Source organism: Saccopteryx leptura, chromosome X, assembly GCF_036850995.1.
Source record: "Saccopteryx leptura isolate mSacLep1 chromosome X, mSacLep1_pri_phased_curated, whole genome shotgun sequence".
Lineage (NCBI taxonomy): Eukaryota > Metazoa > Chordata > Mammalia > Chiroptera > Emballonuridae > Saccopteryx > Saccopteryx leptura.
In genome coordinates this window covers 105,552,746-105,841,103 of record NC_089516.1, presented here as the reverse complement: position 1 = coordinate 105,841,103, position 288,358 = coordinate 105,552,746, and the positions used below count along the sequence as shown (strand labels likewise).

Sequence of the window (288,358 nt, the reverse complement as noted above, 5' to 3'; positions counted from 1 at the left end):
CTATTTCCTTCCTTCTACTTCCTCTGGGTTTTACTTGCTGTTTATTATCTAGTTCTTTTTATATGCAGTGTTAAATTGTTTATTTGAGATTTTTCTAACTTTTTTTTTTTTCATTTTTCTGAAGCTGGAAACAGGGAGAGACAGACAGACTCCCGCATGCGCCCGACCGGGATCCACCCGGCACGCCCACCAGGGGCGACGCTCTGCCCACCAGGGGGCAATGCTCTGCCCATCCTGGGCGTCGCCATGTTGTGACCAGAGCCACTCTAGCGCCTGGGGCAGAGGCCACAGAGCCATCCCCAGCACCCGGGCCATCTTTGCTCCAATGGAGCCTCGGCTGTGTTAGGGGAAGAGAGAGACAGAGAGGGAAAGCGCGGCGGAGGGGTGGAGAAGCAAATGGGTGCTTCTCCTGTGTGCCCTGGCCGGGAATCGAACCCGAGTCCTCCGCACGCTAGGCCGACGCTCTACCGCTGAGCCAACCGGCCAGGGCTATAACTTCTTGAAGTATGCCTGTTGTGCTATGAACTTCCTTCTCAGGACCTCTTTTGCTGTGTCCCATAAATTTAGAGTTGTTGTATGTTCATTTTCATTTATTTCAAGGAATTTTTTTTTTATTTTTCTGAAGCTGGAAATGGGGAGAGACAGTCAGACAGACTCACGCATGCTCCCCACCGGGATCCACCCGGCACGCCCACCAGGGGCGACGCTCTGCCCACCAGGGGGAGATGCTCTGCCCCTCCGGGGCATCGCTCTGCTGCGACCAGAGCCACTCTAGCGCCTGGGGCAGAGGCCAAGGAGCCATCCCCAGCGCCCAGGCCATCATTGCTCCAATGGAACCTCGGCTGCGGGAGGGGAAGAGAGAGACAGAGAGGAGGGAGAGGGGGAGGGGTGGAGAAGCAGATGGGCACCTCTCCTGTGTGCCCTGGCCGGGAATTGAACCCGGGATTTCTGCACGCCAGACCAATGCTCTACCACTGAGCCAACCAGCCTGGGCCTCAAGGAAGTTTTTTATTTCTTCCTTGTCTCATTGTTAAACCATTCCTTATTTAATAACATGCTATTTAGTTTCCAAGTGTTTGAGTGTTTTTCAGTTTTTCTATTGTAGTTGATTTCTAGTTTTATGCCACTGTGATCCAAAAAGATGTTTGATATTTCAATCTTCTTAAATTTATTGAGACTCGTTTTGTGACCTAACATGTGGTCTATCCTAGAGAATGTACCATGAGCACATGAAAAGAATGTATACTCTGCTGCTTTAGAGTGAAAGGTTCTGAAGATATTTATTAAATTCAGTTTATCTAGTGTGTCCTTTAGTCTGCTGTTCCTTTGTTAATTTTCGTTTTTGAGGATTTATCCAGTGATGTTAGTGGGGTATTAAAATCTGCTACTATTATAGTATTGCTGTTAATCTCGCCCTTTATGTCCATCAAAATCTGCTTTGTAAATTTAGATGCTCCTATATTGGGTGCATAAATATTTATTATGGTTATATATTCCAGTTGGATTGTTCCCTTTAACATTATGTAGTGACCTTCTTTATTTCTTACTATCGCCTTTGTTTTAAAGTCTATTTTGTCAGATATAAATATTCTCCCTCAGCTTTTTTTCTCATTTCCATTTACATGAAATATATTTTTCCATCTCTTTACTTTCAAACTATATGTATCTTTTGTTTTGAGGTGTGTCTCTTGTAGACAGCATATGTATGGGTCCTGTTTTCATATCCAGGCAGCTACTCATGTTTTTTGATTAGATCATTTAATCCATTTACATTTAAGGTTATCATTGATATGGAGTTGTTTATTGCCATTTTATTCTTTAAATCTACATTCCTCTTTTACTAGATTTTTCCCCCTTTGTTCTGTTTACAGCAAGCCCCTTAATATTTCTTGTAGCACTGGTTTAGTTGTAATTAATTCCTTGAAATTTTTTTTTTTTTTTTTGGTCTGGGAAGCTTTTTATTTCTCCTTCAATTTTAAATGTTAGCCTTGCTGGATAGAGAAGTTTTGGTTGTAAGCTCTTGTTTTGCATTACTTTGAATATTTCTTGCAATTTCCTCAGGCCTCTAATGTTTCCGTTGAGAAGTCAAATGTCATTTTTATGGGAGCTGCTTTGTAGTAATTGACTGCTTTTTTTCTTACAGCTTTTTGTATTCTTTCTTTATCTCTTAATTTTTGTATTTTCTTTATGATGTATTTGGGAGTAGACCTCTTTGGGTTCATCCTCAATGGGACTCACTGTGCCTCTTGAATTTGTGTGACTTTTTCCTTCATCAATTTAGGAAAGTTTTCAGCTATGATTTCTTCAATCAGATTCTCTATCCCTTGATCTTTCTCTTCGCTTTCAGAAACCCCTATGATGCAGATGCTGTTTCTCTTCATGTTGTCACAGAGCTCTCTGAGAGTTTCCTCTGACTTTTTAAATTATTATTTTTATTTATTTTTGAGAGGAGAGAGAGAGAGAGAGAGAGTGAGAGAGAGAGAGAGAGAGAGAGAGAAGGGGGAGGAGCAAGAAGCATCAACTCCCATATGTGCCTTGACTGGGCAAGCCCAGGGTTTCGGACCGGTGACCTCAGCATTCCAGGTCGAGGCTTGATCCACTGCGCCACCACAGGTCAGTGACTTTTTGAGTCTTTTCATTTGGCTTCTCAGTTTCCTTGCTTTCATTTATCTTGTCCTATAAATTGCTGATTCAATCCTCAGCTTCATCCATGCTGCATTTCATTCCTTCTAGTGTGGTCTTCATTTCTGATATTGTATTTGTCATTTCTGACTGGTTTTTTATTATTCCAATATCCTTTTTGATACTTGCTATCTCTTTATTTAGATTTAGGGAGTGACTCAGCCCAGGGGTTAGGGTAGCTATCCCTCAAAGTGTTTCTTCCTGTGCCTCCAAATTACACTCTTTCTAATACTGCAGTCCTCTCAGCTCTCCCCATCCCCCAGAGCCCCAGGTGAGTGATTGTAAAAGAGATTTTCTGTGCAGTTCCTTTAAGATGAATCCTGGGTCTGAGAAATATGTCTCTTTCTCACAAACACTATCCTGGCTTGTTTTGCAGCTGAATACTGTCCATATGCCTCTTCTAAGCTCTGGGGCTTTAGACTGAGGTTTTGGTTCTGGGACCCAGGACCCTACCCTCTCCAGGAAACTCCCCTACCACTGTGCTGCCACTCGGTACTGGGAGCTAGGCAGCCCTCTCCACATTTCTGCTTTTCCTACCAGTCTCAGCATGGCTTCTTCAGTGATCTTTGATTATAGATTCCTCTTGATTTAGCCCAATATTGGTTTGTCCAGATGATTGTTTTTAAAATTAAGTTGAAAAATTTTAACTTGGTTCTAGGACAGTATTTCCCAACCTTTTTTGTGCCATGCCCCACCTTAACCTTTCTAAAATTTTTATGTCCCCCCTATGTAACATACATAATTTTTAACATTAAAAAAATTGATTTGTTCACTTAATAAACATAAATGATAGGTTCTAGGAAGAAATCACTATGAAATTGTTAACAAAACACAGTAAGTAAAATTTCAAAACATATAATGAAAAACAGAAATTTAAATTCCAAATAATTTTAATATAGATTTTTCTATATTAATTTATTATTTTAATTTAGTGTGATCCTTGCGCTTGATGCTTGCTGCACAGAGATTTTATATTAGGTTCCAATTTAGTTAGCTTTAGTCTCAAATCTCCACGTTGTGTTATATCCAGCCGATTTCTTTTTTTTACCAGTAAATCATTTACAGCACTAAATCCACATTCAGCTAAAAAATGAAGATGGAAATGGTAGCAATAGTTTTCTTGCACATTTGGTTGAATTTGGGTATTTGATTTCTGTTTCCTCAGAAAGCCATGCCATTACTCCTTTGATATTAAATAAAGCTTTAACTGACTCATCATTTTGCAATTCTGAGAGTTCTTCTTGATACTGCATATTTGATATATCAGACAAATCCACTAACATTGGCTGCATCATCCATGTTGGGAAATCAAATTGTTTTAAATCAGAAAATCTTCCTTTTAAATCAGCCGATAGAATATTCAAATGATTGACAATAACAAGTAAAGCGGTATCAGTTACTTCACATTTTTGGGGCCAATGAAACTGTTTAAAGTTTTTGTTGTTAATATGTTTCTGACATAACTCAATATTGGTAATGAAACCAAATATCTTTGCTTTTGCATTGACAAGAGTTTTATTTGTTCCTTGAAGTTGCTTATTTAATATATTTAGTTTTTCAAAGATATCGGCTAAATAACTCACAAATGCTTTACCATCTATTTTAACAGATACTTCACTTCAGGTTTGTCACTTAAAAGATCACTAAGAGTATCAAACAGTTCCATAAATCTTTTCAAACAGTTTCCTTTAGATAGCCATCTTACTTCAGTATGAAGTAAAAGTCTCACATGGTCTTCATTTTGTTCTTCACAAAATAGCTTGAAAAGATGCTCACATTTGGCACTAGCTTTAATAGCATTAACACACTTTATTACTGTATGTAATACTTCATTCAGAACAGACGAGATGTTTTTAGCTACCAAGTTTTCCCTATGAATAACACAATGCACAAGAATTATTTCTGGATTTGCATCTTTCATCAATTTTAAGCAGCCATTTTTCTTGCCCATCATATTGGGAGCACCATCTGCAGCACAAGATGTTCTATTTTTCATTGGTATATCATTGACATCTAAGTAGTTTTTTAGCTTAATATATATATATATATATATATATATATATATATATATATATATATATATATATATATCTTTGGAGGTCGTGGTGCTTTCTAATCTTTTACAGAACAACATTTCTTCAGCAAAATGTCCTTTATCAATATATCTTATGTAAGTTATCAATACTGCCTCACTGTCTCTCAAAGTTGATTCATCCATTTGCAAGGAGAATTTTCTTGTTTTCAGCTTTTCAATAAGTTGTTTTTCAATATCCTCACTCATTTCGTCTATTCTTCTGCTAACAGTATTGTCACTGAGTGGCATAGCTTTTACATCTTTGTCATCTTTTTCAAGAACTGTTTTAAGAAATGCTCATATTGACGGTTTTATTAAATTCTCTCCTATACTGTGATTTTCTCCAGTTTTAGTGATGAAATTTGATAACTAGCCTCAAGAACATGATTATTAGTTGAAGTATGAGCAGTAAATAGAGACTTAAATGTTCTTTTTTCAAAAATTTTCTTTAAAGTTTTAAAGTAGCTCAAATCTGAATTAATATGAGCACTATGTTTTGCCTTCAAATGCGCCTCAAGACGACCTCGTTTCATTGATTCGTTGGTCAAGCATTGCTGGCCTAAAAGACAAAAAGGAATCCGCTCATCGTGAACAGCGGGTATGAACCCAAATTTTAAATATTCCTCCGAATATTGATGAGTTTTTTTCTTGCTTGCACCACTCATTTTACTATGGGCTATAAGAAATAAAAGTAAGATCAATTAAAAACTAATATTAAAATATATGTTAAAATATATTCAATGTGACATAGAGTAAACGTATACTAAAAATTCATATTTATTTAAATGTATATAACACATTTACTAGACTACCACTGCAAATCAAAAGGTATCTATATTTTTTCCACTTGACAAAATTTTCTGGAAAGTTATGCTTCTAAAATTAAAATTGTCATGCATGCACTATTATAGCCCCAATAATATTTATAAAATATTAGTGCTTTCTAGCCCCAATGCAAGAAGTACTTAATAAAGAGTTTAATATTGATAAAAATAAAATCAAATACTTACCTATTATATCTATACAATATATATATGTATATTTATTAAATCAACAAGCTTTTACAACAGTTTTGACTGACACTTATTTCAAATTAACACCAACTGAATGATGTGAAACACTACAGAAGTTGCGATGGGCCAATTAGGTGAGAATAACTGCGTTGCTTAGCGAGTTTTTAAAACGTCCGGGGTTCCCCGCGGCAGACGGCATGCTCCGCGGTGAACCCAGGACGAAGTTTACTTGACGCCAATCACCCAGTTGATATTTTGGTCTCGTCAAATGAAATTATACTTAATAATTATTCACTGCAATTATTTAAGAATTGCATTTTTTGTTAAATTTGGCACCGATATCTAGCATTGCATTTAAATGGCCGGGGGCGAAAGCGTTAAAGTCGTGTCGAGTCCATTTTCAAATTGCCCCCCTTAACTATCGAATTGCCCCCCTGTGGGGCGTGGGCCCCACGTTGGGAAACACCGTTCTAGGAGGTGGAGGTTGGAACATCCACCTACTCCATCACCATCTTGCCACCCCAAAGCCTATAATTTCTTATGTTTCATGGAGGTACTGTATAATGCATTACAAATGCTTTGCAAAGGTTAACACACTTGACAAATACCAAATATCATTATATAATACCCACTTAAAAACTAGTTCCTTCACTTTATTATTTGTCTCCCTCATAGTTTTAATATTATATGAATATGACTTTTCATGTGACAGAAAAGTCCAAGGTAATGTGTTTAAATACTCTTTCTAAAACACTGTTGCTATGACCTCAGGTATATTTAAAATTGCATTAGAAGAATTAAGGTTATTGTTTGTTAATATGTTGATAAACAATATTCTTTGAAATCTCTGTACTTATATTTTTATTGTTTTTCAAAATTTTCAGTTTTAATGAGAAAATTAACTTCAAAATGGTAATTAATAAGAGTACATAGGTTTCAGGTAAACATTTTTATGACATTTAAATGGTTGATTATATTGTATACTCATCACCCAAAGTCAAATAATTTTCTGTCACCTTATATATGTTTCTCATTACATTCTTTCCCTCACTCCTCCCTCTCCCCATTCACTCAAGTCCCCTCCTACCTTTTCCATGTTCCCTTTCCCCTGCTGACCACTTCACTTTTATCTAAGTTCATAAGTCTGTTTTATATCCCACCTATGTGTGAAATCATACAGTTCTTAGATTTTTCTGATTTACATATTTCACTCAGTATAATGTTCTCAAGGTCCCTCTATGTTGTTGTAAATGTCACTATGTAATCATGTCTTACGGTTGACTAGTATTCCATTGTGTATATGTACCACATCTTCTTTATCCAATCCTCTATTGAGGGACACTTTGGTAATTTTCATGTCTTGGCCACTGTGAAGAATGCTGCAGTAAACATGGGGGTATATGTATCCTTACATACGAATGTTTTCAAGTTTTTGGGGTACATACCCAGTAGAGGGATTACTGCATCATATCGTAATTCTATTCTTAACTTTTTTTTTTTTAATTTCCTGAAGCTGGAAATGGGGAGAGACAGTCAGACAGACTCCCGCATGCGCCAGACCGGGATCCACCCGGCACGCCCACCAGGGGCGAAGCTCTGCCCACCAGGGGGCGATGCTCTGCCCCTACGGGGCGTCGCTCTGCCGTGACCAGAGCCACTCTAACGCCTGGGGCAGAGGCCAAGGAGCCATCCCCAGTGTCCGGGCCATCTTTGCTCCAATGGAGCCTTTGGCTGCGGGAGGGGAAGAGAGAGACAGAGAGGAAGGAGGGGGGTGGGGGTGGAGAAGCAAATGGGCGCTTCTCCTATGTGCCCTGGCCGGGTATCGAACCCAGGTCCCCCGCACGCCAGGCCGACGCTCTACCGCTGAGCCAACTGGCCAGGGCCTATTCTTAACTCTTTGAGGAACCACCATACATTCTTCCATAATGATTGTACTAATTTGCATTCTCACGAGCAATGAAAGAGGGCTCCTTTTTCACCACAGCATCTTCAACTCTTATTATTACTTGTCTTGTTGATAATAGCCAATCTAACTGGGGTGATATCGTATCTCATTGTTGTTTTTGTTTGCATTTCTCGAATAGCTAGTGAAGATGGATGAGCATCTTTTCATATATCTGTTTGCCATTTGTATGTTCTCTTGGGAGAAGTGTCTGTTCGGGCCTTCTCTCCATTTTTATACTGGATTGTTTTCTTATTTGATGCTGAGCTTTTTGAGTTCTATATATATTTTAGATAGTAACCACTTATTGGAGCTGTTGTATGCAAATGTCATCTCCAATTTAGTTGATTGCCAATTCATTTTGTTGTCAGTTTCTTTTGCTGTGTAGAAGCTTCTTTGTTTTATATAGTTCCATTTACTTACTTTTGCCTTTACTTACCTTACCATTGGGGTCAAATTCATAAATTGTTTTTTATGGCTAAGGTTCTCAAGCTTAGTACCTATCTTTTCTTCTACATAATTTATAGTTTCAAGTTTTATATTTAAGTCTTTGATCCATTTTGAATTAATTTTTGTGCAGTGTTATACTTCAGGATGACAGGTAGGTGACCTAAAACAGCCCATAGATTTAGAGGGAAGTTTTTACCTCTCAGCTTGTTACATGACTGTCTCACTGTAAAAGGAAAACCAGTCCATTATACTTCAAGAGACTCCTTTCAGAGTATATCTTTACCAACTGGGAAAATTTGACCCTGAGTTTCTCAAGAAAAATGGGTAATCTTTTGCAACAAAGACTAGTCCCAATATAAAGTAGGCAATGGAAAAGTTAATGGCTTATTTGTTTGTTTATTTATTTATTTATTTATTTTGAGAGAGAGTCAGAGAGAGACAGACAGACCAACAGAGAGACAGGAAAGCAGAAAAATGAGAAGCATCAAATAGTAGTTGTGTCACTTTAGTTGTTCATTGATTGCTTTGACTGCTGGTTCCAGCAGAGCCAGTGACCCCTTGCTCAAGCCAGCAACCTTAGGCTCAAGCTAGCGACCATAGGATCATGTCTATAATCCCACTCTAAAGCTGATGACAATGTGCTCAAGCTGATGAGCCTGCACTCAAGCAGGTGACTTCGGAATTTCAAACTTGGGTACTCAGCATCCCAGGTTGATGCTCTATCCACTATGCCACAACCAGTCAGATCCATTAATTTTTTTAAAGATTTTATTTATTGATCTTAAAGAGAGAAAAAGAGAGAGGAGGGATAAGCAGTTGCTCCTCATATGTACCTTGATTGGGCAAGCCCTAGGTTTTAAACTGGCAACCTCAGCATTCTAGGTGGACGTTTTATCCACTGTGCCACCACAGGTCAAGTGCACCATTAATACCATCTTACAACTAGACTTATTCTGCCATTTCCAAGAAAAAATGGATGGAGGTTCCATATATTCAAGCCTTTATGACCCTCAGAGACAACTGTAAGTTATGTGCTACCTGTAAACTAGATCACTCTGCAATTGATACAGAGTCTGAAAGAAAAAAAAAGTACCTAGTTGGGGGAAAGAATCTCAAAAATGGGTGAATGGATTTGTTAGTCCTTTGCCAATGTTTGAGTGACAACTCAATTCTTGAGGTATTAAAAACAATTGTTCTTGTGATAAGGAGAAATCAAGAGTTAAAATTGTAGCTTGAGTAATAGCAGCTTTAGTTATACAATAATCAATAGGCTTAATGCTGAAAGCAAATAAAAGCTTTGTTTCGGTAACTGGGACACCTGAATAAGCCTACATGACTTAATAGGATCTGCAAACAAGCCACCTTTGCTCCTCAGGTGACTGTAAGTAATCCATGTTTGTGCCACAAAAGATCTACAAGAAGAGCTTCTGTGCTTCAAGGACAGAACACTTGCTGACTATAATCTAATTAACGTTCATTATGATTTGATTAACTCCCCCTTGAACTTTCAAAACCCTTTTCTACTTTTTTCTTTTCTTTATAAAAATGTTGGCTTGGGATAAGAGATTGAAATGACTTTTTAGGGTACATAACATCCATCTCATGAGATCATTAGGCATCTGAATAAAGTGTCCATAAAGAGCCAATATGTCTCTATTATTTGGCTGAAGTGAAAGGCACCGTGAATGTCAATATTTCCAGTTTCACTTTAAGAAATGCAGTTCTACAAGGTCAGAGGTGTGGCTCCAGAAAGAATTCAGAGCCCACCCAATACTTCTACCTTCCCAAAAACTTCACTATTCATCTCAAAAGTTTTATAAATAATTGACTTTATAAAAATAAAGTCCTTCTAGGAGGAGCTTTTATTTCTGTCTCTGTACCTTTGAAATGTAAATCACTGGTCTTCAAAAACTCTTAACTGAGCCATCTTTCAAAATGCAAGTTTTTTTGCATTTTGGGAAGTAATTTTTATTGACAGGTAGAAATCTTAGCCATCTGAACAGAACAAAATTATTGAGTCACCAGCTTTGGTGTGGGATCATAGACATGATTCCATGATTACTTGCTTGAAGCCCAAGGTCGTTGGCTTGAGTAGGGGGTCACTGGCTCGACTGGAGCTCCTCGGTCATGGCACATATAAAGCAATCAATGAATAACTAAAGTGATGCAGCTACTAGTTGATTCTTCTCATCCCTCTCTTTCCTGTCTGTCTGTTTGTCTCTCTCTTGCTTGCTTAAAAAAAAAGAAATTAAGATTGATTTTAGATGCTGATAAAAACCCCTTCGAAAAACAGCCTAATACCTTGTTATTTACATGATTCATCGCAGTCTAAGTAAGGAATGAAGGTTGCTTTACTAGGAGATGGCAAAGAAAGAAACTCAAATCTGTATTGGGGACCTTAAAAATAGCTGATGACAACTCTGTGGCTTGGCTTCTTCATCCTGAGGGGCTAATTAAAGCTCAATCTGAAGATTTCTTAAGAGATTCTAGCAAAGCAGATTTAAAAGAGCCTATATAATTAATTATTATTTTTGTTGTTTATGCAAATAATTGGACTGAATTGAAACTAGACTTGATACAATAAATAAATTGGTCTTAATTTGAGTCTTTGATAAAAGTGAGGCTAATTTTAGGGAAAGAAATTGTGTTTTAATAGAATCTATAGTACACAATATGGATATTAGACTCTAGTTTATTTAATTGGTCTCAAGGTTTTATTTTCACCTATAAACTAAACTAGATCTTCAATTTTTCTAGTTTTCTTAAATATTTGGCTACAACCCTTCAAACTTATATTTTTCTTCCAACATTTGACTTGAAATTAATGAAAGTAAAACACTTTTCTGAGCTTAAAAGAATTTTTTTTTATTTTTCTTAAGTGAGAATTGGGGAAACAGAGAGACATGTACCTCGACTGCCATTCACCTGGCAAGCTCCCTATGGGCCAATGCTCTGCCCATCTAGGGCCATTGCTCCATTGCTTAACAACTAAGCTATTTCGTGCCTGAGGCAAGGCTATGAAGCCATCCTAAGCACATAAGGCCAAATTGTTCCAACCGATACATGGCTGTTGGAGGTAAAGAAAGAGAGAGAGGGAGAGGGGAGAGGGGGAGGAATGGAGATGCAGATGGTCGCTTCTCCTGTGTGATCTGACCGGGAGTCAAACCCAGGTCATCCACATGCCCGGCTGATGCTCTACCACTGAGCCAACCAGCCAGGGCCATTTTCTGAGCTTTTTAATAGCAAATTACAGCCAAAAGCATATGTAAATCATCTTAGTTACTGATGCTGTGTAAACCATGAAGAATTTACCTTAGAACGTAATGACATCACCAAAGCTATTACTTGTTGCTTGGGACAAAAAACATTGATGATCTAGGTCAACCAGTCTTTGGCCCTTCTGGTATGCTTACCTGGACACTCCCTTTTAGTGGGCCATCTGTTGTGGATCTTCTTGTTTTAGGTTTTGCTTCAATAACATTGAGATTTATAACACAAAATTTGTCTCCACCAGGTTACAAGCCCTAATCATACTCTGGGAATACCACATCTTACCAACTCTACACACCATTGCAACCTCCTTCCATGCTCAGGCCTTATCATCTTTCTGAGAGAGAAAAAGGATAACTTGACTCTGAAGGAAAATCTTGCCTCTCTTTAGCAGGAAGCAGTTACAAAAGGAAACCTATGCCCCTTTTCTTTAAAGAATTCAGAGCCTAGAATATTTGAGGGAGGAATGTATTAAGTAGTTAGACAGGCATGAGCTGAGCAAGGAAAAAGGTCACTAAGCTGGAAAGTTCTGGGTGTCTAGCAATCAGAAAAACTGAGAAAACAAGTACCTCACCCCATGGTAACCTTCCCTTTTCTAGCATAATGCTGGTCATGCAGCTTGTAATTTCCCCTGACCTTTCCTCCCCTAAAATATTGCTAGTCATATGGTAGACCCCTTAGAGGAGGAACAAGGGGGGCAGAGAATAGTCTCACATGACTCCTTTGCACAACCACTCTCTTAAGCATTAAGCCCTAGAGATAACACTTAGGCCGCAGCTGTGTTTCAGCTCCAGGCTTAGAAAAGTAGCAAAAATAGATGGAGTGACACCAATACCAGATGTGGCACTGGCCGGTTGGCTCAGTGGTAGAGCATCAGTCTGGTGTGTGGTTGTCTTGGGTTTGATTCCTGGCCAGGGCACACAGAAGTGACCATCTGCTTCTCCACCCTCTCCCCTTTGTCCCTTTCGGTCTATCTTCAACTCAGCCATGGCTTGATTGGTTTGAGCACATTGCTTCAAGTGTTGAGGATGGCTCTGTGGAGCCTTTGCCTCAGGTGTTTAAAATAGCTCAGTTGCGAGCATGGCTCCAGATGGAGGTTGTCAGATGCATCCCAGTTGAGGCACATGGAAGAGTCTGTCTCCATCTCCCCTCTTCTCAGTTGGAAAAGAAGAGAAAAAAATAGAGCAGATGAAATGACTAATGACCCTTTTCTCTAGCTCTGACTGATCAGTAGAGACCATGAAGCTGAAAAGACACACTTGGAAAAGCTGATAAATATTCTATTGAGATCGTCCCCTGGGATATACCCTAAGATCCCTGCCCTTAGAGAGAGGATAAAACCCTCTGGAGAAAGCACCCTGCATATCTTTTTCTCTTTTAAGCAAAGACTAACCTTTCCCATTCCTTTCTTTCCCCAGGATTGTGCTCTTTCTCTGGAACACAATCCCCTTCTTCACACAGTTGTGGGGTTTTTTTGCCTTTCACTGTACTAAGCTCCAAGGGTCCTTCTTTTGCCTCTGCAACTCTTTGACTTGGTTCCTAAACTCATAAAGCCCAGTGGGCCTATTTCTTTCACAGCTCACTTCTTCTACCTTTGTAACTTTCTAAACAAACTTTTCCACGTATTTGAGTCTTGATTCTGAATTCTTTTTATCAAGATCTCAAGTGCCAAGGTAACACTTGAGATCTGGTAAACATTCTTGTGCCATTTTGCTGCTAATAGAAAGATTTGCATTAAATTTTGGGAATCATTAAGTGAGCATTGAAGTCACAAATGTGGATGATAAATAAAGAAGCAGGTCAAAGAGCTTCAGCTCTAGAATCCTGTGATTAGTATTATAACACTATCACTCCAGTGACAGTGTAGAGGATCGATTTAGGATAGGTGGTGGGGGTGTTTCTTTGAGATTGATGGCAAAAAGACAATAGAAGTTGTCAGAAATGAGACTTTTATTTTAAAACATGCTAACACAATTTCTTTCAATAATAATTCATTATGAGTCAACCTGGAAATGCTGAGGTTGCCGGTTCAAACCCTGGGCTTGCCTGGTCAAGGCACATATGAGAGTTGATGCTTCCTGCTCCTCCCCCTTTCTCTCTCTCTCTCTCTCTCTCTCTCTCTCTCTCTCTCTCTCTCCCCTCTCTATAATGAATAAATAAAATCTTAAATAGTAATAATAATAATTCATTATGACAAAAATAGTAAAGAAAATTTTGTGAATAATCATGCACAATGTATATAAAATTTTACTAAAATTACTTCAAACTCATAAGCTTAGGAAATCATGCACTACTGTAACAATAAAATTTTTTTGATACATATCACTATGTTCTTTTCTTTTTCTTGTACTGACCTCCCTCTTAATTTAAACAGTTATACATGTGCCTGGTGAGGTTTAGAATAATTACAGCAGAAATTCAAAGACATAATTAGTATGTTCCTAATACTCAAGTTATTATATCTTGAATATCTTTGTAGAAAGGCATCCAAGTCTTAAATAAGAAGGGCCCCATATTTATCATGAGCCACTCATCTTAGAAGACCATTTTAGAAACCAATTTTTGTGTACTGCCACAATCATTTGGAGGACTTATTCTCAATAACTTTTCAACAAATTTTTTTCTAATAGTGAATTTTATTATCATGTGTTAAATTTAATAAAATATTACATTTTATTACACTATTATATAAATGATTCTAAAATATTAAATATATTGTTTAAAAATGAGCTTGGAAATTTTAGAATCAAAGTAAAATTTCTTAAATTAATTTTAATGGGGTGATAAATCAGGGTACATATGTTCAGAGAAAACATCTCAAGTTATTTTGACATTTAATTATGTTGCATACCCATCACCAAAATCAAATTGTCTTCTGTCACCTTCTATCTAATTTTCATTGTGCCCCTCCCCTCTCCCCACCCCTTCCTTCTCCTCTCCCCCACCCTGGTAACCACCACACTCTTTTCCATATCTCTGAGTCTCATTTTTATGGCCCACCTATGTATGAAATCATATAGTTCTTAGTTTTTTCTGATTTACTTATTTCACTCAATATAATGTTATCAAGTTCCATCCATGTTGTTGTAAATGATCCAATGTCAACATTTCCTTTGGCTGAGTAGTATCTCATAGTATATACGTACCACATCTTCTTTATCCAATCATCTATTGAAGGGCTTTTTGGTTGTTTCCATGTCTTGGCCCCTGAGAACAATGCTGCAATGAACATGGGACTGTGTGTGTCTTTATGTACCAATGTTTTTGAGGTTTGGGGGTATATACCCAGTAGAGCAGGGGTTGGGAAACTTTTTGGCTGAGAGAGCCATGAATGCTACCTATTTTAAAATGTAATTTCATAAGAGCCATTCAATGACCTGTGTATGTTATGCATTAGCCAATAAAAATTTGGTGTTGTCCTGGAGGACAGCTATGATTGACTCCAGCCATCCGCAACCATAAACATGAGTGGTAGGAAATGAATGGATTTTAATACATGAGATTGTTTTATATTTTTAACGTTATTACTTTTTTATTAAAGATTTGTCTGTGAGCTAGATGCAGCCATCAAAAGAGCCACAGCTGACTCATGAGCCATAGGTTCCCGACCCCTGCAGTAGAGAGATTGCTGGGTCATATGGTAGTTCTATTTTTAGTTTTTTGAAGTACCACCATACTTTCTTCCATAATGGTTATACTACTTTACATTCCCACCAACAGTAGATGAGGGTTGCTTTTTCTCCACAGCCTCTCCAACACTTGCTATTACCTGTCTTGTTGATAATAGCTAATCTAACAGGTGTGAGGTGGTATCTCATTGTAGTTTTGATTTGCATTTCTCTAATAGCTAATGAGGATGAGCATCTTTTCATATATCTGTTGGCCATTTATATTTCTTTTTGGGAGAAGTGTCTGTTCATGTCTTCTTCCCACTTTTTTATTGGGTTTGTTGTTGAGTTTTATGAGTTTTTTGTATATTTTGGATATTAGGCCCTTATCTGAGCTGTTGTTTGAAAATATTATCCTCCATTTAGTTGGCTGTTTGTTTGTTTTGTTGTCAGTTTCTCTTGCTGTGCAAAAACTTCTTAGTCTGATGTGGTCCCATTCATTTATTTTTGCCTTCACTTCCCTTACCTTTGGAGTCAAATTCATAAAGTGCTCTTTATAACCAAGGTCCATGAATTTAGTGCCTATGTTTTCTTCTATGTATTTTACTGTTTCAGGTCTTATGTTTTGGTCTCTGAGTCCTGAAGAAACACAAAGCCTAAACAGACCCATAAGCAGGGAGGAAATAGAAAAAACTATTACAAACCTCCTCAAAAATAAAAGTCCAGGGCTGGACGGCTATACTAGTGAATTTTATCAAACATTCAAAGAATACTTGGTTCCTATTCTACACAAAGTCTTCCAAAAATTGAAAAAGAAGCAATACTTCCAAACACATTTTATGAGACCAACATAATGCTCAACCAAAACCTGTCAAGGACAACACAAAAAAAGAAAACTACAGACCAATATCTCTAATGAATACAGATGCTAAAATACTAAACAACATGCTAGCAAATCAAATACAGCAACACATTAAAAAAGTAATACATCATGATCAAGTAGGATTCATCCCAGAATCACAAGGATGGCTCAACATACGTAAAATGGTTAATGTAATACACCATATCAACATAACAAAGAACAAAAACCACATGATCTTATCAACTTAGATGCAGAAAAGGCATTCAATAAAATACAACACAATTTTATGTTTAAAACACTCAACTAAATGGAAATAGAAGAAAAATATCTCAACATAATAAAGGCCATTTATGATAAACCATCAGCTAACATTATATTAAATGGCATGAAACTGAGGACTTTTCCCCTTAAATCAGGAACAAGACAGGGTTCTCCACTCTGTCCACTCTTATTTAACATGGTACTGGAAGTTCTAGCCAGAGTAATCAGACAAGAAAAAGAAATAAAAGGCATACATATTGGAAAAGAAGAAGTAAAGGTTTCACTTTTTGCAGATGATATGATTCTATACATCGAAAACCCCAAAGACTCCACAAACAGATTACTAGAAACAATAAACCAATACAGTAAGATCACTGGATACAAAATTAATATACAAAAGTCCATTGCCTTCTTATATGCCAACAATGAAACATCAGAAAATGAACTAAAAAAATAATACTCTTCATGATTGCTACAAAAAAATAAAATATCTAGGAATAAACATAACAAAAAATGTAAAGGACCTATATAATGAAAACTACAAAGCATTGTTAAGGGAAATCGAAAAAGATACAATGAAATGAAAAAAAATGTTCCTTGTTCTTGGGTAGAAAGAATAAATATAGTCAAAATGACCATATTGCCCAAAGCAATATACAAATTCAATGCAATTCCATCAAAATTCCAATGACATTTTTTAAAGAAATGGAACAAAAAAATCATCACATTTATATGGAACTATAAAAAACCCCGAATAGCCAAAGCAATCCTAAGGAAAAAGAATGAAGCTGGGGCATTACAATACCTGACTTCAAATTATATTATAGAGCCACGACAATCAAAACAGCGTGGTATTGGCAGAAAAATAGACACTCAGACCAGTGGAACAAAATAGAAAGACCAGAAATAAAACAACATGTATATGGTCAAATAATTTTCGATAAAGGGGCCAACAACACACAATGGAGAAAAAAAAGCGTCTTCAACTGAGGGCACCGGTTCAATCCTGGGCTCACGAGCTGGATCCCATGGTTACTATCTGGATCCCAGCATTAATGGCCAGATCCTGGGGTCACTGGTTAAATCACGGAGATGCTGGCTGGATCCTAGGGTTGCCATCTTGATCCTAAGTTCTGGTTTCACCTGGAAGTCACCAGTTAGAGTTCAGATCAGGGTTTGCTCCTGAAGGCACCAGGTTAACAGTGAGGCCACCAGTTCAAGCCCTGGACAGGGCATGTATGAGAAGCAATAAATAGGTTTTTTTAAAAAAACATTCACTCAGTGTCAGTCATTTAATTGGAATCTTTATTTTTATTTAGTGTAATCACTGATAAAGTAGGATACATATATGCCATTTTGCCTTTTTTTTCTTATGTCTTGTTTTCTCTCTATTCTTCCATTATTATGTCCTTTTTTGTGTTCAATAGACATTTTATAAGATGTCATTTAATTGCGTATGGTGTCTTTTACTATAATTTATTTTATTTATTTCCTTAATGGTGTTCTTGGGGCTAAAAGTAACATCTTTATTTATAGCAATCGAATTTAGATTAATGCTACCTTAATTTAAATAGTATGCAAATATTGCTTTTTAATGATTTTCTTTCTTTTTCCCTTTTTGGGGCTGTTATTGTCATGCAAACGACATCTACATAAATGGTACACACCCATACTTTTTAAATTATTATTTTATGCAGTTGTATTTTAAATAAGACAGGAGAAAAAAGAATTAAAAGCAAAACACATCTATACTATCTTTTATGTTAACCTGTGTCATTACCTTTATCAAACTATTTCTTTTTTTTTTTTTTTTTATTTATTTTTAATTTTATTTATTCATTTTAGAGAAGAGAGAGAAAGGAAGAGAGAGAGAGGAGAGAGAGACAGAGAGAGAAGGTGGGGAGGAGCTGGAAGCATCAACTCCCATATGTGCCTTGACCAGGCAAGCCCAGGGTTTTGAACCGGCGACCTCAGCATTTCCAGGTCGACGCTTTATCCACTGCGCCACCACAGGTCAGGCCAATCATCAAACTATTTCTTCATGTGGATTGACCTATTGTTCCATGTTTTCTCATTTCAGTCTAAAAGACTCTATTTAATATTTCCTGTGTCACCCTAATAAACATTTATAAAAATATTAAATAATACCTGACAAAAAACAATAAAACTGTTATTTAAGATATTTCCAATGACAGCTTGTCACCCCTGGTTGTTTGTCATTTTTTTCTCTTTAGGTAATTTTTGTTTCCTGAAGTAAGAAACATGAGGAAATTAAAATGTGGTGTTTCATCAAAGGTATAATGATTTTTATGAAATGAATAAATAAATATTACAAGCATAGTTCCATCAAATTTTTTCCACCTATGGATAGCATAAATATCACTATGGGCACATAGATCCGCTGTTGCATAAGTGAATATTAAAAAGAGTGAAGAATGTAAATGTGTGATTTCCACATTGGGTGGCTGCCTAGGTGCCCACCTTAGAGAGAACCCTGATTACAAGTGCCATTTTAACAACCAGTTCACACTTTCAATAAATAATTAGGTATCGGTTCTGCCAAACTGGTGCAAACTGGCTGAATCCTACCACTATATGTATTCAAGAGAAATGAAAACTTATGTCTACAATAAAATAATTGTACATGAATATTTTTAGCAGCATTTTCCATAAGAGCCATGAAGTGAAAACAAGTCAAATGCTCATCAACTGATTAATGAATAAACAAAATGAAATATTTCCTTATAATTAAATATTGTATTATTCAACCACAAAAAAGAATAAAGTGCTGACTTATAATGCACCATGAATGAACCTTGGAAACATTATGCCCAGTAAAAGAAGTCAGACCAAAAAAGGTACATATTATATGGTTCCATTTATATGAAATTGCCAGAATGGCCAAATCTGTAGAGACAGAAAGTAAATGATTGATGTCCAAGGGTTAGAGGAATGTTGGAATTGAGAGTGACTGCTAAAGTGTATGAGATTTCTTTTGGAGTGATAAAAATGTTATGGAATTAGGTAGGGGTGATCATTGCACAATTTTGTGAATGTACTAAAACCACTAAATAGTAATTTTAAAAGGGTGAATTCTATGGTATGTGAATTATAATTCAATTTCATTTTATTTTTATTTACTTATTTTTCCAGTTTTATTAAGATATAATTGACATATAACATTGTATACATTTAAGATATACAACATAATGATTTGATTTTGTCTATATTGTAAAATGATTACCACAATAAGTTTAGTTACATTCATCACATCATAGTAACAATTCTTTTTCTTGTAATGAGAACTTTTAAGATCTACACTCTTAGGAATTTTTAATTATGTAGTACAGTTTTGTTAACTATAGTCACCCTGCTGTACATTACATTTCCAAAACTTACTTATAACTGTAAGTTTGTACCTAGTTCATTTTAAAATAACTGTATATATATATACATATATGTACATATATGAGAATGATAAAATCTTTGTGGCCTGTATACAAATTTTTGCTATACTTTCTTTTAACTTTTACATTTGAAATTTTTTTAAATAAAATTTTGGGAAGGAAGCAATTTCAAATTTCTGAACATAGACTTTGGTTTGCTGACTTTGAACTTTACTGTAGGGGTCCTGGCTGGTATCTCAGTGGATAGAGCATTGGCCTGGCATATGGATATCCCGAGTTTGATTTCTGGTCAGGGCACACAGAAGAAGCGACCATCTGCTTCTCTCCTCTCCCTCTTCCCTTTCTCCTTCTGCAGCCAGTGGCACTGAGGCTAGCAAGGTTGGCCCAAGCACGTAAGCCTCAGGCACGAAAAATAACTTGCTACTGTAGGAGCATCAGTTCCAGAGAGGCTGCCTGGTGCATCCCGGTCAGGGTGCTTCATTATCTCCCCTCCTCTCATCTAAAAAAAGAAAAGAAGGGGAAACAAAGTACAAAAGAACTTTACTGTAGGGTCATCACACTGTCATTTCTTTGGGATGCCAACAATGTCAGTACCATTGGAATTTTCCATATATGGAAAAATCCCAGGCTGGTCATATTCCCAGAGCAAACTCGGTCATCTCCCAATAGAAAGATTGCCAGCATTCTGGTTGCCCACTGGAGGAATGCAGTTGGGGTTCTTAGCATTCTATTTTCAGTATGATATCAAATAAATGATTGCTTTTCTGTCTTCAATTGTGCCACATTTTCCCTAATCCAAAAACCTTGATTTTAACCTTCTCCCATATTGTGAGAATAGCTGGTCTACATTAAATATGAGAAGAAATATGATGAATCTTACTGTGTCTAAACTTTATCTTTCATCATTTATCCTTACTTCCAGAATAACATGGTGTCACCAAATTTGAAACTTTTGTCTAATCTGTATGCAATACTGGCACAGTGCCTGGAACATTGTAATTGCTCTGTAAATATTTATTGAAATAAATTAATTGAGGTCACTTTAATCACTTATTAAATTGTATTTTATACTTAGCCAGAACTTCATGCATGTACAAGAATTAGTTGATGTGCCTATAGGTGATGTTCATCCCCAGGGTCTACCTGAAAGGCAGGAGTAGTGGTATTTTTTTATCTTCCTATCTTAGGCCCCATATTAGAACTGAAAGTATTATTGTTTGTATCTTAATGAGCAGCACTTTACATATGAAGTTACAAAATCCAAATTATTGATCTTACAGGCAGTCTCCAGGTTACGAATGAGTTAGATTCTGTAGGTTTTGAAAATGTTTAAGTATTTATATGCAAAGAAAGGTAAAAATAAAGACTATGTTGAGACAAACATCTAAGTTGCATTTAATAGGTAAATATACCTCTTCCAACTTACATACAAATTCAACCTAAGAATAAACTTACAGAACCTATCTTATTTGTAACCTGGGGACTGTCTGTACTTAGTTTTAAAAATAGGTGAATACTGAGAGATTTGGCTAGTATCCTGCTCTGGAACTGTCCTGAGATGCTTGTTAAAATAGTTTTGTTCCCTTCACACACCTATTTAATCAGAAACTTTAAGGATGATACCTTAAGGTCTTTGTTTTAACTAGATTCATATTCCCAGAGAATTTTTAAGAGCATTGAAGATTGAAAACCATTGGCTGAGTGCAGTGTTTATAAATTCCTTGGTTATAGCAAATATTGGTGTGCTTGTAATGGAGATTCTTATTTGCCACCACAACACATATTGAATCTAAAGTGTTGGTAGAAACATTGAAACCTTAATATTAAAAAGTGCCTACAACTGATTTTTTAAAAATAAGACATTGTGTTAGTTTGTTAGGGCTGCCATAACAAAATAGCACAGCCTGTGTGTTCTGCTTAAACAACAGAAAATTTTCTCCATTCCAAGGTCAAGATTTAGGCAGGTTTGGTTTCTTCCAAAACTCCTTTTCTTGGTTTTCAGATGACCACCTTTGAACATATCTGATGTTTCTCTGTGTGCCCAAATTTTCTCTTCCTATTGGAGGGAAACAATTCATTCCATAACAGACACGGTGAAAAAATGTAATTGGATATTCTTGGTGGAAGTCTGGAAAAGATAAAGGATATTAGGTAAAAACTAAGGAAATATTAATAAAGTACAGCCTTTGACTAATAATGATGTGTCAGTATTGAGTCATTCATTGTAACAAATGCATCATACTGATTTAAGATGTTAATAATCTGGAAAACTGAGTGGGAGCTTGAAAAATTCGGATAGACATGAGTCTCTGCTCTGGCATTTCCTACCCATGATATTAAGCAGATCATATAATTTCTTTAATCTTTGCTTTTCTCCTTTGTAAAATAAAAATACTAACAGTCACATGATCTTTTAAGGTTTTTGGAATTTAAATTTCTAATGTAGGATTAGACACTTTGTAATCTGTACATTATGTACATATAGATGTATATTTTTACAATAAACTTTTTTATTTTACAACAGTTTTAAACTTACAGAAAAATTGCAAATACAATATAGTGCTTCAATATATTTATGACCAGTTTTCCTTAGTATTAGCATCTCAGATCAGTATAATACATTTGCTATAATTAATAAACCAATATTTATACATTATTATTAAAGTCCATACTTTATTCAGGTTATCTGAGGTTTTATCTAATGTCCTTTTTCTGTTCCAGGATTCTATCTAGAATACCATATTAGTCATCATATCTCCTTAGGCTCCTCTTGTCTATGACAATTTATATATGGTTGTAAAATATTTTCTGCATATATATAAATTTACTTTTCTCTGACACAGTAATGTGTTGGAACTAAACCAGCAGTTTCTGAGTACTTTTATAGATTGTATAAGATACTGCAGAACATTACTCTTTGGTTGATTATCAGAAACATGAGGAGAGGGTTTTTTTTGAAATACAAACTTTTGGGCCCACACATCCCTAGTATAAAGAACATCTCGTGGGGGCATAATTTGAGTGGGATACAAAAATAAAATTTAATTATTTAAAACAAATTACCCTGTTGGTTGTGAGACAACTTATCTAGCACAGGTTTGTGAAATATATTTGAGATTCACTGCTCTGGAACATTTCAATTGTTTCTTTCATTGTTGATAACCTAATGGCCATAAGAAGTCTGCTGGAGCAAGCAGATTGTTTGTCTGTATTGACATAAAATTCTTGTTGGCTAAAGGCTGAAACTATGTAATTCCTTCAACACCTGTGAACTGAACCTCCTTCAGTGCCTCCATAATGGGGGAATCTGTCCACATAACAAAGAAATAACTCAATCTTTCAATTAACATCAGAAAGACACTTGGAATTCAAATTCTGAGTTGTGATCAGTGTTACTAGATGGAAAAACTTTCTCTATCATTCAACAATAGTGTGAAATGGTAGATAAGGAAATGGGAATAAGAAATGGCAATGTGGTGACTTAGACAATTGTCTATGTGTTTGTTATGAAATAGAGCCAAGAAAATAAAATATTGTTCAGGCAAGTTTCTAAACTACTTAATGCTAGATCATAAACACTAATGAGCTGACTATCCAACTATTCTCCAGAAAAAAATAAGATATGTATCAAACAGTTTTGGCAAGTACAAACATGGAAGACAAGCCTGTCTAAACCAAAAACGCTAGAGAACTTTATCCTCAAGTCAGTCACAAACTTTTCTTTTCAGGAGGTGATGTGAATTTATGTCAGGAACGAAAAAGCCAACAGGGATTTTGCAGTTTAAATTTTTGGGGGACAGAGGTGCGAGGAATTGACTGTAAGCTGACAGTCTGCCCAACCACCCACCTCACTTGTTCTGTGAGGTTGCAAAAGGCTGTTAAGCTGTGGTTCTGGATTGTATTTGCTCATCCTACCCCCCATGTCCCCTGGAAAGACTGGAGGCAAGTTTCTTCTTTGTGTAAAGTTAAGATGTTAAGTATGGTGGGAGTTTTCTGCACTTGGTAAAATTCTTTGATTGCCCTGGAAATGTAACCAGAGATCTCATTGATTTGCTAATGGCACACTTTTTTCCTATAAATAAAGCAAGATGTGGTTTTTGATGTGCTCTCTTCTTGCCAGCAGCAATTGTAAGACCCTCCTGAACCCATTTTTTAATTCTTTAAGCATATTTTCTTAATTCCAAGCCATTCCCCCTTTGGGACCTGGAATTACTAGCCATGCTGGTTCGCAAAAAGTTTATATTTGGGAATATATTGTAGTAATTTGAACACTAGAGTAATTTCCCAAAATATCTAGCCAAAAAAAAAAATCTTCTTGGAAACAATATATTGTAATAATTTCTTTTCTACGTGTTCTTTTTTTCTCCCATTCGTCTTTTCTCAGTTTCTGTTTTCTCACTTAACATTCTAATGGCAATCAATTTATTAACACTCAGTTGTTAGGAGAACTTGCCAATAATGGAATATCTATAATTACTCCCTAAGATATTATCTTCCTGGTATCATTACTCCCAGAAATCAATTCGATAAGTAGAATATTGATTTGTAAACATAAACTGAGAATTAATCATGTTATAAATAACTTTTGATGACTTTTCTGCTTCCTATATTTGGATGCAACTATTTATTAATTAAAGTATTTGCCTTGCTTTGTTACCTATGTGCTCTAGAATACATTTTCTTGCTCTATTCTATATCAAAACAGACTGTCTTTACTTGGTATGCTTGCCCTTTCCTTTCTGAGCAGATTGGGACAATGTGAAACACTAGATTATTAGAGGGTAGGAAAAGGCAAGAAGACAAAATATTTCTCCACTCTGTTTCTGTTAGTATCTTTAGCAATGGCTGATTATCATGCCTGGCTCCACATTCCACTGCATTATCTCATCCTCTATGGTTCCAATTCCAGCCTTAGTTCAAAGCCGTACAGCTTCTGTGCTCTGATTATAGCTGCTTATCTATTGTCACTCATCCATAGGGGTAAACCTGACTTCCTGTCATTTCTAATTTCTGAGTTGCCTGGCCTCTTCTTTTTGGTTTTTTGGTGTGTTCATCTAACTAACAAAAACCAAGTATTAAATTGTCTCTAAAAGACCTAGAGTGATTCTTTTTTCCTGGTTGAACTGTAAGTGCTAGAGGCAAATAGAGTGTCTCTTGGATATTGTCAGAAAAACAATAAAAAATTCTTTTTCTCAAGATTATTGTTAGTAAAAAATGAAAATTCTGACTTAATGGTTATAGAAATACAGAAATACCTCCCAAAAGTTATAAGGATAAATGTAGAAATATGTACATGAAAGAAAAATATTTAAAAAAAAAATACCAAACAGCCTAAATATTGATCAATTCAGAAATGCTTAAATAAATTTATTAAAATTTTATTTATAAAATTAAATTTAACAGAGTGACATTGATCAATAAGAGTACATAAATTTTAGGTAAACATTTCTATAGCATTTGAACTGCTGATTATGTTGTGTACCCATCAGTCAAAGGCAAATCATTTTCTGTCACCTTATATGTGTGCCAGTTTACACCCTTCACCCCACTTCCTCCTCCACTTCCCCCTCTCCCTGGTAACCACTTCATTTTTATCTATGTCTCTGAGTCTCAGTTTTATATCCCATCTATGAGTGAAATTATACAGTTTATAACTTCATTTGATTTACTTATTTTACTCAGCAAAATGTTCTCAAGCTTCATCTATGTTGTCATAAATGTCACTGTCATCAATTCTATGACTGAGGAGTATGCCATTGTATATAATTCAGTGGTAGTCAACCTGGTCCCTACCGCCCACTAGTGGGCGTTCCAACTTTCATGGTGAGAGGTAGCAGAGCAACCAAAGTATAAATAAAAAGATAGATTTAACTATAGTAAGCTGTTTTATAAAGATTCATTCTGCCAAACTTAGCAAAAATCCAACATAAAGTACTTGGTAAGTAATTATTATTATATGCTTTAACTTGTTGCAACTCTGCTTTATAAATTTTATAAAGTAAAGTTACTTCCCTACTTTATAAATCACCATTACTGTGGAATCAGTGGGCGGTTAGAAAATTTTACTACTAACAGAGATACAAAAGTGGGCGGTAGGTATGAAAAGGTTGACTACCCCTGGTATATATGTATGTCTTTTTTATCCAATCCTCTATCAAAGGACATTTTGGTTGTTTCCATGTCTTGGACACTGAGAACAATGCTGCAATGAACATGGGGGTGCATGTGTCTTTACATATCAATGTTTTCGAGTTTTTAAGGTAGATACCCAGTAGAGGGACTGCTGGGTCATATGGTAGTTCTAGTCTTAATTTTTTGAGGAACCACCATACTTTCTTCCATATGGTTGTACTAATTTGCATTCCCACCAGTGAATTAGGGATCCTTTTTCTCCACAGCCTCTCCAACACTTATTATTACCTGTCTTGATAATAGCTAATCCAGCGGTTCTCAACCTGTGGGTCGCAACCCCAGTGGGGTCGCCTAAAGCCATCGGAAAATACATAATGCATATCAGGTATTTATATTCCAAATCATAACTGTAGCAAAATTACAGTTATGAAGTAGCCACCAAAATTATTTTTTGGTTTGGGGTCACCACAACATGAGGAACTGTATTGCGGGGTCACGGCATTAGAAAGGTTGAGAACCACTGAGCTAATCTAACAGGTGTGAGGTGGTATCTCATTGTAGTTTTGATTGACATTTTTCGAATAGCTAGTGAAGATGAGCATCTTTTCATGTATCTGTTGGCCATTTGCATGTCTTCTTGGGAGAAGTGTCTGTTTAGATCCTCTCCCCATTTTTTAATTGAATTGTTTGCTTGTTTGTTGCTGAACTTTGTGAGTTCTTTACATATTTTGGGTATTAACCCCTTATTGGAGCTGTTGTTTGCAAATATCTTCTCCCATTTAGTTGGCTGCCTATTGGTTTTGTTGTCAGTTTCTTTTGCTGTGCAGAAGTTTTTCCTTTGATATAGTACCATTTATTTATTTTTGCCTTTACTTCTCTTGCCTTTGGGAACAAATTCACGAATTGTTCTCTGTGATCAAGGTCCATGAGTTTAGTACTTATGTTTTCTTCTATATAGTTTATTGCTTCAGATCTTATATTCAGGTTTTTGATACACTTTGAATCAATTTTTGTGCAGGGGAAAAAACCATTGTCAAGTTTCATTTTATTTGCATGTGGTTTTCCTATTTTTCCAGCACCATTTATTCAAGGGGTTTCTTTTCTCCATTGTGTGTTTTTGACTCCTTTGTCAAAGATGATTTGACCATATATATGTGGTTATATTTATGGGCTCTGGATTCTTTTCCATTGGTCTGTATGTCTGTTTTTTTCTGCCAATACTATGCTGTTTTGATTATCGTGGCTCTATGGCATAATTTGAAGTCATGTACTGTGATACCTCTGCCTTCATTCTTTTTCCTAAAAATTACTTTGGCTATTCAAGGTGTTTTATGGTTCCATATAAACATAGTAATTTTTTGTCTGTTTCTTTAAAAAGTGACATTGGGATTTTGATGGTGGTTGCATTAAATTTGTGTATTGCTTTGGGTAATATAGCCATTTTAACTATGCTAATTCATCTAATCAGTGAACACAGAATATTTTTTCATTTCATTGTGTCTTTTTAATAATGTTCTGTAGTTTTTAGTATATAGGTTCTTCACATTCTTTGTTGTTTATTCATAGATTTTTTTGTTGTTAAAATTGTAAAAAAATTTTTTTTTAGGTCATTTTTCAAAGTTTTATCATTGACATATAGAAAAGCAATAGATTTTTGTATATTGATTTTGTATCCTGTGACTGTGGTGGTTTACTGCTTCTAATATTTTTTTGGTTGATTGAGTCTTTGGGGTTTTCTATATATAGGATCGTGTCATCTGCAAAAAATGATGCCTTTACTTCTTCTGTCCCAATATGAATGCCTAATCTCTGGTTAAAACTTCCAAAACTATGTTGAATAAGAGTGGAGAGAGTAGGCAGTTTTCTCTCATTCCTGATTTTAGAAAAAAAGCCTTTACTTTTTCACCAGTTAGTATGATATTAGCTGACAGTTTGTCATATATAACCTTTATTATGTTGAGGTACTTTCCTCCTATTCTGATTTTATTTAGCATTTTAAACATAAATGTATGTTGTATCTTATTGAATGTTTTTTCTGCATTTATTGATAGGATCATATGAGTTTTTTTCTTTGTTTTGTTTATGTGCTGTGTTATGTTGATCAATTCCCATATGTTGAACCATCCTTTTGCTCCTAGAATGAATCCTACTTGATTGCGATATATTATTATTTTTTAATGTTTTGTTGTTTTCAATTTGCCAGTATTTTGTTTAGGATTTTTGCATCTATATTCATTATAGATATTGTTCTATAGTTTTCTTTTTTTGTGTTGTACTTGCCAGGTTTTGGGATGAAGGTTTTGTTGGCCTCATAAAATGTGTTGGGGAATATTGCTTCTTCTTTTATTTTTTAGAAGATGTTGAGAAGGATAGGTACCAATTCTTCCTTGAATGTTTGGTAGAATTCAGTACCGTAACCATCAGGTCCTCGACTTTTGTTTTTGGGGAGATTTTTGATAGTCATTTCTACTTCCTCCCTGCTTATAGGTCTATTTAGGTTTTCTACTTTTTGTGACTCATTTTAGAAAGATTGTATAGTTTTAGGAATTTATCCATTTCCTCTAGGTTGTTGAATTTGGTGGCATATAATCTTTCATAATATTCTACTATGATCTTTTGTATATATAAGGTCTACCAGAAAGTTCTGTCCGTTTCTATCACAAGTTTCGACACGTAAGCACATGTTTATTTGGCGCATGTGTGTCTCTTTATTTTTATCAGTTAATATATACATACTGATGTAGCAAATTAACTAAAACAAACTTGATTCACGTTAGTCTTATGTATGAAGCAATGATGTACCCATGGCTACTAATAAAGTTCATTTATGCCACTGTAATTTTTATGAATTTCAACAAAGAAGAAATGCTACAGAAGCATGTCTGCCGCATCCACTATATTCCCCAGTCTTAGCAACCTCCGACTATCACTTGTTTTTGTCCTTACAAAATTTTTTGAAGGGCAAAAAATTCAAAAATGAAGAAGATGTCAAACAAGCACTGGTTCAATTTTTCGCATCACAAGATAAAACATTTTTCAAAAATGGGATATACAAATTGCCCTCATACTGGCAAGAAATCATTAATGATAATGGCAATTATATTATTTAATAAAGTTTATTAACAGTAAGAAAAATTTGTATTTTGTTTTATTCCAAAAACGGACAGAACTTTCCGGTAGATCTTATATATATGATGTCTGTGGTAACTTCTCTTTCATTTCAGATTTTGTTTATAAGCAACTTTCTTCTTTTTTTCTTAGTGAGTCTAGCCAGTGGTTTGTTGACTTTTTTGTTCTTTTCAAAGAACCAACTCTTTGTCATATTTATATTTTCTACAGTTTTTTAATTATCTATTTCATTTAGTTTTGCTATAATTTTTACTATTTCTTTTTTTCTGCTGATTTTGGGTTGCCTTTGTTCTTCTTTTTCTAGTTCCTTAAGGTTTGATATTAGGTTGTTTACTTAGGATCTGTCTTACTTCCTGATATAAGCCTGTAATGATATAAACTTTCCTCGTGTAACTGCTTTTGTTGCATCCCAGAAATTTTGATGTGTTCTGTTGTCATTTTCATTTTTCTATATATATCTTTTGATATCTGCTTTTATTTCTTCTTTGACCCAGTCATTTTTTAGAAATATTTTATTTACTTTCTACATTTTTGTGTTTTCTTACTTCCTTTTAATAGTTGAATTCTAAATTCAAAACCTTATTGTCCAAAAATATGCTTGGTATAATGTCAATCTTCCTGAATTTATTGATGCTAGTTTTGAGGCCCAACAAATGGTTTATCCTTAAGAATGTTCCATGCATACTGAACAAGAATGAATAATTTGACTTTTAGGATGGAATATCTTGTATATGTCTATTATATTCATTTGGTCCAGTGTGTTGTTTAAAGCCGGTATTTCTTTATTAATTTTCTGTTTGGATGATCTATCTAAAGCTGTTAATGGTGTGTTAAAATCTTCAAGTATGATTGTGTTTCCATCTGCTTCAATTTCTAGATCAGTTAGTAGATATGTTTTATATTTTGACCATCCCTGGTGTGGTGCATATATATTAAGAAGTGTTATGTCTTTGGCTAATGGATATAAAACATAATCAACAGTTCAAATGGTATAGAAACGTTTACTTGAAACCTATTTACTTAAATTGGTCAATGTCACCACATTAAAGTTAATTTTCTAAACACAATTTAAAAATTAAAAAAAAACCTCTGGGATCAGACTGCTTCAATCAGAATGCAATTCATTATTTTTTCTCTGTTTCCCAGTAGCCTTTCTTCTTTATCCTTAATAAAGAGTAGTAGAGTAATTAATTTCTATTTCTATCTATGGTATATGAAATATTTATAAAGGAAATAGTAAATGGGCTTACTCCCATTGGTAGTATTATTCTTATTGTGCCTAAAGATGTGTATATCAAAGTAATATTCCCACAATGAACACAAAATATACGATTTATTTTTCTTCTTTGTCTTTATTTTGTAAATACATTTTAAAAGTACAATTGACATACAATAAACTACAATAAAATGTACAATTTGATAAATTGTGGCATATATATACATCAGTGCAACTATCACTCTAAAGAAGATGGTGTACATATCTATCATACCTCCCCAAATTTCTGTATTTTCTGCATTACTGACCTTTTTCATACAGCAGGAAATCATTGATCTAGATCTTACCATTTTACTATGATTTGCATTTTCTTAAATTTTATATAATGGTATTATACAGTATGTATTCATTTTGTCAGAATTCTTTCATGCAGCATAATTATTTTGAAACTCATTTATGTCATAGCATGTATAGTCTAATATTTTTATTGCTAGGTTTTATTCCAGTATATGGTTATGTAATAATTTATTTATCTATCCACATGTTGATGCATTTTAGTGCTGTTTTCAGAATACTGGCTATGACAAAGACATTACAAAATTTTTTGTACAAGTCTTTATATGAACATATGCTTTTATTTCTTTTTGAGTAGAAGGGCTTGGCCACATGGTTAACATATATTTAACTTTTTGAGAAATTGCTAAATTTTCTTTCATAGTGGTATTGTCATTTTACATTCACACCATGAATATATGAGAATTTCAAGTGTTTCATAGGTTCATCAAAACTTGCTATAAGTTTTTTAAGTTTTAGTTATCTTAATAGATAGGGTGTATTTCATTCTGGTCTTAACTTGAATTACGCTATTGCCAATTTGTCCTCCAATATCTTCTTTTTCTTTATAAATGAATGTCTCATTTATTGATTTTACTTTTTAATAAAATTTATTAAGATAATACTGGTTAATAAAATGATATAGGTTTCAAGTGTACAATTCTGTTTTTAAATTTATTTTCATTTTTAATGTTTATTTTTATTGATTTTTAGAGAGAGAAGGAAAAGGAGAGAAAGACAAAGACAGGAGTGTCAATCACTGTTCCTGTATATTCCCCTGGTTAGGGATCAAACCAGCAATCTCTGTGTTTTGGGACAATGCTCCAACCAATCAAACTACTTGGCCAGGGCCAATTTTTTTTATTTTAAATCATTAAAATTTATTTTCTTTTTATTCAGTGAGAGGAGAAGAGGCAGAGAGACAGATTCCTGCATGTGCCCCAACCAGGATCCAACCTGCAAGTTTACTAAGAGGTGATGTTTTGCCCATCTAGGATGTTGCTCCAACTGAGCTCTTCTTAGTGACTGAGGCAGAGACCAGACCATGAAGCCATCCTCAGTACCTGGGGCCAACTCACTCCAGCTGAGGCATGGCTGCAGGAGGGGAGAGAAAGAGAGAGAGAGAGAGAGAGAGAGATGCGAGAGGGAGAGGGATGGAGAAGTAGATAGGCACTTCTCTTATGTGTTCTGATTGAGAATTGAACCCAGGACTTCCACACGCCAGGCATACAATCTACCATTGAGTCAACCGGCCAGGACCTGAAGTTTTTTTCAATTATATTAGACACATTATTATATTTGTTTTAAGTGTATACCACAGTGATTAGACATTACATAACTTTCTAAGTAATCAAGCTGATAAATTTTGCACCCAGCCAATATCATACATAGTTATTAAAATAGTATTGACTCCATTCCCTGTGCTGTACTTTACATCCCCATGATAATTCTTTTATTACCAATTTGTATTTCTTAATCCCTTCACCTTTTCACCATCCCCTGAAACACCCTCTCTGGCAATTGTCAAAATATTCTCTGTATCTATGAGTCTTTTTCTGTTATGTTTGTTCATTTATTTTGTTATTTATATTCTACATGTAAGTGAAACCATATAGTATTTGTCTTTCTCTATATGACTTATTTCTACATTGTCTTGATTGCAGTAGCTTCATAGTAAGTCAGGTAGTGTCAGTCCTGCAACATGTTTTTTTTCTTCAGTATTGTGTTAACTATTCCGGGACTTTGTCTTTTTATGTAAAATTTAGAATGCATTCATTGATACCCACAAAATAACTTCCTGAATGTTGATTGGGATTGCATTGAATCTATAGATCAAGTTGGGAAAAAAAATGACTTATTGACAATATTAATCTTCTTATACATGGATATGGAATATCTCTCTATTTGTTTAGTTCTTTGAAGTTTTACATTATAGTTTTGTATTTTCCTTATATAGATCTTGTACGTATTTTTTTAGATTTATACTTAAATATCTCATTTTTTAGAACTAATATAAATGGCATTATGTTTTTTAATTTTAAATTCCACTGGTTCATTTCTGGTATATAGAGGGGCCACTAACATCTGTATATTAACTTTGTATCCTGCAACTTTGCTATAATCACTTATGAATTCCAGTAGATTCTTGTTGATTGTTTTAAATTTTTTAAATAGTTAATTGTGTTATCTGTAAATTATTATACTTTTTTGATAAAGAACCTTTCAATACTTTTTCTTTTTAAAAATTTGGTTCTTTTCATATTGTTAAGATTTAAAAGTTTATTATATATTCTAAAAGAAGTGCTTTCTCAAATATGTGATTTGTAAATTTACTTTCCCAGTCTGTATGTAGCTGGTCTTTTCTTTTCTAAGTGTCATTCAAAATGATAAAATTTAATTTTGATAAAGTTTAATTTGTTAATTTCTTTCTTATGGGTCATGTTCTTGATGTAGTATGTAAGAATTCTTTTCCTAAGATTGCAAAGAGTTTCTCTGATGATTTTATAGTTTTAGGTTTTACATTTTGGTCAATGATTTAATGTTTGTGTGTAGTGTGACACTGGGAAACAAAATTTTTGTTGCATCCACAGAAACACTTGTTCTTACCTAATTTGAGTGTGCTGATCTCAAATCTGACATTAGTTTGTCTCTGTAAGGTAGAGTTTTTTTGCAAATCAAGATTTTAGGTTTTCATCTTATTGTAAAATTTTCAACATTTAGTTTAATGTAATGAAGTAGAATGTCTTCTTGGGCATCATCTTTGTGAAAATATAATAATTTATATAATGCAATAAATATACAATACACTAAAAGATATGATTGCATCAAAATTTGTCTACAATTTTGAAATAGAGCATATTAAAACACTTATTTTAATCCTCAAATTTAATCAAAACTTATTTAAATTCTATTCAGGCAAAAATTTGCGTTTGTAGCTCTTGCATTTGTGTACTTGTTGAGGACAATCTTGTTTGATGCTCCAGCAGTAGTCTGCTCATCACTAACAGCTCCAAGATTTTCGGGAAACTTATCAAGGTGACTGTTCAGGAAGTGAATCTTAACGCTCATGTTACATCCAAAGTTGCGGAAAGCCAACAGCATCCTTTGAACCAGAAGTTCATAATTTTCTGCTTTTTTGTTGCCAAGGAAGTTCTTTGTAACTGCCACAAAAGACTGCCATGCTGTACTTTCCTTCTAATTCATCTTCCTAGCAAATTTTTCGTCACGTACGAGGGTTCAAATTTGAGGTCCATCAAATACACCTGCTTTTATCTTCTTGAAAGACAAGGCAGGAATAGCAGAAATAATATGTTGAAAGCATTCACTTTCTCTATTCAAAACCTGAACAAACTGCTTCATTAAGCCAAGTTTGATGTGAAGTGGGGGAAAAAGATCCTGTCTCGATTAACTACAGGTTCATTCACAATATTTTGCATTCCTACTTCCAGAGCTTCATGTATTGGCCATTCCTTCTATGTCCAGTGTTTCTCCTGAGCTCAGCTGTCCCACAAACACAGAAAGCAAGGATACTTCGTGAAACCACTCTGTTGTCCTAGCAGGATATTTACCATTTTAATATCCACACAAATGACCCAGTTATGCTCCTCATACTTCAGAAAGCCGAGGACTATTTTTATGTCATTATAATCTTCTCGCAGATGAGTTGAATAATCAATTGGAACCGCTGCATGAACATTACCGTTGTGTAGAACACATTTCAGACTCCATTTAGAGCTGTCAAGAAATAGCCACCATTTTGTTGGACTATAAGTGGTAATGCCTAGCTGGCTGAGAAGACTACTGATATCATGACAGTAAACAAAGTGTTTTTCTTCCAAAAAAAAAGTTCACAAAAATTTGTTTACACTTCCTGAAATGGGATACTTAGCTGACCAGTGAAGTACATTCTTTTCTTGAAGCCTGGAGGCTAATACCTCAGCTGCTTTCTTTGATAGGCCCAAATCTCTTACTAGGTCATTCAATTCGGGTTGGCTAAACTGCTGAGGGATTAATGACTGCTTGGCATCAGAAAAAGACACTTCAGATTCTACAACCATTTCTTCATGCATCTTATCAAAATACACTTGATCACCACGTTCACTTTCTTCATCCTTAGAAGAAACAAAACCATTGAAAACTGGAAATGGGTGTGTCTCAGAGTGAGACAATAGGTCGTATTGCTGAAGGAATATTAGGATATGCAATCACATGTGGTTTTTTCTTGCCGATGCCCTTTGTATGGATTAGACAGAAATAACAGTCACTGCTGTGGTCCTTAGGTTCACGCCAAACCATGGGAATACCAAAAGACATTCCTTTGTGTTTTCCTTTTTTCCAGTCACAAAGCATTTCCTCACAATTATGACACACTATATAAGGAGCCCAATTCTTGTCTTGATCGCCAAGGGGAACTTAAAAATAGGCAATATATGCACGTGTCACAAATGATGAAATATTGTGCCTTTGACGTTGAAGTGTGTAACAGCCACATATATAAGAGAAGGTGTCTGGACTATTCTTACATTTACGCCTACTCAAAGAAGCCATGATTCAATCTTAAAACAAAATAAGAGGGTGTTTTTTTATCAGATAATAATATTTTACATTTAAAAACAACTACAATTATGTAAAAGTGATGTTTGTAAAACATTAATTGTCTTGTGGTTATGTTCAATCCAAGAGTTGTTGCCCTTTTACTCCAATTTAAAAACCAACGAATGCCATTAACTGTAACAAAAATGAATTAAAATTGCATAAAAACTGGAGCATTCACCAAAATATGAATTTCAGATTTGTAATCAGTGATGCAGAAATATATAGAAATAGTTCTAAAACCTCATGCAACCGAAAATAAAAAATAATTTGTTACCCAGTGTTATGAATTGAGGTTCGATTTCTACCATGTGAATATACAACTTTTTCAGCAAAACTTGTTGAAAAGGCTATGACTTCTTTACTGAATTGTGTTTCAATCTGTGTGAAAATCAATTGTTCATACATGTGTGTATGTACTTCTAAACCTCATATTTTGTTCATTGATCTATTTGTCTACTTTTCTGTTAAGGCCACTGTCTTAATTACTATATTTTTATTATAAAGCCTTGAAAACAGGTAGTGTTATTCTTTCAAACTTTTTATTTTTCAACATTATTTTAACAATTATAAATCTGTTCATTTTCATTTAAATTTTAGAATCAAGTTGTAACATTCTGCAGAAAAGCCTTTTGGAGTTATATATGGCAATCCAATGAATTTATGGATCAATGTGGAAAGAATTAAAATATTTGCAACATTAAGTTTTTCTGAACCATAAATGCAGTACATCTTTCCATCTAGGCCTTCCTTAATTTCTCTCAGTAATGTTTTAATGCAAGTAAAGATATATATGCATTTGTATTTTATCTTTCTTAAATAAAAGGTGACATATTATGCATAATTTTTATACATATTTAACAATGTGTCCTTGAGATCATTACACTTACATATATTCAGCTTTTCTTTAGTTATTCTTTAGCTGCCTACTACATTACTCTGATAATGTACCATGTATTATTTTATTTATTTATTTATTCATTTTAGAGAGGAGAGGGAGAGACAGAGAGAGAGAAGGGGGGGAGGAGCTAGAAGCATCAACTCCCATATGTGCCTTGACCAGGCAAGCCCAGGGTTTCAAACCGGTGACCTCAGCATTTCCAGGTCGATGCTTTATCCACTGCGCCACCACAGGTTAGGCCCCATGTATTATTTAAAAGGTGCTTTCTTGGTGGATACTGTATTCTTTATAAACTTTTGCTATTATAAATAGTGTTACAAAAGACAGCTTTGTGTACATATCTTGTCTTTGGGATACTTTGCCAAAATTAATAGTTTCTATGTCAAATGAACAAGATACATACATTTTTCCTAAATATTGCCAATTATTCTCCAACAGAATTGTATCATTCTGTATTCTTACTGGCAACATATGAAAATGTCTTTCCCCTGCAGCCTTGCCAACAGAATGTGTTGTCAAATTTTTGGGTTTTTGCCAATCTGATAGAGAAATCTCAATGTATTTTGATTCATATTTGTTGTAGATCGGTTCCCCAGGAAACAGACTATGATTTGAGAGAAGTGGAATAGGATAGAAAGAAAAGTTAAATTATGACGCTTATAAAACAAAGGCCTCAGCGTGTCTCAGAAGGAACTCCAGAGCCTGGACTAAGTATAAGTGATGTCCTGAATTGGAGCAAGAGGTCAGGCCTTTATATACCTCATTAACCATTATTGGATCTAATCAATTCTCAGAAAGAGGGCAAGATATTGGACAAAGTAGCATTCTTAAGCTAAGGGCAATTTCTGGACTGGCAGTCAGTTCACAGTTTTCAACCATCAACATTCCCAACAGCTAGAGAAACATTTGTTTCAATGTTAGAATTGGTGGTATGGTTTGTGTAAGGTATTTTTCCCCGCCGAGAAGGAAGGAACGGGCCAGAGCCGTAAAGTGTGGAATAATAAACAGCTTTATTGAGTACAGAGCACACACCCCACCCGGCAAGGTTCCCTGGCCCCGAAGAAAGAAAGATGAAGGAGAAATGGAGGTCAGGGAAGTTGCACGGATTAAACCGCGTGGGAGATATTTAAAGGGTCCCTCTAGGGAAGTGGAGCTACTATGACGTGGTAAAATTTCACTGGCTGGCAGACCATCGCTTCTTTCCAAATGGTTCCTGGGAAGCTTCCTTTGGCGGGCTTGATTGTGGGCAGTACTAGCCAAAGTGGGCAGGTCTGAGTTACCCACATGACTATCCCTCTATCCACCGACCTTACAGTTTGATCTGAATGATTTACTACAAAATATATCATAGCATTTATATTGATAAATTTTGCAACCAGGTGGTGGGTACATGGGGTTTATTATATGATTCTAGTTTATTATTGTTTGACATTTTTCATAATAAAAAAATTAAAATATAATTTATATCTATATGAAAAAGTTTGAAACCTTTTTCATATGGTTAAGGATTATTTGTATTTCTTTTTCTGTAAATTTTCTCTTCATATATATTTGTCCCATTTTCCTCTAGAATTGTTTGTTTTTTCAACTTTTAGAAGCTCTTTATGTATAATATGTTAATCTTTCTTGATAATATATATTGAAAGTATTATTTCAAGTTTAACATTAGTCTTTTCTTTTTAATTATGGTGTTTCTTTTCATGCAGCTTTAAAATTTTTAATCAAAATTATTTATTGTTTACATTATTGCTTTTGAATGAGCCAGAATTTGAAAATTTTTCTTCTATTCTTGGTGACAGTAAAATATTCCTATGCTTTCTGTTAGTATTTTCAAAAATCTTGTGAAGGATGGAAACAATTTTGCTTTCCTTATGAAAATTAAGTTATCATATTTCCACATATTAACAAATCTATCTTTTGTTTCTGATTTGAATGCCATCTTTATCACATACAGAATATCTGCATGCATTTGAGTCTGTATATTGATGTACGTTAGGCAAATGAGTTTGTAAAATTTGTATTTTTTCAGTTTGCTCACTTTTATTGTAAAAAAAAAGGCACTGGGCAGCCAGGTGTGTGCTTGTCCTGAGAGCAGGGCAGTTGATTGCAAATTGTGGATTGCATTCCTGCTTGGGAGGGGCCATTGTTTTGCTAATGTTTGCAGAGAGAATGCAGAGTGCTAAAGAAGAAGCTAGTTTTTTGGAGAGAGAAGGAGGGCAAATGGGGAACCAGAGCTGAGGGACTTTATGAGCTCTGCTGAGACTGGTGGGGCTTTGATTCTAGGAGGAACTGGAAAAGATTCTCCCGGTTGTGGAACCAGAGTGCATCAGGGCTTTGGGAGTTCTGAAAAAGAAGGAAGTGTTTCCCTGTTTGCTTTTCAGCCAGTGCAAGACTTTAATAAAGGAATGACCCACTGTTTTTTGGCTCCACTGTTTCTTTACTGTCTGTTCAAATTCAACGAGAGCCTGCATGGCCACAACGGCAGTGGCCACTGGCCATACAAAGTGCTATTTTACTTTTTTTATTCCTATGCCAATTTTAAAATCTTTTAAGTATAGATACTTGAATAAGTTTTGTTAAGTCTACACCTTCCTATAACTCATTTTTTAGGGTATTCCAGAAAATTTTCCTATATTTATTCTTCCAAATATAATTTATAATCAATTTATCTATCTGAAAAATGATTGCATTTTGGGGGGATTAAAATAAATTTATAGATTAAATTAGAAAGACAGTATTTTATGCTCCTGAGTTCTCTTATGCAAGAACAAGGTAAGTGATTTTACTTAAGTCTCCTTTTATATTCTTCAAAAATTTATAATATTTTCATATATAATTTTGGAATTTAAAAATAATTTTATGATAAAATACTTTTTAGGTTATTCTAAGCAAAGTCTTCTTTCCATTTATTTTTTAACTGATCAATATTTGTGCATTGCTTGAAGCTTTTGATTTATGTACCTCAATTTTATAAACTAGTGCTGCACTGACTTACTGTTTAAAAATATTAAGATGTATCTTTTGTGTAATTAATATAGCAATACCAGTTTGTTTTTTTATTAAAATTTGAAAAGCAGGGGTTAAAGTTATAGTCTGAAGTCTGAAATCCATGGGGCAGGCCAGCAGCCTGCAAATTAAGGCAAATTTTCTATTTTAGTCTTGCAGCAACATTTCTTCTTCTTCAGGAAACCTCAGTTTTTGCTCTTAAGGTATTCAAATGATTAAATGAGGCCCATATAACATTATTAAAGGTAATCTTAGTTAATTTGTTGTAAATGGTTATCACACTTACAAAATACTTTTAAAGTAACATCTAGACTAATGTATGACTAAACAACAGTGTACACTAGCCACATACAGTGATTAATGTGTGACTAAACACTGTGACCAAACTAAATTGACATATTAAGTTAGCCATCACAACCCATCAAAGGACATTGGGATTGTTTATTATTTTGAAATATTATGAATAAAGTTGCTATGAACAATCATATACAGATTTTTATGTGAACAAAATAAATTGCTGAGTCATGTGACTAGTGCTTTTTTAAAAATTTTGCCCATGGTGTTTCACTGCTTCAACACAATTGGTTGCAAAATTAACTTTCCTCCATTGAATTGCTTTGTTCTTTGTCAGCAAATCAATTGGACATATTTTGTGAGTCTTTTTCTAGTTTCTCTATTCTGCTTCATTGATACTTGTTTATTTCTCTGTGTACATCATATTCCCTTTCTTCCAGCTTTATTAAAATATAATTCAGAAATAAAATTGTATATATTTAAAAAATACCATACTTTCTCAATAACTGTAGTTATATTGTAGGCCTTAATATTGGTTTGAGCTGCTTGTGCTTTCCCATATGAATTTGAGAATATGCTTGTTTATGTATACAAAATCTGCCTGGGATTTTGATTGAAATTGCATTAAACCTATATATCATTTTGGGGAGAATTAACATTTTTGTTCTTTTGAATCTTTTAATCCATAAACATGGCATGTCAGTTAGTATTTATTTTACTTTGTCTTTAATTTCTTTTATCTCCATTTTGTAATTTCAGCATATAGATACCATCTATAGATTGTTAAGTTGATACCTAAGTATTTAATTTTCTTTGTAGTAATTCTTTATAATATTGTATATTTAATTTTGGTTTTTATATATTTATTGCTAGTATATAAATATATTAGGTTCGTGTGTGTCTGTGTGTTGATTTTGTATCCTATGTCCTTAATGAATACACTTATTTGTTCTAGTGATTGTTTTGGGGTAGATTTCTTGAGACTTTTTGTAAATTTATGTCATCTGAAAATAATGTTTTATTCTTTGTTTCTAAGTATATACCTTTTATTTCTTTTTACTGCTTTAATATAGTGGCTAGAACTTTTAGTACAATGTTAAATAAGAGTAGTAAAAGTAGACATCTGTTTTTTCTTCCTAATCTTAGAGATTTATTAGTTGTAGGGTTTTTTTTTTTCATGTGTATGTGTATGCTCTTAATTGAGTTTATTAACTTGAAATAATTTTTTATCATGTTAGATCTTTTCAAATGTTGCATAATGTTGCATAATATTCCAGGAATACTCTTCTTGCACTGAAAAACATTTCTTTTGTCTATGATATTGACTCACTTGGCATTATAAAAAGAAGTTGTAAGGCCAGAGGCTGTATTTGAGTATGATCATGCTTTATAATATCTGACAATGGAGTTATTAAGTGGTGTAGAAAAACCATGGTTTAAATGTGTACTACCAACACCTCTAGAATATGGCTCTGTAGAATATGGGTCCAGTTTTAGATGTATAAAATTGTAGATGGAAAATCTAATTGTCATCAATAACTAGTTAATCCAACATTTTCTCTTGTCAGGAACATACTGCAGTACCCAGCATATAAAATGATAAATGCACTATATAGTTAATCTTTTTATTAGAATCAACAAAATAGATTTATAAGAACTCCTATATTTATAGGACATAAATGTGTAACAGTAACTTAAAAATCTGTATGAAGTTGCATATTTTATTCATCTTCACATATTGGTTCATGACTTATATCTGATACATATAGTTGTGATGAAATCTATTAGTTCTAAATGAAACAGCACACAAATTGCCAGTAAGTCAGCAAAATGACCTTAAATATTAAATGCTTCACTGATAAATTTCTAACTTATATCTGATACATATAGTTGTGATGAAATCTATTAGTTCTAAATGAAACAGCACACAAATTGCCAGTAAGTCAGCAAAATGACCTTAAATATTAAATGCTTCACTGATAAATTTCTACACAATTTCATCAATTATCTACATACGTAGTATGAATGTAGCTTTACTACACAATTATGAAGCTTGACACAATTCAAAAAATTTTGAAATTTTTTTTTAATTTTTTGGTTTACTTAGTGTTGTGAATTCAAATAATATGAAGATTAGTCACTGTGCAAGAAAACTTTAAGTTTCCTGGAATATTAAAGTTCATATATAAGAGACTTTATAGTGGCTTCCAAATTTGATAATGATAGAACTTGTATGATGTTACTAAATGGGAGTTATGAACTGAAAAAAAAAACTTTTCTAGACTGTTTTCCATAGTTTATTACCTCTAATTCAAGATACTTCTATGTTGCATGTTGATATTTTAAGAAAAGATATTACTTTGTTATTTTCCAAAAACATTAGTTAAATCTAAGTTTTATGTTGTAAAAACTATATCCTTAACACTGGAGTAAGAATTTTGAGCAACATTCATATTGAAGTAATTTTAAAAGGTAGATGATTTTTGTTGAAGCACTGAAATCTCAAAAGCTATGAAATAATAGAAAAAATATTTTTAATAAAAAAAAAAACCAATTTTTAGGCCTGACCTGTGGTGGCGCAGTGGATAAAGCGTCAACCTGGAAATGCTGAGGTCGCCGGTTCGAAACCCTGGGCTTGCCTGGTCAAGGCACATATGGGAGTTGATGCTTCCACCTCCTCCCCCCTTCTCTCCCTCTCTGTCTCTCTCCCTCTCTCTATCCTCTCTAAAAATGAATAAATAAAATAAAAACAAATAATTTTTATAGATTAAAAGTTTTATAAACAAATTAATATTTAAATGTGAAATTGAGAAACATTTAGAACACATAATTGGAATAGGTTAACTCTCTAACAAATAAGTATAGATTAATTAATATCTTAATTAAAAAAAGAGGTGTTCAAAAAACATTCTTATCTCCAAGTAAGAATAATTCAAATACCTATGCGTTTGGTGAACCATGTCATCCCAATAATTTTTTTAAAGAAGAATTCAAATAAAAAGAGATATGAGAATACGTTTTAATTTATTTCATTAGTAATGGTAGGAGGATTGATTTTTATCTTGTCACAATCACATTGTTGGCAACTGTAGAGGAGGACAAAAGCTTTCCTTAATACTCTTAGGGTCCATAGCTAGTCTAAAAATTAACCTAACAAGGACAGATTCACAGGAAAAAAACATACAAATGTATTTTTATAGGTTTTAAGTGACACAAGAGCCTTAATAAGGAAATAAAGATCACAAGAAACAGTTAGACCTGAGTATTTTTCTGTTAGATTTGATGAAGAGTGGACAGTTGTGTAGACTTATTAAATAATATAATGTAAATATAGTAAAGTGGGGGAAACTTAGCAAAACTTGTTTTCTCAGATTCTTCTAGTTGTCCTTTTGTCTTCAGAGATAGAAATGCTCTTGGTGGGAGGCAGGAGATGAGCAAAGTCAGAGTGACCTTCCTGCTTCTACTTGTTTTCTCAAACTCTTTCAGCTTAAAATATTCATTATGGCAATGTGCCACAATTTAGGGTAGTGTGTCTTGAATACCATCACAAGAAATTGGAAGAACAAGAACAATTGGTAAATTCTCTTTAAAGAACAATTAATAGCTGTCAATATATAAACTCTGTGAGTCAGAAATTTCGTATCTATCTAATGAGCCTCCATCTTTACTATCTCATGCATGCAAAAAGCCTATATGAAAAACACTTACTGCCTGACCAGGTGGTGGCACAGTGGATACAGCATCAGACTGGGATGCGGAGGACCCAGGTTTGAGACCCCAAGGTCACCAGCTTGAGCACGGGCTCATCTGGTTTGAGCAAAAGCTCACCAGCTTGTACCCAAGGTCTCTGGCTCGAGCAAGGGGTCACTCATTCTGCTGTAATCCCCCAGTAAAGGCACATATGAGAAAGCAATCAATGAACAACTAAGGTGTTGCAATGAAAAACTAATGACTGATGCTTCTCATCTCTCCGTTCCTGTCTGTCTGTCCCTATCTATCCCTCTCTCTGACTCTCTTTCTGTCTCTGAAAAAAAAACCACTGCAGAATTATATTGCAAGATACTAGAAAAACCCTCAATTTACATTTTTCTGCAATTGAATAATGTAGCTTTGCATTTCCTGATTTTAAAGGCATTCTAAGTTTCACTGTTCAGTTAAAAATCATTTGAAATATAAAATTTAGTGAAAAACTTAAATTTAGAATGATACTTTTTATAAATATGAGATACACACAGTACTGATACACATATGAATGTATATGTTTGGAATATTTTTAAAGGATAAACAAATGAACTATGATAATAATTACCTCTAAGATATGGGGTCATGGAGTTTATAATTAGTTTAAAAGAGCCTTTTTCTTCATTGCATATGTGTGTATATATAAAAAAATTTTACCCAAAGGGTTTTATTTTTATAATCAGTATGTGAAATGTAATAAAGGGGTAATTGATTTAATATACCACATAGTAAGTATGAAGTGTTAATCTTTCCACTGACCATAACTTTAAAAACATACTAGTTATTTTGCAAAATATTACTTTTAATTCATCAAAAAACTATGGAACATTTTAAACGATGTTCCATTAAAAAGACGTTCCATTTAAAAGATGGCAGAGTAACTAATTGCAGTACTCACACAACCACATCAAAATTACAACTAAACTACAAAATGACCATCATTGAAAACTGCCTGAAGTCTAGCTGAACATAAGTCTTATAACTAAGGCTACACAGAAAAAGCCACATGAGGACTGGTAGGAAGGGCAGAGACCCAAAATAGGCTGATCTCACACCCACATGTGGCAGTCAAAAATCAAGAAGAATATCTTGGCTGTGGAGGTCTCCCCTAAGGAACAAAAGGTCTAGTACCAGAGCAGTGTCCCCAGACCAGGTTTCCAATGCCAGGAGAAAAACTTGTTGTAGGTAGAGCACAGAGCATTTACCTAGTAGCTGTGGCTGATGCAATGCTGTGAGAATATTCCAGCTCCCGGAACCCTCCTAAGCACACTTAGGAAGCGAGCTTGCCCGCTATATGGAAATGGATCAACACTAACCAGGCAGCCTCCTGATTTTTTGGGGCCAGTTGCCCTGCTGTAACATTCTATTTGCTGAACCCATGTATATAAGCTAGATTACTCCCTTAATAAAATGGATCTGCGTCACTGAACCTGGTCCCTGGAGTCGAGTCTCTGCGTCTCTGTTGTCCTCACCCCTGGTAGGCCTTGTTCACAACTTGCTATAACTACTGACTGTGAAAAGTAGTGGATATTTTAGCTGAGTAAGACAGAGGGCTGTGTAAGACCAGTGGTCACCACCATTGTGGCCATTCAGGCTCACATTGGATTCAGGCAGATGGCAAAGAAACAGTAGAGCCCAAAAATGTAGCTATTTCTTTGTTAAAGTTTCGCATCAGCAAATGAGCAAACAGGCAGAGAAAACATTTCCCTCTCCTTCAGAGCTCTCAAAGTCTTGATGCATTTGCTGATTCCACAACCAGGAGAATTTTCCTCATAGAATCAAAAGCCCCACAATTCTCAATGGAGCTCATAAAGTCCCTCAGCTCTGGTTCCCCATTTGCACTCCTTCTTCTCTCTCCAAAAAACTGGTTTCTTCTTCAGCATTCTGCATTCTCTCTTCTCTCCCTGGAAAACAGGCTGGAGCCCTCCTCCAGCAAACATTATGAAAACAATGGCCTCTCCAAAGCAGGAATGTAATCCACAATTTGCAATCAATTGCCCTACTCTGAGGGCAATCACACATATGGCTGCCCTGCACCATTTTTTAAATTTATTCATTTTAGAGAGGAGAGGGAGAGACACACAGAGAGAGAGGAGAGACAGAGAGAGAGAAGGGGGAGGAGCTGGAAGCATCAACTCCCATAAGTGCCTTGACCAGGCAAGCCCAGGGTTTCAAACCGGCAACCTCAGCATTTCCAGGTCGATGCTTTATCCACTGTGCCACCACAGGTCAGGCTACCCTGCACCATTTTTTAACAGTAATAGTGAGCAAACTCAAAAATTACAAATTTTAGAAACTCATTTGTCCAACAGCTGCTAGAGTCCAAGACATTTCTCTTAAACAGCTCACACATTGACTTGTTTGTTTTGAGCTCTAGTATTGGGACAGGAGCTCAACAAGCACCAGGAACATATGGGGAGGAAGTGGCTTCAAGGCAAGGGTTAGAGGGGCAGCTCCAACACAGAAAACACCCAATTCGAACAACAAAGTGAAAAAAGAATCGCACAAAATGAGAATAGTTTAAGACAGCCTCTGGGACAACTTTAAACATACCAATATTCACATCATGGGGGTTCCAGAAGGAGAAAAGAGAGCAAGAAATTAAAAACATACTTGAAAAAATAGTGACAGAAAACTGTACTTAACCTGGAAAAAGAAAAAGACATATAAATCCAGGAAGTATAGAGATTCCTAAAGAATATGAACTCAAAGAGGTCTATACCAAGGCATATCATGATTAAGATACCAAATGTTATAGACAAAGAAAGAATCTTAAAAACAGCAAAATGATAGCAGTTAGTTACCTACAAGGAAACTCTCATAAGACTGTCAGCTGAATTCTCAACAAATCTTTACAGACCAGAAGGGATTGACATAAAATATTCAAAGTGATGACAAGCAAAAAACCTATAGCCATGACTATTTCATTTAGAATTGAAAAGAAGGTAAAGAACTTCCCAGACAAGAAAAAGCTAAAGGAGCTCATTACCACTGAATCAGTATTATACAAAATGTTAAAGGTCTTCTTTAAGAAGAAAAAATATATAAAAATGTGAATAATAAAATGGTAACACATTAATATCTATCAACAATTACTTTAAATGCAAATTAATTATGCAACCCAATCAAAAGACAAAAAATGGCTGAATGAATAACAAAATAAGACTCTTACATATATTATTTATAAGAGACTCACTGCAGATTGACAGACAAACACAGACTGAAAGTAAAAAGATGGAAAAAATATCTTATAAAAATGAAAGAAGGCCCTGGCCGGTTGGCTCAGCGGTAGAGCGTCGGCCTAGCATGCGGGGGACCAGGGTTCGATTCCCGGCAAGGGCACATAGGAGAAGCGCCCATTTGCTTCTCCACCCCCATCCCCTCCTTCCTCTCTGTCTCTCTCTTCCCCTCCTGCAGCCAAGGCTCCATTGGAGCAAAGATGGCCCAGGCGCTGGGGATGGCTCCTTGGCCTCTGCCCTAGGTGCTAGAGTGGCTCTGGTCGCTCGCGGCAGAGCATCGCCCCCTGGTGGGCAGAGCGTCGCCCCTGGTGGGCATGCCGGGTGGATCCCGGTCGGGCGCATGCAGGAGTCTGTCTGACTGTCTCTCCCTGTTTCCAGCTTCAGAAAAATACAAAAAAAAAAAAAAAAAAAAAAAAAAAGAAAGAAAGAAAAAAGAAGTTGGGGTAGCAATACTTATACCAGACAAAAGAGACTTTAAAACAAAAACCATGTAAAATAAGTTAATCAGAAAAAGTTAAGAACTATATGATTTCATTTACATGTGAGATATCAAATTGACTGTTTTTGGGGTAATTTTCTGAAGTGAGAAGCGGAGAGGCAGAAAGACAGATTCCCGCATGAGCCCAACTGGGATCCACCCAGCATGCCCACTTAGGGGGTAATTCTCTGCCTAGCTGGGGCATTGCTCAGTTACAACCAGAGCCATTCTAGCACCTGAGGTGGAAGCCATGGAGCCATCCTCAGTGCCCAGGCCAACTTTGCTCCAGTGGAGCCTTAGCTACTGGAGGGGAAGAGAGAGATAGAAAGGAAGGATAGAGAAGCAGATGGGCGCTTCTCCTGTGTGCTCTGGCTGGAAATCAAACCCTGGACTTCCACATGCCTGGCTAATGCTCTACCGCTGTGCCAACTGGCCAAGACCAAAACTAAGACTATTTGGTATAGACAAAAGTGGAGTGTTTACCAGAAGCAGGGAGTAAAGAGGAGGGGAGTAAAGGAGTGTTGGTCAAATAAGTTTGTAAATATGATATACATGTTCGCTTGCTTATAGTTTGTATTGGGTGTGAGGGACAGGCTGTAAGCAGGCCGGGTCATTATAGTCTAAGGTTTAGTATTAAGACTAAGATTTTCCCCACACCCTTGACTGATTGCATGATGTGGGGTGGTGCACTCTCATGAGGAATCTCATTATGTCTCAGATAAGTGACTTTGTATCAGAGACTTTCTTGTTTGTCTATTGGATTAAAGGTTTTGATTTCTATACTATAAAGTAGGGCAGACTGGGAGCTTGACTCTGTCAGTTCCTGCTATCACCATTGCAGGGGCCTCTCTGATCCCTTGCCTTTCATGGCAATAGCAGGTTTTCTGCTTTTCCCTTGTCTTCTCTTGTGGCCTGCCTGTCTTAGTGAGACACCAATAAACAAAATGGCCTACCATCCTCCAACTCTGCCATTTTTTTAACATCTGCCCAAATCCAATGGGAACCTGCATGTGAATGGCCATAATGGCAGCTCCTGGCCTTACAAGGAGCCAAACCTTTGATGACAGAAAGTGATAAACCTTTGATGACAGAAAGTGGTTTGACTTTGGGTGATGGGCACACAACCCAGTGAACAGTTCACATGCTATTGAGATGTATACCTGAAACATATGTGTTCCTATGGGCAAATGTCACCCCATTAAATATAATTTTTAAATAAAAGAATAAAACAAATGCTAAGAAGTTATGTATATGCCCGAGGCATTTACTACCCACCATGACCAACCAGGTTACGAATTTATGATCAGCTCACCTTGTGAGATTACTTTCTGTCTCTGAGCTTGTCAGATTTATGATATGGTCACTTTTTTCCATTCACATTCTATTAAACTTCTCTCTAGTCTACCATTTCTTTTTTTTTTACTACTAGTTTCATTGAGCTATCAGCCTTCTCTTAACTGCTAGATACTAGCAACAACAAGAAAAACTATGTGAAAACCCAGTGACTTAAACTAGTAACTAATATGTAATATGCAGTTTTCTGTTCATTAATCACTTAAGGAAAAATAGTGTACAGTTTGGGGCAGAAGAGCTATTGTTTGAATTATGGGAGAGAAATGAGCCAAGACTTTCTAGAATTAAACCAAAGGATGTTTTCTACAACAAAATGAAAGAACAATGTCTTTTCTTTGAGGGTGTATTTCTGTAAAACAGCCTCTGGCTTCTATTATTAATTTGGTAGACTAGGAAGAGGGACTGAGAAGGTGCATAATATCAATCTGTGCTTCTCAGTTGTTTTTAGTAGACGTACTTGTACTTGCAAGGCACCTGGCTCCCACTTCACTTGTTAAAGGCAAAGTATTTCTGGTGTGCCATTTTTTAATTGGGACATCAGAACCAGGAGGTATCTAGTCTGACAGGAAGTGGCGCAGTGAATAGAGCATTGGACTGGGACTCAGGGAACCCAGGTTCAAAACCCTGAGGTTGCCGGCTTGAGCATGAGCTCATCCAGCATGAGTGTGGGCTCACTAGCTTGAGTGTGGGGTTGCCGGCTTGAGCATGAGCTCATCCAGCATGAGTGTGGGCTCACTAGCTTGAGTGTGGGGTTGCTGGCTTGAGCACGGGATTACAGACATGATCTCAGGGTTGCTGGCTTGAGCCCAAGGTCTCTGTCTTGAACAAGGGGTCACTTGCTCTGCTGTAGCCTCCCGGTCAAAGGACATAGGAGAAAGCAATCAATGAACAGCTAAGGAGACCAAGAAGCCACAATGAAGAATTAATCCTCTTATCTCTCCATTCCTGTCTGTCTGTTCCTATCAATCTTTCTCTCTGTAAAAAAAAAAAAAAAGAACCAGGAGTCATCTAGATGGTTTAGTTTATTTCAAAACTCCTATAGCAACAGTAGTGTAAAAAACAGTTAAAGTGCTTTGGAAAAACCAATAGAATTGCCAGAGTTCTTAGTTTTCACTTAAATAAAAGGTCCAGGCTTTCATGAAGCTCCAGCAGCAACATAGGCTGTTGCCCAAAGGTTTCCAAACTCAATGTGGTATTATCTTTGGATTCATCACCTGCTTGAATGCATTGTTTACAGAGCACCCATTCTAAATAATACAGACACTTATTGTAAGTATGTACTACAATAATTTTGGGGATATTGATAAAGTTGTCCTAGCATCACCACAATCTAGTTTTAGAATATTTTTATCACCCCCAAAACTTCTCTCATGTCTGTTTGTAGTTAATCTCCATTCCTACTTTCAACCCAGACATGTAAGTTATACCTCAATAAAAGTGTTAAAATCAATCTAAATAAAATCTTATCATGTATTGCTTCTTGCAATATTGATGGTAATTATTGTAAAAAATGAAAATATTTGTAAAGCTGAAAAACATTTAAAGATAAGAAAGGAGAAAAAGTAAGCGTTAGAAGACAAGTGCTTAATGGTGGGGTGAATGTGTTTGAAACTGTAGTAGCTCCATTCTCCAAAGGTTATACTGTGAACCCATACCCTTGAATCCTAAATGCCTACAAAATTCTTAAAACCATACATTGAGGACCTCAAATTACATTAGTGTCCAGGAGCATATTTCATGTAAGTTATTGCCAGTTCTGTAAACAAGAAGGTTTTGAAATTGAATGTCTCCCCTGATCCCCCCTCTCCCCTTTGTGCTTTGTGTTGATTGTTTCTGTTAGTTTCTCCTACACAGAAAGAGTACTCCAACTGGTAGCAGTTCATCTTGGTTTTGTTCTAAAATGCATATAGTTAATTTATGAATTAAACATTTAAATAGAGGGCTTTAGCTTTGTAGGCTAGTAAAATTAAAATTTCTATGGGCTGAATGTTTTTGCCCATGCCAAATTCATATGTTGAAATTCTAATGTTTATTTATGTGATGGCATTAAGAGATAGGCTTTTGGGAAGTGCTTAAGCATGAGGATAGATCCTTCAGAAATGAGATTAGTGTTCTGACCTGGATGTAGTGTTCAGTGGATAATGTTGTCCCAGTGTGTTGGGGTTGTGGGTTAGATCCCCCGTTGGCACATGTGAGAAGTGACCAGTGAATGCACAACTAAGTGGAACAACTAAGTGGAACAATGAGTTGATGCTCCTCTCTTTCTCTTTTCCCCTTCCCCCCTCCCCTTCTCTCTTTCTCTCAAGTCAATGGGAAAATTAAAAGAAAAAGAAATGGGACTAGTGCCCTTATATAAAAGGTACCAGAGATCTCCCTTTCACTTGCCAAGTAAGGGAATGGCAAGACAAGTAGTCTGCAACCTGGAGATGCCTTCAGCAGAATACTGCCATGCTGAAGTTATGATCTTGGACTTCCCAACCTCCAGAATTGTAAGAAATAAATTTCTGTTGTTTATAAGTCACCCAGTGTGTGGTATTTTCTGTAGCAGCCTGAATGGAGTAAGACTCTGTTGAAATAGCTATTTTAATTTCTTTGATATTAGAGCATCAACATAATTTTCATCATCATGTGTGTTTCAAGTACTTCTTTCATCTTAAGCATAAACAAGGCACATCTGAAAGAAGGGTTTTTGTCACTATCCATTTCATGTTAGTTGCTATTTGTTCAAACTTTGTCCTTCCTTCCAACCTGCTCAGGGAAAGGCTCTTCCATGAAGGGGATTCACAGTGCATTATATATGACCATTCTTATTAATTTTAGTGGTAGGTGTAAAGGAATTTTAAAAGGCTTATTATTCTCTCCCACTCATCTACTTCCATACCCCATTTTGAAGTGTATTACTGGGAAAAATGCGCTTTGTGGTGGGTTATGATTTCTGCTCTGGGAAAGCCAGTTTGGACTGAAACTATAAGAAGGAATCATATGGCATATTGGGAACAACACAGACTTAGAAACTAAAGAGTTCTATCTCTGCTCTTTCTAGCATTGTGACTTAGGTGAAGAACCATTGCCCTTTTGATCCTCAGTTTCCACAGCAGCAAAGTAGAGATTTTAAATACACCAACATATCTACATCAAACAAAGCATGCTTAATGTTTGGGATATTATCAGTGCTTAATAAATGATAATTATAATTAATAATATCAAGTTTGTGTGTAGGGAATAGGTCACTTGAAACTGCTTCGGATGTGTGATTTTAAGACAGAAAAGTAAAAAAGGATTAATCATATTTTTCTTTCTGTGTCTTCCAGTCTAGCTTCTCAGGATATTAACAAAAACATATATTTTTTTTCATAATAGAGCAAAAATAATTAATGCTTGAGTTTGAGCTTAGATGTTAGAGTAGAAGTAAGTTTAGAGTTAGCCTTAAGGAAGGTTAAAAGCGGGGAAGAATTGGAGATGATAAAGGTAGGTTTAGAGGTTTGAGTAATATTATAGTTTACAGAAAGGCAGAATCATAGAGATATATTAGAATTTAGAGACAAGAGTTGTAAGAATTATTTATAAAGTTAAAGGTAAGGATATGATAACATACAGAGATAGTATTAGGATAAATTTGAAGATAGAAATAATTTTAAAGGTCCACTGCAAGGATATAGGTAAATTTAGAATTAAATAGAAAATTCACAGTTGGGTTAGATATAGTGGAAGAAATACATCAAGTTCCCTTCCCTCACTTTCGTAGAAATACATGTATAGACGGAGCTTCTATAACCATTTTTCTTTTTTTCTTTTTTTTTTTTTTTGTATTTTTCTGAAGTTGGAAATGGGGAGGCAGTCAGACAGACTCCTGCATGCGCCTGACTGGGATCCACCTGGCACGCCTACCAGGAGGTGATGCTCTGCCCATTTGGGGCATTGCTCTGTTGTAACCAGAGCCATTCTAGTGCCTGAGGCAGAGGCCACAGAGCCATCCTCAGCGCCCAGGCCAACTTTGCTCCAATGGAGCCTTGGCTGCGGGAGGGGAAGAGAGAGACAGAGAGGAAGAAAAGGGGGAGGGGTAGAGAAGCAGATGGGCGCTTCTCCTGTGTGCCCTGGCTGGGAATCAACCCGGGACTCCTGCATGTCAGGCCAATGCTCTACCACTGAGCCAACTGGCCAGGGCCATTTTTTTCTGGAGTTACTACAGTGAGCAGAAATTTCCTGGCAATAAGATATGCATTTGTTTTTGTTAAAGCCACTGAAGCTTTGGGATTGTTTTCTTATTGTAGCTTAGCCTTAACTGCCCAGGTGGATCAGAACACTAAGAATCCTAGTAAGCCATTGATTGAGAATACCTTTAATAAGAAGAGAATCCACATTAAAAAATGTATTTCCTTTAGTCTCCATTTCCCTTGATTTTGGCTAGAGTGACAGCCAGCCAGGTTGTTTCATGTTATTCATATAGTTGGTAGACTAGGTGGTAAATCTTTCCTACTCAATAAGTAAATTATTTGTTATGAATGCTTTGCTACCCTGCCTTCAGGGATGAAGCATTTGGCCGACTGTGGACTGACCGCTTTCAGCTATAAGCCCTCTCTGGGATTTGCCTCTTTGAAAGAGAGTGACCTCACATAAGGTTCATAAGGTTATACATTACTCTTGGGGCAGTGGAGGTATAGTGGTCTTGCTTCCCAGCTTCAACGTGAGACAACTTTGAAGGGATATCCTAGTTTTGAGTTTCACGGGGGTTAGCTAATTGTGGCACTGGTTTTGTTGTTCACACCTCTTAATTGTCTTTCTCCTGGTGTTGTAGTCTTTGAGTACATGCAGAATTAGTCAGGAAAGGTAATACTTCTGGGTGTGTTGCTTTTATGAATTTATTTTGCAGAATTCAATTTAACATTATTAAAATTTTTATTTATAGATTTGAGAGAGGGACAGAGTGTATGAGAGAGAGAGAGAGAGAGAGAGAGAGAGAGAGAGGGAGAGAGAGAGAAAGAAAAGATTGATTTGTTGTGCCACTTATTCATGCATTCATTGGTTGATTCTTTTATGTGCCTGACCGGGATCAAACCACAACCTTGGTGTATTGGGTCAATGCTCTAACTGAGCTACTTGACCAGGGCCAATATAATTTTCAAAGAAACTGAAGTGGCTGACTGTCTCCCTGTTTCCAGCTTAAAAAAAAAAAAAAAAAAAAAAAAAAAAGAAAGAAACTGAAGTAGTATATTTTCTTCTCTCAAGGTACAAATTGAATAAGCCCTTAATGTAACTACAGCATGGCCCAACTTCTCCCTTTGCTCAATCTCATTTCCTTCCATTTCCTCATGCATTTCTAATATATTCATCTCTGTAGGTGATATATTAACATATATTTAGAGAGAATTTACAGACAGAAATGAGCTTCAACCTTGTAGATTGCATTGGCCAAAGTATGAGCTGAGAAACTGTGTGTTTCTGCAGTGTGTAGAAACTTATCATTACTTGATAACAGGAAGTTTCTTTCTCTCTTCAGGCCATGAAGAACTTCCAATGCTGTGGAATGTGGTACTACAATCTTCCTCTGCCCACCTTCTTTTCCAATAGTAGTAACCACTCCACTTTCACACCTTCAGAAATTTCAACCTCTCTTCATTGCTTTGTTGTTGGGGAAGAGCCAACCCTATTTTCAATAGTATAAGATATTCCTGGCCATGAACAGTGGTGACTCTGTTGTTTCTAGTGTCACTTCAACCTGTATCTTTTCATCCACTCCTAGGAATCAACCTAGTCATAGTGTAAAAGTAATGAGGTATTACTCCTTTCTTCTCAGAGAACTGAAGTTATGACAATATCACTTAGGCTCACTGAGCATCTAGAAAGTATAAATGTCACCTGACCAGTCATGGTGCAGTGGATAGAGTGTCAACTTGGGATTCTGAGGACCCAGGTTTAAAACCCAGAAGTCACCAGCTCGAGTGCTTGCTCATTCGGCTTGAGCGCAGACTCACCAACTTAATCGTGGGCTTGCTGGCTTGAGTGTGGGATCATCGATATGATCCCATGGTCTCAGGCTTGAGCCGAAAAGTTGTTGACTTGAAGGTCAAGGTCACTGGCTTGAGCAAGGGATCACTGGATTATCTGGAGCCCCCTGGTCAAGGCACATATGAAAAACAATCGATGAACAACTAAAGTGATGCAACTATTAGTTGATGCTTCTCATCACTCTCCATTCCTGTCTCTCTCTCTCTCTCTCTCTCTCTCTCTCACTAAAATTAAAAAAAGGTATAAATGTTGAAAGAAAAAGCCAAGGTGATTATACCACAGTGCATGAATGAAGAGTAAGGAATTGTAATGCACATTTTGGCAACAAGAAAAGATAACACAAGGCCCACAAATATTGAGGCTCAATACATATCTGTTAAATATAGAGTGGCCATAACTGTTGGGGATAAAATAATCAAGAAGATAGACATAGAGAGCTAAGAGTTTGGTAGGAATAAAATAGTAATGATACTTATAGCAAGGAGACCATGTCAGTCACACCCAGTCCCTGCTCAGTTTAAGAAAGGTGGGATAATTTGGAAGTGCAGTTATTCTGCTCATGAGTAATTGGTAACATTACTTTAATATTATTTTTGTGATTTACACCTCATAATTGTCTTTCTTCTGGTTTTGTAGCCATTGAGTGCATGCAGAATTAATCGGAAGAGTGATATTTTCTGGTTGTGTTTGTGAACTTTTTTTTTAAATGAAATGAAGTCGTATATTCTTCAAATGATGCAGGGAGAAAAAGACACGTGACATATCATCCAACATTTAATAAATTTAATAAATTAATAGTTAGTATCACAAAAACTTGAGGTGGATAACATACAGGAACCAGGAATAAGACAACACTTTGCCACCATTCACAAAAAGTACCATATGATGAAGGAGAAGTTTTACAGGAAATACTATAAGGCAGTCTGTTGCACATTTCTTAAATAGATATACATATATAATAGTTCATCAAAATGATTTGTTTGTCAATAAATTCACCACGTTTACATTTATCACATGGACATTTTAAAACATTTATAAAAGTTTATAGATTTAATATTGAACTGTAAGATTTATATCCAAATGAGTATGTTTATTTCATACCAAACTGCACAGAACTTATGAATAGCACACAATTTGAGGATAATTACTGGTTTGGGTACTATTAAGTACTGCTAATTGATGACATAAGAATTATTAACAAAATGTGCTATAAGCTATTATCATTCAACGTAGTGCTAGTGCTTTTGAAAATTGTGGTTTATATTTTATTTCTTTGTAAAACATGTGCTATTAACTTGCCCTGATAGTTAAGAAATCAGATGTTTCCAATTTTTTCTGATACCCACAATATTTCAGATCTGAATGTGCGGTCTTTTTAAGGACTATTGAAGGATTTTCTTCAGTCCTTTTGATATCACCTACTCTGCCCTACATTAATACAAGTCGATGGATTCATGCAACATACATGGCGTACATGCAGGACACCATCTGTATGTGCAGAACTCATGCTCAGTGCATGCAATGTTTCTTCAGACATTTTGATTTCAGTAAGAATTAGATATCTCATTCAATTTCATTAATTGTTTTAACATGCAGTTTGACAGAGCTAACAGGCAGGTAGGCTTTACTTTCATGTTATAGTTGGGCATGCTCAAGCAATTGACTGACATTTGGCAGTGTTGCAAATCAAGTAGAGACTGTATGAGTTTTCTCAAGTACAGTAGCTCTCCCACTGCCCCTGTGGCAGACTGCTGGGTTTATCTATGCTGTGTGTTGAGGACACAGATCAGGGTTGTTGAAATTCAGATTCTTCCTTCACCAGTTTCAAGATACTGAAAGGCACACTCTAAGGTGTGTAAGTAACTGTCAGGCGTAAGAATAGCATCATGAATTCTTCAGAAATTGATCCACAATTGTGTGAAATGGACACACATGGGAATACAGTTACTAGAAACATTTGTACACTCTGCACACAGCATAGATTTAATGGTCTGACATTAGCAATGCTTGAGAACCTTTCATGGTTAACAAGCTAGTAAAGTGGTACTAAATTCTTAGAGAGCAGCAGGCCCACGAATGAAACAACGGCCAATACTGATTGTAACACAACACTATATTTTAACAAAGATTTAAACTTCTGGTACATAATTGCAGTACAATGAAGAGCTTGCCACTTATTAGCTGCAACTTTTTCCTGCTCTAGAGTTTGGAAGGGTTTGAAAATGAGATAAATTTTGTTTAAAATCCAAATGGAAACTCTGTATTTCTGTTATTCCTAGAGTTCAGTAAAAGCTTCTTTTTAATTACTTTTTTCACATTCTAAGGGCTTAATTCTGTAGTCCTTAATCAAGTAAAATTTCCATCGTTTTAATTATCTATGCTTCCAATGCAAGTTTTACTCAAAAATGGACTACAAAATTAGGCTCTATAGACAGAGGTACCATAATTAAAAAAAAATTAATAAGGCTCAAAATGCTAATTTCACTTTGTGTGTAGCACACGAATTTCCAGGATCCTGAGATCAAAATCCAATTGATGTTGAATTCTGGATTGGGAACTAAATCTGGGATCTCATTGCCCAGTTTAATTATAGAATTAGGCATTTACTAAGGACCAGAATGAAAACACTAATTTCAATTTCTTTGTCATTATAATCAGAATTTGAACATTGTTCTTAAGAAGTGAAAACCTATTAGTGGATATATCTTGTATCATCCTTCCACTTCTGTAGTCCTGGTAAAACAGCTGCTAATGTTAAAATATCACTATGTTTGGGGACAGACATTGCAGCGAAATACTAACACAACACTGTGACAATGTCCAGTTTTGCCCCATATGTGATAACAAAGCTAAGTTCTGCCTTTGACTCACTAATGATGTAACAGAGAATAAGAAAGCAGAACCTATCTTACTGTGTTTATGTGTGTAGGTGAGCACAGCACAATAAGAATTTAAAGTACATATTTACTGTTAAACCTGGACAAAGATTCCACTACAGTTTTCATTTTGGTGTGGTTGCAATAGAACCATTGTAATATGCATCATTCTGGTCTCCTGAAAATCCCACCTGAGATGAACATTTCCTTACTCATAAAGGAATGAAAGAGAGAGAGAGAGAGAGAGAGAGAGTAAAAAAGAGAGAGAGAGAAAGGAAGGAGGGAAGGGAAATAATACAATCAACATTTTATGCATCAAAGAATCAAAATAAGTTAGTCTCCATCTGTTATAAACAGCAAATATAGAACCCTAAATCTCACTGTTGTATGCATGATTGTAAAGTACAGGGCTGCAAAGCTATATATAAAAACACTTTTTTTCCACACAGCAATATTTACATTAGTTAGGATGGACAGAAGAATTTTAGAAGAATATTTTCCTACATTTCTAGCTTTACTGTAGGAAAAGACTGTGCTGCACTTTCTTACACACTACTAATCCTTTCACTAACCACACTGGAGGGATTAACTGGTAGCTCCAAATTCTCAACTTGCATCTCTATCCCTGGCTCATTGTCATTAGCTTTCTTTTTCACTGGTTCATTGGTGTGCCGGTAAATGTTAACATTGAGCTCCCTCCCAGACAAGGCAGTCGCAGCAACTCGTGGGATTTGCCTGACAGGCGGCTTTTTTTCTGCCTTATAATTGCAGCGCAGATAGTTGGAGAAAGCCCTCCGGTAAACTTTGTTGAAAAGAGTGTACACCAGAGGATTAATTCCTGAACAAACATAGCCAATCCAAACAAACACATTCAGAAGCTTTTCCATGAGCTTTTGATTACAGGACTTCTCACAAAGAACCGACAGAATATTAGTTATAAAAAACGGGCACCACATGACCAGAAACACAAAGAAAACGATGCCAAGGACCTTAGAGGCTTTCCGTTCATTGTTGATAGCTTGCATGGTGCCCCTAGGACGTCTTTCTTTTTTCTTCCTTCGGAAGCGTGGGTTTGAATCTACGTTAGGTTCCGCAGCGTTCTCTTCATCGGTGGTATTCTTCTTGCAGCACTTCAGGAAATCCAGGCTCAGTCCTGGGAGTTCCTCAGTGTGGCCGCGCAGTAACATCAGAGCTTGTCTGCGAAGAACGTAAATCGTCAGGAAGTAGGTAATCACCATGATCGTCAGCGGTATGAAGAAAGCTACGAAGGACCCAATCAGAACGAAGTTTGGGTCATTCAGCACGCAGGTTGTGTTGTCGACGAACACTTTGTTTTCATCCCTCAGTCCAATCACTGGGATAGGAACTGATACACCTGAAGGAAGAGCAACAACAAAATAAGTAGGACATTGTTATAGCACACTGAGGGATTGAGCAGATTTGTGCAATGGAATATATTCAGTCGCATTTTGCTGAAGAAAACTTTATAGTTACTTTTTGTTGAAAGCTATTCACAGCATAAATTGTTAGTCTCATAAAAGTAGCAGTAGGATATCAGAGAATGAAAGCTATTTTTCCTGTTAGGAATGCTTTCTTCTCAAATTCTTGTAGAAGGCATGAAATTACCATTATTGAGATTAACTATTATAGATATGGCTTGTGCAAGACTGCGTTGTGTCTATTTGTTTTATTTTCATTTTTTTTAAATTTCCATTTCTTAAAACTGTCCTGGCTCATAAGAAAGTACTCAATAATATTTCTTGTATTAATTTATACATAATTAATAATAATTAAGTACATTTACATCTGTACTTAATGACATTCAAAATTCATTCTATTTTTAGCATACCATCTTCCAAACGCAATAAAAGTAATGTGTATATCACTTATAAGAGTTATAATAGCATATCAGTGTTGGTTAGGCTGACTTTGAGATGAGTTTTTAGCTGAAAAAATGCTTTTTCACTGGCCCCGTTTCCTGAGGAAAGGGGTCAACAAAAAGAAAGCTTATGTGTAAATCTTTTGGAGACAGAACCTGGGAACTCTGGAGTTGGAAAGAGGGTATAACCCCCAAATGTGCTACAGAGACTAGATGTGACCACTATGGAGAAACGTTGCATGAGCAGAAACAGAAAGGACTCTCTTGATAGCAAGAGATTTAGTGTGACTTTGGGCATAAGCAACATTGTTTCAAGGTCAAGAGACAGAGTGAAATGCAGGGTGAAAAGAGATGCAATCTTCCTATGTCTGTATGAACTTTTTAGCATTTTTGTGTTTTAAGAATACTGAAGCCTGACAAGGAAGTGGTGCAGTAGATAGAGCATTAGACTAGGATGCGAAGAACCCAGGTTTGAAAACCCGAGGTTGCCAGCTTGAGCGGGGGTTCATCTGGTTTGAGCAAGGCTCACCAGCTTGAGCCCAAGGTTGCTGGCTTGAGCAAGTGGTCACTTTGCTGTGCCTCCCCTCCGTCAAGGCACATGTGAAAAAGCAATCAATGAACAACTAAAGTGCTGCAACAAAGAATTGATGCTTCTCATCTCTCTCCCTTACAGTCTGTCTCTCTCTATGTTACAAAAAAGAAAAAAGAATACTGAGAAATACACTGCTCACAAAAATTAGAGGATCAGGAAATGTGCAGATACTCCAGTACTTCAGCCTTTTGTGTAGTGCACTTTCACCAATGAAATAAAAGTTGGTTTTGCATCTCATTTGCATAATCAAACAACTTTCTTTGACTTGCTTTTCTGATGTTCTTGTTTAATAAAAAATTCAAATGCTTCTTTTTTTATAACTTCAAATTCATTTTGAAATATCCACCAATTTTTGTGAGCAGCATAGTACTCTCTAGGTAAGTACCTCTATTAATCAATAAACTCACAGGCAGAAAATATCAATTAGGTGAGAACAGAAGGTTATGTGATCTAGTGCCTAAGCATAAATAAGAAAGATGGAAATTTTCAGAAATCACCATGGTAGATCTTGAAGAAGTCGTGCATCAGTAAGTAAGAATAATTTGCAAGTGAAATTCAAATCTTACTGTTAATTTATTTTCTCTTGAGTCTATGGCAAGTTTAAACCTGGGAAAATTCAGAATGCATTTGTAAGATATTATCAGATATTATTAATAATAAACCTGGGTTGGTGGGCATCTACACTACAAACTGTGAAAAAAGAGAAGAAACTCTCAAAGATTGTTGTTGGCTTTAGAGAACATATAGGGAACTGGGGTCTGTGACAAGTCTGCAAAGAAATGTTCTGATGTTTTGTCTTAATATCCTCCTTCAGGTATAAAGTGACTGGATGATCAAGAGGGAAAAAATGGTCAATATTTTTTTGCGAGTGTTCACTCAGGATGTCAATTGTCATTTAATATTGGGGAAGACACAAAGAAAATAGAAAGGGAAACTTCTATTTTTGGAAGTTTGGAAAGGGAAACTTAAGTCTTCTTCCTCAGACTGAATTTCTAAAATTACTGGTCATTGTATTTTATTTATTTTACTTTAATTTTTAGAAAAAAACCCCAAATGATTCTGTGAGAAGCAGTAATAGATGTGACAAGACTCCTTGTGGGTACTGATGCATCCCTAAAACTCTGAACCTAGGCAGGTTATTCAAGAATGTAAAAAAGGCTCTAAAATCTAAGAGATACTCAAACAGAAAGTATCCTCAGGTAATGCAGTGCAGAATCCTAGTGAAGAAACCTTTGAAGTTTCGATGGGAAGAGTGGCAAGTATCAGATACTTTTCTCTCAGTTTACTGAAAAGTTTGGAAGAATTTCAACAAGCTTTTGGGAAGCTGGAGTACAATAGAACAATGCAGGTTATAGTTCTTAAGAATTGTAAAGAGACAGGTAAGAATGTTGTCATCTTGTATCATTAGAACATTTGATCCAAAAGTCATAAATATAAGGGAATCTCTAGAAAGAGTATAGTGCAAGCCTGCCAGAAAGAAGCTGATATTATTGGCTTATCCTGATTAAAATGTTTTAATGAAGGGTTAGGCTGCAGAAAGTTTTCTGGATTTAAGAAAGCTAATATGGAAATAAAGAAAGAGGGAAAGGTTTCTTCAAAACAAGTAATTTACAATAAGAGAAAAAAAATTAAAGGGAGAATCTACAGATTAAAAGAGACTTAAAAGATTTACCAAGCAAATATAACGTCATCTTCCTTGGGATCTTGATGTAAGCAAACTTTAAAATATATTCATGATACAGCAGGAAGTTTTGAGCAATGACTGCCTTTTGATGATATTAAGTAATTAATTCTCATTAGTTTTTAAGAGTGATGTTGATAATGTTATATAAAAAATAGTTCTTATAGTTTTAAGATATATGTTCTGAAATATTTGTGGATGCAATATTATGTTGTTTGGAGTTTATTTCAAAATAATATGGGAAGGAGAAATAGATGGAAGTATTAAAGAAGCAAGAAAGTCCATAAACTGATAAATTTTAGGTCTGGATGATGAATACTTAGGTCTTATTATATAATTCTATCTACATTTATAATCTTTAAAGTCTTCATAAAAATGTTTAATAATATTTTAAAACTTGTAAAAAGAAAAAAAACAGAGGTCCTTTCTGAAACCGATAATGAAATCCCTACTAGAACTCAAATCATAATGGTCTTCAAGACTTGGTGGCCACTGCTAACCTTGAAAGTGATTGCTTCCAGAATAAAACACTTGGTCTGTTGAGTGGAAACACTAACCACTTTGATATAATTTTAAGAAAGAAGTCTATTTCTTGACAAAATGATTATACTTTCTCAGGATCCAGTAACAAGGCCAGAGAAGGAGTATAGGGAACCTGCATCCTTTCCAACCTCCCCCTTACTGCCCCACAGCAATGTGGGAACTAGAGGAATCCTGACAACGGTAGATAGTCCTACATTCAGGAAACAAGTGCTGGGGTAGAGATTCATTCCCCACAGGAAATACTGCATAATCTTCTAGGTATTTGTAGAGACACTGGAAATCTCTGGGGAAGGCCTCACACACCGACTCTTAAGATCAGTGGAAATCTGCATTACTCAGAGCCCAGCTCTGGAATGATGTTAACTTGCTTCTGCTATAAGATTTATTCTTTTTCCTATGGGACTCTTGGGCTTAAAAGTAGGCTTTGTCAAGGAGACAATAAGAGAGAGTAGTAGAGTGATTCCAGATGAACACAAGCTGTTTTTGGATATGTGAGGCCAATTTGATCCGTGGCAGCTATCTGTATAATTTTATGTACATTGAGTATAGAGTAACTCTAAAGCTGGCTTTTCTTGAGTCTACCTTATTGCCAGGCACTGAATCATACATATTACTGACATTACAGATGTAAAATGCATTATGTCGATTTGGGTAAAAACATGTGAAATGCATTATCTCAATTGGGTTAATACAGATGTTATTTGGTAAAGTCACTTTAACGCCTACCAAATCTATACCATCATTAATTTTTAGTTTTAGAAACCATGAATGCAGTCAACAAAACAAGAAGAACTCAAGTTCTTTGAGAATATCTGGAAATTATAAATAATAGCAAGCATAAAGTAATATTAATAATAATATATATTGCATTAATTATCTTATTTAATACTTTAAACATTAAAAATGTGTCAGCAGTTCTCAAAGTGTGGTTCAAGGATGCAGGAGTCTCTGAGACACTTTTAGAGAGTTTGTTAGGTTTCCCCTTTCCAATTATTTGTTTTAAAAACCCCATTTTCTTTATAAACTTCAACCCAAACAACATATCACAACAGGTTGAATGCAGATACAAGTATGAGAATCAAACTGTCTTTTCGTAAAACTAAACATTAAAGAGATTTTCAAAACTTTAAAACAATGCTTGTTTTCTTCTGATATTTTTAAAAAATAAAGTTTTCATAAAAATATGCTATTTATTTTAGCATTAAAAGGTCTTATTATTATTGTTATTTAAAATGATTAATTCATAAATATTTTAAATATTCATTAGCTTTGCTTTCTAATACAACAAGTATCAATATATATGAGCCACATAAACAAAAAATTTTTAGGGTATTCAATTATTTTGAAGAGTATATAAGGGTCCTTACACCAAAGAGTTTGAGAACTGCTATTCTATGTTCATTGATGAAGTTAGTTAAGCCTTAGAGAGTTGAGTGCAACAGACGTGTTAAGTCTTTCTCAGTACTTTAAATTTGTCAACCAGTAGAAATTAAGGTGGTATGTCAGGTAAATATAAACAACATCAATAATAGCAACAGAATATTTTACATGTATTATCTCATTCGTTTTTATAAAAATACTGAAAAGCATATATTATTTGATGAAGTTAACTTCAGAAAAATTAAGTAAATTTATCAACGATAATAGAGCAATCTTTGATACTTTAAAAATCTCTGATTTGACTAAGGAGAAAAAGTACAAATAAACTACCATAAAAAATACCAGGTACAAATAACAACAATTGTAATAATAATATATTTTACTGGGTCAATTACTTTAAAATTATTATATACTTTAATATAATACAATATACCCCATCTCTATATTATATTCCAATATCACTGCCCCAAAACATATATTCTCTTACTCAATCCAGACAAAAAGCATATAAATAAAATTGTGAACTAGAATCACTTAATCTTTCTGAAATTTACTTCAATAAATTTATCTTTAGAATTTTAAAAACAAAACTAAGTTATAATTAATATTTTGTTGAAAATATCTGGTACTATTTTAATCAAACAGTGAAATATTTTGCATGCATTATCTCATCAAAAACTCTGAGAAGTAATAATTATTTATTAAGGTTACTTAAACTCAGAGAAAAAAATAACTTCCGTAAACATAGAGGGTCTCAGCATTTCATAAACACTAAATTCAGTAACATAGTCAAGTTTTTACTGAGGTTATCATGTGTTACTATGACTACTATGAGGACCACTGCCATTACTACTACCATTCACTGAGTGCTTACTGACTCTGGAACTTTATCAATTATATACTTTACATGCATTATCTCATTCCAGGCTCATTAAAGCCATAAAATTACTCAGTGAAGTTATTTTTCTTCAAATAAGGCAAGTTCAGAGAATGTATAATGATGTTCACATTATTTCTTAAAACCTTGAATTCAAGCAACACAGATCAGTTTTCTTCAAATGATCAGATAATAATACCAAATGCCAATGAGTCTTAGATACTCAGTTTTCCAGATTTTAACATCTTCGAACGTGTGATGCATCTTACAACAGATAGTGTCTTACAATCACTGTTGGTCATACAGCTGACATTGTCAGTGCGTATATGAACCTCATCTGAGTAAAATTTTCTTGGCATCTTCTAGCAAGATACCCAAATTACCAACAACAACATTTTCAAAATGAGTGTTAACAGCATATAAGCATCAAACAAAATAATTCAGTGTGACGAAACACTATAACTGGGAAGAGGAGGAAGTGTTCTAAAGAAAACATCCTCAATAGCTTCAAATGCCACAGAAGGGTCTGGAATTTGAAACATTTTTTCTGTCTTTGAAAATGATGAAGTTATTAGTGATTACAAAGAGAACAATTTCAGTAGAGTAGTAAAAAAAGGATACAGATTGTTAACAGATGAATAATAAATGATAATATGAAAGGGAGGAGAGATTATAGAATAAATTTCCTGAAATGGATTGGTTAATATCAAAATGAAACATTTACTTTATTTCCCCATCTATAAGACACATCCTTTTCCAAAAAATTTGGGGGCTAAAAACTGGAAGCGTCTTATACAGTGGTTGTGGTGTTGGTCAAATAAGTTTGTAAATATGATGTATATGTTTGTTCACTAATAGTTTGCATTGGGTGGGGGGGACAGGCTGTAAACTGGCAAAGTCCTTATAGCCTATAGCTTAGTTTTAAGACTAAGCCTTTCCCACCCTTCTAATACTAAGATCTGCTCAAAACTAAGCTTTTCCCCACACCCTTGACTGTTGTATGACTTATGCCTCAGATAAGTGGCTTTGTATCAGAGACTTCCTTATTTGTATATTGGCCTAAAGGCTTAAATTTTCTACATTACAAAATGAAGCAGATGAGGGGCTCGCTCTCTCTCTCTCTCTCTCTCTCTCTGTGTTCCTGCCATTAGCATTGCAGAGGCCTCCCTGATTCCTTGCCCTCCACGGGAAAAGCAGGCTGCTTTTCCCTTGGCTTTTCTTGTGGCTTGCCTCTCTTTTTTTTTTTTTTTTGTATTTTTCTGAAGCTGGAAACAGGGAGAGACAGTCAGACAGACTCCCGCATGCGCCTGACTGGGATCCACCCGGCACGCCCACCAGGGGCGACGCTCTGCCCACCAGGGGGCGATGCTCTGCTCCTCCGGGGCGCCGCTCTGCCGCGATCAGAGCCACTCTAGCGCCTGGGGCAGAGGCCAAGGAGCCATCCCCAGCGCCCGGGCCATCTTTGCTCCAATGGAGCCTTGGTTGAGGGAGGGGAAGAGAGAGACAGAGAGGAAGGAGGGGGTGGGGGTTGGAGAAGCAAATGGTCGCTTCTCCTATGTGCCCTGGCTGGGAATCGAACCCGGGTCTCCCACACGCCAGGCCGATGCTCTACTGGCCAGGGCCTGGCTTGCCTATCTTGATGAGACACCAATGAACAGAATGGCCCACCATCCTCCGACTCCATCGTTTCTTTATTGTCTGCCTAAATTCAATCAGAAACTGCATGTGAATGGCCACGATGGTGGCCCCTAGCCATACATGTGGCATTTCAAATGCCATAGATGGACCTGAAGATAAGGCAATATATGAAGGCATTGATTCTTCATCAGACACAGATGAGGATGGCAGTTTTGATGGTGATGAGGAGTTGTATGAATTTTATGATGAATAAAACTTAAGCTGAATAACTTTATGTAATAACATTTCTTTTCCAAATTTCAGGCCCCAAAATTAAGGTGCATCTTATACATGGGAGCATGCTATATATGGGGAAATATGGTATTCGGAGAACTGCTACTAACCTGCAAAACTATCAAAGGGGTACCAAAAAGCTGAAAATTAATATTGATATTCTGGGAGGAAAGGTCAGGCTTACCTATCAGGGTTTCCTGTCCTGTTCCTCTTTTAGGGAGGGGAGGGAAAAGAATGTAGAAGTTTCTGGCTTGCAAGAACAATGGGTTATTCAGTTTTAAATCCAAAATAAAGGTTAATGGAGAAACTTCTTCTCTTTTAATAGGAGGCAGAATTTACATACCACCTTGCAATGATTGTAGTTCCCCTCCTTTCCTGGAATCTTGAGAGTAAAGTACCTCTAGGATAGTGAAGGAAGATGAACCCTGAAAGATTTGTAAACATCTTTGATTGTGTTACCTTGAAAGTCTAATGTTTCTGTGTATCCCCTAAACAAATGTTGTCAGCTTGTGCCATGATCTCATGCTCTCCCCACCCATGTGTGAGCAAGGGTATATAAACAGCTCCTGAACTATTTTGGGGGCTCACACACAATTTGGGTGTGTTGCCCTGTGTCAGCCATATGTGGCCGGCATATTTAATAAATCTCCTCCTTTAATAAAACTCTTCAAAACTCATCTGAACTTGGTGTCTCTACGAGAACCCGCACAATTGAGGATTGGGTACTTTATAACAATAGAAAAATTTCAAGAACACCTAGAAAGACCACAAAATTTTAAGCTGACATGAGTGGTCTCTTGCCTCACGGAGTAATAAATTAATCCCTTGAACATGGGATTTAACAGCAGAAGATGAAGGAAATATTTTCAGAGGACATAGAAGACAAAACAAACACAGCCAATCTGCGTTGCTGCTCAGTTCTCAGGTAATACGGTATTTACTGAGAGTTAGGGAAAAAGCATTTGTATGCTTTGGGAAATAAGTCAGTAATATAGTGAGACTTTTAAGGAATTCAGAGTGAGGTTCAGAGTCACTTTAGAACTTCAAGGATTTTTTTTTGTTTTTTCCTTTGAGAGTAGTGTAACTGCGTAGAAACTGCATTTCTTAATATGACCTTTTCTCCTTTGTTTCTTTTGATTGAAACTGGTTTAATCCAGCACCCTGACTCACTTGTTTCCTCTCCCTTGCATGTCCACTCCTTTAATCATTAAGCCCTCAGGACCATGGAGTTCTGGTCAACATCAAATTCATCTTAGGAACAAAGCCTCAGGTCTGTTGACGGCAGAGACAGAGTTTCGGTCAAATTAGAGATAATATCTAAGCTTCAGTTGTGTTTCAACTCCGGGCTCAGGAAAGCAGGCAAAACTAGACAAAGCAATGCCATGGCTGACATTAGGACCAGATGCAGTGATCAACTATTCCCTACCTTAGCTCCAAAAATTCAGTAGACTATGACCTTAACCACGACCCTAACTATCTTAATCACCATAATCAAAGATTTTTCCTGTATTTAACTTATTTTCTGAAACCCATAAGGAGACCAGATCCTTGAGCATTATTAGCTCACCTGTTTTGGGATGTTGATTACTTCCTGAAAATAAAGCCTTACTTTCTTTGCTGCAAGCTCTTGTTTGTGTTTTACTGGGCTTTGATGCATGAAGGCAAACAGATCACTACAGTCCAGGCACAATGGTAATTACACAAGCATGTATAAATAAAAGATAATGATTGCAAAAGGTAGTGGTAACTGAAGACCTTAAGTGAATTTGATGAAAGTTGAACTAAAAGAGAAAGCTTGTAAACAACAAGCAGGATAAATCAGTCCATGAGCTAATGAGAGGAATGCCCAGGTTTTGTAAGATATACTTGGAAAAGAATTTGTGGAGGAGTGAGAGAGGTCATAGTATTCAAATACAATATAAACAAGGAATGAGGAAGTAAAATTTGAAATAACACTGAAATATGACCATAATGAGTACTGAAGGATAACAAAATATGCTAACTCAAAATATGCCTCTTTGGCATAAGGGGTTTTTTTGTTTGTTTTTGTTGTTGATTATTTTGAGAAATGGCAGATAGAAGGAAAACTCTGAAAACAGAGTACAGTAGAAGTTACCATTTTGTAAGGGAAATTTGCATTTATAAAGAAAATCTGCATTTGTAAATATCTCCCTCTTCCTACTAGGAAGAGGAGGATTACTCTAAACCACAAGATGGATAAGACACCTACTTAAATCTGCATAACAAACCTTACCCTTATTTACTAGGCTTTTCCTAGTAATCTTCCATGACTGACGGCCCTATACTCAACTTCTTTGTCTTAAAATGAGGATAGAATTTAAGGTGGTGACTTGCACCATCTGGAGGATTTACTCAGTTTTTCTAGGTATTTCCCATGTATGCCTAAAACATATATTGTACATTATTAAAATTGTCTTTGTATTTATACTGTTAGTCTGTCTTTTATTACAGTGGGTCTAAAACAAGAACTCGGAAGGGTAGAAAGAAAAATATTTTTTTTCTCCTCTACACTACTCATAAGCTAATGAAGTTTGAGAAAACTAAGATTATATTTAGTGTACAATAAGATGCTTACACATTAGAGGTCAAAACTAGTCGAGTGGAAGAGTTTAAAGATACAAGAATGAAAGGATACAGATGATGACTAAAGGGAACCAAAACTTTTGCCTCTTGGAGTATTGATTTTAAGCTGGTGATTAAGAAAAACAAAACTGAGAACTTTTGACCCTCACCTCTTTCCTGTCTAAGAAATTCAGATTGAAAGGCTGGCTCCAGGAAAGAAATATTAACATAGTCATCTCAACCTAATTTGAATTAAGTGTGGTAGATAAGTAGTTGGCAAGCAGGAGTCTGGTAATTAGATGACACCCTGGGTCTCACTGAAGCACAAATTTACATACTGCCACATACAGTGAATTATCTATTTTACTTGAAATCCCATAACTGACATTCCCACTTTTCCTTTGTCCAAAATGACATATATATCTAATTTTACCTCACCATGTTTGAAATTGGGTTGGAGACTGGGTGAAAAAGGTGAAGGGATTAAGAAGTACAAATTGGTAGTTACCAAATAGTCATAGGGATGTAAAGTACAGTATAGGGAATATAGACAATAATATTGTAATAACTATGTATGATGTCAGGTGGGTACTTAACATATCAGGTAGATCACTTTGCAAAGTATATGATTGTCTAACCATTATGTTGAAACTAATCCAAAATAATATTCAATGTCAACTTGTAATTAAAAAATCAAATTAGAAAGAAAGACTTATTATCCTGCCAAAAACAACTATAAAAATGGACAGAATGTATGAGAGTATTTTTATTTATTTATTTATTTATTTATTTATTTATTTATTTATTTATTTTGTATTTCTCTGAAGCTGGAAATGGGGGAGAGACAGACAGAATCCCGCATGCGCCCGACCGGGATCCACCTGGCACGCCCACCAGGGGGCGACGCTCTGCCCCTCCGGGGTGTCACCCTGCCGTGACCAGAGCCACTCTAGCGCCTGGGGCAGAGGCCAAGGAGCAATCCCCAGCACCCGGGCCATCTCTGCTCCAATGGAGCCTCAGCTGCGGGAGGGGAAGAGAGAGAGAGGAAGGAGAGGGGTGTGGAGAAGCAAACGGGCGCCTCTCCTATGTGCCCTGGCCGGGAATCAAACCCAGGTCCCCTGCACGCCAGGCCGATGCTCTACCGCTGAGCCAACCGGCCAGGGCTATGAGAGTATTCTTTTTGGGCATTTGACAATTTGTGTAGGACTGTGCTTTTCAAGATAAGAGAAACACATGAGATAAGTCTTATAGTCACCCTCCCCCTTTCTACCTAAAGACCATTTCTTGACTGTTGCACAAGGTTGTGAAGTCCAAGCAAGGATTAGCTGTGTTGCTGAACTGAGTAGGTAGAGATCAGAGTTCATTGATGCCAAAACAAGTGGAACATTCTGGGCAAGGTGTAATAGAAGAAAGAACTATGCAGAAAGAGAGACCAAGAAGTATTTATGAGGATACCTTCCATGTACAATGTTGAAGGTTAGGTTGCCCATACACGAGGAGACTCTATAAGGCCTAGCAGGGGTCCCCAAACTTTTTACACAGGGGACCAGTTCACTGTCCCTCAGACCATTGGAAGGCTGCCACATACAGTGCTCCTCTCACTGACCACCAATGAAAGAGGTGCCCCTTCTGGAAGTGTGGCGGGGGGCCAGATAAATGGCCTTAGGATGGCCGCATGCGGCCCGCGGGTCGTAGTTTGGGGATTCCTGGGAGGAAAGTAGCAGCTATAAGGACAGAAAAGAACTAAGACACTAGTAGTAACACAGTCCTAGAAGTTGAAGTCTGTCCCAGTCAATATTAAGAAGCCTTATCAGCACATCACTAACATCTCAAGTATTCAACTGAAACAAAAGAAAGACTATGTTTAGCAGTAAGTATCATGGCTTTTTCAAATACATCATAATAAAGTCTAAAATCAATCTTCAGCAGGATCAAAAAGAGCAGACAATAAATTAAGAATATGCCAGTCCAAAATTCAAAGAAGACAACACATTTTAGACTCTTTGCAATACATCATTTACAATGCCTTTCATAAAATAAGTAGGTATCCTAAGAAATAGAAAATTATTATTTTAAACACACACAAAAAAATTTTATATCAGCTAAGGTTGGAATTTTCAAATAAGGAACTTGCAGCAACTATTATAAAGATGCCAAAAGACGTAAAGGCAAAATGTGGTCTTAGTTTGTGAAGAGATGCCTACTCTTGGCAAAAAAATGTAAATGATAAAAAAGAATGGAAAAGTATTTTGGAACTATAAGGTAAAATATCTTAATGAAAAATAAACTCTCCTGACCAGGCGGTGGTGCAGTGGATAGATTGCCGGACAGGGATGCAGAGGACCCAGGTTCGAGTCCCCAAGGTCACCAGCTTGAGCGTGGGCTCATCTGGTTTGAGCAAGGATCATCAGCTTGGACCCAAGGTCGCTGTCTCGAGCGAAGGGTTACACAGTCTGCTGAAGGCCCGTGGTCAAGGCACATGTGAGAGGGCAGTCAGTGAACAACTAATGTGTTGCAAAGAGCAAAGAAAAACTAATGATTGATGCTTCTCATCTCTCCATTCCTGTCTGTCTGTCCCTCTCTATGACTCTCTGTCTCTGTAAAAAATAAATAAACTCAACAAATCTAACAGATGATTGTAGATAGCAAAAAAGGAAACATAAACCTGAAGATATTTATAAAATTACTCATTAGAGGAACAAAATGTTAATGAAGCTTCAGTGACCAATTGGACAATATAAAGCACCCTAACCAATATGTAGTTAAAGTCTCAGAGCAAGAAAAGAAACAACAAGGCAGGAAAACGTTTGAAGAAATAATGGTAAAATTTTCTCAGTTTGGTAAAAACTATTAGTCTATAGTTCTATGCAGTCCAACAAACACTAAACCTAATAGATGCAAAAGAAAAAAAATTATAAGAATATCACAATAAAACTATTAATAAACAATATAAAACTAAATGTAAAAGGCAAGAGAATAATGACACATTTCATGGAGAGGATTGATATACAAATGATTGAGGACTTCACATCAGATACCATAGAAGACTAAAGATAATAAATTTGTCTTTAGAGAAGATAAAGTACAAATAAAACAAACTAAGACCTGTCAACTCAAATATTATGTTCATTGAACATAATGTTCAAAATGCGGGTAAAATTAAGACATTTTTAGATAAACTAAAGCTGAGAGAATTTGTTTCCAGTAGACTTTCACTAAAAGAAATGTTGAAGAAAGGTCTTTAGACTTATGGAAATGATACCAGGAGAAAATTCAAATATATTAATGGAAAGAGAAGCACTTAAAATGGTAAAATGGAAGTAAATATAAAAAACTATTTTTTTTTGTTTTATCCTGATTTCTTAAAGGATATAAATATGATTTTGGAGAAAAATATTTTAATTGTATTGTCATGTCTATCATATATGTAGAAATAGTACATATGCAACAATACCCCCCAAAACAAGCTTATTAAACAAAATTATACTGTTTTAAATTTCTTACATTTCTGAAGTTTTATGTAGAAAAGTGGAACATTATTAAATTTAGAGATCATTATGTGCCAGAAAAGCATATGGCAATCACTAGATCAACTAAAAATATTAAAAAGAAGTGTACTTAAAATTTTAATAAACAAACTGAAATATAATGCTAAAAGTATTTGATTAACAGAAGAGAAAGCAAGAAAAGAAGAAAAAAAGTAAAATAAATAAAAAACAAAGAACAAGATGTCAGACTTAAATCCAATTATTATAATTATATAAAATGTAATTGTACCAATTACTCCAGTTAGAAGGCATCACTTTATAGATTAGGATCAAAAAGCAAACCATCACTCTCTAAAAGAGATGAACTTTAAACATGAAGACCCATATAAGTTGAAAATAAAAAAATTTAAAATATTGTACACACAGTAACTCTAAGAAAAAGAGTATGGCCGTGTTGTTATCAAACGAAGTATACTTTAAGAGAAGAAATATGACCAGAACGTGGGGTCATTCAAAACAATAAAAAGATAAGTTCAACAGGAAGACCTAATTGTCCTAAATAGGTTTCCCTCTAATAGCACAGCTTCATAATACATGAAGTAAAATTTAACAGAAATAAAGGAAATATTATACAAATATGTAGTCATAATGAGCAGTTTTAATATTCTTACTTTCAGTAAAAAAAAAAAACAACTTTCTTTCCCCCCAACTCCTAGTCAAAAGTTATCTTTCTGGAAAGGGGAAGACACCAGCTTTTCTTATTTTGTCTTTAGTTATCTGTTAATAAAGTTAAGTTCCTTGTGAGTATGGCCAAGAGTTGAGGGCTTTTTATTTTCCACCTAGTTTTCATTTGTATAATCGAGGACATACTGCTATGAGAACATTACTGCTGAGAATATGGAGGCACTGATTGCCCTTGCCCTGGCCCATAAGAAAGGCAAGCCAAGAAAAGTTGATGCTATTTCTCACTCTTACTCCATAGAGTATACAGATCATAGTGAAAGTGTTGACAAGAGAGAAGCATGCTATTGTCAACACCTTCATTTACATAAGTAATGAGCCAGAGATATTCCTTGGGAAAGAGGTTAAAAACTGGGAAAGAGATCCTGCTTAGACTCAGAACAAATCTCAAACACTGATCTCAGAACTACTTTTCCAAAAGATCCCAAATTACATTGGATTAGTTTGTGGAGTAATTTGGTCACATGGCCTTGTTGAAAACAATACAGCAATCAGTCATCAGCTAGTGGAACTTAAAAACTGGGTATGGTTACAAGAAAGAGACAATCAAAGAGAGCTTAGCCATTGTCATCCAGGATGATTTTGGTCATACTAAATGCTATGTCTCCATTAGGAGTAACATAAGAGGCTGAATGCTGTGGGGGGGGGGAGAATAAATATTACTAGAATAATCCAAGAAATTACTAAATAAATTAAAAAGCAAATAATACTAACAATATGCAGATGAAGGTCAGGTTCCAAAAATTGCTAAAATATAGTATCTACAATGTTTACTTTCTAACCAAAAAATTATGAAATCCACAAAAACAAAACTAAGAAAGCATGACCCATACACTTGAATAAAGGCAAGCTAAAGGAAGTGCTTATGAGCATAAAAAGAAGTCAGATTAATATATATTTGAAAATTGCTATTTTAAATACATATAAGAAACTAAAGGAAAGTATATTTAAGAAAGAAAAGTGAGGTATGATAACATAGCATCAAGTAGAGAATATAAACAGAAGTAGAAATTATTAAAAAGTAGCAAATGCACATTCTGGAGTTGAAAAAATACAATAAAAAATTTTAAAAAATCACTTGAGGGTCTCAACAGTAGATTTACACTGTTGAGAAAGAATTTGTGAAAATTAAGATATAGTGATAAAAGTATGCAAGCCAAATAACCAATATAAAAAATAAAAAATGCATTGAATTCAGAGAATTGTGGAAGACTTCTAAGTACACTATAACAAATATAATAGAAATAACAGATGGAGAAAAGAGAGTAGAGATGGATAAAAAAAGAGAGACTGAACAAATATTCAAAGAAGCAAAGGCTGAAAACTACAAAATTATTGAATATGCATAATCCTTGCATGCAGGAAATGCAAATAATTCCATGTTAGATCAATGCAAAATAATCTACAGACACATCATACTCAAAATGCTGAAAGCCAAAAGAAGATGATTTTTGAGAATAGCAAGAGAATTACTTATTATCTTCAATGGAACCACAATAAGATAAAGAGCTGACTTGTAATTAAAAAACAATGGATAGTGGAAGGTAGTGAGATAACATTTAAAAATGGCAAGAGAAGAAAAATGTCAATGAATCATCCTATATTAAGTAAATTTATTTCAAAAATTAGACAAAAAATTAAGAATTTTTTTTCCAGAAGACCCATCTTACAATAAGTGTTAAATTACTTCACACTAAAAGCAAGTGACCCAGACACTAAGCAAATATATACAAAATACAAGGAACACCTGTAATTGAATTTTTTAAATATAAAAATGTAAATGAGCATATTTCTTTCTAACTGATTTTTTTTTTTTTTCCCTGAAGCTGGAAACGGGGAGAGACAGCCAGACAGACTCCCGCATGCGCCCGACCGGGATCCACCCGGCACGCCCACCATGGGGCGACGCTCTGCCCACCAGGGGGCGATGCTCTGCCCATCCTGGGCGTCGCCATATCGCGACCAGAGCCACTCCAGCGCCTAAGGCAGAGGCCACAGAGCCATCACCAGCGCCCGGGCCATCCCTGCTCCAATGGAGCCCCGGCTGCTGGAGGGGAAGAGAGAGACAGAGAGGAAAGTGTGGCGGAGGGGTGGAGAAGCAAATGGGCGCTTCTCCTGTGTGCCCTGGCCGGGAATCGAACCCGGGTCCTCCGCACGCTAGGCCGACGCTCTACCGCTGAGCCAACCGGCCAGGGCCTCTAACTGATTTTAAAATGTATAAAATATATACAAAATATATTATTGGCCATATATCATATAGAAATGTAAGATATTTGCTAATGACAGCACAAAGGAGATAGGTGGAAACAAAGCTGCAATGAACAAAAGAAATCATCTAGACAGTAACTCAAATCTACAAAAAATAATGAAGAGAACCTAAAATGATAAGAAGGTTAATAAAACAAGAGTTATAAATGCAAACTTATTCTCCTCTCCTATCTCAGCCTCTTTAAGAGATATAAACTTATATGAGGTAATACTTATAATATATATTGTTGTATTTATAATTTTTTTGGAATAGTATGTATAATGACAATACCACAAAATGGGGAAAGGAAATAGAGTTATACAGGAACAATGTTTCTACATTTTACTAAAACTGGTAGTACATATCAAAAGCTGATTTTGGTAACATAAGGTGTTTATTATAATCCTTATAGCTACCAAAATAAGTAAAAATAGTTGAATTATATTAACATAACAAAATAGTGAAAGTCATTCAGAAATAAAATGTTATATTTAAAAATAATCACTTAATGTAAAAAAAGTAGTAAAGGAAGACTAGAAGACTATATTTTATTTCTTTTATAAAATATATAGAAACAAAAGCTAATATGGAAGAACTGAATTCAACTACATCACTAATTTATTAATGTAAATAAATACATCACTAATTTACTAAATGTGAATAAATTTAAAAGTTTACTCAAAAGGAAGAAAGAGACTAGATGAAAAACATTGTCTATATTATATACACTGTCCACAGAAGCCACAAATGTTATTCAAAGATAAAAATAAACTACAATAAATGTAAATTTTAAATGAAATTAAAACAGAAATTAATAAAGATCATATAATGTACAACCACTAGATAGCTTGAGAATCTTCACTAATATCAGATAAAATAGACTTGAAAACCAAAAAAAAAATACTGTACATAGAGAGTAACATTTTATAATGGTAAAAGATCAATCCTTCATGAAGATATATATATATATATATATATACACACCTAATAATGGAGCACTAAAATGCATCAACCAAGACCTTGAAAGCAGTGAAGAGAGAAATAAATAATTTGATAGTAATAATTAAAAACTTCAATATCCTACTTTTAATATGCAACAGAGAACAATTAGGCAAAGATCAACAAGGAAACAGATGACTTGAACATTATAAACCAATTAGTCTTAAAAGATAGTTATGCAATAAATGCATTCATCTCAAGAGTACTTGGCACATTCTCCAAGACAGATTGTGTGCAAAGTCATAAAACAGACCTTGGTACATCTTAAAAACTAGGAAAACATAAATATGTTCTCTGGCTATAGTGCAATAAAATTAGAAATTAGAATAAAATTTGTGAAAATAAAACAACTCAAATATGAAAAACTTAAGGAACACATTCCTAAATTACCTATGAGTCAAAGAAGAAATCAAAAGGGAAATTAGAGAAACATTAGATGAATAAAAATGAACACACTACAGTCCAAAACTTAGTGGATTCAGTATAACAGTGCATTGAGATTTATTTCTTGCTTTAAATGATTATATTAATAAAGAAAAAAGTTCTCAAATAAACTTAGGACACACCTAATTCACTTGGAAAAAAAAAAGAGGAAACTACACCTAAAGCAAAAATAGGAAGTAAATTATAAAGATTAAATCAAGAATTAATAAAGTAAAATAATAGAGAAAACAAATAAAAATGTCAGTTCTTTGAAAAATTCAACAAATTTGAAAAAGCTTTAAGCTGATAAAGAAAAAAAGACAGAGAGAACTCAAGTTATTAAAATTGACTGAAACATAATATTATTATTGTGCTTCCAGAAATAAAAACAATATTATAAAGGAATTTTCTATTATAACTGTATGATAATAAGACCACTTTAAAAAATTGTCAAATTTCTAGAAAGACATGAACTACCAAAAATGACTAAAAAAATACAATATGAATAGCCTTTACCAAGTAAAAGGATTGAACTTATAATCAAAAACTACCCATAAAGAAAATTTCATGACCAGATAACTTTACCTCTGATTTCTATCAAAAGTTTAAAAAAAATAGTAACAATTATTCACAAACTCTTCCAACAAGTGGAAGAGGAGGTAACACTTCTCAACTAATTCTAAGACCAATATCACCTTGATAACAAAACAAGGTGAAGACATTACAAGAAAATTATAGCTAATGTTTCTTAGAAACATAGGAGTGAAATCTGCACCACAGGAGTATAAGATGGTCCTTCCTTTATTGTTCCCCCTTACTCAAAGTGGGCATTGTGGGTTCTAGCACCATATTTCAAAGGACCCAGAAGTCTTGCCCAACTGTATATCTGGTAATAAACAGACAAACCTCAGTATGGCCTACAGAACAAGCAGTGCCAGTGAATCTGCCCAGATGCCTCTGGGACCTGTGGGAGGAGGGCAAACTTGAAGATGGTTGATCTTGTGCAGATACTCATGACTGAGAGAATTTTCAGAATTCCAACAATTCCAGTTTACCACTGGAGCGAAAAACAACACCCTCCCACCCCAAATAACCCAAAAAAACCAGTTAGGTCACAGTAGACAAGGTAAATTTTCAGAGTGCCATCCCCTTCCTTAGAAAGAAATAGCAGCATGGATATAATCTATCCAGCTGCAGCAACCTCTTTTGTAGGGGAATAGAGGAGCGATGAATGAATATCTGGCACACAGGTAATGAGAAGAGACTTTCATGACTGGGGGGGAGGGGAAGAAGACTTGTATAGAAGCAGATAAGAATTTAAAAAAACATTAAAAAGATTGCATTCAGCAAGAAGTCCACCCAAGAGCCTCTGGGAATGCCACACCTGGATTTCCCTAGGAGCCCACAGACAGCCCCAATGCACCTGAGTTCAAAACCCACAACTCTAAATGTTCTGTGGCTATTTCTTGTGTATGTTCCAACATGTATCAGAGAGTTCTGGTATACAAAATATATACTCATAAAACAAGCTAGTCTGTAAGGTAGAAACTATAAACTTGAGCTATAGCACCATCTTCTGGAAAACAAATGAAATTCTTAGAAGTCAACTTGTTGAGTTATAAAAACCAGAGAAGACATAAATGCCTAAGAACTCTGCCACAAGGAGGAACAAAAAATGTAGAGCAGGTGTACCCATATAAAGTCAGAAAAAATTCCAGATAATAACAATACCATTGAACAGAACATCGAATTTGAAGGCAACTAGCAAAGATGTATAGAGGTATCTGCTACTTCAATTGTAAAAGCAGCAATGTGTAACTACCAAAAAAAAAAGCATAAAAATTTAAGAAAATGTGCCATCATAACAAGAAAATTACCTATTTAAAGGCAAGGGATTTTGTGATCTACTTGATAAAGAATTAAAAATAGCTATTTTAAACAAATTCAACTAGCTACAAGAAAACTCAGGATGCAAATCAAGCAAAATCTTGAAAAAGATACATGATAAAAGTGAGATTTTAATGAAGATAAATCATAAAAAATTCCCAAAACTTTTGTAGTCAAAGAACTTAATGAATGAAATGAGAAATGTAATAGAGGACATCTGTAGTACAGTAAAGAATATAAAAGACAAAATAAGTGATTTAGGGAGTAAGAATTTTGAAAGAAACTAGCTATAGAAGAATAAATAAAAAAATTTAAAAGAAAAAACAATGTAATCTATAGGAGTCTACAAATACAAATATTAGAATAATCAAGGTTTCATAAAAACAAGAGAGGGAAAAGACAAGAGAATTTATTTTTTAAAAAAAATAATAGCTGAGAACTTCCCAATCCTGGAGAAAGAATTGGATATCCAAGTTTATAAAACCTGTAGAACAACCTATTATCTCAAACCAAAAGGACCTTCTCCAAGACACGTTATATGAAACTATCTAAATTTAAGGATAAAGAAAGAATTTTAAAACTAAAAAGAAAAGATTGTAATCTAAAAGTGACCTTTCCCTCAATTAGAAACCTTACATGTCAAAGGAGAGTAGAAAGACATAGTCAAAATATTAAAAAAAAAAAAGAAATACCAACTAAGCATGCTCTTTATATCAGTTATCTATTAAATGAGAATAAAAGGACTTCCTTAGACAAACAAAAGCTGAGGGGGATTATCACCAGTAGACTTATCTTGCAAGAAATACTGAAATGAAGTCTTCAAGCAGAAATGAAATGGTGCTAAAAGTCAGTGACATGAAAATTTATGAAAGTATACAAACAATGGTAAAGGTAAATACATAGGCATAGGCATAGAAAACACTTAACTATAATATTAAGGTCAAAGAAAAAATATTAAAAATAAGTATAGCTATTTTAATGTGTTAACAAATACAATACAAACAAAGATAAATAATAGCTTTCAAAGTGTAAAAGGGGGAGTAAAAGAATGAAGAATTTGTAGATGATCAAAATTAAGTTGCTGTTAACTTAAAATGGATTGTTTTATATATGAGATGTCTTATGTAAGATTCACAGTAACCACAAATCAAAAACCTAGATCAGATGTAGAAAAATATAAATAAAGGGAAAGTAGAACATACCACCATGAAAGATCACTAATATAAAAGACAGGCAGAAACACATTGGAAAAGAAACAATAGAAATAAAAAAACAACCAGAACACAATTAAAAAGATGTTATTAGTAAATCCTCATAAATCGATAATTACTTTAAGTATAGTTTGAACTCACCTATCAAAAGGCACAGAATAGCTGGATGGAAATAAATAAGATTAATTCTATGCTGTCTATAAGAGACTCACTTCAGAGACTATGCTGTCTATAAGGACAAACATAGGCTGAAAGTGAAGGGATGTAAAAGACATTTTCTGCAAGTAGAAATAAAAAAAATTGGGGATAGGTGTACCTATGTTAGAAAAAATAAACTTTATGCTAAAAAATATTAAAAAAAAACAATGACAGTCATTACATAATAACAAAGAGATTAATTCATCAGGAAGATAACAATTGTTGGTGTGTGTGTGTGTGTGTGTGTGTGTGTGTGTGTGTGTATGCATCCAACGTCAAAGCACATAAATATATTAAACAACCACTAGCAGATGTCAAGGGGAAAATGCACAATATTACAATAATAGTAGAGAATTTGAATACATCACTTTTAGCAATGGATAGTTCATCCAGACAGAAAATTAAGATAATGGGGTTGAATTATATGTTACACTAAATAAACCTAAAATATATTTATAGAACATTCTGTTCAACAGTAATAGAATATACATTCCCAAGCACACATAGAAAATTCTCCAGGATACATGACAGGTCTCAAAGTAAGTTTTAGCAAACTTAAGATTAAAATTACATGAAGTATCTTTTCTGGCCACAATGATATGAAACTAGAAACTATTGAAAAAAAATTGGAACATGTATAAATATATAAAAACTGAAAAACACACTTTGGACTACCTAATGAGTCAAAAAAGAAATCTAAAGGGAAATAAAAATATCTTTGAACGAATGAAAATTAAAACACAATCTACTAAAACCTATGAGATGATGCAAAAGCAATTTTGAGATGGAAGTCTATAATGATAAATGCATTTTTTAAGAAAATAAAAAGGTCTGAAATAAGCAACCTAACTTTAAATCTCAAGAAACTAAAAATAAAAGAATCTAAACCCCAAGTTAATTGAAGGAAGAAAATAAAGAATAAAGCATAGATAAATGAAATAGAGACCATAAAAATAGAAATAATCAACCAAACTAAGAGCTAGCTTTTCAAAAAGTAAACAAAATTGACATATCATTACTATATGAACAAGGAAAAAAAGAGAGAAGACTCAAATAAAATCTGGAAGAAGGAAAATTATAACTGACACCACATAAATTGACAATGTCATTAGAGACTACTATGACAACCATGAGCAAAAACATTAGATAACCTACAACAAGTGGATAAATTCTTAAACAGACACAAGAAAGAGACCAGAAAAATTTAAAATCTGAACAGATATTAAGAAGTATAGATATTAAATCAGTAATAAAAAATCTGCCAACACAGAAAAAGCACAGGACCAGATAGCTTTATGGTGAATTTTACCAAACATTTAAAAAAGAATTAATGCTTCTTCTTACATTCTTCCAAAAAATCAAAAGGGAGGAAACATTTCTAAACTCATGTTCCAAGGAAACCATCACCCTGATGCCAAACACAGATAATGAGAATACAAGGAAAGAAAACTATAGGAGTGACGTCAGAGAAATGGCACTGTGAGGAGCGCTCCTGATACCTCTCCCCAAAATTTCAACAAGTTCTTCAACCAAGGACAGAAAAATCTATCCTTGGAGCATCTGGAAGTCCCACACACTGAACACGAAGGTATGATCGAGCGAAAAGTTGACTAAATGTATAATCAACCCTGTAGGAAATAAGACAAAGAACAGAACACTCCACCTTCCTCACTAACCTGAGCAAGGGCTGCTTTCACGTGGAACTGAGAGAGAGTGGGGGCTGGGAGCACAGAGGGAACCGGGCTGCGGCACAGATGTCCAAGCTGAGAAAAGAGTTTGCCCATGGCAACTCAGCCTATGTGAGCTAATGCCCGCACCAGACCCCGGTAAAGGTGGGCGAAGGGCGGCTGCCATTATCCCCAATATCCTGGTCAGTGAGTGCGGATAGTGTGCGAGAGGTTACTCCTAATGCCCCAGAAGTGGGCGCCTGTGTTCCCGAACAGAGGGGCAGGGTCAGAGGCCTCTGTGTGGGCTGCAACCAGAGTCTTGGTGTGGTCCCTGCACCACTAGCAGTGCATGAGGAGTGGCAAAAGCAAACTTCCCTACTCCCAAACTTCTCTGGGTGAGCGGGTGGCCTCACCCAGCCATTCAGGCTAACATCCTGGGAAATAAAAAATACGGATGTGCTAGGTTGAAGGGCACGCAAGCAGCTTGCAGTCTGTCTCTGGAGCAGATCTGAGGATCCAATCGCTGAAATTAGCTTAACCTACAGTCTGCTCACCTCCCAACTGACTTACGAGGCTCTAATTGACAAGGTCTCTCTCAGATCAGCTATCTAAGACAAGAAACGTGATATTTTTTAGTGTCTCGTGTTATGTACGTAAGGATGGGGGCAACTTCCTGTCAGCTGGTTCAGGGTAAAAACACATTCCTACAGAACAAACCTCAGAGAATACTGCAGAAGTTAGACAGGATAGGCTGTACACTTTTTAACAAGGAAGAAGCCTGCAGGAAACAATCCCATGGAACGCTAAGGCAAATTTAACTAGATATACCTGGGGAAATGAACAAGAAGTAAACATGCCCCCTACCTGCTTAAGCTTGTGGCTCTGATTGGCAGAGCTTTCATACTCAGGGCTGTACGTTAAAAAGAGGGACTTGGCAGCTTTTAAACCTTCTGTTCTGCAGGCAGTGACTAGGGCATCTTTTTCCCAGCCAAAACAGGTTACAAAGTGAAAAATGCCTGGGGAGAGTGGTCCCACAGAGTGCTGAGGCACACTGGACACACCTGAGACTCATAGAAAGGCACCTTGAGAGCAATTGGCTCCCAGCTCTGCCTGATTACGCTGGTGGCTCTGACTGACAGAGCCTTACCCAGAGCCCTACGCTGAGTGGGAATAGAATGGGGATTTGCCAGCTTTTTTTTTTTTTTTGTACTTTTCTGAAGTTGGAAACGGGGAGGAAGTCAGACAGACTCCCGCATGCGCCAAACCAGGATCCACCTGGCACGCCCACCAGGGGGAGATGCTCTGCCCATTTGGGGCATCACTCTGTTGCAACCAGAGCCATTCTAGCACCTGAGGCAGAAGCTACAGAGCCATCTTCATCACCCGGGCCAACTTTGTTCCAATGGAGCCTTGGCTATGGGAGGGGAAGAGAGAGACAGAGAGGAAGGAGAGGGGGAGGGGTGGTGAAGCAGATGGGTGCTTCTCCTGTGTGCCTTGGCCGTGAATCAAACCCGGGACTCCTGCATGCCAGGCTGATGCTCTACCACTGAACCAAACAGCCAGGGCTGGGATTTGCCAGCTTTTTGAGACTCTTACTCTCCAGGCAGAGGCAGCGGCAATCTCATAGCTGGATCATCAGGCTGCTAATTCAGGAAGGAGAGACTAGGAGAGAGGCTCCAGGAAAATGGACTCACCCATTGTTGGAGCCTGCAAATGCTAACAAGCCCCGACTACCAACAAGACTGAAGCCTAGTTTATGACATCACCATAGAGACTCATCAACTGCAAATCTCTACCTAAGTGTGCCAAAGGGGCAGAGCCTAGGGTACAGAGCCACTGACCAGGAAGAGGGAGAGGAAGGAAAAAGGAAGAAGATAACCTCTCAAAATCAAGAAAAATCCACAGACTTTATATAACTTTTTCCACTTTTTTTTGTTACTTTCATCTTCTTTATTATTATTTTTTCTTCCACATTGATCCTTTTATTCTCTGCCCATCTTATTCTTTTCTCTTCATCTTTAACTACATTACCATAAGTGTTATATTTCCTATTTTTTTCTTTTCTTCTTCATTCTCTCTATGAGGGTTACACTCCAAAACCTTTAACTCTCTATTCTTTTTTTAAATTTTTTCTTCTTTTCTTTTTTCCCTTTATCTTTTTCTCCCTCTCTCTTAGTTTCTTCTTTTCTCCTTTACTTTTCCTCTCATTCGATCCTCACTCATGAACAAATTATTTTATTTAGGACTCAATTTTTTTTTGTAACACTTTGGGTGCTTTTTATGTTGCTTTTTAACTCATTAGCATTCCCCCCAGCCCCAGTTCTCCATTCTATCTAGTTTGTGTTCTACTTAATACAATAGTATTTTTTTCTTTTTCCTGTTTCTCCTCTTATCCTTTTCATTATATCTCTCAGTCGACCATCATTTACAAGCAAATCATTTTATTCTTGATCCAAATTTTTTCCTTTTTTCGCATTTTGTGGGTCCCTACACCCTTTGTTGCACCTTTATCACTTCCCCCCAACTCAGGCCCTCTGTTATAGGTAGTTTTTGTTCAATTTAGCACAGCATAATTCGCAATTTCTGATGGTATTTTCTCAAGGAGGAAGGGAAAGAGAGAAAAGAGAGAAGTAATAAAATTTTTTTTTACTTTTTTTAACTTTTTATTCTTTCTTAATTTTCATTAGTGTCATTAACAAAACCATCCTCAGATGCCATTAAGGAAAAGGAAATTGAATATCATGGATACAAAGAGAGAGATGTAGCACAGATAGATGAGGAAAAATCTATGGAGAAAAATTTTAATAGATTGGAAAACTTGGAGTTAAATGACAGAGAATTTAAAATAGAAATCCTAAAAATACTCAAAGATATACAAGAAAATATAGAACAGCAATTTAGGGAGCTCAAAAAAACAACTCAATGAACACAAAGAATATATTACCAAGGAAATTGAAACTATGAAAACAAATCAAACAGAGATGAAAAACTCAATTCATGAACTGAAAAACAAGGTAACAAGCTTAGCTAATAGAACAGGCCAGATAGAAGATAGGATTAGTGACATAGAAGGCAAGCATCTTGAGGCACAACAGAGAGAAGACAAGACTCAAAAATTTTAAAAAATGAGAAAAACCTACAGGAATTGTCTGACTCTATCAAAAAGACTAACATAAGAATAGTAGGTATATCAAAAGGAGAAGAGAGAGAAAATGGAATGGGGAACATATTCAAACAAATAATAGACGAGAACTTCCCAAGCCTGTGGAAAGAGCTAAAGCCTCAAATTCAAGAGGCAAACAGAACACCGAATGTTCTTAACCCCAGTAAATCTACTGCAAGGCACATCATAATAAAATTGGCACAAACCAACAACAAAGAAAAAATTCTCAAGGCAGCAAGGGAAAAGAAGAATACAACATATAAAGGAAGGCCTTTTAGATTATCATCGTATTTCTCAGCAGAAACTCCACAAGCTAGATGTGAGTGGACCCCAATATTTAAAGTTCTGAAAGAGAGGAACTTCTAGCCAAGAATACTATACCCATCAAAGCAATCCTTCAAACATGAAGGAGAAATAAAAATATTCACAGATACAGAAAAGATGAGGGAATTTATCTTCAGAAAACCCTCACTTCAGGAAATACTAAAGGAGGTTTTCCAGCCAGATACAAAGAACAAAACCAAACCAAAAGTAAAAGCTCCACCAAGAACACAATAAAACCAAATTTAAACTGTGACAACAAAAACAAAAAATAGGGGAGAGGACAGAGATTAACAGTAGTAGTAAAGGGCAATGGAGTACAGAAGCACTCATAAGATAGTGTACTACAATGAACATGGTAGGTACCCTTTTCATCACTTATGGTAACCACCACTGAAAAAAACCACCACAGAAGCACATGACTTAAAAAAGGTAGTAACGGAGGAAAGAAGTATAGATTACAACCAAAGAAAAACAAATGATAGAAAAACAAAAGAGAAGAATTGAACAAGATACAAAACTAACAGAAAGCAATTTATATAACGGCAAGAGGGAACCCTCAAATATCAATAATTATACTAAATGTAAATGGATTAAACTCACCAGTAAAAAAACACAGAGTAGCAGAATGGAGTAAAAAAGAAAATCCAACTGTATGCTTCCTACAAGAAACACATCTAAACAACAAGGATAAAAACAAATTCAAAGTGAAAGGCTTGAAAACAATACTCCAAGCAAATATCATCCAAAAAAAAGCAGGTGTAACAATACTCATATCTAATAATGCTGACTACAAGACAGCAAAAGTAATCAGAAACAAAATTGGTCATTTCATAATGATTAAGAGGACACTGAATCAAGAAGATATAAAAATTCTTAATATATATACACCAAACCAAGAAGCACCAAAATATATAAGACAGTTACTGCCTGACCTAAAAACAAAAACTGACAAAAATACAATTATACTTGGAAACCTCAATACACCACTGACGGCTCTAAATCTTTCATCCAAACAGAAAATCAATAAAGCTACATTGGCCTTAAACAAAACACTAGAGCAATAGGGTATGATAGACATCTACAAAACATTTCATCCCAAAGTGACAGAGTATACATTTTTCTCTCATGTACATGGAACATTCTCAAGAATTGATTATATGCTGGGCCACAAAAATAACATCAGCAAATTAAGAAATATTGAAATTGTACGAAGCATATTTTCTGATCATAAAACCTTGAAACTAGAATTCACCTGCAAAAAAAGAGGAAAAAAATCCCACAAAAATGTGGAAACTAAAAACATATTTTTAAAAAATGAGTTCATCAAAGAAGAAATAAGCACAGAGATCAAAAGATATATAGACAAATTAAAATGACAATAAGACATACCAGAATCTCTGGGATGCAGGAAAAGCAGTAATAAGAAGGAAGTTCCTATCACTTCAGGCCTATTTGAACAAACAAGAGAGAGCCCAAGTAAACCATTTAACTTCATACCTTAAGGAACTAGAAAAAGAAAAACAAAGACAACCCAAAACCAGCCGAAGAAAGAAAATAATAAAAATCAGAGCAGAAATTAATGAAATAGAGAACAGAAAAACTATAGAAAAAATTAATAAAACAAGAAGCTGGTTCTTTGAAAAGATCAACAAAATTGACAAACCCTTGGCAAGACTTACCAAGGAAAAAAGAGAAAGGACTCATATAAACAAAATCCAAAATGAAAGAGGAGAAATCACCACAGACATCATAGATATACAAAGAATTATTGTAGAATAATATGAAAAACTATATGCCACCAAATTCAACAATCTAGAAGAAATGGATAAATTCCTAGAACAATAGAACTTTCCTAGACTGAGTCATGAAGAAGGAGAAAGCCTAAACAGACCAATTAGCAGGAAGGAAATAGAAAAAAACTATTAAAAACCTTCCCCAAAATAAAAGACCAGGCCAGATGGTTATACTAGTGAATTCTATCAAACATTCAAAGAAGACTTGGTTCCTATTCTACTCAAAGTCTTCCAAAAAATTAAAGAAGAAGCAATACTTCCAAACATATTTCATGAGGCCAACATAACCCTCATACCAAAACCTGGCAAGGACAGCACAAAAAAAGAAAACTACAGACCAATATCTCTAATGAATACAGATGCTAAAATACTAAACAAAATACTAGCAAATCAAATACAACAACATATTAAAAAAATAATACATCACAATCAAGTGAGATTCATCCCAGAATCTCAAGCATGGTTCAACATACGTAAAATGGTTAACATAATATTCCATATCAACAAAACAAAGAACAAAAACCACACGATCTTATCAATAGATGCAGAAAAGGCACTGAATATTATACAACACAACTTTATGTTTAAAACAGTAAAAAAAATGGGTATAGAAGGAAAATATCTCAACATGATAAAAGCCATATATGAAAAGCCATCAGCTAACATCATCTTATATGGCATAAAACTAAGTACTTTTCCCCTTAAATCAGGAATACAACAGCATTGTCCACTCTCTCCACTCTTATTTAATGTGGTGATAGAAGTTCTAGCCTGAGCAATCAGACAAGATAAAGAAATAAAAGGCATCCATATCGGAAAAGAAGAGGTAAAGGTATCACTTTTTGCAGATGATATGATTCTATACACCGAAAAACCCAAAGACTCCATAAAAAGATTACTAGAAACAATAAACCAATACAGTAAGGTTGTAGGATACAAAATTAATATAGAAAAGTCCAGAGCCTTTTTATATGCCAACAACAAAACATTAGAAAATGAACTCAATAAAATAATCCCCTTCACGATTGCAACAAAAAAAATAAGATACCTAGGAATAAACATAACAAAGAATATAAAGGACCTATATAATGAAAACTACAAAGCATTGTTAAGGGAAATTGAAAAAGATGCAATGAAATGCAAAAATATTCCTCGTTCTTGGATACGAAGAATAAATATAATCAAAATGACCATATTACCCAAAGCAGTATAAAAATTCAATGCAATTCCCATCAAAATTCCAATGACATTTTTTAAAGAAATGGAACAAAAAAATCATCAGATTTATATGGAACTATAAAAACCCTAAATAACCCAAGCAATCTTAAGGAAAAGAATGAAGCTGGGAACATTACAATACCTGACTTTAAATTATATTATAGAGCCACGACAATCAAAACAGCATCGTATTGGCAGAAAAATAGACACTCAGACCAATGGAACAGAATAGAAAGTCCAGAAATAAAATCACATATATATATATGGTCAAATAATTTTCTATAAAGGGGCCAACAACACACAATGAAGAAAAGAAAACCTCTTCAACAAATGGTGTTGGGAAAACTGGAAAGTCACATGCAAAAGAATGAAACTCGACTACAGTTTGTCACCTTGTCCTAAAATTAATTCAAAATGGATCAAAGACCTAAATATAAGACCTGAAACAATAAAGTACATAGAAGAAAACATAGATACTAAGTTCATAGACTTTGGTGTTAAAGAGCATTTTATGAATTTGACTCCAAGGGCAAGAGAAGTGAAGGCAAAGATAAATGAATGGACTAAGAAGTCCATAAACTTCAGACTAAGAAGTTTTTGCTCAGCAAGAGAAACTGACAACAAAGGAAACAGACAGCCAACTAAATGGGGAATGATATTTTCAAACAACAGCTCAGATAAGGGCCTAATATCCAAAATATACAAAGAACTCATAAAACTCAACAACAAACAAGCAAACAATCCAATAAAAAAATGGGAAAAGGACATGAACAGACACTTCTCCCAGGAAGAAATATAAATGGCCAATAGATATATGAAAGATGCTCATCTTCATTAGTTATTAGAGAAATGCAAATCAAAACTACAATGAGATATCATCTCACATCTGTTAAATTAGCTATTATCAACAAGACAGGTGTTGGAGAGGCTGTGGAGAAAAAAGAACCCTCATGCACTGCTGGTGGGAGTGTAAAGTAATACAACCATTATGGAAAAAATTATGGTGGTTTCTCAAAAAATTAAAAATAGAACTACCATATGACCCAGCAATTCCTCTACTGGGTATATACCCTCAAAACTCAAACACACTGGTGCGTAAAGACACATGCAGCCCTATGTTCATTGCAGCATTGTTCACAGTGGTCAAGACATGGAAACAACCAAAAAGTCCTTCAATAGATGACTGGATAAAGAAGATGTGGTACATATATACTATGGAATACTACTCAACCGTAAGAAATGATGACATCGGATCATTTACAACAACACAAATGAACCTTGATAACATTATACTGCGTGAAATAAGTAAATTAGAGAAAACTAAGAACTATGTGATTCCATATATAGGTGGGACATAAAAATGAGACTCAGGGACATGTACAAGAGTGTGGTGGTTATGAGCGGGAGAGGAAAGACAGGGAGGGAGTGAGGGAGGGGAGGCACACAAAGAAAATCATATAGACAGTGACGGAAGATAATTTGACTTTGGTTGATGGGAATGCAACATAATCAAATGTCAAAATGACCTAGATATGTTTTCTCTAAACCTATGTACCCTGATTGATCAATGTCACCCCATTACAATTAAGTTTAAAAAAAAAGAAAAGAAATTCAAATATATAATAAAAACTGTTAAAGGACTCTGAAAAAAAAGATGATACTCAACAACATTAATAATCAGGAAAATGCAAATCATGACGATGATGAGATATCACCTCACACTTGTTTGATTAGCTTTTACCAAGAAGATAAGGGATGTGTGTTGGTGAGGATGTAGTGATAAAGGACCCATTGTACATTGCTGGAGGAAATGTAAATTGACATATCCGTTGTAGAAAACAGTATAAAAGTTATTCAAATAATTCAAAATAAAACTCTCATAAGATACAGCAATTTCATTTGTGGGTATATATCCAAAGGAAATAAAAACAAGGTTTTGAAGAGACATATGCACTGTCATGTTTATTGCAGCGTTATTACAATAGAGAAGATATTGAAACCATTTGTATGTCTGTCAATGAATGAATGGATAAAGAATTTGGGAGATATTATATATAATCTAACCACAGAAAAGAAGAAAATCTTGTCATTTGCAATGAAAGCAATGGACCCTGAGGGCTATATACTAAGTGAGGTAGGTAAAAGACAGATATTGTATAATGTCACTTATAGATGAAATCTAAAAAAGCCAAACTTATAAAAATAAAGAGTAGAATAGAGATTTCCAGAAGCTGGGGGTAGGAAAATTGAAGATACGCTGTTTAAGGCTAAAGACTTGGAAGGAATAGATGAGTAAGTTTCAGAAAACTAATGCACGGCATAGAGATTATAGTCAACAATATTGTATTATAGGCTTGAAAGTTTCTAGTATGGCAAATGATGTGATAGAAGTATTAGCTAATGCTATAGTCAAAATTATACTGCAATATGTAAATGCATCAGATTAACATGTTGTATAACTAAAATTAAACAATTTGTATGTCAATTATATTTCAATTAAAAAGTAAAATAAACATAAAATACTCACCAAAATGCCAGCATACATAATCCAGTAACATATTAAAAAATTGCACATCATGATCAAGTGGGATTTACCCCTGGTATGCAAGTTTGGTTTAATATCAGTAGAATAAAAAATTAAAAGCACATGATAATCTCAGCAGATGCATAAATAGTATTTAAATAAATCTGCTGCCTTTTTTTTTTATATATATAAACATCAACAAGCAAGAAATAGAAGAGAACTATTCAACTTGCTTAAAGGGAATCTATGAAAAACCAACAACTGACTTTTTAATGGTAAAAGACCCATTGATTTCCCCCTAATGTCAGATACAAAACATGACTGTCCACCCTGGCTACTTCTATTTATCATTGTACTAAAGTCTCTAGAGAGCGCAATTAGAAAAAAACAAAACAAAATAAAATGCATCTATATTGGAATGGAAGAACTTAAAACTGTCTTGGTTTGCAGATGACATGATCTTTCATCTAGAAAATTCTGAAGAATTCACTAAAAAATTAGTAAAATTGGTAAATGACTCAGATTGCATGATAAAATTTCAGTATACAAAATTTAATTACATTTTTACCATTAGCAATAAACACTATAATAAATAAAATTAAGAAAACAAATTAATTTATAATAAAATGGAAAACAAAAAACTACTTAGGAATAAATATAATGAAAATATTCAAAACTTTCAAATTGAAAACTACAAAATACTGTTGAAAATACTAAAGAATTTAAATGAATAAAAAATTGTTAAGATAGCAGACAGTACTCCCTAAAATGTTCAGAATAATTAACAAGATTCCTTTCAGCATCTCAGTTGAATTTTTTTGTAGAAATGTACAAGCCAATTCAAAAAGTCAAACAAGAATCCAGAATAGTCAATATAATCTTTAAATAGAAGAACAAGGTAAGGGAGCTCACATTTCCTGATTTTGAAACATACTAGAAAGCAATGCTAATCAAGACCATGTGGGACTGACATAGGAATAGACATATAGACCAGTAGAATATAATTGAAAGTCCATAAGAATAAGCTAGTCCATAGAAACTAAAAGAGGATTAGTGGTTTTTAAGGTCTGGGAAGAAAGAGAAATAAGGAATGACTCCTGATAATAATTTTTTTTTTGGTGTCATTAAATGTTTTGTAATTAAATAATATTGACTGTTTTATAACCTTTTATTTTTTAAAAAATATTTATTTGGTTTATTTTTGGAGAGAGAGGAAGGGAGAAAGAGAGAGACAGGAACATCAATCTGTTCCTGTATGTGTCTTGGTTAGAGATTGAACCCACAACCTTTGTGCTTTGGGACAATGGACTAACCAACCAAGCTTTCTGGCGAGAGTGACAACCTTCCAAGTACACCCAAAACTATGGAATTATATACTTCTAAATGATGAATTTTATGGCATATAAATTATATTATGATAAGGAAAAAATCAGGAGAGAAATAACAGAAGAGCAATACAGATATAAAATAAATAGAAAAAATTCAACAATATCAATAAGCACATTAAATGTAAATCAACTAGACACTCTAATAAAAAAAGAGATAATTAGATTGGATAAGATATTTTAAAAAGTGAGACTAAATTTTTTTGCTTACATGGGATATATTTTAATTGCAAACATGTACGTTGATAAATAATTGAAATATATATTAAATAAAATAATATGCATAAAACAGTAAATATTTTAATTACAGGTAACATATACTTTGTAATATGGTTATTAGAGGCAAACAGAGAGATTGAATAACTATAAATGGGTTAATATAGTAAGATAATATAACAATTAGCAAAATATACATACACGTAATAACATTGCTCCAAAATAGATGAAGCAAAAGCCAACAGAATTGAAAGGAGAAATCGATAAATTAAGATTTATAGTTGGACTTTTCAATATTAAACTCACAGAAATTAATAGAATGAAAGAAAGAAAAGTAATAAGGCTATAGTAGACCTGAATATCCTTATAAACCAATTCAACATAATTAAGTTTATATTCCATTTCACACAACTTTGGGATACACATTCTATTTCAGAGCCCATAGACTACTAACTAGGAAGCACTGAAACATAGCCAGGAAAAAAACAAACAAACAACAACAACAACTAAAAACAAGACTCAAAAAAATTTAATGTTATAATAAATGAAAGAAATTAAAAAGGCCACAAACAAATGGAAGGTGACAGAGTGCTCATATTTGAGAGAATTAGTAGCATTAAAATGTTCCTATTATCCAAAGCAATCTACAGATTCAATGCAATTCCTATCAAAATATTGATTTTTTTTCTTATAACTACAACAATAATTCTAAAATTTATATGAAACCAAGAAAGATCCCGAATAGCCACAGCAATTTTGAGAAAGAAGAACAAAGTTCAAGGTAACACACTCCCTGATTTTAAGTTATACTACAAAGCTATAGGAATCAAAACAGTTTGGTACTGGTGCTAAAACAGACACATAGATCGAAGGAACAGAATAGACAGCCCAGTAATAAATCCACATTAAAAAGTGGCTTGGAAGGGTTTTTTTTTTTTTTTTAATAAAAATAAACATTCATCTTTGTTATGATCCAGCAATTCTACTTCTAAGTATTTATTCAAAAGAAATGAAAACATATGACCTAGAAGAACTGCACATTAATGCTCATATTTGTACGAAAATGGCCAGGAATTAGACTGTTGTCCTGAAACAAGTCTTTGGTGCAAACTTTGGAATGCCAAGCCCTACGGGGGCAGAACACTGCTCTGGCAAGCACTGATAAGATTGTTAAGGCAGCAGCAGACCCCTAAAGCCTCTTCCTGCATACCTGAAAGCTGTTAGTTAATCATCCTTCTCTGCTTCTGAATCCATTCTAGGCTAATTTGACCCAGGCTCTGCTAATTTGCTTGATGAGCAAAGACATGAATAAATACAATGAGGCTGCAGAGATCTGGGCTCTCGGTCCTAGAAGCTGGGAGTCCCCTTTACCCTTCCTTTCTCTATGTTGTGTCTCGTGTGTTTCTTCTTAAGTCTTGCAGTGCTTTCCTTTCATGCACATCCATTGTTGAACTGGTCTCGGCACATATCAGTTTTATTTCTAATAGTCCCAAACTTAGAAGAATGCAAACATTCATCTAATGCAATTCAATAAGCAAATGTTAGTGTAAATGTAAGGAATATTCTCTAAGAGTAGAAGTAAAGTGAAGCAGCATTTTTTTTTACCAAAATCTGATACAATATCCAGGTGATATGCTGACACTTTAAAATTCAGTTAGAATACAATTTAATGCTTATAAGAGAAAGGTAACACAATCAAGAGCTTTTATAACATCATATCCATAATTCTGGTCCTACAAGAATAAATACTAGTTATGCAAAAAACCTTGAAGAAATAATTGCTAGTCAGAACACAAAAGAGTTAATAAAAAGACTGAGAGGTAATGGAGTATTGAAAAATAACAAAATATGAAAAAACTAATAGCAATAAAATAGATGGAACAAATAGTAGCAAATAGGAAAGGTTTGGTTTAAACACAACTATATCAATAATCACATCCTATATAAAAGATATATGTATGTGAAGTAAGATTGTAAGATTGAATAAATAAACAAGACTCAACTATAGTTTATCTACAAGAAACTTGAATTATAAAGACAAAAGAGAAGTTAAAGTAAAGGATGATGATGTAACTAGATGTGACATCACTGGCAAGAGTGGAATGTGGGCATCAGAAAATGTTCTTCTCAATGAAAAAAAAAACACAGTGGAAAAATTGTCAAAATAATTTTCAGAACTCTGGAGATCACCTAAAGTTTTTCAATTCTATGGGGAACATTTATTCACAAAAACAAGCTCTATTTCCCCAAGAATAGTGTTTTGTGACATTTAAACTTGACTTGTTTTTATTTTTCTCTCCCAAACTCTACTGTAGCCATGGGAAACAATAGTTCTGCAATCATACTGAACACTAGCAGTATAGGATTAGAGACCTTCTAAAACCCCATTCTAGAGAATTATTTCTTAACTTCTTTACCTATTCCCGAGAAAATCTCACTTGCAGGGTTTGTCATTATTTGACCTGACTCAGTGCACATTCTTTACAAAAAGCTTTTTCCTTAGGGTCATATATCAAAACCAATAATTGTCAAGTGTTTAACATTGCAGTTGCCTGAAGTGGTAATAATAGGGTATTTTCAAAGATAAAAAATACTTCTGAGAATCTAGAGCAAAGCTATGTACATGCCTGGAGTTATGAACAGACCCAGTGAAGATCTAAAGAAGCTCTAAGTGCTTATCTAAGGATTTCCTTGAGGCCCTGAGCATGCAGAAAATGAAAGCTCCAGTAAAGTTGTAACTTTCAGCATTGAAGGCATGTTTAACTATATACAAAGAACCTCTTGACAAAGATGGGGAGACTCACTGGTCTAGGCATTCAAGAAAATCCCTCTCAAGCAATTAGCTAACCACTAAACTAACTTAGTGGAAATATCAGTGGACATACACAAGAAAAAATGCATACTTTAAACAATTAGTTTAGGAAAATGACAAAAGTAAAAAATCATAAGAACCACAAATAGCAACAATGTCAATGTAGAAACTAATTTCCAAAGTTTTTAAATTATATTATTTCAATTGTCTAGGTTGCAGGAAAAAAATGTCTTTTTTTTATCCTGCAAAGAAACAAAATATGGCCCACACAAGGATAAAAATGCAGCCAATGTAAACTATTTCTGGGAAAGCTACAGACAATGAACTTACTATATAAAAGCTTCAAAATATTTTAAATATTTTCAAAAAAACTAAAAGAAGCTTTGTCAAGAGAACAAAAAGAAAGTATGGGTAACATATTTCATGAAATAGCCAATATCAATAAAGATATAGAAATTAAAAAGTAGCATTAAATAGAAATTCTAGACTAGAAAACACAATAACTGAAATAAAGAATTAACTTGAGTAGCTCACCAACAGATTTGAACTGGCAAAAAAAAAAAATCATCAAACATGTAATAGGTCAATTGGGATGCTATGTTCTGAAGAATAAAATGAAGAAAGAATGAAGAAAAAGGAAGAGACTTTCAGCAACCTGTGAAAGAACATTATGTTTATCAATATGTACAAAATGGGTTTCTCCCCAAAAAAGAAATGAGACAGAAAGAGACACAAAGAATATTTGAAGAATTTATGGAAAAATATCCTCAAATTTGAAGATAAACATTTATGTACACATCCAAGAAGCTTGATAAACTCTAAGAATACTAAACTCAAAAAGATCCATACCTAAAAACATCATAATCAAAATGTCAAATTCCAAAGACAAAAAAAAACCCTTGAAAGTAGGAAAAGAAAAGCAACTCATCAAACATGAGGAATACTCAATAAGTTTTACTTTTTTTTCATCAAAGAACCAAGGCAGTGGGATGATATATTCAAAGTCTTAAAATATAAATATTGTCAACTAATAATACTATATATATTCAGCAAAGCTATTCTTTAAAAATACGAGAAATTAGAAGACTCTGGGAAAACCAGGCAGTTGCAAGAAGAGGTGGAGCAGCTACAGAGTACAGACAAATCTTGTGGAAGTTTGTCCCTTTTACAAAGCTGCTGTCAGTTCTAAGCAAGAGGAAGCTGACCCCTATACATAGGTTGGCCCCTCCCACACTAGCCAGGCACAGAAAACACAGACCTAAACAGTAACCAGAGCAGTATTTCCAGACATGTAGACCACGGCAAGTTACAAACAATGGCTGATGAGAACACATACCCGAAGTCCACCTGAGAGGACCCAGACAGAACCAACACAACCAGTAGTGGGAAACAGACTGCATCAATGATAGACTCAACTAGCTACACAAGCAGCATGTACAAAGAAGGAGTCCAACAGGCACCAGAAACTGCATAGAATGAATACACCCAACAGGACAGACAATGACCCTTAAAGTGAGCTAACCTGAAGGAATAACGCCATCCACAAAAGAGTCAACTGTATTCAAAATATATTCAACAGGAGGGCAAATGAAAACTTTAAGAAACATTCCTGGACCAAGAAATTAAGGTGACCTGGATATTAGAATGACTGAGCTCATCTTCCTTGTAAACATGCCACAACAAATTTGAAAGCCAGAGCAGAGCTACCTAATACACAGATGAAATGAGTTCAAAGAAATATGACCCAAATCAATCAACAAGAGAAATGCCCAGAAAAAGAACTAAATAAAGTGGAAGTAACCAAACTACCAGATGCAGTTTAAAATAATGGTTATTTGGATTCTCAAGGATCTTAGAATAAGAATGAATGATCATAAAGAGAATTTAAACAAAGAGATAGTAAGCATTAAATTCTCACTAAAACCATTAAAAAAAAACCCAGTCAGAAATGACAAATACAATATCTGAAATGAAGACAACACTATAAGAAATCAACAGTAGGCTGGATGAGGCAAAGGATCGAATAAGCAACTTAGAGGACAAGATAAATGTAGGCACAGAAGTAAAGTAGCAAAAAGAAAAGAGACTCAAGGCCTGACCTGTGGTGGTACAGTGGATAAAGCGTTAACCTGGAATGCTGAGTTTGCTGATTTGAAACCCTGCACTTGTCTGGTCAAGAAGGCATATATGGGAGTCTATGCTTCCTGCTCCTCCCCCCTTTCTCTCTCTCTCTCTCTCTCTCTCTCTCTCTCCTCTCTAAAATGAATAAAAGAAAACTATTAAAAAAAAGAAAAGAGGCTCAAAAAGACTGGGGAAACTCTAAGAGACCTCTGTGACAACATCAAGCAAAACAACATCCACATAATATGGATTCCTGAAGAAGAAGAGAATCAACAAGGGTTAGAGAACTTGTCTGAAGAAATTATGGATGAAAATTTCCCTAACCTGGTGAAGGAAAAAGTCATACAATTTCAAGAATCACAGAGAGTCCCATTAAAGATGAATTTAAAGAAACTCAAACCAGTACACATCATAATTAAAATGGCAAAGATAAGAGACAAAGAAAGAATCTTAAAAGCAGCAAAAGAAAAGCAATTAATGACCTAATTAAGAAACCCCACAATGCTGAAATCTGACTTCTCAACAGAAACACTTCAGGACAGAAAGGGTTGGCAAGAAATATTCAGTGATGTGAAAGAAAAACCTACAACAAAGACTACCCTATTCAGTAAAGTTATTTAAAATTGAAGGAGAAATAAAGAGCTTTCCAGACCAACCAAACAAACAAACAAAAAACTAAAGGAGTTAATTACCACAAAACCAGTATTGCAAGAAATGTTAAAGGACTTGCTATAAGAGGAGAGTGGGAAAAATTGAGTGACAGAGGAGTGTATGTTTAAACAAAATAGCAGTAAATAATTACATATCAATAATCACCTTAAATGTAAATGGATTAAATGCTATGATCAAAAGACATAGGGTAGTTGAATGGATAAGAAAACATAACCCATGTATATGCTGTCTACAAGAAACCCACCTCAGAACAAAAGATACACATAGGCTGAAAGTGAAAATATGAAAATAATATTCTGCACAAATGGAAAGAAAAAAAAAAACAGCTTAGATACCAATACTTATACCTAACAAAATAATCTTTAAAACAAAAGCTATATTAAAGGACAAGCAAGGTCACTACATAATGATAAGAGGAACAATCCAACAAGAAGATATAGCCATTATAAATATTTATGCACCCAATATTGGAAAGCCTAAATATATAAAGCAGATTTTGATGGACATAAAATGAGAGATTGACAGCAATACAGTAATAATAGAAGATTTTCACATCACACTGACATCAATTGATAGATTCTCCAGATAAAACAAATCAACAAAAATACAACAGGCATAAATAACATACTGTATCAACTGCATTTTATTGATATCTCCAAAACATTTTACTCCAAAACAGGAGAATAAATATTCTTTTCACATGTACATGGTACATTCTCCAGGCTAGAACATATGTTAGGACACAAAATAAATCTCAATAAACTTAAGATTTAGGTGATATCAAGTATCTTCTCTAACCACAAAAGCATGAAACTGGAGATCAGCTACAATAGAAAAACTGAAAAATATTCAAACATTTGGAGGCTAAATAGCATGTTATTAAATAACAAATGAGTTAACAATGAGAATAAGGAAGAAATCAAAATATTCCTGAAACAAGTGAAAATGAACATACAACAACCCCAAATCTATGGGAAACAACAAAAGCAGTCTTGAGAGGAAAGATCATAGTATTCTAGGCATACTTTAAAAAGCAAGAAAATGTTCAAATAAACAATTTAACCTTGCACCTAAAAGAACTAGAAAAAGAACAACCAATAAAGCCCAGAGGAAGTAAAAGGAAGGAAATAATAAAGATTAGAGCAGACATAAATGACATAGAAGATAAAAAAAAATCAGATCAATGATATCAAGACCTGGTTCATTGAAACGGTAAAGAAGATTGATGAACCCTTAACCAAACTCATGAAGAAAAAAAGATAGAGGACCCAAATAAATAAAATTAGATATGAAAGAGGAAAAGTAACAACTGACACCACAAAAATATAAAGGAGTGTAAGAAAATACTATGAAGATTTACATTCTAAAAATTTGGACAACTTAGGCTAAATGGATAAATTCCTAGAAACATTCTATCTCTCAAAATTGAATCTGAAAGAATCAGTAAACCTAAGCAGACTAATAACAACAAATGATATTGAAATAGTTAAAAAACTTTCAACAAACAAAAGTATTGGACCAGATGGTTCCACAGGCGAATTTAGAAGAAAAACTAACACATATATTTTTTAAGCTATTCCAAAAATTAAAAAGTAGAGAAGACTTCCAAGCTTATTTTAAGAGGCAAGCAATATGCTATTTCAAAACCAGATAAAAACACTACAAACAAACAAACAAAAAACTATAGGCCAATAACCCTCATGAACATAAATGCTAACATTCTCAGCAAAATATTAGCAAAGCATATCCAGGAATACATTAAAAGATCGTGCATCATGATCAAGTGGGATTTATTCTGGGGAGGTGAGGCTGGCACAATATTCACAAATCAATAAACATGATACATCACATAAAAAATGGAGGATAAAAATCACATGACCATATCAATAGATGTATAAAAAGCATTTGATAAAATCAAGCCCTATTTATGATCAATACTCTCAGTAAAGTGGGAATACAGTGTTACCTCAACATAATAAAGGCCATATATGACAAACTGGCAGCCATACTCAATGGCAAAACTTAAAAACAATTTCCTTAAGATAAAAACAAGACAAGGGTGTTTCCTTTGAGTACTCTCATTTAACATATTCATGGAAGTTCAAGCCACAGCAATTGGACAAGAAGAAGAAACAAAATGCATCAAAATTGGAAAAGAAGAATTAAAACTGTCATTATTTGCTGATGACATAATACTGTACATAAAGAACCCTAAAGTTTCAGCCAAAATAAACTACTAGACCTGATAAATAAATTTGGCAAGGTGGTAAGATATAAAATTAATATTCAGAAATTAGTGGCATTTTTATACACCAAAAATAAACTGTCAGAAAGGTAAATTAAGAAAACAACCTCCTTCACTGTTGCAACAATAAAAAAATAAAGTTTCTAAGAGTAACTTTAAACAAGGAGGTAAAAGACTTATACTCGAAAAATTATAAAACATTGAAAAAAGAAATCAGGGCAGATACAAATAAATGGAAGCATATTCTTTGTTCATGGATAGGAAAAATTAACATAATAAAAATGTTCATACTACCTAAAGCAATTTACAGATTCAATGAGATTCTTATTAAAATACTAGTGCATACTTCACAGATCTAGAATAAATAATCCAAAAATTTATATGGAATGACAATGACAACAACAACAAAAATCCTCAAATAACCTCAGCAATCTTGAAAATGAAGAACAAAGTGGGATGTATCACACTTCCTGATTTCCAGTTGTACTACAAGGCCATTTTAATCAAGGCCATTTTAATCAAAACAACTTGGTACTGGCATAAAAATAGGCATACAGATCAATGGAATAGTACAGAGAAATAAACTCACACCTTTACAGTCAATTAATATTTTTAAAAAGAGGCAAGAGCATACAAAGGAGTAAAGACAGTCTTGTTCATAAATAGTTTTGGGAAAATTGGACAGGTACATGCAACAAAATGAAACTAGACTACCAATTTAAACCATTCACAAAAACAAGCCCAAAATGGATAAAAGACAAATATAGTAGTGAAACTATAAAATAAGTAGTGAAAGTACAAATAAGTAGTGAAACTATAAAAATCTTGGAAGAGAACATAGGCAGTAGGCCCACAGACATCTCTCATAGGAATATTTTTGCTGATATATCTTTATGGGCAAGTGAAATAAAGAACAAAATATCAAACTAAAAATGTTTGCATAGCAAAAGACATCATTAACAAAATAAAAAGAAAAGCCACTCAATGGTAGAACATATTCACTGATATGTCTAATAAGGGGTTATTACCCAAAATTTGTAAAGAACTCCTAAAAGGAAACACCAGAAAGGTAAACAATCCAATATAAAGATGGGCAAAGAACTTGAATAAACACTTTTCCAAAGAGGACATACCGATGGCTTATACACATAAGAAAAAGCGCTCAACATCACTAATCATCAGAGAAATACAAGTTAAAACCACAATGAGATACCACTTCACATCTGTTAGAATGACTATCATTAACAAATCAACAAACTACAAATGTTGGTGAAGGTGTGAAGAAAAGGGAACTCTCCTGCACCACTGGTGGAAATGCAGACTTTTGCAGCCACTGTGGAAAAGAGTTTGGTATATCCGCAAATAATTAAAGATGGAATGCCTTATGACCCAGCTATCCACTTTTAGGAATATATCCTAAGAATCTCAAAACATTGATTTAAAAGAAGACATGCACCCCTATGTTTGTTGCAGCATTGTTTGTAATAGCCAGGATCTGGAAATAGCGTAAGTATCCATCAGTGGACAAGTGTATAAAAAAGCTGTGATACTTAGTCACAGCAGAATACTATGCAGCTGTGATAAAGAAGGTAATCTTACTGTTTGCAATGACATGGACAAACATGTTGATTATTATACTAAGTGAAATCATCCAGGCAGAAAAATACAAATATCATATGATCTCACTTATATGTGGAATCTAATGAGCACAACAAACTGAGAAATAAAATAGAAACAGAGGCGAGGTCACAAGGAACAGATGGACAATTGTCAAAGAAAAAAACGATGAGAGGATGGGATCATCAAAGAAGGTGAAGGGATTAGCCAAATTATATATACATAACACATAGCTATAGATAACAGGGTAGCAAATCCCAGAAGGAAAGGGGGGATGGAGGTAGGGGAAGAGGAGGAAAAGGGGTTAAATAGAAATGGAAAGAAACTTTACATGGGGCATTGCTGTTATGATGCAGTGGGTTGAGGGTATTATATTGATTGGGTTACTTGAAACCATGCTAACACAATAAATAAAAAAATTTAAAAAAATATATAAATAAAAAATAAAAATGAAGGAGAAATTAGATTTTTTCAGTTAAACAAAAACTAATAGAAAGTGGTGCTAACAAACATGCCCTACAAGAAATACTAAAGAAGGCCCTCCAGGATGAAATAAAAGCAACAAACTGTTTTGGAAAGATCTCTAATAGTGATAAAAAATTAACTAGTTTTGCCAGAATAAATAGTGTAGATACAAATTCCTAAAAACATTAAAAAAAGAATAGACATAACAGAAGTAAAAGAAATTAAAAAGAATATTACCAATAATTGTATGTCAAACAATTAGGAAATCTTCATGAATAAAAAATATCTTGGTCAGTGATGTCAGAGAAATGGCGGCATGAGAGATATTCCCAATCTATCCCCTTGAAATTTCAACAAATTCAACAACTAAACACAGAGTAAAAAAAAAACCTAAAGAGCAGCTGAAACTTACACACACCAGACAAAGGTATGATTGGGTGAAAAAGTGGCTGAATATATAAGATGGAGGATGGGGCATTTTGCTTTCCACACTAATTTGAGGTAAGGGCACTTTTATTTGGAGCCAGTTGAAGAGGAGAGACTTAACTAGTGAGAATGGAGATAAGTTAGGGTGGGCGCTCAAAGGAAAGAGCATACTGGCTCTGCCTGAGATTGCAGACACTGGGCGCGTAAACGGGTGGTAGAATCTACCTAAAATAACCAGCACAGGATGCCCTCGTGGGCTAGCACCAGCATCTTTGTGCATTCTCAGATCCAATATCACTGGCACAGCACTAGCGGCTTCTCCTAGCATCACCGGCATAGTGAGTGAGCTGGTGCGCATGCAAGCGGAGGTGCTTAGCCTGAGATTAACAACGTTGGGCACCTGTGTGAGCACCAGCATCTTTGAGCACTCCAGGCTCCACGATCTCCAGTATGAGGCACACGCAGAGACTAGGGTGCTTAGCCTGAGATTGTCCGCACTCAGCACCTGCAGGGTCACCAGTGTCTTTGGGAATTCCCAGCTCCATAATCTCCAACAATGGGCACATGCACAGGCCAAGACCCTTTGCCTGAGAATGCCTGCATTGGGCACATGAATGGCAACTGCAACTGTCTGAATTACTGGAGTTGTGGGAGCTTTACACACACGTGGTCTGTCATGGGCTACCAAGCAGCACAAGCAGGAAAAACCCATAAGAGATTAAAACCACAGCACATTGAGGCCTGCCAGATATGCTTGCCAGACCACAGATACTTGCCTGTGTAACAGAAAAAACTTGGCCCTTGGCCTGTGCCTTGCCCTAACTGCTTGCACTAATGGCTCTGATTCCCACTGCCTTCCCTGGAACTGTGCTTTGGGTGGAGTTGGAGGGGGGACTTGGCTGTGCATAGATTCCCTTGCTGTGAGGACAGTAGCTGAGGCAGACCCCAAAGCTAAGTATCCAGGTTGCTAGCGCCAGGGGGAGGAACATGTGGAGAGGCATCTGGAAAATAGAGACTACCTTTACTAGAGCCATATAATTACAAAGCCTTAACAAGCTATACCTGCCAAGGAGATTTAAGCATAATCTACATCACCACCACAGCGACATACCAGCAGACTTCTGCTCAAGAGCCCCACAGAGGCAAAATTTTTAGTAAAGTGCCATCTGGGAAAAAAAAAAGGAAGACGCTACCTCTCAAAACCAGAAAAAAATTACATTTTTAAAATGTTTTTTGTCATTTTTATTTCTTTCCTTTTTCTTTCTCTTTTTTTATTATTTTATTTTTGAACTACCTTATCCATAGTTGTTACATTTTTCATTCTTTTTTGTGATGGTTTCATTTCAGAAAACTTTACTTCTCTTTCCTTTTTCTTTCTCTTTGTTTTATATTTTGTTTTTTGTACTTTCTTTCTCTATATTCTCCCTTCTTGTTTCTTCTCCTTTATCATTTTATCTTCTTCTTTTTCTTCTTCTTCTTTTTTCTCATATTTTCTTTTTGCTTTTTTTCTTCCTTTTTTGCTCTCTTTGTATTGTCATTTATCATCAAATTATTATATTGTGAACTCATATTTTTCTTTATGGCATTTTACTTGTTATTGATTTTACTTTTTCTCTATATCTCTCCTCAGTTCTTGCTCCTGGTTCTCTGTAGTTTTTCTTCCATTTATCATTATAAAATATTTATTTTTTCACTGTATTTTTTCAAATTTTATTTTATATTTCTAATTATTTCTAATTAATGTTATTAACTATACCACTCTCAAATGTCATTAAGAAAAAAGATATAAAATATCATTGATACAAAAGACAGAGATGTAGCTCAGATAGATGATAAAAAATCTCTAGAATCTCTAGAAAGCATTCCAATTATGTGAAAACCTTGGAGTTAAATGACAGGGAATTAAAAATTGAAGTCCTAAAAATACTCAGTGAAATACAAGAAAGCTCTAAAAGGCAATTTAGTGAGCTCCAAAACAATTTAATGAACAAAAAGAATACTTCATGAAGGAAATTGAAATTATAAAAAGGAATCAAACAGAAACAAAAAACCAATACATGAACTGAAAAATGATGTGACAAGCTTAGGTAATAGAACAGGCCAGAGAGAAGCAAAAAATAGTGACATATAAGACAGACATCAAGAGATACTAAAGAGAGAAAAAGAGAGAACTAACAAATTAAAAAAAAAATGAGAAAGCCCTAATAGAATTTCCTGACTCCATCAGAAAGAGCAATATAAAAATAATGGGTATATCAGAAGGAGAAGAAAGAGAAAAGGGAATGAAGAACATAATCAAACAAATAATCGATGAGAATTTCCCAAGCCTGTGAAAAAATTAGAGCCTTGAATAAAAGAAGCAAACAAAATACCAAGTAACCTTAATCCAAACTGATGTACTCCAAGGTACAGCATAATGAAATTATCACAACTCAATGACAAAGAAAAAATCTTCAAGGCAGCCAGGGAAAAAAAAGACTACAATATATAAAGGAAAGCCCATTAGGTTATCATCTAATTTCTCAGCAGGAACTCTGCAAGCCAGAAGAGAGTGGACCTCAACATTTAAAGTACTGACAGAGAGGAACTTCCAACCAAGAATACAATATCCATTAAAGATTTCCTTCAAACATGAAGGGGAAATAAAAAACATTCACAGATATAGAGAAGACAAGAGAATTAATTATCAGAAAACTCCCCACTTCAGGAAACACTAAAGGAAGTTATCTGACCAGATACAAAGAATAAAACAAAATAAAATCAGAAGTAAAAGCTCCAACTAAAGCACAATAAAAACAAGACTAATCGATGACAACAAAAACAAAAAAGGAAGATGGAGTGCAGAAGCACTCATGAGATAATGGACAATGAATATGATATATATTCTTTTAATTATCTAATGGTAACCACCCCTGAAAATACCACTACTGAAACATATGGCTTAAAAAAAAAAGAAGAAGAAAGAAGTATGGAATAAAACCAAACAAAAACAAATGACAGAAAAACAAAAAAGATGGACCAAACAAGAAATACAACTATTAGAATGAATTATATAAAATGTTAATAGGAAACACTCAAGTTTCAATAATTACATTAAATGTAAATGGATTGAACTCAAAAATAAAAAGACATAGAGTAGCAGAGTGGATCAAAAAAGAAAATCCAACTGTATGCTGTCTTCAAAAAACACATCTAAGCTACAAGAATAAAAAAGAAATTAAAAGTGAAAGGTTGGAAAATAATTCTCCAAGCTAATAACATCCAAAGAAAGGAAAGTATACCATACTCATATCTAACAATGCTGACTACAAGACAGCAAAAATAATCAGAGACAAAGATGTTCATTTCATAATGATAAAGGGGAGGTTGAATCAAGAAGACATAACACTTCTTAATATATATTCACCAAACCAAGGAGCACCAAAGTATATAAGATATCTACCAACTGATCTAAAAATAAAAACTGACAAAAATACAATCATACCTGGAGACCTCAATACATTGCTGAGGGCTTTAGATCATTCATCCAAACAGAAAATCAATAAAGAAATATGGGCCTTAAACAAAACACTAGAACAATTAGATAGACATCTATTGGACATTTCATCTCTAAATGCCAGAGTATACATTTTTCTCCAGTGTACATGGAACATTCTCAAGAATTGACCATATGTTGGGTCACAAAACTAACATCAACAAATTTAGAAAGATTGAAATTATATCAAGCATATTCTCTGACCATAAAGCTTTGAAACTAGAATTCAACTGCAAAAAAGAAGTAAACAAACTTAAAGAAATGTAGAAATTAAACAACATACTTCTAAAAAATGAGTGAGTCAAAAAAGAAATAAAAGCAGAAGTCAAAAGATACATACAGAAAAACAAAAATGACAGTATGACATATCTGAATCTCTGGGATGCAGCAAGCGCAGTAATAAAAGGGAAGTTCATATCACTACAGGCTTATACGAACAAACAGAGAAAAGTCCAAATAAATAAATAACTTAAAATCACATCTTAAAGAAAAAAAAAAAAAAAAAGAACAAAGGCAATCCAAAAACAGCAGAAGGAAATAACAAAAATTAGAGCAGAAATAAATGGAATAGAGAACAGAAAAACTGTAAAGAAAACAATAAAACAAGGAGCTGGTTAGTTGTAAAGATCAACAAAATTGATGAACCTTTGGCAAGATTCACTGAGGAAAAAAGAGAAAAAACTCATATAAATAAAATCCAAAGTGAAAGAGGAGAAATCACACAGATATCATAGATATACAAAGAATTATCATAGAATACTTTGAAGACCTATATGCCACCAAATTTAACAATCTAGAATAAATAGATAAATTTCTAGAACAATACAATCTTTCTAAACTGAGTCACAAAGAAATAGGTAGCCCAAACAAACACATAATCAGGGAGGAAATAGAAATAACTTTCAAAAACTTCCCAAAAAATAAAAGTCCAACACCATATAGCTATTCTAGTGAATTCTATCAAATATTCAAAGAAGACATGGTTCCTATTCTACACAAAGTCTTCCAAAAAGTTGAAGAATAAGCAAAACTTAAAAACAAAATTTGTGAGGTCCACATAACCCTCACACCAAAACCTGGCAAAGGACAACACACACACAAAAAAACTACAGACCAATATCTCTAATGAATACATATGCTAAAATCCTAAACAAAATACTAGCAAGTCGAATACAACAGCACATTAAAAAAATAATTCATCATGATCAAGTGAGATTCACCCCAGAATCATAAGGATGATTCAACATACATAAAACAGTTAACCTAATACCCCATATTAACAAAACAAAGAACAAAACCATATGATCCTATCAATAGATGAAGAAAAGACATTTGATGAAATAAAATATCATTTTATATTTAAAACACTTAACAAAATGGGTATTAAAGAAAAATATCTCAACATAATAAAGGCCATTTATGACAAACCATCAGCTAACAGCATATTAAATGACAAAAATTGAAGACATTTTCTCTGAAATTAGGATCAAGACAAGTCTGTCCACTCTCTCCACTCTTATTCAATGTAGTACTGGAAGTTCTAGCCAGAGCAATCAGACAAGAGAAAGAAATAAAAGGAATTCATATAGGGAAAGAAGAAGTAAAGGTTTCACTTTTTGCGATGATATGATGCTGTAAATCAAAAACCCCAAAGACTCCACAGAAACACTATTAGAAACAATAAACCAATACAGTAAGGTCACAGGATACAAAATTAATATACAGAAATCAATTGCCTTCCTATATGCCAACAATGAAACATCAGAAAAATGAACTAAAAAAAAAATCCCTTTTATGGTTTTAACCAAAGAAACAAAAAAACAAAAAACCTAGGAATAAACATAACAAGAATGTAAAGGACCTATATAATGAAAACTACAAAGCATTGATAAGGAAAATTGAAAAAAGTACAATGAAATGAAAAAATATTCCTTGTTCTTGGAAAGGAAGAATAAATATAGTAAAAATGACCATATTACCCAAAGCAATATACAAATTTAATGCAATTCCCATCAAAATCCAATGTCGGAGACCTGAAGATTGCAGCGGAGTAGGCAGATGCACAGACTCCTAGCTCACACCACCAAACTGGATTATAAACTAATTTATGAACAATCAGCATGAAAAACCAAATCTGTACTACAAGAACAGCTTTCAAAAATCAAGGAGCAAAGAAGAAGCCACAACAAACCTGGTAGGGAGTGCATGAATCTCCCCTGCTTACAGGAACGGGGGGGGGGTGAGGCTGGGCTCTCAATTCCAAGGAGGAGAACAGTAAGTACTGCTCAAAGGCACTTACCTGGCGACCAGGGAACGAGGTGTGTTGAAAGGGCCCACTTGTCTTCCAAAAAGAAGAGAAAGAGAGAGACTAATGGTGAGGAGGAGAAGAATATAGGTGATGACATAAAAAGCTGACTCATTCAGTGCTGGAGGCGGCCATAACTGGGGGAGGGGCTGATCCTTCCACAAAGCAAAATACAAAAGTACTTCCAGGTCACAGAGATACAGACATCTCTCCAGCTCCAATCAGCGCAACAAGACACAGCTGAAAAGAAGTGGGGAGGAGGCGCAGTAACTCAGGTCTCCTTGGAGATCTGAGATACACCTCCCCCTACTGAAGCTGAGAAAGCAACCCGCCCTCAGAGAGACTAACTGGCAGAAGAGGATTTCAGAGCCTCAGGTAACACCCACTGCATTCCTGGATACAGTTTCAAATAAGCCCCCTGCTGAGATCAGCAAACAAGACAATCACCTGTTAAGAAAACAAACAAATCAAGACTTCAAAGTGGCCCAAATCCTAAAGTGGATTACAAATAATAGCTGATGCCAACCCAAGAAGACTTAGAAACAACACAAGTAAAAACTAGAGACAGACAACACCAAGCCTAGACTCAACCAGCTCTACAAAGAAAACACCCTGAGTAGGCACAATGAGAAGACAAAGAAGTGCGATCCAAATGAAACCACAAGAGAGACCTTCAGGAGATGAACTGAGTGATATGGAAATAACCAAACTTCCAGATGCAGAGTTTAAAATAATGATTGTAAGGATGCTTAGGGATCTTAGAACAACAATGGATGGTCATCACGAACACCTAAATAAAGAAATAGCAAGTATAAAAAAGGATATTGAAATATTAAAAAAGAATCAGTCGGAGATGACAAATACAATATCAGAAATGAAGACCACAATGGAAGGAATTAAAAACAGGATGGATAGAGCTGAGGATCGAATCAGCGAGTTGGAGGACAACTGGAATGAAGGCATTGAAGCAGAGCAGAAAAAAGAAAAGAGACTCAAAAAGTCTGAGGAAACTCTTAGAGAGCTCTGTGACAACATGAAGAGAAATAACATCCGCATCATAGGGGTTCCTGAAGAAGAAGAGAAAGAACAAGAGATAGAGGCTTTGTTCAATCATATCATAGGTGAAAACTTCCCTAAATTAATGCAGGAGAAACTCTCACAAATTCAAGAAGCACAGAGAATTCCACTAAAAAGGAACCCAAAGAAACCTACACCAAGACACATCATAATTAAAATACCAAAGCTAAGTGATAAAGAGAAAATATTAAAAGCTGTGAGAGAAAAAAAGGCTATCACTTACAAAGGAGCCCCCATAAGGATGACATCAGACTTCTCATAAGAACACTTGAAGCCAGAAGGGAATGGCAAGAAATATTCAAAGTAATGCAGAACAGGAACCTACAACCAAGACTACTTTATCCAGCAAGGCTATCATTTAAAATTGAAGGAGAAATAAAAAGTTTCCCAGACAAAAAAAACAAAACTCAAGGAATTCATTACAACCAATGCTGCAGGAAATGTTAAGGGGCCTGTTGTAAACAGATCAAAGTGGGAAAAGAATATAGCAAAAGAGGAATACAGCTTTAAAGAATAAAACGGCAATAAAAAACTACATGTCAATAATAACCCTAAATGTAAATGGATTAAATGATCCAATCAAAAAACATAGGGTAGCTGCATGGATAAGAAAACAGGACCCATACATATATTGTCTACAAGAGACACACCTTAAAACAAAAGATGCACATAGTTTGAAGGTAAAAGGATGGAAGAAAACATTTCATGCAAATGGAAATGAAAAAAAAGCTGGGGTAGCAATACTTATATTAGACAAAATGGACTTTAAAACAAAGAATAGAGTAAGAGATAAAGAAGGCCACTACATAATGATAAAGGGAGCAATCCAACAAGAAGATATAACTATTATAAATATCTACGCACCTAATATAGGAGCACCTAAATACATAAAGCAGACTCTGATGAATATAAAGAACGAGATCAACAGCAACACTATAATAGTAGGGGATTTTAATACCCCACTAACATCACTAGATAGGTCCTCAAGAAAGAAAATTAACAAAGAAACAGCAGACTTAAAGGACACACTAGATCAACTCAATTTAATAGATAACTTCAGAACCTTTCACCCTAAAGCAGCAGAATATACATTCTTTTCAAGTGCTCATGGTACATTCTCTAGGATAGACCACATATTAGGGCACAAAAGTGGTCTCAACAAATTTAAGAAGATTAAAATCATATCAAACTCTTTCTCTGATCACAATGGCATGAAACTAGTAATCAACCACAACAGAAAATCTCAAAAATTCTCAAACACATGGAAACTAAATAGCAGGTTATTAAATAACAAATGGATTAAGAATGAGATCAAAGAAGAAATAAAAAAAATCCTAGAAACAAATGATAATGAGCATACAACAACTCAAAATTTATGGGACACAGCAAAAGCAGTACTAAGAGGGAAGTTCATAGCACTACAGGCACACTTTAAGAAGCTAGAAAAAGCTCAAATAAACAACTTAACCCTGCATCTAAAAGAACTAGAAAAAGAACAGCAAGTAAAGATTAAATGTAGTAGAAGGAAGGAAATAATAAAGATCAGAGCAGAAATAAATGACATAGAGACTAAAGAAACAATACAGAGGATCAATGAAACTAGGAGCTGGATTTTTGAAAAGGTAAACAAGATTGATGAACCTTTAACTAGAATCACCAAGAAAAAGAGAGAGAGGACTCAAATAATTAAAATTAGAAATGAGAGGGGAGAAATAACAACTGACACAACAGAAATACAAAGGATTGCAAGAAAATACTATGAAGAACTGTATGCCAAAAAACTAGACAACCTAGATGAAATGGACAAATTCCTTGAAACATATAATCTTCCAAAAATCAGTCTGGAAGAATCAGAAAACCTAAACAGACCGATTACACCAAAAGATATCAAAACAGTTATCAAAAAACTCCCAACAAAGAAAAGTCATGGGCCAGATGGCTTCACAAGTGAATTCTACCAAATATTCAAAGAAGAACTAACTCCTATCCTTCTCAAGCTATTTCAAAAAATTCAAGAAGAAGGAAGACTTCCTATCTTCTTTTATGAGGCGAGCATAATTCTGATTCCAAAACCAAGAAAAGACAACACAAAGAAAGATTATAGGCCAATATCCCTGATGAATATCGATGCTAAAATCCTCAACAAAATATTAGCAAACCGGATCCAACAATATATGGAAAAAATCATGCACCATGATCAAGTGGCATTTATTCTGGAGAGGCAAGGCTGGTACAATATTTGCAAATCTATCAATGTTATTCATCACATAAAAAAAGGAAGGAGAAAAACAATATGATAATTTCAATAGATGCAGAAAAAGCATTTGATAAAATCCAGCACCCATTTATGATCAAAACTGTCAGCAAAGTGGGAATACAGGGAACATACCTCAACATGATAAAAGCCATCTATGACAAAGCCACAGCCAACATCATACTCAATGGGCAAAAATTAAAAGCAATCCCCTTAAGATCGGGAACAAGACAGGGGTGCCCCCTTTCATCACTTTTATTCAACATAGTCCTGGATGTCCTAGCCACAGCAATCAGACAAGAAGAAGAAGTAAAAGGCATTCAAGTTGGAAAAGAAGAACTAAAGCTATCATTATGTGCAGATGATATGCTATTGTATATAGAAAATCCTAAAGTCTCAGTCAAAAAAATACTAGAGCTAATAAACGAATTCAGCAAGGTGGCAGGATATAAAATTAATACTCAGAAATCAGAGGCATTTTTATACACCAATAATGAACAATCAGAAAGAGAAATTAAGGAAATAATCCCCTCCACTATTACAACCAAAAAAATAAAGTACCTAGGAGTACATTTAACCAAGGAGAATAAAGGCTTGTACTTGGAAAATTATAAAACATTGATAAAAGAAATCAAGGAAGATACAAACAAGTGGAAGTATATACCATGGTCATGGTTAGGAAGAATAAACATCATTAAAATGTCTATATTACCCAAAGTAATTTATAAATTCAATGCAATACCAATTAAAATACCAGTGACATACTTTAAAGATATAGATCACATATTTCAAAAATTTATATGGAACCAAAAGAGAATACAAATAGCCTCAGCAATCTTAAAAAAGAAGAATAAAGGAGGAGGTATCACACTTCCTGATATCAAACTATACTACAAGGCCATTGTACTCAAAACAGCCTCGTATTGGCATAAGAACAGGCACATAGATCAATGGAACAGAACAGAGAACCCAGAAATAAACCCACAGCTCTATGGACAACTGATATTTCACAAAGGAGGTAAGGAAATACAGTGGAGTAAAGACAGCCTCTTCAATAAATGGTGTTGGAAAAATTGGACAGCAACCTGCAAAAAAATGAAACTAGACCACCAACTTACACCACTCACAAAAATAAACTCAAAATGGATAAAAGACTTAAATTTAAGGCGTGAAACCATAAGCATCTTAGAAGTAAACATAGGCAGTAAGCTCTCTGACATCTCTCGCAGCGATATACTTGCTGATTTATCTCCATGGGCAAGGGAAATAAAAGACAGGATAAACAAATGGGACTATATCAAACTAAAAAGTTTTGCACGGTCAAAGACAATAAGAGCAGAATAAAAATACAAACTACACAATGGGAGAACATATTTGACAGTATGTCTGATAAGGGGTTAATAAACAAAATTTATAAAGAACTTGTAAATCTCAACACCAGAAAGACAAACAATCCAATCAAAAAATGGGCAAAAGAAATGAATAGGCATATGAAAAAATGCTCAACATCATTAATCATTAGAGAAATGCAGATTAAAACCACAATGAGATATATGAGATATCACCTCACACCGGTTAGAATGGCGCTCATCAACAAAACAACATAGAATAAGTGCTGGCGAGGGTGTGGAGAAAAGGGAACCCTTCTGCATTGCTGGTTGGAATGTAGACTGGTGCAGCCTCTGTGGAAAACAGTATGGAGATTCCACAAAAATTGCAAATCAAACTGCCTTTTGACCCAGCCATCCCACTTTTAGGAATATACCCCAAGGACATCATAGAACGGTTCCAGAAGGAGAAATGCAACCCCATGTTTATAGCAGCATTGTTCACAATAGCAAAGATCTGGAAACAGCCCAAGTGTCCGTCAGAGGACGAGTGGATTAAAAAGCTTTGGTACACATATACTATGGAATACTACTCAGCCATAAGAAATTATAACATTGGATTATTTACAATAACATTGATGGACCTTGATAACATTATACGGAGTGAAATAAGTAAATCAGAAAAAAACTAAGAACTATATGAACCAATGCATAGATGGGACATAAAAATGAGACTCAGAGACATGGACAAGAATGTGATGTTAACAGGAAGTGGGGTGGAGCTGTGGTGAAGGGGAGAGGAAGGAGAGGGAGGGAGTGGGAGGAGGGTAGGGGCACAAAGAAAACCAGATAGAAGGTGACGGAGGACGATTTGACTTTGAGTAAAGGATATGCAGCATAATCAAAGGTCAAAATAATCTGGAGATGTTTTCTCAGAACATATGCACCCTGATTTATCAATGTCACTGCATTAAAATTAATAAAAATAAGATTAAAAAAATCCAATGTCATTTTTTAAAGAAATGGAACAAAAAATCATCAGGTTTATATGGAATTATAAAAAACAAAAAAAACAAAAAACCCTAATAGCCAAAATAATTCTAAGGAAAAAGAACAAAGCTGGGGACATTAAAATACCTGACTTTAAATTATATTATAGGCCCATGATAATCAAAACAGAATGATATCGGCAGAAAAATAGACACTCAGATCAATGGAACAGAATAGAGAGCCCAGAAATAAAACCACATATACATGGTCAAATAATCTTTGATAGGAGAGCCAAAATCACACAATGGAGAAAAGAATGTCTACTCAATAAATTGCGCTGGGAAAACTGGAGAGCCATGTGCAAAAGAATTAAACTCAACTACATTTTGTCCTTTTGTACCAAAATTAATTCAAAGTGAATTAGAAACCTAAATATAAGACCTGAAACAATAAATTACATAGAAGAAAACATAGGTACTAAACTCATGGACCTTGGCCATAAAAAGCATTTTATGAATTTGACTCCAAAGGCAAGGGAAGTGAAGGCAACAATAAATGAGTGGGACTACATCAGACTAAGAAGCTTTTGTACAGCAAAAAAAAAAAAAAAACAACAACAACAAAAATAAACCTGACAACAAAACAGACAGCCAACTAAATAGGTAATGAGATTTTTAAACAACAACTCAAATAGTGGCATAATATCCAAAGTATACAAAGAACTCACAAAACCCAACAACAAACAAGCAAACAATCCAATAAAAAAATGAGTAGAGGACATGAACAGACACTTCTCCCAGGAGAAAATATAGATGGCCAAAAGACATATGAAAAGATGCTTATTTTCACTAGTTATTAGAGAAATGCAAATCAAAACTACAATGAGATACCATCTCACATTTGTTAGACTAGCTATTATCAACAAGACAGGTAATAACAAGTGTTGGGGAGGCTGTGGAGAAAAAAGAACCCTAATTCACTGTTGGTGGAAATGTAAAATAGTACAACTATTATGGAAGAAAGTATGGTTGTTCCTCAAAAAGTTAAGAATAGAACTACCATATGACCCAGCAATCTCTCTACTGTATATATACCCCAAATGTAAAAAACATTGGTATGTAAAGACACATGCAGCCCATGTTTATTGCAGCATTGTTCACAGCAGCCAAAACATGGAAACAACCAAAACGCCCTTCAATAGATGATTGAATAAAGAAGATGTGGTACACATATACTATGGAATACTACTCAGCCATAAGAAATAATGACATAGGAAGGAGGGAAAATGGTGACAGAGTAGGTGGGCATTACAATTCCCACCTCCGAGAACCAAAGTGGATTACAACTTAACTTAGGAACAGTCACCTTGAAAAACCAACTTTGAAGGAATCTAGGACCAAGCATCACCGAAGGAACCACACTGGGCTTGTAGGAAAAGCAGAGATGTGGAAAGGACTGCCCCACTCCCAGGAGCGAGAGGAATCATGGAGAGTCTCTCAAGGTGGGGTGTGTTTCCGAGAGAGTTGTGGGTCCTCAGCCACAGAACCAGAACCACAGCCTGGAGCCCCAGAGACTAGAGGAGGCATTTGGACAGTATTTAGCTGAAAGAAGAGCCAGGTTACTGTTTGCAAGAGGGAGACATTACTTTCAGACCTAGGCTCCATCTTAAAGGGACCATGCAGAAAATCTTGTTCACAGCCACATACCAGGGGCTCCAGGAGTGGGGAGTGCCAAAAAAAAACTGGAGTTGTAAGAGCAGAGACTACACTCTCAGGGTCACAGGGAGAAACTGTGGGGGACAGTCACCCTGACCACTGTACTAAGTCACTCCCCAAATCTAAAGTGGACTTTCTTCCTGGGAGAACCTAGCCAGCCAAGGAAAACAATTACCCCACCAACCAGAGGCTCTCTTGCTCCAGTCAGTGTAGAGACTTACTTAGAAGCAAAGAGTACATCAGAGACACAGGTTTTGAGTGCTGAGGTCTGGGCTACACAAACCCCCAACCTGCTGAGTACCTTCCCAATGGTTGGAGGGCCCAACAGAGGAGGTGGGCTTGGCCCACGCAGTGAATGGGGACAGAACCCAGAGAGGCACCCTGGGCAGTGGCAGCAGGAAGTTGAGCCTGGAATGGTGTCCCACACAACCATGGTGGGCAAAACCCAGCAAAGCGAGGAGTCCGTTGTGCCTGCAGAGCAGTTGGAGTGTGGCCCATGAGTCTGTGCCGGTGCCTGAGTGCTGAAGGAGGCTGAGGCAGCGGGAGGTCAGTGGAAAGATCACATTTCAGGAAAAGAGAGGTCACACACGCTAGCCAAGAGTAGATAAAAGCCAGCCTAAGAGTGCAACTGATATCTACAACAGTATCAGGGCTCAGCAGAATCAGACACAAATTCTGGATCACCTCTAGGTCCAAGAAAGTTGCTAAGAACCAGTCAAAAGCAGTGACCCCACTGATCTGTGCCATGTTCTGGCCAGGGAGGTCCAGGGTTGATAAATCCAGTGGCATGATATGAAGAGCATCAGCTCAGGACCTAACAACCCTAGTTAGAGTGGTATGTTAAGGAAAGGCTCTTTACACCTGACTGAGCTAAGGTATAAAAAACAATGTCACAAACAGAAAAAAGAGCAATAGCAGCAGACAACTAGCCCACAGTGAATTACAAACAGCTGAAGCTGACCCAGGAAGATCTAGAAAAAACACAACTGAAAGCTGGAGACCTATACTCAGCTTGCTACACAAACAACACGTCCAAAGGTGCAGTCTATACAGAGACAAAATGGGAAGACAGAGAAAAGTAATTCAAAACAATTAAAAAGAGGAATTCCCTAAAAAAGAAATGAATGAGATGGAACTAACCAAGATGCTGGATACAGAGTTTAGAATAATGATTGTTAGGATGCTCAAGGATCTTAGAGCAACAATAGATAGACAAAATGAGCACCTAAACAGAGACAGCAGGCATCAAAAAGGACATTGAAATCATAAAAAAGAATTAGACAGAAATAACAAACACAATACCGGAAATGAAGACTACACTAGAAGGAATTAAAAGCAGGCTAGATGAAGCAGAGGATCGAATCAGCAATTTAGAGGACAAGATAAGTGAAGGCATGGAAGCAGAACAGCAAAAAGAAAACAGCATCAAAAAGTTTGAGGAAACTCTAAGAGAGCTGTTTGACAACATGAAGAGAAACAACATCTGCATTATAGGGGTACCTGAAGGAGAAGAGAAAGAACAAAGAATAAAAAACTTGATTGAAGAAATCATAGCTGAAAAGTTCCTTAAATTGATGCAGGAAAAAGCACACAAGTTCAAGAAGCACAGAGAATCCCATTAAAGAGTAACTCAAAGAGACCAACAGCAAGACACATCATAATTATAATACCAAAGCAAAGAGAAAAAGAAAGAATACTAAAAACTGCAAGAGAAAGGCAGTCAATCACTTACAAAGGAGCCCCCAAAAGGATGACATCTGACTTGCAACAGAAACACTTGAGGCCAGAAGGAAATGCAAGAAATATTCAAAATAATGCAGTCCAAGAGCCTACAACCAACACGTCTTTATCCAGCAAGGCTATCATTTAAAATAGAAGGAGAAATAAAAAGATTCCAAGAAAAAAAATCAAGGAATTCATTACAATCCAACCAATGCCACAAGAGATGTTAAGGGGTCTGCTGTATAAAGAACAAAGGGAAAAAGAATCTAGAACAAGCAGTATGTAGATTTAAAGAATAAAATGGCAATAAACAACTACATATCAATAATAATCTTAAATGTAAATGGTTTAAATGCTCTAATCAAAAGACATAGAGTAGCTGCATGGATATAAAAACAAGAACATATATATGCTGTCTACAAAGATCCACCTCAAAACAAAAGGTACACATAAACTGAAAGTAAAGGGATGGAAAAAAATATTACATGCAAATGGAAATGAAAAAAAAAAGCTGAGATAGCAATACTTACATCTGACAAAATAGACTTTCAAACAACGGCTATAGTAAGGGCTAAAGAAGATCACTATATAATGATAAAGGGAGTAGTCCAACAGGAAGATATAACCATTATAAATATCTAAGCAAATAATATAGGAACACCTAAATATATAAGGCAGATTTTGATGCACATAAAGGGCATGATCAACACCAATACTATAATAATAGAGGATTTCAATACCCCACTAACATCACTAGATAGATCCTCAAGAAAGAAAATTAACAAAGAAACAGCATACTAGACACACTAGAATAGCTGAATTTAAGAGATATCTTCAGAACATTTCACCCAAAAGGAACAGAATATATGTTCTTTTCAAGTGCTCATGGTACATTCACAATGGCATGAAACTAGAAATCAACTACAATAGAAAAACTGAAAAACTTTCAAACACTTGGAAACTAAATAGCAAGTTTGTGGGTGGAGCACAGAGCACATTCCTAGCAGCTGTGGCTGATGCAATGCTGTGAGAATACTTCAGCTCCAAGAAGCCTCCTGGGCATACCCAGGAAGGAAGCTCGCCCGCTATAAGGAAGTGACTTAGCGTCAACCAGGCAGTTTCCTGATCTTTTCAGCCATTGGCTATGAAGGACATGCTGTAACAACCTATTGGCTGAACCCATGTATATAAGCTAGCTTACTTCCTGAATAAAGCAAATCTGCTTCACCGAACCTGGTCCCCGGAGTCGGGTCTTTGCGTCTCCATTGTCCTCACCTCTGGTAGGACTTGTCCACACAAGTTATTAAATAACAAATGGGTTAACAATGAGATCAAGGAAGAAATAAAACATTTTTCTTGAAACAAATGAAAATGAACATTCAACAAATCAAAATTTATGGGACACAGCAAAAGTGGTCCTGACAGGGAAGTTCATAGCATTACAGGCATACCTTAGGAACTAAGAAAAAGCTCAAGTAAACAGCTTAACCCTGCATCAAAAAGAACTGAAAAAGAACAACAAGTAAAGCCCAGAGGAAGTAGAAGGAATGAAATAATAAAGATTAGAGTGAAAATAAATGACATACAGTCTACAAAAACAAATAAATGCACAAACAAAAAACCCCACAAAAAACAATACAGAGGATCAATGAAACCAAGAGCTAGTTCTCTGGAAACGTGACAAGATTGATGAACTTTTAACCAAGTCACCAAGAAAAAAAGGGAGAGGACTCAAATAAATAAAATTAGAAGTGAGAGAGGAGAAGTAACAACTGACACAGCAGAAATACAAAGGATTGTAAGAAAATACTATGAAGAACTGTATGCCAAAATATTAGACAACTTACATAAAATAGACAAATTTCTTGAAACATATAATCTTTCAAAAATTAATCTGGAAGTATCAGAAAACCTAAACTGACCAATTACAACAAATGAGATTGAAATAGTTATCAACAAACTTAAGCCCTGGGCCAGATGGCTTAACAGGCGAATTCTGTGAAATGTTCAAAGAAGAACTAACTCCTATCCCTCTGAAGTTATTTCAAAAAATTCAAAAGGAAGGAAGATTTCCAAGCTCCTTTTATGAGGGGAGCATAATTCTGATTCTAATACCAGGCAAAGACAATACAAAGAAAGAAAATTTTGGCCAATATCCCTGATGAATTTAGATGCTAAAATTCTCAACAAAATATTAGCAAAATGGATCCAGCAATATATATATATTAAAAAAAACCATGATCAAGTGGGATTTATTCTGGGGAAGCAAGGCTGGTACAATATTCGGAAAACAATCAATGTGAGTCATCACATAAACCAAAAAAAGAAAAATCACATGATAATATCAATAGATGCAGAAAAACATTTGATTAAATCCAGCACCAATTTATGATCAAAACTCTCAGCAAAGTGGGAATACAGGGAACATACCTCAACTTGATAAAGGCCATTCATAACAAACCCACAGCCAACATCATACTCAATGGACAAAAATTAAAAGCAATCCCCTTAAAATCAGGAAGAAGGCAGGGGTGCTTCTTTTCACCACTCTTATTCAACATAGTTCTGAAAGTCCTAGCCACAGCAATCAGACAAGAATAAGAAATAAAATGCTTGCAAATTTAAAAAGGAGAAGTAAAACAATCATTAGTTGCTCATGATATGATACTGTACAGAGAAAACCCTAAAGTCCGAGACAAAAAAATATTGAACCTGATAAATGAATTCAACAAGGTGGCAGGATATAAAACTAATATTCAGAAGTCAGAGGCATTTTTATAAATCAACAATAAACTGTCTGAAAGAGAAAATAAAAAAACAATTCCTTTCACTAATGCAACAAAAAATTAAAGTACCTACTGTGTATTTATCCAAGGAGGTAAAAGACTTGTACTCGGAAAATTATAAAACATTGATAAAAGAAAACAAGAAATATACAAACAAGTAGAAGCATATACTGTGTTCATAAATAGAAAGAATAAACATTATTAAAATGTCTATATTAACCAAAGCAATTTATAAATTCAATGCAATTCCTATTAAAATACCAATGACATACTGTAAAGATATAGAATAAATATTCCTAAAATTTATATGAAACCAAAAAAGAACACGAATAGCCTCAGCAATTTTGAAAAAAAAAATAAAGTTGGTGAAATTACACTTCCTGATATCAAGTTATACTACAAAGCAATTGTATTCAAAACAGCTTGGAACTGGCATAAGAATAGGCATATAGATCAATGGAACAGAACAGAAAACCCACAAATAAACCCACACCTTTATGGACAATTGATATTTGACAAGGTGGTAAGAGCATACAGTGGAGTAAAGACAGTCTCTTTAACAAACGGTTTTGGAAAAGTGGACAGCTACTTGCAAAGAAATGAAACTAGACCACCAACTTACACTATGCACAAAAATAAATGCAGAATGGATAAAAGACTTAAATGTATGTCTTGAAATCATAATCATCTTGAAAGAAAATTTAGGCAGTAAACTCTCTGACATCTCTCACAGTAATATATTTGCTGTTTTATCTCCATGGTCAAGTGAAATAAAAGCAGGATAAACAAATGGGATTATATCAAACTAAAAATGTTTTGCACAGCCAAAGACAATATGAACAAAATAAAAAGAGAAACCACACAATGGGAGAACATTTTCAGCAATACGTCTGATAGGGAGTTAATAACCAAAATTTATGATAACTTTGTAAAACTCAACACCAGGAAGAGAAAAAATTCCATCAAAAAAATGAGCAAAAGAAATGTATAGACACTTTTCCAAAGAGAACATACAATTGGCTAATAGGCAGATGAAAAAATGTTTAACATCACTAATTATTAGAGCAATGTAAAGTAAAACCACAATGAGATATCACTTCACACCAGTCAGAATGGCACTTATTAACAAAACAACACATAATAAGTCCTGGCTCAGATGTGGAGAAAAGGGCACCCTCCTGTACTGCTGGTGGGAATGTAAACTGGTGCAGACACTGTAGAAAACAGTATGGAGATTCTTCAAAAAATTATAAATGGAACTGCCTTTTGACCCAGCCATCTCACCTTTAGGAATATATCCCAAGAACACCAAATTACTGATTCAGAAGAAGAAATGCACCCCCATGTTTATGGCAGGATTGTTTACAATAGCCAAGATCTGGAAACAGCCTAAGTGTCCATCATTGGATGAGTGGATTAAAAAGCTGTAGTACATATATGCAATGGAATACTATGGGGCTATGAAAAAGAAGAAAATCTTATCTTTTGCGACAACATTGATGGACCTGGAAACTATTATGTTAAGTGAAGTAAGCCAGAAAGAAAAATATCATATGACCTCAGTCATTTGAGGAATCCAATAAACAATGTGAACTGAGGAATGAAATAAAGGCAGAGGCGGGATTGAAGGTACCAGAGGGAAAGCGAACAAAGGGAAAGGGGATGAGAGGATGGGATCAGAGCAGGGAAAGAGATTGGTGAAATTATATATACATAATACGGCATTATAGAGAGCAGAAAAGCAAATCTTGGAGGAAAGAGGGAGGGTGTTGGGGGGAGGGTGGCAAGGTGGAAGTTGAGGGAGACATGGGGGTGCAGGGCAATTATTCAGTGTGACACTTAAATCTATGAAACACAATAAATTAAATCAATAAAAATTATGACATAGGATCATTTATGACAACATGGATAGACCTTGGTAACATTATACTTAGTGAAATAAGTAAATGAGAAAAATCTAAGAACTGTATAAATTCACACATAGGTGGGACACATAATTGAGACTCATGGACATGGATTCAATTATGTCCATGTGTGGTGGTTACCAGCGGGAAAAGAATGAAGGATAGGGGAGGGGTCAGGGGAGATGAGGGACCCAAAAAAAACCCAAATAAAAAATGATGGAGTACAATTTGACTTTGAGTGATGGGTATACAACATAATCAATTATTAAAATTATCTGGAAATGTTTTCTCTGAATCTATGTACTCTAACAGATCAATGTCACCCTGTTAAAATTCATTGTCTAAATAAATTTTTTTTAAAAAATGTAATATGTAACACATGCACAATATATATATATATAATTTTTAAATAATTGATTTAAGAATAAATTTAAGACCTGTATGCTAAAAACTCCAAAAGTATTTTTGATAAAAATTAGTATCTAAATACATTGAATGATATTTCATATTCATGGATTAAAGGACTTAATATTGTTAAAATAACAGTACTGTACATATTAATCTATAAATTCAATGCAATACTTATCAAAATCTTAGATGCATTACTTTTCAGAAACTGACAAGCTGCCTTTAAAATTCATATACAGTTGCAAGCAACTCAACATTGGCAAAACAGTATTGAAAAAGAGAAAATTTGGAACACTCACACTCTCACTCTTTAAAACATTCTATAAAACTGAAGTAATTAAGACTGTGTAGCACTGACATAATAAGAATCCTGTAAATCAATACAATAGAATTAAGAGCCAAAAACTAAACTCATTTTTGTCAATTGGCAAGGCCCCTTGTAAAGGCACCTTTGCAATGCACTATAGGAATAGACTGAAATCCTCAAATCCAAGAAGCACACAGAACTCTTAGTTACTTCAGACCAAACAGGCCTTCTTCAAGGCACATTGTAATAAAATTGTCAAAAATTAATGACAAAGAAAGATTCCTGAAGGTAGCTAGGAAAAAGAACATAACATACAAGAAAAGATGTGTTATCATCAGAGTTTTTTGCAGAAATTGTACAAGCCAGAAGAGAGTGGATCCAAAAATTCAAAGTACTGAAAGAGGAATTATCAGCCAAGAATACTATATTTATCAAATATGAAGGAAAAATAAATACTTTAGCACTGATACAGCAGCTGAGGGAATTTATCACTGGAAAACCCCCACTACAGAAAATACTCAAAGGGTTTATTCAACCAGACACAAATAACAAAACAAATCTAAACTATAAGTAAAAACTTCAACAAAGTTACAATATAAACAAAGATAATTGTTGACAACTGAAACAAAAAAAGGATGAAGATGAAAATCTGAAGGAGCAAAAAGGATGGAGGGCCGAAGTACTAATAAGATAAAGAACTCTTGTAAATATAAAAGTGTTTTTCCTTAATTACCTATAAAACCACCCACAAAAAAACCCCAAAAGATAGATACCTTTAAAAAAATAGAGAAAAGAAGCATAAAATATTGCCAAACAACAACAAATGACAGAAAATAAGCATGAAATATTATCAAAACAACAATAAATAATTGAAATACAAAGTAAACAAACCAAACGAGACACAGAGCTACCGGAAAACAAAACATAAACTGTCTATAGGAAATTCTCATGTTTCAATAATTACCCTAGATGTAAATGATTTGAATTTGCCAATAAAGAGACACAGATTAACAGATTGGATCAAAAAGGAAAATCAAAGTATATGCTGCCTATAGAGGACATGTGTAAGTTGCAAGGAAAAGAGTACACTCGAAGTGAAAGGTTGGGAAATGATTCACCAAGCAAATAATACCCAAAGAAAAACAGGTATAGCCATAGTTATATCTGACAATACTGACTTCAAGATAACAAAGGTAACATAAAACAAAGATAGATATTTCATAATGATAAAGGGGACACTATATCAAGAAGACATAATAGTTCTTAATATATATGAACAGAGTCAGGGAACACCCAGATATACAAGATGTCTACTAACAGAACAAAGAAGAGAAATTGACAAAAACAGAATCATAGTTGGAGATATAAACATACCATTAATGACTCGAGATAGATTATCCCAACAGAAAATCAATAAATATTGGCACACTAAACAAATGGACATTATAGACATTTACAGGATATTTCATCCCAGAATATCAGATTATACATTTTTTACAGTGTGCACGAAACATTCTCAAGAGTATATGTTTGGCCACAAAACTAACCTAAACAAATTCAAGAAAATTGAAATTATACCAAGCATATTCTCTGACAATAAGGCTTTGAAATTGAACTTCAACTGCAAAAAGGAAGTAGAGAATCACACACAAAAAAAAGTGAAAATTAAACAACATATTTAAAAAAATGACTGGGTCAATAAAGAAATAAAATCAGAGATCAAAAGTTATAAACAGATAAACTAGAATAACAACATATAAAACTTCTAAGAAGCAGCAAAAGCAGCAATAAGAAGGAAGTTCATTTTAAATACTTGTATCAAGAAACAAGAGAGAACCCAAGTAAACAATATAATATCACATCTGAAAGAACTAGAAAAAGAACAAAGGCAATCTAGAATCAGCAGAAAAGTGAAACAGTAAAAAGAAGAGCAGAACTAAATAAAATAGAGAACAAAAGCTATAGAAAAAATAATATAACAAATAACCAGTTCTTTGAAAAAGATCAGTAAATTTGACAAATCCTTGGCTAGACTCACTAACAAAAGTAAAATAAATAATTTATATAAACAAAATCTGAAACAAAAGAAGAGAAATTACCATAAACATCGTGAATATCCAAAGGATCACACTAGACTACTATAAAAGATTATATGTCATTAAGTTCAACAATCAAGAAGAAATGGATAAGTTCATAGAACTATACAATCTTCTTAGATTGAGTCATGAAGAAAAAGAACACTTAAATAGACCTATAAAAAGGAAGAAAATAAAAACAACTATCAAAAACCTCGGCAAAAACAAAAGTCCAGGACTAGATGGTTACACTAGTGAATTCTACCAAACATTCAAAGAAGATTTGGTATCTATCCTCAAAATCTTCCAAAAAATAGAAGAAGAACCAATATTGCCCAACATATTTTATGAAGTCAACATAACCCTGATACTAAAACCTGGCATGGACATTACAAAAGAAAAAGAATAAAAGAAAATTATAGACCAATATCTCTAATGAATACAGATGTAAAAATCCTAAACAGATTACTAGCAAATCATATACAACAATATATTAAAAATTAATACATCACTATCAATGAAGATTCATCCCAAGAGCACAAGGATGGTTCTACATATGCAAATTGATCATGTAATACACCACATCAATTAAAAAAAAGAACCAAAATCATAGGATCATATCAATAGATGTAGAAAAGGCACCTGATAAGATACAATATCTATTTATGCTTAAAACACTCAAGAAAATAGGTATAGGAGGAAAGTACTACACTGTAATAAAGACCATATGTGACAAACCATCAGCCAATACACTAAAAGGTGAAAAAACTGAAAGCTTTTTCTCTAAAATTATGAACAAGATAAGGATGTCCACCTTGTTCACTCTTATTTAATGTAGTACTGGAAGTCCTAAACTGAGCAATCATGCAAGAGGAAGATGACAGATGTATACATTTTAAACAGAAATTTAGCAACTTGAACCTACAATAAACAAAAAGTAAAGGCCCCATTACCAAATGGTGTTTACTCCAGGAATAAAAGTCTCAGAGAAAATGTCAAAGTAATGTTGATGTGAAAGATACTCGTGATTTCTATCCTAGAAATTTCAACAAATTTAACAACTAAAATGCAATGAACAAACCCCAGCTGGGCTCCATGGTACACCTGAAAGATCCACGCACTGAGTGGACTAATGGTGGGACAGGGTGAAAGGGGGAGCAGAAGATAAAACACCTTTGCAGTGGGCTTTGGTGTGGAGATGAAACAAAGCTAGAATGACTGGGTTTTTTTTTCTCTGCTTGTCTACAAGGAGGCGGAAAGCTCGGGCTTTTTAGATTTTTTCTGAGGGGAATGAAGAGAGGAACTCAGAGTGACTGGTCTTCTTCTGCTAAGGAGGAGCTGTGATATAGAGGAATGGAGGAGAAGATAAAACAAAGTGGCCAGTGCACAGGGTCATGGACAGTGCTCCTGCAGCCTACCTGTGGCATGTAATTGGCAGAGAAAGAGAAAGTTAAAGTGTGTTAACCATCTTCCCAGATCCTGTCTCCCTCCCTCACCTTGCAATACAGAGATTGGCAGAGACAAACTCCATGGCTAGCTGTCCAGAGCCACACTCAACCCCTGAAGAACAGAAGTGCTCCATATCTGGTCCCCAGGTCTGTTAAGACTAGTAGAGCAGTACCTGTAAGCCTGAGATCACCATTGCTAGAGTTGTAAAGCCATAAAGCTGAAGACACAAACCCTCACAATACACCCCACCCACCAACATGGCTACAGCTCCACCTACATTACTGTGCAAGGAACATCTCAGAGGACAACCCAGAAACTTCACAGAGGTTAAAGTTGTAATACAGCGACACCTACTGGAAAAAAACTGTCAAAACCAAAATGTATTTTTTCTTTTTTCCCCCTTTGTTTTCTTTTTTCTTCCTATTCTTATTTTTATCTTATTATATTTAATTTTTATATTTATTATTATTTTTGTAGGTGTTTACTTTTTGATTTTTTTTGAGATTAGTGTTTGTTTTTTTTATTTTTTATTTATTTATTCATTTTGGAGAGGAGAGGGAGAGAGAGAGAGACAGAGAGAGAGGAGAGACAGAGAGAAAGAAGGGGGAGGAGCTGGAAGCACCAACTCCCATATGTGCCTTGACCAGGCAAGCCCAGGGTTTCAAACCGGCAACCTCAGCATTTCCAGGTCGACGCTTTATCCACTGCGCCACCACAGGTCAGGCCACTTTTTGATTTTTAAAATTTGCTTTTGATCTTTTTTCCTAGTGGCTTTTCTTTTTGTCAAACTTTTTATTGGATATATTTATTAATTTTTTATTTTTAGGATTCTTAATAATAACAATTTCATATGACATAAAAGAACAAAAAGTCAAATACTATGGCTACACAAGACAGAAACATAATTCAAATAAAAAATAAAATCTCTCCAGAAAAAAATTCAATCACATGGAAATCTTGAAGTTATATAATGTAGACTTCAAAACTGAAGTCTCAAAATACTCAATGAAATGTAAGAAGACATCAATAGGCATAATGAGCTCAGAAAACAAATTAATGAACAAAACAAACGTCTCACCAAGGAAATTGAAACTTCAAAAACAGAGATGAAGAATTCAATATATGAATTGAAGATCAGAGTAGCAAATTTAGCTAACAGAACAAGCCATATAGAAGAAAGAATTATTAAAGAAGGCAACTAGAGAAGATACAGAGAGAAGAGAGAGATTCAAGCATTAAACAAACTGAGAGAGCTCTACAAGACTTGTCTGATTCTATCATGAAGAGCAATATAAGAATAATGGGTACTTCAGAAGAAGAAAGAGAATGGAGAGCCTATTCAATCTAATAATTAATGAAAATTTGCCAGGCTTATGGAAAGAGATAGAGACTCAAATCCAAGAAACAAACACAATGCCAAGTTACCACAACCCAAACAGACCTACTCCAAGGCATATATTAAAATTGTCAAAAATCAATAGTAAAGAAAGAATCCTCAAAGCACCTAGAGAAAAGAAGACCATAACATATTAAGAAAAGCCCGATAGGTTATCATCAGACTTCTCAGGAAAAACTCTACAAGCCAGAAGAGAGTGAGCCCAAACATTAAAGTACTGAAAGAGAGGAATTACCAGCTAAGAACACTATATCCATCAAAGATATCCTTCAGACATAAAGGAGGAATAAAAATATTTCCATAAAAAGAGAATTTATCACCAGAAAACCCACACTGCAAGAAATACTCAAGGGCATTATTTGACCAGACATAAAGAACATTACAAATCAAAACTTCAAGTAAAAGCTGCAACAAGGTCATAATGAAAACAAAATAATCTGTGACAAAAATAACATAGAAGGGGAGAGGATAAAGTTCTGAAGTAAGAAATTAAGATGGAGTGCAGAAGCACTCATAAGACAAAGGACTCTCATATATATGAACATTTTTCTCTTAACCTAATGGTAACCATGCACAAAAAAGATACATCTAAACTGCAAGGACAAAGATAGATTCAAAGTGAAAGGTTGGGGAACAATCTTCAAACCATTAATTTCCAAAGAAGAGCAGGTGTAACCACAGTCATATCTGACAATGCTGACTTCAAGACAACAAAGATAATCAGAGACAAAGATGGACATTTCATAATGATAAAGAGGACATTGTATCAAGAAGACATAACACTTCTTAATATATATGCACCAAGCCAGGGAACACCAAAATATATAAGACATGTACTAACTGATCTAAAAATAGAAGCAGACAAAAATACGACCATACTTGGATATTTAAACACGCAACTGTCAGCTTCAAATAGATCATCCAAACAAAAAATCAATAAAGAATATTGATCTTAAATCACACTCTGGTTCAAATGGACATAATAGGCTTTCATTGGACATTTCATCCCAAAATGTCAGAGTATACATTCTTGTCCCATGTGCATAGAACATATTCAAGAATAGATCATATCTTAGGCCACAAAACTAACATCAACTAATTCAGGGTGATTGAAATTATACCAAACATATTTTCTGATCTTAAGGCTTTGAAATCAGAATTCAAGTGTAAAAAGGAAGTTAAGAAACCTCACAAAAATGTGGAAATCAAACGACATACTTCTAAAAAATGACTGGGTCAAAAAAGAAATAAAAGAAGAGATCAAAATATATATTCAGACAAATGAACATGACAACACAGCATACCAAAATTTCTGCAATGCAGCAAAAGCAGTAATAAGAGGGAAGTTTATACCATTACATGCTTATATCAGGAAACAAAAGAGATACAATGTAAACAACCTAATTTAAGAAACTAGAAAAAGAAAAAAAAAAGCAACCTAAAGCCAGCAGAAGAAAGTAAATAGTAAAAATTAAAGCAGAACTGAGTGAAATAGAGAACAAAAAGCTATAAAAATTAAATAACAAAGAAATTGGTTCTTTGGGAAGATCAATAAAATTGACAAACCACTGGCTAGATTCACTAAGGAAAAAAAGGAAAAACTCATGTAAACAAAATAGAAATGAAAGAGACAAAATGACCACAGACATCATAGATATTCAAAAAGATCATAATAGAATATTATGAAAGATTATATGCCACCAAATTCAACAACCTAGAGGAAATAGATAAATTCTTAGAACTATAAAATCTTCCTAGACTGAGTTACAAAGAAGTGGAAAACCTAAATAGACTTATAAGCAGGGAGGAAATAGAAACATCTATCAAAAACAAAAGTCCAGAGCCAGATAGCTACAGTAGTGGATTTTACAAAACATTCAAAGAAAATTTGGTACCTATCCTTCTGAAAGTCTTCTAAAAAATAAAAAGAAGAAGCAATACTCCTCAACACATTTTATTAGGCTAACATAACCCTTATATCAAAACTTGGCAAGGACAGCACAAAAAAGAAAACTATAGACCAATATCTCTAATGAATATATACACAAAAATCTTTAACAAAATACTAGCCAATAGAATACAAAAACACATAAAAATATACCATGATCAAGCAAGATTCATTTCAGGAGCAGAAGGATGTTTCAATATATGGAAATCAATCAACATAATACACCACATAAACAAAACAAAGAACAAAAAACATACAATCTTATTAATAGATGCAGAAATGGCATTTAAGATACAACATCCCTTTATATTTAAAACACTCAATAAAATTGGAATAGGAGGAAAGTACCTCAACATAATAACGGCCACATGGGAAAAACCATCAGTTAATATCATACTAAATGGCAAAAAAAAAAAAAAAAAAAAAAAAAAAAAAAAAGGCTTTTCTTCTTTTCTTCTAAAACCAGAAACAAGCCAAAGCTGGCCACTCTCTCCATTGTTATTCAACATAGTTCTGCAAGCTTTCGCCAGAGCGACCAGTCAAAGGAAGAAATAAAAGGCATTAGTATTAGGAAAGAAGAAATAAAGTATCACTTTTTTTATGTGTGTGTGACACAGTCAGAGAGGGAGACAGATAGGGAAAGACAGACAGGAAGGGAGAGAAATGAGATACATCACTTCTTTGTTCTGGCACCTTAGTTGTTCATTGATTGCTTTCTCACATGTGCCTTGATGGGGAGGGGCTACAGCAGACTGAGTGACCCCTTGCTCCAGTCAGAGATCTTGGGCTCAAGCTGGTGAACTTTGCTCAAACCAGATGAGCCCACGCTCAAGCTGGCAACCTCGGGGTCTTGAACCTGGGTTTTACGCATCCCAGTTCAATGCTCTATCCACTGCACAACTGCCTGGGCAGGCAAGGTATCACTTTTTGCAGGTGATATGATCCTGTATATAGAAAACTGCAAGGACTACACCAGAAAACTATTAGATACAATAAACCAATACAGTAAATTCACAGGATACAAATTCTACTGCTTTTCTATATGTCAAAGATGAAACTTCAAAAAATAAACAAAAAAAAACCCCAATTTGTTTTACAATACCAAAATAATATAATGTACTTAGGAATAAACTTAAAAAAAGTTGTAAAGAACCTATATAGTGAAAACTACAACAAAATATTAAAAAAAATTAAAACAGATACAATGAAATGGAAAAATATTTCATGTTCATGGATTGGAAGAATCAACATAATCAAAAGTGCATATTACCCAAAGCAATATACAAATCTAATGCAATCTCCATCAAAATCACAATGTCATTTTTTAAAGAAATAGAACAAAAAATTACCAGGTTTGTATGGAACCATAAAAAACCCTGAATAGCCAAAGCAATTGTGAGGAAAAAACATTAAGCTTGAGGTATCACACTACCTGACTTCAAATTATACTATAGAATCATGATAATCAAAACAGCATGGTATTGGCAGAAAAAAAGACATATAGACCAATGGAACAGAACCGAGAGCCCAGAAATAAAACCACATATATATGGACTAATCATCTTCAACAAAGGAACTCAAAACACACAATTGAGAAGAGAAAGCTTCTTAAATAAATGTGGTTGGGAAAATTTAACCACATGCAAAAGAATAAAACTTGACAGTTTTTCCCCTGCACAAAAATTAATTCAAAATGGATCAGAGATATAAATATAAGATCTGAAACTGTAAATCACATAAAAGAAAACATAGGTACTAAGCTCATGGGCCTTGGCAGTAGAGAACAACTTATGAATTTGACCCAAAAGGCAAGGGAAGTAAAGGAAAAAATAAATTAATGGGACTATATCGAACTAAAATGCTTCTACACTGCAAAGGAAGCTGACAACAACAACAAAAACCAGCCAACTAAATGGGAGATGATATTTGCAAATAACAGCTCCAATAAGGGGTTAATATCCAAAATATATAAAGAACTCACAAAGCTCAGCAACAAACAAGTAAACAATCCAATTAAAAATGGGTAGAAGACCTGTACAGACACTTCTCTGAACAGGACATGTAGATGGTCAACAGATTTGAATAGATGCTCACCTTCACTAGCTATTTGAGAAATTGAAATCAAAACTACAATGAGATATCACCTCACACTTGTTAGATTGGCTATTGTCAACAAGACAGTTAGTAAAAAGTGTTAGAGAAGCTGTTGAGAAAAAGGAACCCTCATTCACTGCTGATAGGAATGCTAATTAGCACAACCATTATGGAAGAAAATATGGTGGTTTCTCAAAAAATTAAGAATAGAATTTCCATAGGACTCAGCAATCCCTTTACTGGGTACCTACTCTCCAAACTCAAAAATATTGGTACATAAAGACACATGTACCCTTATGTTTATCACAGCATTATTCACAGTGTCCAAGACATGGAAACAATCAAAATGTTTCTTGATAGAGGTTTAGGGTAAGAAGATGTAGTACATATATGCAATCAAATACTCCTCAGCCATAAGAAATGATGATGTAGTGACATTTATGACAACATAGATGGACCTTGAGAAAATTATACAGTGTGAAATTAGTAAATCAGAAAAAACTGTGTGATTTTTAACATAGATGGGATATAAAACTGAGACTTATGGACGTAGATAAAGGTCAACTGGTTACTAGGGGAACGAAGATGTAATGAAGGGGGAATGGGATGTGGAGAAATGGGGAGAAGTGAGGTGGTGGGTCAAAGAGTGTAAAGAGAACCCAATATATGATGATGGAAAATGATTTGCCTTTGGGCGTTGGGTATACAACATAATCAACAGTTCAAATGCTATAGAAATGTTTACCTGAAACCTATGTATTCTTATTGATCAATGTCACCCTGTTAAAGTTAATTTTCTAAATAAGATGAAAAGAAAAGCATTCATTAACATTCAAAGATCAATTGATATAATTTTTCATATCATAAATTAGACAAGAAAAACATATGAGAATCTCATAGATGCAAATAAATTTTATTTGAAAATTCAATATCTACTTATTTTTTAAACTCTCAACAAACTAGTGTTGTACAAAATCTCTTTTAACCTGATAAAGGAAACAAAAAACTAAAGGTATCATCATACCTGTGAATGATTAAATGACCTTCCTAGTTAAAGAATGAAGCAAGTTTGTCTGCCTTTACCAATCATTCTATTTAACATTGTACTAGAGGTGCCAGTTCTTGCAAAACAACAACAACAAAAACCTTAACAAAGAGATATAAATTATTCAAATCAGAAACAAACAAAAACAATATATATTTTATATGATGTGTTTAAAAGGAATATATGAAAAATTACTAAAAATGTTAAATAATTTTAGGAACCTTACAGTTTAAAATATAATGCATTTCTCTTTAATAAGAATGAATAATTAGATATTAAAATAAAAAAGATGAATGAAAATTAGAGACAATAATTTTAGAATATGTGCACGAATGTGAACCACAAAGCAATGTTAAGAGATATTAGAGATGACATCAGAGTAATGGCATGGTAGGAAGCGATACCGATAAATCTCCCCCAAAACTCAACAAGATCTTCAACCAGAAACAGAAAAACCTATCCTTGGAGCCTCCAGATGTTTTGCAATACACCCAAAGGTATGGTCGAGCGAAAAATTGGCTAAATATATAATCAAACTCCGAAGGAAATAAGGAGTAAGAAATGCTCCGCCTTCCAACTAACCTAAACAGGGTGGCTTTCAGTGGGAACTGAGAATATAGAAACAAAGGCGGGCAAAGGGGGTGAATAGATCCAGCCCGTGGCACAAACGGCCGAACCAGGCTGTGGCACAGAGATCCAAGCCGAGGAAAAACTGTTCCTGTCACAACCCGGGCAATACAAGCTAACACTCGCGCCAAACCCAGACAAAGAAAGACAAGCGGGGCAGCCATTTTCCCCGATCTCCAGGAACACGGACTCTCTCACTGGTGGAGCCAATAAATGCTAATGAGCCTCGAATGCCAACAAGACTGAAGAACAATACACGACATCGCCATAGAGACTTATCAACTGCAAACCTCTACCTGAGTGTGCCAAAGGGGCAGAACCCGGGGTACAGAGTCACCGACCAGGAAGAGGGAGAGAAAAGAAAAAGCAAGAAGATAACCTCTCAAAATCAACAATAATCTGCAGACTTTATAACCTATCCCATTTTAATATATTTGTTCATTTGTTTCTCTTATCTTCATTCTTGATTTTTTTTTCCTTCTCTAATTTGGTCGTTTAACTCTCTGCAGGTCTTACTCTCTCCTCTCCATGAACTACACCACCCATAAGTGTTACATCTCCCATTCTCTTTTCTTTCCTCTTCCTTTCTCTCTATGAGGGTTGCACTCCAAAACCCTTAACTCTCTCTCTCTCCTCTTTTTTTTTTCTTTTAGAGGTTCCCTCTTTTTTCTCTCTCTCTCTCTTCTTTTCTCCCTCGATATTAGTTTCTTCCTTTCTCCTTTATATCTCCTCTCATTGAAACCTCAATAACAAACAATATCTTATCTGGGACTCAAACTTATATTTGTGGCATTTTGGGGGGTTTTTACTTCACCTTTTTAACACACTAGCAGTGCTCCCATCCCTGGCTCTCCATTTTATCTAGTTCTTGTTCCACTAAATACAATAGTAATTTTTTAATTTTTTCCCCCCATTTTCCTGTTTCCCTCTTATTCCTCTCATCATAACTCTTAGTCAACCAACACCTAAAAGCAAATCATTTTATTCTTGTCACAAATTTTTTTTCTTATTTGCTTTTTGTGGGTCCATACACCCTTTTATTTTTATTTTTCTTTTATTTTTTTGCCGCTTTATTACTTCTCCCCAATTCAGGCCCTCCATTACAGGCATTGTTTATTCTATTTAGTACAATATAATTCACAGTTCACCACAAGATTTTCTCAAGAAAGAGGGGAGAAGAGAGGAGAGGAAAAAAGGGAGAAGGGGATAATTTCCATAATTTCCCTTTTTTAATTTTTATTTTATTTTATTTTTCTTTATTTCATTATTAATTTTTTTTAAAAAAACAACTCTTCGATTTTTTATTTTTTTTAACTTTTTACTCTTTATTAAATCTCATTAATACTATCAACAAAACCACCCTCAGATGCCATTAAGGAAGAGAAAATTGAATATCATGGATACAAAAGAAAGAGAGGTAACACAGATAGATGAGGAAAAAATCTGTAAAGAAAAAAATTAATATATTGGAAACCTTGGAGCTAAATGACAGAGAATTTAAGATAGAAATCCTAAAAATCCTCCAAGATATACAAGAAAACACAGAAAGGCAATTTAGGGAGCTCAGAAAACAACTCAATGAACACAAAGAATATATTTCCAAGGAAATTGAAACTATAAAAACAAATCAAACAGAGATGAAAAGCTCAATTCACGAGCTGAAAAACGAGGTAACAAGCTTAGCTAATAGAACAGGCCAGATAGAAGAGAGGATTAGTGAAATAGAAGACAAGCAACTTGAGGCACAACAGAGAGAAGAAGAAAGAGACTCAAAAATAATAAAAAAATGAGATAACCCTACAAGAATTATCTGACTCCATCAAAAAGAATAACATAAGAAAGTAGGTATATCAGAGGGAGAAGAGAGAGAAAATGGAATGGAGAACATACTCAAACAAATAATAGATGAGAACTTCCCAAGCCTGTGGAAAGAACTAAAGCCTCAAATTCAAGAAGCAAACAGAACTTCGAGTTTTCTTAACCCCAACAAACCTACTCCAAGGTATATCATAATAAAATTGGCACAAACCAATGGCAAAGAAAAAATTCTCAAGGCAGCCAGGGAAAAGAAGAATACAACATATAAAGGAAGGCCCATTAGATTATCATCAGATTTCTCAGCAGAAACTCTACAAGCTAGAAGAGAGTGGACCCCAATATTTAAAGTCCTGAAAGAGAGGAACTTTCAGCCATGAATACTATACTCATCAAAGCTATCCTTCAAATATGAAGAAGAAATAAAAACATTCACAGATACAGAAAAGATGAGGGAATTTATCATCAGAAAACCCCCACTCCAGGAATTACTAAAGGGGGTTCTCCAATCAGATACAAAGAACAAAAGAAAAACAGAGCCACAAGTAAAAGCTCCAAGAAGAACACAATAAAACCAAATTAAAACTGTGACAACAAAAAGAAAGGAGGGGGGAGAGGATGGAGATTAACAGTAGCGAAGGTCGATGGAGTGCAAAAGTACTCACAAAATAGTGCTCTACAAAGAACAGGGTAGGAACCCTTTTCATTAATTAAAGGTAACCACCATTGAAAAAACCACCACAGAAGCACATGAGATAAAAAAGATAGCAACAGAGGAAAGATGTATGGAATACAATCAAATAAAAAACAAAAGATATAAAAACGAAAGAGAAGGCTCAAACAAGACACAAAACTAACAGAAAGAAATCTATAAAATGGCAATAGGGAACTCACAAGTGTCAATAATTACACTAAATGTAAACGGATTAAACTCACCAATAAAAAGGCATAGGGTAGCAGAATGGATTAAAAAAGAAAATCCAACTGTATGCTGCCTACAGGAAACTCATCTAAGTAACAAGGATAAAAACAAATTCAAAGTGAAAGGGTGGGAAACAATACTCCAAGCAAATAACATCCAAAAAAAAGCAGGCGTAGCAATACTCATATCTGATATGGCTGACTACAAGACAGCAAAAGTACTCAGAGACAAAAATGGCCATTTCATAATGGCTAAGGGGACACTGAATCAAGAAGACATAACAATTCTTAATATATATGCACCAAACCAAGGAGCACCAAAATATATAAGACAGCTACTTATTGACCTTAAAACAAAAACTGACAAAAATACAATCATACTTGGAGACCTCAATACACCGCTGACGGCTCTAGATCGGTCATCCAAACAGAGAATCAATAAAGATATATTGGCCTTAAACAAAACACTAGAGCACCTGGATATGATAGACATCTACAGGACATTTTATCCCAAAGTGACTGAGTATACATTTTTCTCCAGTGTACATGGATCATTCTCAAGAATTGATCGTATGTTGGGCCACAAAAACAACATCAGCAAATTCAGAAAAATTGAAGTTGTACCAAGCATATTTTCTGATCATAAAGCCTTGAAACTAGAATTCAACTGCAAAAAAGAGGAAAAAAATCCCACAAAAATGTGGAAACTAAACAATATACTTTTAAAAAATAAATGGGTCAAAGAAGAATTAAGTGCAGAGATCAAAAGATATATATAGACTAATGAAAATGACAATACGACATATCAGAATCTATGGGATGCAGCAAAAGCAGTGATAAGAGGGAAGTTCATATCACTTCAGGCATATATGAACAAACAAGAGAGAGCCCAAGTGAACCACTTAACTTCACACCTTAAGGAACTAGAAAAAGAAGAAAAAAGACAACCCAAAACCAGCTGAAGAAAGGAGATAATAAAAATCAGAGCAGAAATTAATGAAATAGAGAACAGAAAAACTATAGAAAAAATTAATAGAACAAGGAGCTGGTTCTTTGAAAAGATCAACAAAATTGACAAACCCTTGGCAAGACTTACCAAGGAAAAAAGAGAAAGAACTCATATAAACAAAATCCAAAATGAAAGAGGAGAAATCACCACGGACACCGTAGATATACAAAGAATTATTGTAGAATACTATGAAAAACTTTATGCCACTAAATTCAACAACCTAGAAGAAATGGATAAATTCCTAGAACAATACAACCTTCCTAGACTGAGTCAAGAAGAAGCAGAAAGCCTAAACAGGCCTATTAGTAGAGAAGAAATAAAAAAAAACCATTAAAAATCTCCCCCCCAAAAAAAGTCCAGGCCCATACGGCTATACCAGCGAATTTTATCAAACATTCAAAGAAGACTTGGTTTTTATTCTACTGAAAGTCTTCCAAAAAATTGAAGAAGAAGCAATACTTCCAAACACATTTTATGAAGCCAACATAACCCTCATACCAAAACCAGGCAAGGATGGCACAAAAAAAGAAAACTACAGACCAATATCTCTAATGAATACAGATCCTAAAATACTAAACAAAATACTAGCAAATCAAATACAACAACATATTAAAAAGATAATACATCATGATCAAGTGGGATTCATCCCAGAATCTCAAGGATGGTTCAACATACATAAAACGATTAACGTAATACACCATATCAACAAAACAAAGAACAAAAACCACATGATCTTATCAATAGATGCAGAAAAGGCTTTCGATAAAATACAACACAATTTTATGTTTAAGACTCTCAACAAAATGGGTATAGAAGGAAAATATCTCAACATGATAAAGGCCATATATGATAAACCATCAGCTAACATCAAATTAAATGGCACTAAACTGAGGGTTTTCCCCTTAAATCAGGAACAAGACAGGGTTGTCCACTCTCTCCACTCTTATTTAATGTGGTACTAGAGATTCTAGCCAGAGCAATCAGACAAGACAAAGAAATAAAAGGCATCCATATCGGAAAAGAAGAAGTAAAGGTATCACTTTTTGCAGATGATATGATCCTATACATCGAAAACCCCAAAGAATCCACAAAAAAGAGTACTAGAATCAATAAGCAAATACAGTAAGGTCGCAGGATACAAAATTAACATACAGAAGTCAATAGCCTTTCTATATGCCAACATTGAAACAATTGAGAAAAAACTCAAAAGAATAATCCCTTTCACGATTGCAACAGAAAAAATAAAATACTTAGGAATAAACATAACAAAGAATGTAAAGGACTTATATAATGAAAACTATAAACCACTGTTAAGGGAAATCGAAAAAGATATAATGAGATGGAAGAATATACCTTGTTCTTGGGTAGGAAGAATAAATATAATCAAGATGGCCATATTACCCAAAGCAATATACAAATTTAATGCAATTCCCATCAAAATTCCAATGACATTTTTTAAAGAAATGGAGCAAAAAATCATCAGATTTATATGGAACTATAAAAAACCCCGAATAGCCAAAGCAATCCTAAAGAAAAAGAATGAAGCTGGCGGCATTACAATACCTGACTTCAAACTATATTATAGGGCCACAACAATCAAAACAGCATGGTATTGGCAGAAAAATAGACACTCAGACCAATGGAACAGAATAGAAAACCCAGAAATAAAACCACATATATATATAGTCAAATAATTTTTGATAAAGGGGCCAACAACACACAATCGAGAAAAGAAAGCCTCTTCAATAAATGGTGCTGGGAAAACTGGAAAGCCACATGCAAAAGAATGAAACTGGACTACAGTCTATCCCCCTGTACTAAAATTAACTCAAAATGGATCAAAGAGCTAAACATAAGACCTGAAACAATTAAGTACATAGAAGAAGACATAGGTACTAAACTCATGGACCTGGGTTTTAAAGAGCATTTTATGAATTTGACTCCAAAGGCAAGAGAAGTGAAGGCAAAAATTAATGAATGGGACTACATCAGACTAAGAAGATTTGCTCAGCAAGAGAAACTGATAACAAAATAAACAGACAGCCAAGAAAATGGGAAATGATATTTTAAACAACAGCTCAGATAAGGGCTTAATATCCAAAATATACAAAGAACTTATAAAACTCAACAACAAACAAACAATCCAATAAAAAAATGGGAAGAGGACATGAACAGACACTTCTCCCAGGAAGAAATACAAATGGCCAACAGATATATGAAAAGATGCTCATCTTCTTTAGTTATTAGAGAAATGCAAATCAAAACTGCAAATAGATACCACCTCACATGTGTTAGATTAGCTATTATTAACAAGACAGGTAATAGCAAATGTTGGAGAGGCTGTGGAGAAAAAGGAACCCTCATCCACTGTTGGTGGGAATGTAAAGTAGTACAACCATTATGGAAAAAAGTATGGTGGTTCCTCAAAAAACTGAAAATAGAACTAGCTTATGACCCAGCAATCCCTCTACTGGGTATATACCCCAAAAACTCAGAAACATTGATACGTAAAGACACATGCAGCCCCATGTTCATTGCAGCATTGTTCACAGTGGCCAGGACATGGAAACAACCAAAAAGCCCTTCAATAGAAGACTGGATAAAGAATATGTGGCACATATACACTATGGAATACTACTCAGCCATAAGAAATGACATCGGATCATTTACAGCAAAATGGTGGGATCTTGATAACAGTATACGAAGTGAAATAAGCAAATCAGAAAAAACCAGGAATTGCATTATTCCATACGTAGCTGGGACATAAAAGTGAAACTAAGAGACATTGATAAGAGTGTGGTGTTGGCCCTGGCCGGTTGGCTCAGCGGTAGAGCATCGGCCTGCCGTGCGGGGGACCTGGGTTTGATTCCCGTCCAGGCCACATAGGAGAAGTGCCCATTTGCTTCTCCACCCCCTCCCCTCCTTCCTCTCTGTCTCTCTCTTCCCCTCCCGCAGCCAAGGCTCCATTGGAGCAAAGATGGCCCGGGCGTTGGGGATGGCTCCTTGGCCTCTGCCCCAGGTGCTAGAGTGGCTCTGGTCGCGGCAGAGCGACACCCCGGAGGGGCAGAACATCGCCCCTGGTGGGCATGCCGGGTGGATCCCGGTCGGGCACATGCGGGAGTCTGTCTGACTGTCTCTCCCCGTTTCCAGCTTCAGAAAAATACAAAAAAAAAAAAAAGAGTGTGGTGGTGGTTACGGGGGGAGGGGGGAGAGGGAGAGGGAAAGGGGGAGGGGTAGGGGCTCAAAGAAAACTAGATAGAAGGTGACAGAGGACAATCTGACTTTGGGTGATGGGTATGCAACATAAGTGAATGACAAGATAACCTGGATATGTTATCTTTGAATATATGTATCCTGATTTATTGATGTCGCCCCATTAAAAATAAAATTATTAAAGAAAAATTAAGAAAAAAGAAAAAAAAAGAGATATTAAATATACTATGTTCAGGGATCCGATTATTCAACCTTGGTAAGATGTCAATTCTCAAATTGATTCATAGATTTAAGGCAATCTTAACCAAAAAGTTGTCATGGAGTTCTATAGTTTATATAGAAATGCAAAGGATCTAGAATATTCAAAAAACAGTTTTGAAAAGAGGAACAAAATAAGAGAATTCACACTATATAATTTCAATTCATACTACATTTACATTTCTAAGACACTGAAAATGCATATAGACAAAATGATTGCTTGAGCGGACTAAATAGTCCATAAACATACCAAAATATATATGGTCAGATGATGCATAACAATTTAATGGGAAAAATATAAACTTTTCAATAAATTGTACTGGAAGGATTAGACAGCCATGAGCATAAAAATGAATATCATTTCTTCATATTACACTGCTCATAAAAATTAGAGGATATTTCAAAAAGAATATGAACCAATAAAAAGGAAGCATTTAATTTTTTATTAAACAAGTACATCAGAAAAGCAAACAAGTCAAACATAATTATTCAATTATGCAAATGAGATGCAAACTCAATTATCGTGATTGCATAGCAAGTGACATATAGGTGGGGGTGAGCAGAAGCATATCAAACTGGACAAAAGCGTCAGACATTGACTGTTCAGTAGGGTGTATGGTCAGCTAAGACTGCCAAAACACAGTGACAGGAATGGTGCATGGACGGGATCCGATTGTCCAGCAGTTCTTGTGGGATCTTCCGCCACTCTTGCTCCAGGGCAACTTCTAGCTCAAGAAGGGTTGTAGGAGGCATTGGATGGTTTTCCAGACATCTTCCCAGTGCATTCCAAGCATGTTCAAAGAAATTCAGGTCTGGAAAATGTGAAGGCCAATCCATGCGTTCAATTTCTGCCTCCTGAAGCATGTGGTTGACGAGATGCGCACAGTAGGGCCTTGCATTGTTTTCCAGGAAAAGAAAGTAGTTTCCAACTGCTCCAGCAGAACATACCACTTATAGGGTGCAGGACCTCATCTCCATATCTGACAGCAGTCAGCAATTCATTTCTGATGATGTGGAGGTTGGTATGACCACCAATGCTGATGCCAATCCACACCATGGTTCTACCACCACCAAAGGAGTCCCTTTCTAGCATGAAACATGACTTCTTCCATGTTCCTCATTCACACCAGATCAGGACACAATGGTTGAAGCATGACTTATTAGAGAAGAGGATAGTTGATCATTCATCCTGGGTCCAATGACTAGACTCATCAGTCCACCTTCTACAGGTTCTATGGTGTTCAGCAGATAATGGAATGCATACCATTGGTTGTTGTGCATGCAGTCCGTCACAGTGGAGCTGATCTCGTATGGTCTTGGTGTATATCTTTTGTCTAGTGGCAGCAAGAAACTGTCCCTGCAGCTGTGTTGCATTGCTGAGCCTGTTTCTTCTTGCGGATAAGGTCAAATAGCAGTCATCTTTTGCTGTTGTGGCAGATGGGCGACCCTGTCCTCATCTTTGTACTATGCCAGTCTCTTGAAAGTGATTCCACAGTCTGCTAATCACGGTTTGGGATGTTCCAAGTGCTGTTGCCACTGTTGTCAGTATTTGACCAGCTTAAAGACATCCTCTGGCTCTCCAGGCTTTGCATTCTGGCAAATTGTGCTGCAGGTGCATTGCAAGGGCTGGGAAATTGCAGGATGTGCATTTTCAAGATCAGAAAACATGTAGATACTCCAGTACTTTCAGCCTTTTGTATAGTGCATTTTCACCAATGAAATAAAAGTTGGTTTTGCATCTCATTTGCAAAACCTAACAACTTTCTTTAACTTGTCATTTGTTTTTCTGATGTTCCTGTTTCATAAAAAAATCAAATGCTTCTTTTCTTATCACTTCATATTCATTTTGAAATATCCCCTAATTTTTGTGAGCAGTATATATACAATTTTAAACTTGAAGTAATAGTAAATGCAAAAATTCCAGCTAATTTACTATAAAAAATCAATGATACAGAAAAAAAAGAAAGACTCTCATTACCAAGTGGGACTTCTTCTAATAATGCAAGATTAATTGCAATTTAAAAATTTATATAGTTTTTGATGCTAAGAGGAGAATGGAATAATGAAATCCTATAATCATCCCAATAGATAAATAAAAATAATTTGAAAAATATACACCTGTTCATGAGAAAATTAAATATATAATAAAATATATAATATAATAAAATTTTCTTAAATCTAATTAAAGATGTTTCACAAAATCCAGCATGGACAAATATTATTCTTAGTAATGAAATATTAAATACTTTCCACTATTCTACTAGGAAAAGGAAAAGATATTCATTATCAACACTTTTGCTAAGCATTATTTTGCAAGTCCTATCAGGACAATAAAGCAAGAAAAATAAATTAAAGAACATATTTAAATAAGAAAAGAAAAAATAAATTTGCCATTAAACATTACTGGCTATGTAGAAAATTCTAATAAATTGTTAATACATCTTATAAATGTTAAATGAATTTAGCCAAATATCTTGGTACAGAGTATATATACAACAATAAAATGTATATCTATATACTAACAACAAACTTTTGGGAACAAAAATTTAAAATACCAATACTTAAAATAACATTCTAGGAAATTAAACACCTAGGAATAAATCTAACAAAGATGTGTAAGATCTCTAAACTAGAAACTACAAAATATACCAGAGCAATTAAAGAAAACCTAAGTAATATTTACTTGTACATATACATATGTACATAGGTTGAAAGCCAGAATATTGTTAAAACATCAATTCTATTAACTGCTTTATAGATTTATCTTTATTTTAAAGATTTTATTATTTATTTATTTTTTAGGTGAGAAGAGGGGAGATAGTGAAACAGATTCCCACATGAACCCTCACCAGGCTTCACCAGGCAACCCCATCTGGGGTTGATGCTTGAGTACTGAGCCATTTTTAGTGTCTGAGACTGATGCACTTCAATGGAGCTATCCTTAATGCCCAGGGCCAAACTCAGTCAAATTGAGCCACTGGCTGTGGAAGGGTAAGAGGAAGAGAAGAAGGAAAATGATGGGGGGGGGGAATCAGATGGTTGCTTCTCCTGTGTGCCCTGGCCAGTAATCAAACCCTGGACTTCGGTATGCTGGGCTGATGCTCTATCAACTGAACCACTGGCCAGAGCCTTCAGAGATTTAATATAATACTGATTTTTTTTTAAAAAAAAAACACAATATGTTTAATTTTGGAGATTGAAAAGGTCATTTATATCTTATATGAAAATAAAAATATCTTAAAATGCCCTTGACACCTTTGATGAAAAGCACAATTGAAGGAATTAAGACTTGATATGAAGCCACGATAATAAAATTATTGTAATACTGGTACAAGAACAGAATATTAGACAAGTAGAATAAAATGCCCAATAGAAGTAATATATATAAGGTCAACTGATTTTTGATAGTGATTCTAACTCAGTGGGTAAGAATAGACTTTTCAATAAATGGTGCAGACTCAATTAGTTATCTATGTGGGAGAAAAAAAATCCAACCTCTAGCTCATATCAGATATAAAAATTGAGTTGAGATAGCCATTAGACCTAAACTAGTAGGGAAAACAAAAGCAAAATCTGAAACAGATAGGTTTATCCTCTTGAACTTTTTTTCTTTAATCCAATTTCTATTGGGAATTTTTAATTGAATTTATTTGGATGATATTGGTTAATAAAACTATACAGGTTTCAGGTGTCCAATTCTATATCATCTGTATGATGTATTGTATATTTATCACCCCCATGCAAATATCCTTCTATAACCATTTCCTACTGAGTTTTGTAGAGAAAAATGTTTCTTGAAGTTGACACAAAAATTGCTGACTATTAAATACTGACAAAGAGAACATTAAGAAAATGTAAAGCTAGACATATTAGGAAAGATATTTCAATTATATGTACTTGGATAAAGACTCATAAAATATAAAAAATACTCTAGAAATCAATATATATAGTTAAATTAAAATAGGCAAATGACTAGAAAAGATACATCACAAAAGATATAAAAAAGGACATCCAAATGTATAAAACACATAAGAAAAAATGTTCACCATTATGAGTCAGTAGAGATATAAAAATAAATACTAAAATGAAACAACCTCTATACATTTACCAGAATACATTTAACTATTAAAACTAAGGTTTGTCAAACTGTGGCTTATGGTCCAAATCTGGTGTGCAGCCTATTTTTGTATGAACTAACACGTTAGTAAAAATATACACAACAGAGATCATGTGTGGGCAAAAATATTTACTACCTGGTCCCTATTTATATGTTTATATATTGGTCCTTAATTAAGACTGACAGTACTAATTTTTGACAAATATGTTATTTTTTCTTATTTTTTTACATCATATTTTTTTCATCTCATATTGTTGATGGTTTTTCAATATAAAAATTTGGAAAAATCTTCAACAGATGGTTTTTCAATGGATAAAAACAGTTTGGAAAAATCTTCAAATGAGAAGGAGGTACAGTTGCATAAATGATTAATGATAAGCTTAAACCAGGTGTCGGGAATCTTTTTGGCTGAGAGAGCCATGAACACCACTTATTTTAAAATGTAATTCCACAAGAGTCACACAATGACCCGTGTACGTTACGCATTATCCAATAAAAATTTGGTGTTGTCTCGTAGGACAGCTGTGATTGGCTCCAGCCATCCGCAACCACGAACACGAATGGTAGGAAATGAATGGATTGTTATACATGAGAATGTTTTATATTTTTAATGTTATTATTTTTTTTAAATTAAAGATTTATCTGCGAGCCAGGTGCAGCCATCAAAAGAGCCACATCTGGCTCACGAGCCATGGGTTCCCGACCCCTGGCTTAAACAAAGAGAGCAACTGAAGGAGTGGAGAGACTAAAGAAATAAAAAATGACTCTGAGGTTTTTCTTTTGGGTATAAATACAACAGAAATAAATGTTTACGTGCATAAAATACATGGCATAAAACCATAATATATTTAGGTTCTCTGCAACTTTATTTATAATAGCCAAACACTGGAACCAAACATGGAAATGTGACAAGGAAAAAGAACCAACTACGAATAAATGTAATAACATAGATGGATCATGCAGAAACAATATTGATTGAAAGAAGTCAGATTAAGCCTCACGTGGTGGCGCAGTGGATAAAGCATCAACCTGGAATGGTGAGGTCGCTGGTTTGAAAGAAGTCAGATTCAAAATAGTATATATTATGTGCTTCCATTTACATGGTGTTCCAAAACAAGGAAGACTGATCTGTGCTTAAAGAAATCAGACTAGTGGCTACACATAGGGGATTACTGACAGAAGAGGGCAAAAAAGTAGTACTATACATATTTGTTATGTTTTATATTTTTTCCTTTGTGTTCATTAAAATGGTGTATATATCTGTAAAAAGTCATCAAGCTATAAATTTAAGATTTGTATACTTTATGGTGTGTGTTATGCTTAAAATTTTTTAAAGGTAAAATTTATAGATAACCTGTATTCAAAGACATAGAATGTTAGAATCACTGACCTAAGGTGAAAATAATATATAAATGATGTTGAAAGATGAGATAGAGAAGATATTCTGACGACATGGGTTAGATTTGTGATCCATGACTACTAATGAATTCTGAAGGTGGAGAAAAGTCCTTAAGACAGTACCTTATGGGTGTGCAAATATCAGAATTACTAATATAGTAGAGATTTTGAACAGCAACACAAAATTTCCCTGGCCAAAGGAAAAGGGTGAGCCAATATGCAAAAGCAGGATGATTAAGAAATCAAGCAAGGCAGAAAAGAAAGGAGGCACAGAGAAATGATAGAAAAGCAACATTGGAAAAAAATTCTCTGAACAATTAAACATGGAGATTTTGAAAAGCACTTCAGTTCTTGCTGTCTTGGGTGCACCCAGCTCACTTAAGTAAACGTGCTTTGGATATGATGAGAACCATCTTTTCTACAGAGAAAAATGAGAAGGAGGTGCAGTTGCATAAATGATTAATGATAAGCTTAAACAAAGAGAGCAACTGAAGGAATGGAGAGACTAGAATGAGATATATTAAGAGCAGGTTGTATTGATTGGCTATAAAGGAGATAGAGAAGAAGTCTAAAATGATTTTCAGATTTTTGAGGGAGTAAATGAGATATGCTGTTGCTATCCATTTGAGAAACAAAAATGTTGGAGGAGGAAATTATGGAGATGGAGAAATGTAATGAAAGTAAATCTAGATGAGATGGCATTTGAGATATATCCAACATCTCTATACCCACATACACCTTAAGCTAGTGACCTGAATATAATGTGGATAAAAATAAATAGAAATATTTATTTAAGAGTTATTAGTAGATAGATTTTAGTGATCTCTGGATGAACTAAACCAGGAAAACAATATGAGCAATTGGAAGAACAAAATCTTAGGGAAGAGTGAGAATAAAACAGAAAATAAAAAAAATGGCAATAGACAGAAAAATAAGAAAAACAAAAAACAAAGAAAAATGGTGTCCATAGTGTGCAAAGGAAGGAAGATCGAATTATGAGAAAAGCATCCTCAACTGTTCCAAATACTGCAGAGGGAGCAAAAGTTGGGAATGTAGTTCTTTAAGTTTGGTCCATGGATACCTGGGTGTCTCTACAACTATTTCAATAGCTTCAGGAAATCAAAACTACTTTAATAATAATACTGATTATTATTTACTATTTTTACTGTGTTTGCATTTTTACTAATGATGCAAAATAATAGTTGGGCCTGACCAGGTGGTGGCGCAGTGGCTAGACCATCGGAATGAGATGTGGAGGACCCAGGTTCAAGACCTCGAGGTCACCAGTTTGAGCGTGGGCTTATCTGGTTTGAGCAAGGCTCACCAGCTTGAGCACAAGGTCACTGGCTCGAGCAAGGGATCACTCAGTCTGCTGTAGCCCCCGCCCCTGCCCCGGTCAAGGCACATATGAGAAAGCAAACAATGAACAACTAAGGAGCCGCAACAAAAAAATTGATGTTTCTCATCTCTTTTCCTTCCTGTCTGTCTGTCCCGATCTGTCCCTCTCTCTGACTCTCTCTGTCTTTGTCACAAAATAATAATAACAATAATAATAGTGTTTGGTAAAACTATTGACACCTTAGCATGAATCAGGCTAGTGATACCAACTTGTACAAGTAGTCATTGAATTGTTCACCACCACATTTTCAGGGGGGAAAACCCATCCAGTTTTACTCAAGAATGTCTGTGATCATCCAATAAAAAATAATTTTGTTATGTGGACCCTTTTAATAATCTATGTGATGAAATGAATGTATACAAGGAGCACTTCTGTTGCATTCTGATATAAGATGTTTGCTTTGAGGAAAAGCACTTATGCAATTGTTGGAGTTGGCAGGAGAACCAGCCCTTTTTTCATGGAATAATACTTTTTCTTGAAAGAACGACTTCCAGACACCCTTGTGTTATTGATACTTGAATATTGGGCAGATGAGTTCCACCTGTTACAGATGATACTCACTGCTAATGATAAAATTTGAGCTTTCAAGTGAATATTGGAACTTTGGAAAACTTATATTTACCCCTTAGAGTTTGACACCTTCCCAATACTTAGAGACTTTTCTGATAAAATTGGTAAGAATTATTAATGCATGTGATTTAAAAATAAATTTATTTAGAAAATTAAATTTAATGGGGTGATATTGATCAAGAAGAGTACATAGGTTTTAAGTAAACATTTCTATAGCATTTGAACTGTGATTATGCTGTGTACCCATCACCCAGTCAAATCATTTTCCATCACCATGTATTTGTTTCTCTTTACTCCCATCCCATCCTCACCACCGCACTGCAGGTGGTGTGGTGTGCAAGCCCCCTCCAATTGATAACCACTTCACTTTTATCTATGACCATGAGTTTTTATACTCCAGCTATCTGTGAACTGTGAAATCATATAGTTCTTAGTTGGGGTTTTTTTTGTATTAAAATTTGGAAAATCTGCACAACTCAGAGAACCAATATTTTCCAAATGACCTACCTGTGCTTAATGTTACCAAATAAAGCATGAGTAAAGATCCATTCAGAGTGCAAGACAGACTAGTGGGTTTTAATGTAACAGCATATGAAAAATTCAGTGATATATGATATTCAATATTACATTCCAACTAAACTTAAGAAACTACCACTTGCTGAGTTTTCAGGCAACATCAATTAAAAATGTTCATTATTATCTAACACATTATTAAAATACTTTGATGTATGAGGATAGGTGTCTTCTTCACATAATTCAATCAAAGTAGCTCATTGCAACAGATTGGATGAAAAGCAATGATGAGAATCTAGCAGTCTTCTATTAAGTCAGATGATAAAAAGATTTTTCTATCTGTCCATTGTTGATTTAGAAATATTGAGAACATATTATTATATACATACAATTCATTATGCTATATCTTCCAGATGAATTAAACATTTCATTATGAATTCACCTTTTTAAAAATAATTTTTTGCTAAAAATTCTACTCTGACAGATTACTAATATAGTTACATTAGTTTTTGTTGGTTAGTGTTTATGCAGAATACCATTTTGTTTCTTTTTTTTTTTCATTTTAGAGAGGAGAGGGAGAGACAGAGAGGAGAGAGAGAGAGAGAGTAGGGGGAGGAGCTGGAAGCATCAACTCTCATATGTGCCTTGACCAGGCAAGCCCAGGGTTTTGAACCGGCAATCTCAGCATTTCCAGGTCGATGTTTTATCCACTGCGCCACCACAGGTCAGGCCCATTTTGTTTCTTAATTTCCTTACTACTTTATATATACCTCATATAAATGCAGAGCTGGATTATTTTTAAAATCCTGCCTGTAGTCTTAGAATATTTAGCCCCATTTTCAATGAATATAATTATAGAGATACAGGTGACCTTTGCACCGCTCAAGTTTGAACTGTGTGGGTCCAATTATATGTGAATTTTCCTCAGTAAATATATTGGAAAACAGATGAAATGAGTATCCTAGAAGTGTCAAAAATTAAGTTAAGGATGTCATAAATGTATAAAATATATGTAGATCATTTACTATTGTAAAACATATTCAAATTTCCTATGAAAAATTAAAATTCTGGGGGAGGTAGATGAGGCATAGGGAGATCAATGGTGATAGACAAACACTTGACTTTGGGGGGGATGAACATACAAGATGGTGTACAGACATATGTTGTAGAATTGGGCACCTGAAACCTGTATAATTTTGTTAACCAGTGCCACCACAATACATTCAATTTAAAATCAAATAAATTAAAACTTAAAAAATTTATGCACACAAACATCGACTGTTTATGGCATCATTCACAGTCAAAAGAAATGTAAACAAATTTAAAGTTTCAGAATTAAATCATAATTGCATAAAATTAACTGTAGCACATACTGCACTACTATCATAATGGTGTAGCCACCTCTTGTTGCTATTGCAGTGAGCATAAGTGTTGCAAGTATCTGCTTAAAATGTCATGTGACTCAAATCATCCCTGAGTGAACAGTTAGCCTCCCTAGTAAACTGCATATCACAGTAAAAAGTGATCTCTTACAGTCCTCACACATTTTTAAATCATCATGTTTTATTCCACATCGTATACTTTGAATACACCACGGGACCCATATGAAGTGCCACTAGTGATGGTGGAAGCACTCCCAAGAAACACAGAAAAGTCAAGGCATGACAAGGAATTGTTGAATTGTTTTATATGAACCGAAGATTGAGAGTGGCATGTGCAGTTTGCCTGTCCTTTCAAGATAAATGAATCCACCATAAGGACCAGTGTAAAAAGACAAAAGGAAATTCCTGATGCCTTTGCTAGAGCTATAAAACTTTTTGCAAAATACCTTTTAAACTCATATTGAAAATGAGGTTTTTATGTGGGTGTAGAATTGCTAAAAGAAGGCATCTCTATAGATTCTAATACAATTCAAGAAAAAGCAAAGTTATTATATGACAAATTAAAGCAAAAGGAAGATTAAGGATCTATAGCTGCAGAACTTAATGCCTGCAAAAGTTGGTCTGATAATTTTAGAAAGAAGTTTAGTTTCAAAAAATGTCAGGATAACATGATAAATAACTTCTTCCAACTAAGGCAGCAAATTCCCAAATGATGTTAAGAAAACTACTAAAGAGAAAGGATATCTGCCTGAACAGGTTTTTAATGTAGATAAAAGTGCCCTTTCTGGAAAAAAAATTCTAAAGGATATTTATTAGTAAGGAAGAGAAGCGAGTACCAGAATTTAAGGCAGGAAGGGATAGGCTAAACCAGGGGTCCTCAAACTTTTTACACAGGGGGCCAGTTCACTGTCCTTCAGACCGTTGGGAGGGCTGGACTATAAAAAAAACTATGAACAAATCCCTATGCACACTGCACATATCTTATTTTAAAGTAAAAAAACAAAATGGGAACAAATACAATATTTAAAATAAAGAACAAGTAAATTTAAGTAAACAAACTGACCAGTATTTCAATGGGAACTATGGGCCTACTTTTGGCTAATGAGATGGTCAATGTCTGGTTCCATATTTGTCACTGCTAGCCATAACAAGTGATATGACGTGCTTCCGGAGCCTTGATGCGTGCGTCCCGCGTCACTGGAAGTAGTACTGTAAGTGAGCGATGCCGCGCTTTGCGGCGCTGCCACATACAGTACTCCAGGAGCACAGGATGCATCCTGTGCTCCTCTCACTGACCACCAATGAAAGAGGTGCCTCTTCCGGAAGTGTGGCGGGGCCGGATAAATGGCCTCAGGGGGCCGCATGTGGCCCGCGGGCCGTAGTTTGGGGACCCCTGGGCTAAACAGGGGTCCCCAAGTTTTGTGAACTTGGAAGTTATGCTTTTCTACTAGTACCCTTGAATGCACAAAAAATTATGTAGTCTATCAAGCAAAGATTAATATCAAATATTATTTTTATATTTCTCCGGGACAATGAAAATATTTACTTTTAACCTTCTTCACTTATATGCGAGTGTTTTGTGCATTTTAGTTCTATAAATATTCTGAGCTACGGAAGACATTGTTATTGTTTTATACAGTCAATATTTATTTATATTTAGCTATAAATTTACTATTTTCATTGCTCTTAATTGCTTCCTGTATCTCAAACCTTTCCATCTGTGGCCATTTCCTTTGTTTTATGAAGTCCCATTAGTGTTTCCTTAAGTGAGTCAGTTTTTGTCATGTTCTCTTAGTTTTTTCTTATCTGATAATGTCTTTATTTCACTTTGATCCTTAAGGTATGAATTTGCTAAATGTGTAATTCTAATTTGACATGTACTTTATTAGCACATCAACACTATAATTTCAACCTCTTTTGGCTTTCATTGTTGTTGAGAAGGCATTCATCCATTTTATTGTTGTTCTATTGAAATTGATCTCTTTATTCATTTTTTCTTAAAGCTTAATGTTATTTTTTCTTTTTTCCTGTAATGTCATTGTGATGAATTGAAATATCGATTGCTTTGTATTCATTCTTTTTGAGACCTGTTGAGCTCTTTAAATGAAAATCAGTATCTTTCATCAGTTTTAAAGCCATGATTTCTTCAAATATTGCTTTTTTGCCATTCTTTTCTCACCTTATGTAACTTCTCTCATTTTAGATGTTTATTATCTTCTTATTCTCTCTCTTTTCTATAATACCAATTTTTCTTTCTTCATCCATCAGAGTTCCTTCTAATCAACCTATTATAATGCTTTCTTTAGTCATGTCTAACCTGCCTTTGAGTTTTCATGTTATGCTTAACCCTCAGAATTTCTAGTTTTTTTCTCACATCTTAAATGTCACTCTTTATAGTTTGCAGTTTCTTGCTGAAATATTTAAGTTCAGCTTGTAATTTCTGTATGGACATTACAAATAATTATTTAAAGTTTATGTCAGGGAATTGAACTATCTTGGGTTCTTTTTATTATCTTTTATTGTGTTATAGCTGGTTCACGTTTTTTTGTCTCTTCATGTGTCTGTTTATCAATGTATTCCAGTTACTGGAATAAAAAATTAAAATAAGTAATATGAAGCCTAAGATGATTTTTTCATCTATGTCAAAAAATCTAGAAACATGAAGAATATGAAATCATTTTAATTCAATTTCTAGACTGAGATTTTTCTTTGTTACATAAGTGAATTAAATCACACCTGAATACTATGACAAGGGTGATTTAATACTGGTTCATCCATATTTCTGTTGTACAGATGTTTGGGATTCAAAAACTAAATTCAAGTTGGCTGACCCTTATTAGGCTTTATATTCCTACTATGGGTTTTCTCTGTTCATGAGATTGTGAGATGAGGTTTTTAACCTGTCAATCACAGCTTCAGGTTTGCAAATGAATCATTGGCAAAATGACCTAAAAGTCATGATAATATTTCCTGGATTTTTGTTTTTTTCTGGATTCTTTCACTGTCTTATTAGCTTCACAATATTCATAGTACTTTTTCTATATTTTAGTTGGTTTTAGCAGAAAAGTCAATATTAGAAACTTAAGACCCTAATATTCTAACTTAATTTAGCTATGCATTTTCTTTTTAAGCACCATAAAAGCTGGTATCTTTTTAGATGAAACTTTCAAGGTAAAGAAAGTAAAATCTTTGAACTCTAGAATATGTAGGTCAAATTGTATAAATAAATTCACATTTTGTAGTGTGTTTTATTGTTTTTTTGTCCAAAAGTATGTGTGTTTATTTACCTGCAATAGAATAATCTTAAAAGTTAAATATATTTATTTTATTAATAAATCCAAAATCAAGATATTTAGATGATATAAGAGAAGATTGTATAGAGGTCTTGATCTTGTTAAAATTGTGGATCTGTTTCCTGGTTCACAGTTTGCTACCTACACTGTACTGTGAACTCCCTTGGGGCAGGAGATGCACCGGCCCTGTTATCCCATGCCTAAAAAAATCCTCAGCTTATAATAGACACTCAATTAATGTGTATTGCATTAAATAAATAATCAATTGGCAACAGAAAAAGATTATTAGCATTTTTTACAGAAACATAATTTTGAAAAAGGATTATTTAATGAGACACTAAATATAAGTTCCAACTGAAAGAGGAAAAAAAGAATATAAAAGAATTGTGCAAACCCTTTTATTCCAATTGGTTTGATCTTGTGTCTTGAATATTAGCATTGTTAAGCCATTTATGAATATCTCAAATACAAGCAACAAGATGATAATTTCTCTTCTTCACCCCCCCCCCCACAAATCTTTAAACAAATCAAGAGATTTTTTTTCTCTTCTGTATCATCAAAATTCAAGAAGGTATTTGAAAATGGAGTGTAAATAGTATATTAGGTTGATCAACAGAATAAATTTAGGCATATTTACTTCATAAGATTCTTATTTCACTATTAATGTTCCATTGAAGAATATATGAAAATGGAATAAAAATATTATGATTAATGTCATGGGATAGATTTATATTTTCGAACATTTAAATGTTATATTTTTTAAATTTAGATTTTGCCACATTTTTGTCATCTTCAAATTGTTTTAAACGTCTCAAAAGTTTTTTATCTGTGTTGCAGAATTCATTGGCATATTGATGCATAAAATAATTCAGCAAAATAAATGAAAAAAATAATTTAAATGTTCATATAGAATACATATCTTCTATTATTGTTAACCTAAATATCAGATAAATAGGTTAAGAATAATAATTAAGCAGAATAATCCCGATTATACGCAAATGTTACCAGTCGACGTCTGTCGTTGTTCACAGTACATAATCCGAAGGTATTGAGCATAGCCGTTGCAATTCTAATGGCCAGGAAAGTTATTTACCTATAGAAATTGCCCAAACAATAGCAATCTTCATGATGGCCTTAGTCCGCGAATTGAAACGGCTATGCTCAATAGGATTACGTATTGCTACATACCGATCCAGCGAGATAGCGCAGAGGTGCATGATGGACGCTGTCGAAAATAAAACATCTAAAGATATCCAGACGGGGCACAAATATCTAGGTAGTGGCCAGACATAATCTGAAAGAGAACAGAAGGAGAAGAAAAAAATGTATTATATAAATTATATTGACTGCCCTTTTAAATTTTAGTCTACTTATTTTTTCTTTCATAATCTAAACATTTTAAATTTATTTTTATTTTTTTATTTTTTCTGAATTTGGAAACTGGGAGAGACAGTCAGACAGACTCCGGCATGCGCCCGACCGGGATCCACCTGGCACACCCACCAGGGGGCGACGCTCTGCCCACCAGGGGGCGTCGCTCTGTTGCAACCAGAGCCACTCTAGTGCCTGGGGCAGAGGCCAAGGAGCCATCCCCAGTGCCCGGGCCATCTTTGCTCCAATGGAGTCTCGGCTGCGGGAGGGGAAGAGAGAGACAGAGAGGAAGGAGAGGGGGAGGGGTGGAGAAGCAGATGGGCGCTTCTCCTGTGTGCCCTGGCCGGGAATCAAACCCGAAACTTCTGCATGCCAGGCCGATGCTCTACCACTGAGCCAACCGGCCAGGGCTCATAATCTAAACATTTTAAAGAAAGTGAATTTTGGGAAACATTCTCCATAGTAATGGTGGTGATGAAGATGATGATGGTAATGTCTTCAGTGTTACATATATTATTATTTTTATTGAGGCAAAATGTACATAAAATTCACAACTTTGTACAATCCAATGATATTTAATACATTTACAATATTATGCAACCATCACCCCTTTTAGTCCCAAAACATTTTATCATCCACAAAGGAAACTACTACTCGTTAAGTTTCACTACCCATTCTCCCCCTCCCCATCCTCTGACAATTTCTAATCTGCTTTTTTGTCTCTACAGATTTAGCTAATTTGAATATTTCATATTAATTAAATTATAAAATAGGTAACATTTTGTGTCTGGCTTTTTTTACTTAACATACTCTTTTGAGGGTCATCCATTTTGTAGCATATATCAGTACTTCTTTTCTTCTTATGGCTAATGCTCTTATTATTTGAGATATTTTTGATGGTCTTGTTCTAAGTACACTTTTTTCTTAATTTACATTATGGATTGTTCATTATTGGTGTATAGAACTAATTTTCATGTGTTAATCTTGTATTCTGCACCTTTGCTGAATTCATTTGTTAAATCTATATTTTTGTGCATGAGTTCTATAGGATTTTTCCTATGTAAGCTCATGTCATCTATGAACAGAGATGATTTTGTTTTTCTCCCTAATTTTTTTTGCCTGTTAGTTATTTTTTCTTGCTTAATTGTTCTAGATAGAATTTCTAGTACAATATTGAATGGAAGTAAGAAAAGCAGGCATCCTTTCTTTTCCTTCATCTTAAAGGAAAATCTTTTAATTCTTTCATGATTGAATAGTATGTAAGTTGTGAGTTTTTCATTAATGCCCTTTGTTACAGTGAGGAAGTTTCGTTCTATTACTAGTTTGTTGAGTATTTCTATCATGAAAGAGTGCTCCTTTGTTGTTATATGTTTACAATTCTTTTTCAATTGAGATTATAGTCTTTTTATAATCTTCATTCTATGACTCTGATGCATTGTATTGATTAATTTTTGTATGTTGAACCACCCATGTATTCCTGAGATAATTCTTATTTGTTTATGGTATATAATACGATGTTGGACTTACTTCACTAGTATTTTGTTAAAGAATTGTGCATCTACACCCATGAGTGATATCAGCCCATGTTTCTCTTTTCTTTTGTAGCGCCATTATCTGGCTTTAGTTTCTGAATAGTGATGGTCGCATAAAATGAAATGAGTGGCAAAGTGTTTCTTTATCTTCTATTTTGTAGGAGTCAGGAATAATCAGAGTTAATTCTTCTTTAAATGTTTGGTAAGATTTCTTGCATTTTTTTTTTTTTTTTTGCATTTTTCTGAAGTTGGAAACGGGGAGGCAGTCAGACAGACTCCCGCATGCGCTCGACTGGGATCCACCCGGCATGCCCACCAGGGGGTGATGCTCTGCCCATCTGGGGCATCGCTCTGCCACAATCAGAGCTATTCTAGCGCCTGAGGCAGAGGCCACAGAGCCATCCTCAGCGCCCGGGCAAACTTTTGCTCCAATGGAGCCTTGGCTGCGGGAGGGGAAGAGAGAGACAGAGAGGAAGGAGAGGGGGCGGTGTGGAGAAGCAGATGGGTGCTTCTCCTGTGTGCCCTGACCGGGAATCGAACCTGGGACTCCTACATGCCAGGCCGACGCTCTGCCACTGAGCTAACCGGCCAGGGCCTGGTAAGATTTCTTATGATGCCGACAGGTCCTGGACTTTCTTTATTGGAAGGGGTTTTTTTTCCTTAATAATTCAATATTTTTATTGTTATCAGTCTCATCAGATTCTTTATATTTCTTTCTTTTCTTCTCATCTCTTTTTTCTTTCTTTCATCCTTTTTTTTTTTTGAGGAAAAGAAAGACAGGAACACAAAGGAAGGAAGAGGAATAAGAAACATCAACTCATAGTTGCAGTACCTTAGTTGTTCATTGATTGCTTTCTCATAAGTGCCTTGACCAGGAGACTCCAGCTGAGCCAGTGATCCCTTGCTCAAGCCAGCGACCTTGGGCTCAAGATAGCCATCGTAGGCTTCAAGCCAGTGATCATGTGTCATGTCTGTGATCCCATAGTCAAGCCAGCGACCTTGTGCTCAAAGTGGTGAGCCTGTGCTCAAGCCTGATGAACCTGCACTTAAGACCATGACCTCAGGGTGTCAAACCTGAGTCCTCAGCTTCCAGGTTGATGCTCTGTCCACTGTGCCACAGCCTGCTCAAGCTCTATTTCTTCTTGAGTTACTTCTGGTAGTTTGTGTGTTTCTAGAAATTTGTCCATTTCGTTCATGTAATCTGATTTATTGAACTATGATTGTTCATTGTACTCTTTTATTATACTTTTAATTTTTGCAAAGTTTGTAATAACGCCCCCCTACTTTCATTTATAAGGTAGTGATTTGTGTCTTCTCTTTTTTCTCCTAGTCACACTAGTTAAAGGTTTATTATGTTTGTGGACTTCTCATAGAACCTTTGGTCTTCTTAATTACTTGTGTTTTTTTCTATTCTCTATTTTGTCTCTCCATTTTAATCTTTAGCATTTCATTTCTTTTGCTAGTTTAAATTTGATAGGTTAAGTTTGTTCTTCTTTTCTAGTTTCTTAAAATCTAAATTTAGATTATTTCTCTCTGAGCACTGCTTTTGCTACATCTCATAAATTTTGGTATATCATGTTTTTGTTGTACTCTTCTCAAAATGTTTTTTTTATTGATTGCTTTTAGAGAGACAGGTGAAGAAAGAGACAGAGAGAGAGAGAGAGAGAGAGAGATAGAGAGAGAGAAAGGGAAGCATTTATTTTTGTTCCACTTAGTCGTGCATTGGTTGCTTTACATATGTGCCCTGAATCAGTATGGAACCTGCAAATTTGCCATTTTGGGAAGATGCTCCAACTGAACTAACTGTCCAGGGACTCAAAATATTTTCTAATTACATTTGTAACTTCTTCTTTCATCCATTGATTGTTTAATAGTGTGGTATTTAATTTTCACACAGTTATGAATTTGTCAGTCTTCTATTGTTGATTTCTAGTTTAATTACATTGTGGAGAAGATATTTTTAATGATAATAATATTTTTAATGTTTTATATTTGTTTTAACACCTGATATATGGTCTATACCAGAGAATGTTCCATGTGCACTTGGGAAAAATGCACTCTTTGCTGTTGTTGAATGAAATGTTCTATATGTGTCTCTTAGAATTAGTTCCTTTATAATTCAGTTCAACTACTCTATTTCATTATTGATTCTTTGTTCTGTTGTTTTATCTGTTATTAAAAATAGGGTATTTCTCTAAGTATTACAGATCTTTCTTATTGTCCTTCCAGTTTTACTTCTTATATATTTTTAGTCTCTATTGTTAGGTGTATATATATTCATATTTATACCTTCTTGATTGTTTGAGCCTTTTATGAATAAATAATATCTTTATCTCTCTTAACAATTTTTGTCTTAAGTTCTGTTTTGTCTGAACCATAGCCATCAAGTCTTTGTGGTTATTGTCTGCATGAGATGTCTTTTCTATCTTCTTACTTTCACATATTTGTAACTTTGGTTCTAAAATAAGTCTCTTTTTGACAACAAATAGAGGAAAACTTTTAAAAATCCATTGTGACATTATGTATATTTAACCATTCTGTCAACCTCAACCTTTTTATCTGAAAATTTTAATGTGTTCACATTAAAAGTCATTACACTTAAGAAACAATTATTTCCTCCATTTGTTGTTTTCTACATGATGCAAATTACTTTCCTCATAAATTCTTGTTACTGACTTCATTAATGATTATTGATTTTTACAAGGTACCTTTTAATGTTCTTTTTTTCTAATTCTGTACATTATTTTAGTTTTATTCTTTTAAGTTAACTTGAAAATTAAAATTATCACCTGAACATTATAACAACGATTTTTAATACCAACCTAGTTTTAATAGTATATCTTTCTCACTTTTTATTTATTATTGTCACAAATTATATCTATATACACTTTGTGCTTGTTAACATAGATTTATAAATATTATTTTATGTATATATGTTTTATATCACAGTAAAACAAAAGAAGATTAACAAACCAATAATATAAATACACTGGATTTTATATTTAATGATGTAGCTACATTTTTTATTTCTTTATATGCCTTTGATTTACTATTTAATATTCTTTCATTTCCATCTGATGGACTCCCTTTAGTATTTCTTATAGGGAAGGTATACTGGTGATGGAATCCCTTAGTTTTTGTTTATGAAAAAATGCTTTTTGAAAAATTGAAATATATTTTATATATAATATTGTGTAAATTTGTGGTATACAGCATGTTAATTTGATATATTTATATATTATAATATGATTGCCATTGTAGTGATAATGACCACTTTTATCAAAATTAAGTTCTAGTTCATAAGTTTGATGATTATAACATAATGTTGTCTATATTAAGTATCCTGTCCATTAAATCTTAATTTTTTCTTTCTTTCTTTTTTAAAATTTTTATTTATTTATTTATTTAGTCATTAAATACTTAAATATGCCATCCTACTGCTTTCTGGTCTAAATGTTTTTAAAGAGAAATTAATTGTTAATCTTGTTAAAGAGTCTTTGTAATTCTGAGCATAATCAATCTTGCTGCGTAACTCTTGGGATAATTTGTGCTTAGATTCATTGGGCTTCTTAGATGTGTAGATTCATTTTTTTCCTTAAGGTTGGAAAATTTATAGCCATTACTTAAAAAAATATTTGTTCTTTCTATTTTTTGTCCTCTTTTTGGCCACTCTCATCATGTGTATATCAGTAATATTCATAGCATCTCATGTATCTTTCAAGTGATACTGAGTTTTCTTCATTGTTTTCTCTTTTGTTTCCTTTGATGAGCTAATCTCTATTGGCCTATATTTAAATTATCTTATTCTTCCTTCTGTCTACTCAGCTCTGTTGTTGAAGAAATCTAGTGAAATTTTCAATTAAATTATTAAACTTTTCAACCCTCAAATTTTCTTTTTATTTCATTTATAACTTCTATTCCTTTATTGATAGTCTCTATTTGTTGAGACATTGCCCTCCTGGTTTTCTCCAGTTCTTTGTCCATGTGGCATCTCTGGAAATCAGGTCTCTCTTCTTTTCTATAGTTATTTGTTACTACTTGTGAATTAATTTTGTTTGGTGACTTTTTAAACTACTTTTGTGAAGTCTGTTTTCTTTGTCTTCTGTGGCTGCTGAAATCAGTGTTCCATCAGCCTAATGTTTTATTAGTATATTGACAGATTTTTTTAAACACTTATAAACAAGACAAGAAAAATATACTAAGTTTCTGCAGATAGATTCTGTGTGACGGCATTCTTTCACTGATAATGAGGCTGTTTACAAATTTGTGTGAGCCTTTAATTTAGCCTTGCACAGAGCCTTAGAAGCTGAAGGTCAGCTCAAGAACATATGAAAGAATAATGTGTTTCAAAGCTTTTTATAAGCATACATCTAGCATGTATGTGGCTTCCCTTATTCCCTATTATGTATGAATGTCTTCAAAATAAAGTCTTATTTCTCAAAATATCTTCTTTTCCAACCTCTTCTCTCCCAGGTCATTTAACCTGTCTCTTCCTTGTCAGGTCTGTTGTTTCTTGTCCCAGTCTGCTCCAGATAATTTTTCCTAGCAAACTTCACCCAAAACATCACTGCAGATCTAGGAATATTTTAACTCAAGCAAAACAAAGGACAAATTCTTGTGCCTACACTTCCTTAGAAGGAATCCACCTTCTAAGTCTAAAAAGACAAGTACAGGTTTTTAGGAATAAGTTCTGTATTATTCCCTTTGGCACTATAACCTGTAGGAGGAGTGCAGGATGTCATCTTACATTCAGCAACTCATTTGAAGGTTAGGATTTGGCAACCAGGTAACTAAAAATGCCATAGTGTTCTCTTACTACAAAGCAATTGCTTTCTTTACCAAGCCTTTCCTTGTTTGTTTTATTTTTTACCTAGATTTCTCTTTTCTGTAAACATTGTGACCATTTTACCAGGTCATTTGCTGCTCTTGTGGAAAGATAGAACACTGGTGTTCCTTCTCACATGAAGTATTTATTCCTTAGTTTACCTTGCTTACTATTGTTAAACATTATTTTAAGTGCTAGAAAATAGGATTCATAAGTGGCAAAAACTCTTGTTCTTAATTTTCCAGATACTGCCTGAATTTTGCTTTCATTTCAATGATAAATTTCGGTGTGGCATTATTTTGGACTCTCAGTTGGTGTCAAGATTGACACAATGCTCTAAATAAGTATTTTTTTAATTGGTGTTCTTAATGAAAATGTTCAGATCCATGTGGTAGTACATAGTGATAAAGTTTTTACAGTAGAGAATCATTCCAGGTCTAAAGTTACTATAATGCCATTGGCTTCCAGGATTTAGCAACTGAATCAGGCAAAAACATCAACTTTTTTTTATATATATAGATCTTTTGCTGATTTGTTTTATAATGTATTATATCCTGGTCTGTTGGAGTTTTTATTGATAACTACCTTCCATATTAGACTCTAATTCTATGCAATATTTGTAGGCATTGTTACTAGACAGAATTAACAAATGCAGAGTATTATTTTCTTGGAGAAGTAAAATAAAAACGTACATATCTGGTTGTGGAAATATTTGGAATGACCAGCATCCTTCCTTCAGATATTTTTGGTTTCTGTAGGACAGGGCAAAAGGATATGTGAAGATATAAACTGATCAATTGGTATATCATGATCTAAAGGACTTTCTTGATAATAAGGCAATACTGATCAAACCACTACACTTTTAAAGTGAACATTATTGTCAATCATTAAGAAATCTTGTATGTCTATTTTTTATTTTGAGGTCCCATCCTTTCATTAATACCGTTGGTTTATTTTGCTGAATCTCCAACTTTTACTGGGATATCATGTGTCTTTAGATGTCTATCTTAGAATCAAATTTAATTTTTTAAATTTTTTATACCTGGGACAGCTTCAGTCTACATGACTTATTTATGCATGCTTGAATATGGACTCTTAGATAAATCATTAGAATTTATAGTTATACTGCTTGTTATTTATTAAACTTTATGAATACATAAAGTATGGCTTTCACCAAATTTGAGGAATTTTCATTCCATTTTTTCCCAAAGTTTCTGTCTTCATTCTTCTTCTTTTCCCCACATGAGTCTCAAATTAGATGTATAGTAGAAGGTTTAATATTGTCTCATGAATTCCTGAGAGTGCATTTTTTCCTTTTTAGCATATTTTTCTTTCTTTCTCATCATGATTTTGAATAATTTTTATTGATCTATCTTCAAAGGCAGTGGTTATTTTCTTTATTTCCATTTTACTCTTTAGCTTATCCAGGGGATGAACTAAAATTTAAACATTTCACATATAGTTTTTTTTCAGTTTTAAAATCCCCATTTAGCCTGACCAGGCGGTGGTGCTGTGGATGGAGCATCGGACTGGGATGCGGAGGACCCAGGTTCGAGACCCCGAGGTCGCCAGCTTGAGCACGGCCTCATCTGGTTTGAGCAAAGCTCACCAGCTTGGACCCAAGGTTTCTGGCTCGAGCAAGGAGTTACTCAGTCTGCTGAAGGCCCACAATCAAGGCACATATGAGAAAGCAATCAATGAACAACTAAGGTGCTGCAATCTGCAACGAAAAACTGATGATTGATGCTTCTCATCTCTCTCTGTTCCTGTCTGTCTGTCCCTGTCTATCTCTGTCTCTGTAAAAAAAAATACCATTTAATTATTTTGGTTGTTTTTATTTTCTTCTGAGTTTTCTCACTTTCAATCATTATAAGGATGCTTTCCTTTAATGTCATTGAACAGAAATATAATACTAGCACTAAAATGTAAATTTCTACATCTGGGTGTTCACAAGATAGGTCTTTGTTGAAAAGTTAGTGCATGTGTGTGTGGATGTTTGTCTATGCATGTGTGTAAATGGAAATTTCTCCTTTTTATTGTAGTAAGAAATTTTAGATTATAACTTAAACATTGTGAATGTTATATTGTTAAAATGCATTCCATTATATTTCTCTGACTAGTGTTGAAGTTTTTGTTTTTCTGGCCATTAATTTGGCTGGACTAAAACTTTAGTCTTTGTCTCTTAGACCAGTAGTCCCCAACCCCCAGGCCAGGGATCAGTACCAGTCCGTGGGCCATTTGGTACCAGTCTGCAGAGAAAGAATAAATAACTTACATTATTTCCGTTTTATTTATATTTAAGTCTGAATGATGTTTCATTTTTTAAAAATGACCAGATTCTCTCTGTTACATCCGTCTAAGACTCACTCTTGATGTTTGTCTCGGTCATGTGATACATTTATCCGTCACACCCTAAAGGCCGGTCCGTGAAAATATTTTCTGACATTAAACCGGTCCGTGGCCTAAAAAAGGTTGTGGACCACTGTCTTAGACTATACCTCAAAAGTCAGTTCAGCTCATTTATCTTTTCTTTGGCTGTTTAAAGCAGATTATATTAATCTTGGAAATTGATGGTGTTGAGTGTTTCAGTATTCTTGGCTTGTTGCACTTGTAAAATTCACTTTCCTAATTGTGCTTCCAATGTGCAAGTACCACCTGATGGCCATTATGTGAAAGTATCATAGCTACTAGAATATAAAATCTATTCAGTTAAAAATTGTTTTCTGTTATATTTTATACCATTTTATCCAAAATCATAGCACAAAGTAGGTATGCAATCAATACTTGTTAATGTGTAAAAGAATATCTCCAACTGACAGATAATAACTTCACACTAAGCCATCTTTACCATGCACCAGCATATACAGTATTCTTATTTAGGTACAAATTAATTCGGAAATCAATATGCTGTCTGATCATTTCTTAGTAGTTACATGTTTAATAATGGCAAAAATGTCAATTGCTATTCTGCAGTGGCTGTAGTGTATTTTTTATTCTATTGCACACAATTAAAAATTCTACAATGTAGGTTCTATATCTTACAGTGTGATGAAAATGTCTCTACGAAAGTCTTAGGCCTGACCAGGCAGTGGTGCAATGAATAGAGCATTGGACTGGGACATTGAGGACCCAGGTTGAAAACCCCTAGGTCACCAGTTTGAACGCAGGTTTAACTGGTTTGAGCAATGCTCACCAGCTTGAGCCCAAGGTCACTGGCTTAAGCAAGGTGTCACTCACTCTTCTATAGACCATGGTCAAGGCACCTATGAGAAAGCAATCAATGAACACCTAAAGTGCTGCAAAGAATTGATGCTTTTCATCTCTCTCCCTTCCTGTCTGTCTGTTCTTAGCTATCCTTCTCTCTGGCTCTCTCTCTGTCAAAGAAAAAAAAAAAGAAAAAGAAAGTCTTAGACTTGTTCAAGTCCACAATGTAAGTAAAGAATCTTGGTGCAAACTTGATATATTTTTCCCAACATGAAGCTACCTATTATCACCATAAATTATTTCTTATTAAATATGGAATACAATTTCTTCTGTGATAAAAGACAATATTCTTTTTAAATAGGTTTATCGAACAAGTCTATTTCCAAACATAAGAAATAGCAACATTCAAAGAAAAAGTCAATGAACAAGCACCTAGAGCAAAAACAAGCTCAAAGACATCCATATCAAAATGAATTAAATAATTAATTTCTAGATTAACTTCATAAATAAAAATAATTGTAAAACTACTTTCCCCAAATTTTTTTAACCCATTAGCCAAATGTGATTAACCATAAGTATCAACTGAGATTTTATTAAAAAATTCTTTCCTGAGCTTTACTACAGATATATGAATTTAAAATATTTAGTATTTCATGAAAATTCAGTGTTTTCACATTTTTTTAAAATAAAAATTTCAAGTAATTTTAATGCAATTAAAGTGTGTTTTCTTAATTGAAACAGACTCATAGATACAGAAATCAGACTGATTGTTGTCATAGAAGAAGGAGGTTGAGGGACTGGGTGTAAAAGATGAAGGGATTAGTAAGTACAACTTAATAGTCATGACATAATCATGGGGGTGTAAAGTACTGAAAAAGAAATGTAGTCAATAATATTGTAATAACTATATGGTACAGGGTAGATACTTGAAATATGAGAGGATACCACTTTGTAAAGTATAGAATTGTCTAGGCACTATACCATACACCTAAAATTAATACAAAATAATATTGCATATACAATGTAATTCAAAATTAAAATAAAGTATATACTCTTTGATAAATTTATGTAATTCAAGCACATTCTAGACAAAAAATATGTGAAAAGTTTGGTAGAAGTCACATAGCAAAAAGTCTGGTTAGCATAATTTTCATAAAGATTAATTCATAGTTGAGGAAAATTAAATTTTATTTTCACTAACAAAAATTGTGTATAGTGCTTCATAACACATTTCTATATACTTATTCATAGATTATACAACCATAGTATCTCCAAAATTTATGGACATCCCCACCAATATTGAAAATAATGGCAAAGATTTAATAAAAGACACTAAATTTTAAGTTCATTTGTGGAAATAAAAAATAAAAAGATTTTCTTTTTATGAAATAATGGAGCCAATTGTTTCCTGGCACAAAGTAAAAAAGAAATTCAATAAATATTTGTTAAATCTACAAACAAATATATCCACCCTGCAGATCATAATTTTACTGTACAGAAAAGAATAATTATAATAATTATTCATTAATCTGATAACATAATGAAGAGATGTGTAAATCTGGGGATAGCTGTAAAGTAATCCTAAAGTTAGAATGGAAATAAAAGGTTATAATTGAACTTTTTTTTGTATTTTTTCGAAGTTAAAAGTGGGGAGGCAGTCAGACAGACTCCCGCATTACCCCAACCAGGATCTACCTGGTATGCCCACCATGGGGGCGATGCTCTGCCCCTCTGGGGCATTGCTCTGTTAAGGCCACAGTCATTCTAGCACCTGAGGTGGAGGCCATGGAGCCATCCTCAGCACCCGATGCCAACTTTGCTACAATGGAGCCTTGGCCGAGGAAGGGGAAGAAAGAAATAGAGAGGAAGAAGAGGGGGAAGGGTGGAGAAACAGATGGGCACTTCTCCTGTATACCCCGACTGGGAATCAAACCCAAGACTTCCACACGCCAGTCTGACGATGTACTGCTGAGCCAAATGGCCAGAACCTATAACTGAATTCTTGAAAAAAATGAACAACCATAAAAGAGTTTAAAATTTCCTCCAATTCATTAAATAAAAAAATTAGTTTCAATATTAAAACCTAAAAATTACTAAAAATAAGATAAACAGCACTAATTTATATAAAATTATAAACAAAAATATCAACAAATAGAATTCAACAAGATATCAAAGGAATAATAGATCATAAAAAGACAAAAATTATTCCAAGAATGCAAATGTAATTTAATACCATGAATTTTCCAATATAATCTTGTATTTTATATTAACATTTGTAAAGAAATTTTATAATTTTAAATAGATATTAATAAATAATTTGATAAAATACAAAAGCCATTCCCAATTAAAAATTTTCATATATAAAGATAAAAGGAATTGGTTTAAATTTGATAATTTAAAATCCAAAATCCAACAACAAATATTATAGACAGTAATGCAGTAAATATATTTCAATTACATTAAATTCAGAAATTAGACAAAACAAAGTCTTCAAAGCAGCTACCATAATTATGCTTAGTGTAGGAAGAGAGAATATCTTTGAAATAAACAGAAAGGGAAGTTCTTAAATAAGAAAAATGGCTTATAAAATGAACCAAATAAAGAGTTTGGGCTAAAAAAATACAGTATCTGAAAAAAAATAACTGAATAAACTCAATAGAGAAAGGGTGATGACAGATATTAAAACTGAATGTAGAGCAATAAAAACCATCCAAACTGAACAAGACTGAGAATAAAATTTAAATGAATAAAAAGAGTAGGAACTTAGAGGACAATATGTATATGTCTAATATTTGTGCCATTTGAATCTGAGAAAAAGAGGTGAGAATTGGTACAGAAAAAATATTTGAAGAAATAATGGTCTAAAACATCACATACATGATTAAAAGTAACTTATAGGTTTAAATTCTGAAAAATCTAAATGTTTAATGTCAAAGAAAATCATGTCAAGATACATCCATAATCCAGCAAAAACACAAGAGAAAAATAATCTTGAAGCAGATGAGAAAAATTACTCTATGTGCAGGGAAGCAATGATCTGAAAAACTTTAGATTTTCCATCAGAAATCATGGAAGCCAGAAGACAGTGTAGTCACAACCCAGAATCTTATATTTCACAAAAATATCTTCAAAAAATGAATTGGAAACAGAAGTTTTCCACAAAGGCAAATGAAGAAACTGACTGCAAAAACATTTATTCTAAAAATGTTAAAAGATGTTTTTCAGAAACAACAACAAAAAAACAATAATATTAAAAGAAAACTTCAGGTATACATGAAGAAAAACAGAGATAGTAAACAATATGGGACAATATAGCAAATTATTTTTCTAAAGTCTTTAAAATGAATGTGATGGTGAAAACCAAAAATTATAGTTTGAGAGGATTTTTAATGTATATAGGTGTACTGCATATTACAATTAAGAAAAGTGAGAAGGGTAAAGTGTCCTTTGTTGTTGTGAGATCTTTACATTCATTGCTTCCTCATATGTGCCCTGACCTGGGGGTCTCCAGGGAGCCATGACCCCTTGAACAAGCCTGAGATCTTGGGCTTCAAGCCAGTGACCTTTTGGATCAAGCCAGCAACCATTGTGTCATGTCTATGATCCCACATTCAAGCCGGCAACCCCACGCTCAAGCCAGGTGAGCCCACGCTCAAGCCGCCGACCTTGGGGTTTCAAATCTGGGTTCTCAGCGTTCTAGGCAGACCCTCTTTTCATTGCACCACCACCTGGTCATGCATGAAGTGTTAAATATTAACTATAAGAATATTGTGAACAATTAGGTATGCTTATTTTAATTTAGAAAGCAATAACTAAAAAATATGTGCAAAGAACTATAATCAAAATATCAATAGATCAATGAAAATGATATACTAAAATAAAATTCACAAACTTTGAAAAAATTCAGAAATAAGAAAGCAAATGAATGAAAAAAAAGTTAAATAGAAAACAGTAAAATAGTAGAATAATTTCAATTCATAACTGCTTTAAATGTAAATGGTATAAAATGCAAATAATATTAATTTAAAAGTTACCAATGTTGAATTAAAAAGACCAAAAATACACAGGATCCAATTATATGCTATCTATAAGAAACTCTACAAGTTTAAATATAATGATATACATAGGTGCACCATAAAAAGATGAAAATATATATACCATAGAACACTAATCAAAGGAATGCTGAAATTTTTATATTAATGTCAGACTAAGTTAATTTTGAATAAAAGTATATTACTAGGGATAACAAATTATTTTATAATGATAAAGATATTAATTCATCAAAAGAATACAACAATTCTAAACATTCATGCACCAATAAACATAACTTTAAATTTCATGAAGCAAAAAGACAATAGAAAAGAAAGAAGAAATAAAAGATATAGACATAATTATATATTGAGATTTCTAAATCCTTTCCTCAGTAATTAATAGAACAAGTATACAGAAATTTACCAATGATACAAAAGAACTGAAAAGCACCAATAATGAACTTGACAAAAGTAACATTTACAAAACACTCTACTCAATACCAGTAGAATAGATATTCTTTTTCAAGAGCTCATAAAAAATTGACTAAAATATCACACACTGAGCTTTAAAAAATTTTAGGAAATTAAAATGTTGGTATGATACAATGTATGTTCTCTGACCATAATAGAACTAACTTAAAAAATCAATAAATGTGATTCATCACATAAACAAAAGGAAGGATAAAAATCACTATTATATCAATAGATGGAGAAAATGCATTTTATAAAATCCAGCACCCATTCATGAACAAAACTCTTCAGCAAAGTGGGAATACAGGGAACATACCTCAACATGATAAAGGCTATCTATGACAAACACGAAGCCAACATCATACTCAAAGGGAAAAAATGAAAAAATATCCTCTTAAGATCAAGAACAAGGCAGGAGTACCTCCTTTCACCACTCTTATTCAACATAGTTCTGGAAGTCCTAACCATAGCAATCAGACAAGAAAAAGAAATAAAAGGCATCCAAATTGGAAAAGAAATAAAGCTATCATTACTTGCTGATGACACAATACAGTACATAGAAAACCCAAAAGTCTCATTCAGAAAACTACTAGACCTGATAAGTGAATTCAACAAGGTTGCAGGATATGAAATCAATATTCAAAATTTAGTGACATTTTTATATACCAAAAATAAATTATCTGAAAGAGAAATTAAGGAAAAAATTCCTTTTACTATTGCAACAAGAAAAATAAAGTACCCAGAAGTAAATTTAACCAAGGAAGTAAAAGACTTGTACTCAGAAAATTATAAAACATTGATAAAAAAATCAAGAAAGATACAAACAAGTAGAAGCATATACTATGTTCATGGTTAGGAAGAATAATCATCATTAAAATGTTTATGGTACCCAAAGCAATTAACACAATTTCTATTAAAATACCAATGACATACTTCAAAGATATAGAACAAACATTCCAAAATTTTATATGGGAACAAAGAAGAACACAAATAGCCTCAGCAATCTTGAATATGAAGAATAAAGTGGGAGGTATCACACTTCCTGATATCAAGTTATATTACAAAGCCATTGTACTCTAAACAGCTTGGTACTGATATAAGAACAAGTATACAGAAAAATGGAACAGAACAAAGAACCCCGAAATAAACCCACACCTTTATGGACAATTGATATTTGATGAAGGAGGTAAGAGCATACAATGGAGTAAAAACAGTCTCTTTAATAAATGGTGTTGGGAAAATTGGACAGATACATGCAAAAAAAAATGAAACTAGACTACCAATTTACACCATGCACCAAAATAAACTCAAAATGTATAAAAGACTTAAATGTAAGTCATGAAACCATAAACATATTGGAAGAAAACATAGGCTGTAAACTCTCCAATACCTCTCGTAGCAGTATTTTTGTTGACTTATCTCCATGGGCAAGTGAAGTAAAGGACAGGATGAACAAATGGGACTATATGAATCTAAAAAATTTTTGCTCAGCAAAAGACTCCATTAATAAAATAAAATAAAAACACAACCCACATAATGAGAGAATATATTCTCCAATACATCTGATAAGGAGTTAATAAACAAAATTTATAAAGAACTTCTAAAACTCAACTCCAGGAAAGTAAACTATCCAATTAAGAAATGGGCAAAAGAACAAACACTTCTCCAAAGAGGACATACAGATGGCCAATAGGCAGATGAAAAAATGTTCAATGTCTCTAATCATCAGAGAAATGCAAATTAAAACCACAATAAGATACCAGCTCACACCTGTCAGAATGGTGCTCATTAACAAATCAACTTACAATAAGTGCTGGCGAGGGTGTGGAGAAAAGGGAACCCTCCTGCACTGCTGGTGGGGATGCAGACTGGTGCAGCCACTGTGGAAAACAGTATGAGGTTTCCTCAAAAAATTAAAAATGGAACTTCCTTTTGACTCAGCTATCCCACTATTAAGAATATATCCTAAGAATACCAAATCACTGATTCAAAAGAAGATATGCACCCTCATGATTATTGCAGTATTGTTTACAGTGGCCAATATCTGGCATCAGCCCAAGTGTCCATCAGTGGACAAATGGATTAAAAGTTGTGATACATAGTATACCATGGAATACTATGTGGTCATGAAAAAGAAGAAAATCTTACTTTTTCTTATGGCATGGATGGGCCTGGAGACTATTATGCTAAGTGAAATAAGCCAGGCAGAGAAAGACAAATATCATATGATCTCACTTATATGTGGAATCTAAGGAACAAAATGAACTGAGGAATGAAATAAAGAGAGAGGCAAGGTCTCAGGGACCAGAGAGAGAGTTGTCAGAGGGAAGGGGGATGAGAGGAAGGGATCAGAGAAGGTGAAGGTATTAGTGAAATTATATACACGTAACAGAGAAATACAGATAGCAAGTCAGCAAGAGCTAACAAGGGTCCCCAAACGTTTTACACAGGGGCCCAGTTCACTGTTCCTCAGACCATTGGAGGGCCGCCACATACAGTGCTCCTCTCACTGACCACCAATGAAAGAGGTGCCCCTTCCAGAAGTGTGGTAGGGGGCCGGATAAATGGCCTCAGGGGGCCACATGCGGCCCGTGGGCCGTAGTTTGGGGATGCCTGAGCTAGAGGGAAGGGGTGTGGAAGTTCTGGGGAGGGGGACAAAGGGGATACAGGTAGGGACATGGGGGAGGGGGAGAGAATTTTGTATTCAGTGAGACGTTTAAATCCATGTTAGCACAACAAATTAAAATAAAAAACAAAAAACTGACAAAAAGGTATCTTGAAAAAGTACAAATATTTGAAAATTAGAGATAACATACTCTTAGATAATCTGTTTTTCAAAAAGGAAGACAAATTAAATTAGAAAGTAACTTGAACTAAATTAAAATTAAAGTAAAAGTTTTTAATTTTTGTGGTGACACTAAAGTATCACTTCAAAGGAAAATTTCTAACATTAAACATTCATTTTAGTAAAGAAGAAAATATTAAATCTACAACCTAAGCTTCCACATTCAAGTTCTATATATGCATGACTAGGTGGTGATGCAGTGGGGCAGTGGATAGAGCCTCGGACTGGGATGCAGAAGACCCAGGTTTCAAATCCTGACCTCGCCAGCTTGAGCGCAGGCTCACCAACTTGAGCGAAGGCTCGCTGGCTTGAGGTGGAATCATAGACATGACTCCATGATCACTGGCTTGAGCACAAGGTTGATGGCTTAAGCAAGTGTTCACTCGCTCTGCTGTAGCCCCCTAGTCAAGGCACATATGAGAAAGCCATCAATGAATAACTAAGGAGACAAAGGAGCCACAATGAAGAATTGATGATTTTCATCTCTCTCCCTTCCTGTCCTTCTGTCCCTATTTGTTCCTTTTTGTCTCTCTCTCTGTCTGTGTCACACACACACACACACACACACACACACACAGTTTTATATAAAGAAGGGAAAATTACTTCCAAAGTATCAGAAGAAAGTAGTAATTATAAAAGCATAAATCAATAAATTTGAAGAAATACAATAATAGAGAAAATTGAGAAATGAAATGTTTTGTCTTTTTTGGAAAGTTTAATGAAACAATAACTTCTAGACAGATCAAGTTGGAAATACAAGGAGAAGACACAAACTGCCAATATCAATTTTGAATTGGTATCCCTCTACAAATTACACAGACAATTATAAGGGAATATTATACAAAACAGTTTGGCCATAGACTTGCATAGAATTTTTGAATCCCTAGACATAAGAACCACAAATTTTGTGAACCAGACACTGAGTGCACAATTCCAGTGCGGAATCCATACTGCTGAGCAAAAGGAAAAAAAAAAAAAAGAAAAGAAAAAGATATATATGTTCTGAATCCCCAGTGCTGAGTCAGCCTTTTTCTTAGCCTAAGATTGGCTTACTTGTCACTCACTGAAGAGTGCTAAAGTCAGGATAATTGACTGTATATTAACACAGATGTGAATAAACAGTTTTTAGAATTCCAAAATTTTTTGAGATGGTTTAATTAACATAGCCCTTAACTCAAAGTTTGTGAGAATTCAACAGCATCTCAGGCTGTCACTCAAATTGGTGCTACTGACAGAGCTGATTGTCTGCCAGCAGCATCCCCTATTGATCATGAATTTCCATATACAGGTCCATAGCAAAAAAATCAGCAGCCTGTGGTAAAATTTGGGAAAATAAGTATAACAGTAGATTTTTATAAAGCTATATTTATTTCATTTGAATGATTTATTTTATCCTGAGATTATTATATCTTTTTATAGAATCCAGAAATAGGAGAAAGATTGGCTGAATTTTTCATTACTATTTTATTTCTGAGCCCTTGTTTTTGAGAGCTCAGCCCTTCTCTTGTTATTTTCTATCGCTTGCCTTTGACAGAATTCCTAGATATAATTGGGTACTGCATCTGACATCAATGATATATTCTGAGTGACTTCAGGAATATACCACTAACTTTCTCCCTTGTAATTGCACCCACCCCCTTGTGACCTGATCCTTTACTACTGATTTTAGACTATGTTTCCTTCCTCCAACTTGAACTTGATTTAGAATTACTGGATCTTCCTTGGGCTACTGCTCCCAGATATCTTGCTTCTGATATTGATACATTTTAAAATTTTTACCATTTTACCTTGACCTTCAGACCTAAAATTCTGTGCTGCTTTACAGGACATATAGCCTTATCTTCTTACAAAGTAGGAATTGGATTTTTTCTCTCGAGTTACTTTGTTTCTGGCCACTTTCAATAAATTTGCCGAACCACTAGTTTTACATGCCTTGGTATAATGCTGAGAGTAGGTGGTGTAATTCTGTAGGCTTTACCTATGTGGTTAGTGAAGTTGCTGGCAATTCTGCAAGTCCTTTAGCTGGCCACTATGGTTCAATAATTACCTACTGGCCCTGAGCTTGCAGATCTTACTTATCTGACTGCTTCTTATGAGCCAAGGTCATAGCATTCAGTGCTTTATCATCTACTAAATACATTAGTGAGTGTTTTTCTAGTAATGTAGCATAATCTGTATTTCTTTGACACGCAGATTTTATGTTTCTTCCATGAGACAGAGTTGTGTTTCTGGTCCCGACGAAGTGGGTAGGGAAATGGGACATCCTACATATGCAACCAGCCAGTGCCCTTTTAGTACACAACAGGGATTTCCTGGCAGCACTATGCAGGATGTTCAACCTCCCTACCCATATCAAGGTTAACTGCTGCATCATGAAGTTCCAGTTTCTGCCAAAGGGCTTGCTGTCGATTGGTGCTTCTCTGTGTGAACAATTTCATGAAGGCCTCTCCCAACTTGGTTTCCCAACTAGCTGTGATTAGTAATAGCCCAAATGATGTAGAATATTGGTTGAATAATAACTCACCATATCTCTAACAATATATTTTTCCATCAGCTTAAGCAAAGAAAATTTTCCTGAAACAGATGCCAAGTTATAGCATGGGTTACAAACATTCTTCAATTCCACTACCAATTTAGTCAACCTTTGCTAAATAACATAAACCTCTAAATAATGAAAACCTTTCTAAATGAGAAGCAGACTTCTTATACTATAGCACATACAATTCAGTTGTTGGAAGATCCTAGATGGGTTGTATATACCTTTTTTGCCCAAGCTATCCCAGTTAAAATTAACCTTCTCATATGTATCACAGTACTTGGGAAAAACACAAATCTAGGGACGTCATCCTGACACTCAATGGTCTGTAGTTATGCAATTTGATCACCACATTCTGAAATAAGGAAACTTATCTAGGAACAGATTCTGTCAGCCTCATTTTTTCAGTTGAGCAAATTCTGTATCGTGTACTTGCTCATCTCAAGCCTCTCATCTCTATTACCTTTCAATCTTTAAAATTTTGTAAACCTGCTGTTCCACCAGGAACTTACTGACTCCTGAAAAGTTCAGTATGATGTATAACGTCTTTTGAAAAACACCCTTGATTAACTACCTTTTGATAGTTCCACAGTCCATATGATTTATGATTGAGCTAGTTCCTTTCAAGAAGACCTCAAGTCTTTCTCTATAGGCATATGGTACATACTTCTATTTTTCTGTTGATATTTTAATTAGAATCCAATAGAAAATTCAATAATTTTGTGGAGGTAGGGTGCTGGGGAAAGGAAAAGGACAAAGAAGAAATCATAAGTGTTTTCCTGGCGCTCTGCCTAATGAAGTGTTCATTAATGGGGACTTCTGCTACTTGTACTATGTGGCTCTAAGCTCTTGGTAGTGGAAGGAAAAGAAACGATATAGGCAAAGAAATAAGATATAATTGTGGTTTTAACTATGCATTTATATTTTCTGGTATTTGTTTTGTCTTCAACTTATTACATTAAATTCACCCTTAATCTGGTATTTTATATATATTTTTAAAAGCCTATTTGACTATAAAATTGATGTAAAGTGATTTCTAAGTTAATAGGAAAACTATACTTTTTTTTTTTTTTTTTTTTTTATATAATTTTATTTTTTTAATGGGGTGACATCAATAAATCAGGATACATATATTCAAAGATAACAAGTCCAGGTTATCTTGTCGTTCAATTATGTTGCATACCCACCACCCAAAGTCAGATTGTCCTCTGTCACCTTCTATCTTGTTTTCTTTGTGCCCCTCCCCACCCCCTATCCCTCTCCCATTCCCCCCTCCCCCCCCGTAACCACCACACTCTTATAAATGTCTCTTAGTTTCACTATTATGTCCCACCTACGTATGGAATAATACAGTTCCTGGTTTTTTCTGATTTACTTATTTCGCTTCGTATCATGTTATCAAGATCCCACCATTTTGCTGTAAATGTTCCGATGTCATCATTTCTTATGGCTGAGTAGTATTCCATAGTGTATATGTGCCACATCTTCTTTATCCAGTCATCTATTGATGGGCTTTTTGGTTGTTTCCATGTCCTGGCCACTGTGAACAATGCTGCTATAAACATGGGGCTGCATGTGTCTTTACGTATCAATGGGAAAACTATACTTTTAAGAAGAGTATCTAGTACTCATAATTTATCTAGTCGTGATGAAACTAGAAAGACTGAAATTAGCTAAGTCTTCTAGGTACTTTAATCATAAGTAACAGGACCATTCCATCATTCTACTTTTATTATTGATCAGATAAACTGTAAAATGTTCTTTTGAATAATGTTTTTACAATAACTTTTTAAATGTCTGATAGCATATTAATAAATACTAGAATGTACATTTTGTTAAATATTTGTATTCTAAATAACGAATAATAATTCTGACCAAATAATTTCTCATTGGAAGTTTTTATATCAATTTTTTCTAACTCTTTTTGGTTTCTATTGATTAATTTGGCATGAAATTTTTGGGGATGCCTTATTTTCTACAGTGCATTTCAAATTAAAGATATAAAATATATTGTATAAAATAAATATACTTTTTACCTTTAATTTATATATTCATATTTACCAAACAATCTATTCAAGTCTAAAGGAGTATATACTGATATTAGTATCAACAACATGGTGTCAAGCACCAGGCAGATTTCTTAAAGCATCAAGGAACAATCATGATGTTAATTCACTCATGACTAGTAGTAGCACTAGGTCAAAGAGACAATATCTATAGCCTTAGGTCACTTTAGTGACCTCTGTTTGTGAACTTGTAACCAGTTCTCCCATCTGCTTTATCTAATTAGTGAACCTCTTGGTTACTTGAAGTAATTACCCAAGACTGAAAATATATCTTTAAGTGAATTTCATATATTTGACCGTGAATACCTTTATGATCGTTCTTTTACATCATAAGTTGAAACCAATATTTATTCACTACTTTTTAGGTGCCTAGTTTTCATACATCTCCACATCCTAAATTTTACTAATGCCATATGCTTTTTGTATTTTCAATTCAAACAGCTTGCTTTGCAGAATTATGAAAATAGATTTAAAATGACTGAAATTTTAATTAACAAAAACCAGAAAATATTTCTAAAGCTTTCAAAGGGGACTGGAAAAAATGGTGATATACAACTTCATAAACAAAAGCGAATTATATTATACATTACATATATGACTTGTAAAGTGGTGGCCTACAATTAAATTATCAGCATTTAAACATATTTTCTTAAAATTTTCACAAATATTCTTAAAAAATAGTGACAATGTGTTTTAAGAGAAAGTATTAATGTAACTATTATACAATATAACATAAATATATTTTTCAGAATAATACATTACTCAAATTATTAGTATTATTAGAAAAAGTATTGAAGTGGGTTTTAGGAAAACTGAAATACTCCTTTATGAGCTTATTCTCTTTGTTCCAAAGTAAGTCTATGGCATTTACCCACCTGGAATTAATTTATGTGTTTAATAAATATTCAGTTTTTAATACACACTAGTCAGAGGGGGATAATGATTCAGAAGGCAAATGTTACATTTGTTCTCATGACTTTATAGTATAGTGAGAAGTATTAAATGTTAGAAAGCTAATTAAATAAATAAATTGGACAAGGAATAAAGCAAACGTAGTAGGAGGCCATTGTTTTCATACCCAGCAATTAACAGAGAAAGAAGAAAGCCAAAAGAAAAGCCAGACAATCAAAAGGAGCAGAAAACAAGCAAAACAACAGCAGCAACAACATAAAAACTTGGGATTTCTGGATTGCATATTAGACCAAAGAATCATAAACATTTTCTGTAAAGGACCAAATAGCATCTATTTTAGTCTTTGCTTTGGATAATCTTTAAAATAATGGGTATGTCTGCATGGCAATAAAATTTTATTTATCAAAACAAGTAGCCAACAGAATTGGTACCTGAACCTTGATCAGCTTCCTGCTGGCTAACCTTAAGGGCTAGAAAAGGTGAAGTTGAGATGTGAATGAAGGATTGATGGAGATGATTCAGTATTATATTAAATGCTGTTGCTTGGAGTTATCAGGGATAAAATTTATTCTGTATGTATTAGGGTGAAGTTAGGATTAGAAAAAAAAATCCGAGGACTTTCACTTTAATTGCATAAAATATTATGCAAATTAAAGTGAAAAAATATTTCACTTTAATTGCATAAAATAAACAATATTAATAGGCATCAGATTTATTGAAGGATATTACTATTCAAAAGAGAAAGAAATTTAAATAGCATTTCACTCAACCCACTAAAATGTCATGGTAGCCCTGACCAGCTGACTCAGTGATAAATCATTGGCCTGGTGTGTGGAAGTCGTGGGTTCGATTTTCAGTCAGGGCACACAGGAAAAGTGCCCATCTGCTTTTCAACCCCTCCCCCTCTCCTTCCTCTCTGTCTCTTTCTTCCCCTCCTATAGCCATGGCTCCACTGGAGCAAAGTTGACCCAGGTGCTGAGGATGGCTTCATGGCCATCGCCTCGGGTGTTAGAATGGCTCCAGTTGCAACAGATCAATGCCCCAGATGGACAGAGCATTGCCCCCTAGTGCACTTTCCGGGTGGATTCCAGTCGGGTGTTTGCGAGAGTCTGTCTCTGCCCTCCCCCACTTCTCACTTCAGATATCTACAAAAATATGGAAATAGTGATTATGAATGGAAGTATGAATGAGAATAGTGAAATATTATGTTTATATTCATTTCCCAGTATCTAGGTGGTACATTACACAATTTAAATTTTTTTAATTGATTGGTTTTAGATGCAGAGAAGGGAAAGAAAGAGAGAAACATTCATTTCTTGTTCCATTCAGTTGTGCATTCATTGGTTGTTTTTTGTATGCTTCTTGACTGGGAATCAAACCTACAACTTTTTTTTTGGGGGGGATGACTCTTTAACTGACTGAGCTAACTGACCAGGGCTATAGTTTTGCTAAATAAACCTATAAGAGGTGGTGGAAGGTAAAGGAGGGGTAAATTGTGATGGAAGAAAGCTCGACCTGGGCTAGTTAGCACATAATACAGTATACAAATGATGTATTATAGAATTGTACAGCTGAACCTATATAATTTTATTAATGCAACCCCAATAAATTAAATTAAAAAACATAAAAAATAAAGTATATTAAAAATTTTTGAAAGAATATTTAACACCAATATTTGCTTTAAATATTTTATGCTAGTCATATCACTATCTTGTAAATTTTGTGGGGTTTTTGCTGCAATTATATTATCTAATCTATTTTACATTTTTCTTGACAGAGACAAAGAGAGAGACAGAGAGAGGGACAGACAGGAAGGGAGAGATAAGAAATATCAATTCTTTGTTGTGGCATCTTAGTTATTCATTGATTGCTCTCTCTTATGTGCCTTGACGGGAGGAGGAGGCTAAAACAGACCAAGTGACCCCTTGCTCAAGCCAGCTACCTTGGGTTCAAGCCAGCGACCTTGGGCTTCAAGCCAGTGACCTTTTGGGCTCAAACTAACAATCATGGGTTTATGTCTATGATCCCATGCTCAAGGCAATGACCCCACGCTCAAGCTGGAAAGCCCATGCTCAAGCTGGTGACCTTGGGGTTTTGAAACTATGTCATCTGTGTCCCTGTCAGATGCTATATCCACTACACCACCACCTGGTCAGGCTATTATACATTTTAAAAAAGACGTTGTCATAGTCAGAAGTTTCATGCAGCCAAATCTGTAGTTCTTTTCATTTGTGTAATCATTTAAGTTTTCTTCATTTTAGATATTAGCTAAATATCAAATAGTTGGGTAAATGTCTCACTAACATCCGTTTTTTTTTTACTAGATTTTATATAGCTAACTATTTAATCATCCAATAACTTATTTTCTGTGTGTGTGTGTGTGTGTGTAAAATGAGGTGAGAATCTGCATTTATCTAACACCTTTTCTTTTATTATTGATTTTGATGCCTCATTTGTCATAAATCACACAACCTACTGCTATACTATTTTCTTTTATGTTTTTATCCATTTTTAATCCTACACCTATATTTTATTATTATAATTATAACTTATATCCCCTTATCTGTTAGAGATATGTTCCAAGACCTCCTTGTAGATGCCTAAAACTGTGAATAGCACTGAACTATATATAAACTATGTTTTTCTTATGTATAAACACCTATAATATAGTTTAATTTATAAATTAAACACAGTAAGAGAATAACAATAATAAAATAGAGGAATTATAAAAATATACTGTGATAAAAGTTATGTGAATGTAGTCATTTTCTCTGTCTCAAATATCTTATTGTACTCTACTCACCCATTTTTATGTGATGCTGTGAGATGATACAATGTCTGTGTGGTTAGATAAAGTGACGTGAATGATGTTGGCATTGTGATGTAGTATTAGGTTACTACAAGGGTTACTTGAACACAAGTCGATATGATAACCAAAATGGTTATTGACTAACAGGAGGAGAGTGTATATGTGGCTAAACTGGACAAAGGGATGTTTTATCCTGGGCAGGAAGGATTAAGACACTGAGATTTCATCATGCTTCTCAGAATGATGTAAAATTTTAAAATTATGAATTGTTTAATTATGACATTTTTCATTTAATATTTTTGGATTATTGTTGACTGTGGGCAGCTGAAACTGTGGAAAACAAAACCATGAGTAAGGGAGAACTACTGTACTGGCTGCTGGATTGGAATATATTAAAACTAGCTTTTCTATTCACATCTCTGAAAAGTGTTTATTATGACTATGCAGTAAAGTTTGTTAAATGATTTTGAGCCTCTACCAAGATGAACTATAGTTGTTTGTGTTTAACCTACTGCAATACTATATCTTTTTTTAAAGATTTTATTTATTCATTATAGAGAGGGGAGAAAGAGAGAGAGAGAGAGAGAGAGAGAGAGAGAGAGAGAAGGGGAGAGGAGCAGAAAGCATCAACTCCCATATTTGCCTTGACCAGGCAAGCCCAGGGTTTTGAACCGGCAACCTCAGCGTTTCCAGGTTGACACTTTATTCACTGTGCCACCACAGGTCAGGCTATATCTATTTTTATATTAATAAGTTTTCTTTTATTTGAGCTTTAATATTAAAACAGTTTAAAATTGTTCATTTTGCTTTATTATACTTTTGAAACTGCCTAAATTGCACTTAGTGGTATTCTTTCCTTTATATCATAAAGAATCTGATAAAGACAGTGGATACCCTATAAACCACTCACTTGACACCACAACTTTCTCTTCACAATAATATATATCTAGCTTTGAGATGCAATGAAGTTTGACTCTCTTGTGACATTTCGCTATGAAACATTAAGGCAGATGGCATTAAGGACATTCTTCTGCCAATCTCTCAGAGCTTCAGAAATGTCCAATAATACAGAAAATATTGTCTGAAGACTTAAACCTAATGTAATAATGTATATATGTTGTTTTTCTGTCTAGGATACTGTCTATCTATTTTATAATATGTTGAAAAATCCTTAAATTTATTAGATTAAAAATACTAATATAAATTAAGTATATTTTTCTAGGACATTTTACAGAGACTATATCATATATATCTGACAATAACCTTATAAAGTAATTACAGATTGAAACCAAAACCCCCAGAGATTAGGGGATATTGATGTTAAAATGATGGAATTGAGAATTTTGGTTGGAATACATATTGAAAACTGTGATTTCACCTGGTTTACTCAATTCATACTGTACTTCATTTAGAATTTTTTTTTTAATATTGGTAACTAAGATTTCACTGTATAATAAAGAGACAAACCTGCAAAAAAGTTTTAATACAGTTAAGTGTTATAACAGAGGTAGTACACATTATCTTCTGTAAGTTCTGGATATGATATACTTAACTGTCTCCCAGTTTATGAAATAAAGCTTCTCAGAGATGGTTGGAGGGGGAAGAAGGTGAAATTTGAATAAAGCAAGATATTTGGAGACTATGTCAAGAAGATCAGCAATGATGTCATAGAACACAGTATTTGTCAATGAAGGAGTTAAAGAGCTGGAAGAAAGAACTTTATATTGAGAAGGAGGAAGTTAATAATAAAAGTAGAGAAGTCATAATTGTTGACATATTATAAGAGTAGCCATTAAAATCATGTGGCTCTGTGAATTTCCAGGAAGGCTGTGCTTTAAAACAATGCTTATTGTTACATTATTTCACAAGTACTCCAACTATATAATACCTTATACTTCCTCTATTGTTAAATTTTTAGTTTAACTCAGTTTTTCTCATGTTTCACTTCCTTTGTCCTATCAATAATTTAGAAACCATAGCTGGGTGTGAGTGTATATATATATTTTTCCACTTCCCCATCTTAACTGGAGAGATAGAACTTACGTTGAATTTTAGTGTTATTCTAACTCTAGTCATCACATTATAATTGTTATAAACATTTAAAATTCTACCACGCATTCAATGCTCCTTATTAATTACTGGTAAGGTTTTAGATTTCTTTTTGTTTGATTTTATAGTTTTTATATGAAATGTTAAGAGCAGCTCCAGCACTTATATGTATTCTCTTACTTTTTTTTTTTTTTTTTTTTTTTTTCTGAAGCTGGAAACGGGGAGAGACAGTCAGACAGACTCCCGCATGCGCCCGACCGGGATCCACCCAGCATGCCCACCAGGGGCGACACTCTGCCCACCAGGGGGCGATGCTCTGCCCCTACGGGGCGTCACTCTGCCGTGACCAGAGTCACTCTAGCTCCTGGGGCAGAGGCCAAGGAGCCATCCCCAGCGCCCGGGCCATCTTTGCTCCAATGGAGACTTGGCTGTGGGAGGGGAAGAGAGAGACAGAGAGGAAGGAAGGGGGGCGGGGGTGGAGAAGCAAATGGGCGCTTCTCCTATGTGCCCTGTCCAGGAATCGAACCCGGGTCCCCCGCACTCCAGGCCAACGCTCTACCGCTGAGCCAACCAGCCAGGGCTTATTCTCTAACTTTTAAAAGTAAATCAAATTATGCTCTTTTACTTCTAGCATGGGGGTGAAGGTGGGGGTAGTATCAAGGGGAAAGGCATGCTTAATTGCCCAAAGCAACACTATCTTTTTCAGTCATCATAAGTAAATCTCTTTAACCTTTCTAAACATAACAAATTGATTTTGAAAGGAAATAAAAGGAAAATTTATGGTCAATTAGACCAAAATAAGACAGTTTTGTCAAATAGAAGCAGACAGACATGAAGCACTGATAGAAAAAGCACTCTATTAGCAAAAAAGTCATGTAAAACCAACCAAAGATAAGAAAAACATTATTTTAGTGTGGGAAATGGTTATAAAACAAAACACTATTATATAATTTTCTTTGTAGAACTTGGTAGATGAACACAGGTTTTCTTTTAGCCAATAATTTGTACAATGCATAGCCCCAGTTTGGATGAAGATAATTTGTTTTGTTATTATTTTGTGATTTTTATAACTGTATAACATTATAAATGCTAATTACCTAATGCTATTCTGTACTATTAGTAGTGCTCAAGTCACATTATAACTTCCTACTTATTAATCACATAAAATGGTCTGTTGTCTACAAATTTTTTTTTTAGTGGGAGAGAGAGATAAAGATGGAGAAAGAGAGAGAGGGATAGACAAGGACAAAAAGAAAGAGAGAGAGGCCCTGGCCTGTTGGCTCAGCGGTAGAGCGTCGGCCTGGCGTGCGGGGGACCCGGGTTCGATTCCCGGCCAGGGCACATAGGAGAAGCACCCATTTGCTTCTCCACCCCTCCTTCCTCTCTGTCTCTCTCTTCCCCTCCCGCAGCCAAGGCTCCATTGGAGCAAAGATGGCCCGGGAGCTGGGGATAGCCCCTTGGCCTCTGCCCCAGGCACTAGAGTGGCTCTGGTCGTGGCAGAGCATCGCCCCCTGGTGGGCAGAGCATTGCCCCTGGTGGGCATGCCTGGTGGATCCCGGTCGGGAGCATGCGGAAGTCTGTCTGACTATCTCTCCGTTTCCAGCTTCAGAAAAATACAAAAAAAAAAAAAAAAAAAAAAAAAAAGAAAGAGAGAGAGATGAGAAGCATCAATTCACAGTTGTGGCACTTGAGTTGTTCATTGACTGCTTTCCTACATGTGTCTTGATGGTGGGGGTGGGGGCTACAGCCGAGTCAGTGACCATTTGCTCAAGCCAGAGACCTTGGGTTTCTAGCCAGTGGCCATGAAGTCACGTCATTGATCCAACACTCAAGCCAGCAATCCTGCATTCTAGCTGGCAACCTTGGGGTTTTGAGCCTAGGTCTTCAGCTCCCAGGCCAATGCTCTATCTACTGCATTACTGTCTGGTTCAGCTATTCTTAACACTGGCTAGGTACACCATAGGTATAGTTGTAAGTTTCACAATTTTAGAGGAACATTTCAAAGATGAGTAAAAGCCTTCTGAAAATAAATCTATAGGATTTTGATAAAGAACTAATGTTTTTTAACTATCAGAGAAATACAACATTAGTTAGGGATTAGAAGTATTAGTGCACATATATTTCTTCATAACATCAAGTATAAAAAATGAGGTCATAACTATGTCATGAAGAATTAGGCTACTCTAATATTTGCTTTCTACTCCAATCTCATCTCTGGCCATTTTTTTTCCTTTCACTTCCTGATATTTTTGCACATTTTGACTCTTTAGCTTAGAATGATATCTGTAAAATACCCCTGCTTTAAATCCCTTTCCTGGTCCACCAAGCAAATTCCTTTTCATAATTAAAGATGCTGCTAGACAAATATTAATATGAGAGGTCCTTTCTAAAACAGCACATACATAAGTAATTACTCCATCCTATGTCTTCTTGTAATTTCCAAGATATAATATGAGTATATCTGTAGCTTAGTATATAACCTTCAGGTCTTGGATCTGATACCCTAGGCTGAGTTGAGAGCAGGCTTGAGGAAGGTGATTACAGCTAAGGAGCCTCATACATAATCAAGATGAGAGAGGTACTCACAACAACTGACTCTCTGAAACTGCTACACCAGCTGTATGCCCTGTTGGAATAGGAGTCTAATTGTCAGCCAAATGTTTGTGGTTTGAGATGAACTGAACCTACACATGATGATGACCTCAGAATGATTGCAAGACTAAGGGACTCTGAAGTAAGATTTTAGTTCTTTGGCTTTGACACAGAAACATTTTCTCTAGCTGTTAATTTACTGGACAGATTCCTGTCCAATGTGAAGGTAATGCCCAAACATCCTGGATGGGTCAGACTGAGCTACTTCTACATAACTATAAAATAAATACAAGAGGAAAAGAATGCCCCATTGGTGACTAAGTTACTTGATCCAAATAAGCCAGTATAGGTTCAAAGTTTCACACTTGAGAAAAATTGAAAATATTGTTTTAGAGGTGTGTTGGAAAGTCAAAGCTAATACTGCTTTTTTATGTGACAGAGATAGAGACATTCAGAGAGAAGGACAGATAGGGACAGACAGACAGGAAGGGAGAGAGATGAGAAACATCAGTTCTTCGTTGCAGTTCCTTAGTTGCCCATTAATTGATTTCTCATATGTGCCTTGACTGGAGGGGCTACAGCAGACTGAGTGACCCCTTGTTCGAGCCAGCGACCTTGGACTCAAGCTGGTGAGCCCTGCTCAAACCCGATGAGCCCGTACTCAAACTGGCGACCTTGGGGTTTCGAACCTGGGTCCTCCACGTCCCAGTCCGATGCTCTATACACCGTGCCACCACCTGGCCAAGCTACTATTACTGATTTTTAATTTCTGCAACTCTATTATTCATTCATTTAAGAGAACTTACCACTTGGAAGGAGGAATAGTCTTAATTTTGAAAGACTAGAGGCTCAACTTAAGGCATGCCACTGCAGGATCATATTTTCTAAAACAAGGTCTTCTGTGTTGGCATTGTTTATCATTGCATTGGAAATCTAAGTGCAGAAGTGTGTAAAGTTAACAGAAGGAGTAGAACGTCTTAAAGACATTCCAAGAAAAATGACATAGATTTGACCTTCTGGCAAGAGCTCGTATCCAAGTGTTTAACTGAATATTCATCAAACAAATGTTCCAAACCAACTGTTCAGAAGTTGAAATGGATTGTTTCCGGGAAAACTGCACAACAATTAAAGAGTAGTTACTACAGAATAACCCACCTTCTAACAATTCCTACACTAGTTCCTTAATTGTATTATTACAGCAACATAAACTCTTCTCCAATCAATCTTGAACTATGAATCTCATAATATTATAGTGGATTTAAACTGTAAAGCCTCAAAACATCACAACTAGATTAGCATTAATGTTCTCATATTTGGGAAAACTGCCTAATTAACATTATGTTGTAGTGGAATAATGCTTAAATTTGAACTCATCTATGAGGCATACGAACAAAGCCAAGAAAATAATGTGAAATGTTAATAACAAGTGTGGAAACGTAAACTGTGGCTCTTTATTTATAACATTGATCCAACTTTCCATATTGGGTCAAATATTTTTAGGTGGTATTTTTATTTTATTTTATTTTATTTTATTTATTCATTTTTAGAGAGAGACAGAGAGGGAGAGAGAGGAGAGAGACAGAGAGAGAGAAGGGGGGAGGAGCTGGAAGTATCAACTCCCATATGTGCCTTGACCAGGCAAGCCCAGGATTTTGAATCGGCGACCTCAGCATTTCCAGGTCGACGCTTTATCCACTGTGCCACCACAGGTCAGGCTTAGGTGGTATTAAAAAGGGTAACTTATTTACTTTAAATTTAAATGTTAAATTATGAAGTTTACTCAGAAACAACATTTTACAAATGCATTTTTAAAGCAAAAGGGTCACAATTTTAAGCAGTGAAAATGGTTTCTTAGTACTTATAATGCAGGAATAGATTATCCAGAGATGTGGACTTTATTTCATTTATATTCGAGGATATTTTATTTAAAGCAAAACTATATACCTAGTAATTTTGTCATACTGTATTAATTTACCTTTAATAATATTTTTATAGAAAAAGGGTAATGTTTGTTTCCAGGAAAGAAGGTTTTTATACAAATTCATTGCTTCAGCCTAGTTCACCAAGAAAATAAAGAAAATAAGTTTAACATATTGTACCATAACTTAAAATAAATTAACATCACTGAAAACATGATTTAAAACCCCAGAAGTTTTTACTAGGGACTGCTTTTATAAAACTACCATTGCTTCTAATTTAGAATTTTGTTTAAAATGCGAATATAGCCTGACCTGTGGTGGTGCAGTGGATAAAGCGTCGACCTGGAAATGCTGAGGTCGCCGGTTCAAAACCGTGGGCTTGCCTGGTCAAGGCACATATGGGAGTTGATGCTTCCTGCTCCTCCCCCCTTCTCTCTCTCTCTGTCTCTCCTCTCTCTCTTTCTCTCTCTGCCTCTCCCTCTCCTCTCTGAAATGAATAAATAAAAAAATTAAAAAAAGTCCTCCTTTAAAAAAAATAAAATAAAATGTGAATATAGTTTCATTAATTCCTGTACTTAAGTAAATACAGATATTGATCAACTTACGACCTATGCAACTTACGACCATTTGACTTTATGACCACAATTGCTAGCCATGACTGCTCTGCATCTGGCAGCGCAAGCATTGCCCAGCTGGGTGTATGACAGTGCGGACCAGCTTCCGGCAGCACTACCATCTCTGCGTGCACCATTTCAACTGTTATCCCAGACTTATATTTTGTGTCTTGGATATTTTTCATCAAATCCCTCCCAAGATGTCTACCAAGAGGAAATTGTCTTTGTCTACACCTCAGCCTGCCAAGAAGGAAAGAAAAGCCATTGATCTCGACACAAAAATGAGCGCAGGCTCATCCGACTTGAGCATGGGTTCACCAGCTTGAGCCCAAGGTCACTGGCTTGAGCAAGGGGCCACTCGCTCTGCTGTAACCCTCTGGTCAAGGCACATATGAGAAACCAATCAATGAACAAGTACGAAGGAGGAAAGAAAGTGAATGTGATCGCACATGTTTATGAAAAAGCCAACTCCTGTAACCCCAACTACTGCCTCATATGATGACATCAACGATCTGCAGCCAAGCATCAGCGGCCAATAACATGTTTCATACATGTTTATATATTTTGATGTTTTGCAATTGGGAAAAATGTTTCCTATGGTATTTTTTACACCTGTATTTTGTATTTTTGTATGCACCTGTAGTTTGTATGTTTTGAAAATATTAAACCAGTTGTACTGATAATTCAGTGTTTTACTTAAACCCGACGAATGTAAAAATAAACAAAATGGTGTAGAGATGATACCAATGGCATAAAATGAACAAAGAAAATTATGATCTATTACAATAATGAAAGAAAATTATGATAAAATATGACTTAAAGATTTTTGTAACATCATTTCACAGTACTGTACATATAGCTTACTCAACTTATGACCAAATCGTGTTAGGACCGGTCTGTCAGAACCAATCGTGGTCGTAAGTCGAGCATTAGCTACAAGCATCTTCATAATCATCCGATTGCTGAGATTGTGTTCAGGTTTTCTATTAGGTCAGTAAACATAAGGAGAACTACAATGTTAAAAGTACTATAAACAGTTATTCAGTGCAGTGTGTAGCCTGAGTTTATTTCAGATGGTTGTATCCAATTCTGACATCATGTTATGAAAAAGTATGCACTGGAAAATAAACCAAAGAACCACAGTATATCTTTTACTTTTGTAAGCCATGTTCTATAGATGTTTCATTTTTTTTACAAAAAGCTGCTGTATTTCAATATTTTATTTCACTGGTGTTAATTTAGAGTTGGCAGAGGTAACCTAACCAACTACCATTATGTTTCGGTACTAAGGGCTGTATATTTCAATAAAATTATTGAAATGCAAAACAAAAAACTATTGCAAACACTTGATGTATCATCACAAATGGCTTTCTTGGATTGGCAAGATACTCCATGTTTGAAATCTAGTTTAGTACCTAAGGCTTGTGAATTTGGATTTAATCTGCTGAACCAGTCTCTAAAATGGAGATAGCATTTTTCACTTGACTAGTTTCTCCTGCCATGGAAGAAATTTATAAATGTATTAATGGGCCTCCTCTACCAAACTGTAGTCAAGAGTGTCCAAGTGTTTTTCACTTGACTTTGCTTCTGACATTATTTAATATTAAGAGTGTAGTTTTAAATGTTTGCATTCATTAATATAAGAGATTGTGAAATATATTTGGATGCATATGATGGTTTTTTGGGTAAATTTTCATTTGCTGAGTAGAATTACTGTTTTTATGAATGCAAATAACTTAATTAGATCAAATTGTAAAGTTTTTTTGACTTCTTAACTCTATAGTATATTTTTAAAAATTAATAAATCATAAATTTAAATATTAAAAGAGATTTAGCCTGGTAAAATATCCAAACACTTATTATATTATTTGATATTTTTTATGTAACATATCCACTACTATAATAATTCAATTTATTAACTGGTATTTCTCAGGAAATTAGTATCTGCTACTTCATTTTATGAACAGGTTATTTGGGATTAACATGATGACATTTTCATCATTGTCTTTAAACATATTCTAAGCTACTTGAGAATGTCTTCCAAGAATATAGCCTGGTTTTCATAATGTTGGTTGTTAAATGTATAACCCACATAAGGAATGGGAACAAAATTGGGGTAACCAAGGAAGAAGCCACAAAATTTTGGGGTGGCTATCCTCTAGATATTATTTTCTTTCTATAGAAAATTATTTTAGTTGAGTAAATAACCATTCACAGAATACTAAGGGACAAAAGAGAAGGTAATGGGGCCTAAAATATCTCAAAAATTGTGGCTACATAGAACATCAAGCAAAAATGACACTAAGAAGAAATATTTATTTTACCATGAAGAAACAGGTATTTTACCATGAAGAACCTTGAATGTTTGGAGCATAAAGTGGTGGCTATTAATAGGTGACTAATGAATGCATAGCTGAGAACAAATAATAGCTTTCCTAAGAAGAAACTTCCTGCAATAACTCCTCTTACATCTATTTAAAATATGCATTCAAAAATATACTGACATAAAATATTTAGCTTTGATAGGCAAACTGCAGATTTTATATGCTAATATACTTCTCAGTGAATTAAATCTCTATAATGAATACTTGCAATGGGAACATGTTACTATAACCCTGGTTTTTCAATAAAGTAGATATTGTCACAATTAAAGAGAGAGAGAGAGAAAATGTCATGCAAATGTAAAGAGAAAATATATAAGGATTTCTTCCATATGAGTGTTCTATACATATATGTGAGTTATATGTTTTTTGAACATTTTACTATATTACTTTTGTCATTGTACTACTTAGATCTCTTTTTTTACTCAAAAAACTTTAAAGCATTTTATAAACATTAGCATGTTAATCTTCCAAAATACATATAGTGTATGGTCTGGGGGAAATTATGAAAAGACCAAATTGGTCTTTGGATACTTTATTTACTTTCAAAACTCCTTCTCCTATTAATAGCATTTGTAATTTAATTGGTCATTTTGAATTAAAATTAAATTTATATTGTTGGAATTATAGGGAATGGCAGGAGATAGGGAACTTTGGCTGGTGTGGGAAGGTAGAGCAACTTCAGCAGTGTTCTTCCTATCACACCTGATCAAACGCTTATTCTGAACTTCCAAAAATTCTGTTTTAAAAAATATGCTTAGCCATCTTGCCTATGACATAAACAGTTTCTTAATCTTACTGTGCCATATTTTCTCTATTTTATTAATTAATATTTTATATTGTGTACTATAAAGTATCTATATAAATTTTTAAAAATCAAAAACTATACATTTTAGCTGGACTATTATCATACAATCACTCTGGAGTAAGGTGTCTTAAAAATTTTTGCTTTAAATTTGGAATGGAAGACATGAAGTGGCAAAAGCAAAAAAAAAGGTCCATAGTTCCAGTGATGGACAGACTGTGGAACTATATCACAAGAAAAGTTCGTGAAACTTGATTAAGGAGGCAACTAAAGTTAACCTTGGAATGAAGCTGCATGTTTAAAATTTAAGGAACAGATGAATCACATGTCAAAGTTTGAAGATCAAATTGGCAGGGAACAACAAAAAAGGCAAGAGTAAATAGTTAGAAAGTAAAATAGAGTGATTTGGTACCCTATGGAACACACCAAGATAAACATAACAAGTAAAAGCTTTCTTTAACACATTGGTACCCCTGGAGAATCGCGTTTCTGTCTTGCTTGTTTCCTTGAGATTAAATGAACTACTGGGCTACATTGCTAACTTTCAATCTTCATATTTTGTTCCACCTCACCCCACCCCACGGCTTTGTTATGAACAGATAAGCTTGCCTCTTGGCATAAAAAGATTCATAGAAAGGCTCAAAGTGTAGAAAAAAAAGTTTAAAATGTAGAAAATGTTTATGTTCTGGGTTTTAGAACTAAGTGTTATCAGCAGATGGTAGCTGAAAATAAGAAACTGGATGTATTGTCTTGGGCAAGAAAGTAAGTGAAGCAGGTATCAAACCAAGGACTTTTAATAACTTTTTAAATTACATTCTACCTGAAATTTATGTTACTGCAACCAATTTTGGAAATACCAGTTGAAAGCTTTCCAGGGACCAGTAGCATAGGATGCTATGGTTCAGTAGATTAGATTACTTGTCATTTAAGAGCACATAAAATTAATCAGCATTCTAGAGTCATTTGGTGTGAGCAATTTGAGCAATTTTTTTTTTTTACTTTTCTCCTATAAAGTAGATTATAGATGGTTACTCAAGAGTCCATATACTAAAACTGAATTTTTATTTCATTTCCTTGGAACACTTTAATATTTCTTGGCTATTGCAAAATTTTGCAAAAGCAGAAAATAATTATGTACAATTTTAACATAACATTATTCTGTAAGAACTGTTTCTTAATGATTTTCATTCTTTTTATCTCAAAATCTTATTCAAAATAGAAGAATGCTTTCTTAGATTGAGAACTTTAATGCTCAATCGAAATTGCTTGCTGAAAATTGTACAACTTCTACTATACTATAAGAGAATGACCATGGACTTTGAAAGGAGACAAACTTGAGTTTCAGATAGAATGTCACCAGCTTAGATGTCACCACTTTCATGAAGCTATTCCTGAAACTCTTTCCCAGTCTCTCATTAGCAACTTTCCTTTGTGTTCATAAGAAACTGATATAAATATAACTTTGTAATGGTTACATTGTATTACAGTTATCAGTGACAGTTACAGTCTCCCCCATTGCAACTGATACCTAAGGCAAGGGGGCATGTGTATTCAACACAGAGCCCAGTACACCTTAGGTGCTTCTTTTGATGTTTGAAAAGACAGGTGAGTAGACAACAGTTAAGTGGCTTGATTTATTTTTTTCGTAAAGGAAGAATGAGACCATGCATAATGCATCTCTTTTATCTGGTGGTTCCTGAGTTATATCTTTTGACAATAAAGCAGTGATTGATTTTTTTACTTGTAATATGAAGATTGTATTATCTACTCTAATTATATCACAAAAAATGTTTGAAGATTAACTGGAACAATGGATATAAAAGATTTTTATTAAACCACAAGACAGAGTCTATAACCAAGGATCACAGAAGAAGCCACAACAAGACTGGACACTCCGTAGAAACTGTCTGGATTTTGGGCAAACCACAGCTGTGGATCTCAGAAATTACACCCACTGGACTCTTGAGGCTACACCCTACTGAGAAGACAGTTGGAAGACCAGGCAGCTGCAAGAAGAGATGGAACAGCTGAAAAGTAGAGGCAAATCTTATGAAGCTTGGGGCTTTTACAGAGTTGCTTTCATCTCTAAGCAGGAAGAAGCTGAACCTATACAGAGGTTGGCCCCTCCCACACTACCCAGGCATAGACAATGCTTACAAAAACTATAAAAAGAGCAGTAGTTGCAGACAAGTAGCCCACATCTGGTTACAAACAGCAGCAGACACCAACCAAAGAAGATCTAGAATCAACACAACTGGTAGTGGGTGGCAGACACCACCAAACCTAGACTCAACTAGCTACACAAACAGCATGCCCAAAGGAGGAGTCTAGCAGGCACCAGACACAGTGGATAATAAATATGCCAAACAGGACAGACATTGCACAGTGTGTAATAAACATGGTCAAGGTTGACCTTTAGAGCCAGCCAGCCTGAAAAGATAAACATACACAAAAAAGGACCAACTGTATTAAATACTCACATACAATAGGAAGAAAAATAGTACCCTCAAGAAGCATTCTTAGAACAAGGAAAGCAGGTGGCTTAGAGGGCATTACCACCAAGCCCATCATCCTCATAAACACACCACAAAAATTTCAAAGCCAGACAGTGCTACCTTATACACAGACAAAATGGGAAGACAGAGATATGCAACCCAAATGAATCAACAAATGAAATCCACAGAAAAAGACCTAAATGAAATGGAAGTAACAAAACTATCATATGCAGAGTTTAAAATAATGACTTTCAGCCCTGGCCGGTTGGCTCAGTGGTAGAGTGTCAGCCTGGCATGCAGGAGTCCAGGTTTGATTCCCAGCCAGGGCACACAGGGGAAGTGCCCATCTGCTTCTCCACCCCTCCCCCTCTCCTTCCTCTTTGTCTCTCTCTTCCCCTCCCACAGCCAAGGCACCAATGGAGCAAAGTTGGCCCAGGCGCTGAGGATAGCTCTATGGCCTCTGCCTCAGGTGTTAGAATGGCTCTGGTTGCAACAGAGCAATGCCCCAGATGAGCAGAGTATCATCTCTTGGTGGCCATGCTGGGTGGATCCCGGTCAGGCACATGTGGGAGTCTGTCTCCCTCCCCATTTCGAACTTCAGAAAAATACAAAATAAATAAATAAATAAATACATAAATAATGACTTTTAAGATGCTCAAGGATTTTAGAACAACAATGGATGGACATAACAAGAACCTAACTAAAGAATTAGCAAACATGAAAAAGAACATTGAAATAATAAAAAAGAACAAGTCAGAAATGAAAAATACTATATCATAAAGAAGACTGCACTAGAACGAATTAACAACAGGGTGGAAGAAGCAGACAATTGAATCAGTGATTTAGAAGATAAATGAAAACACAGAAGCAGAGCAGAAAAAAGAAAAGAGGCTCAAAAATACTAAGGAAACTCTAAGATACCTTTGTGACAACACAAAGAGAAACAACATTCATGTGATAGGAGTTCCTGAAGGAGAAGAGAATAAACAAGGGATAGAAAATGTGTTTGAAGAAATTATAGATGAAAAATTTCCTAAAATGATGAATGAAAAAGTCACACATGTTCAAGAAACACAGAGAGTCCTATTAAAGAGGAAACCAAGAAGACCTACACCAAGACACATAATAAAATGCTAAAGTTAAGAGACAAAGAAAGAATACTAAAAGCTGCAAGAGAAAAGCAGTTAATTACCTACAGAGGAGCCCCCATAAGGATGACATCTGACTTCTCAACAGAAACACTTGAGGTCAGAAGGGATTGACAAGAAATATTCAAAGTGCTACAAATAAAGAACCTACAACCAAGATTACTTTATCCAGCAAGGCTATAATTTAAAATTGAAGAAGAAATAAAAAGCTTCCCATCCAAAAAAATAAATCTCAAAGAATTAATTACAACCAAACCAGTACTGCAAGTAATGTTAAGAGGCTTGCTGTAAAAAGTGAAAAAAAATTGAGAAGAGGATTATAGATTAAATAAGATTGCAATAAATAAGTAGATATCAATAATAACCTTAAATGTAAATGGAGTAAATGCTCCAATCAAAACCTATGCTGTCTGCAAGAGACCCACCTCAGAACAAAAGATACACATAGACTGAAAGTGAAGAGATGGAAGAAATTATTTCATTCAAATGGAAATGAAAAAAACAAAGCTGGGGCAACAATAATTATATCTGACACAATAGCCTTTAAAACAAAAGATAAAGAAAGGGATAAAGAAATTCACTACATAATGATAAAGGGAGCAACCCAACAGGAGGATGACATCCGACTTCTCAACAGAAACACTTGAGGCCAGAAGGGAATGGCAAGAAATAGTCAAAGTAATGCAGAACAAGAACCTACAACCAAGACTACTTTATCTAGCAAGGTTATCATTTAAAATTGAAGGAGAAATAAAAAGTTTCCCAGACAAAAAACAACTCAAGGAATTCTTTACAACCAAACCAATGCTGCAGGAAATGTTAAGGGGCCTGTTGTAAACAGATCAAAGTCGGAAAGGAATATAGCAAAAAAAGGAATATGGCTTTAAAGAATAAAATGGCAATAAACAACTACATATCAATAATAACCCTAAATGTAAATGGATTAAATGATCCAATCAAAAGACATAGGGTAGCTGCGTGGATAAGAAAACAGGACCCATACATATGCTATCTACAAGAGACACACCTTAGAACAAAAGATACACATAGATGGAAGGTAAAAGGATGGAAAAAAACCATTTCATGCAAATGGAAATGAAAAAAAAAAAGCTGGGGTAGCAATACTTATATCAGACAAATTGGACTTTAAAAAGAAGGATATAGTAATATATAAAGAAGGCTACTACATAATGATAAAGGGAATGATCCAACAGGAAGATATAACTATTATAAATATCTATGCACCTAATATAGGAGCACCTAATTATATAAAGCAGACTTTGGTGGATTTAAAGGGCGAGATCAACAGCAATACTATAGTAGTAGGGGATTTCAATACCCCCCTAACATCACTAGATAGATCCTCAAGAAAGAAAATTAACAAAGAAAGAGCAGACTTATTGGACACACTAGATCAACTTGATTTAATAGATATCTTCAAAACCTTTCACCCTAAAGCAGCTGAATATACATTCTTTTCAAGTGCTCATGGTACATTCCCTAGGATAGACCACATGTTAGGGCACAAAAGTGCTCTCCACAAATTTAAGAAGATTGAAATCATATCAAGCACTTTCTCCGATCACAATGGCATGAAACTAGAAATGAACCACAAGAGAAAAGTTCAAAAATTCTCAAACACATGGAAACTAAATAGCAGGTTGTTAAATAACAAATGGATTAAAAATGAGATCAAAGAAGAAATAAAAAAAATTCATAGAAACAAATGAGAATGAACATACAACAACTCAAAATTTATGGGACACAGCAAAAGCAGTACTAAGAGGGAAGTTCATAGCCCTCAGGCACACTTTAAGAAGCTAGAAAAAGCTCAAATAAACAACTTAACCCTGCATCTAAAAGAGCTAGAAAAAGAACATCAAGTAAAGCCCAAATGTAGTAGAAGGAAGGAAATAATAAAGATCAGAGCAGAAATAAATGACATAGAGGCTAAAGAAACAATACAGAGGATCAATGAAACTAGAAGCTGGTTCTTTGAAAAGGTAAACAAGATTGATGAACCTTTAACTAGACTCACCAAGAAAAAGAGAGAGAGGACTCAAATAAATAAAATTAGAAATGAGAGTGGAGAAATAACAACTGACACAACAGAAATACAAAATATTGTAAGAACATACTATGAAGAACTGTATGCCAAAAAACTAGACAACCTAGATGAAATGGACAAATTCATTGAAACATACAATTTTCCAAAAATCAATCTGAAAGAATCAGAAAACCTAAACAGACCGATTACACCAAATGAGATAAAAAAAACTCCCAACAAAGAAAAGTCCGGGGCCTGATGGCTTCACAACTGAATTCTACCAAATATTCAAAGAAGAACTAACTCCTATCCTTCTCAAACTATTTCAAAAAATTCAAGAGGAAGGAAGACTTCCAAGCTCCTTTTATAAAGTGAGCATAATTCTGATTCCAAAACCAGGCAAAGACAACACAAAGAAAAAAAATTATAGGCAAATATCCCTGATGAATATAGATGCTAAAATCTTCAACAAAATATTAGCAAACCAGATCCAACAATATATGGAAAAATATTATACACCATGATAAAGTGGGATTTATTCTGGGGAAGCAAGGCTGGTACAATATTCGTAAATCAATCAATGGGATTCATCACATAAACAAAAAGAAGGAGAAAAACCATATGATATTTTCAATAGATGCAGAAAAAGCATTTGATAAAATCCAGCACCCTTTCATGATCAAAACTCTCAGCAAAGTGGGAATACAGGGAATATACCTCAACATGATAAAAGCCATCTATGAGAAACCCACAGCCAACATCATACTCAACGGGCAAAAATGAAAAACAATACCCTTAAGATCAGGAATAAGGCAGGGGTTCCCCCTTTCACCATTCTTATTTAACATAGTCCTGGAAGTCCTAGCAACAGCAATCAGACAAGAAGAAGAAATAAAAGGCATTCATGTTGGAAAAGAAGAAGTAAAACTATCATTATTTGCAGATGATATGATATTGTATATAGAAAACCCTAAAGTCTCAGTCAAAAAACTATTGGACCTGCCTGACCAGGTGGTGGCGCAGTGGATAGAGCGTCAGACTGGGATGCGGAAGGACCCAGGTTCGAGACCCCGAGGTCGCCAGCTTGAGCGCGGGCTCATCTGGCTTGAGCAAAAGTTCACCAGCTTAGACCCAAGGACGCTGGCTCCAGCAGGGGGTTACCCGGTCTGCTGAAGGCCCGCGGTCAAGGCACATGTGAGAAAGCAATCAATGAACAACTAAGAAGTCGCAACGCGCAATGAGAAACTGATGATTGATGCTTCTCATCGCTCTCCGTTCCTGTTTGTCTGTCCCTGTCTATCTCTGCCTCTGTAAACAAATAAACAAACAAACAAAAAACTACTGGACCTGATAAATGAATTTATCAAATTGGCAATAAAATCAATACTCAGAAATCAGAGGCATTTTTATACGCCAAAAATGAACAGTCAGAAAGAGAAATTAAGGAAACAATCCCCTTCACAATTACAACCAAAAAAATAAAGTACCTAGGAGACTAAAGACTTGTACTCGGAAAATTACAAAGCATTGATAAAAGAAATCAAGGAAGATACAAACAAGTGGAAGTATATACCGTGCTCATGGTTAGGAAGAATAAACATCATTAAAATGTCTATATTACCCAAAGCAATTTATAAATTCAATGCAATACCAATGACATACTTCAAAGATATAGATCACATATTCCAAAAATTTATATGGAACCAAAAAAGAACATGAATAGCCTCAGCAATCTTAAAAAAGAAGAATAAAGTGGGAGGTATCACACTTCCTGATATCAAATTATACTACAAGGCCATTGTACTCAAAACAGTCTGGTACTGGCATAAGAGCAGGCATATAGATCAATGGAACAGAACAGAGAACCCAGAAATAAACCCACAGTTCTATGGACAACTGATATTTGACAAAGGAGGTAAGGAAATACAATGGAGTAAAGACAGCCTCTTTAACAAATGGTGTTGGGAAAATTGGACAGCAACCTGCAAAAAAATGAAACTAGATCACTAGCTTATACCACTCACAAAAGTAAACTCAAAATGGATAAAATACTTAAATGTAAGCCTTAAAACTATAGGTATATTAGAAGAAAACATAGGCAGTAAGCTCTGACATCTCTCGGAGCAATATATTTGCTGATTTATCTCCACGGGGAAGTGAAATAAAAGACAGGATAAACAAATGGGACTATATCAAACTAAAAAGCTTTTGCACAGCTAAAGACAACAAGAACGGAATAAAAAGACAAACTACACAATGGGAGAACATATTTGACAATACGTCTGATAAGGGGTTAATAACCAAAATTTATAAAGACCTTGTAAAACTTAATACCAGGAAGACAAACAATCCAATCCAAAAATGGGCAAAATAAATGAATAGACACTTCTCCAAAGAGGACATACAGATGGCCAATAGGCATATGAAAAAATGCTCAACATCACTAATCATTAGAGAAATGCAAATTAAAACCACAATGAGATATCACGTCACACCAGTCAGACTGGCGCTCACCAACAAAACAACACAGAATAAGTGCTGGCGAGGATGTGGAGAAAAGGGAACCCTCCTGCACTGCTGGTGGGAATGCCAATTGTAAAAAACAGTATGGAGATTCCTCAATAAGTTAAAAATCGATCTGCTTTTTGACCCAGCTATTCCATTGTTAGGAATATACCCCAATAACACCATAGCACTGTATGAAAAGAAGAAATGCACCCCCATGTTTATGGCAGCATTGTTCACAATATCGTAGATCTGGAAACAGCCCAAGTGTCCGTCAGAGGACGAGTGGATAAAAAAGCTTTGGTACTTATATCCTATGGAATACTACTCAGCCATAAGAAATGATGACATCGGACCATTTACAATAATATGGATGGACCTTGATAACATTATACGGAGTGAAATAAGTAAATCAGAAAAAAACTAAGAACTATATGAATCCATACATAGATGGGACATAAAAATGAGACTCAGCGACATGAACAAGAATGTGATGGCAACTGGGGTGGGGGGAGGGGGGATGGGGCGAGGAAGGAGAGAGGGGTCGGGGGAGGGGAGGGGCACAAAGAAAACCAGATAGAAGGTAACAGAAGACAATTTAACTTTGGGGGGGGGGTATACAGCACAATCAAATGTCAAAATAATCTGGAGATGTTTTCTCTCAACATATGTACCTTGATTTATCAGTGTCACTGCATTAAATTTAATAAATAAATTTAAAAAAATTAAAAAAATGACACATTAGATCAACTGGATTTAATAGATACCTTCAGAACTTTTCACCCCAAAGCAGGAGAGTATACATTTTTTTCAAGTGCACATGGTACATTTACTTGAATTGACCCCATGTCAGGACTCAAAGCAAGTATCAATAAATTTTAAAAAGATTGAAATCATATCAAATATCTTCTCATATAACAATGGCATGAAATTAGAAATTAACGACAGTAGAAAAACTGAAAAACATTCAAACACATGGAGGTTAAATAACATTTTATTAAATAATGAATGAGTTAACAATGAGATCAAAGAAGAAATAAAAATTTTCCTTGAAACAAATAAAAATGAACATAGAATAGATAAAAATTTATGGAACACAGCAAAAGCAGTCCTAAGAGGGAAATTAAAAAAAACTCAAATAAACAACATAACCTTGCATCTAAAAGAACTGGATATAGAACAACAAATAAAGTCCAGAGGCGTTAGAAAGAAGAAAACAGTTAAGAGCAGAGTGGAAATAAATTACATAGAAGGTAAAAATAAATAGGAAAGATAAATGAAACCAAGAGCTGGTTATCTGAACAGATAAACAAGATTGGTGAACCTTTAACCAGACTCATCAAGAAAAAGAAAGAGGACTCAAATAAATGAAATTAGAAATAAAAGTGGAGAAGTGGCCTAGCGTGCGGAGGACCCGGGTTCGATTCCCGGCCAGGGCACATAGGAGAAGCGCCCATTTGCTTCTCCACCCCTCCGCCGCGCTTTCCTCTCTGTCTCTCTCTTCCCCTCCCGCAGCCAAGGCTCCATTGGAGCAAAGATGGCCCGGGCGCTGGGGATGGCTCTGTGGCCTCTGCCTCAGGCGCTAGAGTGGCTCTGGTCGCAATATGGCGACGCCCAGGATGGGCAGAGCATCGCCCCCTGGTGGGCAGAGCGTCGCCCCTTGTGGGCGTGCCGGGTGGATCCCGGTCGGGCGCATGCGGGAGTCTGTCTGACTGTCTCTCCCCGTTTCCAGCTTGAGAAAAATGAAGAAAAAAAAAAAAAAAGTGGAGAAGTAACAACTGACAATACAGAAATACAAAAGATTGTTTGAAAATACTGTGAAAATCTATATGTCAAAAAATTAAACAACCTAGGCAGAATGGATAAATTTCTAGAAACATACAATTCCCCAAAACTTAATCTGGAAGAATCAGAAAAGCTAAGCAGTCTGATTACAACAAATGAAATAGAAAGAGGTAACAAAAAACTCCAAACAAACAAAAGTCCTGGGACAGGACAGCTTCACAGGCGGATTTTACCAACATTCAAAAAAGAACTAACACTTATCCTTCTCAAGCTATTTTTAAAAATTCAAGAGGACAGAAGACTTTCAAATGCTTTTTCTGAGACAAGCATTATCCTCCTTCCAAAACCAAGTAAAGACACTACAAAGAAAGAAAACTATAGGTCAATATCCATGATGAACATGGATGCTAAAATTCTCAACAAAATATTAGGAAACTGGATCCAGCAACACATCAGAAAGATAATACATCATGATCAAGTGACATCCATTCTAAGGAGGCAAAGCTGGTACCACATTCACAAATCAATAAATGTGATTTATCACATATACAAAAGGAGGGATAAAAATCATGATTATACCAATGGATGCAGAAAAAGCAATTGATAAAATGCAGCACCCATTTATGATCAAAACTCTTAGGTCAGGGAAGATAGTAAATCTGTAGTGCCAATTCCTGTGTTTGCAGAATCCAAGGTGAAGGGAGGAGGGGTCTGGGAAGCTATAGAGCCCTACCACCTCATACTCTTTGTTCCTCCATACTAAAAGAAATCCCAGCCATAAGCATATTCCTCCCCCCTCCTGACTGAGCTTTTCTGTGAGCTCCTGGCTGCAGGGCTAAGTTTACAGTTCGTCTACTCTCTTTTTCCTTTTTGCCTCCTCCTTTTGTTCCCACTTGCCTACCTTTAGAGAGTTTAATGCACAAATCTCTCAAGCTTGCTTGTGCATTGAGCATGAAATTCTATTTTGAGTTATACCTGTTTAAAAGGTTGAAAATTTAAAGGGAGAGACCAAGGGGATCTCTCATGCTGCCATTTCTCTGATGTGGCAATGTTAATATTCTTAATTTACAAGAACATTAACACTTAAATTTGCTTGAAATAACATGAAAGAAGCAAATAATTTTATCAAAATCTAGGTAAACAGTACAACTATTTGATTTCCTAACACCCTTATTTTAGCGCATACATATAACATCCGTTATAGGTGGCAACTACAAAATTAATTTTGTTTTCTTCCAGCTGGGCATTGCTTGTCTCATTTCCCTAATTGATTTGGCCAGACCTTATTCCGGTCTGACTGCAGGTATTTCAGTCACACACTGTCTGCCTTGGCAACATTTTTTGTCAGCTTGATCAATACTTATTGCCAAATTCCCAAGTGAGAACATTTATGGAACAATGTTCTCTTTTAAAAACTTTAGCCCTATTTACTCCAGATAGTACAGTTAATTTATTCTTTAATTAATTTAAAGGCAAAAAGTAAAACATGTGGACACTTTTGTACCCATGGATGTTTAATTTATATATATATACATGTATAGACACATATATCATATATCTTAAGTTAGAAACTCAAAAAAGTTTTGCTTAATCAGTGAAATTAAACTCTTAATAATCATAAAACTTATATTAGTTTTCACCATAATTTACCTTAGACCAACTACAAATGGATTGTAGTTAATAGTATCACAATTTAAAAAAAAATGAATAGTGTAATGGAAAGAGAACAAGGTTAAGGGTGACATGATTTTTTGTTCCAGTGTAAACAATGACAATTTTTACTATCAGAAGCATATCACCTTCTCTGTCCATAGAATAAAAAAAAAAAGAAACACTAGGTTACAGATGTTGCACTCAATTTTCCACCATACCCCGACACGTGCCAGTAATGAGACTATTCCCACTACCTACCTCTTTGTGTCATTGTGCATATTAAGTGGTGTAAAAAGCTCAATTTTGGAGTCAGACAGCACTGGACACTAACCTAAACTCTACCACTTTTGAGTTAGGATAATTCTAACTCTGCTCCTAGGTTTTTTCTTTTGAAAAATGGAAGTAATCATACTCTACTCTCACTGTTGCAATATTCAACCATCGGTACAAATGATAATAATGAAATCACATGTCACTTGTGAAAGTATTTTCAAAATTTAAAAAGTATTTATCATGTAAGAGTGTAAAATCCGTATATTACAGAAATTTTAATTTCTTATTTATGATATTATTATTGTCTTTAAAATTTGAAAGCCTTGATTTGTTTATTTTTATTATTTTTTTGTAATATTTAGCTCACATCTCCTTCTACTGAATCATTTAATATAGAATGAGGAACACATAGAAGTAAAGGAAGGCTATGTGTATTTGGGTTTGGGGAAGAAGCTAAATAGACCAAGAAGGCCTTCACAATTCTTGGCTATAAGTGAAATAATACTATTCCATTTCTATAAAATTATATAAGTAATCTTTAAAGGCACCAAATTATAAGATATCAAAAGACAAAAATATTACTGTATAGCTATTAAGGGATAACATATTGATACCAAAACAAAATAGCTTTTTTTTTTTTTTTTAAAATAAATTTCTATTAATGGTAATGGGATGACATTAATAAATCAGGGTACATATATTCAAAGAAAACATGTCTAGGTTATTTTGTCATTAAACTATGTTGCATACCCCTCGCCCAAAGTCAGATTGTCCTTCGCCACCCTCTATCTAGTTCTCTGTGCCCCTCCCCCTCCCCCTAACTCTCCCCCTGTGCTCCCTCCCCCCACCCCTGGTAACCACCACACTCTTGTCCATGTCTCTTAGTCTCATTTTTATGTTCCACCAATGTATGGAATCATGTATTTCTTGTTTTTTTCTGATTTACTTATTTCACTCCTTATAATGTTATCAAGATCCCACCATTTTGCTGTAAATGATCTGATGTCATCATTTCTTATGGCTGAGTAGTATTCTATAGTGTATATGTGCCACATCTTCTTTATCCAGTCTTCTATTGAAGGGCTTTTTGGTTGTTTCCATGTCTTGGCCACTGTGAACAGTGCTGCAATGAACATGGGGCTACATGTGTCTTCACGTATCAATGTTTCTGAGGTTTTGGGGTATATACCCAGTAGAGGGATTGCTGGGTCATAAGGTAGTTCTATTTGCAGTTTTTTGAGGAACCACCATACTTTCCTCCATAATGGTTGTACTACTTTACAGTCCCACCAACAGTGAATGAGGGTTCCTTTTTCTCCACAGCCTCTCCAACATTTGCTATTACCCGTCTTGTTGATAATAGCTAATCTAACAGGGGTGAGGAGGTATCTCATTGTAGTTTTGATTTGCATTTCCCTAATAACTAATGAAGCTGAGCATCTTTTCATATATCTGTTGGCCATTTGTATCTCTTCCTGGGAGAAGTGTCTATTCATGTCCTCTTCCCATTTTTTTATTGGATTGTTTGTTTGTTTGTTGTTGAGTTTTATGAGTTCTTTGTAAATTTTGGAAATTAGGCCCTTATCTGAGCTGTTGTTTGAAAATATCATTTCCCATTTAGTTGGCTGTCTGTTTATTTTTATATCAGTTTCTCTTGCTGAGCAAAAACTTTTTATTCTGATGTAGTCCCATTCATTTATCTTTGCCTTCACTTCTCTTGCCATTGGAGTCAAGTTCATAAAATGTTCTTTAAAACCCAGGTCCATCAGTTTAGTACCTATGTGTTCTTCTATGTACTTTATTGTTTCAGGTCTTATATTTAGGTCTTTGATCCATTTTGAATAAATTTTAGTACACGGGGACAGGCTGTAGTCGAGTTTCATTCTTTTGCATGTGGCTTTCCAGTTTTCCCAACACCATTTGTTGAAGAGGCTTTCTTTTCTCCATTGTGTGTTGTTGGCCCCTTTATCAAAGATTATTTGACCATATATATGTGGTTTTATTTCTGGGCTTTCTATTCTGTTCCATTGGTCTGAGTGTCTATTTTTCTGCCAATACCATGCTGTTTTGATTATCGTGGCTCTATAATATAGTTTAAAGTCAGGTATTGTAATGCCCCCAGCTTCATTCTTTTTCCTTAGGATTGTTTTGGCTATTCGGAGTTTTTTATAGTTCCATATAAATCTGATGATTTTTTGTTCCATTTCTTTAAAAAATCTCATAGGGATTTTGATGGGAATTACATTAAATTTGTATATTGCTTTGGGTAATATGGCCATTTTGATTATATTTATTCTTCCTATCCAAGAACAAGGAATATTTTTCCATCTCATTGTATCTTTTTCGATTTCCCTTAACAATGCTTTGTAATTTTCATTATATAGGTCCTTTACATTCTTTGTTATGTTTATTCCTAGGTATTTTATTTTTTTTGTTGCAATCGTGAAGGGTATTATTTTTTTGAGTTCGTTTTCTAATATTTCATTGTTGGCATAGAGAAAGGCTATGGACTTCTGTATGTTAATTTTGTATCCTGCGACCTTACTGTATTGGTTTATTGTTTCTAATAATCTTTTTGTGGAGTCCTTCGGGTTTTCGATGTATAATATCATATCATCAGCAAAAAGTGATACCTTTACTTCTTCTTTTCCGATATGGATGCCTTTTATTTCTTTGTCTTGTCTGATTGCTCTGGCCAGAACTTCTAGCACCACGTTAAATAAGAGTGGAGAGAGTGGACAACCCTGTCTTGTTCCTGATTTAAGGTAGAAAGTCCTCAGTTTTATGCCGTTTAAAATGATGTTGGCTGATGGTTTATCATATATGGCCTTTATCATGTTGAGATATTTTCCCTCTATTCCCATTTTGTTGAGAGTCTTAAACATAAAATTGTGTTGTATTTTATCAAAAGCCTTTTCTGCATCTACTGATAAGATCATGTGGTTTTTGTTCTTTGTTTTGTTGATATGGTGTATTACGTTAACCGTTTTGCGTATGTTGAACCATCCTTGAGATTCTGGGATGAATCCCACTTGATCATGATTTATTATTTTTTTTAATATGTTGTTGTATTCGGTTTGCCAGTATTTTGTTTAGAATTTTAGCATCTGTATTCATTAGAGATATTGGTCTGTAGTTTTCTTTCTTTGTGCCATCCTTGCCAGGTTTTGGTATGAGGGTTATGTTGGCCTCATAAAATGTGTTTGGAAGTATTGCTTCTTCTTCAATTTTTTGGAAGACTTTGAGTAGAATAAGAACCAAGTCTTCTTTGAATGTTTGATAGAATTCACTAGTATAACCGTCTGGGCCTGGACTTTTATTTTTGGGGAGGTTTTTAATAGTTTTTTCTATTTCCTCCCTGCTGATTGGTCTGTTTAGGCTTTCTGCTTCTTCATGACTCAGTCTAGGAAGGTTGTATTGTTCTAGGAATTTATCCATTTCTTCTACATTGTTGTATTTGGTGGCATATAATTTTTCATAGTATTCTACAATAATTCTTTGTATATCTATGATGTCTGTGGTGATCTCTCCTCTTTCATTTTGGATTTTATTTATTTGAGTCCTGTGCCTTTTTTCCTTGGTGAGTCTTGCTAAGGGTTTGTCAATTTTGTTGATCTTTTCAAAGAACCAGCTCCTTGTTTTATTGATTTTTTTTATAGTTTTTCTGTTCTCTATTTCATTTATTTCTGCTCTGATTTTTATTATCTCCTTTCTTCGGCTGGTTTTGGGTTGTCTTTGTTCTTCTTTTTCTAGTTCCTTAAGGTGTGAAGTTAAGTGGTTTACTTCGGCTCTCTCTTGTTTGTTCATATAGGCCTGAAGTGATATGAACTTTCCTCTTATTACTGCTTTTGCTGCATCCCAGAGATTCTGATATGTTGTATTTTCATTTTCATTTGTCTGTATATATCTTTTGGTCTCTGCGCTTATTTCTTCTTTGACCCATTCATTTTTTAGAAGTATGTTGTTTAGTTTCCACATTTTTGTGGGTTTTTCCCCCTCTTTTTTGCAGTTGAATTCTAGTTTCAAGGCTTTATGATCAGAAAATATGCTTGGTACAATTTCAATTTTTCTAAATTTGCTGATATTGTCTTTGTGGCCCAACATATGGTCAATTCTTGAGAATGTTCCATGTACACTAGAGAAAAATGTATACTCTGTCACTTTGGGATGAAGTGTCCGGTAGATGTCTATCATATCCAGGTGTTCTAGTATTTCGTTTAAGGCCACTATCTCTTTATTGATTCTCTGTTTGGATGACCGATCTAGAGCCGTCAGCGGAGTATTGAGGTCTCCAAGTATGATTGTATTTTTGTTAGTTTTTGTTTTAAGGTCAATAAGTAGCTGTCTTATATATTTTGGTGCTCCTTGGTTTGGTGCATATATATTAAGGATTGTTATGTCTTCTTGATTCAGTGTCCCCTTAATCATTATGAAGTTACCATTTTTGTCTCTGAGTACTTTTTCTGTCTTGTAGTCAGCATTATCAGATATGAGTATTGCTACACCTGCTTTTTTTGGGGTGTTGTTTGCTTGGAGTATTGTTTTCCAGCCTTTCACTTTGAATTTGTTTTTATCCTTGTTGCTTAGATGTGTTTCTTGTAGGCAGCATATAGTTGGATTTTCTTTTTTAATCCATTCTGCTACTCTGTGTCTTTTTATTGGTAAGTTTAATCCATTTACATTTAGTGTAATTATTGACACTTGTGGGTTCCCTACTGCCATTTTATAAATTGCTTTCTGTTAGTTTTGTATCTCGTTTGATTCTTCTCTTTTGTTTTTCTATCATTTGTTTTTGTTTGTTTGTGTTCCATACTTCTTTCCTCTGTTGCTACCTTTTTTAAGTCATGTGTTTTTGTGGTGGTTTTTTCTAGGGTGGTTACCATTAAGTAATGAAAAGGATACCTACCATATTCATTGTAGTACCCTATCTTATAAGTATTTCTGCACTTCATCGTCCTTCGCTACTGTTAATCTCCATTCTTTCTCCCCTTTTTTTCCTTTGTTGTCACAGTTTAAGTTTGGTTTTATTGTGTTCTTGGTGGAGCTGTTACTTGTGGTGTTGTTTTCTTTTGTTCTTTGAATCTGGTTGGAAAACCCCCTTTAGTATTTCCTGGAGTGGGGGCTTTCTGTTGATAAATTCTCTCATCTTTTCTGTATTTGTGAATGTTTTTATATCTCCTTCATACTTGTAGTATAGATCTTATTATCTGCCAAGTCCTTCTTGTTAGCGTTTATCCCTGAATATGGAGGCTCTCTCAATCAGAAGGTGCCCCCGCCCCTTTAGCGAGAGGCACTAAAAAATATCACGCCTCTTGTCTTGGGTCGGTGAACTGAGAGAGATCTTATCAATTAGAACCGAGGGTGCACAGATTTCACGGGTTAAGTTAATTTCAATAATTGGATCGCAGCTGTGCTCCCCAAGGTATTTCAGGCTGCCTGCGCGCGCCCCTTCCCCAACGCTTGATTGTTAGCTTGAATGGATGGGTGAGGTGCCCGCCCGCGGAGAGAATCTCCCAAGTAGGGAATACCGCCCTGGGGCCTCTCCCGCTCCCCGTGCGTGGGCCGCTGGGAACGTCAGTGGCGCTCGCTCCGCAACCCAACCGGGCGCTGCCCGCGGCTGCTCGCGGCGGCTGCTCGCGGCGGCGGTGCTCGCTCTGCAACCGAACCGGGCGCTGCTCGCGGCGGCTCGCGGTGGCGGCTCGCGGCGGCGGCTCGCGGCTCCCGAGTATGGGCTGACTCACCACCACCACAGGCGCACTTCCTCGCGGCTTGAATGAACTTCCCTGCTGTAGCTTCCTCCACACCCTCGTCTCCCAGATCCAAGTGATGACAGTCCCTTCGCTTTCAGTTTGTGTGGAACTCCGGAATGCTCCGAAGATAAATTTTCCTGTTTCTAGTTGATAAATTTGTTGTGATTTTGGGGAGATCTGTCGGACGCGCTGCTCACGGCGCCATTTCCGTGACGTCACCTCCGCTTTCATCCAAAATAGCTTTTTAAATAAGTTGTTTAACAGAAGTTTTATGAATTCTAGCAAGCCATACCCAGGAATAAAATAATCATGAAAGCTAGCTAAATGAAGTCAACAGACTTTGGCTTTCCCATCAATAAGATAATTTTCTTGCAAGATAAAATATTTCATCACGATTCTTTTTTGGCTGCAAATTTGCAAAAATTGAGATATTAGACCAGATTCAATTAAACATACCTTTAAAGGTAAATTATTTTAGAGGCATCTCACATTTATCTGAAGGGTATTTTCAACTACAATAAACATTCCCTTAAACAATATTTTGTGCACTATTATCACATGAAACCCAAATTTTATTGGAATATTTATGTGAGTAACTAGGTAAAATTAAATAAAGACATTATGCTCAGTGTGGTAAGGGGAGCATTCCACCCTTATTTACAGTAGCTTTTGTCTTTGTATATCATGATAAGGTGGCAAAATCTGAGAACACAAGGTAACAAGCCAAAAAAAATCAAGTGAAGAGTAGAACGTAAGATTGTCTGGATGTGACTTCTTTAACATCATTAAAGAACTACAAAAAGACAAAACAAAACACAATTTCATTTGTATTGATGGGTTTGTGAGATGTTACTATATGTTGAACATGTAGCACTTTATTTTAATAACTAAAAGCAATTTGTGTCTTCTGCACACAATGTGAGGTTCAGAGAAGTTTAAAACTTGTTGAAAGTAATATAGCTCTTAAGCATCAGAATTTAGGATTTGAATCTAGGCATTTCTTTCTCCAAGGGGTGATATACAAGTCTTTGCAGCTGCATCTAACTGTTTTTGTTTGTTTGTTTAAGCAATGATAAACAATTATCTCACAATATAGGAGGTCCAAATATAGAGCAGCTCCAGATTGGTTGATTCATTGCTCAACAAAAAGAGGAATTTAAAAAATATATATTTTTAAATTTATTGCATTTACATGATTTCAAGTGTCCCATTCCATATAACACCCTCTACACACTGCATCATGCCCCTCCATACCCTATGCAAAGTCTCTTTCCCCACCCCCTTTTCTTCATTTTCTCCCTTCACCCTACCTCTATCCCTGCTTTTCCTCTCGCTATTGTTACCGTTTTTAATATCTGTATGTTGTGTTTATATAATTTGGCTAATTTTTTCACCTTCCTTGATCCCATCACCTTTTCTTCCTGAAAACTATCCATCTGTTCCCTGTGACCCTGCATCTCTTTCTATCTTATTCCTCAGTTTAATTTGTTCACTAGATTCCACATGTTGGTGAAATATGTTTGTAAGTGTGATCTTCATGTTTGCTTGCTTGTAGTCTGCATTGGGGGCTGGGCAGTGTCAGGTATACTGATCTGTGAAATTGCAAATTACCTTCCTGCTTGGGAAGGGCCAGTGTTTTGCTAATGTTTGCTGGAGGAGAGGTTTTCACACTAGGAAGTTTTGAAAAAGAGAGAGAAGAAGGAGAAGAGGAGGGAAGCCATGTTTTGCATAGTGAGAGCAGAGAGGATGCAGAGTGCTGAAGGAGAAGCCAGTTTGTGCAGAGAGAGAGAAAGTGTACAGATGGGGAACCAGAGGTGAGGAGCTTTTGCGAGCTCTGCTGAAACTGATGGGGCCTTTGATTATAGAAAAAACTGAAGAAGATTCTCCTGGTTGTGGAACTGGCGAATGTGTCAGTGGCTTTGGGAGCCCTGTGTGTTTGATCGTTGGCAGATGCAAGACTTGAATAAAGGAGTGGCCTACCAGTTTTTGGCTCCACTGTTTCTTTACCATCTGTCTGAATTCAATGGGAACCTGCATGTGAATGGTCATGACAGTGGCAACTACTGGCATTACAGCACATATAAGTGAGATCATATTCTCTGCCTGGCTGATTTCACTTAATATAATACTCTACAGGTCAATTTAAGCTGTTGCAAAAGGTAAGATTTTCTTCTTTCTATAGTTATGTAGTATTTTATTTTGTGAATGTACTGCAGCTTTTTTTTTATCCACTTGTCTAGTAAGGGACACTTGGGTTATTTCCAGATCATGGCTATTATAAACGATGTTACAATAAGCTTGGGGATTCATAAGTTCAAATTAGTGCTTTGGAGTTCTTAGGATTTTTAGGATACTCCTAGAAGTGGGATGGGATAGCTGGGTCATAAGGCAGCTCTATTTTTAACTTTTTGAGGAAACACCAACTTGTTTTCCACAGTGGCTGCATTATTCTGTATTCCCACAAGCAGTGCAGGAGGGTTCCCTTTCCTCCACACCCTCTCTGGCACTTGTTGTTTATTGATTTGTTCATGAAAGCCATTCTGGTAGGAGTGAAAAGATACCTCATTGTGGTTTTAATTTACATTTCTCTGATGATTACTGATATTGAGCATTTTTCATATGCTTATTTGCCATCTGTCTGTCCTCTTTAGAGAAGTGTCAATTCAAACCTTTTGCCCATTTTAATTTGAATTGTCTTCTTGTTGTTGAGTTTTATAAATTCTTCATGAAATTTGGTTATCAATAACCTTTTATCAGACATATTGGCAAATATATCCTCCCAGACAGTGGATTGTCTTTTTATTTTGTTAATGGTGTCTTTTGTTGTGGAAAACTTTTTAGTTTGATATAGTCCCATTTTCACTTTGATATAGTCCCATTATGTTTATTTTGTCCTTTGTTTTACTTGTTCAAAGAGGTACATTGGCGAAAATATTTCTACCAGAGACATCTGCGAGTCTACTGCCTTTGTTTCCTAGGATTTTATGGTTTTGTGACCTACATTTAAGTCTTGTAACCTTTTTGAGTTTAATTTTTTTAATGATGCAAATTGGTGGTTTAGTTTCATTTTTTTCTGCATGTACCTGTCCAATTTCCTCAGCACCATTTACTTAAAAGACTATCTTGACTCCATTGTATATACTTGTTCCTTTGTCAAATATTAATTGACTGTAAAGGCATGAGTTTTTTTCTGGGCCCTCTGTTCTGTTCCATTGATCTGTATATCTGTTCTTATGTCAGTACCAGGCTCTTTTGATTACAATGGCCTTGTAGTATAACCTGATATCAAGAGGTGTGATACCTCCCACTTTATTCTTCATTTGCAAGATTGTTGAGTCTTTTTGGGTTCTATTTTGGTTTCATATGCATCTAACAGCCTTTACTGTCCAACAATAAATTTACATTGTCAGATATGTTGTATAGAAAAAATACATGTATAATATCAAGTCCTAAGCTTCTATGTATTTAATTTTAGTTTTTATTTGTTTTGAGTTGTTTGAATCAGACTTTACAGGCATATTTCTTCCTCAAATGTAATATTTTTTTTATATTTACATCTGTCAGAGAGAAGAGGGATGAGGAGATGGGATCAGAGAAGGTGAAGGGATTAGTGAAATTATATATACATAACACATAGACAGAGAGAGAGAGAGAGTCAGAGAGAGGGACAACTAAGGACAGACAGGAAGGGAGAGAGATGGGAAGCATCAGTTCTTCATTGTGGCACCTTAGTTCAGTGATTGCTTTTCTCATATGTGCATTGAACAAGGAGGCTACAGCAGAGCGAGGGATCCTTTGTTTAGGCCAGTGACCTTGGGCTCAAGACAGCGACCTTGGGCTTCAAGCCAGTGACTTTTGGGCTCAAGCCAGCAACCATAGAATCATATCAATGATCCCAAGCTCAAGTTAGTGAACCCACGCTTATGCCGGATAAGCCGGCGCTCAAATCAGCAACTTTGGAGTTTCGAACCTGGGTCCTCTGGATCCCAGTTCCATGCTCTATCCACTACACCACCACCTGGTCAGGCTGGAGCAGGGGTTGTTAATTACTGATTAGTTGTTGTCTTTGATGTGAGGCCAGAATAGCCTCTCAAATTTCAGAGATATTTGCCTAAATTGGACAATAAATTGGAGAGGCACAAAATTAAAATATTATCTGATTAGATCTTGCTGATTAAAAGAGACAGCTAGAAATTAGAACTATAAATAAACAACAGATGTTTATTACAGGGTGGAGCAAAAATAGATTAACAGCTATAAATGCACAAAATACAGTTTATTCTTGTATTATTATTTATTAATTATTGTATTATTTGTCATATGAACAACTGTAAACTTATCTTTGACCCACCTTGTATGTGTCTTTATTATGGTTTGCCTCCCACACAAGCAACAAAGCACAAATCTAGGAATAAGATGCAGGCATTTTAGTTATATGACTTTGGTGTTTGGTACACATTAGTGTGTCTCCCTTAAGCTTTTGTTATTCTTATTTTGTTTTCTAATTTAGGGAGGGGGAAGCAAAGCATAGACCACAGTTGTCATAAACACAAACCAAATACTAAAATCATTAGTCACCATCAAGGAATCTTGCACAAACATCATTACCAAAGTGCTGTACCTGTGAATACATACACACTCACACACCCACACATTCTTTATTTCCCTTTGCCATTTTTATTTCATTTTATATCACTTATTATCATCTAACTTATCCTATATTTATTAATTTACTTTATTTATTTTCTATCTTTTCTCATCAAACAAAACTTTATATTTGTTATTTTTACTGCTCCACTCACTGTGATTAAGAGAGTGCTTGATACAAAGTTGATGTTTAATATATATTGGTTGAATGAATGAATAAATGGATAGGTAAATGAATACAGGAAAAATGTAGTCTAAGGAGTTGTTCACTAATTTACCTATAATCATTCATCATTCACTAGTACAGATTTACTATACTGTACTCTTTATTACAACATTCTTATAGATGACCAATGGAAGATAAAGATATTTATAAAAGTTCATAGCAATTTTCCTCTAAAGGATGGTGAGAATGAGATAATAAAGGTAGTGCATGTAAAAAAAGATAATATTTTAAAGCTTATTTGAACATTTTTGTTTTATATAGTGTCTTTCTTTTCGTGTTAAAAGTTAATTGTCCTAAGTCTAAAAGATAGTGAGAAGCCAGTGATGTGTAACTTCAATATTTGGAAATATAGAGATTAAACCAGTTAAGTATCAATATATTCTTAAATGCCTCACTGTTAAAATAACACATTTTTTTAAATTGTGCATATTCTCATTCCCTCTCTGTACTAGCTGAGATGAATGTATTACTGAGTGGGACTTTGGTCAAGATGTTAAGGGAGAATGCTCCTTAAAAATTTACATGTGTCTGAAAAATTATAAGTGAACCTGGAGATTTAGGTGTAGAAACTGTCTTTCTAAAAGAAAGAACATAATATAGAAAAGGGAATCTTGAATTTTAAGGTACATGATAATAACCCAAGGAGCTTGTTCAATTATTGATTCAAACATCAGGTAGTTCTGAAGCAGATAGTTATATTCCAAGAATTTTAGATACAGTGAAGGAGAATGGCCAACAAAAACTCGCAAGCCAAGTTTAGGTATATGAAATATGAACTGGTAAATTCAAATCCACAAAATACCTTAACTGATTCATAATTATTTGTTCAAACTTACCACCTATATGTGTTTGTTTGCTTGTGTATCTATTGTCTGAGGTTCTATACAAAATTATGTTTCTATTGCCTGAGGTTCTAAGCAAGATCATAAGCTCCTTAAAAGGGCAGCCTGAAACCATGTACTCTTATTGATCAAAGTCACCCCTTTAAATGTACTTTTTAAATCAAATATCAATAAAAAGAGCTTCTGGCTCCATTAATAATTGAAAACATTTCCAAGTGTGTAATTTTCATGAGAATACTATATTTTATGTTCTTAAGTTACTTTAACTATGTAAAGAATATCAAAAAGCATAGTTGTCTTTTTCTGGAGGGAAAACCCAATAAACTCTTTTTTTATGGTTTCAGAAAAGAAAAAAAGGACAATCTTAGTTTTATTTGTCACTGTGAATGCAGCACCTAGTATACATACTCAGTAAATATTTGAATGAATGAATGAATGAATGAATTTACTACTTATCTCTAAGTGGCAAATACGGAGAGAATGTGGCTCAAGTTATTCCATTTTCCTATTAATTATTTGGTTAAAAAATTGTTATAAACTTAAGAGTGGGAAGGAAATATTCTAATGTTTTCTTAGAAGAAATACTATTTGTTTTTTGTACTATATGGTATTCCTTTCTTAATTTCAGTGAATTAGCTCTTCTTAATGTAATTGTACTTTGACTTTGTGTGGATTAGAAAAGGGGTTGAGAAAATGTAGACTTCCAATTCTTTTTTAAAATTTTTCTTTTACAATTAAAGTTGACATTTAATATTATTTTATATTAGTTTCAGGTGCACCACATAAGATTTAAACAATTATTTACAAAATGGTCCCTCCAAATTCAAGTACCCAATATACATAGTTAATACAATATTATTGACTACATTCCATATGCTTTAGTTTATATCCTCAGGACTATTTTCTTACTACCAATCTGTGCTTCTTTCTATTTTTCAATTACAGTTTACTTTCAATATTATTTTGAATTGGTTTCAGATGCACAGCATAGTGGTTAGACAATTGTGTACTTTAAAGAGTGTTCTCCCTGGCAATTCTAATATTTACCTAGCACCAAACATAATTATTACAATATTGACTACATTCCTTACACTGTATTTTGTATCCCTATGACTACTTTGTAACTACTAATTGTAATTCTTAATCCCTTCATTATTTCTACACTGCCTCTCAACCCTCCTCTCACATGGCAACCATCGATGTGTTCTCTGTATCCATTAGTGTGTTTCTGTTTTGATTGTTCATTTATATTGATCTTTGGATTCCACATGTAAGTGAAATCATATAGTATTTATCATTATCTGTCTGACTCACTTTACTTAACATAATACTTTCTATGTCCATCCAGGTTCTCATAAATAACAAAATTTTATTATATATATCATATATATATATATATATATATATATATATATATATATATATATATATATATACATACATACATAACACTTTCTCTTTATCCAGTTGTCTATTTATGGACACTTGTTTTGGTTCCATTACTTGGTTATTGTAAATAATGTTATAATGAACATAAAATGCACATATCTTTTTAAATTACTGTTCTAGATTGTGTCCAATATATACATACCCAAAAGTGAAATTACTGGATTTTATGGTAGTTCTGTTTTTATTTTTTTGAGGATTTCTATACTGTTTTCTTTCTTTTTTTTTTTTAATAATTTTATCTTTTAATGGGACGACATCAATAAATCAGGATACATATAATCAAAGATAACATGTCCAGGTTATCTTGTCGTTCAATTATGTTGCATACCCATCACCCAAAGTCAGATTGTCCTCTGTCACCTTCTATCTAGTTTTCTTTGTGCCCCTCCCCCTCCCCCTTCCCCTCTCCCTCTCCCCCCTCCCCCCATAACCACCAAACTCTTATCAATGTCTCTTAGTCTCACTTTTAAGTTCCACCTACGTATGGAATAATGCAGTTCCTGTTTTTTTCTGATTTACTTATTTCACTTCATATAATGTTATGAAGATCCCACCATTTTGCTGTAAATGATCCGATGTCATCATTTCTTATGGCTGAGTAGTATTCCATAGTGTATATATGCCACATCTTCTTTATCCAGTCATCTATTGACGGGCTTTCTGGTTGTTTCCATGTCCTGGCCACTGTGAACAATGCTGCAATGAACATGGGGCTGCATGTGTCTTTCCATATCTGAGTTTTGGGGGTATATACCCAGTAGAGGGATTGCTGGGTCATAAGCTAGTTCCATTTTCAGTTTTTTGAGGAACCACCATACTTTTTTCCATAATGGTTGTACTACTTTACATTCCCACCAACAGTGGATGAGGGTTCCTTTTTCTCCACAGCCTCTCCAACATTTGCTATTACCTGTCTTGTTAATAATAGCTAATCGAACAGGTGTGAGGTGGTATCTCATTGCAGTTTAGATTTGCATTTTTCTAATAACTAAAGAAGATGAGCATCTTTTCATATATCTGTTGGCCATTTGTATTTCTTCCTGGGAGAAGTGTCTGTTCATGTCCTCTTCCCATTTTTTTATTGGATTGTTTGCTTGTTTGTTGTTGAGTTTTATGAGTTCTTTGTATATTTTGGATATTAGGCCCTTATCTGAGCTGTTGTTTAAAATATCATTTTCCATTTAGTTGGTTGTCTATTTTGTTATCAGTTTCTCTTGCTGAGCAAATCTTCTTAGTCTGATGTAGTCCCATTCATTAATTTTTGCCTTCACTTCTCTTGCCTTTGGAGTCAAATTCATAAAATGCTCTTTAAAACCCAGGTCCATGAGTTTAGTACCTATGTCTTCTTCTATGTACTTAATTGTTTCAGGTCTTATGTTTAGCTCTTTGATCCATTTTGAGTTAATTTTAGTACAGGAGGACAAACTGTAGTCCAGTTTCATTCTTTTGTATGTGGCTTTCCAGTTTTCCCAGCACCATTTATTGAAGAGGCTTTCTTTTCTCGATTGTGTGTTGTTGGCCCCTTTATCAAAAATTATTTGACTATATATATGTGGTTTTATTTCTGGGTTTTCTATTCTGTTCCATTGGTCTAAGTGTCTATTTTTCTGCCAATACCATGCTGTATTGATTGTCATGGCCCTATAATATAGTTTGAAGTCAGGTATTGTAATGCCCCCCGCTTCATTCTTTTTCTTTAGGATTGCTTTGGCTATTTGGGGTTTTTTATAGTTCCATATAAATCTGATGATTTTTTGTTCCATTTCTTTAAAAAATGTCATTGGAATTTTGATGGGAATTGCATTAAATTTGTATATTGCTTTGGGTAATATGGCCATCTTGATTATATTTATTCTTCCTAACCAAGAACAAGGAATATTCTTCCATCTCATTATATCTTTTTCTATTTCCCTTAACAATGGTTTATAGTTTTCATTATATAAGTCCTTTACATTCTTTGTTATGTTTATTTCTAGGTATTTTTTTGTTGTTGTTGCAATCGTGAAGGGGATTATTCTTTTGAGTTTGTTCTCAAATGTTTTATTGTTGGCATATAGAAAGGCTATTGACTTCTGTATGTTAATTTTGTATCCTGCGACCTTACTGTATTGGCTTATTGTTTCTAGTGGTCTTTTTGTGGAATCTTTGGGGTTTTCGATGTATAGAATCATATCATCTGCAAAAAGTGATACCTTTACTTCTTCTTTTCCGATATGGATGCCTTTTATTTCTTTGTCTTGTCTGATTGCTCTGGCTAGAACCTCTAGTACCACATTAAATAAGAGTGCAGAGAGTGGACAACCCTGTCTTGTTCCTGATTTAAGGGGGAAAGCCTTCAGTTTAGTGCCATTTAATATGATGTTAGCTGATGGTTTATCATATATGGCCTTTATCATGTTGAGATATTTTCCTTCTATACCCATTTTGTTGAGAGTCTTAAACATAAATTTGTGTTGTATTTTATCAAAAGCCTTTTCTGCATCTATTGATAAGATCATGTGGTTTTTGTTCTTTGTTTTTTTGATATGGTGTATTACGTTAACCGTTTTATGTATGTTGAACCATCCTCAAGATTTTGGGATGAATCCCACTTGATCGTGATGTATTATTTTTTTAATCTGTTGGTGTATTCTTTTTGCTAGTATTTTGTTTAGTATTTTAGCATCTGTATTCATTAGAGATATTGGTCTGTAGTTTTCTTTTTTGTGCCATCCTTGCCTGTTTTTGGTATGAGGGTTATGTTGGCCTCATAAAATGTGTTTGGAAGTATTGCTTCTTCTTCAATTTTTTGGAAGACTTTCAGTAGAATAGGAACCAAATCTTCTTTGAACGTTTGATAAAATTCGCTGTCTATACTGTTTTCAATAATGTCTTCACCAATTTATAATCTCACCATATACTATGTCAATTCATAATGTATTCATGTGCATGTTTGTGTAAGTATACATTTCCATAGTCAGGGGTATACCCATATATATTCATAAACATGTTCAAGTCAATGTACTAGGACATGGTAAATGTGTTTGGCCACTTAATTTTTCTGCCAATCATATGATGACATGTGTAATGTAATTACATTATTTTTATGTGCAGCCCCATTTATGGACTCACATTTATGGAGTTGGTTGATGTGGTTTTGGAGATACTCATTTTCACCATCAAAAAAGCCACCTCTGTTCAGTTTTCTATTTAAAAGTGTTCAGAATTTAAATGTCTTGATAATTTCTTTACTGCTACTACTAAAAATGATATTAATCATTTAATTTGATCACTCTAAAATTTCCAAATGTTCTATTGATAAATTAAATCATCGTGAATAACAATATTTAAATTATGTTGTTTCCATACCAAAACTTGTGACTGTTGACTTTGGCTGGTTGGTTCAGTGATAGAGCATCAGCCCAGTGTGTGGAAGTCCTGCGTTTGATTCCTAGTTAAAGCACACAAGAGAGGCAACCATCTGCTTCTTCTCCCTCTTCCTCCCCTTTCTCTGTCTCTCTCTTCCCCTCATGCAGCCATGGATTGATGGATTAGAGCATGTCAGTCCTGGATGCTGAGGATGGCTCAGTGGAACCTCCACCTCAGGTGCTAAAAATAGCTCAGTTGTGAGCATGGCCCCAGATGGGCAGAGAATTGTCCCTGGATGGGGGCTTCTGGGGGGATCCCAGTTGGGACACATGTGGGATTCTGTGCATCTCCACTACTCTCACTTAAAATAAAATAAAATACAATAAAATAAAAATAAAATAACTTGTGACTGAGAAGAATGTTCAAAATACCTTTTTTTGTAATTAAAACTTCATTATAATTCATTTAAATGAAGATAAACCAAGAGTGATATTGTATTTAATGTATTTATGATAAAGTAAAGTGACATATTCTAAATGGAGGAAAGAAGAAGGTTTATCTTTTTCTGCTCTGTATCTCATACATATGTATAGTGGCTGAAAGCCTTTTTTAAAATAAAAACTTGAGATGACGTCAGAGTAATGGCGGGGTAGGAAGCGATACCGATAAATCTCCCCCAAAACTCAACAAGATCTTCAACCAGAAGCAGAAAAACCTATACTTGGAGCTTCCAGATGCTTCGCAATACACCCAAAGATGCCATTAAGGAAGAGAAAATCGAATATCATGGATACAAAAGAAAGAGAGGTAACACAGCTAGATGAGGAAAAATCTATGGAGAAAAAATTTAATATATTGGAAACCTTGGAGCTAAATGACAGAGAATTCAAGATAGAAATCCTAAAAATCCTCCGAGATATACAAGAAAACACAGAAAGGCAATTTAGGGAGCTCAGAAAACAACTCAATGAACACAAAGAATATATGTCCAAGGAAATTGAAACTATAAAAACAAATCAAACAGAGATGAAAAACTCAATTCACGAGCTGAAAAACGAAGTAACAAGCTTAGCTAATAGAACAGGTCAGATAGAAGAGAGGATTAGTGAAATAGAAGACAAGCAACTTGAGGCACAACAGAGAGAAGAAGAAAGAGACTCAAAAATTAAAAAAAATGAGATAGCCCTACAAGAATTATCTGACTCCATCAAAAAGAATAACATAAGAATAATAGGTATATCAGAGGGAGAAGAGAGAGAAAATGGAATGGAGAACATACTCAAACAAATAATAGATGAGAACTTCCCAAGCCTGTGGAAAGAACTAAAGCCTCAAGTTCAAGAAGCAAACAGAACTCCAAGTTTTCTTAACCCCAACAAACCTACTCCAAGGCATATCATAATGAAATTGACACAAACCAACAGCAAAGAAAAAATTCTCAAGGCAGCCAGGGTAAAGAAGAATACAACATATAAAGGAAGGCCCATTAGATTATCATCAGATTTCTCAGCAGAAACTCTACAAGCTAGAAGAGAATGGACCCCAATATTTAAAGTCCTGAAAGAGAGGAACTTTCAGCCATGAATACTATACCCATCAAAGCTATCCTTCAAATATGAAGGAGAAATAAAAACATTCACAGATACAGAAAAGATGAGGGAATTTATCATCAGAAAACCCCCACTCCAGGAATTACTAAAGGGGGTTCTCCAATCAGATACAAAGAACAAAAAAAAACAGAGCCACAAGTAAAAGCTCCAAGAAGAACACAATAAAGCCAAATTTAAACTGTGACAACAACAAAAAGAAAGAGGGGGAGAAGATGGAGATTAACAGTAGCAAAGGACGATGGAGTGCAAAAGTACTCACAAAATAGTTTGCTACAATGAACAGGGTAGGGACCCTTTTCATTATTCAAAGGTAACCACCATTGAAAAAACCACCACAGAAGTACATGAGATAAAAAAGATAGCAACAGTGGAAAGATGTATGGAATACAACCAAATAAAAACAAAAGATAGAAAAACAAAAGAGAAGGATCAAACAAGACACAAAACTAACAGAAAGCAAGATATAAAATGGCAATAGGGAACCCACAAGTATCAATAATTACACTAAATGTAAATGGATTAAACTCACCAATAAAAAGGCACAGAGTAGCAGAATGGATTAAAAAAGAAAATCCAACTGTATGCTGCCTACAGGAAACTCATCTAAGTAACAAGGATAAAAACAAATTCAAAGTGAAAGGCTGGAAAACAATACTCCAAGCAAATAACATCCAAAAAAAAGCAGGTGTAGCAATACTCATATCAGATAATGCTGACTACAAGACAGGAAAAGTACTCAGAGACAAAAATGGCCATTTCATAATGGCTAAGGGGACACTGAATCAAGAAGACATAACAATTCTTAATATATATGCACCAAACCAAGGAGCACCAAAATATATAAGACAGCTACTTATTGATCTTAAAACAAAAACTGACAAAAACACAATCATACTTGGAGACCTCAATACACCGCTGACGGCTCTAGATCGGTCATCCAAACAGAGAATCAACAAAGACATAGTGGCCTTAAACAAAACACTAGAGCACCTGGATATGATAGACATCTACAGGACATTTCATCCCAAAGTGACTGAGTATACATTTTTCTCCAGTGTACATGGATCATTCTCAAGAATTGACCATATGTTGGGCCACAAAAACAACATCAGCAAATTCAGAAAAATTGAAGTTGTACCAAGCATATTTTCTGATCATAAAGCCTTGAAACTAGAATTCAACTGCAAAAAAGAGGAAAAAAATCCCACAAAAATGTGGAAACTAAACAACATACTTTTAAAAAATGAATGGGTCAAAGAAGAAATAAGTGCAGAGATCAAAAGATATATACAGACTAATGAAAATGACAATACGACATATCAGAATCTATGGGATGCAGCAAAAGCAGTGACAAGAGGGAAATTCATATCACTTCAGGCATATATGAACAAACAAGAGAGAGCCCAAGTGAACCACTTAACTTCCCACCTTAAGGAACTAGAAAAAGAAGAACAAAGACAACCCAAAACCAGCCGAAGAAAGGAGATAATAAAAATCAGAGCAGAAATAAATGAATTAGAGAACAGAAAAACTATAGAAAAAATTAATAGAACAAGGAGCTGGTTCTTTGAAAAGATCAACAAAATTGACAAACCCTTGGCAAGACTTACCAAGGAAAAAAGAGAAAGAACTCATATAAACAAAATCCAAAATGAAAGAGGAGAAATCACCACGGACACCGTAGATATACAAAGAATTATTGTAGAATACTATGAAAAACTTTATGCCACTAAATTCAACAACCTAGAAGAAATGGATAAATTCCTAGAACAATACAACCTTCCTAGACTGAGTCAAGAAGAAGCAGAAAGCCTAAACAGACCTATCAGTAGAGAAGAAATAGAAAAAACCATTAAAAACCTCCCCAAAAATAAAAGTCCAGGCCCTGATGGCTATACCAGCGAATTTTATCAAACATTCAAAGAAGACTTGGTTCCTATTCTACTCAAAGTCTTCCAAAAAATTGAAGAAGAAGCAATACTTCCAAACACATTTTACGAAGCCAACATAACCCTCATACCAAAACCAGGCAAGGATGGCACAAAAAAAGAAAACTACAGACCAATATCTCTAATGAATACAGATGCTAAAATACTAAACAAAATACTAGCAAATCGAATACAACAACATATTAAAAAAATAATACATCATGATCAAGTGGGATTCATCCCAGAATCTCAAGGATGGTTCAACATACGTAAAATGGTTAATGTAATACACCATATCAACAAAACAAAGAACAAAAACCACATGATCTTATCAATAGACGCAGAAAAGGCTTTCGATAAAATACAACACAATTTTATGTTTAAGACTCTCAACAAAATGGGTATAGAAGGAAAATATCTCAACATGATAAAGGCCATATATGATAAACCATCAGCTAACATCATATTAAATGGCACTAAACTGAAGGCTTTCCCCCTTAAATCAGGAACAAGACAGGGTTGTCCACTCTCTCCACTCTTATTTAATGTGGTACTAGAGGTTCTAGCCAGAGCAATCAGACAAGACAAAGAAATAAAAGGCATCCATATCGGAAAAGAAGAAGTAAAGGTATCACTTTTTGCAGATGATATGATACTATACATCGAAAACCCCAAAGAATCCACAAAAAGACTACTAGAAACAATAAGCCAATACAGTAAGGTCGCAGGATACAAAATTAACATACAGAAGTCAATAGCCTTTCTATATGCCAACAATGAAACAACTGAGAAGGAACTCAAAAGAACAATCCCCTTCACGATTGCAACAAAAAAAATAAAATACTTAGGAATAAACATAACAAAGAATGTAAAGGACTTATATAATGAAAACTATAAACCATTGTTAAGGGAAATCGAAAAAGATATAATGAGATGGAAGAATATACCTTGTTCTTGGCTAGGAAGAATAAATATAATCAAGATGGCTATATTACCCAAAGCAATATACAAATTTAATGCAATTCCCATCAAACTTCCAATGACATTTTTTAAAGAAATAGAGCAAAAAATCATCAGATTTATATGGAACTATAAAAAACCCCGAATAGCCAAAGCAATCCTAAAGAAAAAGAATGAAGCTGGGGGCATTTCAATACCTGACTTCAAACTCTATTATAGGGCCACGACAATCAAAACAGCATGGTATTGGCAGAAAAATAGACACTCAGACCAATGGAACAGAATAGAAAGTCCAGGAATAAAACCACATATATATAGTCAAATAATTTTTGATAAAGGGGCCAACAACACACAATGGAGAAAAGAAAGCCTCTTCAATAAATGGTGCTGGGAAAACTGGAAAGCCACATGCAAAAGAATGAAACTGGACTACAGTCTCTCCCCCTGTACAAAAATTAACTCAAAATGGATCAAAGATCTAAACATAAGACCTGAAACAATTAAGTACATAGAAGAAGACATAGGTACTCAACTCAGGGACCTGGGTTTTAAAGAGCATTTTATGAATTTGACTCCAATGGCAAGAGAAGTGAAGGCAAAAATTAATGAATGGGACTACATCAGACTAAGAAGTTTTTGCTCAGCAAGAGAAACTGATAACAAAATAAACAGAAAGCCAACTAAATGGGAAATGATTTTTTCAAACGACAGCTCAGATAAGGGCCTAATATCCAAAATATACAAAGAACTCATAAAACTCAACAACAAACAAACAAACAATCCAATAAAAAAATGGGAAGAGGATATGAATAGACACTTCTCCCAGGAAGAAATACAAATGGCCAACAGATATATGAAAAGATGCTCATCTTCTTTAGCTATTAGAGAAATGCAAATCAAAACGGCAATGAGATACCACCTCACACCTGTTCGATTAGCTGTTATTAGCAAGTCAGGTAACAGCAAATGTTGGAGAGGCTGTGGAGAAAAAGGAACCCTCATACACTGTTGGTGGGAATGTAAAGTAGTACAACCATTATGGAAGAAAGTATGGTGGTTCCTCAAAAAACTGAAAATAGAACTACCTTATGACCCAGCAATCCCTCTACTGGGTATATATCCCCAAAACTCAGAAACATTGATACATAAAGACACATGCAGCCCCATGTTTATTGCAGCATTGTTCACAGTGGCCAGGACATGGAAACAACCAAAAAGCCCATCAATAGATGACTGGATAAAGAAGATGTGGCACATATACACTATGGAATACTACTCAGCCATAAGAAATGATGACATCGGAACATTTACAGCAAAATGGTGGGATCTTGATAACATGATACGAAGCGAAATAAGTAAATCAGAAAAAAACAGGAACTGTATTATTCCATACGTAGGTGGGACATAATAGTGAAACTAAGAGACATTTACAAGAGTGTGGTGGTTACGGGGGGGAGGGGGGAATGGGAGAGGGATAGGGGGTGGGGAGGGGCACAAAGAAAACAAGATAGAAGGTGACAGAGGACAATCTGACTTTGGGTGGTGGGTATGCAACATAATTGAACGACAAGATAACCTGGACTTGTTATCTTTGAATATATGTATCCTGATTTATTGATGTCACCCCATTAAAAAAATAAAATTATATATAAAAAAAAAAAAATAAAATAAAATAAAATAAAAACTTAACTTATGAATGAATGTTTATAAGTACAGGGAAGTTTCTTTCTATTATATATATTATTACAATTAATTTCTATAAAATAGAAAATACTTTCTTTTTTGTTATGAACTGGGTCAACTCAAATATTGCTTAACCTAAGTGGTTCATTAGATGGGTTTTGGAAACCTTTCTGTTTTTGTGAGACATTTTAATGTAATGATAGTTTTGGACTTTATTTCTTTCAAATATTTAATTTAATACTTATGGAAATCCATACCATTAAACATATTCATATAATAGAAAAGCAATTGCATTTCAAACTGATTATTAAAACAATAAACAAATAGAAATGATAACTCTTTGAAAGGACATAAAAGTAGATATTCACATTTATAACTGTTGTAGAAATTTTTTAATATTACAAGCTTTTTGATTGTTATGAAAAGAACCATGGGATATTTGCTCCTAGATATCTTGAATAACAAGAAAGACATATAACTACCGGGTAGGAAAAAAGTAAGTTTACAGGTTTCTGTATGGAAACAACACAATAAATAACAAATAATAATACAAGAATAAATGCTGTGTTTTGTGCACTCACAACTGTAAACCTACTTTTATTGACCCCTATACATGTGTTATATAGATATTTTCATGTTTAACATGATGAACAAAAAGAAAATGCAGTAATATCTCTCATACACCAATCACTCACCAATAATTTATTAAGAATAAAAACACAATTTATTTTTATGTAAAGTGCAGTCAAAATATAAGTACTTAGATGCACAAACATAAGTCAGCATTGTTCAAAAGACATTTTAAAAGCTTTCAGATAAGTAAAAAGCTTCATAGGAAAATAAAGTACTAAATGTTATTTTACAATGGTTGTAAGTAATATTTACATGTTGCTTACTATGTCTCAAGAATTATTCTAGGTGCTTTTTAAATTAATTAGTCCTCAGATTATGTGAAGTGCATAATATTATTATTATCAATTTATAGATGAAACATCTGAAGTATATCTCAGTCATTTTTCCATCTTTCAAACTATTATCTAAACACAAAGAAAGAGGTTCTTATACTCTACCTTCTTATCAATATTGTTGTAGTTGTGTCAGCAGTTTTTTTTTTATTTGTGGCCTTCAGGTTCTATAATTGCTAAGCTCAAATTTATTCTTTGAAGGAGTCCAAGATGGCAGTGTATGAAGACCTTAAACTCACTCCCTCTCATGAATACACTAAATATAATACCTACATATAGAACAATGTCTCTCTAGAGACAGCTAAAGGCTTTTTGGGTAGCTTCTGCACAGCAAATGAGTTAGATGAGTTAGAGACCACATAGAGAAAGTTAGGGAATGGTGGAAGTTCTTCAAGATTAGCAGGAACTTTTTGGGAAAAGAGGTGCCAGTGAGTGCTATTGTATACATTTCCTTTTCCACCTACTTAGCATGGTTAGGAGCTCTGTCCAAGTACTCTGGCAAAACTCCAACATTGCCAGAGCTTATACCAGACCATCTTTCCCTGTGCTCACTCAAGCCCTGGACAGTCAGAACACCATGGTGTTACACAAAACCTTACACCCCAGGCCAGTTCAGCCAGTGCCTGATAAAACCCTGGTGAGCTGGAACCCCAAGGCACTCCAGGAAAGCACTCCAACTCCAGCTAGTCTGACAAAACCACAGAGTCTACACAAAGGGTGCTTCTAAACAAATCCACTTTTTCAAAATAAGAAGAGATAAGTGTTTGTTCTAACTCATAGAAACAAACACAGAAAGTCAAACAAAATGAGATAAGAGAGGAATATGCTTAAAATTAAGCAACAGCAATAAAAACAGAAAAGTACTAATAAAAGAGAGATAAGTAATTTGCTTGATAAAGAATTAAAATAATGGTCATAAGGATGCTCATCAAACTTGAGAGTAGAATAAAGGAATTTAGTGAGAACTTCTACAAAATATTAGAAAATACAGTAAACATAAATGATAACTGAAGAATACAACTGAAATACACACACACACAGAGACACAAACAGTAGAAGAAAATAGATAATATTATCTTCTAATTAGATAATACAGAAGAATGAATTAGCAATCCAGAAAACAAAAAAGTGAAATTCATTCAAACAGAATAGCAAAAAAATTCAAAGATAATTAAACAAAATAAAGATAGTTTAAAGTAAATCTGGGACGAGATCAAGCACACTAATATTCACATAATCAAAATTCCAGAAAGAGAAGAAAGAGAAAAGGGAAAGAGCCAAATTGAAGAAATAATGGCTGAAAACTTTCTTAACTTGGGGAAGGAAACAGACATACAGGTCCAGGAAGCACAGGGTTCCAAATAAGATGTGCTCACAAATCAAGCAAGGTTAAAGGAAAAAAAAGACAAGTCCAAGAACCCACACCAAGACATATTCCAATAAAAATTGCAAAAGTTAAAGAGTGAATCTTGAAGGCAGCAAAAGAAAAGAACCAGTCACCCATACTAGAGAAATCTATTAATTTCAGCTGATTTTTCAGCAGAAATCTTATAGGCCAAATGTGAATAACAGGATATATTTAAAGTGCTGAAATAAAGAAACCTACAAACAAGAACACCATACCTGTCAATGTTATCATTCAGAATTAAAGGAGAAATGAATATTTTCTCAGAGAAGGAAGAACTAAACAAGTTTATCATGACTAAATTAGTTTCATAAGAAGTCTTTAAGCAGAAAAGAGTATAACCAGAAGTAAGAATATATACTAAAGAAAAAAATTTCATTAGTATAGGCAATTATACAATATACACAGTGAATCAATAATTTAAAAAGCTAATATGAAGGTGCAAAGACAAAGAGAACAGCATCAACTACAACTAAAATAAGTTATTAGGGGATAACATAACAAAAAATCTAAAATATAATGTCAAAAAATATACAACAGAGAAGTGGGAGTAAAAACACAGCACTATTAAAATGTATTTACTTTACATGACTATCAGGTTATACTAGACCACTATAGATATACAATCATTATATATGAACCTCATGGAAATCAAAACCCAAAAACTTAAAAAATACACATACACACACACACACAAAGAGAAAGAATCCTAAAGAAAACAAGCAATCTACAAGGGAAAAAATCAATAATCAATAAACAAGATCACAAAAAGAAATAACAAAATAAAAATAAATACATAACTACCAATAATTGCCTTAAGTGTGAACTGATTAAACGTGTTGATAAAAAGACATAAGATACCCAAATAGATAACAAATACTCATCTACATGAGGCCTTCAAGAGACTCACTTCAGATAAAAAGGCTCACACAGACTGAAAGTAAAGGTATGGAAAAACATATTCTATGTAAATAGAAAAGAAATCTGCGGTAGTAATACTCATGTCAGACAAAGTAGACTTTAAAACAAAGACTGTAAAAAGAGACAAAGAAGGGCATTACATGATAAAAAGGTCAATCCAAGGAAAAGATATAACAATCACAAATATCTACCTACACAACCATAAAAGGACCTAAATATATAAAATGAATATAATCATACATAAAGGGAGATTTTGAGAGTAACATAATAATAATAGTGGAGTTTAATACCCCACTAACATCATTGGATAGATCAGTCAGGCTGAAAAATCAACAAAAAGCCTGACCAGGTAGTATGCAGTGGATAGAGCATTGGCCTGGGAAGCAGAGGACCCACGTTTGAAACCCCAAGGTGGCCGGCTTGAGTGCAGGCTCATTTGGCTTGATCATAAGCACACCAGCTTGAGTTCAGGGTCCCTGGCTTAAGAGTGGAATCATAGACATGACCCCATGGTCACTAGCTTAAGCCCAAAGGTCGTTGGCTTGAAGTCCAAGGTCAATGGCTTGAACCCAAGGTCGCTGAATTGAGTAAGAGGTCACTCACTCTTTTGTAGTCTCCCAGTGAACACACATATGAGAAAGCAATTAGTGTACAACTGAGGAGCTGCAAAAAAAATTGATGCTTCTCATCTCTCTTCTTTCCTGTCTGTCCCTCTCTCTGACATTTTCTCGTCAAAAATTTTTTTAAAAAATCAACAAAGAAACAATGGCCAGCCTGACCAGGTGGTGGTGCAGTGGATAGAGTGTTGAACTGAGATGCAAATGACCCAGGTTTGAAAGCCCAAGGTCACTGGCTTGAGTATGGGCTTACCTGCCTGAGTGCAGGCTCACCAGCTGCAGTACGAGTTTGCTGGCTTGAGCATGAGATCATAAACGTGACCCCGTGGTTGCTGTCTTGAGTCCAAAGGTTGCTGTCTTATAGCCCTAGGTCGCTGGATTGAGCCCAAGATTGCTGGGTTGAGCAACAGGTCACTTGTTCTGCTGTAGCACCCAAGTCAAGCCATATATGAAAAAACAGTCAATAAACAACTAAAGGAGCTGCAATGAAGAATTGATGCTTCTCATCTCACTCAATTCCTACCTGTCTTTTCCTATCTGTCCTTCTCTCTGACTCTCTGTCTCTGCATACACACACAAAAAAGAGAAGAAATGATGACCATAAATGTTCCATTGGTTTAGATGGACTTAATAGATATTTATAGAATACATTATTCCAAAATTGTGAAATACATTTTTTAATTGCATATGGAACACTCTCCAGAAAATATTATATATTAGGCCACAAAACAAGTCTCTATAAATTAAAAAGGTTGAAACCATATCAAATATATTATATTTTCGGACCACATATCATAACACTAGAAATCAACTACAAGAAGACAAGTGAGAAAAAACACAAACATATGGAGAACAAACAACAAGCTACTAAACTACCAACTGGCCAATAAGGACATTGAAACTATCTTGAGACAAATGAAAATTGAATCACAACTTTCAAAATGTATGGGACGCAGCAAAACCAGTCCCAAGAAGAAAGTTCATAGCTATACAGACTTACATCAAGAAACAACAACAAAATAAATAATCTAACTTTGCACCTAAGAGAACTAGAAAAATAAGAACAAACATACCTTCAATAAATACAAGAAGAAAATAATAAAGAACAGAGTTGAGATAAATGAAACAGAATCTAAAAAAAATAAAAAAGAATAACAAAACTAAGATCTAGGTTTTTGAAACTATAAACAAAATTGGTAAATCTTCAGCCAGACTCATCAAGAAAAAAAGAGAGGACCTAAATAAAACTAGAAATCAAAGAGAAGTTAGAACTGACACCACAGAAATACAAACTATCATTAATCAATACTATAAATAATTAAATGCTAATAAATTAAGCTTAGAAGAAATGGATGAATTTTTAGAAACATAACCTTCTAAGACTTAATAAGGAAGAAACAAAAAAACTAAAAAGATTTCTTACTAGCAATGAAACTGAAGTTGTTATTTTAAAAAAATTCTAACAAGTAAAACTCTAGGACCAGATAGCTTCACAGATGTAGTCTACAAAATATTTTATAAATGCCTGTTCTTCTCATACTTTTCCAAAAAATTGAAGAAGGAGCACTTCCAAGCTCATTCTACAAGGCCAGCATTACTCTGACACAAAACCAGAAAAAGAATCTATAAAAAGAAAAGGAAAGAAGGAAAGAAAGAAAGGAATGACATCAGAGTAATGGCAGCATGAGAGATACTCCTGATCTCTCCCCTTGAAATTTCAACAAACTGAACAACTATAATGCAGCAAAGGAATCCCAGCTGGGCTCACAGGTGTGCCTGAAAGGTCCATGCATGGAATGAACTAAACGGGGACAGGGCAAAAATGAGGGTGGAAGATAAAATGCAATCGTGGTGGGCTTTGGAGAGGAGAGGAGACAAGCCTGGAGTGACTGGTTTTTGTTTTTGTTTTCCCTACAGGGAGGAGGAAACCTTTGGCTCTCTGGATTTTTTCTGATGGGTACGGACAGGGAAACTTAGAGTGTCTAGATCTCCTTCTTCCAAGAGAAGCGGTGAGACAAAGGGGCAAAGGGGTAGTTCAACCAAAGCAGCCAGGGTACAGGATCATGACCAGTGTTTCTATGGTCTGCTTTTAGCCCACACTCAGCAGAGACAGAGAAAGCTAAAGTTCAGCCCTCCAGCCTCCTAGATCCCACTTCCCTCATCTTGATGTATGGAGAATGGCAGAGCCAAACCTCACAGCTAGCTCTTCAGATCCATTCTCTCCCCTGAAGAATAGTGGTGCTCCACATTCACTCCCCAGGTCTGTCAAAAGTGGGAACGAGCACCTGGAAGACTGAGATTGCCATTGTTAGAGCTGTAAAGCAGGAAGGCTGAAGCAGTAAAGCAGAAGCCATAAGACCAAAACTTTAAAGCCCTCACAACTCACGTCATTGACCAACGTGAGTGTGGCCCAGCCTACATCATTGCAACAGCAACATCTCAAGGAACAGCCCGGGAACTTCACAGGGCTAAAAGTTGTAATACATTGACATTTACTGGAAGAAACCTCTCAAAATTAAAATTTATTTTTCATTTTCCCCTTTTTTCTTTTTTCCCTTTTCTTCTTCTTCTTTTTTCTTTTTTAATCTTATTTTTTTCTTTTTATATTTTTATTCTTTTTGTGGGTAGTTTGTCTTTGATTTTTTATTTTTGCTTTTGACCTTTTCTTTTTTCCCTATAGTTTTTCTTCTTGTCATAATTTTTAAAAACTTTTTATTTTTATTGTTATTTAGATTTTTAAAAAATTTAGTTAGTTGTTTTTTTTCTTAGATTCTTATCAATACCACCACTCTTAAATGGCACCAAGAAAGAAGAAATCCAATACCATAGCTACAGAAGACAGAGATATATTTCAGAGAGAAAATAAAAAATCTCCAGAAAAATATCTTAATCACATGGAAACTTTGGAGTTAAATGACAGAGAATTCAAAATTGAAGTTCTGAAAATAATCAGTGAGATGCAAGAAGACACCAACAGGCAACTTAATGAGCTCAGAAAAAAAAAATAAAATAAATAACTCACCAAGGGGATTAAAACTTTAAAAACAGAGATGAAGAACTCAATACATGAATTGAAGACAGAGGTAGCAAATTTAGCTAACAGAACAACCTATAAAGAGGAAAGAATCAGTGACATTGAACACAGACAACTAGAGATGCTACAGTGAAAAGAGGAAAGAGATTTGTGAATTAAAAAAAACTGAGAGAGCTCTGCAGAAATTTTCTGACTCCATTAGATAGAGTAATTTAAGAATAATGGGTATATCAGAAAAAAGAAGAGAGAGAGAAGGGAATGGAGAACCTATTTAAACAAATAATTGATAAGAATTTCCCAAACCAATAGAGTTAGAGCCTCAAATCTAAGAATCAAACAGAATGCCGAGTTACTGCAACCCAAACAGATCTACTCCAGAGCACATCATATGAAAATTGTCAAAAATCAATGATGTAAAAGGTCAAACAAGGTCACAATAAAAACAAACATAATCTGTGACAACAATAACATAAAAGGAGAGAGGATAAAGATCTGCAGTAGCAAAGGAGGATGGAGTCCAGAAACATTCCAATTACAAAGGACATTTGTCCATATGAGCATTCTAATTTTAAGCTAATGGTAAACATCCACAAAGAAGCCACTACGAAAACACACAGCTTAAAAGAGAAGAAATAAGGGAAAAAAATTATGGAATACCACCAAACAAAAACAATGAGCAAAAACACGAAAGAGAAGAACCAAACAAAACACAGAGCTACAGAAAGGAAAACATAAAATGGCAATAGGAAATACACAAGTGTCAATAATTACCCTAACTGTAAATGACTGAACTCACCAATAAAGAGGCACAGAGTAGCAGATTGGATCAAAAAGCAAAACCCAACCATATGCTGCCTTCAAGAGACACAGATAAGCTACAAAGACAAAAGTATATTCATAGTGAAAGGATGCAAAATGATTCTCCCACCAAGGAATATCCAAAGAAAGGCAGGTGTAGCTATAATCATATCTGACAATGCTGACTTCAAGACAACAAAGGTAACTATAGACAAAGATGGACAATTCATATTGATAAAGGGGACATTGTATAAAGAAGACATAACACTTTCTAATATATATGCACTGAACCAGGGAGCACCAAAATATATAAGATATCTATGAACTGATCTAAAAATAGAAGCAGACAAAAACACAAGCATACTTGGAGATTTCAATAAAGCACGACCTGCTTTAGATAGATCATCCAAACAAAAAATCAATAAAGAATATCAGCCTTAAATGACACTCTGGACCAAATTGATATCATAGACATTTCACGCCAAAATGTCAGATTATACAGTCTTCACCAGTGTGCATGGAACATTCTCAAGGATAAATCATATGTTGGCCAAAAAACTAACATCAACAAATTCAGGAGGATTAAAATTATACCAATCACATTTTCTGATCATAAAGCTTTGAAATTAGAATTCAACTTTAAAAAGGAAGAAACCAAAAAAATGTGAAAATTAAACAATATACTTCTGAAAAATGACTAGTTCAAAGAAGAAATAAAAGAAAAGGTGAAAAGAAATATAGAGACAAATGAAAATAACACATGACATATCAAATTTTGGGGGATAGAGTGAAATCAGTAATAAAGGAAAGTTTATATTATTACAGGCTTATATATCCAGAAACAAGATAAATCCCAAGCAAACAAGCTAACATCACACATTAAAGAACTAGAAAAAGAAGAACAAAGGTCAGCAGAAGAAATGAAATAGTAAAAATTAGAGCATAACTAAATCAAATAGAGAACAAAAAACTATAGAAAAAAAGTCAATATAACAAAGAACTGGTTCTTCAAAAAGATCAATAAAATCAACAAACCACTGGCTAGACACAGGAAAAAAAGGAAGGACTCATATAAACAAAATTCAAAATAAAAAAAGGAGAAATGACCACAGACATTATAGATATACAAAAGGTCATAGAATATTATGAAAAATTATATGCCACCAAATTCAACAACCCAAGGGAAATGGATAGATTCTCAGAACTATACAATCTTCCTAGCCTGAGCCATGAAGATGTGGAAAACTTAAATAGACCTATAAACAGGGAGAGAATAGACACAACTATCAAAAACCTCCCCAAAAACAAAAGTCCAGGATCAGATGTTACATTGTTGAATTCTACCAAACATTCAAAGAAGATTTTGTACCTACCCTTCTCAAAGTCTTGCAAAAAATAGAAGAAGCAATACTCCCCAGCAAATTTTATGAGGCCAACATAACTGTCTTACCAAAATCTGGCAAAAACAACACAAAAATAGAAAACTACAGACCAAAATCTCTAATGAATGCAGATGCAAAAATCCTAAACAAAATACTAGCTAATTGAATAAAACAACACATTAAAAAATAACACATCAAGATCAACTGGGATTCATTCCAGGGATCTTAGATTGTTTTTCACCATAGTATCAATTTACATTCTCACTACAATTATATAAGTTCCTATTGTTCCACAAGCTTGCCAACACATGTATAGTTGCACTTTAATTTTTGCCAATGTGATGACTATTTACTGGTCTTTAATTGTTGTTTTCATTTTCTCAATCACTAATAAATTTGAACATATAAAGATGTACATCAAAGATGTACATAAAGATACATTTTTTGGTCATTTTAATTTTTGTGAACTATCTTTTTAATTTAATTTTTTTGGTTGATTGTCTCTTGTTGTTTCCTCATTAGTGCATAGGGACACTATAATTTAAAAATATTATCAACTAAATTTAGAACTTGATTTTTTTTGACCACTAACATCATTTTGAGTTCTGACTTGTGGTAAAAATTTTATGGAACAGGTTCCCTCCACTCCTCAAAACCAAAGCACTTCTCCTTGCAGACCCTAGGGATGAGAGTTTAACTCTCATACCCTTATATTAGGGTATAGTTATTTAGGTTGCCAGCTTAAAACGAGGATGATCTGTGTTTTTGTCTGCATACTTTCAAATTCTCTTGTTTAGCAAATTTCCACAGGGCACAAGGTGCTTCAGTCCTTAGCCTGTATCTATATTTCATCCTTGACTATAATACTGCCTGGTAATTCTTTACTAATTGTCAGCCTAAACAGACAGAACACAGAATTCACATAGGTAAATAAATTTATAAATCTTGTCCTATACCAGTGGTCAGAAAACTCATTAGTCAACAGAGCCAAATATCAACAGTACAACGATTGAAATTTCCTTTGAGAGCCAGATTTTTAAAACTTAAACTATATAGGTAGGTACATTGTTATTAACTTAATTAGGACCGACCGACACCCCCATGCCTGCATGTGGTATTTTGTGGAAAAGCCACACTCAAGGGGCCAAAGAGACACATGTGGCTCGCGAGTCGTGGTTTGCCAACCACTGTCCTATACTTAATGCCACCAATCTCCTTACCCATAAATTGACTTTTAACTAAAGGAAAACAAGCTCTGAACTGGAGAGATTTTCATCAGACTCTAGGGTTATTAAAAATAACTGCTATTTTTTTTTGTTATGGATTAATTGATTTTTAAATAGAAAAGAAGGGAGACACACACACACACACACACACACACACACGTGCGTGCACGCGGATTTATCAATTTGTTGTTCTACTTATTCATACCGTCATTGGTTGATTCTTGTATGTGCCCTGACTGGGTACAGAATCTACAATCTTGGGTTATGGGGAAGACATTCTAACCAACTGAGATCCCAGCCAGGTCCATACTACTAGATTTTGACTATAATCATACCCCAAGTGGCCTTCCAGCATAGTGGCAATGTGAGTATGAATGAGCTCAGGGCTTCATTATCTGTGTAAAATAGTAATCCTGCTTGAGTTGAAAGGATTTTTACTTAGAATAAAAACTGTATTAGAGATTTTATGTGAAAACTATCAATCTTGTTAACAGGTGCTTAAGTTTGCTTTTAATCTGCTTGGCACAGGAGAAAATATATTGTATGGTTTTAATCAGTATAGGAAAGAGAGCAAGAAAACTTGTTCTTGTACACTCCACCGCATGCTATCTGTATGTGTGTATCCAATTTGGGATTTTGTTTTACCTTCTGAAAGCTCAAAAAATGACCAGTTTTATCTATTTTAAAAGGTTGTTTGAGGATAAATTAAAATACTTTGTATACATGAGTTAAATATTTGAAATTACTATGGTCTTCTAACCAAGATAATACATTTTGGCTGCTTCTACTTCCACTATCCTTATATGATCCACTGAACTTAACCATATTTAGGTCTAGGTACCCTTTTTTACCTCAAAAGACTATATAGACAACTGGAAAATAATGCTGAAACAAGAGTCAATTTGATCTTTTACCAAATATCTTCTGAAATGGAATGCCAAGGAGGTTGGTTAGTCTATGATTAAGGGCATGACTTTATACACAGAAATTTAGATTTCCTCTTATATTATTTTTTTATATTTTTTTCTTTATTTTAAATATGTGGAGCCCAAGAAGATAGTAAAGAGAAGCAGTATGGGAATTGGATAACTAGATAGGAAGTTGATGTTTTTCATATATGATCTGGATAGTAAAGATTACTTACTATAGAGTACAACCCTCCATCTAGGTCAGTGATTTTCAACTAGTATGCCACAAGAGATTTTAAAACATACAATACCTGACCATTTAGTCAGGGCACTGACGTATTTTCCCTTTAATCATCAATTTTTTTTTTAAATGACAACTGCCAGCACAATAGCTATCCAGTATGAATGAATCAAAATTATACCCATTTTTTTCATCAGATCAGCAAAATATATATACTGCTCACAAAAATTAGGGGATATTTTATAGCTTCATATTCATTTTGAAATATCCTCTAATTTTTGTGGGTGATTTTATATAAATATACATATATATATTTTTTGGTGTGCCACAGACTTTTAGCAATTATTTTATAGGGGCCATGAGATAAAAAAGGTTTAAAATCATTGATCTAGGTTACAAAGTATTAGTCATTGCCTTTTGCATAGGAAGCTTCAACTAGGTAGCTCTCTTTTCATAATGACAGATGAAATTTATTTTTACATGGGAATGGCAACATAGGTATATGAATGGGAAAATGAAGCATGCCTGATTTTGTTTTCCACCATGTTATATATGTTGTACAAAAACACTAATATTCACAAGACTGGAGGGCACATTTATCTGTAAGGTGACTTATGCAATATAAATTATTTTTTTTCTGGTTCTTTAATTTCTCTCTTCTATCCTATCATTAATCTGGAACAGATTCTCAGAAGTTTCTGACATTGAACTCAAATATAATTTGCATGATCAGGACTTCCAAAATAAGATCAACTCCTAAAATTAGTTTCTTTTTTTTTTTGAAAAATTTTTTTAAACTTTTTTTTATATTTTTTTTATTTATTTCATTTATTCATTTTTTTAGAGAGGAGAGAGAGAGAGGGACAGAGAAGGAGAGAGAGGAGAGAGAGACAGAAGGGGGGAGGAGCTGGAAGCATCAACTCCCATACGTGCCTTGACCAGGCAAGCCCAGGGTTTCGAACCGGCGACCTCAGCATTTCCAGGTCGACGCTTTATCCACTGCGCCACCACAGGTCAGGCTATTAATTTCTTATAGTAATTAAAATATCATACACCTACTAAGTACCAGATATATACATCTGACTTCTAATACTCAATGCCATGCCAGTTATTTCCTTGTTTTGAATAAGATGGAGAAATTCTTATTTAGAAATGAGTGCTGAAGTGCTCAAGATGAGATAATTATGTAAGAATAATAAAACCCATTTTATCTGACATTACAACACCTCAAAAATACTACTGAAAGATAATGGTATTTACTGCTTGTTGACAGATTCATTGACAGATGATCTGACACGGCACCTTCAATACATTGTACTTGTATTATTAAAAAATCTCTTTGGAGAAAGAATGATACTAATTTTCACATTGACGGTACTACAAAAAAATGATGCAGTATTTTATTTCCTGCCAAAAATCATTTGTCACATAGTCATAGGCATTACACATTTCTAGAAGAATTCATTTTGTCTCAAAAAATATTACAAAAATCACTGTTTGCCTTGAGAATTTTAATTAGAACTTGACATTTCAACTCTCTATTTGTTGCCCTTAGAGCCACTGAATTTAGTCATTGTTGATTTTGAAAATTTTTCAGAAATTATTCAAGGCTGATGTTGAAAATTAGATGTTTTACCCAGTGAAACTAAATTAGACAGTGTTAGATTATTTAATTTATATTATTTGAATATTTTTCTGAAAATGAGTAAGTTTCTGGGAGGCTAGGGCTTTGTTTATTGATCTCTATATACTAATGCCAAGCAAAAGGCCAAATAGAGACTGAACATTCAATAAACATTTGGTGACATGAAATGTTGACACATGATCCCAGAACGTATCTTCACAAGGCCGTTGTTTTCTCTTAGACCATATGAACTTCTCAGAGCAAGGCATGTCTTAAAACGTAAATATAAAGCCAATTCTAACAGAAGCAGATGAAGAAATATGAATGCAGAAGACAATCACGAAAATTTCAGAAAAAGTATAGAAACAGGCTAACTTTATAGTACTTAATTGGAACATTTAAAAATTATAATTATTAAAAATTAGAACAAGACCTTGTAAGACCAGTTGTATATTTATTGGTCATTTTATTTATGATCATTTTACTTATGTTTTGGTGCTATCTTTTAATGTAAGAGATGGTAATTGAGGTAAGATTTTTATCAATATATTATTTTAAAATTTTATCACATTTATTGGGTAACATTGTTTAATAAAATTATATAAGTTTCAAGTGTACAATTCTATAAAATATCATCTGTATATATATGATTTTTTTTTTTTTGCATTTTTCTGAAGCTGGAAATAGGAAGACAGTCAGACAGACTCCCACGTGCGCCCGACCGGGATCCACCCGGCATGCCCACCAGGGGGCTATGCTCTGCCCTTCTGGGGCGTAGTTCTGTTGCAACCAGAGCCACTCTAGCGCCTGAGGCAGAAGCCACAGAGCCATTCTTAGTGCCGGGGCCAACCTTGCTCCAATGGAGCCTTGGCTGCGAGAGGGGAAGAGAAAGACAGAGAGGAGGAGAGGGGGAGAGGTGGAGAAGCATATGGGTGCTTCTCCTGTGTGCCCTGGCAGGGAATCGAACTCAGGACTCCTGCACGCCAGGTCGATACTCTACCACTGAGCCAACTGGCCAGGGCCATCATCATTGTGTTGTGTTCACCATCCTAAGTCAAGTCCCCTCTGTCACTATCTCCTCCCCCTTTCTACCAGTTTGTATTCTATTGTGTAAATGTACCACAGTATTTTTATTCACTCATCTGATGACTGGCACTTGAGCTTCTTCCAAATGTTGGCTATTGTAAATAACACTGCAATGAACATAAGGGTGTACATATTCTTTTGAATTAGTGTTTTGGGTTTCTTCAGATATATTCCCAGAAATAGAATCACTAGGGCATAAGGAGTTTCATTTTTTTCTTTTTGTTTATTGTGACATAGATGGAGAGGAAGAGAGAGGGACAGATAAGGACAGACAGGAAGGGATAGAGATGAGAAGCATCAATTTTTGTTGCAGCACTTTAGTTGTTCATTGATTGCTTTCTCATATGTGCATTGAACAGGGGGTTACAGCAGAGTGAGTGACCCCTTGCTCAAGCCAGGGACCTTGGGCTCAATCTGATGAACCTTGTTCAAACCAGATAAGCCTGTACTCAGGCTGGCGACCTCGGGATTTCTAACCTAGGTCCTCCGCATTCCAGTTCAACACTCTATCCATTGCACCATCGCCTGGTCAGGCAAGACAGTTTAATTTTAATTTCTTTTTAAGGAATCCCATACTGTTTTTCCATAGTGGCTACACCAATCTACATTTCTACTAACAGTGCATAAGGGTTCCCTTTTCATTATATCCTCACCAACTCTTGTTGTTGATTTATTGATGATAGACATGTTGACAGATGTGAGGTGATATCTCATTATGGTTTTAATTTACATTTCTCTGATTATTAGTGACACTGAGTATATTGTCACATGTCTATTGGCCACCTGTATGTCCTCTTTGGAAAAGTGTCTATTCAGGTACTTTGCCCATTTTGTAATTAGATTATTTTTTTCTTTTTTTTTTGATGTTGAGTTGTATAAGTTCTTTATAAATTTTGATTATTAAGTCTTTTTCAGATGTATCATTGGCAAATATGTTCTCTTATTCAGTGGGTTTTATTTTCATTTTATTGACAGTTTCCTTTGCTGTGCAAAATTTTTGTAGTTTCAGGTAGTTCCATTGGTTTATTTTTCTTTGGTTTGCCTTGTTCAAGGAATGTATCAGAAAAAAATATTTTTACGAGATATGTTGCCTGATGGGTGGCATCACAATGGATAGAATGTTGACCAAGTACGATGAGGTCCCAGGTTCAAAACCCCAAGATAGCCAGTTTGAGCTCAGTCTTGCCAGCTTGAGCACATTATCATTGACAGGAAACCCATGGTCTTTGGCTTTCGCTAAAAGGTCACTGGCTTGAAGCCCAAGGTCTCTGGTTTGAGCCAAACATCACTCACTGGCTTGAGCAAGGGGTCACTGGTCTGCTTGAGCCACCTGGTCAAGGAACTAATGAGAAACAATCAATGCACATCTAAAGTGACTCAGCTACAAGTTTTTCTTGTCTCTCTTCCTGTCTCTCTCTCTTACTCTCTCTTTTCCACGTGCATACATACACTAAAAAGATTTTACTATCTATGTGTTCTACCAGGATTTTTATGATTTTGAGTCTTACACTTACGTTCTTAATACATTTTTGTTTTTATTCTTGTATTTGATGTAAGAAGGTGTTCTAATTTCATTATTTTTGCACAAATCTGTCCAGTTTTCCCAATACCATTTATTGAACAGAGTGTCCATACCCCATTGCAGGTTCTTGCTTTCTTAGCCCAGTATTAATTGACTATTAAAGGCATGGGTTTATCACTGGGCTCTCTATTCTGTTCCATTGATCTATGTGTCTGTTTTTATGCTGGTGCTATACTATTTTGATTATTATAGCCTTGTAGTATAGTCTGATATCAGGTAGTAAGATTCCTTGAACTTTCTTTCTTTTTCTCAATTGCTGTGGCTATTCAGGGTGTTTTGTGGTTCCATATAAAGTTTTGAATTGTTGGTCCCAGTTCTGTGAAATATATCATTTGTATTTTGATAACAATTGCATTGAAATTATAGATTGTTTTGGGAAGTATGGACATATTAAGGATGTTAATGCTTTCCATCTATAAACACAGTATGTGCATTCACTTATTTGTATCTTTTTCAATTTCTTTCTTCAATGTCATAATTTTCTGAGTACATGTCTTTTATATCCTTGGTTTGACTTATTCCTCAGTATTTTATTTTTAATTAATTTATTAGGAAGTTTTTCTTACAATGTTTTTGCTGTCATGTTTCTGTTACATGGCACTCAGCAAAACATTTTAAACTACATATATTTTTCCCTTACACGAATTAGATGGTGGTGTGTTAAAAATATATCTCTGAAAGTTACAGAAACATAACCACTTGCAATTTTAATAAACTTTTAGTAGAAAAAAATGCAATCCTGAAAGTATAATTAGAATTGCATTGAGTTTCTCTATTTTCCCTCCAAGTTAGGTTGATTTTCTGAATATATTTATTTATGAAAAGGACCTTTTATGCCAGGCATGGCCAACATACAGCCCGTGGGCCATCTCCGGCCCACATAATGAGTTTATGTGGCCTGTGATTAAATTTTTAGTATTCTCTGCTACAATCTCAGCTACTCAGAAGTGGAAGCGTATTTGATTATTGGAAATCAGGATTATTAAGAAGATAGTGATACGCAGAAAAGAATTCTGTGTGTGACTAATCTAGGGTTAACTTTCAATAATTGGTCAAATGGATTAGCGATACTTCTTTATTTTTTAAAAAAATTCCATTATAAAGACTTACAACTTTTGTACTCGTCTTTACTCAATATGAACTGTTCGACGTTTAGTGGAGATGTGAAACTCACATTCTTCTAGGTGCAGTTTGCCAGTGTGCACCCAAGGTCAATTTGTTATTTTTGTGGTCAAGTGTGCTGAATCAAGTGGCATTGTAGCATAGACAATAGCTGCAGTTGATAACTGAAAATGTGTCTAGGCTGTTTGTAAAACGAAATAATTGTTTTATTTGTGATATAACCGCTTCAAGCTCATTTTATTAATTAAATATTGTTTTAATTGATTGCAATAGTTTGGATATTTATATGGTATGTGATTATATTTTTATTAAAATATATTTTTATTAAAATAATATTGTATATTAATTTTTCACTCACATTTATTCATAAACAAATTACATAATAAAATTTTGTTTACTTAAATGGATCATTTTTGTATTTAACATTTTTTAATTTTAATATTTCTTCCAACCCGTGAAAAAAGTTTTCTTTCTAATCTGGCCCAGGGGCAAAAACTGTTGGCCACACCTGATTTATGCAGTAATTGGGAGCTGGGAAAATCTTCCATGTATATTATTATAGTCATTGAAATGTTGTCATTGTGAGTTTTTTTCTTACCAATTGACATGGAGACATGCCTCTCCTCTGAACTTCAGAACTACTTATTATGTGTTCAATACCTTGCATTAGCACGTAACCCCTTATTGTTCATTATCTCTTAATATAACTATCTGCCTACTATCTAAGCATACAAAAACACATGTGCATACACATAGTTATATTATAAACTCTCTTGTAGGCAGGTATTAGAACTAACACATTTCTATATTCCACTGTGTTTTCTTCAGTGTTGAAAAAGAGCAGATATTCAGTTTGTGTTTTTATATTGATTGTGGTTTTAGCGCGTGAATTATAATAGTTTAATTATGACATTTGTATTCTTGTATCATTGCTAAACTCTCTCCATCCTTCAGGCTTACTGGTTGTTTCTGGGTATATAAGAACTCCTTAAATAGTAGAGTTTAAAGTGGGATGGGTAAGTCTCACAGGAAAATAAAGTTTTTAATTTAATTTAGATATACATTTTGGAAGAGATATAAAAACCAAATCTGATGGCTATAGGATTAGTTGTACAATGTGAAAAGCAATTATCTGATTATTTAATCAGTTTGTAAAAGAAAATGTTTAATTCTAGTCCCTATATGAATTCTGTAGTTTTAGTTATCTAATTTGGTCGACTAAAAATGTAAGTGAATAGGTTACTGCAATTCTTGGAATGGACCTATCATACTGTCCTCAAAAATGAGATCTGAAATATTTGATCACCTGACCTGTGGTGGCGCAGTGGATAAAGTGTCGACCTGGAAATGCTGAGATCTCCGGTTCGAAACCCTGGGCTTGCCTGGTCAAGGCACATATGGGAGTTGATGCTTTCTGCTCCTCCCCCCTTTTCTCTCTGTCTCTTTCCTCTCTCTCTCTCTCTCTCTCCTTTCTAAAATGAATAAATAAAATAAAAGTAAATTTTAAAAAAAGAAATATTTGATCAATGTCCCAGAAGTACATTGACAAGCATAACCCTTATTGTGAATGAATATGACCCTATAAAATCTGCAAAATTGCCTCCATTTTGAGATGATTAAAAACTGATGTTACAATTTGATAAAGATTGTTTCAGGACTTAACTTTTGAAAATTTGATATGTTTATTCTCAACCACAACACTATTTTTCTTTAATGCCCTCAGAGCTATTTGTTTGAGGTAGTTTCATTTATAAAACTGACTCTCACTATAAAAACTAATTATAGCCAGTAACAGTAATATTTTTTATTGTGAAGTTTAAGTGAGAAAAATGGTTAAGAATTTTTTTACTAATATAGTCTATGTCAGATTTAATTCTGATTTACATTCTTTTCATAAAACAAGTTATGATGAAAGAAAGAGCAAATTTTTGAGTACCTGATTTTTCTAAAACTTGGACAGTTCTTAATTACATTATCACAATATTTCACATCAGAAATAAACAGTCTTAGATTCCCTCACTACATCTCTCTTCTTTCATTCAGTCATTTATATAACTAATTTAAATAGATTTTACTAATTATGTGTAAAATAACATTGTGATTAAAAATAAAACTTTTAGAAGAATAAGACACAGTAAAAGTTAATTGAGTAATTTGTCATAGTATATGTTAAAATGTTTATGAAATGTCTTCAAAAATTGTCTTTATAGTTTGAAATAAAATTTTAGCAAAGTCCTTAATTTTTATACTTGAACTCCAAGAAGTTTACCTTATTTTATTATATTTAAACTGAAAATATATTATAACCAAGAAAATATTTCCAGAACATTTATTTTGGTAGATATGGAAATAATGTAGTTTATACTTTCATATACATGCTATCTTTTTTAGTTGTAGTAGAGGCATGTTTCAATGTAATACTAAAAATATTATCTTAAAATTATATAGAGATTTACGGTTTACTAAATATTTTCCCTATCAGTCATTAATATTCACATACCTATAAAGTAGATGCTGAGAGGTTAAAATATTTAGCATGATAGTTACAAAAAAAGCTAACTATTCATAAAGGAGAGTTTAAATTTTAGAGATTGATTTGACCCAAATCACAAGGTTAATATGGAATTATTTAAGAATCATTTGATCAAAAAGACCTAGTTAAAATAATATATCTAAGCCAGAATTGGAATTAAGGACATGAAATTATTAAAATTTTAACATGTATATAATTAACTTACATATCTTTAACTCTTACATATGTTTTTCTGTTAAACAATGTTATTTTTATTAGTAACTAAGCAGCCTATATTACAATGTTTAATGGACATAGCTTGGTTTTTTGTTTTGTTTTGTTTTGTTACTTTTTCACTTTTAGAGAACACAGGGGTTGAACACTGTGGTTTTTATGTGCCATGTCCTTGTGAAATTTCTGTATATACAGGGATTATAATCTTAGATTTAGATGAATTGAAAATTAGACTTCAATCTCTTTAATCAAAAATATTTGTAAGAGCATATGGAATTTACTTTTCATTATTCATTTAGACTATGTTTTGAATGTATTTTCCATTTGAAATTAAATGCATGAGTTAGGTTCAATAATTAGTTCAATAAGACATCTTAGCTTCCTCCTCTGTACTTGTTCCTAAAATAGAAAAACTAAAAGTTCTTTCTCTCTAAAAATATAAAGGAGATATGAAGCTGAGAATTTATGAGATGGGGTTGAAAATAGAAAAATAAATAAATGCTTAATAAAAATTCTTCTTCTTTGAGTTCCATTTTAAATTTTTTTACATAATTCTGAGGAGAAAATATATTTTTTAAAGCAAATGTAATTCTTCTGGGTTTCAAAAATGATCTTGATCTAGAATAAGGAAAGCTTTTCTTCTACAGAAGATGGCCTGACCTAGTTATTTTTATGTGTATTCCAAGTACTAATTAAGTGTACTTTCTTTTCTCCCTCATTCTACTTAGTGTTAAAGTCCACAGATGCTGTATTCTACAATGATATGGAAAATAGCAATAAAGAAACCACAATGACTTGCACTAATTTGAAATTGTACACATTTTCATAACAACCCTTAAAATGTAATTATTGAACAAAAATATAAATATGCTGGTAATTTAAATATTGTCTCTACATATTTTATTACATATTTTTCAGTGAGAAAATTACACACTGAAAAAATTTTTTTCAACCTGATTGCATGTTGCCTTTTTAAAAAGAAACAATAACATTAAGTCATGGAAAAACAATTCATAAAGTACATTTTTGGGACTTAATATTATATGCAAAAAGAGTGCACAGCTTACTTTTGCTATGTTTTGAATGCAGAAAAAATTGGAGTGTAAAGATTTTAGATTTTTGATCTTTTATTTGGAACATAAATTTTATTATTTGGAATATAAAAATTTTACTAAAGAGGAAAAAAAATCTTTTAACACTTAGTCCAAGGATTCAGATATAGTACAGTTCAAACACCATGTTGGGAGTATGCAGAGATAAATGAGGACAGTTAAGAGTCATAGTAGTAAGAGATTCTTCTTAGCATATGAAAGACAGCTGTCAAAATTGGATTACTGCACTTTGGGATAAAGTTTAAGTAAGCTATTCTTATTAATTTTATAATGTTTAAGAGTGATGGCGGCCCTGGCTGGTTGACTCAGTGGTAGAGCGTCGGCCTGGTGTGCAGAAGTCCCGGGTTCGATTTCCAGCCAGGGCACACAGGAGAAGCGCCCATCTGCTTCTCCACCCCTCCCCCTCTCCTTCCTCTCTGTCTCTCTTTTCCCTTCCCGCTACCGAGGCTCCATTGGAGCAAAGATGGCCCCGGGCGTTGGGGACGGCTCCTTGACCTCTGCCCCAGGCGCTAAAGTGGCTCTAGTCGCAACAGAGCGACGCCTTGAAGGGGCAGAGTATCGCCCCCTGGTGGGCAGAGCGTCGCCCCCTGGTGGGCGTGCCGTGTGGATCCCGGTCGGGCACATGCGGGAGTCTGTCTGACTGTCTCTCCCCGTTTCCAGCTTCAGAAAAATCCAAAAAAATAAAAAGAAAAAGAGTGATGGTTATGTATATATAGTTCATTCATTTTATATAATTTTTTTTTTGTTTACTAAGATAGCAGCAGAGAGGAAAAGTCTTCTGGGTTATTAAAATAATATATACAGTGGTACCTTGAGATACAAACAGACCAACATATGATTTTTTTTTTAAGATATGAGCTGCAATTTGGTCCGTATTTTTGTTTGAGATCCGAGCAAAATTCCAAGATACGAGTCGTGATTCAGAAAGCTGCCTCTAGTTGACACGTTGGCACACAGGTCCCATATCAGTAGTTTGATATACGAGTTGACTGACTTACAAACTCAGTTGCAGAATGAATTAAATTCGTATCTCAAGGTACCACTGTAATTAATGACTAGGTTTTTAATCTAAGATCTCTTATTGGGATTAATCAAATTGATTATAAAGATTTTAGGCACACAAAAACAAACGTGAAATATAACCCTGTTGTGTAAAATAATTTTTCTTTTCATCTCCCCATCATTGACAAGGGTACTATCCCCTCTTATATGCATAGAATATGTTCCAAGATCTCAGTGTATGCCTGAAACTGCGGATAGTAGTAAACTCTATATGTACTACATTTTCCCCCTATATATACATATCTTTTTACTTAAAGTAAGCACTTTACAACTTCTTTTTGGAATATATGAATTGCCAGCATCACAACTGTTGTACTTTGGGTTCATATTAAGTAAAATAATGTTTACTTGAACACAAACAGTGCAATACCTTTGTCTTTAGAGAAGACTTTCTCACTCCTCAGTTCTTGTCATGCTTACAAGAAAGAATTAAGGCTAGAGACAGGGTCCAACAGTTAAGCAAAGCAAGCATTTTATTAAACAAAGCTATACACTTAGCACAGGCAAAAATGAGCAAACTCAGCTAGTCTGAGCACCCCACCTGTTGGCATCTTAGAAGTTATATAGTCTTAGCTTGAAGACTTTGTTTTCCTGTTATCTGGACTAATAAACAAGGTTTCAAGGTTCCCTTTTGTATTTTTCCTTGTAAATGTTAGGACACCTGGTTATCTTGTTTTGTCCAGTCTCAAGATTGTTGACTCCCTTAGTTAGTGAGTGAGATAAAACCCTCTTATTCCCTTTCTCCTTGTCCTGTCCTGATAACTGTCTATCCCGCCTAAGACCTTGACAGTTGACTTGATAGCTGAGACAGTCACTAAGTGACTAACATGTGGGAAGTTTATATGATGTGCATATGCTAGACAAAGCATATTCACATCCTGGACTTAACAAAGTGGGGAAGCATAAGATTTTATTACGCTGCTCAGAATGACACACAATTTAAAAGCTATTAATTATTTATTTCTGGAAATTCCCATTTAATATTTTTGGACCACAGTTGACTGCAGGGAACTGAAACTGTATAATGTGAAACTGGATAAAGGGGACAATATTGCTTCTACCTCCACAATGATAATTTTAGACTTTGAGTAATTTTTTCAAAGTAGCTTCAGTAGGAAATTTAATTATAATATCTTAAGAAAGAAGGAACCCTTAAAAATATGTAGTTCAACCTCCTAGTCAAAGCAGAATTTTTTTGTATAACTTTCAGCAAGTGGGTGGTTTCTCTCTTTGAAAGAAAGTTTTTAATCAATAAAGGACATTTTTATTGAAGCCTAATTTGCCTCTTTACATACCTTTTATTATTTATTTTGCTTCCATTTTTTGGAACCATATGAACATAAAAATACTTCAACTGTTTGAACATGTATTATGCCCCTCTACCACTTCTTCTTAATTCCATTTTCTAATCACATGGTGACAAAGGCACTGAAACCTGGACCTGTAAACTCAGTGTCTTGAGAGGGTGTTAATAGAGTCTGAAATACACAGAAATAAAATTACTTTGAACCAAGCCATGGTTTTAAGACTGTCTATCAACTAGGAGAGTGTGTAGCACTAGTAAGTATGCAATAACTGTTAATGATTATTATCATTATAGGATTTGAGAAATTACTGGTGTATATACAAAACTTTATTTTCTTAGTTATGCTACTTTGTGTCTCTAGAGTTATATCAAGACTGGAAGCAAGAATCAGCATTTGGTTTAAGTGTTCCAGAACATAGTTTGTTCCAAATTTCCATGGAACCGTGTTATACATACCAGTCTAACTACTGTAGGTGGGAAAATGAGGCCCTCAATATCAGTGATCTAAGTGAAAATGGATATTAGCCTTTTATGGCCCTAAATCTAGTAAAATTGTGTGTTTCGGTTTTCCTCATTCCTAAAGTTTGTTTTTAAAAGGAAGCTCTTCCTGCATGTTGGTTGTGAAGATTAGATGAGGTAACAGACACAGAGTAAGTGCTGATGGGGACCAGAGTATGCCACCTCAAAATATACCATTATGGCAGAAGAGTTATTTTTAGATAAGCCAAATGAGAAACAACAGATATTAGAAAAGTTCGCTTTTTTCCCCCTTTCCATTTAAAGTCAGGGTACATATTTCCCTTTGTGAAGGTGTCTCTCCCTCAATACCAGGGAGAGAAGAATCACCCTTAATCTCTGTAGACACACTTATCACTCTTGAGACTACACAAGACTGAGCCTACATAACCAACCTTTATCTTCTATTAGTTTCCTTCATATATTTACCTCTCCTTAATTTACCATCCTTTGAAGCCCAAACCCCTTTTGCTTTTTCTTGTCACTCAACTATTTATTGCTTTTTGTGAAAAAATGGTATATAATCCCTTGGGTCTAAGTTTAGTTCCTTTGGGTCTTCACTTCTTTTTTATGAAGATCATGGTATATATAAGTAATAAACTTCCTTGTATTTTTCTAATTTAATTTGCAGAGTCCCAGCATTGAATTTAAGGGGGTAGAGGAAAGTTTTTGCTCCCATACCTTGTTCAATTAAGATTAGCTATTATAATTATTGTTATTATCACCTTCCTTACTATCAGAGCTTGGCACTAAACAAGCATTTAGTTAGCTGTGAGTTGTTATTATTTAACTGAGACAGTGCTGCCTATCTGCCTGCAGTGAAATGATCTTTGCAGGTAGAACTGGAATGTTAACTAATATTGCATTATAAATTTATTTTGTGAATTTATTGGAGAATTAAAGCAGTAATTAATTTGCATAAATTGTACATCTCTAGGGAAAAAAGAGGTGAAATACAAAGAATGACCAGAGATATCAGACTCCCTGGACTATATTCTTAATATATGTCACTATAATTTTATGTAAATATAGTGAGCTTCATTACTCATTTTTATACTTGGAATTAAAAATTACCTCAAAAAATTTTCTCTGTGTAAAGAGTTTCAGTAAAATGATTATGTATATAGGAAGAGGTAAAAAAAATATTGGAAGACATTTGAACCGAAAAGTAGAGATTTACAGGTCTAAATGTAGAGGGTTAGGAAATCTCATGTATCTAATCATATAAATGGATTTACAAGGGGAAAAGAGGCCTTTATTTACTCATTTTAAAAATGCCAGAGACAGGGGTAAATGTTTGTTATACAAAAGTACACAAGACTGAGAAAGTCACTGCTTAGCTTTCCAGGGGGAGATTTTTTTGCATAGAGGGCTGAGGACAAGAATTAAGGCATTAGTAAAGAGACTCTAAATCAGCTCTATAGGATGTGCAAGCTTTGAGGAGACAAGGATAAGTAAAAAAGGAAAAGAAAATAGAAAGCTGTTTTACAGAGGAATTTTGTGAAGGAGGCAAGGGAAAACATTGCTTTTCAAGGTTTAGATAATAAAACAAGCCATCGTCATGGAGGTGAATGTTTCTAATTTTTGCAAGGAACATAAATACTATAAAGACTGGAGAGCCTGACCAGGTTGGTGGCACAGTGGATAGAGCATCAGCCTGAGATGCTCATCTGGCTTGAGTTTGGCCTCACCAGCTTGAGAATGGGGTCACTGGCTTGAGCAAGGGATAGTAGATATGACCCCATGGCCGCTGGCTTGAGCCTAAAGGTCACTGGCTTGAAGCCCAAGGTAACTGGTTTGAGCAAGGAGTCACTGGTTCTGCTGGAACCCCCCCAGTCAAGGCACATATGAGAAAGTAACCAATGAACAACTAAGGTGCTGCAACACAGAATTGATGCTTTTCATCTCTCTCCTTTCCTGTCTGTCTGTCCCTGTCTGTCCGTCTCTCTCTCTCTCTCTCTCAAAAAAGAAATAAAAGGACTGGAGAAAATACAGCACCTTGCGATATCCTGAGAGATTACAGCTTTGGCAGTACCAGGTGACAATACCCCAAATAGGTAAACAGCATTCTCATGGAAGGCACTCATGGTGTAATGGCAGAACATCAGCAGAGACCACAGTGCCTGGTGGAAGATTGTGGATGCCCAACAGACATGGCGGTACTCAGCAGATGCCCAGCAAATGATGGTGGAAGATGATAAATGCACAATGGGAGATGATGATGACCAGTGGGAGAAGCTGGATAACCAGCAGATACAGTGAATCATGGCAATTAATGGTGGATTCATACATGCTTGATGAAAGCCCAGAACAGTTGCAGTAGTGCGTGTTGCAAATGGATTTATCTGGGATTGCATGAGAGACAACTCCTGGGGACTTCTAAAAAGTAGTTGGAAGGAAGGAGTATATTATTTTATGGACTGAGGGGTTATTTTGTAAGATAACAACCTATTGACTTTAACATGTCAGTATCAATGTTGTCTCTTTTGTGCGCACAGCTGTGAGGCCTATCACAAATTTCAGTCCTTTTAAGGACAAGTAGGTAATATCAGTGAGTAAAACTTGTAAGTTGTAAAAAAACAGGAAGTGGTAGAAAACATAGCAAAGACGGAACTTGCACACTATTAAAAGGTTTCAATTTACAAAGTTTGAAAATCATTGGTTAGGTTGAACAAAATTCATCTGCAAACAGAAATCAAATAAATTGTTGCCAATTCTTGACCTCTGGTTTAGGGGAGAGCTAAGTATCAGTGTCATAGGGCTTAATAAATCATTTACATGGGAATGTAGTATCACATTTATACAAATAAAAAATTGTTTAATTTTGAGAATGAACTTTAGGCACACACATTTTGGAAATATTTCATATATATATGAGAAATTTGTTTTTGCTATTTGTTAAACAATTCAAAGAGATCAGAGAGATTTTATTTATCACATGTTTATCTTGGAAAACTAAAGTTTTCCAGAATATTTATGACAATCTGGAGTCCACTGAATGACTTTTGGTTTAATCCCTGAAAACTCCCGGGTTGACATTAAAAATGTGAAGCTGGATATATATTTAATAGATATATTCCGAAACCCTCTATATCAAATGTATTTCTGGAGCTTAGGTTGAACAATATCTATTATTCACTAAAAGAATAAAAGTAAATCTCCAGTAAAAGGAAGTTAGTTTAAAGAATTCTTCAAAGGAAATGAAGATAAAATTGTAAAATGGAGAATGACTTAGCTTATAAACATATATTCCATTTTAACAGAATAATTAAAGTACAAAAAATATTCACCATATATATAAAATGAAATAATCTTGTAAAATTCATAGGCAGCTAATTTAGCAGTTCTATGTTTTTAGTACAGTTATTTTTCTAAAAACTGTTGCAAGTTACATGCACTATGAAACAGTGATTAAGAATGAGGTGACAGTGAGAGTCATGGGGTAAGAATATAAAGGCACTACAAGAAACTTTTTTTCCCACAGAGACAGAGAGAGAGCCAGAGAGAGTGACAAATAGGGACAGACAGACAGGAACAGAGAGAGACAAGAAGCATCAATCACCAGCGTTTCGTTGCGACACCCCAGCTGCCCATAGATTGCCTTCCCTTATGTACCTTGACCAGGGGGCTACAGCAGACCAAGTGACCCCTTGCTCAAACCAGCGGTCTTGGGTCCAAGCTGGCGAGCTGTGCTTCAAACCAGATGAGCCGGCGCTCAAGCTGGCGACCTTGGGGTCTCGAACCTGGGTCCTCAGCATCCCAGTCCGATGCTCCATCCACTGCACCAACACCCAGTCAGGCAAGAAACTTTTAAAGGTGAAGATATGTTGATTATCTCAATCATGGTGATGGTTTCATTGGTGTTTACATATATCAATTTGTAATTTTGAATGTGTGTGATTTGTTGTATGTCAATTATATTGAATACAATAAAAAGAAGCAAAGGAAAAAAAAGCATGAGGGCTTTGGTATTTTTTTTTTTTTTTGGCCTGTGTTTAAAAATTGTTACCACTGATAAGTTCTGAAGCCTTAGGCATATTACTTAAGTTCTTTATTTTTTTGTATTTTTCTGAAGCTGGAAACGGGGAGAGACAGTCAGACAGACTCCCGCATGCGCCCGACCGGGATCCACACGGCATGCCCACCAGGGGCGATGCTCTGCCCACTAGGGGATAATGCTCTGCCCCTCCAGGCCTCGCTCTGTTGCTACCAGAGCCACTCCAGCGCCTGTGGCAGAGGCCAAGGAGCCATCCCCAGCGCCCCCGCCATCTTTGCTCCAATGGAGCCTTGGCTATGGGAGGGGAAGAGAGAGACAGAGAGGAAGGAGAGGGGGAGGGGTGGAGAAGCAGATGGGCACTTCTCCTGTGTGCCCTGGCCCGGAATCGAACCCGGGACTTCTGCACGCCAGGCCGATGCTCTACCACTGAGCCAACCGGCCAGGGCCTACTTAAGTTCTTTAAACATTAGTTTCTTCCTCTCAAAATATGAAAAAATATATGTATTATGAGGATTAAATGAGTTAATACATGCAAAATTATTCACAGAATATTTGAAAAAATTATATTCTCAATAATATATATATTTTATGAATGTGATGATGAAATGCAGTGATTAGTCTAGTGTCTTATGAAGATACTTGTCAATAAGTTTTGTTCTCTCTGCTTTCAGTCCTCAATTTTTTTCCAAATTCCCATTAACATACTTAAGTTGTTGGTTAATATCTTTTATACATAGTCTATCCTATGATATATTTTGGTAACAACTAATTCTGTTATAATTTCCACAGAAGTTTTAGCTACCAGACTTATTTTGGCTTACTAGATTTCGTGACCAAGGGAACAGAGGAAAAAGCTCATACACTTACCTTCTCAAAGCATCCACATTGAGCATTTAAGTAATTATTAAAATTAATTCTACTTTAGAAAGATAAGCAAAATATTATAAAGAATTTAAAATATCATAAAAAAGAATTATTTGATATTTACTTGCTTTCATCTATTAATATAATTGTATATAATTTGCATGGGTGGTGATTTCTGAAATTATTTCCTTAAATAAATATAAAAGTCACTAAATTAGATAATGTATTTCCTTAAAAAATAACCTAGAATACACTTTTATGCACAGGTGATTGACATGTATAGATTGCATGCCAGTTGTGAAGGGAGGAATTTTTCTTCTCCACCTTCCCCAAAGTCCTCTAGATTCCTAGTTTGGTTCATGACTTGAAAATTAATTATATATGTGTTGTTTTCTGGAAAGAAATCATGGCTATCAAAAAGAAGACTTGAATTGGTTGAATTTTATTGTGGTAAATTAAATGATGTATGTGAAAGCATCATGAGTGCTCAGTGGGGGGTAATGTGTGATAATGCCTGTATAGAGAATTAAAACTTTAAGAATGGATTTCCTGTACTTACATAAATCAATCCAATGTCATTGAAAGACAAATCAATCTCAGTAGGTATCCCCAAATATTGGAAGGAAAATATTAACAAAACAAAACAAAAAATATAAAAACTAGTCTGGAAGATTTGTGAGAAACACTCATTACAAAATGATACAGAAAGTTTTAATAATAATAATATTTTGTAATTTAAATATACAAAGCTATGTAGATTGGCAAGTATATGGTTTAATTGTTTTTTGATTATTGTCTTTTGTTTATGACGGGGAAAAGCATTTTCTTTCACTCATTGACTTGTCCTTCTTACTCCAAATGTTTCTGTGCTTCATGAATAACAGTTTCCAAAAATGAGGAAACTATCTGCTACTGTTTTGCCTCTACCTTGCCAATTAGATTGTAATTTTAATAAAGCAATAAGTGATCAAAACTAATGAATGAGGCCTGACCTGTGGTGGCGCAGTGGATAAAGCGTCGACCTGGAAATGCTGAGGTTGCCGGTTCAAAACCCTGGGCTTGCCTGGTCAAGGCACATATGGGAGTTGATGCTTCCAGCTCCTCCCCCCCCCCATTCTCTCTCTCTGTCTCTCCCTCTCCTGTCTAAAATGAATAAATTAAAAAAACTTAAAAACTGATGAATGAATGATGTCAAATTCATTCCCACTGAATATGAGTAACTAGTAAAAAGGTAGGGTGAGGAGATCTACTAGTGAGGAATTAAAGTGGTGATTTCCAATGCTCAGTAAAGTGTGCTGAGAAGTTGTTACTCCATGCAATGAGAGAGGGAGAGAGGGATTTGATCCTAGAACAAGCAAGGTGTCAGACAGCATTGCTCTATTTAATTTAGCAATGAATTTGTATAAAAAACTAAAAAACAGAAATAACTCAAGGAGTTGAGAGTGATAAATTGATGATTATTAGTCTGAGAAGCCCTGTGTAAAGTTATATATGACTTACACATTGATTAGTGAAGCAAACCAAGGGCAAGGATTAAAGGACAAGGATTTAAACCCTCAAGATCTATATTTAGATTGAATTGGGAAACCAAATTTTCTTCATTTAATATTTTAAATGATGCACTTTATATGGCAAAGCAGTTAAACTTACCATTTTTATATATATGTATACATATTTTAATTTTAAATATATATGGATTTTAAATATTATAATGTATTACTATCAGGGAAACCACCAAATTAGAAGAAAAAATGTATCCTGACCTTGACTCTGATCACAACAATATGCAAATATACTAACAGACTTATCAAATAGAAGCTGCTAAAAAAGGAATTTCTGAAATAGAAAAATATTCATTTTTCAAGAGGATAAAAAGATAGGAGTCAAGACAACTAATCTAAAAGGTGTGACATCAGGTCCAGTAGTTTTTTGACTGAGACTTTACAGTATGGAGATTCCTCAAAAAACTGAAAATCGAACTGCCTTTTGACCCAGCTATCCCACTTTTAGGAATATACCCCAAGGACACCATAGAACGGCTCGAAAAGGAGAAATGCACCCGCATGTTTGTGGCAGCATTGTTCACAATAGCGAAGATCTGGAAACAACCCAAGTGTCCGTCAGAGGACGAGTGGATTAAAAAGCTTTGGTACATATATACTATGGAATACTACTCAGCCATAAGAAATGATGACATCGGATCATTTACAATAACATGGATGGACCTTGACAACATTAAACGGAGTGAAATAAGTAAATCAGAAAAAAAACTAAGATGAATCCATACATAGAAGGGACATAAAAATGAGACTCAGAGACATGAACAAGAATGTGATGGCAACAGGGGCGGGGGGTTGGGGGAGGGGGGATGGGGTGAAGAAGGAGAGAGGGGTTAGGGGAGGGGAGGGGCACAAAGAAAACCAGATAGAAGGTGACAGAGGACAATTTAACTTTGGGGGAGGGGTATACAGCACAATCAAATGTCAAAACAATCTAGAGATATTTTCTCTCAACATATGTACCCTGATTTATCAATGTCACTGCATTAAATTTAATAAAAAAATAACATTTTGATTAATCTAAAAAAATAAAAAAATAAAAAAATAAAAGGTGTGACATACAACTGCTTAAACATTAACATTATAAAACAAAGAAAAATTTAACTTGAAATGTAGGTACCAAGAAGTTGGGAATTGATTTCTTCAAATTTGGAGATGTCAAATATCAATAACCCTGAGGATGAGTACAGACAGTCCCCAGGTTACAAACGAAGTAGGTTCTCTAGGTTTGTTCATAAGTTGAGTTGAATCTGTATGTAAGTTGGAACAGGTACACTTACCTATTGAATGCAACTTAAATAGATGTTTGTCTTGACATAATATTTATTTTTACCTTTCTGTGCTCATAAATCTTAAACATTTTAAAATAAAACCTTAAACAATCTTGAATGATTCAGAAGATGATGAACTTGTTGGAGAGGATGGGACTGGTATTAGAGAGTCAAGGTTTGATTCTGTTACTCTGGTCAGGTTCTTGAAGTAGGCATCAAAAGAGGTTAGTACAGAGCATTTTTTTTTTTTTTTTTTTTTGTCATCATGAATAGCCTTGTAACATCTCAGGCTTTCGGTGACTGGTGAACCTCTCTTTATCAAGATCTTGCTCCTCTAACTTTGCCATTCTTGCTTCTGTGAGACAAAAAAGCATCAGCTAACAACTCTTTGGAAGAAAATATTTTCGGTTCTGGAGTTTCTAGGTCCCTGTTTTCTTCCCTAGATGCTATCATCTTCTGCATTAGTTTCATAAGGTCTTCATTGGTTAGTTCTTTGCCATGGGAATAGAGTAACTCTGTGACATAATTTTCACTGATGTCAAACTGCAGTTGATTACTAATAGCCCCTATGGTGTTCCGTCAGTAAATATGAGTTCTACATAAATCGGATGTTTGTAACTCGGAGATTTACTGTATTTTTCATTCTTACCATTGAAAAATAAAGACTATAGTTTTTTTAAAAAGCAATTCTTTTTGTTTGTACAAGAACATAGGAGAAAATTTGGAAGATTATATGAATGTAAAAAATTATTCATCTTACTGACCAGGCGGTGGTGCAGTGGATAGAGCATCGGACTGGGATGCCGAGGACCCAGGTTTGAGACCCCAAGGTCACCAACTTGAGTGCAGGCTCATCTGGTTTGAGCAAAAAGCTCACCAGCTTGGAACCAAGGTCGCTGGCTCGAACAAGGGGTTACTCAGTCTGCTGAAGGCCCGTGATCAAGGCACATATGAGAAAGCAATCAATGAACAACTAAGGTGTCGCAATGCGCAACAAAAAACTAATGATTGATGCTTCTCATCTCTCTGTTCCTGTCTGTCTGTCCCTGTCTATCTCTCTCTCTGACTCTCTCTGTCTCTGTAAAAAAAAATAATATTCATCTTGGCTTGCTATTATGGTTCTATATATCTAGGATCAAAGTGTCCATGTCAGGCAAAAGAGTAGAGATAGTTTAAATAGAAGAGTAAATAAATATTTGTCCACTTTTGTAGAATTTTTATATGAGTCAGTAAGTTGAAACATCTGTGTTTGAATGTAATATTCCCTATGTGTCAGTATTGATCTTGATTTTAATCTTTTCTTTTTTTATATTTTTAATTTAATTTTTAACTGAGCATTAATTTGTTCTGATAATAATTCATTGTTTCTTCTGTTTCAGTCTGGCTGTGTACAATGAAGAAAAGTTTATATATTTGAAAATGGCAGAAAACTATTTTGAGAGACCTAGTAAGGACTTAAGGCAATTTAATACCAAAACACATTTAAGTGTAACATTCATGATCATTGTTAACTTTTGTTTTTTCTGCAGTTATTGAATTGTGATTTTTAATAACTCAAATACACTGGGATATCATAATATCTTGACCCCTGAACTGAATAATAATCAATTTTTTACACTGATTTGAATAAATTGTTATAATTTCATTATGTATGAGTTTATTCACTATTATTAAAACCTTGTGTAGCAAATATATTTGCAAGAAAAAGAGGAGTGGGATCGCATAATACTTGGCTAGACAAATGTTTATTATTTTTGTGTGTGCTTTTCTGTGTATTTGTATGTGTTTTCTAAGGTTTTAGTTCTCTTGACTTTACAGTGTTGGCAACACTCATCTGATAATTTGCAGGAATCTTGTCAGGCTGGCAGGAAATAGGGAGAATAAAGACAAATGGTTTCCTAATACATGTTAATGAAAATGTTGAGGCTGTATATTATTTACTGATAAATAATAAAATTATGACTATTAATTGAAATTAGACTATAAAATCATTCTGTGGGAAAAAATTTAACTAGACAAATTTTAACTATTTGACATCAATACATTGATGATTTTAAGCAGATGGGAAAAACAAATTTCTGTTAGTGAATATAAATATTGAGAATTTTCTCTTTTATAGGTGTTTTTTTTTTGAGTGTCATCACCATTGACTGTCAAGTGAGTTTGTAGACAGACAGTGTCTTATGCACCTGAACAGAGAATTTACAAATGAAAGACTAGACCTTAGCATTTGAGGATTCTCTAGTTTTACTTTGTTTGTTATATTTTTGAAGATTATGAGTTATAGTTAAAATGGTCTCTAAAATTAAAATTGTAATAAAAATATCTAAGATATGATTGAAATATAAATTTGAAGTTAGTGGCACTGAAGCAATCTAACAACTTTTGCAATATTATTTAGAGAAAAATATAATTTTCAGTTCATGATCTAATTGAAACTTGTGTTAATTTATAATAGAATGATTTCAAGAACAATTCAGTCCAATTAATTTTAGTTTTCTATGACCTTAGGGGTTAACATGGTCCTCACTGAAGTATGTTATTTCTAAAGTAGTAAGAAGTATGACATACTAAGTTCTACAGATATTATAAATCAATGGTTTCTCACCTACTGCTGATGGGTTGTAACTTGGCATAATTACTATGAAAAAATTTAGCATTATCTTAGTTGGACTTTTGTACACTTAATAAATGAGCAATTTCATTCTAGCTATTTACCCAAAAAGAAATTAAGTAAATGTGTATCAGAAAACACTTAGCAGCACTTTTATTGATAGTAAAAACCTGGAAACAATCCAGATGCCCCTTAATAAGAGTTTAAATAAACTGCCACATAATCAAAGAAAATTGAATATCAATGAAAATTAATGAACTAAGCTACATGTAACACATAGATGAATCTTATTATGATAATAATAGGTGAAAGAAGCAGTATCAGAAGTTACAGGATACAATTTTATAAAATTCAAAAAGAAGCAAGACTAAACAAAATATTTTTTTCAGACAATATACACATGAAATGGTTTCTCTTTTAGGCAGTGAAAGAATAAATATAAAATCCAAAATAATGGCTAATCTAAAGCAGACAAAACAACAGAATAGGGAAGGGCATATTAAAGTTTTCCCATCAGCCCTGCGTTGGTGTAATGGATAAAGCGTCAACCTGGAATGCTGAGGTCATTGGTTGGAAACCCCAGGCTTGCTCAGTCAAGGCACATAGGAGAAGCAAAAAATATGAGTTGATGCTTCCTGTTCCTCCCCCCTTTCTCTTTTTCTCCTCTCTCTATGATTTCAGATTTTATAAATAAAATCTTTTAAGTGGAGCAAGTTTGAGTTGACCCTTCGCACTCTCCCCCTGTGAAATCAATAACAAAATATTTTTAAAATCTTGCCCATTAAATGAATGTAAAATTAAAAAAAATAGTAACAATTTTGTATATAGATATCCACTTCCTGTTTCATATCTTAACTACTATACATGTGTTATTATATACATTTATAGAAGGGTCACGATTTTCTGAGAGATGAGGACTTCCAGGTTTAAGTGTGGATAAGTCTAGAATGCTTCACAACTTATATATGACTATTTATACATTTTTAAATTAAACTTTATTTTGATATAACTTTACTGTACTTCCACATGCTTTTACTTGTAAGAAATAATGCATGGAGATGATGAATGCCCTTTACCCAGTTTTCTCCAATGGTAACATCTTGCAAAACTATGTTGATATTGGTGTAATTAAGATGTAGACCATTTTCACCACTGTATAAATTCCTCCTGTTCCGCTTTTATAACCACATCCACTTCCCTCATCTGGAACCCTGATCTTAAACCCTGAAAATCATTCATTTGTTAATTACTTCTATAATGTTTTTCAGGTTAAGAATGCTATATAAATGAAAGAATATAGCATATGATTTTTTGGGATTGGCATTTTTTACTCAGAATAATTCTCTGGAGAATCATCTAAGGTGTTCTGTGAATCAACAGTCATTCCTTTTCATAGCTGAGTAGTACTCCATGGTAGGGGTGTACCACAATTTGTTTAGTCATTTACCCACTGAATGTGGTTTCTTTCAGGGGGCTATTATAAAAGAAACTGTTATAAACACTAGTGTACAGGTTTTTTGTGAGGACACACCTAGAAGGCAGCCATCTGCAAACCAAGAAGACAGGCCTCAGGAAAAACCAACCCTGCTTCTTCCATCTTCTCCAAAGTCTAGCCTCCACAACTATGAGAAAATAAGTTTCTGTTGTTTTAGTCATCCAGTTTATAGTATTTCATTATATATACTATACATTATATATAGTATACATTATATATAGTATAGCATCCCTAGCAAACTAATACAGGAATAATTGACAGGTTTACTATGATGAATCTTTCAAAATATGAACACAGTATGTCTCCTGATTTACTTAGGTCTTTGATTTCTATCATCAGCACTTTTAATGTTGACTGTACAAATTCAGTACACATTTTATACATTGAGACTGGAGTATTTTATTTTATTTTGAATAATTGTAAGTAACATTAAATTTTATTGGGGTGACACTGGTAAACTCAACCATACAGATTTTAAAAGCCCAATTCAGCACTCTCTGTACACTGTATTGTGTGTTCATCTACCCCCACCCTAAATCAAGTCTTTGTGACATTGAATATTAATTTTAACTTTCACATTGTCATTGTTGATCTAAATATATGAATAACTTCCATGTGTTGATCTTGTATCTATGCAACTTGCTTGAAGTAACTTTTTTTTTACAGAGACACAAAGAGAGGAACAGATAGGGACAGACAGACAGGAACGGAAAGAGATGAGAAACATCAATCATCAGTTTTTTGCTGCAACACCCCAGTTGCTCATTAATTGCTCTCTCATATGTGCCTTGACCGTGGGCCGTCAGCAGACTGAGCAACCCCTTGCTCGAGCCAGCGACCTTGGGTCCAAGCTGGTGAGCTTTTGCTCAAACCAGATTAGCCTGCACTCAAGCTGGCGACCTTGAGGTCTTGAACCTGGGTCTTCTGCATCCCAGTCCGATGCTCTATCCACTGCACCACCGCCTGATCAGGCTGAAATAATTTATTAGTTATAACATTTATAATTTTGTCAGTCTGACAGATAGAAAATGTTATCAGGATATCATTTGTCTTTTATTTCTCATATAATGATTGAAGTTAAACACTTTCATATATTTAAGAACTGTATATATAAATATGTATACATAATTTAAATATTCAGAAACACTTTAAAATACATAAAATATATAAAAAGTCATAAGTTGGCTACTCATAACTTTAGTTCATTTTTTAAATTTTTGAGTGTTAGATTTTTTCCTCAGTTTTAAGGAATTCTTCATATATTAGGGACATTAACCCTTTAGCTGTAATATATGTTGCAAATGTTTTCTATCTGTTTATTTGTTTTTGAACTTGGTTATTGGTGCTTTTGCCATGTAGTTTTGTAATTATTATTTCCATGCCAAAAATATTAATCTTTTATTTTGTTACATGTGAATTTTGAGTCACATCTAAACAACTTTTTTGTATACCTAGGTTATAGATGAATTGACGTTTTTCCCCTCTAGTATTTGTATGGTTTTATTTTTATAATTAAATTTATGATTCATTTAGAGATTTTGTATTTGGTATATGGTAAAATCCAATTTTGTCTTTTACAAAATGAGTATATAGTTGGCCAACAACATTTTCCAGGGGTTTGGAATGACATTTTTATCATATATTATATATACATTTGTCCTTGTATCTATTTCATATTTTTATTCTACTACTCTTGTTCTTGTGTGGTCTAATGATACACTCTTTTAATTATAAAGGCATTATATGTTTCAATATATCATAGGTCTAGTCCCCTCTCATGGGTTTTCTTTTTCAGTATTTTTTCATGTTATTCTTGCATGTTTTATTTTTCAAATAAACTTTAATATCAACTTGTCAACATAAATTTTTATTTAAAGTATATGTTCAACATACTTAAATGTTACACCTAAAACTCTAAAACTCTTAGAAAAAATAACAAGGGAAATCTTTATGACACTAATCTTGGTAATGATTTCATAGCTATGACACCAAAAGCCTAGGCAAAAAAAGTGAACTATATCAAAGTAACCAAAAAGATTTTATGCAGCTAAGGAATCCATCAACAAAGCAAAAATGCTAAAGGAGAAAATATTTGCAAACTATATATCTTGTTAAAGGATTAGTCCCCAAAACACATAAGGGATTCCTGCAACTCAATTTTTTAAAACTGATCTCTTCATTTAACAATGGGCAATACACTTGAATTGACATTTCTCCAAAGATAATATAAAAATGACCGATAAACATACAGAAAGGTGTTTGGCATCACTACTGAGCATAGAAATGTACATCAAAACTACAATGAGATATCACTTTACACCTTACCTTTCAAGGTGGATATCATCAATAAATCAACAAACAACGTGTAGTGGCATGGATATGGAAAAAAGGGCACCTTTGTATTCTATGGGTGGAAAAAGGTCAGTGAAGCTGGTATAGAAAACAGTATCGGTCATTTTAAAAAATTAAAAATAGAACTATCTTATAATCTAACAATCTCACTTCTGGATATTTATTCAAGAGAACTGAAATACAAATCTTGAGATACAAGCATTCCTATGTTCCTTGCAGCACTATTCACAATAACCAAAATGTGGAAACTACCTAAATATCCATTGACAGATGAATAGAGGAAGAAAATATAATACAGTATATACTGTATACTGTATATTATATACAGTCATGAAATAAATATTTTCATTTAATAGGGTATAATACAGTATAAATACATATACTGAGTATTAAAAATCTCCTAGTAGTAGGATGTATCTACATAAATGTATCCTCCCATGTTCTTTAGTTTTGCTTTATAAGGGGTATTGTTGCATTTTGGGGATATAGATATTGTTTTCTATATTTTTGTTGTTAACTTTGATTTTTATTATAAGCATATTTTATTGCTATAAAATAGCATCCTTCTTTTTCTTTCTTAATGCTTTTTTTTCTCCTGAAATTTACTGTCACACATCAAGATCACAATTACTCTTTTCTTATTGTTTCTATTTTCTTGATGTATCTTTGTTTATTTCTTTATTTTTAGCCATTATGAATCACTGAGTTTTAAGTGTTATTTTTATATAAAGAATATAGTTAGATCTTTTTTTATAAGCCAAATTGAAAATATTTTCTTTTTCTATGTATACATGCCTCTGTTTATATTTTGCTTATCAGTTTATTGTGTTCATAAGACTCTACATATGAGTGAGATCATGTGATATTTGTCTTTCTCTGCCTGGCTTATTTTACTTAGCATAAAAGTGAGTTAGGTTCACTCAAGTTAATTGCTATTACTGATATTGCTATTACTGTTTTCAACTCTGTCATATTACATCATGGTATAATGTTGAGAACATTGTTTTTTTGTGTGTGTTTCTTCCTCTACTTAATTTTTCCCCCCTCTGCTATAATTAAATAGCTGTTGATTTTAGGAAGGCTTAAAATTTTACACTACTGGTAACTTTATATCATATTTTATTAATATAATTTGTAATACTTTTAGACCTTTGTTTTCTTATTAAATTAATTATATTCGATTTTTCAAGTTTTTTGTAACATTTAATTCCACCTTTTAATTGCATTATTTCTAATGTGATAGAGTATATAACAAAGTATATATATCATATAAGAGTAGTCTTCTGTCTTTATGCCACTTTCATTTTTGTCTTAGCTTTAAAATTAAATACATGCAAATGCTTGTTTAAGGAAATTTAATTTGGTTTCAGGTATTTTGTTATAGTTTTTTTTCTTGACTATATTTTTATTGATGGAAATATTTCAAATGCCTTTTTAAATTCTCATGTTCTGCTTTATTTTTTTATTTTGATGACTTTTTATTTACTCATTCAGTAAAAAAAAATCAGCACTGACTACTGTCATTTTTTATTTTTAAAATAAGTTTATTATTGTAGTTTGTTATAGATTAAGATTGGTTTCATCCTTGAATTTGTATGAACATGGCTGCAGTTTGTGGGTGGTTCTAAGCTCAATCGTACCATCTTCTTCCCATATGGCAAGTATGGATTTTCTACTGGAGGGCTTTTGGGGTACAGTGGGAACTGTAGTGAGAAGGGTTGATGAATACTTACATGTTGACATTTCTTTGGTCTTGTAAAGTGATAACTTTTCCTTCTTGCTTCTCTTTTTCCCTTTGTTGTGCATTTTTAAAAATATTAAACTCTCTTTATTTTTTTTACCCTTTTATATCTCCAAGGAGTTATTTTTCCACGACTGCTTTCTTGAGTCCTATGTACATTTTTATGTCACTTCCCTCATGGCTGTGCTTGCAGAAAAACTTGAAAATTTTCATACTTGAGGTTGAAGGAAATCAAAGTTTTGCACCCTCAAAACTGCATTTTGGTTGTTAAGAAACAAATGACTCAGAAAAAAACTTTGCCCCTCCACCCTTTTCTGCCTAAAAGAAGTAAAGTCTTGTTTCAGGATGGAAATCTTAGAATGATCCCTTAGCCGAATTTGAAATGATTATGGTGGATGAGAGGGTTCAAAGAAGAACCTAGTAGCTAGATCACCCCTTGTGTCCCCCTGAAACAACACTTTGATTGCCATGTATGTTCTTCCTCAACTACTGGTAAACTGCCCATTCTCACTTTTGAAATATAAGATCCCATTGCCTTCTTTTTCTCTTTTGTATGAAAGACATATATATCCAATTTTGCCTCATTATTTTGAAATTTTCATGCATATGTGAATTCCCTGTGCACATATATTAAAGATTTTATTTTCTCTTGTTTATCACTCTCTGTTTATTGATTAGCCCAACTAGAAAAACTTAGATAGTAGAAAGGAAATTGTTTTGTTTTAGCCCTCACAGTGTAAATTTTCTCTTTTGCAGTGATTTTGTATCAATCTTAATCTTTATACTATCTTCCCTCTTCTTTCATGCAGTGTTTCCTGGGCTGCCCTTCATCTACACAGCAGCATATGCTGGGAGCCTAATAGATAGATAATTCATTGTGATCTCCTGCTTATTTTTCTGCTTACAGATATTTTGTAATTTGGTTATTTCCCAAATTAGGTGATGGTATTGTGTACTTTTATCTGTTCTTGCTCTTTCTTGTGGGATAAAGAGATGGATGTGTTACAAGATTTGGCTATAAGTTAATGCCATGCTTTTTGATCACCTATATATATTTTTAAGGCACAAACTGGTAAAATGAAGCAGACAATAAAAGACAAAGTATACCTTCTAAAGCACATCAGTTTTAGTAAGCTTTTCTTCAGTAATTTTGGAGTCATAGAGTGGTACAATGCTCACTGAGCTGGTAAAATATTTACGCTTTGAGGTTAATGCATCACTGAAGATAAGAAAAGCAGATTTATTTTAGAATACCATTTATAAAATGTTTATTTACATAATCCATTATCACTCTGTATTTAGAACAGAATAAATATTTTTTTTAAGTTTCATGAGAAATTATTTTTAGGATCCGAGAACTAGGTCCACTTTCAGTATCATTCCTTCCAGTTCAATTCCATTAGACACTCTGGAGAACAGGGAGTGAGATGAGCATATCAGCAATTCAATCCAAACTGAGTTCTCCAATTGCTTAGTAAAATTTTTTTTTTGTAGTTTGTAGAAGACGTTTTACTTGGTCATTATAAATATTAAATAGAAACAAAATCTAAGTTAAAACAAATAGGGCATAGAGATGGCACAAAATTAAAAAAAATAAAACCACTGTAAAAATCAATATATCAAAACTTTCATTGTCTGATTTTTTATTGCAATAATGTGATCTTGCATTTATATATTACTAATTAATTTGTTATCACCTGTCTCCTTGTAAAAACATAGACTGTAGATTTTACAAAGAATAGTTTTTATTGAGAACTTATTATGTGCCAGTCACTTTGTTTGGCAACACTTAAAAGGTTACTTAAAATATATTTATTAAAAATGACGAACCTCTTTTACCTTCTTGTATAAGAGATAGTACTAGGTATGTATACTTCCCAGAGCATAGGGATAAGGGCATATTTCCACCATTCTTCCATTGCAAGGCAACGGTTATTGTTCACAGATGACACTGAGCAATAATAGACTAGTTATGTATGATCATACTATATTATGAAATGTCTGTTTTGCATTTTGAAGACTGCTACTGATTTATTTAATAAATATCACACACACATTTATTTCCTTCTGCCACACAATTTGCTTTCTTCTTCATTTTCCAAATGATACAAGCAAAATAATTACCTTTATGAGTGTTTACTGTGATACTTGACACAAATTCAGAACATAGGCTGAGACTGAAAAAATAATAAAATTGTACTTACCATAAAGGATTGCAAGCAGAGACAGTGGCATGACAAGTAGTCCCACTAGCATGTCAGCAATGGCTAGGGACATTAAGAAGTAATTGGTGGCATTGTGCAGTTTCTTTTCCATGCTTACTGCCATGATAACGAGAATGTTGCCACCTATTGTCAAGATTATTATTACGACGATTGAAATTGCTGGCCAGTTTTGTACCCCGTCTGGAAATTTGAAGCGTCCACCATCGGAGGTATTGAAAATGTCAGTTACTATGGCTCTAACTGGGCTTATAGAAATATCGCATTGCCAAACCAAGAGGCCAATTAGGTGCACACTGAAAATAAAGAAAAAAAATAATGAGGTTCATATTATATAGGGTGGGTTTAAATTAGGTTTACAGTTGTGAGTATGGAAAACACAGAGTTTATTCTTGTATAATTATTTATTATTGTATTGTTTTCCATACGAACAACACAATGCATCACTCACACAAAACAATTTATTTTCTTTCAGAAATCATCATCACTACCATTATCATCATTTCTACTCTTTTAATTAAACCTCACTATAATTTCATATACACAAAATACTCTTTATTGTGTGCTTATTATGAGTTAGGCACATAGCTTACTGAAATATATATCCATAATCTCATTTGACTGTATACAATAACCTCATGACGTCAATACTAATTTAGATCGATTTTGTAAATGAAGACCCTGAGGTTCAGAGAGGTTATGTAACTTTCTCAAGGCAGTACAATCAGTAAGTGGCAGGGGAGGGATACATACTCAGGTCTCACTGATTTCAAAGCCTGTATTTTAAACTTCTACTCTATGCAAGTAATTTTAAACCACATTGCTTCTTTATTTGTTGTAATGGTTTATTCTTTATATTTTTTAAATATTCAGTTTTTCTAGACATCCTTATAGACAACTGAAAACAGAATGAAAAGAAGATTTTCTTCTAAGTATCTAATATACCATGATAATATACTATACCATGGCAAGAGTATTGGAAATTGTTTTTTTCTTAAAATCAAAAACTGTGAAAGAATAAGTTGCCATCAGACCAACTTCAGGCAAGATTTTGAAAGAGACACAATGGTAGATATTCATTATTTCTTTTTAGAACTCTTCTTACTTTCTCACAGTCCAGAGTTACTTCATGTTGTCTCATAGTTTTTTAATGTCTTTGTTTTAAATTTATCTGACACTCTTCACATACCTTTCTTATGTTTTCTAGGGCTAGTTGTAGTCTAGGAAATGGTATATATTGATAATTAATTCCTGTGAGTTTGCTGCTTTCTTATGCTGGAAACATCTTTTAAATCACTTAAAGGATGCATTTCTCATTATAGTACTTCAGTCGATTCTACTAGTAGGAACTTCAGGCTAAGTTGTAAACTAATGCAAAAGAGATGAATGTGATTATGTTTTATGTGTTCCAAATTAATTTCTCCCAATAGTGATATGAAATTTATTCAAGTTAAATACATTGTATCTTCTCAAAGTGTAAGTACTTAATGTGTCTAATAAAACTAACATTTATTTTAATAAGACAGAGCACATTCAAAATTTCCTGCTTAAAATTAAAGATTATTATCTGTTTGTGATTGTCTTATGTGTATCTATGTTCTATAATAGTTATTTAATAAATGTTAAGCAACAACTAGACTATGTAATGGTTGTTAATATTTATAAGGGAAAACTTTCTTGTACTGGTACAATATGTGGTGAATAATGTTGTATGTAAAAAATTGAAGTCATATTTTTCCTGGAATTGGGGAGATGAAACACATAACATTACAATATTCAAACTATGACTTTTCAGCACTGGCCAGGTAGCTCAGTTGAATAAAGTCTTGTTCTGATATGCCAGGGTTGCAGGATCAACCCCGGTTCAGGGCACTTGGAAAAATCAACCAGCGAATACATAAATAATGGATGCAGAAATAAGTGGAACAACAAATTGATGTGTCTCCCTTCATTCCCCTCTCTCTAAAATCAATCAATCAATCATTAAGAAAATGAAAAAGAGAGTCTATGAGGTCTATATAAATGCTTTTATTATCTCATTCACTTGGTCTTTGAATGTAAAATATCTCTACACAGGAAAAAAATATGTGTGATTTGATTGACTCATTGCTTGTTACCAATCAGAAAACTAGATGATTGTGATTATAATAATCATCTTATGTCTGTACTATTATATACACAAACATGTCCACACACCATACTTTCTAAACCCAAACTGTAACACTTAGACTGAAATATAATTCGCATTATTTAAACTTAACTAAAAAATATAATAATTTTATAACGTATTTAAAATTATTTCTCATATCTTATTAATATACTATGTATTTTAAGATAATAAATAAATAAAAATATTTTAATTTTATATCCTGTTTTTTAGAGACAGTGAGAGATAGTCAGAGAGAGAGACAGATAGGGACACACAGGTAAGAAGGGAGAGAGATGAGAAGCGTCAATTCTTTGTTGCGGCACCTTAGTTGTTCATTGATTGCTTTCTCATATGTGCCTTCACAGCAGGGAGAGTAGCTACAGCAGAGCAAGTGACCTCTTGCTCAAACCAGCAATCTTGGGCTTCAAGCCAGTGACCATAGGGTCGTGTCTATGATCCTACGCACAAGCCAGCCACCCCGCACTCAAATTGGTGACCTCAGGGTTTTGAACCTGGGTCCTCTATGTCCCAGTCCAATGCTCTATTCACTGTACCACCACCTGGTCAGGCGAAATATTTTAAGTTTATATTCTATAAAATATATAAAACTAATACTTCAGTCATCTACTTTCTCATTAGTCACAGCTAACATATTCTAAGAAACATGGAGGGGAGAGACATACATAATAATTTTCATCAAACAATGAGAAGTAATCAATAAGTTCTTTCAAATGTAGACCATATTATTTTTCTGGAATATAAAAAAAGCTAAAATAATACATTATTTAAGTCCTCTATGATAATTAATTTGTTTAATATGAATAGAAATTATTGAAACAAAAGACCAACTGAATAGAAGCAAGTTATTTGCTCTCAGCTTTGATTATTTTGTCACTGTATTTTTTGCATTTGCCATGTGGCCAATGTTATGGCTACATAATCTCAATAATTTTTTTTTTGTATTTTTCTGAAGCTGGAAACGGGGAGAGACAGTCAGACAGACTCCCGCATGCTCCCGACTGGGATCCACCCAGCACGCCCACCAGGGGCGATGCTCTGCCCACCAGGGGGCGATGCTCTGCCCTTCCCGGGCATCGCTCTGCTGCGACCAGAGCCACTCTAGCGCCTGGGGCAGAGGCCAAGGAGCCATCCCCAGCCCCCGGGCCATCTTTGCTCCAATGGAGCCTTGGCTGCGGGAGGGGAAGAGAGAGACAGAGAGGAAGGAGGGGGAGAGGGGTGGAGAAGCAAATGGGTGCTTCTCCTATGTGCCCTGACCGGGAATTGAACCCGGGTCCCCTGCACGCCAGGCCGATGTTCTACCACTGAGCCAACCGGCCAGGGCCTCAATAATTTTTATGACCAGTCACTTAACCTCTCACAACATTAATTTTCTCATCCGTCTAATGGGGATAGTCTATATCGCCTAATTGTTGTAAAAATTAAATTATATGTGTATTCCTGAAGTAGTAATTTTTTCATAAGAAGCCCTTAGTCAATGTTGGAACTTACCTTCTTTCTTCCTTCAAAGTTAAACAAAAGTATTTTTATAGTAACCATACCTCAATTCATGTATTTAAAATCTCTTAAGAATTTAAGTCCTGGTTTTACTTTAAGACAATACCTATTTACGCAGAGCTAGGTTCATATAATAAATTTAAATCCATGGTCTTTGCTGGCTTACAGAATTAAACAAACAAATAAAAAACAAAGCAAAAAAATTATTCTCTTGGCATTAAATTTTTTTCTAGTTTAAATTACATTGTGATCATCTCAAATAGTCCTACAAGACTTTATTCTCACAATAAGATATTGCATCTTCAGTTGTCAGATGCAGAATCTCAATTAATATATCTATCCTTACGTTCAGAGAATAAGGTCTTAATAAAATATGCAATCTGACCTCACACTTTAAAAGTAAATTGTAAAAACATCTAAATCTTTTCATATTTCTCTAAAAATAGTAGGAGAATGCATAATAAAATTTCACATAAACTACATTAAGGTTCTGGCCGGTTGGCTCAGCGGTAGAACTTCGCCCAGTGTGTGGAAGTCCCAGGTTTGATTCCAACCAGGGCACTCAGGAGAAGTGACTATCTGCTTTTCTACTCCTCCCCCTCTCATTTCTCTTTCTCTCTCTCTCTCTCTCTCTCTCTCTCTCTGTCTCTCTGTCTCTCTGTCTCTCTCTCTCTTCTCCTCCCCTCCTGCAGCCAGGAACCCACTGGAGCAAGTTGGTCCCAGGTGCTAAGGATGGCTCCACGGCCTCCGCCTCAGACACTAAAAAAATGGCTCCACTTGCAAGTGGAGCAAGGCCCCAGATAGGCAGAGCATCACCTCTTAGCAGGCTTGTTGAGTGTATCCTTGTAAATAAGTGTATTTACTTATCTGCGAAAGTCTGTCTCTGCCTGCCTTCCTTCCTCTCACTTAAAAAAAAACAACAAAACATTAAAAACTGTCTAATTGTAAATTTTATAATTTGAGTGTCTTAGAACTTTGGGGTAGACAACCACTTCAAATATACCTCTATTGATCAGGTATACTTAAATTATATTAAAGAGTCCATCAGACAAACAGTGAATTACTGAGGAAGCTTATAGAATCTAAATCCATTTATTGCAAATTATAAAGTAAAGTAGTAGTGCTGGGTAAGATCCTGATCAGTATTTACATCAGTTCCCTGGTTTTACTTCAATTCATTTTAATAAATTGTTATTGAGTCCTACTTATGGGCAAAGTATTATGAGTTTTATTGTAGTTCAATCTCTATTTTATAGGTTTGTAATAAAAATTGGCTATCTTGTAATTAAGGTTAATTTCTAACCTTTACATGCTCAATGAAACATATAGTTATTTTACAAAGGAGGAGTAATTTAGGTCTTGCTCTTAAAGTTTATATCAATGGTTATTAAGCCCACAGAAGCTTATAAATTGTATATACACCCAAATTACAAGTTCTTTTGAAAACAGTATAAATAATATATTCATTGTTACTAAATTTTTATGAAAATATAATTTTACATTCTTAATAGATAAACAAAATAATAATTTGATTTAAAAGTCTGAGTACATTTTAATTATTTTTATTTATTTTACTCCAAAAGCAACTGATGAGGTTTTTGTTTCTTTAGTCTGCTGCTTTATTTTTGAAAAAATTATGTTTTTATGACTATAATACACAACAGATACAACAGTTATCTTTAACAAGTACACAAATCAGCTGTTCTTAAGGCATAAACTTTTAGTTCAACTTAGAATTTTGCAAAAAGAAGTTATTTTGTAAAAAACTAAAAACTAGAAATAAGATTATTTGGCTACACTTAAAGCTTAATAATTTACAAAAGAGGCAATCAGCTTTAAGTCAAGCTAAGAGACTTTGGACAGATATCATTCACATTTACAATCTTGGTCAAACCATGTTCTCTGGACCAACAATCTGCTTATGACAAAATGTTCTAAGGATTAGCCTCTTTCATGCCTGACATCCTTCTTTAATGAAAAATTTCAAAGAGTGAACAGTGGCAGCTCAGTAGTTATTCAAAGCTACAGATTCTACAGTGCAGTTTAAGGTCATACAACTGGGAATTTGTTCCACTAGACTCGGGTAATACAGGTATGCTCAGTTCAGCATCAAACCAGAGTCTGCAAAGAAAACAGGAAGGGAGGGCAGCAATGACTGGATCAGACACTTCAAGCTTGCTTATTTTTTAAGTGTCACATGAGTTAATTATTTAAACTATTTAGTGTATTTCAAATACACTGACATTTTTCTTATTAATGCTCCAATTATCTTATCTTTGACCAGTGCAAGTCTTTTCTAAATCTTTTATTTTTTTTAAATTAGTGTTAATGTACAATGTTATATATTAGTTACAGATGTACAACCCAGTACTTAGACATTATGTAACTTATTAAGTGATTATCCTCATAAGTCTCACACCCACCTGGCACCATACATAGTTATTAGAATATTACTGACTATATTCCCTATTTTGTACTTTACATCCTCATGACTATTGTGTAACAACCAATTTGTACTCCTTAATCTTTTCACCTTTTTCACCCATTCCCCCAACACCCCTCCCACCTGACATCCAACAGAATGTTTTCTGTATCTATAAGTTTGTTTCTGCTCTGCTTTTTTAAAAAAAAAATATTTATTGATTTTAGAGAGAGAGAAAAAAAGAGAAACATCAATTTATTGTTCTACTTACTTATGCATTTCTTGGTTGATTCTTCTATGTGTCCTGATATAGACTGAACTTCCAACCTTGGTGTATTGAGATGATACTTTAACTACTGAGCTACACAGCCAAGGATGCCCTGCTTATTTTTAAATCTACTGAGTTTTCCATAGCATATGACAAAAAAAGTCACCCCAAAAAATTTCAATTAAAAACTTGTAAAAGGAAGAGATGAATGATCCCTGTTTAATATAATGGAAGAAAAAGTAGATATTTAATTTCATACCAGAATAATTTGGTATCCTTTAAAGTAATCCTGCATTTTGGTATATAGATCAACGGCCAAATACTGAGTTGGCACAGATGCATGGAATATTTTTCTATTCATTTTCTTATACCTGACTATTCTTTTCTTTTCTTTATTTTGTGACAGAGACAGAGACACACACACACACAGAGACAGAGGGAGAGGCAGACAGGGACAGATAGACAAGAAGAGAGAGATGAGAAGCCTCAATTCTTCGTTGTGGCTCCAAAGTTGTTCATTGACTGCCTTCTCATACTACATAGCTTGATGGGGGGAGGGGCTAAAGCAGAGTGAGGGATCCCCTGCTCAAGCCAGTGACCTTTAACTTCAAGCCAGTGACCATGGGGTCATGTCTATGATCCCACGCTCAAGCCAGCGACCCCATGCTCAAGCTGGTGAGCCCGCACTCAAGCCAGATGAGCCTGCACTCAAGCTGACAACCTAAGGGTTTTGAACCTGGTTTCTCTGTGACTCAGTCCAATGCTCTATCCAGTGCTCCACCGCCTGATCAGGCTTGACTCTTCTTTTCTTTATCTTGGTCTGCCTTGTTCTTTTCATGTCTGTTCTAGTTCTATTGAAATCACACATTCTTGAGATTATCATGACTACTATGGATAATGACATCCAAGATGGGCTACAGGGGTGCATACTGTAGAAGTTATAATGTTGATATATTTTGTACCTACACTACTCAGTAAGTGTTTTCCTGAGTGAACTCTTTTACATGAATTATAGAGGAGACTACGTAGAAAGAAGAAGGGCAATTTCAGGGCTTTTGCACAGTATCGGTCAGAGTTTATAAAGCCTTGGATCAGTTCTTTAATGTCCCAGTCCTCAGAGATTAGGTTTAGAAGAAACCAATCTTACATTTTTCTAAGTAAAAAAAAAAAAAGGTACGCCTGGATTAGATCATGCTTAGAATTGCTCAGTACTTAAATCCTATTCTTTATTTATCTTTTTTTTTTTTTTTTTTGCAGAGAAAGAGAGACAGAGAGAGAGAGAGATAGGAAAAGACAGACAGGAAGGGGACAGAGGTGAGAAACATCAGTTTTTCGTTGTGGCACCTTACTTGTTCATTGATTGCTTTCTCATATGTGCCTTGACCAGGGGACTACAGCAGACCGAGTGACCCCTTGCTCGAGCCAGCAACCTTGGGCTCAAGCTAGTGAGCCTTGCTCAAACCAGATGATCCTGCGCTCAAGCCAGCGACCTTGGGGTTTTGACCCTTGGTCCTCTGCTTCCTATTCCGCTGATCTATCCACTACATCACCGTCCGGTCAGTCCAGTTATCCTTTTATTGTTGCATTGCAGTAATTTTAACTATTGGTCATTCTATCACAATATCCAAAAATGGTTTTGTTGTCTTCTGTCCAGCTACACCCTTCTACCCCTACTTCCTCATTTCTGATTTATTCTTTTGCAACCTCAAATATTCTTTATAAAAATAGACTTATAAAGACATTTTAATCTCTTGGCTGTTCAGTTTACACAGGAAGAGAAAAAGAATCTTCCAATTTCTAGGTTTTAACTATGGAGGAAACAATCATGGGCATTAGGATTATTTTTAAATTGAAGGTATCATTTTCATATTACTTGTTTGAAAACACGAGTATTTGTGTTTAACTGGATTTGAAATTATTTTTAAATTGAAGGTATCATTTTCATATTACTTGTTTGAAAACACGAGTATTTGTGTTTAACTGGATTTGAAATTATTTTTTTTCCATTTATTGGTTTTAAATAGGAAACAACCATAATATTAGTCTATTGCAACAAAAGTTATTTATGAAGATTGAGGCAAATACATGTGAATGATCATATAAAAACCTTTCAAACATTTTTGAGCAAAAGCTATAATAAAAAAATTATCTTTTAAAACATAATAAATAATAACATCCTTACAGAAACGAGTGCACCACTTTCTTCAGGTTCACCATGATTGCTTCAGTTATAAGCAACCAAAGTTTAAAATTGAGAAGAGGATGTTTGTATTGGATTTATAATGCCATCCTTTCTGGGGAGAGAAAAGAAAAAGAAAAAGAAAATTAGTTAAAGGCCCAAACAACTTACATAACAACCAATTTAAAATACTTTAATATACTTATTAAATGATAAGAGACAATGCATAATAAATTTAGCAAACAGGTAAATGTGTTATATCATATAAGTGATACAGGTGGCAAAGAGAATAGAAGTTTTATTATTTACCAATGCACAACTATCATAGCTTTTCTAAAATTTCTTGTATAAACTTTACTTATGTGGGGTTTCTATTGCATCTCCCCCTGTTGGAAGACAGAAAGCTTCAAACAGAGGTTTGAGAAAGAAATTAATAATATATTTTTCTTTTATTTTAAAACTATTAGGGCAAATTTTGTGACCTAATAATTAAGCAGCATCTCAAAAAGTATAAAGTTTTCATCTTATAAGAACATGGAAAACTAAAACAAGTTTTAAGCATTTTTAAAAAATAAAAATTCATTGCACATTTCTAACTTTCCTTCGAAGTGAAGCCATCTGCATTTACACAGATAGCTTTATTTATCCTTTTGTTCTCCAGAGGGTAAAACCCAACAATATTCTCCAGAGGGTAAAAACAAGATTATACCAAAATAAATTTATTGATTTAATATAGCAACCCTGTCATATATCAACTAATTAATATTCAACAGATAGTGTGTTACAGCCAGGACACATGGAACAATGTTCTAAATTGCAAACAAAACATCAGTTGCACTAGATGACTAAAATATATTTTTAGATTCTTTTTTAAAGTGGCAACAGTGTATTTTCAAAAGCACTAAGAAGGAAACATAACTCTTCAAACAACTTATTAAATAATTTCAGAGTGAATACCATTGATTTCTGTAGGCTATTTTTAAGGAATTATTCATTTCATTGCCAAACCCCACCAAATACTTACTTAGCAGATTATTTACCACTTAGCATGCATTATATTGAATATGTTAAAATGCTGGTCAAGAGTAGACTGGATGAAAACTTGCTGAGAATCTCTGCTGCACTCCTTGTGGAAGTAAAATCTTACAGAGTAGAATATGTCATTCTCAAACTTTACATTGATGTTGAAGAAATACTCAGTGTAAATTCTAGTGATTAATACAGAGACCCTTTGGTTTTCTGTTCAGTGATTCTTAACTAGAAATAAAATGGGTAAACCTCTCTGTTCTCCATCTAGTTTTTTTGTTGTTGTTTTTTTTCTATATCTTCTTTTTCTGGGGTTTTGATTATATTCTCTTCCCTTACCAAATATCCAACTATATTCATTTCTGTGATAGCAAGCTATGTCAAGGGTCAGGATTGTGATATCGTTAAGCATGTCTGCAGTGGGTTATCAATGAAACAAATTTAAGTTTATGTGTGTGTGAGAGAGAAAAAAATTGAATAGCATGGAATATATAATAATACAAAATATTCATTTTGTCCAATTTATAAATATTTTCAAGAAATATGATTAAAATTTTTCATAATCTTTTAAAATGTTTTCTAGTTCTTTTTTAAAAAATTGGAAATAAAAATTTACTAGAACAATATGCTCCTCTTTATATTTCCCATCTCATTTAATGCTAGTATTATACTAGTCAACTCAAGCTACAAATTTAATTTATTCTCTCAAGTTTCCCTTATAAATTCTATCAGTGCTGCCTACCAAAACTTTATCTCACACTGTTAAATTTAATTTTCTAAATAAAATAAAAATAAAATTTATTTTTCAATTAAAAAAACTTTATCTCAAAATATTAACTATAGTAATGTATAAAATATGGTCTCTAGTATCCAGAAATCCTAAATATTTTATGTAAGGGATAGAGTGAGATTAGCCAGACCATCATTAGCCAGACCATTTCTATCCCATAAAATTCTGCCAGTTGACACATAAGTCCTATTTTATAGGAGGCCTGAATATAAGTGACAGAAAAAATGGTAAAGGAAGACAAAATGGTCTTATTTTGCTTCTTAACCCTCAGCCAATATCAAAATTCTTCTATTTTTAATAAAATATAAAATTGCTTTCAATTTTTATTTTTTAAGTATCCAGAGTAATATAATTTAAAAATTTCAAAGTAAAATGTTTCAATTTAATATAGTGTAACAACTCAACTGAAATTAGTTTTGCCATAGTTCAATATTATAATCTCATAAACAGTGTATTTTCTATATCTCAGCTATAATAAAATCCCATGGTTGTTATGTAAAATATTAGCTATATTTCATTAAAAATTAATCAACTGTATCATCATTTTTACCTGTAGACTTTCCTGAAAAATATAAACAGAAAAATTAAACAACAAATATTTATTTTCAAAGTTTCAATTTCACTAATTGAGAAAAACCAAATAATAATGATAAAAGTACTAAATTACATATATATCTCCAATTTATTAAGCAAAATAATATCTTTCTGTGCTGTTAAAATTTGCATCCTTTTAAAGCTAACTAAATCAGATAAAATATACTCTTGGTTAGTGGTCAATTTAGGCATATGTTATGCTAGACTGGCATAAATTGTATAAATTATGTAAGCAGTGTTTCATTACATTTTTCACTAAAAGGCCAGTTCACTGTGATGATATTTTGCAATGAGAAATGTTCTGTAATACAATAAGGGGAGGGAATTCAAACCCTTTTAAAATCTTGGGTAAGTTAAATTAATAAGAGAAACAAAGCAATAAGACAATTCTAATTAAATGCTCTAATTCGCATATCTCTGTGACTCTACCAATATTTCGTAATGGAATTCTCATGGTTGTATGAACATAAAAAGAATACCTATGAATTTACATATTCAAATTTAGGGAAAATTGTGTTTTATAAAATAAAGAAAAAAATCACTTGTGGGATAATGGACAGAGTAATTAGTTTTTAATGAGAATTTATATGATTCTTATAAAAACTATGATCATGTAACAATATAAGAATGTTATAAGAATATGCACATATATATACATGCATGCATATATATATAAATATAGACATGTATAAATATATATAATCTTTTTCTGTGTAAAGAGAAAGATTCATTAACCTGAAATTAATGAGCTGTTTGAAGCATGAAGATAAAATCACAAAGTAAAGCAACACCAAAATAAATTAAGAATCAGTACATATTTACACCAATCTTTTAATTCCTTCTGCAACATAAATTACAAACCTTTTCATCATCTCTCTAAAGCACTGTAAGATCTTCAGGCATCAATAAGAGTAACTACATTTGCTAAGGCAAAAAGGGGGACAAATATTAGTTTTCATATAGTTCTCAATACTACAATTTCACACAAAATATTGCAAAGTAATCTCAATTAATATGAAATCTTAAGTGGTAAATTAGTGGTAAATTTAAGCAAAACTCACACCCTGAGCATTAAATTAATGCCTATGAATCTATGTTTATATATCAACATATTTCATGTGTAATAAAATATATATCATCAAAAATAGTGTGAACATTTTTAAAAAATTGAACCAAAATAGGTTCTCCACTATATATTCAGATATACATTTCAAATTATCGGAATCAGTATCACTCACAGACATACTTAAAAGTCATTATCAATAACCATCTTGGGTTTGAAAACAATAAAATAAAGCGAAAACACCTCTGTGAAGAAAAGCTGGCATAAATTTAAAAAAAAAAAAATAAAGCTACTTTTGACTCTTTAAACATCCCTCCAGTTAGGCTTGGAGAGTTCTTCATTTTACAGCTAATTGGAGCTATTCTTATTTAGCTTTAAATTTGAAAATGACTGTGATGGGATCTAAGATTTCTTTAGTACACAGTTTCTTTTTTGACTTGTAATGTCTTTTCAAGGGTTTGGCAGTGTCATGAGTTTAAGCATGCTGCACATTTTGGACAATAATGTCATAACTCACTTGTAAGACCAGTACTATGTACTCTCTAAAAGATACCCAGTTTTCCATGTCAGTTTGCCAACCAAGTTGGGAGAGATATGTGACCATCCTTGTGGCCTATAGAATACTGTATATTGAATTCATTTATGGAAACTCAAGGATGAGAAAGGGAAATCAGTTTTGCACATTATACTGGTTTTGCACATGTTAAATTTAACTTATAAAAGGACATCTGTGGCCCTGGCTGGTTGGCTCAGTGGTAGAGCATTGGCCTGGCATGCAGGATTCCCGGGTTTGATTCCCGGCCAGGGCACACAGAAGAAGCGCCCATCTGCTTCTCCATCCCTCCTCCTCTCCTTCCTCTTTCTCTCTTCCCTTCCCGCAGCCAAGGCTCCACTGGAGCAAAATTTGCCCGGGCGCTGAGGATGGCTCTGTGGCCTCTGCTTCAGGTGCTAGAATGGCTCTGATTGCGGCAGAGAGATGCCCCAAGATGGGCAGAGCATCGCCCCCTAGTGGGCATGCCGGGTGGATCCCGGTCGGGCGCATGCGGGAGTCTGTCTGCTTCCCAGTTTCCAGCTTCGGAAAAATACAAAAAAAAAAAAAAAAAGACATCTGTATTTTATCTATTAAGAGATAAAGGCAATAACAAGCAAGGTATAAACACAATTTGGACTCTAGTAAAGTCATATTTGGAGATTAGGTTTACCAATCAATTGTCAAACAAGTTGAGAATAAATATTAAATTATAGAAAGAAAAAAGTAAGGGTAGCAAATGAAATGGAGAGAATAGGTAAAAGGAAAAATGTCGAGAGAGTGTTTTGAGAAAGAACAGAGTTCATATTGTGTGATTTGACTGAAAAGAGATGGCTGATGATCTTAGCACTATTTCAATAAAGTAATGTAGAACGAGTAATAGAGTTGCATAAAGGCAGAGAGAAAAGTCTTGACAGATGAGGGGAGAGGTGGTTAATGAGGAAATAGAAAACATTCAAATGGTTCTGTCCAATGCATAGGTGTAATAAATGTCTACTAAAGAAAAATATTTGATGGGAGACAGAAATGTACTTCCACGAAATTCCTACATTCCTTAGCCAAGTGTTGAATACAAAATAGTTGGTTGACTGAAGGGAAAGAAAAGAAGAGACTTTAAGAGATTTAAGTTGTAAAGACAAAATATCCTATTTATGAATGAAGATCTGTGGTTTTGACCAAATTTTTTTTGGAGATGATAAAGTTCTACAACTTTATTAAAAATCTGAATATTTCCTTGTGTCTTTTAAAACTAACCATTTATAATTCATTTTTTACCATTACCTTTTCCACTTTTGGACACTGAAGGGAAGATTGGTCATGTTTTCAATCACATTTTCTGTCCTCTAACAGTTTCTTATCCTTTCTTTCCCAGACCTGGTCAAACATGATATTGATGAGACTAAGAAGAAAATGCCAGCATTTCTACTTGATATTTTAATTTTTAAATTTATATTGAATTTACTTGGTTACATTGGTTAATAAAATATAGGTTTCAGTGGTACAATTCTATACTACATCATCTGTATATTGTACTGTGTGTTCACCACCTAAAGTCAAGTCATCTTCCATCACCATTTATCCCCCCTTTTGCCTTCTACCTCCTTCACCTCCCTTTTCCTCTGGTAGTTAGCATACTGTTGTCTATGTCTACGGGTTTTATTTTTCTTTGCTTAATCCTTTCACCTTTTTACAAAATTTGGAGAATGTAGATTAACCCAACCCAAAAAAAGACATAGATTACATTACATTTCTGGAAATTTTATGAGTTCATCATGGTGTTGCTGTTGATTATTTTTTTTCTCATACTGAAGAGAATAAATCTGACATTGAATGATTTTAAAAGTTATAGAATAGATAGTCAACTGAGGTCATTCTTGTCTGACTCTTTATAATAAAGCATTTAAGAATTAAATAAAAATATACGTAGCAGTCTAATTTTTGTCAGTATTTACTATTCTAAAATTATGGATTCATATATCAAAAATATCACTCTGGTTACTATAGTCACTGTGTCGGGCAAATAAGTTTGTAAAATTTGTATTATTTGAGTTTGCTCACTTTTATTGTTAAAAATGGTGCTGGGCAGCGCCAGGTATAGTGATCTGTGAAATTGCAAATAACCCTTCTGCTAGGGAAGGGCCATTGTCTTGCTAATGTTTGCCGGAGGAGAGGTTTTCCCTCCAGCGAACAGTGAAGGAGAAGAAGAAGGGGAAAAAAGAGAGAGAAGCCATGTGTTTGCAGAGTGAGAGCAGAGAGAATGCAGAGTGCTGAGGAAGAAGCCTTGTTCACAGAGAGGAGAAGGTGTGCAGATGGGGAACTAGAGGTTAGGGGCTTTTGCGAACTCCACTGAGATTGGTGAAGCCTTTGATTCTAGGAGAAACTGGACAAGATTCTCCTGGTTGAGGAACTGGATAACATGTCAGTGGCTTTGGGAGCCCTGAGTGAGAGAGAAGTGTTTTCCCTCTATGTGTTGCTTGTCAGCTGGTGCGAGACTTTAATAAAGGAATAGACCACCATTTTTTGGTTCCACTGTTTCTTTACTGTCTGTCCAAATCTAATGGGAAGCTGCATGTGAATGGCCAGGCCAGCAGTGACTACTGGCCATACACACTATATTTTCAAGAGATGGCTCAAACAAAAGTGAATTAGTCTCAAATGTTCAGATTAGTCATGGAAAGATTATGTTAATGTGGCACAGATTCATAATATTTTAGAGGTAATTGCTAATTCAAAAATTATTTTGGGGACTAATGAATATTGTAGAAAATTTCTTTTTAACTTTAAATATATTATAATAACTTTCAAATTAAAAAAATAATTGTCATTTCAAAAATGTGCTTTTTCCAAATATGATCAAATCAAATAATAACTATGATTTTAATAAAATGTTACTGAATTATCCATTTGTAATTTAAAATTGCTCTTGTAGTAGTCAACACAAGATATGTTAGCATTTAAAGCTTATTTAGAAATTTATTCTGTGAATTTAAATAAATTCAAACCTTCTATCTTTAAGTGCCATGTTTTAATTTATTCTACAATTATAAATGCACAGAACTCCTAGTGCTGAAATATTACAAGTGATCAAATAATCTAGTACTTTGCCTTCAGACAGATCTATATTTAACCTACTTCAACAAATTTGATAATTGATGTTCTTTAGAACAAACTCCATGAGAGGCAATTTCATAACCTTCCACTGTTTAGCAATCTGTTCTGCCAGAAAATATTAATCTATATTAGGCAAAAAGCCTCAAGCTAAGAGACTTTAATGGGAATAATTAATCCCACTAAATCAAGTATATAATACAGAATAAAGTAATACTAGCAGCATGCTTGCTTATTGCATTTTTCTTTGGCTTGTTTGAGAATGCAGAGCTTCATACATAGAACTGAATGCTTCCTCATAGCATGCCATGAAATAATCTAACAGTTCTGAATATGCAATTATATATGTTAGGTGATTTTATAATTTCTTCTCCAAGTTGAGACACTTTTTTAAAGTGAAAGGCAAGGACCATTAATTGCAGGAGACTTGTTGTGTTTCCTGGGCATTTCATTACATATGATGATAAGGTGGTTACTCTTTTTGAATGCAACTCTTACTGCTATTACTGTCATTTTCTTCCCCCATGCCCTCAAGATAAGGTAAGTAGTTCTTTATAAAAAAATGAACTGTTACTTTTGTACTTAGAATTAAAAGAAAACAAAGTATTTTCTCCTTATTTGTATATACTAAATGTGTAAGACTGATGGATAATGGGGGAAGGTCACATGGAGAACCCTGGAACTTTGGCTAGGACCGTCCACAACCAAGCACGCCAAAAGAAACTTCCCAGGAGTCCTTGGGAAAAAAAGCAACTGTCATCCAGTGAGACTTCACTACGTCATATTAGCCCGACTTCCCTAGACGACCCCTTTAAATTTGCCCACGTGGTTTCTCCATGCGTGATTTTCCTGACCTCTATTTCTGGGCCAGTGAATCTCATTGAGAAATGCTCTGTACTAAATAAAGCCTTTACTATTCTACACTTGGTGGCTACACCCCTTCCTTCCTTCTCGGTGGGGAAAAATACCTTACAAAATGTTTGGATCATGTTTAACATAGTTCATGAGTGATCACTGTTAAATTTAGTGAGATTTAAACAAGATTGTTAACTCCTAAAATCTACAGTATATAGGAGCCTATGTTTGTCACAGTAAGACCCTACTCCATTTTCCTAAAATGCTACTTCCAAAACCAAAACAGCCTCAAACTTAATAGAGGTAAAAGAGCTACCCAAATCATTCCGTAATATAACAGACATTGAGAGAATCTGTTTTAGTGGACACGGTGGCCTGAAATTTGAAGCCACTTTCTCTATATGTAGTAGCAGAACTGCCCTTGAATTATCTCAGCATAAGCATCCACATAGCAGAGTAAACTGTTAAACAACAGAGCTCATGGAGCAAACCATATATATGTTCTATATCTGAATCACAGGAGTGAAAACTTTGAACAGTATAATAACATTTTCATGTACTCAAAAATTTACTGCTTGCTTATTGTGTGCTAGGTACCAGCTGGATGTTGGGCATGTAGACAAGGCCTCTGCTCTCACAGAGCTTACATTCTAGCAGGAGGTATAGATTATACATTTAAACAACTAAGTAGGATAATATCCAATAAACAGTGAGTAGGAGACATATTTCAGACGGGCTTATGAATGTAGTCATAGCTTGAGGTTACATAATTTAAAAAGATTATAATGTACTAATAATATTAGCCAACATTTACCAGTTATTCTCAATCATAATGAAAGAAATACAGCTCTTTTACACTGGTGAGTTAAGTGCATAAAAGGTGTCACTAATAAGAATAGTTCAAAATTTTCTGTAAATCTGATGTACATTTTGCAATCTAGGGGAAAAACTCACTTCATCTACTTCATCTTTCTGTTAAGGTACTTTTTTTTTCAGAGACAGAGAGAGTCAGAGAGAGGGATAGACAGGGACAGACAGACAGGAACAGAGAGAGATGAGAAGCATCAATCATCAGTTTTTTGTTGAGACACCTTAGTTATTCATTGATTGCTTTCTCATATATGCCTTGACCAGGAGGTTACAGCAGACCGAGTAACCCCTTGCTCAAGCCAGCGACCTTGGATCCAAGCTGGTGAGCTTTGCTCAAACCAGATGAGCCTGTGCTCAAACCTGCGTCCTCTGCATCCCGGTCCGACGCTCTATCCACTGTGCCACCACCTGGTCAGGCTGTTAAGATACTTTAAATTCAATTTAGTAACAAACTAAAATATGTTTTCACAATTACATGGTGAATCTTCCCCCATTAACAACTTCCACTTCTCATATCATCAGGTTAAGAAATCACAAACTTTTAAGTATATAGCAGCAGTTGGTGCAGTGTTCCAGCTGAGTCATGAAAAGCGAAAAGTTCAATCAGTTGCCCAGGTGTATTTATTGCCAAATAATTGTAGTTGGTACACCTGGACATCCGAATGAACTCCTAACTCCTCATTTTTCCAACAGCTCTTCGTTTCACAGTTTCAGAATCACCTGTATATAGGGACAAGAAACAAGCAAACAACAATCCACTTTAGAGTAGAAGGATCAGCCTATTCCTAGTTCTTGAGTCCCATCTAAAAGAAAAAGCAACTGCCACTTTTGTTTTATAACTTATTACTAAACAATGCATATAAATCATTAAAATTCAGCAATACATATAAATAACATTAATAATGTGAAATCAAAATACATCACAAATAAAAAATGACTCAGATAAAATTAATTTTATAATTAATCTTTTACATAATGTATAATTTTTTTCCAGTGCCATTTAGTACTCTAGAGATGTTAAATATGTATGGTATACCAGATAGGACATTAGGCTGGGTGGCAGGAGACATGGGTTCTAGTTCTGATTCTATCACTCAGTTTGTGTGACTTAGGATAAGTCACTAAACCAATTTGGGCCTCCTTGTTTTTTCATCTCTGACATGAAGGGGTGATGATAGAAGATTTCTGTCCTTTCTAGCTCTAAAATGTTCTGATTCAGGTAGTTTCATAAATGTTAAATTTATTCTATGTTATTTTACAAATAATATGCTTCTAAAAAGTTAAGTTTGATTATAATTATTTTTTTATTTTACTTTTTATTTTTTATAAATTTTTATTAATTTTAATGGGGTGACATCAATAAATCAGGGTACATATGTTCAAAGAAAACATGTCCAGGTTATCTTGTCATTCAATTATGTTGCATGCCCATCACCCAAATTCAGATTGTCCTCCGTCACTTTCAATCTGGTTTTTTTGTGCCCCTCCCCTTTCCTTCTCCCCTCTCCCCCTCTCCTCCCCACACCCCTCCCCGGTAACCACCACACTCTTGTTCATGTCTCTTAGTCTTGTTTTTATGTCTCACCTATGTATGGAATCATGCAGTTCTTAGTTTTTTCTGATTTACATAGATTTTACTTCTTGTTTTGGTCAATTAAATATAAGAGAAGTCATCATCTGAGAAAGCCTCTTGATTTTAAGAGTGTGAAAGTGATTTTTAACTTGAGTATTCTCACAATGCAGCATGCATATCTCACAAATTAATGTGCATGTATTCTACTCTATGTCCCCTACTTTCTTAAATAAATTTTTAACGAATGCCTTATTTTCAAAGGGGAGACTACACAGATTAAAAAAAAATTTAAAACAAAATTATTTACATGTCATGTAGTTTTCTGATTTAAAATTACTTATGCCACAATGAGATTCCACCTCACACCTGTCAGAATGGCATTCATTAATAAAACAACACATAATAAGTGCTAGTGAGATTATGGAGAAAATGGAACCCTCCTACACTGCTGGTGGGAATGCAGACTTGTGCAGCCACTGTGGAAAACAGTATGGAGATTTCTCAAAAAAATTAAAAATGGAAATGCCTTTTGACCCAGCTATCTCACTTTTAAGAATATATTCTAAGAATACCAAATCACTGATACAAAAGAAGAAATGCATCTCATGTTTATTGCAGCATTGTTTACAATAGTCAAGATCTTAGAAACAGCCCAAGTGTCATTGGATTAGCGAATTAAAAAGCTGTGGTACATATACACAATGGAATACTATGCAACCTTGAAAAAGAAGGAAATCTTCCTTTTTGTGACAACATGGATGGACCTGGAGACTATTATGCTAAATGAAATAAGCCAGGCAGAGAAAGAAAAATATGATATGACCTCACTGATATTAGGAATTTAATGAACAATGTGAACTAAGGAGCAAAATAGAGGTAGAGGCCAGATGAAAGGGACCAGAGGGAAAGCGGTCAGAAGGAAAGGGGAGAATAAAATGAGATCAGAGAAGAGAAAGAGACTAGTGAAATTATATAATTATACACACACACACACACACACATAACACAGTGTTATACAGAGAAGGACAGCAAATCCTGAAGGGAAGAGGGAGGGCGTTGGGGGAGGCGGCAAAGGGGGTATCACGGGAAACACGGAGGTGGGGGTGGGGAGATATACTCGGTGGGACACTTGAATCTATGTAAGTACAATATATTAAAATCAATAAAAAAACCCGACAACAAAAACTTATGCCTAAAATACTTGATTGAAAAAGTGAAGTAAAAAAAGTACTGGCCAGTTTTACAACTATCTAAACAGAAGCTTGACTTCTGTTTTAGTGGTTCAATGCTCCAACTTGTTCACTGCTTTGTAAACCTTTCTACCTTTTTATTTATGGAGAAAAATTGTACTTCAGTTTAAGGACTTCAAAAATACTGTTTCTTCACCAGTTTTGTGAACTTTACATAAGGTGGTGTCAATATTTAGAAAAACATATTTGGCCTTTACAGGTAGTGGTGCAGTGGACAGAGTGTTGAACTGGGATACAGAGGACCCAGGTTCGAAACCCCAAGGTCGCTAGCTTGAGCACGGTTCATCTGGTTTGAGCAAAGCTTACTAGCACGAGCTCAAGGTCGTTAGCTTGAGCAAGGGGTTACTCAGTCTGCTGTAGACCCCTGGTCAAAGCACATATAGGAAAGCAATCAAAGGACAACTAAGGAGTCGCAACGAAGAGCTGATGTTTCTCATCTCCCTCCCTTCCTGTCTGTCTGCCTCTATCTGTCTCTCTTTGTCTCTGTCACACACACAAAAAAGGACTGAATTTTAAAATATTATTTTAAGGAAGTAAAATATTTTGGTCCAAATTAAAACCATCTATATAGAGAAGCAACTAAAACAAAAAAGAAAGTCATTTAAAAATAAAGCCAAAGATAGAAGAGTTGGCAATATTGTGTCTTCATAGCTGATTGTATTAAACCACACACACACACACACACACACACACACACGTTTAAAAATATACACAAATAAGCAGATTTCACAAAACTCCTGCTACTCAAGGAAAGCCAAAAATTACTTTAGATGGTCATTATACTTAACTTGGCAGAAACTGAGAAGTTACATTCATAAAACAAGTACCCAGATCATGTCAATATTTGTGGAAACTTATTCATCAGCTTCCCACATATCTTCTGGTTTAATACTTTGCATCTGGCTGTAGAGAAGTTATTAATATAAGACTTTATGTAAACTTAATGACATAAAGTCAAAATCTGTCACTGTGGTATGCCTTAAGAAATTTATTATGTAAGTCATTATCTGTCAACCTAAAATAAATTGAGAGAAGAATAAAGAATATTCTTTATTAAGTAATTCCTGTAGAAATTTTTCAACATGAAAAGAATATAAAAAAGGGATGCATAATGATTGCTTCTATTACTAACTTATTATATGACAAACACTGTGGGAAATTCTTTAGATACTTTTTCTCACAATATTTACCATAATACAATACAGTACCAGATTAAAAAATAAATTGAATTTTTAAAATACCACATACAGGTAGTAAGTGATAGAGTAAGATTCAATTTCAGAATTGTTTACTCCAATGTGTATACTCTTCTCCTTTGTACTAGTAACTCTTATAGTGGTTGTTTGATCCCTGTTAAAAAAATATGAAGTCTTCAAACAGAACATTGTACCTGTCAATTTTTTATGTCTAATAAATATACTTTCAAAGAAGGTGTTGAAAGGAGGCACTTGAAGACCATCCAGCTTTCTGTTTTGATATTTGAGGAAATGGATTCAGAAGACATAAATGACTTATCCAATGCAGTAATATATTTTTTTGTTAATACCGAGATTAAAATCAAGTCTCCTATTCTCTTTCCAGTTCTTTGATGCTGAACTTTACCAAGAGAAAATAGTCTCTAAGAGTCGTATATGATTAAAGTCTCAAAAATTTATTCATACATTTTAATATAGTTGTCTCATACCCTCCATTTAAGTGAAATAAATGAAGGAAATGTCATAGACTAAAAAATCAAATGCAGTAAGAAGCTACTTTGGAATGCACTCCTAATTACTTGGCTCATTTAGATATTAAAATAAAAAAGTTATGCAAAAGGGCAAAAAGAGAAAAGGAACAATAGAAAAAGAGTAAGAAGAAAAGAAAAGAAGGGTGGGAGGCAGGGAAAGAGGGAGCAGAAGGAAGGAAAGAAAGAAAAGAAAGTTTTGTTTTGTTTTGTTTTCAAATCTGTATAAATCCCTAGATGCCTGGAAGCCTCACATGGTTGTATTGTGCATATTGCTCTTGGGACTAGCTCTGTGAGGAAGAGCTGGCAAGACTCTTCTAAAACATAAGTTGTTTAGGGAGAACTTTGTTGAATCTC

General features: G+C 34.6%; 1 protein-coding gene and 1 pseudogene across 1 annotated transcript; one reads left to right on the top strand and one right to left on the bottom strand.

Annotated features, from left to right (window-relative positions):
- Window positions 1-57,411: 57,411 nt before the first annotated feature.
- On the bottom strand, window positions 57,412-274,658 carry HTR2C (5-hydroxytryptamine receptor 2C). The gene is made up of 4 exons (XM_066356958.1): window positions 274,624-274,658; window positions 266,070-266,383; window positions 154,102-154,302; window positions 57,412-58,241 (listed from the first exon to the last, which is right to left on the bottom strand). Exons 1-4 carry the CDS (start codon window positions 274,656-274,658, stop codon window positions 57,412-57,414), a joined length of 1,380 nt encoding a protein of 459 aa, XP_066213055.1.
- Window positions 184,229-185,436, top strand: LOC136386012 (cyclin-G1-like; annotated as a pseudogene).
- Window positions 274,659-288,358: the final 13,700 nt, after the last annotated feature.

Bases quoted from the DNA above. Each gene is read 5' to 3' on its own strand.
- HTR2C (XM_066356958.1), bottom strand. From the start codon at position 274,658: ATGGTGAACCTGAAGAAAGTGGTGCACTCGTTTCT. The intron at 154,303-266,069 runs GTAAGTACAATT...GTTCTCTTTCAG, and splicing joins TCTGCTTGCAATCCTTTATG to ATTATGTCTGGCCACTACCT. The intron at 58,242-154,101 runs GTAAATAACTTT...CTCTTCCTTCAG, and splicing joins TGTTTGGGCAATTTCTATAG to GTGTATCAGTTCCTATCCCA.